We start from the raw sequence: 275,805 nt of genomic DNA on the forward strand, positions 1-275,805 counted from the left end.
TATGTGTGTGCTAGCGAGGAGGGATAAGAGTGTTCTTGCTTTATTCCTTCACTTTCTGGGTAAGTGTAAACATAGTTGTGATGCTTGAACAGGTTAGATAACAAAAAGCTTTGTCAAAGAACAATAACTTCTTTCCTATTATTTCTGAAGTTATTATGCAAAGAGTATGAAGGATAAGCTGCCAGAGTATCAGCTCATTATTTTCTTTCAAAACCCAGTGTATTCCACAAGCACATGGTGAATATCAACAGAACTGAAATGGCACATTTATAACCTAACAGGACTAATTTTATGATGACCTAAATGACTATTAGTTTGCCAGGTAGGAAAAGACTAAAAGTGAGGGGATTGGGTACATCAGAGGAAGACAAAAATTGTAAGGATGTATGGTGCTTAAAGTAAAAAGATCAAGAGCATATTGATAAAAGCCACATGGAAATAACAGCAACAAAGATGGTTTACTTGTAACTCTGCAGTTCAATAAAATGTGTTAAAGTATTTAATAAAATCATGTATTATTTACTCATATACTCAATTGATGTGAGGAATCATGGATTCTATTTCTGAAAGGAGAAAGATCCATTTAAATAGATAGAAAATAAACTGATATTTTTTATGGACCAAGAGCTTTAAAAGCATGATCTCATTTAATTCCAATGTGACTTTAAAGAAGATAGTATGACCTTTAATTTACAGGTAGGAAAATGAGATCAGAAAAATTAAATAAATTACCTGAGCTAACCCAGTAAGGAATTTGAACACAGAAACATCTGGTTCTCAGAAATACGTCACTAACATCTTTGAAACCCTAAAAACTTTTGGAGTCTCTTGCCAGTAAAAGACACACACACACACGGAATATTATCCATGGATCCTCCCAGCCCCCCACACAGTCAGATAAGAAAGCTGTGCTTTATCAAGCTTCCTTGGAGTGAATAGTATTCACATCAAGCAAGTAATCATTTTTCTTCCTCAGAATTAAAAGCTTACTGTTAAACACAGATTTCTATATTGGGTACTTGGATAAGAAGGTGGCTTAGTATCAATTTTTTTTTTAAGTCTGAACAATTACTTCAAAGGGAAATATTAAAATGGTTTAAGTAAGATTGGATGATGTTATACACATTGATATAAAACATATGAGAAAAATACATTAAAGCTCACCATATTTTTCAATATATTAAGATCTCAAGGATATATAGTATCTACGTTTGATTATATAGAACTGGTTAATAAATAATAGAATTTTATTAATAAATAATATAATTATGCTTAATAAATAATATAACTAATATGCCATTTAAGTTATATTGTATATTCACAGTAAAAATGTATTTATTGACATGTAAATAATTTATAACATGTACTTTAAGATCAAACATTTTATTGTATATGTATAGAAAGAATTCCAGAAGAATATATCAAAATGTTCATAATTTTATTTCTGGAGGTAAGTTTATTTCATAAGCGTTTTTGTTCATTTTCTTTTGCTTATTTGCATTTCAAATTTCTATATAATAAATATAAATTATATAAAATTACATAAGAGTACATCATTGCTCAAATGTCAAAACTTCACAGACATTAAAAACTCTTTGGTTCAAGCCAAAAGTTACTTTAATGACTTGAAATAATTCTCAATACACAGATTCCACCAATTTATGTTGGGAAGAAATAAGAATTTTTTGCCAGAAACAAAAGGCATGTTTCCTGCTAGTGTGTTCTGTTCAAAAAACCTTAATCCTGACCCAAGTGTGGGTGACATCTAATGAACTGTTCCTTCAGAGAACTGCCGGTTATCTCATCTATGGCTCCCTCTTCTGCCACTTTTCTTTCAGTACACGGCCTTCAGTATCTGTTCCTACATAAAGCTGCATATTTCCCCAATACAAAGAAGGCAAATTTTGAGTCATGCCTATGCCTATAAGTGATTCCTCATTTTGTTCGTCTTTACAAGACAGCTCTGTTCAGTTTGCTATGTGAATAACACACACTCTTTCCTCTGGCAAACAATAGTAAAGCTTCAGAGTTTAGATTATTATTCAGCTAGCTTTACATCTGTTAGTACTTAATAAAATGGCTTCATATTTGCTAAAGCTTAGGCAGGCAGGGAGTCAGAATGTACAGTCAGTCTATAGGTCACAGACCAACTCTCCCCCAGTTAACTGAGGTTTGGGGAACAGACAACTATCCTTGTGGGGTGCCAGTAGATGCAAAGTCAAGGCAGTACCTTAATCCTTGGATTCAAGACAGATAAATTAGTTATTATTACTGATGTGCAAGACTAAGACTGAACTAATAGTACCTGTGACTTAATGCTAAATTATAATCATATATGTAGATGGAACCTGTTGTCTAAAGTTAGGGTTGTGCTTAAAACAGGGTATAAAGTCACCAAGTGGCCTTGGCAATGGAGAAAAATATTGGAGACAGAGCTTGATATTATGTAAAATAATCCTTTAACTATCTTACATAATTTAGCTAGTCCCTCTCCATATTAATATAAAAAATATCAAGATCTCATTTAAAAAGCTTGCCCATAGGTGTAGATTATTGATATGTTTGAGGTCATGGCTCTTCAGGATTTTAAGAGAATCATTGTTATCACAAGCATTGTTGGCCAACCATAAGTAGAGATTTAAACACTGAATATTTTGTGATATCATTTTTGTATTAAAACTATTTGAGATCCACTAAGCTCTGTTAGGTTCAGAGGCTAAGATGGCAAAAGGAAAGTGGTATAGGAGCAAAAGGTGGGAGTCACATGACAAAGTTTGCTAGTCAGCCTAAAAAAGTTGTTGTATATTATCAATATTTGCCCTTAAACATGTGGTTGGCTGGAGGTCCTATAACTTGGATATTCAGATTCTAGTCAATAAGCATCAAAGAAGTAGAATAAGCAGCTAATACATTTGCATAAAAACAAAAGTAGTAAGCCAGCACACTCAAGAACCCACAGCATTCTGGAGATGAAATAAAATTGTTTTAAAGCAAATTTAAGTTACCAGTATGTACCCATTAAACTAGCAAAAGCAATAAAGATCCATTCCATTGGTGACAGGTTAGGGTAAAAAGGTATGCTTATATATTTTAAGTGGCATTATAAATTGGTTCAAATTTTCTGCAGAGATATTTGTGACAAAGTTATATCACAGTTTCTTTCCTTTGACCTAGTCATTTCACTTTGGAGAATAAACTCCTAGAAAATAAGCTAAAAGCAAATAAGTAATTGGTTCCAAGCTGTTCATACAAAGCTGTTTACGAAAGGGAAAAATTGAAAATAGCTCAAATATCCAACAATAAACAATTGTCCAAGGAAACTAATGTTTAATAACATAGAATGAGAGTTGGCCTGTTAAGTTATATGAACTATGTTAATACAGGCCCATATTTATAGTAAATAATTAAGAGAAGTACAAACAAGATCCATATGTGAAACCTGATTAGAGTCATGTAAATATAGATGCAGTTGCACAAAGGGCCATCAGAAGAGACTGAAGCCAAGGGAAGGAATAAATTCAGATTAACAATATATTGAGGACTTCTGTGTCCCAAGGTCTTTACATAGTTCATCTCTTTTAATCTCAGATCAGCCTTATGAGACAGATATCACTTATCTAGTGACAGAGCTGGAATTTGAACTCTGTTAGGGATTCCAAAATACATGGTTTCCAGTCCATCATGTTGAACACATTCTCCGACATTTTCTTTTTAAAACACTAGTCTCAGCACATGATTCTCCAAAATAGATTGATTGGCTGAATAATCTTGAAAATGTGTTTAAATATGTTCTTCTAAAGTTAATAGGCATAAATTTTGAAGTTTTGGAGTAAATAAGCAAGTTTAGATTTGCTTAAGATAGCATTTCCCAATCTAGCAAATCCTGTGTCCATGAGCATTTGTGGCAACTGTTAATAAACCATAAAATTCAAGATCTACAGAACACAGTTTGATTTAAAGTTTTGTGCTCACACGACATTTTTTGAAGTTAAGTATTAAAATGTAAGGTTTCAAAATTTTAATTGAAAGTATTAAATTTTATAAAAGTTAGTTATCTATTGTATAAACCTTAATCTAAAGGCACTCTGGGATTAAATGTAAATTAGAGACTTGCTCAGAGTTTAAATGTAAATAAATGTATATATTCATGTTTTCTTTCTTCCTTAAAGCCATAAGTGACATCTCTTTAAATACTGGCACAGAAAATTGCCATGGAACCCTTGGGGTTAGTTTCCCTTGAAGGAGCAAGTTCATAATATTTTGTTTCAGTTATCCTGTGGTAAGGATAATTAAAATTTTGATGTCTTAAAGGTCAAAAATCAGCTATCAGAGTGAACATTGAAGAGGAAGTACAAGATAAGATTTATGACTCGGCCTGACCTGTGGTGGCGCAGTGGATAAAGCATCGACCTGGAAATGCTGAGGTCGCTGGTTCGAAACCCTGGGCTTGCCTGGTCAAAGCACATATGGAAGTTGATGCTTCCAGTTCCTCCCCCCTTCTCTCTCCTCTCTAAAAATGAATAAATAATAATAATAAAAAGATTTATGACTCGATGACTTGGCACATACTGAAAACAGGACTGATCCGGCATAATGGGAGGTGATTGTGCTAAGTGTAAAGAAGTGAACACAAAGAATTTGCAAACTCTGTGGTTAAATTTAGTTAGTAATGAAGACCTACCTCACTTCTGCATGTGATTCAGAAGACTGATGCTTTTCCCAAAAGCATTTTTTCAAGGCCTTTGGTAGTGGCCTTCCTAGAAGATGCAGCCTCTGTTTTTTTTGCACTTAAGAATTGCATTGAGCCCAGCCAGGTGGTAGCACAGTAAATAGAGCATCGGCCTGGGATGCTAATGACCCAGGCTCAAAACCTCGAGATTACTGGCTTGAGCACAGGCTCACCAGCTTGACTGGGGTCGCGGGCTTGAGCGTGGGATCATAGACATAACCTCATGGTTACTAGCTTGAGCCCAATGTCGCTGGCTTAAACAAGAGGTTACTGGCCTGACTGGAGCCTCCTGCCCCCTGCTGTCCCTGTCAAAGCACATATAAGAAAGCAATCAATGAAAAACTAAGGTGCTACAATGAAGAATTGATGCTTCTTATCTCTCCCCTTTCCTGTCTGTTTCTTTCTCTCGCTAAAAAAAAAAAAAAAAAAAAAAAAAGAAAAGAAAGGAAAAAGAAAAAAGAATTGCTTTGAGCCCTGGTTGAGTAACTCAATTAGTTAAGGCATCATCCTTATATGTCAAGGTTGTGAATTCAATCCCAAGCAAAGCACATACAAGAATCAACAAATAAATGCATAAATAAATGGAATAACAAGTTGCTCTCTCTCTCTCTCTCTCTCTCTCTCTCTCTCCCTTTCTTCCTCTCTCACTAAAATCAATCAATAAATAAAATTTTAAAAAGTTGCTTTGACAACCAGTCAGTTTTTTTATTTTTTTTTATTTTTATACCACTGCATCGAAGAGCTGGGAGGGTCTGTTTCTGATCTGGGAACCACCAGATCAGTGAATCAAGACCAGCAGATTCTCTCTGAGAATTCTAGCACACCAGGACAAGAGCTGTGACTGGTCTCAGGTCAACCAGCCAGTTCTTAAACCCTCATAAGCAGCACAAATAGATGGTCTGATTATGTGGTTAATCTTATAAGCTCCATCAGCCTCTCATGGCTCCATAACTTCTTGCATTGCAAAGAAACATAGCATCTAGGTAAAACTAATGTTTTTGTTATACAAATTAAACTTTTTTTTGGGTATTTTTTCTGAAGTGAGAAGCTAGGAGGCAGAGAGACAGACTCCCTCATGCGCCCAACCAGAATTCACCAGGAGGCAATGCTCTGCCCATCTAGGGCATTGCTCCTGTGCAACCAGAGCCATTCTAGCACCTGAGGTGGAGGTCATGGAGCCATCCTCAGCACCTGGGGCCAACTTTGCTCCAAAGGAGCCTTGGCTTTGGGAGGGGAACAGAGAGACAGAGAGAAGGAGAGGGAGAAGGGTGGAGAAGCAGATGGGTGCTTCTCCTGAGTGCCCTGGCTGGGAATTAAACCCGGGACTTCCACATGCCTGGCCGATGCTCTACCCCTGAGCCAACTGGCCAGAGCCCAAATGCAACACTAAGATAGGTTTCCATGGGCTATTTCTAGTCCTGACAGCCAAATTTTAGTCTCTCATGCAGAAATTTTGGTCCTATCTTTTGAATGTTTTTACATCTTTCTTTGTTAAATGGGTTCTACTGTGACCATGTGCCAGAACACATCCAGCAAGCGGTGCTTAGTCTCACTCACCAAAGCCCTAATTTTCTCTATTGCTTACTTCTGAGTCTTCACAAAATTGAAGTATCTTTAATTTTACAGACACAAGTTACTTTATTTGGAAGTTCTTCCACTAGACTGAGAAATTGACACCTGAATGGTAATCATGAACTCAATCAGCTTTGGCACTTAGGGTGCAATTAACCAAGGCTCTAGGTTCTATATTCAGTAGTCATTCCGTCAGTATAAAACTGAGATAGATTTGTCACTCCTTTCTACATACTGATGCTGGATATTCTAGGATGCAGTGAAGGACTGATGTGGAGATTCAGATGAGAATTTAATCTACTGCAGGATCCATTGCTATTTCAACCATGTACTAGTACTACTCACTCCATGGAGATTGACTGCGATGAGATAGCTATGTGCTTACCTCTCAGATCAGTAAACTCAGAATTCCTGTTTGGACACTGGCATTTTTTCAAGTTGCTCAGATGATCTGGGTTTAGCATCACTTCTATAGATAGTTATCTTTATTAAACATTAACAGTGTGTGTTGTAATATATTTTGTGATTTGAGCCTTTCTTAATCTTTGCAGTCATATTCTCTTCTTCAGATTTTAGTCATTTCTGACCTGGTTAAATTCTGGGTAGTTTGTGAAACAGGTAGCACTGGAAGCTGGACCATCTGAATATAAAATTTTATCAAGGGCTAAATTTTTTTATGAGGAAATAGAAACTTTACTTCTTACAAAAATGGTCTCGTCGATACTTACCAAAGTTCTACTGGAGGTTTCTTGAGACTTTATAGAAAGGGCACTTTAAATGTAGAAAATAAAATACAATATAATAATATGAATTTGAGAAAAAATTATTTTTGCAATTTTGGTAAATAATTTTCTCCAAATTTGCAAGTAATCACTAAGACATCCATTAAATAATAATCTAGTAAAAGTAGTATGAAATATATCAGTTTCCTTCAATTAACAAAACCTTAGCTGAAATTCAGAAATTGTTATATTTTTCTGTAACAAAGAGCTTGGAGTTGTAAAAAGAAAAAAGTTGCAGTGATCACAACTTTATTACCCTACCTGCCTCTAAGATGTTGGACAATTTATTTGCTCAAAGTCTTCTGGCTACTTCCTGATTTACAAACACAAAGGCCTTTTTACCCATGAACAAGAATATAAAACAGTTCCTAGACACTTTAGTCTCATGGAGGACACACTTGCAAACTTCCTTTCTGACTTGTTAAGAAAACATTTATATCAAGTCACCAATATGTATGGTTGAAGAGCACTGGCATTTTCTACTAAGATCCTATGTTTCTCCTTTTCCTAAAAGGCCAAAACATGGAACAGGAGAGGATAAAAGGTGGGCATGGAGACGGACAGAACAGAATGAGGAAAAAGTGGGGGCTTCTGGCTTTCCTTCTGAGTGTGAATGTGTAATTTATCTTGGATAAATAAAATAGACTTAACCCCTTAAAAAATTTGATCCATAATTTCAGCAGCGGTGGAGGTTGAGGAAGACCTGCCAGCACCACAATCACACTTACCAGGTGAGGTGGAGCTTACAGGACCGCCAAGGCAGTCAAGTAGCTACTGAGTTTCATTGTTATTTTAAAACTTAAATTAGTGGTGGCACAACGGATAGAAAGTCAGCTGAACCCCATGGTTGCTGGCTTGAGTCCAAGGTCACTGTCTTGAGCAAGGGGTCACTCGCTTTGCTGTAGCCCCAGGGTCAAGGTGTGGACAAGTCCTGCCAGGGGTGAGGACTATGGAGATGCAAAGAGGGGTGAGGACTATGGAGATGCAAAGACCCAACTCCGGGGACCAGGTTCAGTGTCGCAGATCCACTTTATTCAGGAAGTACGTAAGCTTATATAGATGGGTTCAGCCTATAGGGTGTTACTGTGTGTTCTTCAAAGCCAATGGCTGAAAATATCAGGGAGCTGCGTGGTTGGTGCTAAGTCAGTTCCTAATAGCGGGCGAGCTTCCTACCTGGGTATGCCCAGGAGGCTTCTGGGAGCTGGAATATTCTCACAGAATTGCATGAGCCACAGTTGCTAGGAATGCGTTCTGCGCTCCACCCACATCAAGGTACATATGAGAAAGCAATCAATGAACAACCAATGTGCCAAAACGAAGAATTGATGCTTCTCATCTCTCCCCCTTCCTGTCTGTCCCTGTCTATCTCTTTATCTCTCTCAAAAAAAAATTGAGCACCTGTGTATATGTTAGGTAATACAAGGGATAAAAAGAGCAATCAAAGAGATAAAATGAACTTCTGGAAGCACATAGTCGACAAGGAAGAAATAATAGAAGTGCATGTACAATGGATACAAGGCAAAAGGATACAACTGGTTAAAAAAAAGTACCAAATGCAATAATTTCAATGTCTGTAAATTCAGAGAAGTTTGCCAATAAATGAATATAAAGAATTTTATATTTTCCAAAACAAAAAAATAAAAAAGTTTTAAAACTTTCAGTTTAAACAAATAATACAATTCAAAAAATAAAGAATTGATTAAAATGGAACAATCATTCATCAGTGTGATGTACATACGTAATTATACTTAACCAAAAATAATCCAAGACAAAAAATAATGTGCTATAGCAAAAAAAAAAAAAAAAAAAAAAAAAGGTATAAAATAGAGACCATCCCTAATTACTGTTGTACCAGAAGAGATAGAGTTAGATTTCACAGCTTATTAGATGAATAATATGCTTTGACCCAGACGTTATGAGACCTAGTATGGAAAATAATTACCATAATTTAAAATACCTTTGTTTGAAAGATGTTCATTCCTATATAGGTCAGAAACCAACCAGAACATAATTTCAGGATGTTATGAATAATAGTTGAGAGAAAAATGATCATGTCCAGACATATACCAGTAGACAAAGAGAAAGTAAAAGAGAGGGAGAGAGAAAATACTTTCTCCTGATTTAATTTAAAAGCAATAATTGCCTCATTTTTCAAAGGACCTTAATTCTGAAAACATTTTGCAGTAACATTTTTGTGTATGTAAAACCTAATGATTCCCTAGGTAACAAGTTCCCAAATTAAATTATAAACAATTAGATGCTACATATATTGTTTTCAAGTCTGCAATGTTATTAAATTATCATTGCTTTGTAAATTAATATTTGCTTTTCTTTTGTAGTAAGTGACCAAGGAGAAAATAGGCTCAATGTGAATGCAAAACAGCAAATATGAGTCACTAAAATTTGTGGCTATATTTCCCTAGAATCATTTCCTCCTTTATGAAAAATATGGCTTATAACAATAATAAAATATATTTCCCCCAGCTTTTTGTAGTTTTAAAGACTGGTATGCTTACCACAGGATCTTTATTTGTCTGGAAAATTTAGTGGAAACAGCATAAGGTCCACTGGATAAAGCAGGTATAACAAATGTGATCCTTCAAATTTGCTGCTGATTTATCAAATGTGCAGTTGTCAACCTAATCAATGCGTTTGATGGATCAACATTTCCATTACTAAGAGAAAACGTACACCTCTGAGCTGTATACTATTCTCTGCAGACCAAAAACATGTGGTTGTCATGGCAACTGCAAACCGTGGCGCATCTGACATGACCCAGTAACAGTATAATGGAAAACATCTGCCAGGAAATCACAGACTGGCACAAGGTCTTTGGGAGGAAGTATTTGTGAGAATTTCATCTTAAAAGATTTCCTAAATTGTAATCTCAGACTCCCTCAATGCAAATGTTTGAAATGGCGCTTTTCTTGTCAACATCTGCAGCATACACTGCATAAAGGGAAACACAGAGAGAAAACGTGAGGTTTTATTCATTGTCTATAATACAATTTTCAAGGATTGTTAGTTTTTGAATATGAAATTGTTTATTGTAAAGTTCCTGCCCAACCCGCAATTTCTGATTCAGAAGGTTAGGGTGGGGTCTGAGACTTGGTATTTCGAAAGCTCCCAGGTGAGGCTGTTGCTGCTGGCCTGGGACCCACAATTTGAGAACCACAGATCTAAACCAAAAACCTCAAAAGACTCTTTAAACTTGCTAGCAACAGAATGTTGAGAGGAATAAGAAAACATCAATTTTTACTACAAAGCTCACTTCAATGATATAAACTGCAGAGGTTTCTATATTTGGTCCTGCATGAGAAATCACTTTAAAAATACAAAATTCCAGGTCCTACCCCTAGAGACTTAATTTTAGTTGGTCTTGGATAGAATCCAGTGTCTGGATATTTTTAACAAGCATCCCAAGTTAATTTTAATATAAGCCTGTTCTTCTACTTTGCTTGGGAATTACTGATTTAAAGCAAGTTGTCACTTTTTGGTGTACAGTAATAACCTCTAAAACTTGTTTTAAAACTCTGATCATTGCCCCGGTTATTTTGATTCAGTGGGTCTTTATGGGACCCAGAAATGGAAATTTTATCAAGCACTACCAGGACTTGGTGAAGGTGACGACAAACATTAGTCTTCAAAGTGAGTAATTCAAGACATCCTTTGAAGATGGGGGAAGAAAATATTAGCTCTCTCTTTCTCTCAGTTTTTATCTGAAGACTAAGAAAGACATTAAGCTTTACTATTATTCTGGTAGTACTCACAATGAGTCCATCAGCAGGGGTAGTCATGGGTCACTTACTATGGGATGAAAAGTGCACCTTTTACATGGAGGAAGGGCTGATAGCAACACTCCTAGTCAAGTAGTACTGTATTACAACACACAGCAGTTCACTGGGACTCATTTAGGTAGACTTATGGATTTTTTTTTTCCTCTTAGTTTTCACTGACCTAAGCCTTGGGAAAATGAAGTAGTGGCTTGAAAAGAATTGTGATTGATTGAAGACCATTGCAAATAATGCAACCACAAGTGAGGCACCGGGAAAGGGCGCAGCTGACATGTTTTCTACTCTCCACGCGAGCTGTTTCCCACCCCAGCAGGGAGAAGTAAGCCACTAAGAGCCGAGAAGTTGATCAATAAAAAGAAAATAATCTTTTTCTGAAAGAAATACAGGCTATGGAAAAAGCAATTTGAAAAGAGATAGTTACATTTTTATATAATTTTGTTGCTAAAAATCTGCACACTTAAAAACATGAAGACCAGCCTTGATTAAAAATCTTCAGAGGTCTCAGTGGGTTTTGAACCATTGTTTAAAGATATAATTAACACTTGATTAATTTAATCTTCAGGAAAGATTAAATTTACTCGAAGTTCAACAAAAATCTTTACTGAACAACATAAGGAAATGAGTGAAATGACCTGGTAAACAAAGTAAAAACAAAGACTATATTTTTCCATTTGGATCTGCATATTTTATTTTTTTATTTGTATTTTTGTCAGCTAAGATGGGCTACTAAATCCAAGTACTGTTTGGCAAAATATGTTTTTTCTTAAAGAATGAGGCATATTAAATATTGATTTTATCTCCTATAATATAATGCATGTTATTTATTTTAAAAGAAAAAGCATTTTGTTTTTTTACAAATTAAAATTGGAGGGTCAGGAAATTCCATGGTATCCCCTATAGTCAAATGCTCTTCCACCTCCAGCAGATGGTAACTGCTGTTCTCTTTCTGTCGTAATTTTGCCTTTCATAGAATTCTCTATAAATAAAATTATACAGTAGATATGGCCTCCTTCACTTGGCATGATGATTATTGAGATTCATCCATGTTGTGGCATGTACTAGTAGTTTCTTATTTTCTTATTTTATTGGTGAATAGTTTTCCATCCCATGGACATACCACAATTTGTTTATCCATTCACCAATTGCTAAAAATTTGAGTTATTTTCAGACTGAGGCTATAAAGTACAAAGCTTCAAACAAATGTTCACACATAAGTAAAAATACTTTGTAGTAAAATTGTTGAATCAGATGGTACTTGTGTATGTAACCTGATAAAAAATTTCCCACACTGCTTAAGTGACCGCACCATTTGGCCACCCAAATATAATACCACACAGCATGCGAGTTGCTTCATTATTCTCACCAACACTTGCTATTATCAGTCTTTTTAGTCGTTCTAGAAGATTTAAATCTATCTTGCTACTTGATTTCTGTTTGTTTGTTTATTGTTTGCCGGTATTATCTTTTCCTTTTATTCTTTATTTTCTTTTAAATTGAATATTTTTTATAATTTTATTTTATCTCCATTATTGGTTTATTAACAATATCTTATTATTTTCTATTTAAGAGGTTTCCAGCAATAAAACAAACCTTTTTATTTTTTAAATTCTGTAAATAATATTATACCATTTTGTCTTTAGTATAAAAATATTAAATATTAGTTTGTTTCCATTTCTTTCTTTGTGCTATTTTTGCAAACATTTTGCTTCTACATATGCTTAAATACTCAGTGAGTTATTTTTGCATTAAACTATCAGTTATCTTTTAAAGAACTTAAACTGAGAAATGTATATATTTTATATTTATCCTCAAAATCCAAACATTTCTGATGCTCTTCTTCATTTGTTGAGTGTGTGTATGAAAACTCAAATTTCTTTCTTACATAGTTTTTCTTCTGCTTGATGAACTCCCTTCAACATTCCTTGTAGTGAAGGTCTGTAAATGAATTCTTGAAGCTTTTGTTTGTCTAAAAGTTTTTAATTTCAGCTTTATTTAAAGGATTTAAAAATATATTTTATCGTGCTCTGAGCAGTCTTGCATTATTCTTTTCTCTTGTACTTTGTATTCAGTCTATCTTTTTTCTCTGGCTATTTTCAAAAGTTTTTTTTTTATGACTTGATTTTCAACAATTTGATTATGGTATGCCTTGATATGGTCTTCTTTACTTTAATTCTGCTTGGGGTTATTGAACTTCTTTAAATTATTAAGGAGGTCCCAGCCTTGGCTAACACCTTGACAACAGCCTTGTGAAACCCTAAGCAGAGGACCCAGGTAAGCTATGCTCGGATTCCCAACCCATAGAAACTGTGTAATAATAAATGTGTTCTTTGAACCACTACACTGTGGCTATTTGTTATTCAGCAACTGAAAACCAATATTCTATAATAACAATATTTGAAAGTTATTTTATGGAGATTACAAAAAAGATACTTTTTTGTTGGTTTTTAAAATAACTGAATTGAAACAGAAAAAATATCTATATATAATTTATATATTGACTAGAGTAGGTTCTGATAAATTTCCACTTCTTTCTAAGTAAAAGCCTATAATTAAGCTTATATTTCTGAATTATTTTATTCTTTTGCCAGACCACACATTGAGTCTTGTCCCAAACTGTCTATACTGGACTGTCTGCTTCTTGTTTCACGGAGGACTTAGCAGTGATATCATTCTGACTTTGTTCAGAGGATGGTCTTTATAGTATTTGCCAGTTGATTCCATAGAAAGGCTGTTTCCTCTTAGTGTACCTTGGAAAATGCTGACCATTGGCTTTATAAATTAACTCAAGAATGACTATACAATGCTACAATATGGTACTGATATGGTACTAATCAGAATGCTTTCCATCAGATTTACTTTGGGTACTGTGTTTTCCCAGGCTAATTTTTCTCTGTTATTGTGATTTGTTGTATACAATATTCTCTTTATAGGAAGAGTAAGTTATTGCATGATTTTGGAGCTGAAAATCAACATCCCATATGATATTTTCTGTTACTTTGTTAATACTCTTGGCCACAAAAATTCGGGTAGATTATGGTTTTGTTTTGTTTTTTCGTGGCAGAAACAGAGAAAGTCAGAAAGAGGGACAGCTAGGGACAGACAGACAGGAAGGGAGAGAGACGAGAAGCATCAGTTCTTCGCTGCAGTTCCTTAGTTGTTCATTGATTGCTTTCTCATATGTGCCTTGACCGGGGGGCTACAGCAGACCAAGTGACCCCTTCCTTGAGCCAGCAACCTTGGGCTCAAGCTGGTGAGCCTTGTTCAAACCAGATGAGCCCACGCTCAAGCTGGCGACCTCAGGGTCTCAAACCTGGGTCCTCGGCATCCCAGTCTGACACTCTATCCACTGCGCCACCACCTGGTCAGGCTATGGTTTTATTCTTGATACAACTCCTACTAATGTACCTTTATCAATTAATAAATGACAAGTTATTTTATAAATCAGAGAGAGAATTTAAGACATAAACTGAGTTAGGCAACCAAATTTTGCTGTTCTCATGAAAATACAGATAAAATTTTCAAGACCCTCACAAATCCTTACAGTAATAATAAAAAATTATTTGAAAGTCTATATTTATATAAATACTTGAACACTTTCTTAATTCAGTTTTATATAAATCTTTGAAGTGTTTTCCATAAATCTTTTTCTTCAGTTTCATAATTTGTTTATGTTGTTCTAAGTTTCAAACTGTGAGGTCTTTGCTTAGGAAAAGAAATCTTTTCTTAATATGGATGCTTCACAAATTTTTTTCATTTAGAAGTATGTTAAATGTAAAACATTGTTTTTTCTGGGAATGTTTCTCAAACATACATTTGTTTCTAAAAAAAAAACTAAGATAGATGCAAAATAAACAGAAAATGCATTTGCAAGACTAACTTTCCATGTTCTCTAAAAACAACAAAAAACTAGTCATGTTTCTTAATGGAAGCAGTGTCCCCTAGTGGATAGTTTTGTAATAATGTTAACTAATTTTTATATAAATTTGTATTAAGGTGAATTCACATAATATAAACATTTTAAACTGTACAATACAGTGATATTTAGTTTATTTACAATATTGTACAACCACAAGTTCTCTGTAAATTTAAAACTTTTTAATCACCCCATAAAACACCCTATAGACAGAGAGTAAGTACTCACTATTCTGCCTTCTTCCATTCCCTGGTAAATCCCAATCTGTTTTCTATCCCTCTGGATTATTTATTCTAGATATATGACATATTAAGAATCACAAAATATGTGAACTTTGTGTTTGGTTTCTTTCATTTAGCACAACATTTTTGTTTTAGTTTTTGTTTTTAAAAGTATTTTAAAATAATTTTTTTGTATTTTTCTGAAGCTGGAAACGGGGAGAGACTCCCGCATGAGCCCTACCGGGATCCACCCGGCACGCCCACCAGGGGCGATGCTCTGCCCACCAGGGGTGCGATGCTCTGCCTATCCTGGGCGTCGCTATGTTGCGACCAGAGCCACTCTAGCGCCTGAGGCAGAGGCCACAGAGCCATCACCAGCACCCGGGCCATCTTTGCTCCAATGGAGCCTTGGCTGCGGGAGGGGGAGAGAGAGACAGAGAGGAAGGAGAGGGGGAGGGGTGGAGAAGCAGATGGGCGCCTCTCCTGTGTGCCCTGGCCCGGAATCGAACCCGGGACTTCTGCACGCCAGTCCGACGCTCTACCATTGAGCCAACCGGCCAGGGCCTTAAAATAATTTTTTAATTTATTGTGTTAACATGGATTCATAGCTCAACATGTTTTATGTTAATTTAAATTATAATATGTATTAGTACTCATTATTTTATTGTTAAATAATATAGCATTGTATGTACAGGGGAAGGCAAGGTAAGTTTATAGTTGTTTGTATAAAAAAAAGACATGCAGGTTATGATTACTATAATAGTTTTATTAACTCAAAAGAAAGTCACACCTGACCAGGCAGTGGTGCAGTGGATAGAGAGTCGGACTGGGATGTGGAGGACCCAGGTTCGAGACCCTGAGGTCACCAGCTTGAGCATGGGTTCATCTGGTTTGAGCAAAGCTCACCAGCTTGGACCCAAGCTCGCTGGCTTGAGTAAGGGATTACTCTGTCTGCTATAGTCCCCATGTTCAAGGCATATGTGAGAAAGCAATCAATGAACGCCTAAAGTGCCGCAACAAAAAATTGATGTTTCTCATCTCTCTCCCTTCCTGTCTGTCTGTCCCTATCTGTCCCTCTCTCTGACTCTCTTTCTGTCTCTGTGAAAGAAAAAAAAATAAAAGAGAGTCACAATGTTGCTTGACCTGGTATAAACATTGACCGGAACGCTGAGTTCGCTGGTTCAAAAACCTGGGCTTGCTGGATCAAGGCAAGCAACTAATATAAAGTAACAAAATAAACTTGATGCTTCCCACTCCCCTGCCTTCCTTTCTCTAAAATCAATAAATAAAATATTTTTTAAAAATCACAATACAACTGTAAACCTACTTCTCTTTTTTCTATCCAATATTAGATATTTGGGTTAGTTCTACCTTTTTGTTATTATGAGTAATCTTATTATAATCATTTATGTACACGTTTCTTTGTAGAAATATGTTTCTTTTTTTCATGAGTAAGTACCTTGGACTGGAACTGCTTGGTCATCTGGTAATTCTGTGTTTAACTTTCTGAGGAACCAAAAAGTGACCAACCAATACACATCATAATATATTATCCTAAGATATTAGCATATTTTGCAAGAAAATGCTTGTTAATGTGGAAAATAATGACAATAGCAAAAACCTATTCATAGTTCCTTTTTTTTTTCAACTTGTACAAGAAGCTTTATTTGTCATAGTCAAAAACTGGAAACTCAAATGCTTATCAACAGATAGAGTGGATGGTATATGCATACAATGAACTGCTACTCAGCAAGAAAAAAGGACTGGCTTACTGATGCACACACATGAATAAATATCCAAATGATGACGAGTGAAAAACAAATAAAAAGTACATAAATGGTGTGTGTCCATTTATACATAATTCTAGAATATTCAAACGAATCTATAGTGACAACGCCAATCAGTGATTGCCTGGGACCAAGACGAATAGTTAGAGGAATTATAAAATAGAGCACAAGGAACCCTTTTGGGGTGATGGATATGTTCTGCCTTGATTAAAGGGGTTTCATGGATGTACACGTGTCACACGGTACAACTTTATTCCTAACTGTGTGTGGAGAAGTGTGTCATATTCATAGATGGATCTTGGCCTTGGTGGAAGTCTTTACAATGCAGAAATAGGCAAATATTACTACAAAATCAGGACTTGTTCTTGGACAGCTGGTTGTTAAACATTTACCAGCCCACTGCTAGCTATAACATACATGAACAACAGCTCATTGAAATTCTTAATTTTTAATTGTAAATTCTGAGAACAACTAGGCTAAAAACTTGCCTTTGTCAAGGTAGAAAATATTATCAGGGAGAAAAGAAAAAGAGACTTTCAGACACTACTCCTATCAAGAAAAACTTTTCTGCAGAGACATACTTGAGTTGCCACTATCATTCTCTCACAGGGCTTGGCTGTTGACACAGTCTTTCCCCCAAGACAAAGAGGGTTCAGCATTGACTCTTTAGTTCCTTCTTAAAAGATAATACAAGGGCTGCTATCTCCTCTAGCAAACACCAAGGATCCATCACCTTGCTTCCCACAGCAACTCATAACCAAAAACATAACTTTAAGGTACTGCTGGGAAAAGAACATACCAGTTTTCTATTATACATAATGGATTCCAATTCCGGCAATAAGATAAAAGGTTTATGACACAAAAATATATATTTTTATAAGGTGAGTCAATCACCAGAATACCCAAATATGATAATTTTACCAACTTCTTTGAGGCAATTAAGTATGGAATCAGTTTTAGAGCCATCCCCCTTTTCTGCTCTTCATTGTCAGACTGAGTTCTTTCTGTTTCATCTGCTGCGGTATCTGTACTGAAGTTCCAATATCTCAATAGTCCCCAGGAATGGAAAACACTTACAGCTTTTTTGCCTCCACAGCATAGAGGTCTGATCTCTTCTGGCTAAAAATGGGAATTTTCAGCCATCTTCCTCTGATGTATGTCTGAATACACGATAGTTTCTTCAGTCCCAGCTTTGGCAAGGACCTCCCCCCAAGGATTCACAACAGTGCTGTGTCCCTAGGCAACATAAGAGGCTTTGTCATCTCAGGCAGGAGATGTGGTGGCTACATACACCTGATTCTCAACAGCCCAGTTTCACTGAAGCAACTTCCAGTGATCTGGCCCAGTGTCAGATTAAAAGCTCCAGGGTACACCAAGAGCTGGCAGCCTCTCTGCAGTCGATTTGTGCAAGTTCTGCAAAATGGATGTAGCAGATGCCCAGGCCCGTTTTGCAGTAAGGGACTCAATGTTTTAGATTTTTGAAAAGTAATTTTTCCAGGAACATCAGTGTCAAACAGATGGAGCTTTCTGTGCTTTACCTGTCAAGCTCCATCAGCCCCAAACACAGCACAGGTATTATATCATTTCCCAGAATCCTCTTCAGGAATGGAACCTCCCATGAGATACATGTTGAACTCCTTTACTACTTCCGAAAGCTTCCATGTGCATTCACCAGGAATTTTCTCTGCTGATTCAGGGAAATTGTTCGGGCCAGATGGAGAATTAAAGCATTCTGGCAGAGAAACTCTGTTTGCTCCTTGTGTGGCTGCCTTCTGGACAAGGCCACAAGCTTGAGTGACATTATCTGATTTGATGGACAAAACCTGAAGTTGGACGAGGGCCAAGTGGAAAGTAGCAGTGCCCCCCCTCCACAGTTCCTTTTAATAATGCCAATTCTTTATTGGAAGTTTCACTATAATTGAGCATTGGGTGATAATCCATCTTATCTGAATTTTTTGGGACATAGCCCAAGATAATTGCAAGATTTTTAAAATGACCTCCACTTGGCAAAACCTTAGAGCAATGAGGTGCTGTTATGTAGGAACAGAACTAAGTGACAGGCTACAGTGTCATATGGTCTGCTTCCCACATGTAAGAAGATTCAGAATTTCTTTGGACTCCTGGCATGGGAGGGATAAAAAGCAGAGTAAAAAAGACCTTAAAACACAGTGGATCATTTGTCTTCCTGGTGCTGAGATTTACAAGTTCTTTATAAATTTTGGTTATTAACCCCTTATCAGACGCTATGTCAAATATGTTCTCCCATTGTGCAGTTTGTCTGTTTATTCTGTTCTTGTTGTCTTTAGCTGTGCAAAAGCTTTTTAGTTTGATATAGTCCCATTTGTTTATCCTGTCTTTTATTTCACTTCCCCGTGGAGATAAATCAGCAAATATATTACTCCGAGAGATGCCCGAGAGCTTACTGCCTATGTTTTCTTCTAAGATGCTTATGGTTTCACGGCCTACATTTAAGTCTTTTATTCATTTTGAGTTTATTTTTGTAAGTGGTGTAAGCTGGTGATCTAGTTTCATTTTTTTGCAGGTAGTTGTCCAATTTTCCCAACACCATTTGTTAAAGAGGTTGTCTTTACTCCATTGTATTTCCTTACCTCCTTTGTCAAATATCAGCTGTCCATAGAACTGTGGGTTTATTTCTGGGTTCTCTGTTCTGTTCCATTGATCTATATGCCTGTTCTTATGCCAGTACCAGGCTGTTTTGAGTACAATGGCCTTGTAGTATAACTTGATATCAGGAAGTGTGATACCTCCCACTTTATTCTTCTTTTTTAAGATTGCTGATGCTATACAATCCAATCCAAAAATGGGCAAAAGAGATGAATAGACACTTCTCCAAAGAGGACATACAGATGGCCAATAGGCATATGAAAAAATGCTCAACATCACTAATCATTAGAGAAATGCAAATTAAAACCACAATGAGATATCACCTCACACCAACCAGAATGGCGCTCATCAATAAAACAACACAGAATAAGTACTGGCGAGGATGTGGTGAAAAGGGAACCCTCCTGCACTGCTGGTGGGAATGCAGACTGGTGCAGCCACTGTGGAAAACAGTATGGAGATTCCTCAAAAAACTGAAAATCGAACTTCCTTTTGACCCAGCTATCCCACTTTTAGGAATATACCCCAAGGACACCATAGAACGGCTCCAAAATGAGAAATGCACCCCCATGTTTGTGGCAGCATTGTTCACAATAGCGAAGATCTGGAAACAGCCCAAGTGTCCGTCAGAGGATGAGTGGATTAAAAGGCTTTGGTACATATATACTATGGAATACTACTCAGCCATAAGAAATAATGACATCGGATCATTTACAATAACATGGATGGACCTTGATAACATTATATGGAGTGAAATAAGTAAATCAGAAAAAAAAACTAAGAACTATATGAATCCATACATAGAAGGGACATAAAAATGAGACTCAGAGACATGAACAAGAATGTGATGGCAACAGGGGTGGGGGGAGGGGGATGGGGTGAAGAAGGAGAGAGGGGTTGGGGGAGGGGAGGGGCACAAAGAAAACCAGATAGAAGGTGACAGAAGACAATTTAACTTTGGGGGAGGGGTATACAGCACAATCAAATGTCAAAATAATCTAGAGATGTTTTCTCTCAACATATGTACCCTGATTTATCAATGTCACTGCCTTAAATTTAATAAATAAATTTAAAAAAACACAGTGGATCAGAGACATCTGAAGGCAACTTATGGAGAAGAGGGAATACGAATCAAGAGAGTAGAGTCTGTATTCATAGAAACTTACCTGTGGCCAGCAAATAAATGGAAAAGCAAATAAATGTTGTCAGAAAGAGATCATGGATCTCTGTAAGCCAAATCTTCATTTTATCCTGCTGTTTAGGTTCTTATGTATCTTCTCATTAATAAACGAGTTAAATAAAATCTTTGACATGTACTTTTTTTATTCATATCAGAGTCATCTTTAAATTTTTTTTGGAAATTATCATTTTGCAAAAGACAATGATGTCACTCTGAAAATACTAAATAATAGAGAAAAAAAATGCCTGACCTGTGGTGGCACAGTGGATAGAATCTCAACCTGGAACGATGAGGTTGCTGGTTTGAAATCCCAGGTTTGCCCAATCAATGAACAACTAAAGTGAAGCAACTACAGTATCACTCCCCCCTCCCTCTCTCCCTAAAATTCGTAAATGAAATCTTTCTTTTTTCTTTGTGTGAGAGAGAAACAGACAGACAGACAGACAGAGTCAGATAAGAAGGGAAAAGATGAGATGAATCAACCTGTAGTTGAGGCACTTGAGTTGTTCATTGATTGCTTTCTTATATGTGCCTTGACTGGGGGGCTGTAGCCGAGCCAGTGAACCCTTGCTCAAGCCAATGACCCTGTGCTTAAGTTAGTGAGCCTGTGCTCAAATGGATGAGCCCATGCCCAAGCCAGCAACCTAAGGGTTTTGAACCCGAGTCCTCAGCATCCCAGGTCGATGCTCTATCCACTGTGCCACCACCTGGTTAGGCAATATAAATGAAATCTTAAAAAAGAATATTACCGGCCCTGGCCGGTTGGCTCAGCAGTAGAGCATCGGCCTGGCGTGCGGGGGACCCAGGTTCAATTCCCGGCCAGGGCACATAGGAGAAGCGCCCATTTGCTTCTCCAACCCCCCCTCCTTCCTCTCTGTCTCTCTCTTCCCCTCCCGCAGCCAAGGCTCCATTGGAGCAAAGATGGCCCGGGCGCTGGGGATGGCTCCTTGGCCTCTGCCCCAGGTGCTAGAGTGGCTCTGGTCGTGGCAAAGCGACGCCCCGGAGGGGCAGAGCATCGCCCCCTGTTGGGCAGAGCGTCGTCCCTGGTGGGCGTGCCGGGTGGATCCCGGTCGGGCGAATGCAGGAGTCTGTCTGACTGTCTTTCCCCGTTTCCAGCTTCAGAAAAATACAAAAAAAAAAGAATATTACCTTAGAATTATATATTTAGTAAAAATATTCTTCAAAATTGAAAGTGAGAGAGAGATACTTTTGCGCAAATTAAACTTGAGGGACTCAATAAGAGCAGACTCACTGTAAAGGAAATAATAAAAGGAGTTTTTCAAGCAAAAGGAAAGTAGGTAGATAGATTGATAGATAGGTAAAAAAAAATTTAGAAAGAAATAGAAAGCATAAAAATTTTGGGAAATGTGAGTAATGACTGTAACAATGTCTTTCAAAGTTTAAAATATTTACAAAATGAAAATATATGACAATAATAGCACAAAGAATTAAAGGGAAGAAATAAAAGTATGGTCATGTTCTAGCAATGTATAGACACTGGTACAAGTACTAATTTGTTTAGAATTTAATAAGTCACAAAAGCGTGTGGCAATTGCTGGGGCAACTACAAACAAAATAGTAACAAAATGTATAAAATGAAGTAATACAAGTAATGAATCCAAAAGAAGTCATATGTTTATTTATTTATTTTTACTCATTTATTTTGTTTATTCACTTTAGATAGGAGAGAGAGAGAGAGAGAGAGAAGGGGTAAGAGCAGAAAGCATCAACTTTCATATGTGCCTTGACCAGACAAGCCCAGGGTTTCAAAATGGCAACCTTAGCATTTCAGGTTGATGCTTTTTCCACTGCACCATCATAGGCCAAGCAAAAAGTCATAAATTTAAATCCAAATATTGTGTGTGTGATTGTCAGACTAAATACAAAAAACCTCAGTTATTTTCAATATTGAACATGATGTTACAAAAACATTAAAAATAAAACAATCAAAAAAGATATAACATGTAACCACCATCCAAATGAAAACCATTGTAGATATAATAGCATCAGACAAAGGGAACTTCAGCCAATCATTACTAGAAATTAAGAAGCCTATTTCATAATGATAAAAGGGACAATCTATTATAATGTAGCAATTATAAATTTTAGACATCCATTATATATCAGATAACCAAATAAAAATAAAAATATATAGCAAAAGTTAATAAGAATTAGGGAGAAACAGATTCATAATCAAATGAAAGAACTGTACACACCCTTCCTGGTAAATGACAGAAAAGAGCCAGACCAAAGAATTCAATAAAGGTGTATTTGGAATGACATGATTTATATTAAACTTGAGCTATTAAACATACATAAAACCTTGCATCTAACAACTAAATAGTGCACTTTATTTTCAACTACACAGAACAGTTATATTACATTTATTAATGCTGAGCTACAAAGAAGTTCCTTAAAATTAAATAATTAAAATTATGCCCAGTATATTATCTTAATGAAGAAAAATTAAATTAGAAATCAAAACAGCCCTGGCTGGTTGGCTCAGTGGTAGAGCATCGGCCTGGCGTGCAGAGGTCCCGGGTTCGATTCCCGGCCAGGGCACACAGGAAAGGCGCCATTCTGTCTCTCCACCCCTCCCCCTCTCCTTCCTCTCTGTCTCTCTCTTCCCCTCCTGCAGCCAAGACTCCATTGGAGCAAAGTTGGCCCGGGCGCTGAGGATGGCTCTGTGGCCTCTGCCTCAGGCACTAGAATGGCTCTGGTCGCGGCAGAGCAACGCCCCGGAGGGGCAGAGCATTGCCCCCTGGTGGGCGTGCCGGGTGGATCCCGGTCAGGCGCATGCGGGAGTCTGTCTGACTGTCTCTCCCCGTTTCCAGCTTCAGAAAAATACAAAAAAATAAAAATAAATAAAAAATAAATTAAAAAAATGTATCTTGAAAATTCCTCAAGTATTTTTAATGTTTTAGTAGAACTCTTCTAAATTTCTAATAAGATAAAAAGACATCAGGATAGAAATTAGAAAATATTTTTAATTGCATGGTAACAAAATAAAATTTAACTAAATTTGGAAATGATATTAAAGCTATGCTTAGAGAGAAATTTTTAGCCTAAGTGCATTTATTTAAAACAAAAACAAAATATAAAAATCAATTTCAATAATTTAGAAAATAATGGTAAATTAAAACCAAGAAAATAGGAAGAAGAAAATGATAAATATAACAAAAAGAAAAGGAAAGAAAAACAAAAGGACATATAGTAAGATTAAAAAAGCCAAAAGTTGCTTCTTTGAAAGATTGAATAAGTAAAAAAGAAGTCACAAAGTACAAATATTAGGAGTCAAAAGGAAGCCATTATTACAGAGTTTAAAAGATAATATAAAGTTATAAACAACTTTATGTTAATAAACCTGAAGTTTTATTTGAAATGGGCAAATTCTTTAAAATAATTTGTTATAGAAAATAAAACAAAAGGAAACACTGAATCTGAAAAGTCCTCAATTTATTAAAAAAATTAAAACATATAATTAAAAACTTCTACCCAAAAAACAACTCAGTCCCAAAGGCTTCACTAATTAATTATCCAAATAATTAGGAAAGATAACACCAATCCTAATCTCTACCCAAGAACAAAAAAAGAGAAATTCATTCCTAAATTGTATGAGTTTAGCATAATCATTTTTTTTTAATTTTAAAAAGATTTTATTTATTTATTTTAGAGAGGAGAGAAAGAAAAATAGGAGAGAGAGAGAAGGGGGAGGAGCAGGAAGCATCAACTCCCATATGTGCCTTGACCAGGCAAGCCCAGGGTTTTGAACCAGTGACCTCAGCATTCCAGGTTGACGCTTGATCCACTGCACCATTGCAGATTAGGCCTAATGTAATTTTATGATCAAATCCTAATAAGCCCTTTAAAAGAAAAATTATAAGCTAAATTCTTTCATGAACATACATGCAATCTGAAATAAAATATTAAAACAACCCAAAATACAAAAAAAAGAAAAAAATTTATTAACCCTATATCTGTTAAAGAAGCTAATTAATATCTTAAATTAAAACTTTTTGCATTAGGAAGACTCAAATTCCAGGTGGATTTATTTGTGAATTTTATCAATACTTGTAGAAGAAACCATTACACTCTTACAGAAATTCTTTTCAGAATAAACATGTCCTAATTTGTTTTACAAGTGTAGCATTATCCTGATACCAAAATCTGACAAATTTGACAGAAAGAGCACAAAAAAATGTGAAAAATTTTACAGAAAGAGCATAAAATATAGGAGAAGAAATATTGAGGGAAACACTTTGTAAAGTATATGATTGTCTTGTAAACTGTATACCTAAAATCAATACAAAATAAAATTGACAGAAAAGAGAGATACATAAAGAAGACATGAAAGAAAATTTAGAAATTTCAGCATCTAACTTTCAGAAATTTAAGATGGAGAGAATAAAATATAAAAGAAAATATTGTAATGTAAAAACTGAGAATTTCCCTCAAATTTTCTGAATTAGTTATTAATAAATATATGAATCTTTAAATTATATTTGCATACAGTTTGAGTCTAGTTAATAAACATAATTTTATAACTAGACTAAAAATATTTAAAAACAGAACAATCTAAGATACTCTATTAAAAATATTGCTGAAATCAAGGCTTTGTTAATTATAGTTTTTTTAATAGAATTCCTCGTGTATTTCAGGAAAAGAAATAGAACACAAAATAAAGAAGTAGGCAGAAAAAGCAAATTTGAGGAAAAAATTCATTAATATGTAAATCTAAATAAGTACTGCTTATATGAATTTACAATAATGATACTTTTTAATTTGTTGGATGTCAGACAAGGTAGAATTAAAACAGTGGACAAAAAATGTAAGAGGTGGGCAATGATATGTAATTATTTTAGGAAATGTTATTGTTGCAGATAATGATACAATTATCAATTATAATTCACTAATTATGTATGCATATTAAAATCTCAGAGTAATTACTTGCAGAAAGGAGCAAGACAAAGGAAAGAAAGAAAAAAGGAAGATGGTGGGTATTTTGCCAACCAGTATTGATTGTGGAAAGAAAATATAGATAAAATTAATGCAAAAGAGAACAAGAAGCAGAGAACAAAGAAAAATAACTTGAAAAGAAAAGCATGAAATAAGCTGATAAACATAAAAAAAATATATATATTTGTGCATAAAATAAATGTGAGTAGATTAAGATAGGCTATTAATAAAAATGTCAGTTTGTATTTTTTAATGTTTATTTTATTGATTTTAGAGAGAAGAAGAGAGAGACAGGAATATCTGTTTCTGTCTGAGCTAAGACCAGGGATCAAACCGGCAACCTCAGCACTTTGGGACAACACTAACCAATGGGCCATCCAGCCAGGGCTCAGTTTGGATTTTTTTTAATCGAGGCATATTCTTTTAAAAACATATAGCAAAAGGTAAGAACTCATATATCCTTAAAAATAAAGAAATGGGAAAATGAGATCTCTGTAAAATATTAGGAAAAGAAGGGCAATGCATCCTATTACTCTCAGATTAATTTGGGACAGAGATATCCGATTTTACTGCTTATTCTATTGCTCAAGAACAATTAATTACTGCTCATTGCTAACAGAACATGTTCCAGACTCTTTAGCATGACTTTCAAGGTTCTTCGCATCTGGCTAAACCTTCCTTTGGACAGTTAAGTTCATCTTTGCTCTCTTAGCTGCTACCACAAAGCTTATTAAATTGTAAACACTTAAACATTTCTTCAGTTCAGATAAAAAAAAAACACCCCACTATCCATGCATCATCTATAACATGTATTTGCATAATGTCCTCTTCACCTTTTTCGTAGGTAGTTGTTTTTCTTTGAAAAAGAGTGGGAAAACATGTTTCTATTGTGTATTTAATATATTGACAACTAAGCAAAATTTCTTTCTCTCTAATCTTTTTCTTTCTCCTTACCCCACCATTTCTGTAGATATTAACAGCAAAAGACTTCTTTTTCCAGAAGATAATTTATAAGGCAAGCTCTCCCATTTCTTATACCACCCTCTCTTTCTCTACTCCCCGCTGTGGGGCTCCCCTCTTTCTTCTCCTCTCCATTTTATTCCTTCCCTTAATTTCTTTGCTCCTCTATTTTCTCTGTAAATTATTTTGTATTATACAGCAATCAGGGAAACAAATGATGATGAGAGCTGTTCAGTAACAGAGAAGGGGAATCTCTTCTGTTTAGATTTGTGACTTGATAATATAAATTGAATATTTGCTTTATGGTGGCAAATGTGAGCTGCTTTCCCATTGGTCCAGAGTAGTGGTTATTATACAACAAGGCACATAGGATTCCCCTGGAAATCCACACGTTTCTGAAACTAGCCCCATATTTATCTCACACAGTACATACTAGGAGTGGCTGTGCTACCATGTGTGATATGTAAGTGTAACTTGAAAAGCTCTCTAAATCATTCTTATGGAATCCCTTCTCTACCAACTATAGTCCTAGAATAGAACCCTTGATATAAATGTATCAATGTCATACTACAAGACAAACATTTCCAAAGTTGTTATATTGGGAACCTCATTTTGTGCATGATGAGTTATACGAGTTATGTAATGTATCTCTGAAGGGAACAGATTCATTTTCTATACAATATTTCTTTTCCTGTTAGGCAAAGACATCCTAACTCATTGACTTTTATTATTTGGTATGAATCAACACAAATTAGAGTCTTAAAAAAAGTAGATGTGTCCTGGCTGGATAGCTCAGCTGATTGTAGCCTCATCTGGAAGCACAGAGGTTGCCCTTTTGATTCTGGTCAGGGCACATACAGGAACAGATCAAAGTTCCTGTCTCTCCCTTGTCCCTCCTTTTCTCTCTCTAAAATCAATAAAATAAACATTTAAAATGTAGCTGCTTAAGATTCATCCCCAGAAATATAAATTCAGGAGGTCTGATTTTGATCCAAGCATTGGCATTTTTAAAGCTTCTCAGATAATTTGAATACGCATTCTGGATTGAGAAACATTTCATAAACTTCTCATAATTAAATGGGAAAACCCAAATCTGTGTCATTTTGTTTATGTATTATGAAGTCTTGAGGTCTAGGCTCACTTAGAACCTTGCCAAGGAAACTGTAGAAATGAATAGACTCTAAGGACTTTTTTAATGATGACACTAGATTATTAGGGGTTAAAGTACACAAATTTATTTTCTCCAGATTATAATAAATAAGAAATTTGGTAAACAAAAAAGAAACTGAATATCCTGAATGAAAAATCATGAGGGCCCAAAGAAGAGATGAAATAGAAGATCAAGAATACATAGGGAAAGCCTGACCAGTGATGGCACCATGGATAGACTGTCAACCTGGGATACTGAGAACCCAGATTCAAAACTCCGAGGTTACCAGCTTGAGTGTGAAATCACGGGTTGAGCATAGGATCATCAACATGATCCCATAGTCACTGGCTTGAAGCCCCAGGTCGTTGGCTTGAGTAAGGGGTAACTGGCTGGGCTGAAGCTCCCCAGTCAAGGCACATATGAAAAGCAGTCAATGAAAAATTAAAGTGATGCAACTATGAGTTGATGCTTCTCATCTCTCTCTCTTCCTGTCTCTCTCTCTCTTTCTCTCTCTCTCTCACCATACACACATGTGCGCGCGTGCACACACACACACACACAGAGGAAAAAACTAAAATGAAAAAAAGAAAACACAAAACAAAACAATAGGTAGAGGGGAAGGAGAAAGGATGCACAACTTAAAATGTTAGTCAATTTTTTATTAATTTTTATAACTTTCCACTATCCAATACCATATCTAGGTTTTTGGCCAATATTAAAACTAGATATCCAGTACACTCTTCTTCATTAATTTCCATTCCATGAAAAAATTTAAAGATGAATTATTATATTTTGTGTGTGTTCTTTACATTAATTTTTTCTGATAAATCATTTTTACATAATAGAAATTTACCTTTTAATGGCATTTTAAAGATAGAAACAAAGACAGAACAATTAAATACAAAAACAAAAGCAAAACCTTTATTCTTTTGGGTTGATTGTAATGTGGTTTACCGTTCTTAATGGTAACAGCATTTTCCTGCATGCATTTCACCAACACACTACAAGTCAGTAGTTTTAGCATAAAGAATCTATATATAATGTTGCTTGTGAAAGAAATACAAAATGCTTTGCTGTAACTGGTAATATAATTTCACTACCGGGTTCTGTGGGGGGGAAAAAAAGCTTGGATCTCATATCCTATCTGATATAGTTTTAATGCCAGGTGGGTCAATAAGAATAAGATCTATCTTTATAAACAAACACTGCAAAAGACTGATGACTTAATTAATATAAAGACTAGGTGGAAACATCTAATTCAAGCAATGCCAAGAATTATCAACTGATCTTTCCTTATACCTTTCATTGATAAGGCATTACTATTTGAAAGCAAATAAACATTGGACTCAGTCTGATATTTGTTTCACATTGAATTGTGTGCCAAGTTCACAGTACTAATAAGAAAGCAGAAACCTACACTGCATCTTAGTCCTTGTTTCTTATTTTGTGAAGTGCTTTCATTTAAAAGTGCTAGGAACAGAAACTAACCATAGTGACTGTGACATCAACCTGAAGGTACTTTTAATTTCTCATTTTATGTACAAAAGGCTGAAAAATAAAATCAAATGAACTTTTTACAGTATTTATATTTTCTTAGAAAACTCATCATATATTTTCAACAGATTGAAGCGGCTTGCACAGTTGGGCTTATACAGTTGGGCTTTTTAACCGTAGAGTGTTCAATCAAGACTGGAAGAATAAAAAGCAAGAAGTTCTTCTTTGCTGCAACCTATTGCTTCATGATGTGAAGAATGAGGTCTTGGTAAAACAATTGGTTTCACTTTACCACTGACATATGGCTTCCCACATTAGACTGAGGAACAGTGGAAGGAGTAAGATATAGCAGCATAGGCGAGATAAACATGCAGCAGTGACAGCTTCAAACTATAGTGGAACCAATTACATCATATTACCTGTTGAAAGCTTGCAAACTATACTTACTGTGGTACATATTTGATGCAATAAATACTGTGCTTAAGTAATCATTTTTGTTTGCTCAAACATGCACCACTGGGTAAAATTACTATTTACAAAGCAGACATTTTATTTTTAAATTGACATATACTATGTCAACCTTACCAAGAGCAGAAAATGGCTAAACAATACTGCAGGAAAAAACAGAATCAACTTTATAAAGTGGCGGTGAGGGATGCTTTTTGGTCAATTCAGGTTCTTAGAAAGGACTGATAGAATGTTTTTATTTTATGCCAAAGGACACTTATCAAAAATGTTATAGTCATGCTGCCAGGACTCTGAATGACTATGTAATGGTGTGTGTGTATACATATATATGTATATACACGCACATATACATATATACATATATACATGTACATATAATGAATTATGTAAAAATAAAACAATTCTTTAATGCTTATGAATTCTGTGAAACATTTACAGGCACATTAAAATTTTTCTGGATGAGACACCTTAAAAACATGAATAGCTATTTAAGCACCTCAAATATCTAAAAACATCCTGAAACAAGAAGTAAACTCTTCCTTTTTGTGATGTGATTTTTTTCATGTGTAAATGAGAAGTGCAGCATGCCTTCATTTAAAATACATCGTTATACAATAGAGAAATGTAAAGATTCCCTACTTTTACTCCCTCTCCCCAAACATAAACCCATTTACAAAAATAGTCACATATAATAGTAAACAACCTGTGAATTAAAACAAAAAAGCGATAAATTCACAGCATACATTTTGTAAAAATATGGCAGGTGTGGCAGTTAAACATAAACAGTGGTGACAATCAGTATTATCAAGTGTTACGTGTTGAATTTACCTAAAAATTTAACTTCCCTTCCCCCTTTACATTGGTTCCTATAGTCTGAGTAGCCATTACATCTCTGCTCTTCAGCAGTGTCAGCTGGTTGTGGAAACAGAGACCTCCTGTCAATGCTGATTTTCTGGTTTACTGAGTTCCAGCTTGCTGACCAGAGGTCCCCGTCATGGTTATAGGCACTGACCTTAAGTATACATTTGTAAAAACAGTCAGTTTGGCATAGACCTCCTGTGGAAGTCCTGTTGACACTAATCCATCATCAACACAGGCTTTAAACAAGTGATCACAAAATGAAATCTTTTTTCTTTTTTTTTTTTTTTTTTACTTTTTACTTTCCCTGATATCTTTCCCTTTGTCTTCCTTTTCTGATTTGTCTTTTTCAAATTTTTCTTTTTCCGGTTTGGTCACACTATCATACGAAGGTGGAGAAGTGGTAGAAGGTGTCCCATCGGTTTTCTCTGGAGTTGAATTCTCATTTAGTTTATCAATAAGGATATCTTCTTTGATAGGTGTCCCATCACCTTCTTTGTCTTTGTCTTTCTTATATATAGATGAAACCTTTTTAACTTTTTGCTTCAAGAGGTAGCGTCTGTAAGCCCTCTGAATAACGACAGCAGACACCTCCTCTTGCTTGCGTTTCAAAGTGGTTGTGATGGGCTCGTAGGAGACTTTGGATGGGTTGGATGCCATGAATCGCTCTTCCATCTGTATTCGAAGGGCATCCATCTCTCCACTCTCACCCAAAACACGCTTCGTAAAGGCAAATAAAATGTCGAGGCAGTGGATCCGGTCACCACTGACCATGGGCAGATCCATGGCAATGAGCTGGACTTTGTTTGGTTTTGCTATGAGAAGAGGAGGATCCAGGGCAGCTGCAAAATCAGAGAGTTTGGAGAACTCTATAAACTGGGTGGCATCGGGATCAAACTTCTCCCAAACCTCGTAGAACATCTCAAAGTCATCCTCACTCAGGGGCTCGGCACTTTCTTCAGTCGCAACACTGAAGTTCTCCAGGATGACAGCGATGTACATGTTCACCACAACCAGAAATGAGATGATGATGTAACTGACAAAGAAGAAAATCCCAACAGATGGGTTCCCGCAGTCTCCCTTAACTGAGCTTCCAGGGTGATCTTTCTCAGGGTCGCAGTCTGGAGGTCCACTATTAAGAATAGGTGCTAACAATCCGTCCCAGCCGGCAGAGGTGGTAATCTGGAACAGGCAGATCATGCTGTTGCCAAAGGTTTCAAAGTTGAACATGTCATCAATTCCAACTTCCCTCTTAACATAGGCAAAGTTGGACATCCCAAAGATGGCGTAGATGAACATGACCAGGAAGAGCAGGAGGCCGATGTTAAACAGCGCAGGAAGGGACATCATCAGAGCAAAGAGCAGCGTGCGGATCCCCTTGGCCCCTTTGATCAGACGTAGGATTCGGCCAATCCTGGCAAGACGGATCACTCGGAACAGGGTGGGGGACACAAAATATTTTTCTATCAGCTCAGCCAGAAACATGCCTGTGAAAAACCAAGAGACAACGACAAAAATAGTGTTATATGTAACAGAAACAAATAAAAATTTACATGGCTCAGATAAACATTCAATAGTTTTACAAAATGTGGACATTAGAATTAGGTATACACATACATTTATACACACAGATACATGCATACACAAACAATCCACAATATTGTTCAGCAAAATAAAACTGGTATGTTTGGTGCTATAACATTAACACCTTTTTACTAACTGAGGTGTTAATAGCCAGTTTTCCTTGTTCAAGAAAAATATCTATCAAAAGCAATACCGAAAGTTTAAATATGTCACAAGTATGCCGCAGCCAGCGCAGAAATGGATTTATATTTCTAAAATACTAGTTCTGGTATTTGCATAAGAACTAATGGATAAAGCATGTGATTTTGATCAGAAAAACGAGAGTTTTTATTCTTCTGAGCTGATTGTGATCCATTTTATTTGGAAGGTAATAGAATGGTGTGTAGAGAAGAATCTGGGCTTTGGAAACAGACATTTCTGGGACTGAATCCTGCTGGCCCTAGAGTTTATGTATCACTAAATGGTGATAATCCTTTATTTGTTATTGTTGTTAAACTTCACATTTACTGAATCTTCTAGGCACAATGCTAAGTGCATTTACTTACATAATCTCATGTAATCCTCACAACAACACTTTATAGAAATATTTCTTAGAAAGCCAGGCATTGGAGAGGTGAGGTAACCTGCCATTGGTCACAGAGCTGGTAAGAAGTAGAAATAGGGCAGCCCAATGCCAGGTCTGTATGGCCCCTGAGTTTTATCCTTTTATTATTATGGTACTACCACATAGCACTTTCTTGAGGATTAAATAAAATGGGACATTTTTTCAAAGATTTGTTTTCCCAGAGAAAGTGTACAAATAGTGCAATGATGTTATTTCTCTCCATGTATATGGTCCTATTCCTCAAATAGGCAGAATCTTGTCTTAAATCTTAAAAAAAAAATTTTATTGATTGATTGTAGAGAGAGAGAAAGGGGAGCAGAGAGAGAGAGAGAGAGAGGCCAAGAGAGAGGGAGAGAGGCATCGATCCATTCCTGTGTGTGCCTTGACTGGGGATTGAACAGGCAACCTCTATGCTTTGGCACAAAGTTCCAACCAACTGAGCTATCCGACCAGGGCCTTAAATCTCTTATGTTTACTTCTAGCACCTTATTTAATGTCCCATACATAAATAATTAATAAGTATTTAGATAATGAATCTGTTTTGAATTTTTGAATAAATGTTTACTTCTGAAGGCTATTAAAAACTATCTGAACTCAAAGATAATGTGAAGCTCATATGCATGTGAATAAAAACACAAATGTGACATAAAAGTGAAACTAAGAGACATTGATAAGAGTGTGGTGGTTAGGGGGGGAGGGGGGAAAAGGAGGGGGAAAGGGGGAGGGGGAGGGGCACAAAGAAAACTAGATAGAAGGTGACAGAGGACAATCTGACTTTGGGTGATGGGTATGCAACATAATTGAAAGACAAGATAACCTGGACTTGTTGATCTTTGAATATATGTAACCTGATTTATTGATGTCACCCCATTAAAAAAATAAAATTATAATTAAAAAAAAAGAAACACAAATGTGAACTATTCCAGTTATCAAGGAGATCTTATTCATGGCTTTATTTATGAACTACTTCCAGTAATAGATATGTGAATTGCTTATTCAAAGCAATACCATATATATGATAACACTATAACTATTATGCCAAAGTTGCAGTTATTGTCTTCTAAAATAAGACAAGATGATACATAAAAGCCAAAAATATATAAATTCTTTTTTTACACATCATTTTATACACAGAATTCAGTTACTGAAATGATAAGTTGAGAATGGACTGTTAGTTTTTATTTGAAATTTCTGGATAAACCAAAAGATTAGTATAAAATACTTTTAAAGTTTTAAAACACAAATGTTCACTACTACCTTCCTTAATTGAAAGCAGCCCTTCTTACCTACAATGGATAGAATGACCACCACAAAATCAAAAATATTCCATCCAATGGTGAAATAGTAATAACGAAGAGAGATTAGTTTCAGCACACACTCTCCAGTGAAGAGAACAATAAACACCAGATTAATCCAGTACAGAATGTTGGTCATTTCTTGACTCTGGTCATCAGTTTCCACCATCATAGTGACCATGTTCAGGCAGATGAGGATCATGATGCTGATATCAAAGACTTGTTTGGTTACAAAATCAAAGACCATTCCTTGGAATTTGTTCTGAAACAAAGAATATGTAAAAGTTCATTTAGAAACTGGAAAAACAAATGAAGTTCAACTTATCTCATTTTAACACAGCAATAATAAAAATGGAACTTTTATAAAAACATGCCATGTTTGTTTTACACTTGGAAAAAATTGATATTTTGAAATATGCAATTCTTTCCAAGTGTATTAGTTTTATTCATACTGTTCATGATACCAGATTCTATAAACTGACTTTAGGTTAAGAATCACCTGTTGTGTTTTCAGTGTCCAGAACATCATCGTGTGTGCTAGTCAGTAAATACTTGCCACTACAATAAATCTTTGTTAACCCATATGTTGGGTGTAGGTATTAAAGTTAACTTTGAAGAACTAATAAATAAATACTCCTCCAATGTTTTTTGTCACTTTTTTCTAGTTTCTGTTTTTATATTTTGTTGCCAAAGCCACAGCATCTTAAATACCACCTTAAGGTTTTGCTGAGATGATTTAAAAAATTGTAGTTCAAGAAAAAAAGCATTAGTGGAACTGCTGGTGTAATCCAATTAAGTTCTATATTTTATTTAATGGTATTATACCAAGGTTACTTTCTTAGTTTTGATAACAGATCTATGATTATGTAAGATGTTAAAAATTTAATAAGCTGGGTGAACATTTGATGGAATAACCCTTCTATACGAATATAATTATCTTTAAGAAGTTATGGTTCAAAATTCAGCTATTCCACCTTTGCCCTATTTATTTTGGACATATTTCCAAGCACTAACTGGCTTGATGTCTTGTTAATGAAATTAAGTCCTCATTTGCTAAGCCAGTTCTGCTGATTGAACCATGTTTTTTTTCCTTGTTGTATCTGCTTTTTGCCTGTATCAGATACCCTAAGGCATCGACCATGACAAAGTTCTGCTAGGCTATCCTCCTTTTCAATGATTGCTACCTATACACTTTATAGTCTGTTTTACTAGATTGATGTTTTCATGGGTTTGTACTCTATATACTAGTGTTCTGACTTCTCCACCTGTTGGTTATATTTTGCTCTTTCATCTGAATACATATTTGGCCTGCTGTATTGGACTTAATAAATGTGTCTAATTCTAGTTCTACACTCTTCCTTCTTGTTTACTACAGTTTCCTTTTACAAGTCTAGTTATGTACCCCTCTTTTTTTAGTTAAGTGAGAGATGAGAGACAGAGAAACAGACTCCCACATGCACCTTGACCAGGATCTACCTGGTAACCCCAGTCTAGGGCAGGTGCTCTGTTCATCTGGGGATGATGCTTGCACCTGAGCTATTTTTAGCACCTGAGGCAGAGGCTCCAGGGAACCATCCTCAGTGCTGGGGCCAATGTGCTCAAATCAATCAAGCCATGGCTGAAAGAGGAGAAGAGAGAGAGAAGGGGGAGGGGGAGGAGGGGAAAACAGATGGTTGTCTCTCCTGTGTGCCTTGACTTGGAATTGAACCCAGGATGTTGGCATGCTGGGTCGATGTTCTACCACTGAACCAGCCAGCCAGGGCCATGTTCTCTTTATTTACATCTTTCTGATATTTCATATCACTGTTCCATCATATGATCTAGTGAATTCTAACTCAATTTTAATATTTAAGTACTATGTAGTCTCAGAAATCTTTGTGCTCACATTTGTCATAACACTGGTGACATTGTATTGCCAGTGATTTGCTCCTATTTAATTTAAAATTTGCCTACCAGTAGTTTGGAGGCTCTTCAAGGAAAGAGCAGTGCCATTTTTCTCTCAGAGATATCACCTAGAGTGCAGTGGGTTCAAATTTTCTGTAAAGGACAACTTGGTCTTTTTTTTCATATTTGCATGATCAATAAAAAAGCATCTTATAGTCCCTGATCACATAATTTTCCAATGGGTCATCTCCATGTACAACTTTAATTCCCAGTCACTGAGTGCAGTCTCCAATTTAATCCCAGGGTTTAGAATGTGCTGGAGGAAGCTATATGACCCTGGAGGCCTTGCTAATCAAAGATTTATGTTCTATCACAGGGGTAGTCAACCTTTTTATACCTACCACCCACTTTTTGTATCTCTGTCAGTAGTAAAATTTTCTAACTGCCCACCTGTTCCACAATAATGGTGATTTATAAAGTAGGAATGTAACTTTACTTTATAAAATTTATAAAGCAGAGTTACAGCAAGTTAAAGCATATAATTATAATTACTTACCAAGTACTTTATGTCGGATTTTTGCTAAGTTTGGCAGAATAAATCTTTATAAAACAACTTACTATAGTTAAATCTATTGTTTTATTTATACTTTGGTTGCTCCACTACCACCACCATGAAACCTGAAATGCCCACTAGTAGGCAGTAGGGACTAGGTTGACTACCACTGTTCTATCACTTCATCTTCATCTTTGATAACAAGGTTTAAAAATCCTTTGTTCCTCAGTTGCTACCAGGATAGTTTTGGACTTCTCAGAAATTTCCCATTCCTTTGCACTCTGTTCTTTTTTTAAAAAAAAACATCAAAGTCAATTGGTATAAAGAAACTCCTTTACTTCTATTTGCACTTCATATTATCTCAATTTCCACACCTATCTTTTTAAACATTACTACAAATTTACTGAAGAACTCAATCTCTTTTCTTCATAAATCTAACCTTACTGTTCTCAAGTCATAGCCTGTGCATCTGTATTCTATATTTATTCCTTTTTAAACTATTTCTTCCTCTCCAGAACTCCTGCTTTGTTTTAACTTTAATCTCTCATTCTTAAAAAAAATTATTCTACTAATTCTTCTAAATATTAATTCTCTCTCATGACTACCACCACCTTTTGATTGTCAGATTCTGAAAACTAGCACCTCCAATTTTCTCTCCATTCATGCCCTACTTCATATCCTGCTTGTTCTACTATTCATCCAATTATGTAAGGCAGACACTCATAACTCATGTCTGTTGCTTCCTTCTTCAGTTCTCATATTCAATTTGTAAAGAAGGCTTTTCATTTCAGTCCTGTGATAGCTCACAAATCTATCTTATTTTATATATTTTCACAACACTCTGGTTTGGGCTACTTATTATCTCTGAGTTAGCTCTAGAACCAGTCTCCAATACAAAACCACTGCCTCTGTTAATACTGGTTGAGTGATCATCACAAATACAAGTAGATCAGATGTCCTTCAATGGTTTCCCATTGCTCTTAGAACAAAATGATTCTTGCACATGTTCTATGAAGCCCAGAAAAGTCTGGCTCATCCTAACCTTTTCGTTCTCAACATTTATCCAATGAACCCCTCTCTTTGCACTCCACACTGGCCTTCCTACCTCAGGGCCTCCACATTTACATTCTTCTTCTTCCAAAGGATTTTATCTTTACATTTTATCTATTGATATCTTCTCATTTTTCTTCAACCTTCAGCACATACATCACTTCAGTGAAGCTCTCCCAACTTTCCTGTTAAACAGTTCCCTCTCTCTTATCAGCTCTCACAGCCAAGTGTATTCTTAGATATTTCTATTGGTGTGACTATTTTACTTCTATTTGCTGCACCAAATAGGCTCTATGTTATTCAATATTAAATTCCAAATGCTTAACATAGTGAATTCTTAATGAATGACTAAATAAGATGGATTTTACTATATTGTTTTATAATTTGCCAAATTGTCACCGATAACATTATAGCTAAATGTACTGCTCTTTTCCCTGCATCCCAATTCATATCCAAATAAATCAGTATGTCATTTGACATAATTAAACAGCCTCTCTCTCTTTTTTAACTTTTCTCAATAATACATCTCTTTATATATACTATCTTACTAATCAATCTCTCATTGATTTACTTCTTCCTATAACAGTAAAGAGCCCAAGGATTCATGTTCAGAACTTTTATTTTCATTTTTTGTCTATGTACGTAATTTTCTTTCAGTAATGAATCTATGCTTCAGAGCTCAATTAAATTTTGTCTGACAACTCTGAAATCTTTATCTCAGTCTGACATCCCCTATGACCTAAATCTGTATTTCCAAATGCATTTATAGACTTTATATTATTGGAACCCAAAATTTTGCAGAACTGTTTTATATTCTTCATTATCTACATGTCCTCCTTCTCTTCCTACACTTGGTAGCTGCCTATTGAGTCCTCTTACTGGCTCATATAGCTCCCATGTTCCAGTCCTACTTGGCATAACCCCATATTATGACCCCATCTTCCTGTCTATGGCCCACAGTTATTTTGTCTCTAATATCTCTTTAAATCAGTCTTTAAAATCTCTTTTTTTTAACATTATCATGCTATTCTTTTAACTATACAGTATTTATATTGCTTAATTAAGATCAACTTTTTCAGACTCATAGTGGTTACCTTCATTCAATTCACCCAGAAGACCTTATGTTTACTACTCATCAATTCCAATGTCCTTATTCTCAACTGAAATATTTATTTTTATGGTTTTGGAGTATAAATTTTCTCAAACAAGGAATGTATTCGGCTTGTCTTCCCATTCATTTAGATGTATTACTTTTCAAAGACTAGGCTCAAACTGTACATTCCTTATTGTCTCCAATATAGCTGTTTATGATCTTTGAGCTTTTGGCCAACTTACAAAGTGAACACAGGCATAGCCAGTTTTATATTGTCACTGATTGAGTCATAGAATCTCAACTCCTGGAGGATACTGGATCCTTGCACTATGTACCCCTTGGGGGAGGAGTTCTGAGATGTAGCTGAAGTATTCCTTCAGGAGTGTGAAAAAATTCAGGGACTTTCTTGACAGCAATTCCTTGCAACAACCAAACAGAACCAGTAGCAAATGGCACATATGCAATTAGAATAACCATAAAATGTCACAAAAAGAATTATGTTATCTAATTTAGGGGCAAGAAACTAGGGGAATATATGAACTATTTTTAAAACCAGAAACAAGCAAAACCTGTGTCTTGTTTTGTTAACAATGCCATTCAGTTTGCAGAGCTGGACAGAAAATGGGACATGTCTGAGATGTATCTATTATCCCAATTGGCCCCCCTATACTCTGAGCATATACAATCTTTCAACACTATAATACACACACATGCACACAAATAAAAATAACACTATGGTATACTGCTCACAAAAATTAGGGGATACTTTATCACTTCATATTCATTTTGGAATATCCGTTAATTTTTATGAGCAGAATATATATGGATATCTTTTGTTTTCTATATTAACAGATGCTCCTCAAATACATCAAGCCTGTGTAATACTATTGGCATGTAAGTATAAAATTTTTATTTGTATATATTTTATGTTAGTATAAACTATATACATATTGTACATATAGAATACATTACTTAGGCTATTTGGTCTAGCTAGTCGCATTGTTAAGGTAAAACTTTTGCAAATTAAAATAAACACTAGTATCTAACAATTTGAGCTAAGGAAGTGATAGATGGCATAGCTGTTACTGATGATGAAAGTGTTATTCTTACAGCAGGTCGAGGTATGGGTTTCTGTGGTTTCTTTGAACCCAGCTTTTTCATTGCATTATAGTATTTCTTCTGCTCTTCTGTCATAAAAATGTCTTGACCTCCAAAGTAAAGAAATGAAAACAAAACTTGTTAAAATCATGATTTTTTTGCTATATAATCTACCTTAGTAATTGTGTAAAAAATTGACCCTATCTTCTATTCTAATATTTCTAATTAATATCTGTATTTCAGAGATGCAAATATTCAATACATAAATTATTCTGTACTAGATTTCTATACTGTAAATATCAATACATGCTATCTTAACTATAAATTATTTAAAAACTAATTGCTAATTAAATCTTTCAAAGTAATTTATAAGGCCCTGGCTAGTTAGCTCCGTAGGTTAGAGCATCACCCCAAAACACCAAGGTTGTGGGTTCAATCCCTGGTCAGGGCACAAACGGGAAGCAACCAATGAACAGCACACCTAAGTGAATGAATGTTTCTCTCTCTCTCCCTTCCTCTCTCTATCTCTCTAAAATTAATCATTAAGAAGAAAAGAAAATAGTTTATAAATTTTATAATTTTTCTTTTTGATGATTGCATTTTGGAGCCAAAAGGAAACAATATAAGATGTATAGTTCACATTTTAGAGCAAAAATGAAGTTTTAGTATACTTATCTTCTTTTTCTGTTGGTTGAAATTATCGATGATGACACCAATGAAAAGATTCAGAGTAAAGAATGAACCAAAAATAATAAAGATGACAAAATAAAGATACATGTACAGATTGTCTTCATACTTGGGTTGTAATTCTACCTACAAAATATAAAAAAATTATAACTATTAGACCTCATACTTTTTTCATAAAAAGGACATCAGTGAATTATCAATTCTCACAGCATGTCTTAATCACTGGGGACAAATTACTTTCCCCCAATAAATACCTAGAGCAATGATTTTTAACCTTTTTCATGTCATGGCATATATAAACTAATTTCTAAAATTCTGCAGCACAGCAAAAATATATTTTTTTGCTGATCTGACCAAAATATAGACATAATTTTGATTCATTCACACTATTATTTGTATTGCCTGTTGCCGTTTTTCAATTTGACAATCTAAGGGGGAAAGGGTCTGTGCCCCTGATCAAATAATCAGACATTGCATGTTTCAAAAATTCTTGTGGCCAACTGGTTAAAAATTGCTGGTCTAGAATATCAATGCTGTTTATAAGCAAAGACTCCAATGAGGCATGCAAAGTAAGGGTTCTCTGCTCCCAAAGAAGAAACGTTATGTTAAAACCTTTTGAATTTGGGCCCTGGCCGGTTGGCTCAGTGGTAGAGCGTCGGCCTAGCGTGCGGAGGACCCGGGTTCGATTCCCGGCCAGGGCACACAGGAGAAGCGCCCATTTGCTTCTCCACCCCTCCGCCGCGCTTTCCTCTCTGTCTCTCTCTTCCCCTCCCACAGCCAAGGCTCCATTGGAGCAAAGATGGCCCGGGCGCTGGGGATGGCTCTGTGGCCTCTGCCTCAGGTGCTAGAGTGGCTCTGGTCGCAACATGGTGACGCCCAGGATGGGCAGAGCACCCCCCCCCCTGGTGGGCAGAGCGTCGCCCCCTGGTGGGCGTGCCATGTGGATCCCGGTCGGGCACATGCGGGAGTCTGACTGTCTCTCCGTTTCCAGCTTCAGAAAAAAGAAAAAAAGAAAAAAAAATGTAGAAAACTTTTTGAATTTACTTTCTCTGACTCAGTTTCTTCATCTGTAAAATGAAAATAATAGAATCTACACCTCATATGATGGTTGGAAAATTAAATATAGTAGTAATATATGAAAAGTACTTAAAACAATGCTTGGCCAATAGTAATATAATGGCTAAGTGTAAAGGTTTGATTCCCATTACACATATCTTTTGATAGGTATGTGGTGATATAAGTACATCAGTGAGATCTTTTCAGTCTGATTATGAGTCTATTGGCTCATCCTATTAAGTAGACCTTAGGCATTGGTTCTGTATGACACCTTTTCTTGTCCAGCATACTTCTGATCAAAAAATGGTTTAATAGTTGATTTGTGCTTTGGCTGTAATCTGTAATTCGGGTCTCATAGGGTATAATTCTAACCAGTTCAGTTCACCAGTCACAGTGGTTAATAGGTGTAGGTAATGACTTATTGTGTCATGAAATTATTTTAGAGGGTAATGGCCAACACAATTTTTCCCCTAATGAAATGGAATAAAATAGAAAATATAAAAATATTTATAAAAATGTCTATCCTTTGATGAGAGTTTTATTTATGCATGGGTAGCAGAAAGTAATATAAAATATTTTTAAACATTTGAAATAAAATGCAATATACAAAAGTGCACAGCATGCAAGTGTAACATGTAATAAATTGTTATAAAGTGAATTTCAAAAATCAGGACATTGTCAGAACCTCAGAAACCCTTGGTGTGATCTTCCTAAAACATTAATTCTACTATCCCTGTTAGAACGAATCATTATCTTGACTTTTATGGTAATTATTTTCTTGCCTTTTCTTTAGAGTTAACACCTAAGTATTTATTCTTGACCAATAAGGTAGTACCTACATTTTGCTGAGTAGATACATTTGTTTTAGACCTCTTATATTTTTAAGATTCATCCACATTGTTGTGTATATTATATTCATATAAAATTTTCATCGCTTATAATATTTAATTATTTGTCAATTCCTACCACTTTTGAGTTGTTTTTTTTTTTATAATAAATTTTTATTAATGGTAATGGGATGACATTAATAAATCAGGGTACATATATTCAAAGAAAACATGTCTAGGTTATTTTGTCATTAAATTATGTTGCAAACCCCTCGCCCAAAGTCAGATTGTCCTCCGCCACCCTCTATCTAGTTCTCTGTGCCCCTCCCCCTCCCCCTAACTCTCTCCCTCCCTCCCTCCCATGTCCTACCTCCCCCCACCCTTGGTAACCACCACACTCTTGTCCATGTCTCTTTAGTCTCATTTTTATGTTCCACCAATGTATGGAATCATGTAGTTCTTGTTTTTTTCTGATTTACTTATTTCACTCCTTATAATGTTATCAAGATCCCACCATTTTGCTGTAAATGATCTGATGTCATCATTTCTTATGGCTGAGTAGTATTCCATAGTGTATATGTGCCACATCTTCTTTATCCAGTCTTCTATTGAAGGGCTTTTTGGTTGTTTCCATGTCTTGGCCACTGTGAACAGTGCTGCAATGAACATGGGGCTACATGTGTCTTCACATATCAATGATTCTGAGGTTTTGGGGTATATACCCAGTAGAGGGATTGCTGGGTCATAAGGTAGTTCTATTTGTAGTTTTTTGAGGAACCACCATACTTTCCTCCATAATGGTTGTACTACTTTACAGTCCCACCAACAGTGAATGAGGGTTCCTTTTTCTCCACAGCCTCTCCAACATTTGCTATTACCCGTCTTGTTGATAATAGCTAATCTAACAGGAGTGAGGTGGTATCTCATTGTAGTTTTGATTTGCATTTCTCTAATAACTAATGAAGCTGAGCATCTTTTCATATATCTGTTGGCCATTTGTATCTCTTCCTGGGAGAAGTGTCTGTTCATGTCCTCTTCCCATTTTTTTATTGGATTGTTTGTTTGTTTGTTGTTGGGTTTTATGAGTTCTTTGTAAATTTTGGATATTAGGCCCTTATCTGAGCTGTCGTTTGAAAATATCATTTCTCATTTAGTTGGCTGTCTGTTTATTTTGATATCAGTTTCTCTTGCTGAGCAAAAACTTTTTATTCTGATGTAGTCCCATTCATTTATCTTTGCCTTCACTTCTCTTGCCATTGGAGTCAAGTTCATAAAATGTTCTTTAAAACCCAGGTCCATGATTTTAGTACCTATGTCTTCTTCTATGTACTTTATTGTTTCAGGTCTTATATTTAGGTCTTTGATCCATTTTGAATTAATTTTAGTACACGGGGACAGGCTGTAGTCGAGTTTCATTCTTTTGCATGTGGCTTTCCAGTTTTCCCAACACCATTTGTTGAAGAGGCTTTCTTTTCTCCATTGTGTGTTGTTGGCCCCTTTATCAAAGATTATTTGACCATATATATGTGGTTTTATTTCTGGGCTTTCTATTCTGTTCCATTGGTCTGAGTGTCTATTTTTCTGCCAATACCATGCTGTTTTGATTATCGTGGCCCTATAATATAGTTTAAAGTCAGGTATTGTAATGCCCCCAGCTTCATTCTTTTTCCTTAGGATTGTTTTGGCTATTCGGGGTTTTTTATAGTTCCATATAAATCTGATGATTTTTTGTTCCATTTCTTTAAAAAATCTCATAGGGATTTTGATGGGAATTGCATTAAATTTGTATATTGCTTTGGGTAATATGGCCATTTTGATTATATTTATTCTTCCTATCCAAGAACAAGGAATATTTTTCCATCTCATTGTATCTTTTTCGATTTCCCTTAACAATGCTTTGTAATTTTCATTATATAGGTCCTTTACGTTCTTTGTTATGTTTATTCCTAGGTATTTTATTTTTTTTGTTGCAATCGTGAAGGGGATTATTTTTTTGAGTTCGTTTTCTAATATTTCATTGTTGGCATATAGAAAGGCTATGGACTTTTGTATGTTAATTTTGTATCCTGCGACCTTACTGTATTGGTTTATTGTTTCTAATAATCTTTTTGTGGAGTCCTTCGGGTTTTCGATGTATAGGATCATATCATCAGCAAAAAGTGATACCTTTACTTCTTCTTTTCCGATATGGATGCCTTTTATTTCTTTGTCTTGTCTGATTGCTCTGGCCAGAACTTCTAGCACCACGTTGAATAAGAGTGGAGAGAGTGGACAACCCTGTCTTGTTCCTGATTTAAGGTAGAAAGTCCTCAGTTTTATGCCGTTTAATAGGATGTTGGCTGATGGTTTATCATATATGGCCTTTATCATGTTGAGATATTTTCCTTCTATACCCATTTTGTTGAGAGTCTTAAACATAAAATTGTGTTGTATTTTATCAAAAGCCTTTTCTGCATCTATTGATAAGATCATGTGGTTTTTGTTCTTTGTTTTGTTGATATGGTGTATTACGTTAACCGTTTTGCGTATGTTGAACCATCCTTGAGATTCTGGGATGAATCCCACTTGATCATGATGTATTATTTTTTTAATATGTTGTTGTATTCGGTTTGCCAGTATTTTGTTTAGTATTTTAGCATCTGTATTCATTAGAGATATTGGTCTGTAGTTTTCTTTCTTTGTGCCATCCTTGCCAGGTTTTGGTATGAGGGTTATGTTGGCCTCATAGTATGTGTTTGGAAGTATTGCTTCTTCTTCAATTTTTTGGAAGACTTTGAGTAGAATAGGAACCAAGTCTTCTTTGAATGTTTGATAGAATTCATTAGTATAACCGTCTGGGCCTGGACTTTTCTTTTTGGGGAGGTTTTTAATAGTTTTTTCTATTTCCTCCCTGCTGATTGGTCTGTTTAGGCTTTCTGCTTCTTCATGACTCAGTCTAGGAAGGTTGTATTGTTCTAGGAATTTATCCATTTCTTCTAGATTATTGTATTTGGTGGTATATAATTTTTCATAGTATTCTACAATAATTCTTTGTATATCTATGATGTCTGTGGTGATCTCTCCTCTTTCATTTTGGATTTTATTTACTTGAGTCCTGTGCCTTTTTTCCTTGGTGAGTCTTGCCAGGGGTTTGTCAATTTTGTTGATCTTTTCAAAGAACCAGCTCCTTGTTTTATTGATTTTTTCTATAGTTTTTCTGTTCTCTATTTCATTTATTTCTGCTCTGATTTTTATTATCTCCTTTCTTCGGCTGGTTTTGGGTTGTCTTTGTTCTTCTTTTTCTAGTTCCTTAAGGTGTGAAGTTAAGTGGTTCACTTCGGCTCTCTCTTGTTTGTTCATATAGGCCTGAAGTGATATGAGCTTTCCTCTTATTACTGCTTTTGCTGCATCCCAGAGATTCTGATATGTCGTATTTTCATTTTCATTTGTCTGTATATATCTTTTGATCTCTGCGCTTATTTCTTCTTTGACCCATTCATTTTTTAGAAGTGTGTTGTTTAGTTTCCACATTTTTGTGGGTTTTTCCCCCTCTTTTTTGCAGTTGAATTCTAGTTTCAAGGCTTTATGATCAGAAAATATGCTTGGTACAATTTCAATTTTTCTAAATTTGCTGATATTGTCTTTGTGGCCCAACATATGGTCAATTCTTGAGAATGTTCCATGTACACTAGAGAAAAATGTATACTCTGTCGCTTTGGGATGAAGTGTCCTGTAGATGTCTATCATATCCAGGTCTTCTAGTATTTTGTTTAAGGCCACTATGTCTTTGTTGATTCTCTGTTTGGATGACCGATCTAGAGCTGTCAGTGGTGTATTGAGGTCTCCAAGTATGATTGTATTTTTGTTAGTTTTTGTTTTAAGGTCAATAAGTAGCTGTCTTATATATTTTGGTGCTCCTTGGCTTGGTGCATATATATTAAGGATTCTTATGTCTTCTTGATTCAACTTCCCCTTAATCATTATGAAATGACCATTTCTGTCTCTGAGTACTTTTTCTGTCTTGTAGTCAGCATTATTAGATATGAGAATTGCTACACCTGCCTTTTTTTGGGTGTTGTTTGCTTGTACTATTGTTTTCCAGCCTTTCACTTTGAATTTGTTTTTATCCTTGTTGCTTAGATGTGTTTCTTGTAGGCAGCATATAGTTGGATTTTCTTTTTTAATCCATTCTGCTACTCTGTGTCTTTTTATTGGTAAGTTTAATCCATTTACATTTAGTGTAATTATTGACACTTGTGGGTTCCCTACTGCCATTTTATAAATTGCTTTCTGTTAGTTTTGTATCTAGTTTGATTCTTCTCTTTTGTTTTTCTATCATTTGTTTTTGTTTGTTTGTGTTCCATACTTCTTTCCTCGGTTGCTACCTTTTTTAAGTCCAGTGTTTTTGTGGTGGTTTTTTCAAGGGTGGTCACCATTAAGTAATGAAAAGGGTACCTACCATATTCATTGTAGTACCCTATCTTATAAGTATTTCTGCACTTCATCGTCCTTTGCTACTGTTAATCTCCATCCTCTCCCCCCTTTTTTCCTTTGTTGTCACAGTTTAAGTTTGGTTTTATTGTGTTCTTGGTGGAGCTGTTACTTGTGGTGTTGTTTTCTTTTGTTCTTTGAATCTGGTTGGAAAACCCCCTTTAGTATTTCCTGGAGTGGGGGCTTTATGCTCATAAATTCTCTCATCTTTTCTGTATTTGTGAATGTTTTTATATCTCCTTCATACTTGAAGGATAGCTTTGATGGGTATAGTATTCTTGGCTGAAAGTTCCTCTCTTTCAGGGCTTTAAATATTGGGGTCCACTCTCTTCTAGCTTGTAGAGTTTCTGCTGAGAAATCTGATGATAATCTAATAGGCCTTCCTTTATATGTTGTACTCTTCTTTTCCCTGGCTGCCTTGAGAATTTTTTCTTTGTCATTGGTTTCTGTCATCTTTATTATGATGTGCCTTGGAGTGGGTTTGTTGGGGTTAAGAAAACTCGGTGTTCTGTTTGCTTCTTGAATTTGAGGCTTTAGTTCTTTCCACAGGCTTGGGAAGTTCTCGTCTATTATTTGTTTGAGTATATACTCCATTCCATTTTCTTTCTCTTCTCCCTCTGATATACCTATTATTCTTATGTTATTCTTTCTGATGGAGTCAGACAATTCCTGTAGGGCTTTCTCATTTTTTATTATTTTTGAGTCTCTTTCTTCTTCTCTCTGTTGTGCCTCAAGTTGTTTGTCTTCTATTTCACTAATCCTATCTTCAATCTGGGCTGTTCTGTTAGCTAAGCTTGTTACCTCGTTTTTTCAGCTTGTGAATTGAGTTTTTCATTTCTGTTTGATTTGTTTTTATAGTTTCAATTTCCTTGGTGATATATTCTTTGTGTTCATTGAGTTGTTTTCTGATCTCCCTATATTGCCTTTCTGTGTTTTCTTGTATATCTCTGAGTATTTTTAAGATTTCTATTTTAAATTCTCTGTCATTTAGCTCCAAGGCTTCCAATATGTTGTCTTTTCTCCATAGATTTTTCCACATCTATTTGTGTTACCTCTCTTTCTTTTGTATCCATAATATTCGATTTCCTCTTTCTTATCGGCATCTGAGGGTGGTCTTGTTGATAGCACTAATTAGATTTAATAAGGAGTAAAAAGTAAAAAAAAAAAAAAAAAGAAAAAAAAAGGTAAAACACCCCACAAAAAAAAACAGTAATAATTTATTATTTCCCCCTTTTTTCTTTCCTCTCTTTCCCTCCTCTTCCCTCCTCAGGGAGATATCATGCTTATAATGGAGTGCCTGATTTGGGGTGAAGAGTTCAAGGGGCAAAAAAAGGGAGTAGGGACCTACTAAATGCAAAAAAAAAAAAGAAAAAAAAAAGGAAGAAAATCTTAGACAAGCATAAGATGATTTGCTTGTAAGTGATGGTCAACTAAGAGAAATAATGAGAGGGATAAGAGGGAACCAGGAAAAAGGAACAAAAAAGAATAATAAAGAAGAAAAAAAATAAAAATAATAAGTAAAAATCTGTTGTATTAAGTGGAGCGAAGATTAAATACAATGGAGACCTTGGGTTGGGAGGACCCAAAATGCCACAAAAATAAACAAACAAGAAAAAAAATAAAAACAAAAGCAAAAAAGAGAAATAAAGCCAAAAAAAAGCCTTGAGTCCCAAATTAACTAATTTGTTCGTGATTGAGGATTATATAGGAGGAAAGTAAAATGAGAAAAGAAAAAACGAATAGAAAGGAAAAAATAAGAAAAAGAGAAAAACGAAGGAAGAAATAAAATAGGAAGAGAAAAAAAACAAAATAAAGCAAGACAAAAAAAAACAAAAGAGGAGAGAGTGAGAGTTAAGTGTTTTGGAGTATAACTTTAAAGGAGGGTGAGGATGAAGAAGAGAAATAAAATGCAACACTCATGGGTAGTGTAGTTCAAGAAAGGGGAAGCATAAGATGGGCAGAGAATAGAAGGACCGAGGTGGAGGAAATAAAGGCAATAAGATAGAAGAAACAAACAACAACAACAAAAAAATTAATGGATCAAGTTGTAAAGTCTGTGGATTTTTCTTGATTTTGAGAGGTTAACTTCTTCCTTTTTCTTTTCTTTCCCTCTTCCTGGTCGGTGACTCTGTACCCCAGGCTCTGCCCTGTGTCACACTTAGGTAGGGATTGCAGTTGATCGGATTCTATGGCAATGTCATATAATTGGCTTTAGTCTTGTTGGTAGTCAAGGCTTGTTGGCGTTTGCAGGGTCCAACGATGAGAGAGTTTGCTTTCCTGGATTCTCTCTCCTAGTCCCCCCTTCCTGAATTAGCAGCCTGGTGATCCAGCTATAAGGCTGCAACTGCTTCTGCCTGGGGAGTAAGAGGCTCAAAGAGCTGGGAAATCCCCACTCTATCCCCACTCAGTGCAAGGCTTTGGGAAAGGCTCTGACAGTCAGGGCCTCCAGTTTAATCAGGCGGGGGTGGGAGTCAATTGTTGTCAAGGTGACTGTTCAGCGCCTATCATTTAGTTGGACCTCTCAACCCAGGCTTTCCACACTTTGTAGCCTGTTTTTGCAGGGAAGAAGAGGCACTAGTCTCTGCTTGTGACTAGTGTAGTATAGATCTTATTATCTGCCAAGTCCTTCTTGTTAGCGTTTATCCCTGAATATGGAGGCTCTATCAATCAGAAGTTGCCCCCGCCCCTTTAGCGAGAGGCACTAAAAAATATCATGCCTCTTGTCTTGGATCGCTGAACTGAGAGAGATCTTATCAATTAGAACCGAGGGTGCGCAGATTTCATGGGTTAAGCTAGTTTCAGTGATTGGGTCGCAGCTGTGCTTCCGAAGGTATTTTAGGCTGCCCGCGCACGCCCCTCCCCCAACGCTTGATTGTTAGCTTGAATGGCTGGGTGAGGTGCCCCGCCCATGGAGAGAATCTCCCAAGCCTCTCCCGCTCGCCCTGCCGCTGGCGGCTGGATGGCACCAGGCGCAGGATAATGGAGCCCCCTGGGTGTGCGGGCCAGTAGGGCGCTCTGGGCGCATGGAATGCCCAAGGCATGCACGCGAATGGGGTCCTCCGGGCACCGGTGGCTGGCGACTCTCACTCGCAGTGTGCGGGCCTCTGGGAACGTTAGCGGTGCCTAACCGGACCGGGCGCGCGCGCGCGGCTGCTCTCAGCAGCGGCTAGCGGCGGCGGCTCACAGCGGCTCGCAGCGCGGCTCCCGGCGGCGGCTCGCAGCTCCCAAGTGTGGGCTGACTCACCTCAGGCGCACTTCCTCGCGGCTTGAATGAACGTCCCTGCGGTAGATTTCTCCACACCCTCGTCTCTCAGATTCAAGTGATAACAGTCCTTTCGCTATCAGTTTGTGTGGAACTCTGGAATGCTCCGAGGATAAATTTTTCTGTTTCTAGTTGATAAATTTGTTGTGATTTAGGGGAGAGCTGTCGGACGCGCTGCTCACGGCGCCATTTCCGTGACGTCACCACTTTTGAGTTGTTTATAGTTTTATTTGTTTTGTTTTGTTTTTTTGTGACAGAGACAGAGAGAGCCAGAGAAAGGGACAGATAGGGACAGATAAACAAGAAGGGAGAGAGATGAGAAGCATCAATTTTTTGTTGCAGCACTTTAGTTGTTTATTGATTGCTTTCTCATATGTGCCTTGACTGGGGGGCTCATATGTGGCTTGACTGGTTGCTTAAGCCAGCAACCTTGGACTCAAGCTAGTGATCCCATGCTCAAGCTGGACGAGCCTGCGCTCAAACTGGTGACCTCAAGGTTTCGAACCTGACCAGGAGATGGCGCAGTAGATAGAGTGTCAGACTGGGATGCGGAGGACCCACGTTAGAAAACCTGATGTCTGTCCCTATCTGTCACTCTCTCTGTCTCTCTGTCTCTGTCACACACACAAAAAAAGTTATGGTTATGCTCATTCTTGTACATTGATTCTCTTACGCATGTGCACAAATTTCTGTAGGCTCTAGCTAAAAGTAGAATTGCAGGGTTAAAGAATATCTTAAATTTTATTAAATAATATGAAAATTCTTAACTTTTAAAATAAATATTTACCCACTTTTTCCCTTCTTAGCAAAGTATAATAGTTTTTATTACTGTTTATCCTTGGCAGCAATTAGTATTGTCAAACTTTTTAATATTGCCAATCAGGCTGGAGTGTAGGTGGTACCTCATTTTGGTTTAAATTTACATTCCTCTGAATTAATGAGAGTTAGAGTAAGTGATTTTTTATAATTTTAGTGGCAATTCGAGCCTATATTTTGTAAATTGCTTGAATGTCAAGGAGTTATGTAGCAGTTCATGTATATTATTAAGATAGAAACTGAAAATAAGTTGCATATCATATAGGTTGTTGATAAAAAAAAAAAGACAGAACTTCAAATAAGTAGAAAACTACTGTAGAAAGCAGTTATGAGTCCACAATGGTCAAAGTTCAAAAACATGTCCTACCACTTAATGTGTTAAACCTCTTTGCTTCCACGGTAAAATAGAGTTAAAACTAAATTACACAAAAGGGTTATTATTGAAGATTAAATGAGATAATGTAAGAAAGTCCTTAATATAGTGAGTGGTAATAAATAATAAATTTTTATTATTATTCAAAAAAGACCATAGATGGGATTTCTGATAGCACTTACAAAGATACAATGCAGGGATTTTAACTCTTATAGCTGTCTCTCTTTTTCACTATGGTGGGGAAAAAAAAAAGAGACACCCTCAGGAATTCTTTTGCATTAAACCTGGTTGTCGGTCCTAGGTAAACAGCATTAAACATAATTATTATTCTCTGGCAAAAATCAGAAATCAATTTCTTTTTTAAAATTGTTATTTCCTTCTTCTTTGTTATACAGTAAGAAATTAATGGAAATTGTGAAACAATTTTCAAATGTACTAAAGTGTATCAGGTAAACTGTGAAAGCTTCATTTTTCTACCAAAAAAACCCCCCAATTTTACTTCCCAGAGAGAACTACTATTAAATTTTTGTTTGTTTTGTATTGTTTTTTTTCCACCATTAACCAGATCCTTTCCATTACAACTTTGATCAAAATTTGAAGAAAACCTGGACAGATGAAGAAAGTATCGGTGAGGGCATCTTATACACAAATGGTCATAACCAGCTGAGCCAAAAATAAAATGTCTCATTTCAAATTCAGCCAACAAATTTTTAAGTGTCAAGTGCCATGCTAGGTACTAGAAAATATGATGTTGAAAAATTCACAGTAAGTTTAAAAATTGTTTAAATAAAATTTTGAAAAAGATAATGTAAAGTTGAATATTTTATTTTTATAATATAGATGTGCTCTATAAATTAACTCACAGTTTTATCTTGATATCGCTAAAATACAACACATTTAAATACTCACTGGACCAAATTAAACAATTTTCCCTCTAAGTAGACTTACATTTCGTGAATCAACAGCTGCATACATGATATCCATCCATCCCTTAAATGTGGCCTGAAAATAAGTCACATTATTTAATTTCTTTTATCTTTCACAAATTATAGTTTTAGAAAAGAAATTAAGTATCAGAATGATTGACCATGATTCATTCAAAACAGGAACATACAATAATTTGGGATTAACATCTAAATTTTTTGGGCAAAATTTATAGTATATGCTTTGAGAATACTTCAACTTTATATTCTTCTATAACATTTTTATGTACATATTTAACATCTTTAATTAAATTCTGATAGATTATAACAATATGCTATCATAAAAGCAATTATTATTAACAACCTTTGTATTTGTACAATGTAACATGATATTTAATTAAATAATTTCATGCATTAGTACTAGCATCAGACAAGTTGAAAAATATGATGCATTGTTTGATCTTAATTCACTTTTTTCTGAGTTTTCTGTTTGAAAAGGTATTAATAATTAATTATGATGGTCTGTTCCTGAAAATCTTCTCAATACTTTTATACATACATACTATTTTGATGTACTATTCTATAAAAAGCAGTTTCATAATCTGAAATCAAACATTATATTCAACTGCAATTTACTCTTTTAAGTATTTGTTTTGTGTTTGTGTGTGGACACATTAATCCTGAAAACAAAAGTCTTGTATATTTTTTTTCAGTTCCTTAGTGCCACAGAATCTTTCCTTCCAACATGCATATCTTGTTAGGTATTGTGTGGGTGGATCATCTAAAGGAGAATGTGGACATAACCCAGGGTGGTCAGTTGAGAGGTTGAATTGTTATGAATTGATAGTGATGTAATAGACTTAGTGGGAGGTTTCATTTACAGGTGAGCAATCTTTCTATCTGAAACTGTTCCAGCAACAAGCAGGAAGGATGGAATGAGGTATTAGTCTGTGTGAGGGATGTAAAAGTGGGGAGTTTTGGTAAGGGTGGTGGTAAAGGTTATGTGAGTGCACACTTGATGAGGGTATCAATAATCTTGGGTCCCTGAGAAAGAGTACAGAAATCTACCACTTCCCCCATACACGTTTCCAACACCACCCGAGTGCCTGTGCCTCCACTTGTTCAGAGTAGGGATTGGGGAAAACAATGGGAATCCGCATAGAAATCTCAATGACAGAGAACGGGTGTTGGGGTCTAATGCATAGCCTGGGAGATTATAAACTTTGCAGAGCTGTCCACTTTCAACATGGTGAAACAAAGCTTAGTTCAGTGATTTTTGAGGAAGAGTCTAGGCAGATAGACCAGAAGAAGTATGTACCTACAAACACAGAGAGAGAATTTTAGATTCATTTTAATAAAATATCATAGAGAATAATAAGGTGGTTACTTACTACTTGAAGCAAAGAAAGATATCCAAGTCCTACATTATCAAAGTTTACTTTCACATTTTTCCACCTGGCAGTTTGATTGCTCTCTATGAGGGCTTGACATTCGCTGTAGTTGTTGACCACGCTTACATCAAACATTTCTCCAGTGGTGTAGTTAATACAATGATAAAACTTGCCAGCAAAGAGATTCACTCCCATGATACTGAATATTAGCCAAAAGATCAGACAAACCAGAAGTACATTCATTATGGATGGAATCGCTCCTAAAAGAGCATTGACAACAACCTGGCATAAACATAAGAAGGAAAAATAGGTGAAACATAAACAACAAATATTTATTTTTATCTATTTTTAAGCACTATAAACAACAACAGTCTAATGATAGAACATAAATCTCTTCTTAAAGTTCAATATTTGTCAGAAACTAGTCTTTGGTAGCTCCAACTATAATTTTTAACTTTTACTGCTGAACAGATTAAAATATATTTTATATTGTAGAATGCTCTGCCAAGAGGTAAGATCATCTGCCTATCAAATTTCATTGAAAAATGAAACTAACTATAAATACAAAGAATAATTAAGGCTGCAAATAGTGCACTGACTGTAGAAGCCACGTCATCACACGAACATCACATTTTTTCTAAAAATCATGCAAACAGCAAAATTTACTATCCAAAATTTTAGAGTCAAAGAGAACATTCGAAGGTCAATTACCAGGGTGAAAGGGAACTCTAATATGAACTATTCTGAGAAAGCAAGTGTAAGGCAGCACTGTCCCAGGCAATGTAGCATATATACAGTCACCCTACATATAAAAACTCTGGAGCAAAGAGATCAAAGCATGGAGACTGAACACATGATGAGGAAGGAGAAGGAGCTTGAAAATCAGGAGATCTGTATTCTAGTTTGCATCACAAATTTGCTACGCTCCTTAAAGCAAGGCATTTAACTTTTCTGGCCCTTTTGTGTAATCCTTTCAAAAGAAAGTTTTGAAATTATAAAATGAAAGATTACAATAATCAGAACACAGACATGAATAAGAGTGTCTTTATTTTCATAAAGCATTGCAATTTAAGTCCAAGCATTTCACTTGATGGCTTTGTTATTTGCAGCTTTCTCAGTTTACTATGGCTTTTAAAGACTATTTTTTAGTACATTTCTTAATTAACCCTCAAGTAAATATTGAGCTAAATATCTTGTTCTGTACAAGCTCACATAAACTACAACAGAAATAAACTTTATCAATGAATAGATGTGTAAAATACAAGAAATATATGCTTTAGTTTTCCTCAAATCTTTTATGGGAAAAAAGTACATACAAATACATACAAACATATAAATATATGAGTAACCGGCCCTGGCCGGGGGGCTCAGCGGGCAGAGCGTTGGCCCGGCATGTGGAAGTCCCAGGTTCGATTTCCAGCCAGCGCACACAGGAGAAGCGCCCATCTACTTCTCCACCCCTCCCTCTCTCCTTTCTCTCTCTTTCTTCCCCTCCCACAGCCAAGGATTCATTGGAGGAAAGTTGGCTCGGGTGCTGAGGATGGCTCCATGACCTATGCCTCAGGTGCTAGAATGGCTCCATTTGCAGTGAAGCAATGCCCCGGATGGGCAGAGCATCACCCTTTGGTGGGCATGCCGGGTGGATCCCAGTTGGGCGCATGCAGGAGTCTGTCTGACTGCCTCCCCCCGCTTCTCACTTCGGGGGGGGGGAAATATATATATGAGTAACAATGTCTTACAGCAACAATACACAATCAATACTAGACAAAAGGCACAAATTATCTGCAAATTGGCACCTGGATAATATTTTAATGTATTTTTAAATACAAGTAAATTTTAAAGAATTTATTATAGTGTTAAGTTACTACCCGAATTTCAACTCTTAAATGCAGAGCTACTTAGACTTGACACTTAATTTTTTAGTGCACAACAAGGAATGCTCTACTATGCAAATGTGAGGAGATATCAGTTAATAGTTATAATTTTTTTTTTACAGCTAGAGTGAGAGTGAGACAGAAAGACAGAGAGAAGAAAGGAGAGAGACAGACAGGAAAGGAGAGAGATGAGAAGCATCAATTCTTCATTGTGGCACCTTAGTTGCTCATTGATTGCTTTCTCATATGTGCCCTCACCAGGGGCGAGAGTTGAGCCAGTGACCCCTTGCTCAAGACAGCAACTCTGTGCTCAAGCTGGTGAACCCACACTCAAGCTGGATGAGCCCGTACTCAAGCCAGTGACCTTGGGGTTTCAAACTTGGGTTCTCTGTGTCCCAGGCCAATGCTCTATCCACTGTGCCACTGCCTGGTCAGGGACAGTTATAATTTTTAAAAAAGCTGGATAGCAAAGAAATAATAAGTGTGTTACCAAGACAGTAACTCTATGAAAGAACTCAGGATTTAGTGTCTTATATATACAAATTTGATATAGAAAATATAAAAATTATTCTAGGAGTAAAAGTTTGATTCCATTTTTTACCAGAAAAACTACTGCAAAAACAGCAATTTTAAACCGGTCAAGTGAAAAGAATTTAAAGACTAACAAGTGTTCTAACCATATGCACACAAACACAGACACACACATCTGCCTACCATTCATTTCTGGTTGTACTGGCAACATTCATAGAAAGTCCTAACTAACTATTCTTCAATATCTGAAAAAGCTTCATTTTTTAACAGTTCATTTTTTAATAGTTAAATCCACTAAGATACAGCATCACCACTTCCTCAGTGCTGCGGGTATGAGGTCTCAGGTTTTGTGCCCAGGGTTGACACAAACTTCTCCCTGTTCTTTGTGTCACCTTTCAATATGAGTGTTAGATTTCCACAGATGACCTACTTTCAGGCATCTCGGCTTCTGTTTGAGAGCTAAAAGGCCACATTTGCTCTTTGAAAAGCTTAAAACATGTCAGTTATATGGTGCAATGAAGAAATGATGACAAATGATTTGGTGGTTTTAAATTACAGTGAGTGGGATTTCCTGCACAGTAATAAGTGGAATAAACATAATTACTCTTGACTCACATCAGAAGCCTACACAGCATGGTGGAGATCTCTCACACAGTGAAAAATCTAGTATGAAACAATCACTCGGGCATTACATTCTGTGTAATGTCCCCAACAGTGTCAATTTATGGATGTTTAACAAATATTATTGATGGTTTATGTCGGTGTGAATGTAGAAGACACAAATTCCCCATGGATGCGCCATTTCTAAGGTACAGCATGTTTGTCTGTTCTTAACTGTAATTACAAGAAACTATAAAACCTTTGGTCTTACCCTCATTCCTTCAAAGCGGGATAAGGCTCTCAGTGGTCTCAGAGCTCTTAGTGTTCTGAGGGATTTGATGGCACCAAGTTCTGAGTAACCCAAGGCATTTGCAGTCAAGCTAACCAAGGAGACCTGTACAGAAAGAGCAACACAGGTTTCCTATTTACACATAAAAAGGCGTACACAGTTCAACTTTGCTTTTTGTGATAAACTAGTTGTCCTCAGTATCAGCATCACCTGGAGGGCTTGTTGAAAACATAGACAGACCCCTGGCAGATTCTGAGTCAGTAGCTTTGGGGTGGGGTCTGATAGTTTGCATTTCTTAAAGGTTCCCAGGTGAATCTAATGAAAGTGGTCTGGAAGGCACACTTTTAGAACCACTGGTTTAAATGAACGAGAAAGAAAAAGCTATATATGTTCTCTTTCCAAGATTCTCGACAAGAACTTTTTTTTTGTAAATTAAATGTAAAGCAAGAAAAAGAATGACACAGTTATGTGATCTTCATCTGTAAAACTTTACCATTTCTCACATTATTTAGCAGAACTTAATGGGAAATTTAAACAGCACAAGTACATTAGGAAAGTATGCAAAACATTCGTGAATCTGAACATAACACATTCAGAATGATCCGGGCCTCTAAACAGCGGCTTTACCTTTACGTAAATTTCAATGAGGGTACAAAATCATTAATTAGCTCAAATTAACTTACAATATTTTAGTATACTTAATTAGAAATTGCCAAAACAATGTTTTCTTTAATCATTTGTACATGTGACTAATGTAGTTGATAAAAGTTTAAAATCTCAGCTGAAAAAGAAAGAAATGTCATAGGTGGCACAGGAATGTGTGATTTCCTTTGAAAATACCCAGAAAAATGCATTAAAATTATATAAGCTAAAGTGTACCTGAATTTCAAAAGCAGGTAAATAAAAATAGATGTATAATACAGCTTTAACAGTATGGTATTAAAGATATTTGAAAAAAAATTTTTAAGAAAAATAACTATAACAGAAAATTTTTCACAACAAAACTGGACTTTTTGAAACAGTTCTGCACATGTAATCTTTTTTTAAAATTATTTTTATTTATTTATTCATTTTAGAGGAGAGAGAGAGAGAGAGAGAGAGAGAGAGAGAGAAGGGGGAGGAGTAGAAAGCATCAACTCCCATATGTGCCTTGACCGGGCAAGCCCAGGGTTTTGAACCACCAACCTCAGCATTCCAGGTCGATGCTGGATCCACTGCGCCACCACAGGTCAAGCCTGCACATGTAATCTAAAACAGCAAAACTTCTAATTTGAAAAATACTGAGCTACAAAATTATATTTTTAGTTGTTTATATATATATTTTTTCTAAAATCTAAACTTTCAGACTTTGCAGGTCTCCTCTTTACAGATAACTAAAAAATAAAGGTCCCAATTGGTCTTTTGGCCTTTAAATAATCTCCTTTTTAAAATTCTTTCCATTATTCATATCTCCACCAAATTTCTCTCCCTAAAATAGTGAACTTCTTTTGTTACTTTCCATTATCTCTAGTTTAGTAAAGAAGAAATCTTTAAAGGTCTAAATCTCTTTGGATGGTATTTCAGGGTCTTTAAACTCTTCTCCAAATTATCTTATTTTATCATCCAATTACAGAATGCTTTCCCTCACTCTCCGGCACTGTACTTACCCACAAGGGCTACTTGTTCCTTGAACATACCCTGTTGACATGCATCAATGTCTTAATATTTTGGTGCCCCTCCCCTCATCTGTACCTGCTGACATTCTTATCCCTCACACTGTAGCTCATACTGCACTGTCCTCACAAAGCCTCTCCCCCTCCTTCAGAGAAGTGAATGGCACTTCTAATACAGACTTCATCTTCTAGTTGTATACATATCTGTCTTCACTAGACAACTCTGAGCTCCTACATGCCCAGAAAAATGACATGCAACTTAGTATCTTCAGTAACAAAATAGATGATCAAAAATATATGGATAAAAAGTAAAGTATTGATTAGTTTAATATTATCACAATAGTTTTCTTAAATCTAAGAAGGTAAATATCAGAATGTGTTAGGTAATGTAAATACCAGCTGCAGAACAACTAGATTTCTCTTAAGAATTTCTTTATACTATTGTAAATATATTCAAAGAGTGAAAGGGACCCATGTAAAATAATTAAAGGAAAATACAGAGGATCCCAATAAAGAAATAGAAACTATATGAAAGAAAACTGGACAGATACACGCATTAAAGTAAAACTAGGCCCTGATCAGTTGGCTCAGTGGTAGAGTATCAGCCCAGCATGTGGAAGTCCTGGGTTTGATTCTCAGTCAGGGCACACAAGAGAAGCAACTATCTGCTTCTCCACCCCTCTCCCTCCCCCTTCTCTCTCTCTCTCTCTCTCTCTCTCTCTCTCTCTCTCTCTCTCTTCCCCTTCTGCAGCCATGAATTGATTGGTTCAAGCACATCAGCCAGGTGCTGAGGATGGCTCTGTGGAATCTCCATCTCAGGTGCTAAAAATAGCTTGGTTGCAAGCATGGCCAGAGATGGACAAAGCATCAGCCCCATATGAGAATTGCCGGGTCGACTCAAGTTGGGATGCATGCAGGAGTCTGTTTCTACCTCTCCTCCTCTTACTTGGAAAAGAAGAAAAAAAAAAAGTGAAACTGGACCACTTTCTTACATCATATACAAAAATAAACTCAAAATGGATTAAAGACTTAAATGTAAGACCTGAAACCATAAAAAACCTAGAAGAAAATATAAGCAGTAACTCTTTGACATCTCTCTTAGTAATATCTTTTTGGCTATGTCTTCTTAGGCAAGAAACAAGAGCAAAAATAAACAAATAGAACTACAGTATCAGACTAAAACACTTCCACACAGTGAAGAAAACCATCAACAAAATGAAAAGACAACCTACTAAATAAAAGTAGATATTCACATGATATATTCAATAATGGGTTAATATTCAAAATATATAAGGAACTCATAACTCAATAACAACAACAAAAAGCTAACTGAACAATAAAAAAAAATAGAGGACACGAATAGCCATTTTTCCAAAGCCAATAGATATATGAAAAGATGTTCAACTGAGGTCGCCGGTTCAAAACCTTGGGCTTGCCTGGTCAAGGCACATATGGGAGTTGATGCTTCCTGCTCCTCCCCCTTCTCTCTCTCTCTGTCTCTCTCTCTCACTCCTCTCTCTCTAAAAAAATCAATAAATAAAATATTTAAAAAAAAAAGATTGTTTAAAAAAAAAAAAGAAAAGATGTTCAACAACACTTATCAGAGAAATGCAAATGAAAACCACAATGAGATATTATAATATAATAATAAAAAATCTATAATAAAAATGGCTATAGTAAAAAAATCAACAAATAACAAGTCATGCACTGTGTTAGTATTGTAAATTGGTGCAGCCATTATGGAAAACAATATGGAGATTCCACAAAAACTAAAAATAGAACTATCACACAACCCAGAAATTCACTTCTGGGTATTTATCCAAAGAAAAAAGACACTAATTCAAAAATACATATACATCCCTATGTCTTTTGAAGCATTATTTACAATAGCAAAGATATGGAAGCAACGTAGGTGTCCATCAATAGATAAATGGATAAAAAGGTTTTATATATACACAATGGAATATTACTCAGCAATAAAATAAAAAATCTTGCTATTTGTGACAACATGGACAGACATAGAGGGTATCATGTTAAATTAAATAGTCAAACAGAGGAAGACAAATACTATGCAAGTTCACTTATATGGAATATAAAAAAAATGAACAAACATAACAAAGCAAAACCAAATTCATAGAAACAGAAAACAAACTAATGTTTGCCAGAAGTGATGGGTAAAAAGGTAAAGGCAAATACAGTCAACAATATTATAATAATTTTGCACATTTACAGATGGTTACTGAACTTAGTGTGATGGTTACATTGCAAGGTATAAAAATGTCAAATCAGTATGTTGTATATGTCAAACTAATACTATATTGTATACCAACTATACTTTAATAAAAAGGTTAAGTATTAAAAAAAGAATTTATTTTATTTAGGGAATATTGACTTAATGCCTTTATTATTACATAGCTATATTAAATATAATGTATCTTATTATAAATTTAGCAATGTATCTTCACTACATGCAGAAAATATGGAAAAGGAAAAGTATCATCTCTAAGCTCATTATACAAATAAAGAATGGCATAGACTTGATATATTTTCTCATTGTTTGTAATGTCCAAACATATGGGTTTTAAATATTGTTTATTGCCCTGGCTGCTTGGCTAGTGGTAGAGCATTGACCCAACATGTGTATGCTCAGGTTTGATTCCCAGTCAGGGCACATAGGAGGAGCGACCATCTGCTTCTCTATCTCTCCACCTCTTCCTTCTCTTTTTCTATCTTTCTCTTCCCCTCTTACAGCCATGGCTCAGTTGGAGCAAGTTGGCTATGGGCACTGAGGATGGCTCCATGGCCTCACCTCAGGCACTAAAATAGCTTGGTTGCTGAGCAACCAAGATGGACAGAGCATCACCTCATAGGGGGTTTGCCAGGTAGATTCAGGGCACATGCAGGAGTTTGTCTCTCTGCCTCCCCACTTCTCACTTAAAATAATAATAATAAAAAATATATATATATTATTTATTGATATTTTATTGCCAGAAAACTTCTGGTTTTAATTTTGCATGTAACTTTCTATGTTATATTTCAAAATAGATCCACATCAAGCAGATTAAAAAAATAAGATATTTTTCTCTCTTAAATTCAAAGAACTCTCTTTGCCTCTTACACATTTTTTCTTCATCTGTTTGGTGATAGAAAGTTCATATTGGATTATTAAGCTAATATATTTTTTTCACTTAAAACTGTAAAAATTAATTTTCTCCAAGAAAGGGTTCATTTTTCTCTTTTGCTAACATGATAAGTAAATTTTGTATATCAAAATATGTCTTTAATTGCCAAGAAATTATTAAAATCAACAGAATATTACCTTTGCAATGCACTGTTAAACACGTTGTGCTTTCCTGAGAATTCCACATAGTTCTCCATTATGTTGGCAGTGAGCAGCAATCTGGTCCCTTCCCCCAAACCCTCATTCCCGGTACTCACCATCTCCCCTAGACCTTTCTAGACAAAAAGCCTTTAAGTTCCTTCCTATCCATTCTGAATGAACCCCTAATTTGAAAGGTATTTAAGAAGTGAATTTCCAAAATTAAATAAAAATGACTGGAAGGTTTTTTTTGTGTTCAGTTAAGATCTTATATTTATGAATAAAAGCTAAGATCTTTCTCAAACTTCTCACTCAGAAATCAGGAAGTAATGTTATATTCAATGTTTTAAAGCCTCTTGTATTCTGGTACTGCATCTTACTTTATTTGCAACACCAATGTGATTAATAAAACCTTTAAATAATTAGCTCATAGTCAATCTGTTTCAACTATAATACAAAATAAGAAGTGTCTCTTTCTATTTGGACTTTCAAATTTCTTTGTAATTACTAATTCATTTATGGGATGAACACTTCTCTAAACTGTCTGGTGATGACAAAGATACTAATGTCAAAGATGACAGTGAAGAACTGAAATACTGCTATTGTGTTAAATGTGAGAGTGAAAAAATAAAACTTCCACAATCTTCATTAATATAGTATTTGTATCAGTTGAGATTTTTAATATTAATTTGAATATAAATCACTAGTTATAGTAACAGCATTTCACTGTTTTATCTGTGAAAGTAAAGGCATTTAAATTGGTAACAAAAAAATTGCTTGGGGAATTTTTATCATTGGGAAAATAGGAATCTTCATTTATATTTGGGCTGAAGCATACAGTATTTTCAGAGTGCCTATTATATACTCGTCGGGCACCATGTGAGGACTACTTCTTATTACATGCCATGGAATGGGACAAGAAAGTAAAGAATACTCACATCCACAATCAGAAAATCCAGCCAGCACCAGGCATTGGTAAAATACACTTGAAAACCATATGCAACCCACTTGAGAAGCATTTCCAGGATGAATATATAAGTGAAAACTTTGTCAGCATATTCTAACATGGTTTTAATGGTTTTTCGCTGCTCAATATAGATGTCTTCAAAGGCCTGTAAATAAAAATATCCCATTAAATTTCATTGTCATGAACTGTCTCTAATTGGTAGCTTATTAGAAAAAACATTCTACAAGCCTCTTAGGTGCCTGAGGCTAGAAACCTTGTGTTTCTCATATCTGCATTTTGCTTTATAGTTATCTATATGCAAATGACTGCATTTCAGTCAACCAACAAATTTAAATAATATTAACATTTTAGTATCAGGGTATCTCTAAAAAGCTTAAAAAAATTTGACAGCCAGCTGCTTCTCTCTATACAGCAGAAAGTCATGGCAGGAAGGCCCACTTTATTTAATGCAGTCACTGGAATCTATCTATCCTTTCTCTATTGCAAATGTAAAGCAAGGCACCCGTTTAGCCTGGGTAAGGAAACTTTCTCCTTTCTCTCCTTTTTCTTTCTTTCTTTCTTTCTTTCTTTCTTTCTTTCTTTCTTTCTTTCTTTCTTTCTTTCTTTCTTTCTTTCTTCTTTCTTCCTTCCTTCCTTCCTTCCTTCCTTCCTTCCTTCCTTCCTTCCTTCCTTCCTTTCTTTCTTTCTTTCTTTCTTCTCTCTCTCTTTCTCTCTCTCTTTCTCTCTCTCTTTCTCTCTCTGTTTCTCTCTCTCTCTGTTTCTCTTTCTCTCGTACACACACACACAAACACACAGAGTCTGGGCATGTCTACAGTATCCCCCTCTGCTATCATTTTGCGGAGCTTTTCAGAAAGGGTGAGAGGACTCATTAAAAGGAATTCCTGGGACTTCTAGAACGAAAAGAGCATTTATTTAACTCAATCCCTTTGCCAGAAAAACTATGAGGGAAACTTGGTGGTCTGGATTAAGGATAAAGGAAAATATTCTTTATTTTGAAGAAATGGAGATCTAGTTTGTTCCCAGGGCTTAGCACAAGGGCCTAATGGCTTTTCAGTTCAATGTATAGCGGCAGGTGGAAGCCCCTCAGAAAAGCCAGTTTTGACTGGGTGTATTTGAAAACCAAGAGCTACTACTATACAGGGACATGAGTCACTGAAGAGACCTCACAGTTGTCTTTCTGTGAGGCGTTAAAACACAGGGTTGATCTTATCTGTTCTGAGTACATGGCAAGTTACAGGATTTCAGTCAAATGCTTCTAGATACAATGCTATCCTCATGTTGAAATGAATCAACAAACACCACTGACTAAAAAAATAAAGCAACCATGTTTGTATGACCAAGTAGGAAAACTAGCCACACTGTTTTTATTATATTAATTAATATTTTGACCAAATTGACTATCCCATTGAATAAAATTGACATAAAATAAGTTTGTAATGTTTCACTTTGCCTCTAGTCAGTATTTTTGTTAGTTTACTATTTACCACTCACTATGGTTGGCACTAGAGAATCAGCATGAACAAGACCGGTGTGTCCCCTGCAGCAATGGGGTTTATGTTAAGCAGTTTGATATTTAGCTGATAATCCCATACCATGCCTACATAAGTCATTCTTAATGAGAACTGTCTCTGTTAACTGAAAGTCAAAAAGATTCTTCTTTAAATATTACCAGAAGCATCTTGTTCTGAGTTTGATTCAATCTGAGGCCTATCCAGAACAATACATTTATCACGCTTATTTATTGAGCCTTTCACAACTGTACTATAAATATCGCACAATAACTCTCATCCTCACTGACAGCTTATTGTAAAAAGATGTAATAGGCGGTTCATTGAAGGGAACGGGAAAGGGTAAAGGTGGAGGAGCAGATCATATGTCACCTACCAGTGCCCCACTGCTAAGCAGAATCATGAAGACAATGAAGGTTTCAAACCAGTTATGCTCCACTATTTTATAGCAAGTTTTTCTCAAGTTCCACCAGAGTTTTCCTTTGCCTTCTTCTATGCTTATCTGACAACACTTAAACTTGCGTACACAGTCTAAAATATGTCAAAATAAAAGAAGAAAAAGAAAAAACTCTTTGATTATATACATTTGTATCTGTGAGAGATTCATCTATGTTATTATCTGATACCTTGTAAATGACTTTACTTTTTTAAGATGGCTTCCACTTTTAGAAATACAAATCATTTATATGGTATTTTAATCATTCATTCTATAATTTTTATGTGATACATTATATTACATTATAAAAACATAGAAAATTGATATCACCAAAAGCTGATAGTTCCACCCTCTTCTTATGAGTGTGATTTCATTCATATGTGGACATTATGTATATTTGAATTCTAATTAGTTTACTTAATGGTCTAATATAAACATTTCTTTTTTATTACAAATAAAAAGAATATGAAAGGTTTCACAATATCTCCAAATAAGACTATCAGACTTAGCCAGAAGTTATATAAATATTCTACTATTACTGACTATTTATGTTGCCTTAATTCTGGTTATTGTTAGCAACAGTGTGATAAACATCTTTGTATGATTTTGGATGACTAGATCAAAGGCTTGTCAACAAATATTTATTGAATACCTTCTGTATTCAAGGAATTGTATTAGACAAATTATATAGAATGTGTACAACATAATCTTGCCCCAAAAAAGCGCATACATTTTAAGCAGGGAAGATTTTCTCACAGATTCTATAGTTATAAAAAGCAACAATTATCACATAATAAATAAGGTATTGTGAGAGTTGGTTGGCAGAGTTTAATTTCTGATATTGAACTTTACGGTGGTAATGGATTTGAGAATAGACTTTGAAGGCTGTAAAATAATTAGTTCTATGCAATGAGATACCACCTCACACCTGTTCGATTAGCTATTATTAACAAGACAGGTAATAGCAAATGTTGGAGAGGCTGTGGAGAAAAAGGGCCTCATTCATTGTTGGTGGGAATGTAAAGTAGTACAACCATTATGGAAGTACGTATGGTGGTTCCTCAAAAAACTGAAAATAGAACTACCTTATGACCCAGCAATCCCTCTACTGGGTATATACTCCAAAAACTTAGAAACATTGATACGTAAAGACATATGCAGCCCCATGTTCATTGCAGCATTGTTCACAGTGGCCAAGACATGGAAACAACCAAAAAGCCCTTCAATAGAAGACTGGATAAAGAAGATATGGCACATATACACTATGGAATACTACTCAGCCATAACAAATGATGACATCGGATCATTTACAACAAAATGGTGGGATCTTGATAACATTATACGAAGAGAAATAAGTAAATCAGAAAAACCAAGAACTGCATTATTCCATATATTGGTGGGACATAAAAACGAGACTAAGAGACATTGATAAGAGTGTGGTGGTTACGGAGGGGGAGGGAGGGAAAGGAAAGAGGGGAGGGGCACAAAGAAAACTAGATAGAAGGTGACGGAGGACAATCAGACTTTGGGTGATGGGTATGCAACATAATTGATTGACAAGATAACCTGGACATGTTTTCTTTGAATATATGTACCCTGATTTATTGATGTCACCCTAGTAAAATTAATAAAAAAAAATTAAAAATAAATAAATAAAATAACCCATTCTAGTACATAGAGCTGTTAAGGAATGCAGAAATTTTGATACAAGCCAAACTTGATGAGAGGAAAGTCTGGAGGTTGCATGACAGAGTCAGGACCAGAGCCAATCTGAGAAAAAGACTGGAGTGAATCAATTAGAAAATTTAAATTTTAGGGGCTGTTTAATAAAGAAAACATTGAAGAATTTTAAGGAGTTATGAAGATTTACCTGATAAGAACACTGATTTAGAATTATCTATGCCAATTTAAAAAACTGGGTAAATAGAAGAAAGAGGATGGAAAAAACATTAAAAGTTTAGGAGATACAATCAGCTGAACATGAAAGAAAGTGAAAACAAGGGCAACAGTGGTGACAGTGGTCAGGAACACTGCTGGGCTGACAGGACCTGGCAGCACACAGAAAACGGTGGCACTGATGCGTAAACAGAGAGGTCAGGAGATAGGGCTCTTGTTCAATGAATAGGATAATGTATACCTCATCTTCAAGGAGCATCATATTTTACTGCATTGGTATTTATCAGATGCATAATGTACTGACTAGATCATATCCATATCCTTTGTTTCATGAAAACTTAATGCTATTAGTTTCTCATCTAAGTAACCCAGGGCATATTTGTTGTTTCCTTGAAGGCAAGAACTGTTTTACATTTTTGTTTTCCCAAAGAATAAAAATATTATATGCCTTGAATATATTCCTGTAATTAGTTAAATAAAACTTCAGTTAATTTCCTCCCTTAAAGAGGATGTGAGATGAAAAAACACTGTGCAACCAAAAAATGATCAGAGTTAGTGCAAATAAATAAATAAATAAATAAATAAAAGCCAAAATATTGAGACACTGGTTTACCTATGAGATGGAAGAAAGGAAAGGGTACAAAAAGGACCTAATAGGTATCTGTTTTATTCTTAAAAACTTTGCAGCAAAATTGACACAAAATAATCAAATCATTAAAGTTGGTTGGTTGGTTGGTATATATGTATTAGTTATTATTGTTGTGTGTAAAGTTATGTTGGTAATATTTCATTCTTAAGTATATCTTTAACTTTCTAAAAGACAAATGTTGATGGCATCATCATTATTATTATGCATATACTGTGACCCTAAAATAAGCTAACTATCAGGGGAAAAGTAATAACAAATACTACAGAAATGATTTTTGTGATATACCACTTGAATGTTTTGTGAAGTCATAATTTTTTTCAGAATTAAGTAACTAAACTGAAATATATGCAGATTTTTTGAAGGAAATAGAAAAAAATATGGTTTTTCTCATAACTTGAGCTGAACAAACAGTTCTCCCTCTGAAATTATTATATAACTGAAAATTAATATTTAAATATTTATTATCACATATGCATTTAAGTCCAAAATCAATGTGTATGCAAAATAATCTTCTGTAATAACCTTGAAAGAATATATGACATCAATGTGATTTCTAACATCTATATAATTGCAGTTAAAAAAATTAGCTTTGTCCTGGCCAGTTGGCTCAGCGGTAGAGCATTGACTTGGCATGTGGAAGTCTCAGGTTTGATTCCCGGCCAGGGCACACAGAAGAAGTGCTCGTCTGCTTCTCCACTCCTCCCCCTCTCCTTTCTTTCTGTCTCTCTCTTCCCCTCTGTCAGCCAAGGCTCCATTGGAGCAAAGTGGGCCCCGTTGCTGAGGATGGCTTCATGGCTTCCATCTCAGGTGCTAGAATGGCTCCAGTTGCAATGGAGCAATGCCCCAGATGGGCAGAGCATCACTCCCTGGTGGGCATGCTGGGTGGATCCCAGTTGGGTGCATGCAGGAGTCTGTCTGCATCCCGGCTACTCCAGAAAAACACATACAAAAAGTAATTAACTTAAAGTTTATATTAAACGTTTTAATGTTCTTAAAATAAACATATAGCACCCCTCAAAAAGATTTTAATTGCAATAAACTAGTAAAAAGTTAGTTGCAATAATCTAGTAAAAATTTGAAGCTGTCATTATTAAACTTTCATTTCAGCAATTACAATATGATATTGAATTTGGGATTAAGATATATTATGATTTGCCTGACCAGATGGTGGCACAGTGGATAGAGTGTCGGACTGGGATGCGGAGGACCCAAGTTCAAGACTCCAAGGTTGCCAGCTTGAGCGTGGGCTCATCTGGTTTGAGCAAGGCTCACCAGCTTGAGCCCAAGGTCGCTGACTCGAGCAAGGGTTCACTCAGTCTGCTGAAGGTCCATGGTCAAGGCACACATGAGAAAGCAATCAATGAACAACTAAGGAACCGGAACAAAGAATTGATGCTTCTCATCTCTCTCCCTTCCTGTCTGTCTGTTCCTGTCTGTCCCTCTCTCTGACTCTCTCTGTTTCTGCCACAAGAAAAAGAAAAGAAAAAAGATAGAGTATAATTTATTAAAAAGCTGTTAATTAAAGAAATGAGTTAAAATAAATGATTTCCAGGGCTTCAGGGAACTCTTTCTATGTCTACAACAGTGGTTTATCTAAGAAATGTAAAGAATTTTGTACTCTATGGTATTACACTAATCTTTATGCCTCTCTGCATCATTAGATGTGAATTCCAACACTAAATCTGGTTTGGCCAGGTGAACAAGGCAGGGGCTACAAGTTCTGAGCATTTTGGCTTCTCTCTTGCCCCTTTACCTTCACCATGAGAACAATGCCGGGCCTGTTTGAGGAGGGTAAGAGTAAAGTGGAGCTGAGTCACCTCAATTGTCTCATACAAGACCTCAAATTTGTGAAAGAGCCCAACCAAGATCAGTAAAACTAGCTAGCTAGCCCTGGAGTTGTGAGCCAAAATATAAGTTTGTTGTTACATGCTAAGATGTTTTGGGTAGTTTGATGCATAGTGTTATATTCAAGAGATAACTGATCCAAACCTCAAATAATATACTTTCAGCTTCCTTTGGAAAATTCTCTTCAGATTATTTTAATGGCATGGTACCAAATATTATATAATATTTATATATACTAACCCAAGGTATATTTTGGCATTTAATTATATATTATAATTCAGAACTAATAAGAACTTTTGACCTTTATTTGACCTTAAATGTACCATTATCAGTCAGTACCCCTTATGATCTGATAAAACTGCAAACAATAAACTACTTCTTTGACTTTTAAATACTTTCTTTTATTTTTTGAAGTGAAAGAGAGATAGATATGATTTGGTTTTCTCATCTGTTATATATTCTAGAAGGCCATCAAAAAACCAAGATAGTTAGTAGCAGCATTTCTTAGAGTTGAACAGGATCCACAAAAATAAAAATTATCTGGCGACATCAATTAAATCTTATCTTTTAAAAATAATCTTTGTTTTGATATAGAAAAAGTAAAACAAACAAGTAAATAGCTGTTAGATAGACAAAGATGATTAAAAAGGGGGGAGTGAGAATACAGGGACAGCGAGGAGAAGTCTCACGAGCGTACGTATACTGTTTTTCTTACCTTCGGTGAAACAGGCTTCAGGCTCCAGGGATTCCTCAGGTTCAACCTCAGGTTGTTCCCCCTCAGCGGGAGCTCCTATATCAACTGTGCTGCCTTCAGATGAACTAGTTGCATTTAGCTTCTGAAAATCAATTCCACAGAAAAGCTTTTAAAATATTTTCTTTAATCTATAATATAAAAATTCAAAAGGCGTGCGCGCCCTCAAGTCTTCAGTATGCATTTCCTTGATCTGTAATTTAAGAATATCTTAAACATGATGCCAGTTCGCTTTAGTAGAGGTGGGGGGTCACAAGATTAGATACAGCACCACAGGATATTTTTTTCTTTAAAAAATATGGTGCCAACAAGTTTAATATTTTTTGACTAAGCCCACGTGTAGAGATTCTGAGATAAAATCCTGCAGAGAGCTTCTGTAAGCTGCCAGAGTCGTATGGTCGTCTGTGATCTTGCTTTGGTCAATTAGTTTGCAAACGGTACAGTGTGTCTTGTTCTAAAATTGTGACCCAACCAACGAAAGCTGCACAAGTGTATTTTCATGTCAAATGCAGAAAAGATTTGATCAAATGCACATAAACAGCAACAATCTAAATTTATCCACTTTTCGTTGACATGAAAAAATATACCACTGGTTGTTATTAAATATATTCTATAGTTTTCTAATTCCAAAAAGAGCAGCACATTGTTAGCTTGATAGCAAGAGCTGATATTTCGCATTCTCTTTGGCCAATGCACTCCTGTATTCCATTGTGCATTTGGAAACTACTTGTTACTTTGGCACTCTTACCTGTTTTGTTCATACAGACACATATAAATCTTTGGTTGTTGTTTTGTTTTCCTTTAGGTTATATCAAATGCCACCAAAAGAAAAATATACTGAGTAAGAAGTTCTTTCAGATCTTGAAATGCAACAAACTTTAACCAGGTCAGGTTCATAGATCAGCATGAATAAATGGATCCCAGTCTTTAACCTGGTCCTAAAATGCTGCAGGAATGTCACAGGGCCAGGTATGAGTGCCACATGGAATCAAAGTAGTTTGGGCCACAGCATTCTCAAACCTGTTACAATGTTATTACCATTAATGCATAACATTAGGAAATGGCTGAGCTGATAAGAACTACATTATAAAGGGGATGAGGTAAGCACATGATAAAATGCACGTTGAAGTATGTTGAACTATTATAAAATAGACATTGTAGTCAGTACTAGAGACAGTCTATGAATATTTGGTCTAAGGATTATATAAATTACCCTGGAAAAATGGTTCCTTTATTATATGAAAGTAATTTTCTTTATATAAACTATTTACTTGACAAGTGGTGCTGATGTAGTAAAATATTTATACATAGATACATGAGAAGGAAATGTTTTCTTTGTCTTACATAATTTAACAATATCAGTAATAGAAGTATAAATATCATATACGTCTGCCTTCTAAGAACTAGTTTGGGGATTATTTTTTAATCTGACTCAATTAATTAAATCTGACTCAATGATTACATATTAGAAGGTGCTTGTGGGTTGTTGACTTATTTTTCTACTCAAGTATATCACAATATAAACATACTCAATTATAATACCTCTGTCATTAAAATCTAAATATATTTTATTTTAAGATGAAATATCAAAGTAAGATTTATACAGATATCCTAATTTTTAAAACTTTTTCTAATTTCCTATCTTTTGTCTTTAATAAATGTAGCCTTATTTATATACATAATTAACTAAGAAGTGACTTAATTATCCTCTCATTTCAACCCCTAAGATTCACATGAAGTTGTTACATATTAGGGACTTGAAAATACTGATCTTATCATTCATAGGACATTGAAACATGATATAAGTAATCAGAAAAATTGAATCACACTCATATCTGATCTAACTATAGACAGCCCACAATAAGAAATGAAAAACTTTCTTTTTAGAAACAAGCATCATACTACAAACACAGCATAGAGGAAGACCTAGGGGAAGGGCCCAAGTAAAAAGTGAGGATTCATATTCAGAGTGCACTACACGCTCAGGGTGGCATTGGTGAGTGATTGCATCGGAGCCTACATTAGGATTGGGTATGTTGAAGGTACTCAATAAATATTGTTTAAAAAATGAATGAATGAATGAACTTCATAACATAATGAAGTTTAACCCTTGGAATAGGAAAAGTTATCAGACAAGATATTCCAGGGAATCTTCGTAAAAATGTTCAAGAGTTTTTAGAGGATTCTGTAATATCAACTTAATTTTTTCATGTAACACATGACTTAGTATTGACATATAATTAATCCTTTGAGTAGTATGAACATTCATGTACGTCCTCGTACCTCCTGAACATCCAGAGTACGATTGATTTATTTTAAAAATATGTAAGGCAACATTAAAAAAAAGGCAAATGTATGTCCTTCTTGTTTCCATAACTTGATTATCAAACAAACATGATTTTAAGTTAATAGAACTGAAACTGGAATAATTTCATTTTTTGAAAAAAAACCTCACTCCTGAGGGTTAGTGAGCATGAAAAACAAACAAACAACTCACTACTAAAAAGGTTAATAGATTTTTTTTTACTGAAGTCTAATATTTATGTACTTAAAAGTCATGTTACTACTTTTTCAAAAGTGCAACATAAGTATTTTTTATTTCTAGAAGATAAATCTCATTAGATTTAATCTTTTAAAGCAAATATGCTTTTGCCATCTTTATATCTTCAGTACCTATAACCAATGTGTGTTTAATAGATGTGTGTTAAGAAAAGGACTGAATTACTATTACACAGTGTTGGGCATATAAGTTTGTAAAATTTGTGTTATTTGATTTTGCTCACTTTTATTGTTAAAAATGGCTGCTGCACAGTTGATACGGCTGATTACCTTTCTGCTTGGGAAGGGGCTTGGTTATGCTAATGTGTGCTGGAGGAGGGGTTTTTGCGCCAAAAAGTTTTAAGAAGAAAGGGGAAGTAGGAGACCACGTTGTTGCAGAGGAGGCCATGTTTCTGCAGCAGCCAAAATGGCAGTGTACTGAGGGAGAAGCCAGTTTGTGGAGAGAGGATAAGGTGTGCAGATGGGAAACAGAGGTGGCTGAGTTGGTGGGGTCCTTTGATTCTAGGAAAATCCAGATGTGTCAGTAGCTTTGTGAGCGCTGAATGAATGCGTTTTGGTGCCCTGTGTGTTTGTTTTTACTCACCTGCCCGGTGCAAGGCTAGAAAAAATATATGGCCCACCATTTCTTGGCTCCACAGCTTCATTACCATCTGTCTGAATCTAATGGGAACCTGCATGTGCTTGGAGGCTGTGACAGCAGCGAAGACTGGCCTTACACATGGACTCTTATTTCACCACTATTTCTAGCACCTCCTGTCTAGTACTTACTTTCACATTCAAGGGGATACAAATAATATTCTAACTTAAGGTGAAAAATAACACAAATTTGAATGATGTATGTAATGACCAACAACTCTTAGAATTAGGGGTGCTGTCTCAACTCCAAGATTCCAATTATTCATACCTGAGTTGAATCTATGAAGTAAACTTTAGTTTAACTCTAAAGTTAGAAGGACTCCAAAATCATTTTGATAGTGAATTATTTTGACAATGTTTTCTCTGTTTTCACTCTATGTACATAAATCTGGAGTCCCAGCAAGTGAATGAAACCTCTTTAAGAAGAGGAAATCTCATCCTTCTCCAACTTTCCTCTGATGTGGAACAATACAGGACCTGCCTGTACCATGAATTACTTGAATAGCTTTACTTGGTTTACAAATAAAGAATTTAGGCTGCATGTTAATCCTCAACATCAACCATTCCAGTGTCTATTTAGAGAAGGAAGTGGAGTTTTAATTATCTGATCAAAAGTCATAATGAGTCAGTACCTGGACTCTAGTTCTCTTTGTATTTCATTTTGCCAGGATTTTCAAGAGAGTTTCTTTGATGATTTAGAGGCAAAGCCAAATGTTTATCAATTTAAAGTATTTAGTAGATATGAATATAATTAAACATTATAGGTTCAAAATAGTTCTTGTGATATTGTTGATTCCTGTATCTCATGACCATGAACTTAGTATTAGCTCAAATTATATTTATATTCTTCTACTTATTATTATAGAACAGAGTTTAATATATACTGGAATATTTTAGGAACAAGAGTTTACTTTAAACTATAACCCTGAGATGTAGCCAACAAATTTTTTTGTGTGTTTGTTTCTTTTTTTTTAACTTACTCATTTTAGAGAGAGAAGAGAGAGGAAGGGGGAGGAGCAGGAAGCATCAACTCCCATATGTGCCTTGACCGAGCAAGCCCAGGGTTTCAAACCAGCAACCTCAGTGTTCCAGGTTGATGCTTTATCCATTGTATCACCACAGGTCAGGCCAACAAATTCTGATGTATAAAACCATTCTAGATAACCTTAATTCAATGACTTTCTTAAAATTAAATGAGATAAATATCATAATACTATAAAATATGTTGACTAAACCAGTTAAAACTTGTAAAGTGCCTATAGAAACCAAATGAATCAAAGTAAGAATATAAAAATTTTCAGCTTCAGATTAGGTCACATTTACAATCAATCCTAACTATAGTGCAAATTCACCAAGTAAGACTCAAACACATCATTATAAAAACTATTAGTACTCATACACTTAAAAAAAAGAATTTTCAAAAAAGGTTGCTTATAATACTTCAGTCTAGGTATTATTCACTAAAAATGCCACATGAGTAAAAATCAAAATATTAACTGGCTAGAAATAAAAACAGTACTATAGTTTCAAGTTCTGTACTTGACAAGTTTTATACTTCCCCTTCCTAAATTTAGATGGCTAGTTTCTTTTATTATCTGAGATTATTTATTGGGAAACAGTAGACTAAACGATTTTGTTAGAATAGCTTTTACTTTATTAAATTTTAATAAAATATGAATGTATTCCAATGTCAGGATAAAAAGAATATCAAACAGGAATAGCAAATTTTATTTGTTATGAATAGCATTGACAATAATTCACTTTCAAAAGAAAATATTAAACTTTTTTTTAAGTGAGAACCTTATCACAGAGCTCATATCATTTAAAATCTACGGTATTCTTCTAGAATCTAGGTAATTATAGTCATTGGAGTTAAGCAGAACAAAATTATGTTTTGCTTAATGATTTAATAAACATTGAGACACAAATATTTTACTTTGTATTTCTAAACATATACATTTCTTTTACTTTTTACATCATTGATAAATTATTAAACATCAATATGCCAAAATATTATGTAGTTCTTCTTTCAGAAAGTAAAAGTATTTATAAAAATAATTAACCTAACAGAAAAAGGGAGAGCAAGTTTCACTTCCTGTTGTTTTTCATAAGTACAAACTTGTTTCTCATTACAAAGTTATTTTTAATAAAATATAATTAGTACATATTGTATATAATTTAGCAAAAGAGTAATATTTTCTAATCTGAGTCAATAAAAATGAGATTTTTAAAAATAAAAATATCATTCAAATATAGATTAAATCAAATATTCCATATCTAACTAAAATTTGTTCTCTATGAATGGCAATCTTTTGTTCCACATGTATCCTAATTCTAATTTGTACTTAAAACTCTAAGTCATTTTGCATAAAAATCTTAACACTGGAACAATGAAAGTGATGGTTTTGCTTGCTTTGGGATAGGCACAAGGCCAAAGTCACACTTTAGTACTCAGAAGGAATTGGTGGTTTTATCTTCTTAATAAAGAAGATGGATAAATCAATACTACCATTATTATTGCACTACATTTTCCAGAAAATTTTTTATTTTTATAATGAATACAGTATAAAATTCTTTGATTTATAAATTGCAAGATCGCAAATCTCTTTTTTGGGATAGACAAATAATAGTAACAATAATAATAGTAACAATTAAGACCTATCCCTCAGCAGATTACCAGTGCCACAAAGGCACACATATTTGGCTCATCTTGTTCTTTTTTTCTCCCTTAATCACTATCCCACTGGAAAACTTTCTCTTGAGAACTAATACATATTCTCAAGTATATGATGATTGGGGGGGGAGGAGAGGGAGGGATGAAGAGAGGAGAGGGGCACAAAGAAAATCAGATAGAAGGTGACGGAAGACAATTTGACTTTGGATGAGGGGTATGCAACATAATCAAATGTCGAAATAACCTGGAGATGTTTTTTTCTGAACATATGTACCCTGATTTATCAATGTCACTCCATTAAAATTAAAAAAAATTAAAAAAAATCATAGATGAGATTCTATTGAACCCATCCTACCACTGCTTATCCAAACGTTCCCTACACATCTTTTTCCCCTTCCCGCCTCTTAAGTAGTAGAATTCAGCATGTATACACTCTTAGGAAGCCATGTTTCCAAAGGGAGGATCAGAGACCTATTAGAGAAAATTGGAAACTAATAATGTGAGAGTTGAGAATAAATGAAGTTAATTGAAATCAGTTTCTATTTAGTTTGTTTTCTTCTACAATTACTGCAGTGAAATCTCCTTTCCCTAATATAGCTATCTACAAAGGAACTTGGAAAATGGGATACTCATAGAATAAGAAAACTAATATTGTCTCTTTTCAAGAACCCAGGAAGAAGAATCCATTATCCTAAGGAGTCATAAATTGGGCTTTTCTGAAAAATTAATATATAATAGAAAAAAATTCTTGCTAGTTCCTATGTATATGCATTTAATTGTGAGCAATTATACTTCTTAGTTGTCATTTTATATATCATTTCTCCAATATATGAAGTATTATTTTTCATGACTCTATAGAATGTTAATGACTGTATATTTTGTTCTAAAGTTTAAGAAAATGATCCAAGAATGGCAAGATTATAGCTCTTTGCAACGAAGTAAATCTGCTTATGGTAGGGCTGAATTATAGTTTCAGTGGTAGAAGGAGAGAAAACTTCATCTAAGTGACAAAGTATTAAATAGTCTTGAAAAAATAATTAGATTAGATTGAGTAATTTGGTTAGCAAATTTTAGCACAAAAATGTTATATCAACACCAGGAAATTAAAGACCACCAAATGGATTTCACAGAGCATTGTTATGCTCATTTCCACAGTCACATGACAATGGAGGTCCTTTTCTTTAAAATACACAGAAGAAGCAAGAGCTCACAATGATTCTCTTCCTATATAGGAATCTGCAACTCATGATATGTTTAAATAATATTCTTAAGGAGAAAGTTTCCCAGCAGGTCTGGATAAAATAGAGGAGAGACAAAAACACAAAAAGCTGAGGAGCAACATGGTAAAAAAAACTGGATACCAGATCTATTTTCAGAATAAAAATACCACCTATAAGACTTTCTCTCTTTTTTTGGTGTGTGTATGTGTACAAAAACATGTTTTGTTTTGAGTTTTTTTTTATTTATTTATTCATTTATAGAAAGGAGAGAGAGGAGAGAGAGACAGAGAGAGAGAAGGGGGGAGGAGCTGGAAGCATCAACTCCCATATGTGCCTTGACCAGGCAAGCCCAGGGTTTTGAACCGGCGACCTCAGCATTTCCAGGTCAACACTTTATCCACTGCGCCACCACAGGTCTTGTTTTCAGTTTTAAGAGTTTGAGAGGTAAAGAACAGAATCTCAAAGGGGATTATATTCTAAATGCAAAATACTTTTGGTCAATTGCTAAATAAAGCAATGCCATTTTTTCTAAATAAAGCAGATAAAATTATACCCATGCTGCTAGCAGCCAAAACATCAACATTCTAATTCATTTACTTGATAATAACACAATAACATTCTTTAAGAAATTTGCACATGAATAAAGGATTGCTTTAATTGTTGATTACCCTTCAGAAAAACTTAATATGACACTGAACAAAAAATTACCAACAAAGTACACTCATTGAGTCTATATTCTTTTTTTTTTTTTTAAAAAAAAAAGGTAACTGAAAGATAAATAAAAAAGGGGGAGATGGCAAAAGAAAGTTTTTCTGCAAGTCTTTCAAAGATCACCTACATCTCTCTTTTAAACTCTTAAGCATGTTCAAAACTCTGTAACGTTGAATGAAAATTAAATAATCCATAAAGGCATGCATTTTTACTTTTCACTGAAACATAATTTGTATTAAAAATTCATGTAAGAAAATTAGCAGGTAAATCATTTTTTAAAAAGTTGGGTTGCCAGACTTGCCTGACCATGCTTTATGACTCAGCATAAGAGCAGCTGTGCGTGTTTTTATTTACTGCCAATGGATGGGCAAGGAATGTAACTGAGTAACATGCAGGCCAGTCAAAATTCACTTAGAAACTGATCATATTTATATATGCACAACTTGCTTGGGTAACCTGGGTAAAAGTGGTGGCACGAGTCTCTGGCTGGTTAAAAAACACCAGAGCTGCATTCTTGATGGCTCCAGCTTGATTTTACCCCTGTGAGAAGTAAGAATGGTAAGCAGTGAAGGTCACCATATTGCACTAGTCAATTTCACTTTGAAAAATCATTCATGCCTTCAACATTATTAAAACTCTCAAGAAAAATCAATCATTCAAAATCACAAAGTATAAAAGGAATTCCATTCAATCTAGTCAAAGCACACATAATTATGACATGACTTTAAAATGTTCTCTAGAAACTTTACAGAATTATCAAAGAATCACACAAATTTGTTAAAGACAAAATAGAAGAGGATTTGGTTCAAACACCTAAACAACCTCTGGGTCCACTTAGTTAATCTTCCCTATTAAAAAAAATAATTTATATATTCAAAAAATTAAAAAGTGCTCCAATTTAGTCCCTTTAATTATTTTAACCACTGAGAAAAGAATACCAATAAGCCTCATACAATTTCTTACAACTCTATATGAGGTATTTAACAGCATAATACCATCCCACCAGTTAAAAAGAACCAGATAAAAATAAGCTGAAGAGAGAGCACTAAAAAAAATATTTCAGGTGGGACTATTTGGATTTCTTGATTGTTTCAATGCTCTCTTGTTTTCTAGTGTTAGAGCTACCAGGTAAAATACCAAAAGAATAAAACCTGCATATATATTTCCTTGCTAGACTACTGCCTTAATTTTTTATTAGTTATGAGTTTATATTTAGGAAATTTGAGATAAAACATAATTGGAAATTTCCCCAAATAATAAATTTTAACACCAGGTAACAATTTCTAAGGTGGGAAGATATTAAAAGGACTCCACAGCTGAAGCTGTAAAATAATTCTATTTACAATGGAAAGATCAGTTGTCTGTCTCCAATTCCAAAGTACTGACAACACATATATTATTTTGAAGTACGTACTTAATTCAAACAGAGAATAATAAAAAATTTAAACGTAACAGGAATATAGTTTGGATTTTTCTATTAAAAGCCCCACCTTACTGAATATTCCTCCTATGTCAAACATAATGGTTTGAGGTGAGGCAAAAATACACAGTCTTTTGGAGAAGGCTAAAGCTTTAAAATTTTTGAATAAAGAAGACTGGATGTCAAGTGAATCACACCTAAAAAAGATACTCAAGTAGCCAAAAGTTTTAACTGACTGATGGCTTCAACATTTGATTTTTTTATAATTGATTCTTAGTTTATACATATACTAAAATTAAATGTACATAAATATAAAAAATGACTTCCCTTATTATAAGAGAAATATTAACAGTTAGGAATAATGTCAAAACAACAAGTGGGAGATGTATATTAAAATTTAATGAACCAATTTTATTTTCTACATGCTGACTTCAGTTTCTAGTTATACACAATACCAGAAATTAGCCCCCCCTTCCAACCAACTATGCTCATCCAAAATTTTATTAATAATATCTTAAGATGTTAAATTTTAAAATAATGTTCTTATTAGTAAACATTTGAGTTCAACTAACTGCAGCTATTACTTGCCCTAGCCTATAATATTTTTAAATATACCACTTAAATTTTATCAGTTAGTCTGTGAAACTAGTGGCTATAGCCTTGTTACTTATCTGTTAATTTTAGAACCTATATTTAAATTTTCCCTGAGTATATGCTTAACATCTACTTCTACCTAATAACTGAATTAGCAATGTTACCTATCTTACAAATGAAAAAGAATGAAAAACAGCATATTCTTCAATACTTTTATGGAATAAATACAAGAATACTGAATGAAATATCTAAGATTCCCGTCTTAGAAATATTTATATATTTTTGCTCACGGCTTTGTTAACTGATCCCTAATTATTGTGACTTTGCTATACTACACAATTTTTATGCTTTAGTGCTTCAAACTCTCTCAAATCATCTAGCTTTCTTAGAATGAGAACAGTAATACAAGTCTTTTTCTTCTTGACAATCTAAGTAACAAAAAAATAAAAAGAAACTCTTTGGTTTTGGTTGTTATTCTTTTTTGGTTAAGCAAGGTCTAGTTACTGAGAAAATTTTCCACATTTTTGTATAATTAAACAGTTAAACACTAAGGTTTGCAATTACTTCTTCTCTTTACCCCCAATTCCATGTTTTATTAATCTAGAAACCAACCAAAAACATATTCACTCTGGTACTCATACTCTTCTGGTAAATCAAAGAATACTTTAAACTACCAAACAACCTTAGTGTGGTTGGTAAATTGACAATTTTACATTCTATACTATATTATAGTTTTGTTTTAGACAGCATAAAAAGGGTTAAAATTTTTTCAGCATCATTCCTCATCACTACCTTTACCTCCTTAATACATTATTTACTAAAAAAAAAAAATTAAATCACAAGTAAATATCAAACCAAGATTCCAATCAGATTTTCCATAAATAAATAACCTTGTGCGAACTAAATAAGATCACATTTTATGAAGTATTTCATAAGAGCCAAGAATGCAGCAAAATCAGAATTAGAATTATCCTCTCGCAAAGTATTTTTCTAGTACAGACCAAAAAATCCACCACTGTGGGAGAATTGTAAGGAGGAAAGTGAATAATCTGAGACATTGTTCATAAATCAAAAATTATTTACTTAGAAAATTTCATATTAATCTGCATGTTAATATTATCAATAATTAAATTAATAAATACCTGAAAACTTTTCCAGCATACTATTAGTGTAGCTGTATTTTAATCTATCATCAATGATAAATTGCCATAGAAAATGTATCAATAGATATTTATTACTTTTTATTGAAAGAAAATATGTAATTTTAAAATAGTCTCAGTTTTAAAACATAATACCAAAATATCTTATTTAAAAATTCCTACCTCTTTGCTTTCCTCCATATCTGACTCGCTGCTGAATTCTTCAGTATTTAAATTTTCAAAGTCAGATTCTCCAACAGCAATTGGTACAGTCACAGTGAGGCTGGGGTTGTTTATAAATGACATATAATCACTTTCATCCACGACATATTTTTCTACACTGCTGCCAATGCCACTGGTAGTTCCATTCCCATCTTTGAGATAATTGAGGTCTTTGCCTATTTCTATGGTAGTATGGTTGGAAATACAGCTGTCTTTTTTGTTATTTAGATCTTCAAGAGGTTTAATTTCATCTAAAGCTTTCTGCTTTCTAACAAAGGCTTTGTGAATAAATTCACGTATTTTTCTTTTAACATAATCAATTCCTTTCTGCATCCTTCCCACTGCAATCTGGAGATTGTTCATTTCATTATCATCATCAGTGGCAGCAAGATTGTCAGAACTGAATGAACTCAAAAGCAAGGCCAGGAAGAGGTTCAGAACCTAAAACACAATAGGAAATTTAGTTGATCAAAACATCCTGCTACTTCAATTGCTCCTGACTGTAAGTTTTCCAAAATTATTCTTAAACTTAGATTTTTAGCAATAGATATTTTTCTAGCTCATATTAAACTATCCTGAAAAAAAAGTGAGTGAAATAAATAATTGGCCAACATTAAATGATACTTTTACTAGAGTCTAAACCCGTGATGGCGAACCGTTTTATAAAAACCGCCCACTTCTGCAGTGCTGGTTAACCTGGTCCCTCCCGCCCACTAGTGAGTGTTCCAGCTTTCATGGTGGGCAGGGGACCAGGTTGACCAGCACTGCAGAAGTGGGCAGTTTTTATAAAAAGGTTCGCCATTATGGGTCTAGACAATAGTACAGTGAAAAAAACAAACAAATAATGAGTTTTACTTTAGATTTTTCCAGGACAATGATAATTTATTATAATTTAATTCTTAAAACTAAAGATAATTCCAATGTTTTTAAGTATGATTTGCTTTTTACATAGTTATACCAATTTATGTACCTAGACAACTTGCCAAATTGAACCCACCTAGATAACTTGCTAAATTAAATCCTGTACAATTGGTGTACAGGATTATGCTGTAACCAACTAAGCTACCTGGCCAGAGCTTATCCTGTGTACTCTTAATGGACTGATTTGTGGGAAACTCAAATTTGAAACATTAACAAGTAATACTGTTGTTAGAACTTATAAATAAACTGAATGACTGTTCTTAGTAACCCTTCCAAGCTTTAGCACAAGAACTGAAATATAATAGCCATAAATGGACCCTTCTATGAACTAGTAAGGGGTTATTAGTGACAAAGAAGTTAGTTCAAAGGGTATCTTAAGAGTTTGGAGTTTGTGTTATAGATCCTTCTGTACTTTAGCTCTTTGAATAGCATGAACGTTCATGTAAGTCCTCGTGCCTCCTGACCATTAAAAAAAGTCAAATGTATGTTCCTCTTGTTTCCATAAATTGATTATCAAACATGATTTTAATTTAATAAAACTATAACTGGAACTAATTTCATTTTTTGAAAAAAAACTCACTCCTGGGGGTCAGCAAGCATGAAAAAAACTCACTGCTCAAAGGATTAAAAGCACAATGATTGGGTGTTCATGCTTTTGTGTGAGGTGTGCTTCCTCAATCCTTGTTATGACATTGGCATCATTACATATCCGATATGAAAAAAAAAATTTCATTATATATGTCAATTAAGTCTCAATAAGAAAAATATATTTACAAAACTCCTAAAATGAGTTATATGGATTTCTATAGTCTAAACAATACTTGGCTTCTGCAATGATGAATAAGTGAGAATTGGAAATGGCTTTTACATACACACACAGCCACAAAACATGTAAAACATTCTTCAGGTGAACATAATTCTATTTGGTTACATTATATTTTACTGAAAGTGAGAAAAATGTTGTTTTACGTACCACTAGATTCCCAATGACCATGACCATCATGAAGACAGTAAGGCACATGGCTTGACCAGCAACCTCCATGCAGTCCCACATGGTCTCTATCCATTCTCCACATAAAACACGGAACACAATCAGGAAGGAGTGGAAGAAGTCATTCATGTGCCAGCGTGGGAGTTCACAGTCATCCGAAATCTTGCAGACACATTCTTTGTAGCTTTTACCAAAGAGCTGCATGCCGACCACGGCAAAAATGAAGACGATGATGGCCAACACCAAGGTAAGGTTTCCCAGGGCCCCCACTGAATTGCCAATGATCTTAATTAGCATATTCAGAGTTGGCCAAGATTTTGCCAACTTGAAAACTCGGAGCTGGAAACAAAGTCAAAAAGGCTGTTACCATTCTGTCTTCTAAAGAATCTATAAATGTATTTATATGGAAAATCTACAATGTCTGAATTGTAGAGGAATGAATTATTTGTGTGTCAAACTATTATCTAACAAATGAGTTGGTTTATTTGATATCATGAGGTTTCATTCATTTGGAAATAGTCTATTATAAATAAAATAATTATACAGTTTTTATTGGCATTTTAAGAATAAGATACAAAAAAATTTCCAGAATTTTGCCATTGGGCAAATGAGTTTGTAAAATTTGGGTATTTTGAGTGTGCTCACTTTTATTGTTAAAAGTGACACTGGGCAGCCACGTGTGTGCTTGCCCTCAGAGCAGGGCAGTTGACTGCAAATTGCGGGTTACCTTCCTGCTTGGGAAGAGCCACTGTTATTCTAATGTTTGCTGGAGGAGGGGTTTCACATCAAAATGTTTTAACAAGAAAAAGAAAAGAAGAAGTAGAAGGTAGAAGAAGCTATGATGGCAGAGTGAGAGCAGAGAGGATGTAGAGTGCTGAAGGAGGAGCTAAGATGGCAGGGTGCTGAAGGAGAAGCCAGTTTGTGCAGAGAGGAGAAAGGAGAAGGTGTGCAGATGGGGAACCAGAGGTGACTGAGACTGGTGGGGGCCTTTCATTCTTGGAAAAAACCAAATGTGTCAGTAGCTTTGTGAGCTCTGAGTGAAAAGGAAGTGTTTACCTTCTGTGTGTGTTTTACTTGTCAGCCGGTGCGAGGCTAGAATAAAGGAATGGCCCACCATTTTCTGGCTCCACTATTTCTTTAGTGTGTGTCCAAAACTAATGTGAACCTGCATGTGAATGGCCATGATGGTGGTGACTACTGGCCATACACTTGCATAAGTATATGTGATACTCTTTTTGTTTTTCTTTAAGGAACTGAGATATTTAAGATTAATGGTAATTAACTGAGAATATTTCAGAGAAGTAGAGGTCATTATTTAAAATCCCAAAGTGAATATAATTTTCCAGTGTACTTGAAATATCATACTGAAATGCAAAAGTGCAGATAAAATGGAAAGAAATTATATAAAGTACAGAAGAAAAACAATATTTTTAAATCTTTAGATTACTTTAATCTTACTATATCTTTAGCTTGCTGTAATATTAGGCTGTATTTTAAAGATTTATTATATTCAAAGGAGAAATACTGAGGCTTATGTAAAAATAGTATTTTGTCAACCTTTATGTCTTCAGTGACTTAATTAACCAACAATTCATTAGAATGTGTAAATGGCTCCCCACCAATGTGCTTGACCCATTGGTTGTATTTGCTCTCGGAGGCTGTTCAAGTACCATTTATGGTTAAACAGTAGCAGCATTTTATTTCCAATGCTGCAATAAATGTCAGGCCAAGAACAGTGCATTATTTAATAGCATCTAAATGACTCAAAGGATAAGCTATAAACACCATGTTTAATTTATTCCTACAGAATACTTTGTGTAAAAGAGGCTGACACTCTAAGCAAGATGCTAATGATATTATCCTTTCTATTTCTCAAACCCATAACATTATCACAAAGATTTACTAAACATTTTCGAAAAATGTATTTTTCCAGCCCTGGCCGTTTGGTTCAGCGGTAGAGCATCGGTCCAGCATGTGGAAGTCCTGGGTTTGATTTCTGGCCAGGGCACACAGGAGAGGCGCTCATCTGCTTCTCCACCCTCCCCTCTCTCCTTTCTCTCTGTCTCTCTCTTCCCCTCCCACAGCCAAGGCTCCATTGAAGCAAAGTTGGCCTGGGTGCTGAGGATGGCTCCATGGCCTCTACCTCAGGTGCTAGCATGGCTCCAGTTGCAGTGGAGCAATGCCCCAGATGAGCCGAGCATCACCCCTTAGTGGGCATGCTGGTGGATCCTGGTTGGGCACATGCAGGAGCCTGTCTGCCTCCCCCAGTCTTCTTACTTCGGAAAAATACAAAAAGGAAAAAAAAGCATTTGCTCATATTTAATTTTTATAATCATTTCTAATTTTTGTTCTATTTTTTTTTATTCTATTGACTTCAAATTAGATTCATAGCTCTCTATGAAGACGGGGGGGGGGAAATCACAGCACTAAGGATCTCAACTCAAATATGAACTTGAAAATGCTAAGAGAAATTCTAAACAGATTTCACAGCAATGCCTTGAGACTAATCACATTTAAGATAAGTTACCTAGAAACCTGCCTTTGGTAACTAACTATACCCACTGTTATTTGACAATAAATTACAGAAACTTAGAACTAAATCAAAGTATTAGCACAATAAAGTATATCAAACTTTAAATGGAAATATATTGTGCTATTTTGTTTCTTAACTTTAAAAGATCCATATATCCATAAAATATAAAGATCAAATGAAAAACCCTTTCTTTTAAATTAACAAAATAAAATACAGTAAAACAAATGGATTTGGGGACATCCTGAAATGGCCAAAGCAGCAGATGTATGAGTATCTCTGTCCTGTTCCCTTGTACGCTCTACCCAGTCCTGAGTCTTGACTTCTATGGCGGCAAATTGGGCGAATCTATAATTCTTGAGCTTTTGATAGAAAAGTGAACCCATCCTAAATTCCAACCATGCCTTATGCATAGTTCAACAAAGCCCACATAACTGAGAGATGAATGTTGTGTTGTTTAATTGTGATTTGGGTTTATCTATGACTCCCTTTTTCCTCTCTTCCCATTAGTCCTGCCATTCAATTAGTAAGAAGAGAACTGTTGGCTGTTCACTTGAATATAACCTACCCATTTAAACTATGATGTAGAAGAAATTACCATCCAGTTGTTCAGCAGTTTGGTTTGTTTTAAAAATATATTCAAATAATATCATAATCATGTGAAATTTAATTGTTACTAGATATATAAAATCATTATGGATACTCCCAGTTAATTTACCAGCCGAAATGATCGAAGAACTGACAATCCTTCCACATTTGCCAAACCAAGTTCCATTAAACTAAGGCTCACGATAAAACCATCAAAAATATTCCAGCCTTCTTGAAAGTAATAATATGGATCCATGGCAATTATCTTGAGAAACATTTCTGCTGTAAAGATTCCAGTGAAGACCTAAATGAGAAATGTTTATTACATGAGTGAATAACCTTAAAAACAAATTATTATTGAACAATTTCACTTACTTCCAACAAATCACAATTCTGTATTTCAAAAATTGGTTTAAGTCCAGTAAATTATACCCTCAAATAGTTTGTGTTCAAATCAATATTTAATTGTTTACTATATTTAAGGTTTATCAAGTGATGAAGAGAACATGAGTTAACATAATAAAATTAATATTTTTATTTTTACATTATTACAGAAAGGTTCAAATAACTCATTGTGGTCAACTGCTAGGCTCTGTCTCTGATTTCTCCATTCTTCCAAAAACTCACTAAAGGATTATCTAAAAGTCTTCTCCCGTGGCCTTGCAGGCAAGGCTGATGCTAAGACTTCATATAGGCTATAATAAAAATGGTCACCACCAGCCCTTCAGATGGTAAGAATGTTAAAAAACAAAACAAAACCCTGGCTGATTAGCTTAGTTGGTTAAAGCGCCATCCTGATATGCCAAGGTTGTAGGTTCAATCCCTAGTTAGGCACATACAAGAATCAATTAATGCTTGACCTGTGGTGGTGCAGTGGATAAAGCATCGACCTGGAAATACTGAGGTCGCCAGTTCAAAACCCTGGGCTTGCCTGGTTAAGGCACATATGGGAGTTGATGCTTCCAGCTCCTCCCCCTTCTCTCTCTGTCTCTCTCTTTATCTTCTCTCTCACTCTCTCTCTCTCTCTGTCTCTCTCTCCTCTCTAAAAATGAATAAAATAAAAATTAAAAAAAGAATCAATTAATAAATGCATAAATAAGTGGAACAACAAATCAATGTTTCTCTCCCCAGCCCTCTTCAACTCTCTCTGAAAAGAAAAAATTCTGGCCGCAAGCAGCATTTTCCATTCTCCATTTTTCTTCTGTATGATGATTTCAAATATTCTTTCCTTCACATATCTGTGACAGTTTTTACTTATCCTCCATTCTTAGAACTTGTTGTACTCAGAGGTGTCTCAGAGGTAATGGAAGTCAGCCAATCTGAAATATTTTCTGTTTTCTTATATCTATCAAACTACTTACATCCATACTGTGCTTTGCTTTTTCCTTCTTAAAAATGAAAGAAGTGTCTCTACTTTGCTCTAATTCTCCAACTGTATCATGTGTCTCCTTTAGACTTCTCGAAGAATTTGCTTTTTCAATTAACCTTTAATTTCAATCTATTCCTTCTACTGACTGCTTCCAATTGGGGTTTACAAGAAGTAACAGCCACTTACTTCTTATTCACCTTAAAACTACCACCAATGTCATAAAAAAAGTAAACTCTGCATGCATTCCACCTCTTTGTTAGCTACCATCTCTATCCTCACTGATAGCCCAACTTCTTTAAGAGGCTGTGTACTTATCTATAGTCTTTGGTTCAATTACTTCAACTTACTCCACAACCTACCAGTCAAGACAAACTGCTTTAACCAACTGTTGTCAACATAACCAGCACTGTCATTGTTAAATTTAATGGACAATTTTCCTTGCTTGCCTCTCTAGGAATTCTTCACATTTTTTCTTTAAAAAACTTTTTTTTTTTAGCCTGACCAGGCATTGGCGCAGTGAATATAGTGTCAGCCCGGGATGCTGAGGAACCAGAGTTGAATCCCCGAGGTCACTGGCTTGAGCGTGGACTCATCAGCTTGAGCACAGGGTAACCAGCTTGAGTGTTGGAATCATAGACATGACCCCACAGTCGCTGGCTTAAGCCCAAGCTTGCTGGCTTGAGCAATGGGTCACTGGCTCAGCTGGAGCCTCCTGGTCAAGGCACACATGAGAAAGCAGTCAATAAACAACTAAGGTGCTGCAACTATGAGTTGATGCTTCTCATCTCTCTCCTTTCCTGTCTGTCTTTCCTTCTCTGTCCCTGTCTCTTTTTCTCAAAAAAAAAAAAAAGTTCTTTTAATTAATTTTAGAGAGAGAGATAAAGGAAAGTAGAGAGAGACTGAGAGAGAAACATAATTTGCTGTTCCATTTTATTTATGCATGTATTGTTTGATTTTTGTATGTGCCCTGACTGGGGATGGAACCCACAACCTTAGCATGTGGGAATTATGTGTAACAAACTAAGCTACCTGGCTGGGACCTTCACATTGTTTTCTATTCCTTGTTCCTTAAAAATAGTTTCTGTTTCTAGCATTAGTGATCCACACCTGCTTGAATACTTTTCTTTCTCTAACAAACTATTCAATATTGAATTACTTCAGAGGTCTCTGTCCTGGACCTTGTTATTCTAATTTTCCTTTTACAATACGTTTAAATTTTGAGATTTATTTTTTAATTCTAGCATATTTCTTGAGCTGCAGAATTACCTACTTGCCTGCCTATTCAAAACCTCCATTGGATGAAAATTTCAGTTATTCAACAGGTCAAAAATTCACCTTACCATTTTGTCTACACAGCCTTGCTTCTGTTCTGATATTTTCTGACTCAGTACATGCAAATAGAATCATTCTCTACTTGGTAGCCATGTCAGAAACCCAAGCAAGAGTCTTACTGAGTTTTCCACATTCATCCATGTATGCCTCACCAGTTTATTGTTATTTTATTATTGAGTAGAATTCTAATGTTTAAATATTATATGGATATTCAGATAATGTATAGCAGTGTTTGTCTCTTTTCTAATAAATCTTTGCTACACTAACCGATTTGCTCATTTTTATGTTTTACCTTTACATATGCTGTACCCTTGCTTCAAATAGTAGTCTTTTAAAGACATTAAAATAAGAAAAAAAGTATTCTCTGTTTACCCCCATTTATTCATTTCTAGTGACTATCATTCGCAGATTCAAATTTCCATCTGATACATTTTCCCCCTCAGCTTGAAGAATTTCCTTAAATTTTGTGTATGCCAATTTTAAATAGCTTTATTTAAGACATCACATTTTTCACTTTATAATACAATGTTTATAAAGTGCATTATTTTCTTTTCTTGTGCACATATTTCATATTCATGTATCAAAAACATTTAACTGTTTACTACACTGCTCACAAAACTTAGGGAATATTTTATCACTTCTTATTCATTTTTAAATATCCTCTAATTTTTGTGAGCAGTATATATAGCAACTCAATTTTTAAAACTGCCCTATAATTTGCAACAAAGTTAGGTCTTTCAATATTTCATGTGGAATAATGCTCAGGGTTGGCTAAATCAATCTCTTCAATGGTGAGCCCAGAGGAGGCACCACCGAATGGAGGGGCTTTACCTCCAGAGAAGCTCCCAGGCCTTCCTCTTGGCATGTCTCCTGCACTTTGGTACAGCCTGGTAATGATGGGTTAGCAGATTTTTATCAGCTCTCTCTGTTGATGCTCAAATTGTTTCTTCTTTGTATTCTGGTTCTTAAAGTTGATAACTTGATGGCATTTGTCAAGAATTTCCCATTTGTCCTCATCATTAATCTTGCCTTGAAGTTTTTTTTACCTTCAACAGTAGCTTTCTTGTTGAATGAATAAGATTAAGGTGAATTCTTGGAAGACATCTTGTCCCACTGCTTCTCATCTTTAGCTTTGTACTTCTTGGCTTCCTAGACCATAGGTTCAATGTCTTCTTTGTTCAGACAACCCTTGTTGTTAGTGATGTTAATTTTGTTCTCTTTTCCTGCAGTCTTAGCTGCAGCGGAGACATTAAGGATGCCATTGGCATCAATATCAAAAGTGACTACAATCTGGTGAATACCACGAGGTGCAGGAGGGATGCCTGTGATTTCAAACTTGCCAAGCAGATTGCTGTCCTAGGTAATGGCACACTTACCTTCATAAACCTGAATAAGCATACCAGGCTGGTTGTCAGAGTAGGTAGTGAAGGTAAGTACCTGCTTGGTAAGAATAGTGGTATTGTGCTTGTTGAGGACAGTCGTGACTCCATCTTCAGTTTTAATAACAAGGGAAAATGATTGACATCCAACAGCAGCAAATCTTGAACATTTTTGGATATGTCACCAGGTCTGGATAGAGGCACTATAAGCAACAGCCTCATCAAGGTTGATGCTCTTATTCAACTCCTTTCCATTAAAGAGGTCTAGTAGGAGCTTCTGAACCTTTAGTGTACAGGTAAAACCACCCACCAAAACAAGATCATAGATCTGGGCTTGTCAAGCTGGCACGCCAAAGGGCTTTCCTTACAGGGTCCCAGGTCCACAGATAAGGTCAGTATCAGTTCTTCATATCAGGTGTGGATAAGAGAGGTACAGAAGTTGATTCCTTCATGGAATGAGTGAATCAATCTCAATACTAGCCTCGATGCTGGAAGAGAGAGCATGTTAACAAGCAATATGAAGGCGACAGCTATCTCTCGTTCTGATTTCCTTCTTATGTTTGTGCTTGAACCCTGCAATAAAATGGTTGACCATTTGGTTGTCAAAGTCTTCTTTACCTAAGTGGGTGTCCTTAGCTAGATATGACCTCAAAGATTCCTTCTTTAATTGTGGGGATTGACATATCAAAAGTGTCATCTCCTCAAAGATCAGCACATTTCTTTCAGTCCCAACCTTTTTTGTCTAAGCTGAGAGCAGCAGTTGGCTTATTGATAATTCTAAGTACATTGAGACTGGCAATAGTTCCAGCATCCTTGGTAACTTGACACTGAGAGTCAAGTAAGCAGGTACTGTGACAGAAGGATTGGTAATATTCTTCCCAAGGTAGGCTTCTGTGATTTTTTTCATCTTTGTCCAAACCATAGATGACACCTCTTCTGGATAGAAACTTTATGTCTCTCCCTTGTACTGTGCTTGGACCTTGGCCTACCAGCACCATTTACCACCATGAAAGGCCAATGTTTTATATCAGAATTGACAATAGCACCATTGTGGATGAAAAAAATAAAAGATGGGGCCATGAACTAAATCTGACAAGCTCAGGCGAGACCTACACAATGGCCTTGCAAAATCAGAGACCTAAAGTAACCACATAGGATGGTTAAAAATTAAAAACTTTCTAACCAAAAGCAGTTTATGGTGGTTAGTCAAGTCCTAGAGTGGTGTTTTTCTCTAAACAAAGATCAGTGCTTACTGCACTCAAGCCTGTCTATAGTCTTTTGCATCTATGTACCTATTAATGTACCTAATAACATGTCTTTAAAATATAAGGATAATCTTCATTTCCTGCTCCACTCAGGGCAGGCATCCCACCAGAGCAAAAAACCAACAAACCCCTTCATTATTATTGTTATCATGTTAATTGCTAACTGTTAACTATCTTGGTGCAGCCTATGGAAAAGAAGTTTCAAAATGTACATTTTATTTTTATCCAGAGATCTTCCCCTTTTGCTTTCTCCCAGAAGCCTAATCTATCACAATCAATTTCATGTAACTTCCTTATAGCTTTTCCTTTGGTTCTGATGTATAAAATAAGTGGTGAAACTGCCATTTTCCGGAGGTCTCTCTCAATCTGTTGAGACTTTGCTTCCCAGCAATTGTTGACAGTTGGGCTCAAATAAGTCATTAAAAACTCTTACAGGTTAGGAAATTTCCTATGTTGACATAATCAAATCTATGTCCAATAAAGCATTTGCCAACAAAAACTATATAGATAAAATTTATTGTAACTTGACTCCGTAGCATCAATGATCAATCTTCTGTATCAGTAAACATAACTTCGGGTGGTTTTGTTTCCCTGATTATTGGCAATTATTTCCACTTTCCATGTTGGTGCCATGATCAATATCAATGGCAGGTCCCTTAGATGTGGTTGCTTGAGGGTCTATGTGACTTGCAAGAACAGGACTAGAACAGCTGCCTCCATGTTCAGTAAGTCCTTTAGCATTTCTTATAGCACAATTTCAGTGTAATGATTTCTCTCAGTTTCTGTTTATATTAAAATTCTTTATTTAACATTAGCTTCTCATGGATAATTTCACCATAGAAAAATAAGTTTTTTCTTTTTCTTTTTCTTTCATCAGGCCACTTTCTTAGGGTCTGAATTGTACTGCTCACAAACATTAGGGGATATTTCAAAATTAATATGAAGTGATAAATATCTTCTAATGTTTGTGAGCAATATATTGCTGATGAAATGTTAGTCCCTTGTGTATTACAGTCACGTGCTGCTGAAGAACAAGGATACATTCTGAGAAATGTGTCCTAAGGTAATTTTGTTGTGCAAACCTCAGAGAATGCACTCACACAGACCTAGTGATATATAGCCTACTACACACTCAGACTATAGTCTATTTCTCTGTAGGAGAAGAAAAATAATTTTTCCTCTAACTTTCTGGGTTCTTGGCTGAGACATCCCTGCAATAAAAGAGATTAACAGCAGAAAAACAAACAAAAGTTTAATAACGTGTACATGGGACATCAAGAAAACTGAGTAGGTTGCCAAAATGATTGGAGCCCACCAACTTAAATACCATTTCCAGTTAGAGACAAAAGAAGATGTTGGGGGTTGAGATAGTTAGTTATGAAAGGTTACTAGGAAAAGCACAATAAACAAGGGTAAGGTTGTTAATACAAATTTAAGTGCTTGTCTTCCACATAAGACATTGATAAGAATTTGTAGAGATAATGTCATCCCCCTCTTCCTGGTTTAGCTGGGAGGCACCCTTCCAAATGGAAATTTCCCTTATAAATGTAAATGTTTTTTACAAAGGCTAACTTATATTTGGTTTAAAGAGATTCTCTCCTGTCTACTGTTTCTTTTCTTTCTTTCTTTCTTTCTTTTTTTTTTGACAGAGACAAAGAGAGAGAGAAGGGCAGATAAGGACAGACATACAGGAAGAAAGAGAGATGAGAAGCATCAATTTTTCATTGCAGCACCTTAGTTGTTCGGTGATGGCTTTCTCATATGTACTTTGACCAGGGCAGGAGGGGGGGATACAGCAGAATGAGTAACCCCTTGCTCCAGCCAGCAACCTTGGGCTCAAGCCAGTGACCATGGGGTCATATCTATGATCCCACACTCAAGCCAGCGACCCCTCACTCAAGCCAGATGAGCCTGCACTCAAGCCGGTGACTTCATGTTTCAAACATGGGTCCTCCATGTACCAGTCTGATTCTCTATCTACTGCACCACCACCTGGTCAGGCCTGTGCCACCTGGTCAGGCCTGTGTACTGTTTCTTAACATTAACAAGCCAAAATAATTCATGTGCAAAAAAGACATATTTTGGAGTAAAAAATTCAGTTCCTCTACAGCTCCTAGGTTGCAGACCTGTACAACATATTATTGTACTGAAAACTGAAGGCAACTGTAACACAATGGTAAATATTTGTGTAATACAATATAATGTCCTAGAATATTACTATATTGTTAGGGATAGAAATTTTTCAGCCTTTTTTTTTTTTTTTTAGTGAGAGAGATACAGACAGAGAGAGGGGGCAGGCAGAAAAGGAGAGAGATGAGAAGCATCAATGCTTCGTTGTGGCACCTTAGTTGTTCCTTGACTGCTCTCTCATATGTGCCTTGAAGAAGGGAGTGGGGGGCACTAGCAGAGCAAATGACCCCTTGCTCATGCCAGCAACCTTGGGGTCATGTCTATGAGCCCACCCTCAAGCCAGCAACCCGACACTCAAGCCGGATGAGCCCATGCTCAAGTCAGTAACCAAAGGGTTTCAAACTTGGGTTCTCTGCATCCCAGTCTGGTGCTCTATCAACTGCACCACCACCTGGTCAGGCTTTATTATAATCTTATGGGACTTCTACTGTCGGTGTGTGGTCTGTGTGGTTGAAATGTCATCATGTGGTGCGTGGCTGCCTAAAGTATTTTTCTTCTGGCTGTTATAGTTTCTTTTCAGCAGCTGGACTAAGCTGTGCTCAACACAGTTTGCTTTACAGTTATCTTTGTTAATGTTCATGAAATTTATAATTTATTTTTAAGGTGTCTAAGTTAATATTTTTTAATAATTTTAAAATAATTGTGGCCTTTATTTCGTCAAGTACTTGTTTTGTTCTACTATCGTTCTCTTTTCTCCTTCTGGGTCTCCCTGGTACAAATATATATTTTAAATTTTTTAGATTTTATTTATTTAGTTTATAGAGAAGAGCGAGAGGGGAGAAAGAGAGAAGAGGGAGGAGCAAGAAGCATCAGTTTCCACATGTGCTTTTAACCAGACAAACCCAGGGTTTTAAACTGGTGACCTCAGCATTCCAGGGAAATGCTTTATCCACTGTGCCACCACAGGTCAGGGCCTCTTGTACAAATATTAGACAACTCAATATTACCCTACAGATTCGTGAGACTCAAGTTCATTTTTTTTCTTTCAGTTTTTATGCTATTCAAATTGGATAATTTCTATTGATTTGCTTGAAGTTTAGCAACCCTTTCTTCTGACACCTGCAATTTTCTTATAAACACATCTGAGACAGGCTGAGCTTCTCCTTGAAAAGACTGGCATTTCTGTCTGTTGCCCCTCAAACCCTGTATTTAATTAGTACCAAAGCAGCACTAGGTACCTCTTTATTAGGTAAAGGGATTTTCTCAAACCTAATGCCTGTGTAGTTAAGTCCCAGAAGGACTGCTTTGTGATTTTACCCTCATTAAAAAAGCAAATCCCTGGGCTGAGACTTAACATGTTAATGAGACATGGAGAAATATGTAGTTCCACTGCATAGGCACCAAAGAGTCCCTGCCTCCATACATGTCAGGCTTAGATGCCATCTTCCTGTCTCAACTCTTTTAAAACGGTTCCCGGACTTTTGTTGTGGGGCAAGCAGCCATTTCTTTTCCCCTTGGATGCTGTTTTGTTTGCCAGCATGAGCTTTTTAATAAACCTTTGCCTGTGTTCTAAATGTGGGTACATTCTTGATTTCTCTCCTGCGAGTCCCAAGAAACCAGGGCACTGGTAACATATCCTGTGAATTTTTTCATTTTAGAATTTGTTTTTTTCAGTTTTAAAATGTCCAGATGATTGGCCATGACCAGGCAGCTCAGTTGGTTATAGTATTGCCCCAATGGCCAAGGTTGTGGGTTTTATCTCCCTTCAAAGCACATATAAGAATCAACCGATGAATGCATGAATAGGTAGGAAAACAACTTGACATTCTCTTTCTCTCCCTCTCCCTTCTGCTTTCCTTAAACTTAATGAAAAAAAGGTTTAAATGATTTTATTATAGTTTTTATTATTCCTGTTCATATTCTCCTTTTGATTATTCTTTGTGAAGAAATTTTTTAAATTATTAAACATATATTACTCCTCTAACATCTATTTTTAAATAATAGCTCCATTAAAATCCTTTTATTGTTAATTCTATCAATTCAGTCATTTCTGGATCTATTTCTATTGAGTGTTTTTTCTCATAACTATGAGTCACATTTTCCTATTTCTTCACATAATACATCATTTTATTTTATGTGCTGTGGGTGATGTGTTATAGAGAATTTGGATTCAATTATTTTCCTCTGAATAATATTGATTTTTACTCCAGCAGGAAGTTAAGTTACAAGTTGGCCATCTGGAACTTACAGTACTTTGTTATTATATTTAATTAGGGCAGAGCTATTTTGGTTTGTTCTTTTTCCTAGTTAAATCTTCTGGTTCTTTGACATAGATTTTACTCTTAAATGTAGACCATTTTAGGATTCAAAGGGAGGCCTAAAGTAGCCTAAAGTATTTGTCCAGTTTCTCTATCTTGGTGGCTTAAAATTCCAAATTCTGTTGGCAAGTATTCCCTTCTATGCTTTTTATGTTTGTTTTTTTAAAAGAAAGGTTTGTCCTTTCCTGCTCTAAAGTTTTGTGATTTTGACTATAGTTTGTAATAGTCTCTGAAACAGTTTTATAGTCTGTGATATAGAGTTCAGACCTTCCATGGCTTTGGCAATTTCTCATTGGTACAGTTTCTGCAATGGTAAAATACAAACAATCATAGTATCTATTTTAGGATTAACTTTGTAGAAATCTAGAGAGAGGGATTTCATGTAAAATATTTAATACAGTGCCTAGTATAAAACAGGTGATCAGCATATATTAATTTTATCACTGGATCAGTTAAGACTAATCTGCAATATAATAAAAATATAATGGTTATTTTTGAGCCTAAGAAGATTGTATATTATACTTTAGACTATATTATTTAATATCTACTTACAATCTATTTATATGTTCATATATCAGATTAGAAAGTGAATAAGAACTTAAAAAGCCTCATATTTTTATTTTATGAATTTAATTATTTTGTCCATAAAGACCACTTTACCTTTATTTCTATCACTCTACCATGTATCCAGTGAATGTTAAAATAAACTTTTAGGTGAAAATATACATAAAATCATCTTTTATAAATGCTTAATTTTAGAGAAAAAAATTTTTATTTTAATATTTTTTAGGTGAGAGGAGGGGAGATACCGAAGCTGACTCCTGCATGCACCCTGACCAAGATCCACCTAGCAACACCACCTGGGGCCAATACTGGAGTACTGAGCCATTTTTAGCACCTGAGGCTGATGCGCTCAGACCAACCAAGCTATCCTTAGTGCCCAGGGCCACTCTTGAGGCAATCAAGCTGGCTGTAGGAGGGCAAAAGGAAGAAAAGGGGGAGAGGGAAGGAAGGAGAGAGAGGCAGATGGTCATTTCTCTTGTGTGCCTTGACTAGGAATCAAACCTGGAATGTCCATACATCAGGCCAATGCTCTATCCACCGAGTCACCAGCCAGGCCCACAGGAGAAATTCAAACAGCAATAATTACCATTATATGATGTTTCTTCCCCAAAGAATCCATCTTCAGGTTTTTATAAATAATATTTCAAAATTATCTGATGACATATTTTATCACTTGTTTGGCAAATGTATATATGTCCTAGCAAATATATTTTAAATACTATAAAAATATCAGGATTTGTTAAAATCATAAACCAATGTCCTCTATAATTCATAATCATGTTTCTAATAAATGGGTAATTTAATTTAATTCTAAATCAGATTGTACATAAAATCTTTGATTTTTTTTTTCAGTGCTTAAATAGAGTGATATATTTTTGTTATTTAAAAAGGGATGCTGCACTTTTGCTGTCCAGGTATATATAGCCAATTAACTCATATTTAATTTGAGAGTGATATTCATGAAATGTGAAAGTAAAATTTATTATGACAATTATGAAGTCTTTCAGTGGAAAGAGGACCCCTCGGTGAGCCTTACCAGGTTCCCAACTGACAGCACACTGCTGAACTGCTCCGTCATGGGATAGTGCTCCATGGCCATGAACAGTGTGTTTAAGACAATGCAGATGGTGATGGCCAGGTCAACAAATGGGTCCATCACAACCAGGTTGACGAGATGTTTCACTTTTAACCATGGTTTACAGCAATCCCAAATCAAACACATATTAGCAAATTTATACCAGCAGGGTGGGCATTTCTGCCTGGATTCTTCAAGTTCTGAAAGAAAAAAGTTAGAATACTCATGAAAACTGCTTACTTTCTATTAAGCAGTGTTTGGTTTAAATTGAAAGTAATTTAAATATATATATTGAAATATGGGTTAATCTGATGGTAGAGTGAGAAAGTACTTATAATGGATTAGCTGTCACCGAAGGCATGAGCACAGAAAGACTAGTCAACTTTACGAATTCATCTTGGGCAAACATAGCTTTCAAGATTCTATCTGCAGTACTAAATGTATGATAATCTTCAAAGCTATCAGAATCTAATGGGTAGGACTTGTGTTAAGTATACTAAAAAATCATCACATTCCAGATAGAAAAAATACATGTATATTTTCAAAGACCTCTTCTTAAGCAATGTCTTAAAAACCTTTGTCAGTCATGCTGAATCTCAGTTTCTTAGATTACATACGTTTTGTGGGTATTTTAATAAAATAGTTTTGTCAATGTCATCAGTCTTAGTCAAAGATTTTCTGATTGACTCTCATTAAGTATAAGCTTGTATATTAAACTCAACAAGATTCCTTTACTTAATCTAACTAGAAGAGAAAGTATCCACTCTAAGAAACTGAGATCCTTATTATATAATGAATCCATGTTTCACAAAATGGGACTTATTATTACTGGTAAAATATATGAGGATTTTAGGTGGAACACATGTAGAATTCATAAATTTTCATAGTATTCATATTAAAATACACTTATTTTTTAAAAGTACAATGATTTCAAAAAGAATTTTAACTAAATAATAAGAGAGGATATAGAAATGCATAGATCTTTAAAATGATATTTAAAAATACTGAAACTTGGTATATATTGGAAAAGGACTTTAGGGATTTAGGAAGTGAGAAATTATCAAAGCTCTTCCTCTGGTAAGATGATCTCTTAATAAACTCTTTAGGGGAAAATCATGCAGAATTTGCTTTCTGACAGTATGATTTTTGTACACCTTATTGTCTGCTCTGTTAAAGGAGATCACCATGTCTTAGCACTAAAATAGAGGGAAAGATTCTGTTTTCATTTATTGCATAATTGACTCTGGTAAGTCACTTTAGTATTCGTACTATGGCAACTGAAATATTCCTCTAAATCCAGTATAGTTTATGAGGAAATAAACTTTGTAAGGAAAGAAACAGCATATGAAATAAACAAACATGACCATATATAGTGATTTTTTTGTTCTGTTGATAAAAATTCACTATTAACCAAAGCTACAACATTTACCACTTCCCTAAAAAAATAAAATCCTATTATTTTTAACAGAATTCTATTAGAGGTAGATTCTTCAATTGTCTCTTTAGATAGAGAAATTCTTCCAGTGCACAGTTTATTTGTATTTCTTTTAATATGTAATTTTTAGAACAATAAAGAATAGTTGAATTATAAATTAGAGGAAAAATATAATTATTATGAACCAGTTATTTTATAGGTGTTTTTAAGATTCCCAAGTAGCCTTATGGTTTTGCTGAATATAAAAGATATTATCATTTACATTATTATTTGTAAATAACAAAAGAGAAACAAAAAACCCCTCTTTTTGTACAGTTATTTTAATGCTACCCATAATTTATCAGAAATACAGAAGCAAACAGTAATTATGAAAAAAATAATCAGAGAAAAGTTCAAAAGTGGAAATTCAGCCAGGGTTGTTCATCTTGACAGCAGGAAAAAGTGTAGCAAAGCTGTTTAAGTTCTAAAATAAAAGTGTTCGATTATTTATGCAAGGAAGCGCCCAAGAGATTTTTTATATTTTGAAACAACAAAGCACTCAGGAGAGAACTACAGCCACCCTCCATTATTCCTGTGTGGGCTACACATATGGAGAAGCATGTGCAACCTAGTTTAGACTTTTGCTGCCTCTTCTCAATTCCTCAGGTGTTTCTAACTCATCTTCCCACTATCCTTCCCAAGGATATGACCAGAAAACACTTCTATATGGCTTTAGCATTTTGGAAAACTTGAAAGGCAAATGATTCATTTTTGTATGTCTCCTACCGTTTCACTAAACCAGGAGGCTACTCATGACCCTGAATAATGGAGATGTGGCTGTAGTTCAAAAGAAGGAAAACAGAAGTTGCCAGTGAATCATCAAGCCTGCTTCATCAAGGGAAGATGAACTAAAAATCATAATTAGACTTGGAAGAAAATGTCCCCAAATAAATAGATTATGTCAACCTAAGAAACCCTTCCACCATTATGAACAACAGAAAAGAATTATATATAGAAGACAGCTCTAGTATGCATGTGTATTCTAAGTATTGCTAACAAACTTTGATCCGTGGCTACATTCAAAGTGTTTAGATATCACTGAATAAAGAAAAGTGAGCTTTTCATTCTATATGAAAAATAGATAAACACTTAGCCATTGTCTCTCACAAAAATATAAGGTCCAAAGCTCTGCAGATATTAAACTCGAACACTCAGTCTCCTGCTTCCTCAGTTACACTTATTGTGAGGACATCCTTTGCGCCTGAGCAACTCCACAGGATACATTCTCCTGGAGGGTGATGTGGGTGCACTCATCCTGAACTGTGGTGGGTTGATGTTTTCTAAATAAGTTCTTACATTAGCTCAAACTTAATGCTATCAGAAGTGCAAAGTAGGACTGTTGATTTAGACTTACCCTGTCTCCTTCTCTACTTCTTGCTTTAGGGAGCAGACATGCTGCTGACATCAGTAGCAGAACCACTGGCAGCTTCCTCTCAGTGGTTTTGCTATGGCAAGGAGCAGAAGACCAGAGAATCTTCAAAAGATTTACCTGGAGGGACAGGGAGGAGCAAGCTACTGGCAGCTGGGGGGGAAGAGGGAGTGCAAGCTAACGCAGGTGAGGTTGGGGAAGAATGTACTGAGTTTAATATTCCATAGAAATCAGTGAAAAGATTTCTGATACTGCATTAGGACATTATGAAAACTGGATGTTTAATACTGATGTGGCTGCTGTATACTGTCATCTACATGGTGAGTGTTTTTTTGGCTATTACTTTTAGGGTTTTGGTACTGCTGTTAGGATCATGGGATTCTTCCCTTCAGACTGGAAAATAATCATTCAAGAATCTATCCAATATTAAATAACTAAAGATAGAAAGTCATGTGCACATGTGCTTTCCTCTCTCTCGCTCTCACTGTCATTCTCCATCTTTCCTTTCCCTTTGCCACATCTACACACACACACACACACACACACACACCTGAGAGGGGGTGGGACAGGAAGGGTTATGAAAGAGAAAAGGAGCAAAGGGGAAAGGAGGGCAAGGGAGAAGGACAGAATATATTTTATATGAAAGTATTTTCAAAGTACTTGAAGTTGACATTTTCACTTACAGGATGGAAAGGCACAAACATGTAAATTAACAAAAATAAAACAATGAATATTAATGATAATATTTACTATATGCCAGGTACGTAGGTGCTTCATATATAATCCCTCATTTAATCTTTACAACAATTTTATGCCTAAACTTATTATCCACGTTTTATTGGTGAGGAAACTGAAGTTTAGAGTCATAAACTAACACATTTAACACATGGCAGAGCCCAAAATTGATCACAGATCAGGCTGTCCCAAAAGTCTTTATTTTGGTCTTATAAGATCCAGAGCTCTAAACAATATGTTAACTACTCAGAAATAATCTGCAAATTAAGAGAAAGATGATACATTATAATATCAGACCAGAAAGAAGCAAAAGCAGTTCTACAAAAATTTGAAAACTTTGCCTCAAAGAAGTTTATATCAAAACCTAATCTACATTTTTCATTTACATTTCTTGTTAAATCAGAGGATTTTATAATCCACGTCTCAAGTTGTTAAGGCAATGCAAATGGGTTAGCATTATTATAAAAATAAACATTTATCATTACACTCTTTGTAATGTCATACACATGACAAATTTCAACAGTTTAATATTTAATTAATGAAAGTAATATTCCAAGTATACCTTGAATTTGCAGTAGGTTCCTGAAGGCTAAATGTAAAAATCTATAATAGATGGTAGAATAAATGTGTTATATATGGATTTTACTTTTATTTAGTAAAGACATAACAATGATGTGGTATCAAGTCAAAAAAATTTCTTTGAAATTATGGAATTTTTTTTTCATCATTACCAAAACTCCACCAAGTAGCTATGTTGTAAGACTTTTGACGTACCTTCCATGGTGTTGGTCAAAATACTCGCTATACTCATTGCTCTTTGCCTTGTAGGATCTTCCAACAAATCCATGGATACATGATAAGAACTGGATCGTCTCTTTCTTATTTCTGTTTCAGTAGTTGTTCCCTAAAAATAAAAATTTTAATGAAATAACCATTATTCTTAAGGACAGTCAAACCGAAAGCATTCCTATAATAGGTGCTACTTAACTAAATGTTCTTCATGCTTTCACAGATGTGAGCAGCTCGTTAAGACACTGCTGGAATCATCACTCTTGGGAAGTATTTAAAAGCCCATTGGAGTCTCAGTTTTGAGAAATGCTTGGTTTTACAAGCAAGATGGACTTTTTAAATTCCCCTATCTTGGAGCTTTGGACTGGAGGGATCATACTTACCATTGGACAGGTAACCTTTTATTTTCTTTTTGTTTTTCGAGAGAGAGAGAAGGGTAGACAGGAAGGGAGAGAGATGAGAGGCATAAACTCAAAGTTGCGGAAACTTAGTTGTTCATTGATTACTCTCTCATACATACGTATTAGTAACTATGATAAAAGTTGTAAGGATTGGCTTTGGCTGGTTGACTAAGTGGTAGAGAGTTGGCCTGGAGTGTGGATGTCCCAGGTTCAATTCCCAGTCAGGGCACACAGAAGAAGTACCCATCTGTTTCTCTACCCCTCCTCCTCTCATTTCTCTCTCTTCCCCTCCTGCAGCCAAGGCTAAGTTGGAGCAAGCTGGCCCTGGGGTCTGATGATGGCTCCATGGCCTGCACCTCAGGTGCTAAGAAGAGCTCAGTTGCTAAGCAACAGAGCAACTTCCCAGATGACCAGAGCATTGCTCACTAGTGGGCTTGCTGGGTGGATCTCAGTTGGGGCACATGCAGGAGTTTGTCTCTGCCTCCCCTCCTCTCACTGAATAATTAAAAAAAAAGTTATGAGGATTAAATGAAATAATTTCACATGTGTCTGATATATAGTTAGCTACAATTATTTTTTTAATTTTTATTTATTTATTCATTTTTAGAGAGGAGAGAGACAGAGAGAGGAGAGAGAGACAGAGAGAGAGAAGGGGGGAGGAGCTGGAAGCATCAACTCCCATATGTGCCTTGACCAGGCAAGCCCAGGGTTTCGAACTGGCGACCTCAGCATTTCCAGGTCGACGCTTCATCCACTGCGCCACCACAGGTCAGGCTAGCTACGATTATTTTTAAAGAGAAATTCACATTCCCTTTGCATTCTTCCTGGTTCCATCAGTACAAAGTTCTACTTTCTTCATGATCTGATTAGATTCCAGAATACTCAGACATTTCTCTGAGAGAAAGAAGCCATGAGAAAAGGTGAAGAAGATCAATGGCTATTTCTATAATGCAAGGTAAGAAGGTCCTCTATGAGTGACTGAAAGCCCATGCCATATGATTTTAATGGAGCTTAAAGAGCTTGTCTAACTATAATAAGTAGAATTGTGTAAAAAATAATAATACAAAGATTTTAATATGATTCAGCCAACTATGAAATATAAGCAAATTACATTGCTAGAATAATTTTATATTGGCAAATGAAACCTTATTTAATACCAAAATTAAAAAGCAACTTATGTTGTAGAAAGGAAATGTCAATAAAACAGTATATCCATAAGTGTCTGGTATTTAGCTGAAATCCTTTTACATAGATTTGATTTAGGGCACCTTTGTTTAACAAAAGGAATTCATAAGAGTAATATAAAAATTGAAATCTGCTCTAAAAATTACAACACATGACTTTTTTTGAGTGACATCTTTTTTTTGTTTTGTTTTGTTTTGTTTGTATTTTTCTGAAGCTGGAAACAGGGAGAGACAGTCAGACAGACTCCCGCATGTGCCCGACCGGGATCCACCCGGCTCGCCCACCAGGGGCGACGCTCTGCCCACCAGGGGATGATGTTCTGCCCCTCCGGGGAGTCGCTCTGCCAAGACCAAAGCCACTCTAGCGCCTGGAGCCGAGGCCAAGGAGCCATCCCCAGTGCCCGGGCCATCTTTGCTCCAATGGAGCCTTGGCTGCGGGAGGAGAAGAGAGAGACAGAGAGGAAGGAGAGGGGGAGGGGTGGAGAAGCAAATGGGCGCTTCTCCTATGTGCCCTGGCCGGGAATCGAACCCGGGTCCCCTGCACGCCAGGCCAACGCTCTACCGCTGAGCCAACCGGCCAGGGCTGAGTGACATCTTTACCAAACAAATGTACAATGGCTAGGGACACTTAAGTGGGTGCTAACAATGCTATAACATTCTGACCTACAAAGAGAAAGAAGGTTACTCTGCAAGACTTAGATGCATTGAATAATAGTATATACTTCTGGTGAAAGTATGAAATTCTCTTTTTAAAGGAGCAATGATAAAAAATCCTTAAAATAAGTATTGATATCGTTTCTTACATTTAACTCGATTTTATTAGACATTATTCTTGATAAATTGTTGCTGTTCTTTTTGGAAAATGTCATGCTGTAGTAATAATGATGAAGGAATACTTCTAATTATATTCTATAATACCCAACCTATATTTTTAATTAATCTGTAGAAAAGTCTGAGTAGAAGAATTTGACAAAATAAGTTTATAGCTTGACTGAACCAATCCCAGCGTTTGAACACTAGCCTCAGCAAAATTCTTAGATGTGGAAACCAGAAACAGTGGAGTCTGCTCCAGCCTCAGCTTCCTCCCCAACTGCTGAGGTTTCCGTTTGCCTCACCTCTGGCAGGAGCTGCCCAGCAGGAGACGTGAGGGCTGTCGGGCCCCCAACCAGGGACACCACTCCATTGCAATCCACTGCGCTATGCATCTTCCCATTCATGGGCAGGATGGGGAGCACCCTGGAGGCTCGGCTGGCCTGGCTGACGTTGCTGTGACGCCGCTCTCCATGTCTGTGTGGTACAAACAGAGAGTCTCTTCGGCTGTCATTGTCTTCAAACGTGCTGTGCTCGTCATCAGCAAAGTCGTTCTCAGAACCAATGTCCTTTGCTCGACCTCTGAAGCTGAAAAGGCTCGTTCTACTGTTGCGTCTTGGAGAGAAAAGGGAGCCACGGATGCTCAATAAAGACTATGAACAACAAGAAAGAAAACAAACAGACAAACAAACAAACAAAAAAACCGGATGAACAGAATTAAGAGCTGCATCCTGAAAAATATAAGACTTGATTCACTGTTTCAGAACTATTGACCTCCCTACAGATACGTTACTGGACAGGTGGAATCAGCTGCTGGTCGTGTTCTGGAACTCTACTAGGTTGAGCTGTTTCATTTCGCTTTCCCTTTCTCTCCTTTCCTTCAGTTTTCACTTACCGTCATTTTCTTCTGCTTTTCCCATACCTCACAACAATCACAAGTATCCCTCAACATTGTTTTGTCCCATTACTAGCACCCAAAACTGAAATTTTTGCTAGACCCCACTCTAGAAGCTAATCTGATTTAAAACACCAATAGAAAGACATTAAATACATACCTACATTTAGATCCTTTGAAGCTAAAAATATACCCTGTAAGAGCTCATGAGTGACCAAATCCCAATGCAGATCTTAACCACAGAGGAAAAGAAAATTCATTTTGCTAGTAAGTCTATCTAATTACAGTACAACAAAGCTACTTCCCTGTCCTTTGCATATTTTATAATGTGTTCATGAATAAATTAAACAAATCGAGCTGAAAGAACTGTATGATTCATTCCCTGATTTTCACTCCTCTATCTTAAGAAATCTAAAGAACATCATATTTACAAAAACCTGGTTTTCGTGAAGTATATGTCACAATCACTTAACAATTTTCTATTGAATAAATGGTTACATTGTCACTATCATTATGCAGTTTACCTTGCTTCTTAAGCACAGCAACATTAAGCACAATGAATCACTTTCTGTTTATTACTAGTCTACTTTTATAGCTTCCTTGTAGTATATACTTGCTTTTGGTTGTCCAATACTTATTTCTCCTTCTTTTGACAGTACTGATTATTTTTGAGAAATGATCCTTAGGCAAGACCAAGACTTAGGCATAGCCACTGGGTGTTTGTGTACCTCTGGCCATAGAGAATGGATTAAACATGGTTCACACTGACAGCCACCTCTTTCTTTTATACTGTAATTGTTGGGAAAGAGATGTATTGCTTTTTATTTATTAATTTTAAAGGAGAGAGAGAGAAAAGTGGGGGAGGAGTAGGAATCATCAACTCTCATATGTGCCTTGACCAGGCAAGACCAGGGTTTTGAACCAGCGACCTCAGTGTTCCAGGTCGATGCTTTATCCACTGTGCCACCACAGGTCAGGCAAAATATGCGTTTTAAATTAGAGTTGGGAAAAATATTGCATATAAGTGTAAGCTACAGTGGGCATCTTGCCAGCATATTGGAAGAACCTGGGCTGAGATATGAAAAAGTACTTGGTCATAATAATGTGTTTTGAGCTCTTGGGTCCAGCCATGCCTAAACCTATATACAGATACTATGTATATGATATAAAAAGTTCTCTTTTTTATTAAACAAGGCCTGAGTTGGATTCCTATGATTTTAATAGGAAGAATACAAATGTCATCATTTAAATGTCTGATCTTTTTGTTCTCTAAAGATTTAAAGCTACTTAACATTATTATTTTATATTCAAATTTTTTTACATTTCTTGACCAGTATGTTTTTTTTATTTTATTTTAAGCTAAAGAATAATTTTTATTAATAATGTTAATAAAGAGCTATAAAAGTGTCCATAAACTTTAAATACTGTCTTATGTAATCTTACTCACTATTCATAGAAAGAAGTAGCACATCTAAGAAGACTGATATGCTTCCCCAACATAAGTCATTTCTCCTTTTCCTGTTCACATGTTTTTCTTCTCATTATCAACTTCATTAGTAAGATTTATTGTTTTCCATATAAGCAGTTAATTTTTAAAAAAATCTCTCTTAGACTAACCAATTTCTTTCATATCTTTCTCTTTTCACAGGGGTTTTGAATTAGCTGCAAGGATATAAGGGCTAAAGAATTTGTGATCTACCGGTTATCATTAGTACAAAAAGAAAGGCAGACAAGAAATTCTTGGCAATAAAAACTAAAGTAGAAATTATTTATATGTGTCACTCTTAGTAAGAGTTTATATTTTAAATTACAAGTACTCTACTCAAATAGAGGTAATAGAAGATTTGGGTAAAACTATGCTATAAAACTGCACATAGGGTTTCTCAATCTTCAACAGTAAATTATGCAATATAAGAGCATAATTCACATCAGACCGCTACATAGAAAATGATTGTGTCCTATCTGTTATCACCAACTTCTATTGCTTACATTAGTTATATAAATCCATTATAATCAGATGTTATGCTGTCAATAAAGAAAAATCTGACATACCAAGTAAAGCTCTAAAGCACAAAACTTGGTTTATTATAAATAGGGAAGGAAATAATAACTTAGGAAGGTCAACTGTATTTTATAAAGGTTTCAAAATAAAATATCCCCATTGTTTTAAGACTTGATTAAAGATTGAACTGACTTCCTTCTCTCCCTTCTTCCATTCTAGTCAAATCAAAGTTTAAGAACTATTTCACAAAATTTACCTACTCAATTGAGAAAAGTATAATCTTGTGGTAAAAGCCTACATTATATATTTTCTCAATATAAAAGTAGAAATGGTTACCAAACCAATTGCCTTTCTATCATGTAAAATATTAGCTTTTAATACTTTGGAGTCTTGGACTCCTGAAAAATCTAACAAAGGTATGGGCCTTTCATCTCTGTGCCCAGAATAAGGCTCTCTGCCTAGCTGAGCATTTTCAGTATTACTTCCATGGTCTTGCAAAGTGTCATTAGTGTGAATTCCGGATTCTCTGCTTCCTTAGCTTTTTCCCTCCCCTTCTCCCTCCCTTATTTTTTTTCCTTCTCTTTTCCTCTATCTCCCTGCTCTCTCTCTCTCGCTCTCTCGCTCTCTCCATTTTCCTCTCCATGTTCTTTGCTATTTGTTTAATTATTTCTTTATCAGGTTAAAAGCCTTTCACTATTTTTAAAAAATATATACCACCTAAGGAACAAATATATTGAGTGAGACATTCCAAGTTGTATGTCAATAGTCAGTTATTATAATAGTCATCTAGCTAATAAATAAAGGTATGAAGAAGATAATACTAGAAAAATGTTATATCTGTGAGCAAAATTTGCAGAAAGAAGCAAGACAGAGCTTAACCTTTTCAAGCTTAACTATTTTACCTAGAATTTGTTTTATTGGACTTGAAATAAAGCATATTGGAGAAACTTGGTGATTATTGTTGATTTACACTTTTTTTTTAGCAAGAGAGAGAGAAAGACAGACAGGAAGGGAGAGAGATGAGAAGCATCAATTCTTTGTTGCAGCTCCTTAGTTGTTCATTGATTGCTTTTACATATGTGCCTTGACCAGGGGGCTCCAGCTGAGCCAGTGACCCCTTGCTCAAGCCAATGACCTTGAGCTCAAGCCAGAGACCACAGTGCCATTTCTATTATCCCATGCTAAACCAGACAACCTCAGGTTTTCAAACCTGGGTCCTCAGAGTTCAGGCTGATGCTCCATCCACTGTGCTACCATCTCTTCAGGATGATTTTCAGTTTTAAATATAGAAAATTTTACATGATGTAACCTACCTTTTCCCCTCCCTTTGTCTCTCTTTTCCTTCCTTCTTTTTCAAAATGACCAATGCTTCAAAAAAGGGAATTTATTTTTAGGAAATCAACATTTATTTAGATTCATGTCTCCATCAATGGAATCATAATGATTATGACAACAACATAAATAAAAATGAGTAAATGTTGGTATTTACTTAAAAATAAATTCTATTTTAAATTTTAATTTAAACCCACTAACCCTTTAATTTATTTTATCTTATAATGTTATTGTACATAGAATGAATCATAATGATCTATAAAATTTCACACATATTAGAATAAAGTTAGACTCTACATTATTAAATGTGTGAAGAGCAAGTATAACCTTAAATATATGTATTTTTAAAATAAAATCAAATCATAAACTTTGTTATCAATTGTAAAAGATGTTCTTTATATAGGCCTGATAGAGTAGAAATGTAAAGAATTTCAGAGTCAGCCGAAATTTAAATATTACCTTAGCTCTTAATAACTATATGTCATCGGGCAATTCTTTAACTTCACTGAGCCTAAAAAATAGTGACAATAGAGAAAAATGGCACTGTGAGGAGTGCTCTCCGATACCTCTCCCTGAAACATTAACAAATTCAACAACTAGAGACAGAAAAACAATCTTCGGAGCATCTGAAATACATATACATCAAACAAAGGTACAATTGGGCGAAAAGGTAGCTGAATATATAATCTACTCTGAAGGAAATAAGATGGAGAATGGAGTATTCCACTTTCCTCACTGACCTGAGCAAGGGCTGCTTCCACTTGGAACTGAGAGAAAGTGAGGGCTGGGAGCATGGAAAAAGCTGGGCTAGGGCAGAGACGTTCAAGCTGAGGAGAGAATGTGCCCATGGCTCAGCCCATATGGAGCTAACTCCAGCGGCAGACCCTGGCAGAGGTGGGCAAGCAGTTGCCTTGTTTACTCCTGGTATCCTGGTGGGCAAGTGCAGGCAGTGTGCGAGTGGCTCCACCTGGCACTTTGGGCATGGGTGCCTATGTTCCTGAATGGAGGGGCTGGGTTGGAGACTGTCAGTAGTGGCCTTCTGTGTGGGCTGTGACCAGAGTTCCTGAATAATTCTGGCTTCCCAAATAATAGCACAGGAAGTAAATGAAAGCCGGCTTTCCTACATCCAGACCTATCTGGGCACGGCACCTCCGCCAGCCATACAGGCTAACTAAGCACACTCCTGGGGAAGAGAACTGAGGAAGTGGTGGGGGGAAGGTCGCATGGGAAGCATGCAGACAGCCTCTGTAGAGCAGACTGGCAGAGTGCTGAGGCAACTAGACATGCCCAGAGGCTCAGAGAAAGACACCTGAAAGGCAGTCGGCTCCCAGCCCTGCTTGATTATGCTGGCGGCTCTGGCTGGCAAAGCCTTACCCAGAACCCTGCATTGAGTGGGGATAAAGAGGAGGGCAGACTTGGCAGCTCTTAAGCCTCTTGCTCTCCAGGCAGTGTCTGGGACAACACAGCTGGGTCCCCAGGCTGCTGGTTCAGGAAGGAGAGATTTGGGGAGAGGTTCCAGGAAAAGGGACTCTCCCATTGTTGGACCCTGCAAACACTAATAAGCCCAGCCTACCAACAGGACTGAGGTGTAGTTTATGTCATCATCATAGTGATACAACAGCAAATCTCTGCCTAAGAGTGCCACAGGGGCACAACCTGAGGTACAGTACAGTGCCACCAGCCAAAAAGAGAGAGAAGAAAGAAAAAGGAGGAAGATAACTTCTCAAAACCAGAAAAAATCCACAGTCTTTATGACTTTTTCATTTTGTTTCTTGTATTTTTTATCTTTTTTTTTCTCCTTCCACCTTGGTCATTTTATCCTCTTTCCATTTTATTCTTTTCTTTTCATTTTTTTATTTTTTTAATTTAATTAATTGTGTTTACATAGATTCTAGGGTCACTTTTTTTCATTTTGAATGTTATTACCCATAGGTGTTACAATTTACTTTTTTTTTTCTTTGAGTGTTATATTCCAAAAAACAACTCAATTATTTTTCTCTCTCTCTTTTTGTTTCTTCTTTTCTCTTTCACTTTTTCTCTCATTTGAATCTCACCCACAAATTATTTTATTCTGAATTCAATTTTTTTCTTTGTGGCATTTTGTGTGCTTTTTACTTCACTTTTTATCTCTTTAGTATTTCCCCCAACTCTGGCTCTACATGCTATAGTTTTTGTGCCACTTAATACAATAGAATTTTTATTTTTCACTGTATTTTTTCTCTTTTCTCTTACACTATTTCTCTCATTCGAGCATCATTTACAAAAAAATTATTTTATTCTTGATCTAAATTTATTCCTTGTGGCATTTTGTGGGTTCTTTACTTGTTTTTTGCCTCTTTGTCACTCCTCCCCAACCCAGGCCCTCCATCCTATGTATTTCTGTTCTACTTAGCACAATAGAATATTCAGTTTTTTACTGTATTTTCTCAAAAAATATTTTTAATCAACTCATTAGTGTTATTAACAATACCACTCTCAAATGCCATTAAAGCAAAAGAAATAGAATATCATGGATACAAAAGATAGTGATATAGCTCAGATAGATGAGGAAAAAACTATAGAAAAAAAATTTTAATAGCTTAGAAACCTTGGAGTTAAATGACAAAGAATTTAAAATTGAAGTCCGAAAAATACTCAGGGATATATAAGAAAGCACAGAAAGGCAATTTAGAAAGCTCAAAAAACAATTTAATGAACAGAAAGAATACTTCACCAAGGAAATTGAAACTGTAAAAACAAATGAAACAGAGATGAAAAACTCAATTCATGAACTGAAAATTGAGGTAACAAGCTTCACCAATAGAACAGGCCAGACTGAGAAGAGAATTAGTGACATAGAAGACAGGCAACTAGAGGTACTACAGAGAGACGAGGAGAGAGACTCATGAATTTAAAAAAAATGAGATAGCCCTACAAGAATTGTCTAACTCCATCAGACAGAGCAACATAAGAATAATGGGTATATCAGAAGAAGAAGAGAGAAAAAATGGAATGGAGAACATATTCAAACAAATAATAGACAACAACTTCTCAAGCCTGTGGAAAGAACTAAAGCCTCGAATTCAAGAAGCAAACAGAACACCAAGTTATCTTAACCCAACTAACCTACTCCAAGGCACATCATAATGAAATTGGTACAAACCAATGACAAAGAAAAAATTCTCAAGGCAGCCAGAGAAAAGAAGAATACACCATATAAAAGAAGGCCCACTAGATTATCAACAGATTTCTCAGCAGAAAGTCTACAAGCTAGAAAAGAGTGGACCCCAATATTTAATGTTCTGAAAGAGAGGAACTTCCAAGCAAGAATACTATACTCATCAAAGTTATCCTTGAAATAGGAAAGAGAAATAAAAACATTCACAGATACAGAAAAGATGAGGGAATTTATCACCAGAAAACTCCCACTTCAGGAAATACTAAAAGGGATTTTCCGACCAGATACAAAGAACAAAACAAAACAAAACTACAAGTAAAACTCCATCAAGATTGCAATAAAAACAAGATTAATCTGTGACAAAGAAACAAAAAATGGGAGAGGACAAAGATTAACAGTAGCAAAGCAGGATGGAGTGCAGAAGCACTCATGAGATAATGTACTATAATGAACATGTTATGTACACTTTCCATTACTTAATGGTAACCACCCATGAAAAAACCAACATATAAGTACATGACTTAAAAAAAGAATTAAGAGAGAAAAAAAAGTATGAATTACAACCTAACAAAAACAAAGGATAGAAAAATAAAAGAGAAGAACCAAACAAGATACAAAACTATCAGAAAGCCATACATAAAATGGCAATAGGAAACACTCAAATGTCAATAAGTACACTAAATGTTAATGGATTGAACTCACCAATAAAAAGACACAGAGTAGCAGAATGGAATGGATTAAAAAAGAAAATCCAACTGTATGCTGCCTACAAGAAACACATGTAAGCTACAAGGATAAAAACAAATTCAAAGTGAAAGGTTGGAAAACAATACTCCAAGCAAATAACATCCAAAATAACAGGTATAGCAATACTCATATCTAACAATGCTGACTATAAGACAGCAAAGGTAATCAGAGACAAAAATGGTCATTTCATAATGATAAAGGGGACATTGAATCAAGAAGACATAACACTTCTAATATATATGCACCAAACCAATGAGCACCAAAATATATAAGACAGCTACTGACCGACCTGAAAACAAAAACCAACAAAAATACAATCATACTTGGAGACCTCAATACACTGCTGATGGCTCTAGATCGGTCATTCAAACAGAGAATCAATAAAAAAAATATTGGCCTTAAATGAAACACTAGAACAATTGGATATGATAGACATCTACAGGACATTTCATCCCCAAATGCCAGAGTATACATTTTTCTCTAGTGTACATGGAACATTCTCAAGAATTGACCATATGTTGGGCCACAAAAATAACACCAACAAATTCAGAAAGATTGAAATTATACCAAGCAAAGTCTCTGATCATAAAGCCTTGAAACTAGAATTCAACCACAAAAAGAGATAAACCCATAAAAATGTAAAAACTAAACAACATACTTTTAAAAAATGAGTGGGTCAAAAAAAAAATAAGCACAGAGATCAAAAGATACATAGAGGCAAATGAAAATAATAATACAAAATATCAGAATCTCTGGGATGCAGCAAAAGCAGTAATAAGAGGAAAGTTCATATCACTTCAGGCCTATATGAACAAACAAGAGAAAGCCCAAGAAAACCATTTATCTTCACATATTAAGGAACTAGAAAAAGAAGAACAAAGACATCCCAAAACCAGCAAAAGAAAGAAAATAATAAAAATCAGAGTATAAATAAACAAAATAAAGAACAGAAAAAATTAATTTAAAAAGGAGCTGGTACTTTGAAAAGATCAACAAAATTGACAAACCCTTGGCAAGACTCACCAAGGAAAAAATAGAAAGAAATCATATAAACAAAATCCAAAATGAAAGAGGAGAAATCACCACAGATATCATAGATGTACAAAGAATTATTGTAGAATACTATGAAAAACTATGTACCACGAAATTTAACAATCTAGAAGAAATGGATACATTCCTAGAACAATACATTCTTCCTAGACTGAGTCATAAAGAAGCAGAAAGCCTAAACAGACCCATAAGCAGGGAGGAAATAGAAACAACTATTAAAAATCTCTCCCAAAATAGAAGTCCAGGGCCAGATGGCTATACTAGTGAATTCTATCAAACATTCAAAGAAGACTTTGTTCCTATTCTACTCAAAATCTTCCAAAACATTGAAGAAGGAGCAATACTGCCAAACACATTTTATGAGGCCAACATAACCCTCATACCGAAACCTGGCAAGGACAACACACACAAAAAAAATCTACAGACCAATGTCTCTAATGAATACAGATGCTAAAATACTAAACAAAGTACTAGCAAATCAAACACAACAACACATTAAAAATATATTCATCATGATCAAGTGGGATTCATCCCAGAATCACAAGGATGGTTCAACATACGTAAAACAGTAAAATGGTTAACGTTATACACCATATCAACAAAACAAAGAAAAAAAATATGATCTTATCAATAGATGCAGAAAGGGCATTCGATAAAATACAACATCATTTTATGTTTAAAACACTGAACAAAATGGGTATTCAAGGAAAATATCTCAACATAATAAAAGCCATCTATGATAAACAATCAGCTAACATCATATTAAATGGCATAAAACTGAGGTCTTTTCCCCTAAAATCAGAAACAAGACAAGGTTGTCCACTCTCTCCACTCTTATTCAACCTAGTGCTGGAAGTTCTAGCCAGAGCAATCAGATAAGAAAAAGAAATAAAAGGCATTCTTACTGGGAAAGAAGAAGTAAAGGTTTCACTTTTTGCAGATGATATGATCCTGTACATCAAAAACCCCAAAGACTCCACAAAAAGACTACTAGATACAATAAAACAATACAGTAAGATTGCAGTATACAAAATTAATATACAAAAGTCCATTGCCTTCTTATATGCCAACAAGGAAACATCAGAAAATGAGCTCAAAGTCAAGGGAAGTGAAGGCAAAGATAAATGAATGGTACTACATCAGGATAAGAAACTTTTGCACAGCAAAAGAAACTGACTACAAAACAAACAGACAGCCAACTAAATGGGAGATGGTATTTTCAAACAACAGCACAGATAAGGGTCTAATATTTGAAATATACAAAGAACTCATAAAACTTAACAACAAATAAGCAAACAATCCAATAAAAAAATGGGAAGAGGACATGAACAGACACTTCTCTCAGGAAGAAATACAAATGGCCAACAGATACATGAAAAGATGCTTATCTTTATTTGCTATTAGAGAAATGCAAATCAATACTACAATGCGATACCACTTTACACCAGTTAGATTAGCTATTATCAACAAAACAGGTAATAACAAGTGTTGGAGAGGCTGTGGAGAAAAAGGAACCCTCATCCACTGTTCGTGGGAATGTAAAGTAGTACAACTACTATGGAAGAAAGTATTGTGGTTCCTCAAAAAATTAAAAATAGAACTACCATATGACCCAGCAATCCCTCTGCTGGGAATATACCCCCATAACTCAAAAACACTGATACATAAAGACACATGCACCCCATGTTCACTGCAGCATTGTTCACAGAGGCCAAGATGTGGAAACAACCAAAAAGCCCTTCAATAGATGATTGGATAAAGAAGATGTGGTACATATTATATATACTATGGAATATTACTCAGCCATAAGAAATGATGACATAGGATCATTTATAACAACATGGATGAACCTTTATAACATTATACTGAGTGAAATAAGTAAATCAGAAAAAACTAAGAACTATATGATTCTATACATAGTTGGGACATAAAAATGAGACTCAGGGACATGGACAAGAGTGTGTTGGTTAAGGGGGGAGGGAGGGGAAAAGATGGGGTGGGGGGAGGGGAGGGGCACAAAGAAAACCAGATAAAATGTAACGGAAGACAATTTGACTTTGGGTGATGGGTATGCAACATATTCAAATGTCAAAGTAACCTGGAGATGTTTTCTCTGAACCTATGTACCCTGATTGATTAATGTCACCCCATTAAAATTAATAAAAAATAGTGCAAATAACACTATGCAGAGCTGTTAGCATTGATTATGATTATAAGAAGAATGCTAAACATAAAAACATAAAATAGGCACTCAGCAATGAGTACAGCCCTCCTCTTCTTATTTACAGATTGGAGATGATGATTATAGTACCAACCCAGGCTGCAGTGAGGAGTTTAAATAAGTTTATATTGCAATTTGCAATACAGTGTGTGTTAGCCATTATCATTGCTATTACCAGGTTGTTCTAGTTGTTATTGTTATTATACAGATATTAAGATTTTACTACTGGTGAAAATGGTCTTCTGAGAAACTGTGCATTTCTGGTAATTCTCTTGCTCATTGAAAGACAATTAAAGATCCTAAATTTCAGTGTTTTTTGTTTTGTTTTGTTTTTTTGTATTTTTCCGAAGCTGGAAACGGGGAGAGACAGTCAGACAGACTCCCACATGCGCCCGACCGGGATCCACCCGGCACGCCCACCAGGGGGCGATGCTCTGCCCCTCCGGGGCATCGCTCTGTCGTGACCAGAGCCACTCTAGCGCCTGGGGCAGAGGCCAAGGAGCCATCCCCAGCGCCCGGGCCATCTTTGCTCCAATGGAGCTTCGGCTGCGGGAGGGGAAGAGAGAGACAGAGAGGAAGGAGAGGGGGAGGGGTGGAGAAGCAAATGGGCACTTCTCCTGTGTGCCCTGGCTAGGAATCAAACCCGGGACCCCTTGCACGCCAGGCTGACGCTCTACCACTGAGCCAACCAGCCAGGGCCTAAATTTCAGTTTTAACAGTGTTGGTACAAAAGTCAGAGGTATGCAGTGAACATTTACTATATAAATCAGGGTATTCTTTCTATGCCATTCCCTTGTTAAACGTGAGGCAGAGATAATCAAGAGATAATCAAGTGCAATTAAATAACACTAGTGTCATAAATACACCTCAGTGCACACCCACCTAACAATTTTGGCTACATTTCCAGTATAATTTTGCTTTGGTTCTCCTTGAAAAGAGGGCATGAAGAATGTACCCTTCAGGTACAATCTTCAAGAATGGCGGCGTCGGTAAGAACAGTAGTTGGAACCTCCTATAGCCACATCAAAATTACAACTAAACTACTGAACAATCATCATTGAGAATCTCCTGAAATTTAGCTGAACAGAAACCCTGTTACCAAGGATATATGGAAGAAGCTCCATTGATACTGGTAGGGGGGCTGGAGACATGGGCTTGTCTCACAGCCACGTGTGTCAGATAAAAATAGAGAAGGATAGCTTGGCTGCAGAGGTCCCTACTTAGAGGCCAAGAGTCTCAGCCCCACACTAGGCCTCTAAGCCCAGGGTTTCAGTACTAAAGGGAGAAGCCCCCATAACTTCTGGCTGTAAAAAAGAGTAGGTATTGTGGCTGAGTGAGATGCAGGGCCCCTGGAGTCCTAGTTCCTCTTAAAGGCCCACACGTGGACTTACTTGAATGGACTTTCTCTGAACTACAGTGCCAGGGCAGCATCCCAAAAGGCCATCCAAAAAGCCCTAGAGACATATGAGGAGGAATCAAATTCTTTGGCTTTAGGACAAGAGCAGGGAGAGAAGCTTTCTACCAGACAGAAGTGTTGGCAGAGGTCATTGTTCCTTTGCAAGCCCTTCCTCCACAGAGCTGGCAGGCAGATGCTATATCTGAGTCTCCATAAACCTTGTTAATAGAGTTTACCCTATCCTGGTGATTCTCTGAGACCCACTCTACCTAACTTTTGTGCCATCTCAAGCCATTTCCAGTGGCTTTTTCATCCCAATGGCCTGTGTGTCTCGTACTGCCAGCTTTCCTAAAACCTTTCAAACAAGCAGTATCTGGACTCTATATAATCTGTACCTTTTGCTAAGTGGCCCCAGGCCTGGCATCAGTGACTCCCAATCTTAGTTCACAGCTTAGCCTCTCCTGGGCTCCACCAAGTCCAACACAAGCAGCAGTAATCTTTAGATTACTTTATAGCTCATGCCAGGTGGTCCCAAGCAGGGCACAGGTGACAACTGACCTTGACCTGAACCTTCCAGGAGGCCACAGATCCAGCACTGCCAGGGAACAGCTCTAGATCACACCAAAGCATCTCCCTAAGCAACATACTCAAGGAGTGGACTCAGCAGGTACCTGAGCCCTGCTGAAGTGAGTTCTGTTCTGTGGGATCAGCACCTGCACAGCAGATCCTCCACAGTGGTCAAGGCTGTTTCTTATAGCTCATTTCCTTATGGGTAACTCCTTCCCATTAACATGAAAACAGCAATCAAGATTCAACTGCCAAAGGAAGGATGCACAGCCCACCTGGGGAGCACACCTGAACCAACTGAAGAGGCTGAGCCACTGGGCTCTACAGGACACTTACTACATAGGACACTCTACCAAGCCCAGGAGATGTAGCAGCCCTATTTAATTCAAAGAAAAGAAAAGAAAAGAAACATGAGGAGGCAGCCAAAATGAATAGACAAAGAAACATGTCCCAAATGAAATAAAAGAATGAAACTACAGTAAAAGAACTAAGAAAAATGCAGACAAGCAATCTACCAGATGCAGAGTTCAAAACACTGGTTATAAGGCTGCTCAATGAACGTAGGGGAAGAGTAGAACTTAGTGAGAACTTCAACAAAGAGACAGAAAACATAAAAATGGAGATATAAAACATAAAAAAGAATCAGTCAGGAATGAGGAATGCATTAACTGAAATGAAGAATACATTATAAGGAATCAACAGTAGAAGAAATGAAAAAAGGATCAAGTTAGCAATTTAAAAGATAAAGCAGAAAATATCCCATCAGAACAGCAGAAAGAAATAAGAATCCGGCCCTGGCCGGTTGGCTCAGTGGTAGAGCGTCGGCCTGGCGTGCAGAAGTCCCAGGTTCGATTCCCGGCCAGGGCACACAGGAGAAGCGCCCATCTGCTTCTCCACCCCTCCCCCTCTCCTTCCTCTCTGTCTCTCTCTTCCCCTCCCGCAGCCGAGGCTCCATTGGAGCAAAGATGGCCCGGGCGCTGGGGATGGCTCCTTGGCCTCTGCCCCGGGCGCTGGAGTGGCTCTGGTCGCAGCAGAGCGACGCCCCGGAGGGGCAGAGCATCGCCCCCTGGTGGGAAGAACATTGCCCCTGGTGGGCGTGCCGGGTGCATCCCGGTCGGGTGCATGCGGGAGTCTGTCTGACTGTCTTTCCCCGTTTTCAGCTTCAGAAAATTACAAAAAAAAGAAAAAAAAAAAGAAAGAAAGAAGAATCCAAAGGAATGGGGATAGTATAAGGAACTTCTGGGACAACTTTAAGCATACCAACATTTGCATCATGGAAGTACTGGAAGGATAAGAGAGAAAGCAGGAAGTTAAACATCTATTTGAAGAAACAATGACAGAAAACTTCCCTAACTTGGTGATGAAATGGACATACAAGTCCAGGAAGCACAGAGTTCCAAACAAGATGGATTCAAAGAGGCTCACACAAAGACGCATCATAATTAAAATGCCAAAGGTTAGGCATTTTAAAATCTTAATGCAGCAGGAAAAAGCAGTTAGTTACCTCAAAGGGAGCTTCCATAAAACTGTCATTGATTTCTCAGCAGAGACTTTGTAGGCCAGAATGTATTGGCACAAAATTTTCAAACTGATTCAAAGCAAAAACCTACAACCAAGATTGCTCTACCCAGCAAAGTTATCATTTAGACATAAAAGACAGATAAAGAGCTTCCCAGACAAGAAAAAGCTAAAGGAGTTCATCCTATCAAGCCAGTATTGCAAGAAATTTTAAAAGGTCTTCTTTAAGAAGAAAAAATAAAAATATGCATAATAAAATTACAATAAATTTGTATCTATCAACAGTTACTTTAAAAGCAGATGAAGAAAATGCTCCAATCAAAAGACACATGAATTGATAACAAAACAAGATTATCACATATGCTGCCTATAAGAGAGTCACTTCAGATTGAAAGACATATATAGAAAGAAAGTTAAGAAATGGAAAAAGATATTTTATAAAAATGAAAACAAGGTGAATAGAGCTGGAGGAGGTTGTTGGGGTAGCCATATTTATTCCAGACTTAATGGATTTTAAAACAAAGGCTACATAACAAGAGACAAAGAAGGACCCAGAAATTCCACTACTGTATGTTTATCTGAAGAAATACAAAACACTAAATCAAAAAGACATATGCATCCATACGTTCAATGCATCATTATTTACAATATCCAAGATACGGAAGCAACCTAAGTGTCCATCAATAGATAAATATATAAAAACTAAGTGGTGTATATATACAATAAAATATGAAAGAAGAATGAAAATCTTGCTATCTACAACAACATAGGTGGAGCTAGAGGGCATTGTGTTGAGTGAAATAAGACAGGACAAAGGAAGATGAATGCCAGATTATTTCACTTTCATTTGGATTCTAAAAAACCACATAAATAAACAATGTAAACAGGAACAGACTCATAGAGACAGAAAACATTTTGATGGTTGCCAGATCGGAGGGGGATTGGGGACATGGATGATAAAAGGTGAAGCGATTATAAAGTACAAATTGGTAGTTACAGAATAGTTGTGGGGATATAATGTACAGCATAGGGAATATAGTCAATAATACTGTAATAATTATGTATGGTGTCAGATGGGTACTAGATTTATCGGTGTGATAGCTTCATAAGTTATATAAATGTCCAATCAAAGGGTTGTACACCTGCAATTAACATAATATATTGTATGGCAACTGTAATTGAAAAATAAAAAAGAATAAATTCTTCAAATGAAGTTTGCACATGAACGGGAACTGAACAGATGGTCTGAAAGAGTCCATGTTTTGCTTCTAGGAAACTGCCACTCAGAAAATCCACAGTTCACTGAGTTCAGGCACGGTAGCTAAGAAAGGATGGGAAACAGCTGCTGATAATTTCTCATGTGAAAAATTGCCGCAAGATATTTGAGTCTTTAATGAAACCTCAAAACCACAAACCTACCCATGCCTAGTGAAATCTATGCTCTAAAAATGCTTTCCTGGGATCCAAAATGTATGTAGAAGTAAAAGGAGCTCTATGGAAAGTAAGTTTACAGAGTGCTCTGTTCATAAATTCCGAACTGAGCAGGTCATGGGGGGTAGTCACGACCCAGGCATATAATTTTAATGAATGGCTTATCTTTGCATTAAGCAGGCCCCATCCATTGTTTCTGTGCATTTAGGTTAAAACACTTTTGAAATGGCCCCCAGTCAGACCTCTCCTTCTAAATCATGGGAACATATAACCTTAATTAGCTTATAATCTGATCCCCACTTTGCTTTCTCTCACCTTTGTGAAATCTTCCTCACGTTCCCTCCTGAGTTCAAATTCATAAAAGAAACCACAGAAATGTTATTCTTGGGAGCATGTGAGATCTTGCTTCCCCACATATGTCTCAGTTTGGCTCAAATAGAATCTTACAAATAATTCTCTACAGGTCTGAACACTTCTTTACATCAACAGTTGTAAAACTCACACATTCTCTGAGGTCATAATCACAACACTTGACAATTACCATTCTGATAGCATTGTGCCATCCACGGGGAGGGCAGATTTACCTCTACCAAATTATGGCATAACTTCAAATAAACTGTTTGTTATGAAAATGCAGTTTATGTAATATAATATTTTTACCTGGTGTGGGGAAGAAAACCTCTTTTCATACGTCAGCCTGCTTCCTTCTAAGGAAAAACGGAAACCTTTCCTTCGAATGCTGTCTTCAGATTCAGATTTGCGGACTCCATCTTCCTTCTGTTCTTCCCCAGACTGTTCTTTCTGTCTTCTCTTTTTTCTTCTGTTTTTCAGCTCTTTTTCACTCTTGGAGCTCAACTTGGATGCTACTGAAGAGCTCTCTGAGAAAACTCCTATCCCACCGCTGAAGTCTCTTGATTCAGCGGACGCTGCTGCAGCGGCTGCCTAGAAGGGCACAGAGCCAATGATAGCTGCATGTGAACTTTGAGGACCTCTATCCTGTCACTGCTTAATTCACCTTTAGTATCATGAACATGATCTTGAAAAACAATGCTTCATACTGATATATTTTAGAAAACAATGCATTGACATTAGTTCCATTAAAGAATTAACCTTAGCAGACAGGTGAAAGATGACACATGTGACTGATGAAAACCTTCAAACTTTGGCCTCACACTATGTTTCCTAATTATCTAACAATAGGAATAAGACACTTCAATGTCAGAGCAGTTTTTTCCCTCTGATTTAAACAGTATCTTAAGAAGAAAAGAATTTAAGAATTAAATGTTTCTTATTTTAACCTGATCCATTGTACTTCCACGTGACAATAAATTTTAGTGCCGGTCTAAATTACTCAATTTAATTCAGTCGAGTATTGTTTTACTTTCATGACATTTTTTCTTCTTTGACTTAAAATAAGTATTTCACTAAGAAATACACATCAAAAGCATTTTACAGATTATCCATAAAGAAATCTCAGATCATAGCATCTGAATGAATTTGTGAATTGCACAGTCTCTGGAAAGATACAGTATTCTATTTTGTTGCTGCTAGGCCAATCTATTTTATTTATCTGATCTGTATTCTATATTTAGGGTATTCAGTGTTGAAAGAGAATTGTACTCAAGATCTAAGAAAAGCCAAAAATTAGGTAATTGGATTAGTTAATATAATTAAAGCAAATGTAATCAGAGGAATTCTTGCCTTATTCTGAAGCCTCACCAAATACTTATAGGGAAGAGACAGAGAATGTAGTAATTTACTCTGTTACAAATCAGTGTCTTCCTTATGCAAACCACAAACTTGCATTTAAATACTATTCAAATAAAAAATAAATATTAAATAGGTATTTGTCTTTCCAGACTCAGCAAAAAAAAAATCTTCTCAGTTTGACTCCAGTTTTCTGACTTTTTCAACTTTAATGACACTAATGAAGAAGAAACAATAAGTGAAGTCCTCTTCCCATGAAGATTAAGAAAATACTTTGATTGACAGCCTGTTACTGTAAGTACTCTGTGAGCTTTAGTAAATGAGGAGTCACAAGCGAGAAAAAAGTCAATAAAACAATGATAAATCTCTATGTTTTGATTTCATTAGTATTGACAGTAATTATCAAAATAAAATAATAATCTCCTATCAAAATAAAATAATAACCAAATAGCCTCCAGCACTTACCTAACACATATGACATGTTTCAAATGTCAATGTAATTACTGCTGGTTTTGTTTCCTAAATGCTACTGGCCTCACAGGTGTGGTCAGAGAATTGAGATAAACGAACACAAAAGAGCTCAATGTTTGCTAACCTGAGCTTCTTCCTGTTGTTTTTTTAACTGTTCAAGCATCTGCTGAAATTCAGCCTCTTTCTGCTCAGCCTCCTCAAGTGTTGCCTGATTCTGTTCCTCATAGGCCATGGCCACCACAGCCAGAATCAAGTTTATAAGGTAGAAGGATCCCAAGAAAATGACCAGCACAAAAAATATCATGTATGTTTTCCCAGCAGCACGTAGTGTCTGCAAAATGGAAGAGAGATTTAGTTAAAGTATTATGTAGAAAGTTAAAAGCTCGCACTCTAATAATAAAGTATTTTACAGCAATTCTCTTGATCTCAGTATTTTATGCTTTCCAGAATTATTTTATCCCTTCTCACCAGTTGATATAGGTTTTCCCAGAAGTCTTGTGTCATGAGACGAAATAAGGACAGGAAGGCCCAGCTAAAGGTGTCAAAGCTTGTGTAGCCATAGTTGGGGTTTCTACCAGCCTTCACACAGATATAACCTTCAGGACACTGGCTGAAATTAGGTTAAAGCAAAGAAAACAAGTCAGTAACTGCAAGTCTGCTGGCTGTCTTTGTGGTTTTTATCGATGCCAATGCCTGTTTTATATAACGTTACGGAAAGCAGATTTCTCTCACCTTACTTGGCACTTAACCCAGCACTACAATTTACATAATAAGAGACTGTTAAGTCTATTTGTGAATTCCTCTGTGATTCATAGCTGTTATTATTATTTATATCACATATCCGTACAAAAGCAATCATATCATGATTAAAATTTTGGGGACTTGTGGACATGAGCAGAAAAATAAGTCTAGAGTCAGAAGTGTGTGTGTGAGAAGAGAGGTGAAGAAAAGATACCATAGGTGGTGGTGGGGGACACAGAAAAGAAGAGATGACTCTGCATTTTGAAGATGTCACAGGGCTGTGATGATCAAGCTGACTGAACTGGACTCAATATTGTTCTGGACATTTCTGGGCTGCCTGATCTGGGGCAGGTTTCCTAACCTGGCTGACTTTCAGCCACCTCATATGTAAAAAAAGCCTAACAATAGAAACTGCTCCACAACTGTGTAAGCACAGAATAAGATATGTACGTAAAGAATTTAGTACAGTACAGACAAGGAATCAAAAGCAATCTGTTTTATTTTTATCTGCGATCTGAAGTAGTAAAATTAGTACACTCCTTATCATATGAGCCGAATCAAAGCCCACAATCATTGGGAATTTTGTTACAGGTTTATGATACTAATGCCCACAATATCATCTTCCCTAGAGAGAACAGTGAAAAGTGCTTATTGAGTGCTATAGTAGCTATACATTTATTAATCCATTTAATTCTTATAGCTACCCTACTATTATACCTTTTTATTACATAAGGAAAAAATAAGGTTAGGATAGGTGACATTATATGGTGGAGTCAGGATTTTAATCTGTGCAAACTCTCTAATTTATACTCTTAACCACTTTGCAAAATATCTGCTAAGACATGCACTCACCATGCATCAGATATCGTGTCACGATAAGCCACGGACACCACCATAGCATGCAGGGTGGAGCACAAGTAGGGTTACAGTTGTTCGTATGGAAAATAACACAACAATGAATAAATAACAACATAAGAATAAGCTCTGTTTCATGTACTCATAACTGTAAACCTACTTGTGCCCCAACCTGTAGGTAAAGATATCACACTTACAAAAGTACACACATATAAATTCTATTAACTTAAGCTTCTTATATATATGGGTTTCTTTTCTCTTTTTCATTGAACTAATTTGGAAGATCAGCTGTGACCTAGTAAGGAAAAATACTTGCTGCACATAAGTGTGTGAAGGAAGTGAGAATCCGCACTTATCCCGGCTATTTTGAGAGTCGGCATGAAGTGGAATTTATGGAGGACTTTGAATGAGGAGCAAGCAAGCTGGGGCCAGGTGGGTGGGAGGCTGCAGGTTATTGAGGCTGATGGAGCTGTGTGGACTGAAACTCAATATGAACCATCACTTACCCTGCATCTGAGCTGTTGCCACAAAGCAGAGCATCATTTTGCCCTTCCAAAAAATAAAAGTGACCTATTTAAAAAGTGAGGAATGGAAAGAATCATTAAAAAGCCTTTAAAACACTTCAGCCATTGTGTCAAGATAATGAAGTTTATAATTTTTCAACTATAACAAAATGGATTAAATAATAAATATGTATATGGCTAAATGGAAATATTTTAATAATTAAATACTAAAAATATATCAAGATATAATAGTTGAAATTAAACAAATGTTTAGAAAATCTGTTTCAAAAAATTTTGGAGGGAATAACTATTATAGCATTCTCATTTATTGTAAAGATAAATTCAAATTGCTTGAGATACTTTAAAAAGAGCTGCTAAATTAAGGCTGTTTTCTTGGTAAAAGAAAAAAAAAAGGTGAGAGAAAAGTAAGCCTTGTCACTTTTAATTTTTTTAAAGAGAGAGATTGAGAGAGGAAAAGAGAAAGAGAGAGGGAAGCATTCTTTTGTTGTTACATTTAGTTATGCGTTCACTGATCACTTCCCATTTGTGCCCTGAGAGGAGATCAAACCCACAAACCTTGGCATTTTGGGAAGATGCTCTGACTGTGTTAACTGGCCAAGGCCACCTTTTTGCTTTTAAATGCTTTCATGAAAATAAAATTTTACTTAAAAAATACTTTTGCTTGGACTCCAAATAAATTAAGATATCTTTCTCCTACCAATTTTAACATAATTTCCTTTGAAAAATGGGTTTAGGTATTTGCGCTTTCTATGATGCTGCAAGTAAGTGTTTTATTTTGCTTTTTGGCTTGATTACTATCTTTCAAATGAAAAAAATAAACTTGCTTCTCTGGAGAAATATATTTTTTAGATATGTTTAGTTCTTATTCTTATGGAATTCCTTACATATAACTTTAATAAGTTGTAAAGATGATCTCAATAAACACATGTACATAAATACACATATGTATATTTCCACATAGAAACACACATGCAAACATTAAAAAAAAACTGCACACATATACTGCACAAAAAATAATTATGATTGTTTTCAGGAACACTTAAAACCTTTTATTGAAGGAATACCTTAATACAGTGGTCCCCAACCTTTTTTGGGCCAAGGACCGGTTTAATGTCAGAAAATATTTTCACGGACCGGCCTTTAGGGTGGGACTGATAAATGCACAAAATAAAATTATGCAACCGGTGTAAAAACAGTGGTATTTTTAAATATAATTGTCGAACTTACGAGACAAGCGTCAAGAGTGAGTCTTAGACAGATGTAGCAGAGGGAATCTGGTCATTTTTAAAAAATAAAACATCATTCAGACTTAAATATAAATAAAATGGAAATAATGTAAGTTATTTATTCTTTCTCTGCGGACTGGTACCAAATGGCCCACGGACTAGTACCAGTCTGTGGCCCGGGGGTTGGGGAATACTGCCCTAATATATCATGCAGGGAAATCTGGGTCATGGTTTAGCAAAAATGTTTAATCCTTACCTCACAACATATATCAAAAAATAATTCTAGATTTTTAAAGATTAAAAATTTTAAAAGTCTATTAATATGGTATAAAGGATATATAGTTTTTAAATATAAGATATATAGATGGATGCTTTATATGTAGAATATCTAGGTGGATATTCTTATTATCTCTGAATCAAAAATTCTTTCTAAACTTAAATATACAAAAAAATTAAAAAATTTAATGATGTCATTGCCAAAAAATGAGAATCATTTATGCATCAAAAATAAGTAATAAGGCCCTGGCCAGTTGGCTCAGCAGTAGAGCATCGGCCTGGCGTGCAGGAGTCCCAGGTTCAATTCTTGGCCAGGGCACACAGAAGAAGCGCCCATCTGCTTCTCCACCCCTCCCCCTCTCCTTCCTCTCTCTCTCTCTCTCTCTTCCCCTTCCGCAGCTGAGGCTCCATTGGAGCAAAGATGGCCCGGGCGCTGGGGATGGCTCTGTGGCCTCTGCCTCAGGCGCTAGAATGGCTCTGGATGCAACAGAGCGACGCCCAAGAGGGGCGGAACATCACCCCCTGGTGGGCATGCCGGGTGGATCCCGGTCAGGGACATGCGGGAGTCTGTCTGACTGCCTCCCCGTTTCCAGCTTCGGAAAAATGGAAAAAAAAAAAGTAATAAGATGGAAAATAAGCTGGAGAATATGACTGCTAGAAAAATTTAAAAAAGTAAACATACTTGACAAATTAAAGAGTTAATATGAATTCCCTAAAATATACTCTTACTTGATAGAATAGTGTGTAAAATATCAACAGATAATTTACATTATGTAAAATATGTAACTTGCTAATGATATTAATAAACATAACTTTAAATCTTTATTGCATTACTAATTAGGAACAAGAGAATACATTTTTGCTTTTACCAAAAGATTTTAAAATATGGTAATAGTTAATATTAGTGAGTGGTCTATTCTTGCTGGAGAGCAATTTGCCACTGTCTCCATAGCCTTAATCTGGTCATACCCTGATCAAAAAATATTTTTTAATAGAACTTCATCTGAAAGAATTAGAAGTAAAGAAAATATTTCTATGTAAAAATTATCATTGTGCTGTTATAATATTAATACTTGGAAAACATCATAAATAATAAAATTACTTATTTATTCATTTATCCAGTAAATCTTAAATCTTCATGTATAGTCTTCATAAGAATACTAACTTAAAAGGTTAATGAAATGTGAGAAGGGATAAAACTGCATATTATTCTAAAAAACCATGAAGGATATTGCAGAAGTATCCCAGTATAGTAGTGATAATTAAGGGGTCAATGGAAGTTGGCTATCTAATAGCAAATGGAGAGGATGAGACTTGGAAATCCAAATAATGGTGGGTCTGGCTTCTATGGTAAGAAATGATTCCAAAGTTTACGGCATCATAAATTTGTTTGGGTGTCCATCCCTAAAAATAAAATCAAACTATACTGATAAATCTAAAACAATGACTGATTCCAAAGGAATACACTAAAACAAGAATACTACAGAGGCAGGCTTTGAGTTTTTGCTTTCCCATCATCAATAAGAGAATAGCTGGGTTTGGGTTGCCTAACATTCTGATAAATACATAAATTCATATTTCATTGGTGATTGGTTTCTCTATTTCCAGTTACATCATATATACTTAATACAAATACTAATGGGCCAAGTTATTTTTTCCCTGTCTTCTTAACATGTCAGCATAATATTCTGAATAGTTCAAACTACTGATTTAAGATGATCAAAACTCCAGACCAGTACCTACCAAATAAATTTGGCTTAATATGGTATTGCCTTCAGCATTGACTTAGAAAAAGATAACACATTTCAAATGATAATGGTTATCATATTGATTGACAGATAAAAAAAGAAAATCAGGCCTTGGCTGGTGGCTCAGTGTATGGAGCTTTGGCCTGACATATGAATGTGCTGGGTTCGATTCCTAGTCAGGGCACACAGGAGAAGCAACTATCTGCTTCTCCCCCACTTCAATCTCCCCATTTTCTTCCTCTTCCCTTTCTGTAGCCAGTGGCTTGATTGGTTCAAGTGTAGCCCCTCGCCCGGAGGATAGCTTCATCATAGCGTGATAACTTCAGGCACTAAAAATAGCTTGGTACTCCAGGTTCAGCCCCAGATAGGGTTGTCAGGTGGATCCCAGTTGGTATGTATGTGGGAATCTGCCTTGCTATTTCCCCTCCTCCCAAAAGCAATAACAACAACTAGAAAGAAAGAAAGAAAGAAAGAAAGAAAGAAAGAAAGAAAGAAAGAAAGAAAGAAAGAAAGAAAGAAAGAGAAATCAAATATTAACTTCTGTATCACATGTACTGATTTATCTTAAATTGGTCTAAGTCATTTGGGTCACATAAAATTTGAGATTTCTACTATGCGTACTTTTTTAATATTTAAAAGACTAAACAACTTAATGTTTACAAAATACATCTTACTTTTATCCTCTATATATTCATCCCAGTTAAACATGCTCACTGTCCTATTGAAAGTGGTACCGTTCCCATCCAATGAGTAATTAAAGAAGGAAGTGATGTTTATTTCAAAGGAAGAATTATCTGGGGGCCATTGCAAACATTTATTCCGCAGGTTGCCCATAAACAGCTGTAGTCCTATTAGTGCAAACACGCTCAGACAGAACACAGTCAGAATCATGACATCGGAGAGCTTCTTCACTGACTGAATCAGGGCCCCCACGATGGTCTTTAAGCCTACAAATAAAATAAAGAAGAGAAATTTAAATACACTATTTAACAGCTACTTTACCAACAAAAACATCATGAGCTTGTCCTGGAAAATAAAGATGTCATGCAGACTGCCAACAATATTAGTTTAATGTTTGTGATTGAATAACATTTTCATGAAAAGCCTGCTAGCTGGTGAAAATGAATGAAAGCAGAACTTACATGTTCATTAGAAAACTGTGAATGGAAATGAACCAAAGTGTATTTCCAAACACTCCTTCGAACAACAACAACAAAAAAATGATTTTGTTATCCATGCTTAAACACCAACCTTGTGTAAATATTTTGCTTTTATTTGCAGATGTCTTACTCCCTTACCTTTTAGTGATTTTAGAACAATCTATATATATGAATATAGTAGTAATAAATCTTTAAGTCACTGAATTATGAGGTTATATATTTGCAAATTCTGCAAACTTGAATATGGGTTTAAAAAAGGAAGACATCTGAAAACAGAGTCCCATGCAACACTCATGCTCTCTGTTGCTCTTTCATTTATCTGCAGGTAAGAAAATTACCGGTGTTTGACCTAAATGGTCAAATTGGCATCAGTTTGAATGTCTAGTAGTTTATCTTCTACGCAGAAAGCTTGATGTTATAGGATGCAGACCATGTAGCCGGTTACTGCAAATGCCTCATGCAAAAACTTGTTAAACTCAAAGGCTGATTTAGAACAGTTTTCAAAAAAGCAACTAGTAAAAGCAAAGAATCAAATCCATCCAAAATATGATGTACCAATTCTTGCTTTTTCACATATTTACTTGCAGTAGGTGACAAGCAATAAGGCCTATGCACAAAAGCTGTGATTGTAGCACCAATGCAGCTAAACTCAGCCTCGGTGTTTAACCTAGCTCTCACCTGGAATGACTGAAATTGTTTTCAATGCTCGGAGAACTCTGAATGTTCTCAACGCTGAGACATTGCCCAGGTCCACAAACTCTGTCACATATCTGCAATAGGGAGTTCACACACAAACACAATGACAAAACACAAGAAACAGTTGGAGATATAAGGGGCCTACCACCTTATACCGGTTTCTTCTTACCTGGAATTACAGAAATAGTTTTCAAAGCTCTCAAGACTCTGAAAGTTCGAAGAGCTGAAACATTGCCTAGGTTTACAAATTCTGTTACATACCTGTAGAATTAAATCAGAGTTATTCAGAATTTAGGGAAATCTAAGTCTACGTTGGTCTTACATAAAGACCGTTTCAAATTCAATGAGTGTTGCCATCAGATTTCCCAAATTAAGAGAAAAATGGCATTTGCATCAATCATAATTCCTGTTACTTGGGAAAATATTTTACAGTGCTAATTGAAACCAAGGCCATTAATTTATTATAATAGTTCTTAATTTCTCCAAAGTACATAATTTAATTGGAAGAAAAATATTCTAAGTTCATATGATAAATAGGAAAATTGCTTGATCTGTCAAGGAAAGCCACCAAGAAGAAATACAACATATGCTCCCACCAATGATTTACTCTTCCAGGATGAAAAATGTATTTAAATACTTACGCAAATGTAATGACTGTGAAATCCAACCAATTCCATGGATCCCGTAGAAATGTGAAATCTTCTAAACAAAAGCCTCTTGCAAGTATTTTTATAAGTGATTCAAAAGTATAAATTCCTGTAAAAGTGTACCTGAGAAAAAATAGCCAATCCCACATTAAAGAGGTAATTTATGAGTACATATCTTAAGAGACTTAAAGAACAAAAATTAGAGGCTTCTAAGTGGGTCAATATCTATCTCCATACAATGTAGAATGCAATTAGGGTTTAAGGCAAAAAACTCCACAACCTTACATTTTAGAAGACATTTTCGTTATAGCAAAATGAGTACTATACTTGCTAAATCAATTTGAAGGCCCAAATAATATGGTTCTATATGAGATATTATCTAAAATGTACTGCTTTTGTTCTGATTAAAGCAAATAGGTATTAATTCAAAAAATTAATGGGGCACTAGTGTTCAATAACATATGCATTATTAAGCTACACAAAATATATACTAATAAAACATAGTAGTAAAAACCATGAGAAAAGGAATATGCAAACTAAGTAAAATTTTTATCATTAGATATTAGTAATCACTGACCTTCAAAAGAGTGTGAAACTCACAAAGAAGATAAAGGGTTACAAATATTGTCTGTCAAACCAGTGCAATAATTTAAGTACTGAATGAACCACCACTGCAAGTTTTGTTGTTGGGGAAATTAGTACTTGCAATGAACTTAAATCGTTGCTTAACTAGTCTGGTTTGGAGGAGCTAAAATGATTTATTAAAGAAACTGAAGTCTCAAGCTGTTAAATGCACAATCTGAAATAAAAAGGGATGAAAGATATATTTAATTTTCTACTTACTCCACATTCTTTGTCCAGTCTGGAGGATTACTCATTGTCATAAATACACAGTTGGTAAGAATGGTGCACATAATAAGCACATTGAATAAAGTAGAATATCGTCAAGGAAGACAAAGTTCAATGGAAAGTATCACTTTCATGCACTACTGTCTTTTCCCAGCATGAAGTTTAGAACTTTTATGCCCTTACACTTTTAATATTGAATTTGTTCTTTCCATTTCTGTCATTCAACAACCCCATATATAGGCTATGTTGAGCCAAGTCATCAACTTTTTGATGCTACTTTAGAGCTTTTTAGTAATTAAAAAGATTAAATGCAAAACAATGTGTTTATTAGTAAATCATTTATAAATTTAACTCTGTAAAATAATGGACTCAACTCTCACTCAACAACGGAAAGTTCAACATAAATGTAAACCATGACAAAAATTCAACACAATTCGAGTGATTAATTAAATGCATTATATCTCCATTGTAAAGGTCAACCTAGTGAAATGTCTTTATTAAGATTCTAAGTGGTATATAATACTGTAATTGCTCATAAAAATTCTGAATAGTAAGAGAACATGGCTGGTATTAGTGTTGACATTTCTTGGATTTGTAACTGTGGCCAAAGTACAATACTTGTTAATTTCTTGACCCTTGATTCACTTCACTGTAATAGTGATGAAAAAAAAAACTATTTTATATGATTTCTGTGAGGATCCAATTATTTAAAAGATGTTAAAGTTTCTACACTTAATGTATCTGGTATATAGTAGGTACTTAATAAATTGCTTTTCTAACCTCCTGATTCATAGAGAACATTACTCATAACAAATGTCTAGTTTATTTCAGTCTACCTCACTTTGCTTTTGTGCACATGCCCAGTGCTTTCCACTTTTCTACGAAATAACAACAATTTTAAAAATATCTGGTACTCGGATAATGACATAACTTTTTTTATAGTTAACAGAAAACATAAGAATTCTGTTGCCAGAATGCAAAGAAACAACCTTTATCAATGTAAATTTAGACACAATTATAAAAATCCCAGGGAATTAATAGATGTTATTCACAGCCCTTCCCACTTCTTTATTTTTACTGTATGTTTTAACATTATTCTCACATTACAAAATACCAACACAATTTTTTTTGTGTGGTAAAATAGGACAGAGTGTAGTCAATTTTGTATTAAACTATAAAGGAAGTTTCTTTGCACCTGCAACTGGCTTTAGTCAAAGCAATGATTGATTTTTTGTTTTTTTGTTTTTATTTTATTTTATTTATTCATTTTAGAGAGGAGAGAGAGAGAGAGAGAGAGAGAGAGAGAGAGAGAGAGAGAAGAAGGGAGGAGCTGGAAGCATCAACTCCCATATGTGCCTTGACCAGGCAAGCCCAGGGTTTCGAACCGGCGACCTCAGCATTTCCAGGTCAACGCTTTATCCACTGCGCCACCACAGGTCAGGCGATTTTTTGTTTTTATTAATAGCAATGTATGGCACATACTTAACTCTCAGCTTGTTCAAAGGCATCAACATAAAAATAATCATAAGTGAAGGATGTGAATCAGACATGGGGGCACTATAACCAATAGAACACAGAAAAGCATTTCAAAGAAGAAACATTTTCTTTTATTGACAAAAACAAACAAAAATAAGATAAAATTGAAGTTGATTTGCTATTGGTATATAAAACTAGAGGACCACGGAAGTGCTGTGTCATTCTGCCAGGCCCTATTAGAGAAAGTATCTCCCCTGGGCAGATTGGCACCATTCTGAACGCATGGTTCTCAAGCTCAACGGTCCTCCACATGGTCCTGTATTTCTCCACTTAGCTCTATTTCTTATTTCTGCAAAGACAATTTCAAATATTCTCCACACTCCTCTGACCTCTAACCTCTTCTCTTTTCCCTTCCACCTCAAGCTGATGACCTTATTTCCTACTTCACTGAGAGTAGAGGTAACATTAGTCTGCCACATCTCTGCTCCCCACCACCAAATTGACAAATCTCTCTGTATTGGTGTTTATCCTTTCTCCTTTTCGTTTCAGCTGGGGAGTTTTCAATCCTTCCATACATACTCTGGACACCTTCACTTCTCCGGAATACTTTAGAAATATTTTCCTTCTCTTATCTTAATATCTCCCACTTTACTGGTCTCTTCCTAGCAACATAAACTTGCTTAAGTCTCTTCTATCTTGGGGAAAGAGTTGAAAGTATTTTCCTCTAACCCACAATCCTCCTTTACTTCCAGCCCTAACTCTTTTCTCCATTTAAAAGAGCTGTTTATAGTTTCCTCAACCTACTAGCTTTGCTTTCTGAAGACAACAAACTCTCCATGTTTTGTCTCTAAAAGCAAAGGATAATTTCGAGTTCTTATTTGACTTGCATTCTCAGAAGTATTTTTCAAGGATGATTCTTCCCCCTTTCATTACATTCTTTTCCCTTTGCTTCATGAGGTCCCAATCCCCCGGTTTCTTCATGCCTCATGGGCAACAGTTTGTATTTATTGGAATGCTTTAATTTCTTTTTGAAAAGAAAGACATAGGATTATTCAGCCATTTCCCTCCTCTCCTGCTATTTTCATTTTAGTAGAGTGGAGCTCATTAACAAATATAGCTTCAAGTAGCATTTACGTAACAGTTGATATCAAATATTTCCAGGTAAGACCTCTCTTCTGAACTCCACATAGCTTACTGTCCCATAAGACATCTACACTTTTGTATCTCATTGATACTTTAAATTTATTTAAAAATTTTTGAGTTCTAAAAGAACTAAAAATGTTTTCATCCCACCCTGATGATCCCTCTTAAAAAAAATGCTCCTCTGAAATCTTTATATCTTATAAAATGTCCCATAATGTAGCTAGGATCCTCAGAGCAATCTTGGATTTCTCCTTTTCCCTAAAGTTCTACATACAATTTAGCATCAATTCTACCTGGTATCTGGATTCAGTCAACTTTTTCCCATCCCCACAGTACTACATGGTTTAGGTGTGTATCATGTCTAACTTAGATTGTTGCAGTGTTCTACAAACTGGTCTTTCTGAATCCATGTTTGGTTGCTTTTAGTCTATTCTTCATACTGTGTCAATATGACATTTAGAAATGTAATTCAGATAATTTCAACAACTTTCCACTATTGTTAGGATGATAATAAAATGTCTTAACATTGTCTAGATTCTAGAAGATCTGGCTCCTGTTTTCTTCTTTAGTTTTGTATTATTCACTCTTCCTTGCACTCTCCCCTGTCCCATAGTATTAAATTATTTTAGATCAAGTAATGAAACATGCTCTTTCTCAAATAGGGGTCTTTGCAAATGCCATTTCTTCTCCCCCTTTTCACCTCTTTCAAATGCTTTCAACTTCACCTGCGGCAACTCATACAGCTTTAGTATGCAGATTAAAAGTTATTTCTAGTAGAAAGTTATTCACAATAGCACCTGACCTGTTTAGATATGCCAGTTATAAACTCTAGTAACATCTTGTACTATTCCTCCAATGACTAATTTTAATGTTGACCATTTCCACTAGAATGCCAACTTACTGTACTGTTTCCTATTATGTAGTTGTCATTTCACAGTGTTAGTTGACTATTAAGTAATGTCAATTTTGTAACTCTTTTATCACTAAATAAATATTTTTTCCTTTTTAATGAGTTTTGATGATATAGTTATTGATATTGGACAAAGTACATATGAAATTTGTCTCCACATATATTTAGTACAGGTTTCTATGCATTTTTCTTTTTGGAAAGGAAAGACAGAAGGAAAACATAAGGTGTAAATTAATAGCCTCATGAAATTTATGTCATAATGGTATAACCCTTAAAAATATTTACTATTTATAATGATAGAATTATGTATAATGAACTAATATATATATTTCAATATCAGTAAATGATATAAAAGTGATTAGTGTCCAGTAAGTCACAACTAATAAAACATTACGTTCAAACAAGTGTTTTCCACATTGCATGACTATCATCTTAATAATAAAAGTATATTTAAGTTAATAATCCTGACTGACATTTAAAAAGAAAAGCCAATAAAACTATTTTGCTTTTAACACAAAATAAGAGATAACTAAGGTCATGTTTTTATGCTTTTGATTTAATAAGTATCTCTAAATAGAGAGTTTCAAAATCCATTAACTTTTTAAAATCACTGTGGGTTTATTTTATCAGTCACGTATTTTAAAGATTCTTGGAACTTGGTGAGTGGCTGAAACTGTAAAGTTTTAGATATTTATAACAAATATAAAGGAGGGAGGAAGAGGAGAGGAGAGGGAGTGAAAGGAAAATAGAAATTAATGAGAATATTGTTGGAAATAAAATTTAGAGAAATATTTGAAAAGCTAGTGTGTACACAGTTACAGTTTGTAACCATTTATAAACTGAAGCTTCCAAATGCTAAAATGAGAAATAGAAGTAGTAAAATTCAGACCAAAAAAGAAATAAAATTGGGTAATCTAGATTATGTATATGTTTTCCAAATGTAGAGGCACTAAAGAAAATTAGCTCATAAAGTTTACCCTTTATATAACATTCAAAGAGGAAGACTTATAATAGGGGAATCTGGTAATATGGTCAAAATTAATAAAGAAGTCTTGGATGTAGCAAGCAATTCAGAAGGGAACAGAGGAGAAAAGAAGAAAGAATTAGTGAGTCAGGAAAAGGAGAAATACTTCAAAGATGGGGAAAACTCTTTCACTTACCTACGATCCTATTTTGCAACATGCTGACTGTTCAGAAATAAAAGGAAAAAAAAGAGCACATAACATTGCCAACCAACTTTATAAATAAATTCCCAGCTCACTCATTCAAAGAGCAGAACCACATTGTCTATTTGTAAAAAGGATATGAATGTACCAAAATCTTAATAGCTAATTTTCTAATAGGATTGAAGGGAGTTAAAATGTACAGGGCAGAGGTGGCACTGAATCGAGAGATTGCTTTCCCTTTGTTCAATACTATAAACGTCTGAAAAAGAAAAAACACAACACAATAAAATCGGATTTACAATATACATCAAGGACATTTTAAGAGAAAGGTGACACCATTGTTTAGAAATATAGCCTTATAAAATAATGTAGTAACACATTAATCACGAACATATGGCATGATGATAGGTGTGTTCTCTTTTTGAGCATTATATTATACATTCTCCTCAATTCAGAATGTGACCTAAGGATTTAAAGGAGAAAACACGAACATTTGTAGTCAATGCCATAGAAATTCTTAGCATCTTTACCAAGTTAGTTTTCACAAGAACTTTAGGGTTTTACAGCGATGTTTTTGGGTCAAACTCTTTTTTTGGGCACTCATAATTTACCTGCTAATTATTTCTTCTGGGAAGAGCATGGCAAGCAAAGTCTATGGTGTGAAGGTATAAACGTGCTGAAAATCTGAATATTTGATATAGAGCTCAAGATCATAAAGAAGCATTTAGATCAGGGGTCCCCAAACTACAGCCCACAGGCCGCATGCGGCCCCCTTAGGCCATTTATCCGGCCCGCAGCACTTTCAGAAGAGGCACCTCTTTCATTGGTGGTCAGTGAGAGGAGCATAGTTCCCGTTGAAATACTGGTCAGGTTGTTGATTTAAATTTACTTATTCTTTATTTTCAATATTGTATTTGTTCCCATTTTGTTTTTTTTACTTTAAAATAAGATATGTGCAGTGTGCATAGGGATTTGTTCATAGTTTTTTTTATAGTCCGGCCCTCCAACGGTCTGAGGGACAGTGAACTGGCCCCCTGTGTCAAAAGTTTGGGGACCCCTGATTTAGATACTAATCCAGGAGATATAAAACATACATATAAAAAATGTACTCTTTTCTTTTACTTTTTGCTTCACACATTGTAATCTGATAAGACTTTGCTTTTCCTCAGTTCCCACCGTGCAGGGTGCCGCTTCAGTTCTGCCTGCCCCTGGAATGTAGGTTCAAATGAATGCTTCCAAAACATTTATCGGATAATGGAGCCATTCCATGGTCAGACCCACCCAGTGTTCTCCTGTTACCTGAGACCGTGAGAAAGAGGCACAATGTTCTTCACCAGACATCCCTAGGAATAGCCCGGAACCAATGAGGAAGTAGGGTAAGTAAAGGCAATTTAACTAAGAACTCACTTTCTTATTGATATAGTACGGGTCCAGGTCCTCCAGGGGCTCTGACACCATCTCTGGAGGAATGTCTCCATAAATAAATGGGAGGGACTTTCCTGCTTCCAAGTCACTATTTGGCTTTGGGCCATTTTCATCGTCCTCATCCTTGCGCTCTTGTTTGGGTCTCTTAGCTTTCTCTTCTGCAATGCGTTGTTCAATAGCAGCAAGGGATTCCCTGGTAAAGAAGCGGAAGCTGTCGGGTCCTGGCGGTACCAGCACTGACTGTGCCATCTTTTCATCCTGATTTAATCACTGTTTAGCTTCTTGCATAAGAAAGTGCTATGGAAACAAGAGAGAGAGAGACAGAGACAGAGACAGAAAGAGAAAGAGGGGAAAACAAAACAAAAAAAAATGGCCATTAGAAAAAAAAGATGACTGGCAATTCCATGATTTTAACATAAAATATATAAACCAAACGATCTGTAATAATATATTACTAAGGAAGCTGTATTTGACATCCAGGAAATTCTCAAGCATGCATTCACTTGCTTGCATGGAGAACTATTTTATATATTCAGTAGATGTCTATGAGGTAATCTCATCTCCCACTCCCAAAATGTTCTAAGTGGAACTATCCAAGTCAAAGCTGGGAAATGGAGGAAACTGGTTCATGCTTGCAGTTTCACTTGTGTGAATATTTTGGCAGCCATCTTTTTCAACATCCTTTCTGAAAAAATATCAGAGCTCCAAAACAAGAGATGAATCATCACCCAAAATTGTAGAACCTGGGCTGTGCACGTATCTCTCCTTTTTTTTTTTTTTCCCTGTGTTCCCTTTGGCCTACTTTTCCACCCCTAAGAGCTTATTCAAAATCAACGCACCTGATAAAAAGCTCTGGAAATCCTGAAATGCCAGGCTGTGGAAACATAGGTGGATACTGCCTGAAAACAAGGGAGCAGGAAGGAGCAGGGGATGCCCGGCTGGGCGTGGAACTGCTCGGAAGCTGCACAGGAAGGGATCCAGCTCCTGCCAAACTGGGCAGGAAGTCACCCACGTCAGAGGTCTGCAGCTTGGACCCCCTGGTTCAGCAACCTGCTGCTGACTAGTGTAATTGCTTCTAAAATTAACAAATCTGCTGTGCCTTACAAAATACTGTGGAGATAGCCCATATTCTCAAATAGTGCCCCTTTTATAAAATCTACACAGAAGCTTTGGACCTGATAAAAATTAAGAAGTTGAAGATAGTTTATCCTTTAAGCAAACTCCTGTTATGTTGGTCTTTTCAATAACATGTATGAAGTTTACTGTATTCTAATCACATTTTACTGGATTAACAGATATATAACTCAACAGAACACACCAATCACTCCAAATGTTATCTCGGAAGCAGTGGCAGGAGTTTCCTATGTTTTTAAAAATAACACAACCAAAATCTTGACCCTGGAATTCCATCTGCATTCAATCACTTACCTATTTTTCCTTCTTTTAAAAATGTCAATCTATTTAACCCCCCATTCTACAGGAATGAGAAGTTCTATTTGATTAAATAAGGTGCATTTTCTAAGAGTAAAATTCATCAATATCTGGATAATTTTCGTAGCTGTTGCCAGATCAGACAGAGAAATCTAAAATAACATAAGCTACTGTACCAATTTCCACATTTTGTTTAGAAGTAGACTAGGTATCATCTTTCAGTCACCAGCTAGCAGACTGCCTTCAGCATCACAGTGACTCCAAACATCCCCATTTTCCTCACCCACCCCCAGAGACCCTTCTGCCTGGAGACAGGCCCAGCACTTCCCTCCCTGGAACGTGGAAGGAGAGAACTGCAATGCCTGGATGTTCTAATAAAAGAGACATGCTAACACATGCAGCCAGCACTTTCAAAATGAAAGTGGTCCTCTGCAGATTCCCCCAAGGATTCTACTGTAAAGGTACAGAAGCATCATAGAGAATAAGCATAATAAGAATAGGAAAACATTACCCCTGCAGAATCTTTTATACTCAGATTTTGGGGTTGGTAAGCTGGCACCAAGAAGACTGCAGCTAAAATTCCATCATGATATTTTTCTTTTTATTCCCCTTTTTTTTTTCTTTTCTTTTTTTTTAATTCTCCTTCAAAGACCACACCTAACTTCCTGTAAAAGGATTCTGGTAACTGAAGTAAAACCGACATTTCCTGTGCAGGGACTACAAAATGGCATTCTTATAACTACCACTAGAGGGCGGGGGAGCTGTGGAAAGAAATCCCTCAGAGTTTGAAGCAGCCTAAAGCTTTCAGTAATGGAACTCTGATTTTGCTGATTTCAATTATTAATTTTGTTAACCAATAATGCTTCTGCTCATGCTTTTTATTTGCTAAGCCAGAAGTCATTTAATCAATACAAATAATTCAAATTAAAACTAAGAAGAAAGTAAATAATGAAGGGACACAAAGCAAAACTCATAAAATAGCTATTATATCACCCAAAGTATTACATACAGCGCGATCTAACATTAGGCTCAGCCCCAGAGTATCTGAAATCCAATAACCTGTTTTGCTAATCCAACGAAAACATGGCCTTTATGTTACACAACTTAACTTTCTCTAAAAGTACAATAAGCCTGAAATACCAATTTCATTCCCTCTGATTTAAATGATTGAAAAGCAAGCAAGAGAAAATTGAAAAGCCAATGAGATTTTAAATGGTAGTCTTTCAACTAATAACATAGCTAAAGTTTGAGGGTTTACTATGTGACAGTCACTGAGTAGGCTAAGATGTTTGCAGGTGCTATACCATTTCATCCTCCTACAACTCCGTCAGATAAATCCTTTCATTGTCTTTATTTAAAAACTGAAGGAAACAAGCACACAAACATAAAAAAAATGACTTAATATCATATAGGCAGAATTCAACTCAAAGTCTGACACCAAAAATCTATGACCTTTGTTGGGTCTTAAAAAGAAACACCTGCTCATGCAAACAAAGCCTAAAATAATGATTAAATAAAAATCAGCTTGACCAGGTGATGGTGCAGTGGATAGAGCACTGGACTGGGACATGGAGGACCCAGGTTCAAAACCTCGAGGTTGTCAGCTTGAGTGCAGGCTCATCTCATTTGAGCAAGGCTCACCAGCTTGGACCCAAGGTCGCTGGCTTGAGCAAGGGGTCACTCAGTGTGCTGTATGTAGTCAAGGCACATATGAAAAAGCAATCAACTAAAGATAACAAAGAATTGATGCTTCTCATTTCTCTCCTTTCCTGTGTGTCTGTCTCTATCTATCCCTCTCTCTGTCTGTCCATACACACACACACACACACACACACACACACACACACACACACACACAAAATCAAACAGTGGCATCAATTCTAATTTTAAAAAGTCATAGGTATTAAATTGTATTGTTGGGCAAACAAGTGTATAACAAGTATGTTAGGCTTGCTCACTTGTATTTTGCCTGATTGGTGCATGAGCACAGGGCAGTGCCATGTGTGTACTGTATAGTCCAGGAGTCCCCAAACTTTTTACACAGGGGGCCAGTTCACTGTCCCTCAGACCGTTGGAGGGCCGGATTATAAAAAAAACTATGAACAAATCCCTATGCACACTGCACATATTTTAAAGTAAAAAAACAAAATGGGAACAAATACAATATTTAAAACAAAGAACAAGTAAATTTAAATCAACAAACTGACCAGTATTTCAATGGGAACTATGCTCCTCTAACTGACCACCAATGAAAGAGGTACCCCTTCAGGAAGCGCAGTGGGGGCCAGATAAATGGCCTCAGGTGGCCGCATGCTGCCCACCGGCCATAGTTTGGGGACCCTTGGTATAGTCTATGTAAGGCTGCAGGTGCTTGCCCTCAGGGCAGCAGATTATAAATTGTGGATTTCCTGCCTGCTTAGGAGGGGTCACTGTTTGCTATTGTTTGCCAAGGAAAGGGTTTTTCCCCTTCCTGGCCTGTTTGGCTTGTGAATCTGGAGAGAGAGAGAGGGAAGCACTTTTCCCTGCCTGCCTGCTTGCTCATCTGCCATTGTGAGACTTTAATAAATGGAATGGCCTACCACCCCTTGGCTCCACAGTTCCTTTACCATCTGCCCAAATCCAATGTGAACATGCATGGCCACAGCCCTTGGCCTTACATCTGGTGCAGCTGACAGGATTCAGATCAGATCCATATGGAGCCATCGCCACCCTTGAAGGGTGGGGTAGAGGGGTGGTTGTTGCTCTCCAGTGTATGGGTCCCCATGGCTCTCCTTTTGGAGACTATCAGCTGGCTTCCTTTTACAGCCCTGTGAGAGGAAACCGAGAGCTCTGTGTGAGAAGCTGCCCAAGCTCAAAAGCTCCAGGAACAGCTGTAGTTCTGAGAACTGCAGGTCAGGCTACAGGCTGAGAACCAGCGACAGCATGAACTGGAGTGAGCGCTTGTAAGGCCAGGGGCTGCGGCCATTGTGGCCATTCATGTGCAGGATCACATTAGATTTGGGCAGATGGTAAAGCAGCAGTGGAGCCAAAAAATGGTGGGCCATTCCTTTATTCTAGCCTATCACTGGCTGGTGAGTAAACTCACACAGGGCTCCAAAACCCTGACACATTCTCCAGTTTTTCCTAGAATCAAAGGCCCCCACAATCTCAGTCACCTCTGGTTCCCCATCTGCACACCTTCTCTCTTCTCCTCTCTGCACAAACTAGTTTCTCCTTCAGCACCCTGCCATCTTGGCTTCCTTCCCTTTCTCACTCTCCAAAAAATGGCTTCCTTCTTCCTACTTCTTCCTTTTTTTCAAACTGTTTAGCACAAAACCCTTCCTCCAGCAACATTAGCATAACAATGGCCCTTCCCAAGCAGGAAGGTAATTAGCAATTTCACAGACCAGCGCCATTTTTAACAATAAAAGTGAACGAACTAAAAAAATACAGATTTTACAAACTCATTTGCCCAACAGTGCTGGAGAAGGTGGCTGACCGGGTTTGAGAGCGACAGTGTGAGATTCAGGCTGAACACCAATGGTGCCTGGAACTGGAGCAATCTCTGGACAAAGAGTTACAGGTTCATGAGCTCCAGTTTGCCCTGGAAGCAGAATGCTGGCACCATCATTTTGTTGGTGAAGAAAGAACTGTGGGTTTAAGAGTTTGAGTCTCAGGAGCTGAAATGGTCACCGAAGAAAGAGCATTTGTGCCCATGGAGTAGCTTTGAGTCGGCAGGAGCAGGAATTTATAACTCCTCTTCTGAGGATGAGAAGTCTAGGGCTGAAGCTGCTGTCCGCAGACTCAGACCCCAGCCGGTGATCACCTAGGAGGTGAAAACCCGGGCAGAGCTGATGGAGTTGGGGACACAATTCAGGTGGAAACCTACTGAGCCCCTGGTAGGGTTGCTGCATTTGTGGGACATAGGGGAGATGGCATCATGCTCTCTAGAACAGAGATAGAGAAATTGGCTGCCATTACTACAAATCCCTATCTGAGACAGTGTTTTCAGAACTGCCATGACAACAGGAATGAGGAGGGAGGCCTGAGGCCCCATGTGAAATTGGCAATCCACTCACCCCCTTCTAATGTGCATCAGGTGTTGGCATTAGAAGGTAATACGTGCGTTTTCACAGCAGCAGCAGCAGCAGCAGCAGTAACAGACAAGAGAACTGTCAAGGTGACAGAGGCCTTGAATGTGTTTGACCCCGCCAGGCCCTGTAAGCTTGCTGAGGGGTTTGGATGGGGCTTGTGGTAATGGACAGAGTGCTTATGGAAAGGCGCCGAGGTCTGTTAATAAAGAGCTGTATGCTTAGTTGCCTCTAATGGACATTTACCTTAGTGATTTGCACAGACAGTTGGGCTGTCTATCATAGACTGATCATTGAGCGGTGTAATGGACTTTTGGACTGTAACCAGAGGGGTGCACTGGCTCCGTGTTGGATGAACATGTCACTTTTGGACAATGTGAGAGACTCTGATGGGAGGGTAGCCCAGCTGTGGTGGAGGGCCTTCTGCACCAGGAAGCTGCTCTCATCCAGTTGGAGAGACACACCAAGGACATTTTATGGTTTCCATGGACACAGGCCTGGACTATACAGGCCCTCCCACCTACCTTTTGGGTAGGGGGCTAGAGATGGGCCTCCAGTGAGAACCTTGGGCAGAGTGCTCAGGAAGACATTGTGAAGGGCACTGTTGTAATTATGGTAATTGTATAACTTGTGCTGTTGCTGTAGTCTGTTTGTTTATGTAATATACCTCACTTCTTGCACAGGGACCATTGTGGAAGATACCATGGTGTAGGTTGTGAAGCGAGCAACTCTAAAGCGGTGGAATATTGGGCAAACAAGTGTGTAGCAAGTGTGTTAGGCTTGCTTGCTTGTATTTTGCCTGATTGGTTCATAAGCCCATGGCAGCACCATGTGTGTATAGTCTATGGAAGGCTGCAGGTGCTTGCCCTCAGGGCTGCAGATTATAAATTGTGGATTTCCTGCCTGCTTGGGAGGGGCCATTGTTTGCTATTCTTTGCCAGGGTAGGGGTCCCCTGCACCCTGGCCTGTTTGGCTTGTGAGTCTGGAGAGAGAGAGAGGAAAGCAGTTTTTACTACCTGCCTGCTTGCTCATCCGCTGTTGCGAGACTTTACTAAATTGGAATGGCCCACCATCCTCTGGCTCCACAGTTCCTTTACCATCTGCCCGAATCCAATGTGAATCTGCATGGCCTTGGCCACTGGCCTTACAGGTATATTTGGTATATTTTCTGATATTTGAAAGGGTAAACATGAAATGTTTTATCAAAACACACATGACCTAGGATGAGCAGCACCTGAATATTTTTCCATCTCAAAAAGACTTTTACTAAATAGATTCATAGTCTCTTATTTCTGATTTCCCAGGGTAAAATTTTCAGAAATCATGCACATTAGCTTTTTTTTTTAATTTGCTCTGACCCTTGTTAACACCATACTGATATTTTATGAGAATGGTAAATGATATCTATAAGGTTTTTAAACTTCATTCAGTTATAGTATGTACTTTCCAAACAAGAGATTTTGTATTACAACTTTTAAGGCCAGATATGATATTTGGAAGACCCATAAGTAATGGAAAGACAAACAATACTATTTTAAGTAGTTAGAAAGGGAAAAGCATTAAGAATTAGATTTCTATCTGTTGACATTTCTTTTTCCCTTTCCATGCCATCTTTCTTTTCTTTTTCTCACTTATAAAAGAGAAAAATTTATTTCCTAAATTAAAATATAAAAGTAAAACCATGTTATTACATATGATGACATATATAAAAATAGTAGTTAAAATTATATAAAAGATAAGGCAATACAAAATAAAGTTATGTAATAATAAATAATATATAATTTTTTCAACAACGATTCACATTTATAATAATAAGTACTCTAAAGCTAAATTCATACTAACAAAATTATTGGCTCATTAAATTTCATAGATAAAGAAATAGTTATAGTCTATACTATAACTAATGCCTGTGAATAAGTGCTCAAAAAATAGAGGATTTTATCCTCGAGTTAAGAAGGCTGAGAAATATTAAGCAATGTCTTTTTCTGAAATTGATATTTTAATCCTATGTTATAACTATAATATTTGGTTTTCTTTAGTACATTAGAGTAATGCTTAAAACAAAACCTAAGCAGAGATTTGCTAAATGTTATCAGAAGATTTTTTTCCCCCTGGATTTTGTAGTTTCCTTCATTTAAATTCATTGGTTCGAGTCTGTTTTCTCATGAACTTTCTGATTGTCATTTACTGTGCTTTTTTTTTAATATCCTTCACTCTTAAACCTTGATTCACAAGCTTAGTTCTGTAACTAACAATTTCCATAAGAGAGAAAAAGTTCTAAACAATCAGGTTACATGTTTTTCTCTTTCTGGATTAGGAACAGAGCATAATAGAAAAGAAAGACATGTGTTCAGTATATGTGTACTATTTAGGTAAACTGCCATTTCTCTTAAATGTTAGGTTTAGTTATAATATAAAAACCTTTATTTTTAGTATTTTATATTCATATAGTAATTGTTGATCAATATTATTTATAAAAGTATAGGTATTTATTTAAATTATTATGTTGTATACACATTTTGTTTTTCTTTAATAGAAGTGCACACTAATGTTCTCACAATAAGTCCTGAAAAATGATTTAATGTACGATAATAACTTTACAATCAACTTTCTTGGGAAAGAAATAAATTATATACAATGAGATATACCTGTATTTTTTATAAAGCATTTTTATTTTATTGCAGGTAAAGTAGTAATATGTTTTTATATCTTTTCTTTTTAAAAATATTTTATTTATTAAAAAAATATTTTATTTATTGATTTTTGAGAGAGGAGAGAGAGAAAAGGAGGAGCGAGGAGTGGGAAGCACCAACTCGTAGTAGTTGCCTCTCATATGTGCCTTGACTGGGCAAGCCCGGGGTTTTTAACTGGTGACCTCAGTGTTCCAGGTTGACATTTTATCCACTGCACCACCACAAGTCAGGCACTACATCCTTCCTTAATCTTCTGATGCATTAAGTGCATTTTAGTAGATATTTATGAACTACTTCAACCCTTTCTAAATGACTTATCAGCTGGAAGGGAACCTCTAATCTTACTTGTTTATGATTGCTAGATTTTATAAGAAACATAGATTGCCACTTCTGGATCTTAATAGTCAAGTAAGGAAGATTTCTTAAGGTATGATTATCCCTATGAGAGTAAGGCATTTCCATTTGTCCCAAATGCCTAAATATTTCCAGCTCAGTTTTCTCCATTCCTCAGCTATACTAAGGACTTCTACCTAAAACTTTCTCCCTTGGCCCTTGACCTCTTCCATGAGGGAGAAAAAGGCAGCCTATTAACTCCTCAATGGGGTAGTAGATCTGAACGTCTGGGAATATTCCTCAGGAGAACACAAGCAGGCAGAGTCAGAACAAGCAGGCAGAGTCAGAAGCAGAAGGGCTTTGGAATGAAAAACGATGCTCAAAAAATAGCTACATTTCATCTACTCATCCACTGATCTTTGCTATTTGTAAATAACACTGAAAAGAATATGGGGGTGCACATCTTCTTTTAAATTAGTGTTTTGGGATTCTTAAAATATATTCCCAGAAGTAGAATAGCTGGGTCAAAAAGCAGATCTATTTTTAATTTTTTCAGGAAACTCCAGACTGTTTTCCATGGTGACTGCACAAGTCTGCATTCCCACCAGCAGTGCACAAGTGTTCACTTTTCTCAATGTCCTTGCCAGCACTTGTTTGTTAATTTGTTGGTGATAGCCATTCTGGCAGGTGTGAAGTGATAGTTGATTGTGGTTTTAATTTGCATTCTCTGCTGATTATTGATGTTATATTTTTTCTTATGTCTATTGGCCATTGGTGTGTCCTTTTTGGAGAAGTGTCTATTGAGGTCCTTTGCCCATTTTTAATTAGATTGCTTGTCTTGCTGTTGATTTCTGTAAGTTCTTTATAAATCTTGGTTATTAACCCCTTGTTACATATTTCAGTGAATATGTTCTCTCATTTAGTGGGTTGTCTTTTCATTTTGTTGATGGCTCCTCTTGCTGTGCAAAAGCTTTTTAGTTTGATGTAGTCTCATATGCTTATTTTGTCCTTGTTTTGCTTTCCTGGAGATTATTATGCTAAGTGAAACATGCCAGTCAGAGAAAGGCAAATACATATGATTTCACTTATAATGTATGTGGAATCTAATGAACAGAATAAATTGATAAGCAAAATAGAAACTGAGGCAGGGTCAAATAGAACATATGGACAGCTGTCAGAGGGGAGGAGTTGAGAGGACTGGATGAAAGAAGGTGGAAGGGATTAGCCAAAACCCATATATATATATGTGGCACATAGATATAGACAACAAGGTGGCAATAGACAGAGGGAAAGAAGAGGTAGAGGTAGGGGAGGAGGGCAAAGGGGGAGAAATGGGGGTGGAGAGAGGCATTGCTTGGGGTAGAGAGTGCACAATGTGGTGTGTAGATAGTGTTATATTGAGTTGTACACTTGAAACTTTTATGGTTCGGTAAACCACATCATTCCAATAAATCAGGGGTAGGGAACGTTTTTGGCTGAGAGAGCCATGAATGCCACATATTTTAAAATGTAATTCCATGAGAACCATACAATGACCCGTATACCTTATGCATTATCCAATAAAAATTTGGTGTTGTCCCAGAGGACAGCTGTGCTTGGCTCCAGCCACCCGCAACCAAGAACATGAGTGGTAGGAAATGAATAGATTGTAATACATGAGAATGTTTTATATCTTTAACGTTATTATTTTTTTTAATTAAAGATTTGTCTGCGAGCCAGATGCAGCCATCAAAAGAGCCACATCATTTGCCTGACCTGTGGTGGCACAGTGGATAAAGCATTGACCTGGAAATGCTGAGGTTGCCGGTTCGAAACCCTGGGCTTGCCTGGTCAAGGCACATATGGGAGTTGATGCTTACAGCTCCTCCCCCCCTATCTCTCTCTCCTCTCTCTCTGTATCTCCCTCTCCCTCTCTCTCTCCTCTCTAAAATGAATAAATAAAAATAAAAATAAAATTAAAAAAAAAAAGAGCCACATCTGGCTCACAAGCCATAGGTTCCCGACCCCTGCAATAAATTAAAAAAATATATGGCCCTGGCCGGTTGGCTCAGTGCTAGAGCGTTGGCCTGGCGTGCGGAAGTCCCGGGTTCTATTCCCGGCCAGGGCACATAGGAGAAGCGCCCATCTGCTTCTCCACCCCTACCCCTCTCCTTCCTCTCTGTCTCTCTCTTCCCCTCCTGCAGCTGAGGCTCCATTGGAGCAAAAGATGGCCCAGGCACTGGGGATGGCTCCTTGGCCTCTGCCCCAGGCGCCAGAATGGCTCTGGTACAGGGCAATGCCCGGATGGGCAGAGCATCGCCCCCTGGTGGGCATGCCGGGTGGATCCTGGTCGGGCACATGTGGGAGTCTGTCTGACTGCCTCCCCGTTTCCAGCTTAGAAAAATACATAAATAAATAAATAAATAAATAAATAAATAAATAAATAAAAAATACATAAACTGTTTGATGGTAAGATAACTATTTCAGTGTCAGTTGGTAAAGCATTTGAGAAGAGATCAGGAAACTTTCTTTTCATGACTCCATAAATTTTTTTCTTACTAAAAAATATAACTACATTTCAAAGTGTCCTAGATACAAAATGTGTGTGTGTGGACATATGCATGTGTCTGTCTCAGAAAGAAAACTAGAGATGGGAGAAAATGAGAGCATAAGAAATCATGGGTCTGTTTCTTCATGTTATATTAATATGATCTAAATTCTGGCCCTCGGTTCTTTTTGTTTGTTTGTTTTCTTTTTAATTTTTTTTATTGATTGATTTTAGCAAGAGAAGAAGGGGAAAAAGAGAAACAGAAACCTTGGTCTGTTCCTGTATGTGCTAAGAGCAGGGATGGAACCAGCAACCTCTGAGGTTTGGGACGATGCTCTAACCAACTGAGCTCTCCGCCAGAGCATCGGTTCTTGATATTAGTCATCTCATTTGATTCTTAAAATATTTTGTGAAGAAAGTAGTATTTTCACTTTTCTAATATGGTGGAGACACTGGTTTATTGCTATTGCCACACAGAACCAGCATTGAAACTCACATGTGTCTGGTTTCAAATTCTAAATATACTGATTATACCATTTTCCCTTAGAAGTGAGAAATGTACAGAAGTTAAAAAGGGTAATGTGAAATATATCTGATTTTTTAAGTTACTGGGTCCTTATCTCTACTTAAAATATTTATGAATACCATAGATTTATTGCTTTTAAACAAACTGATGACCAATTAGGAATAACTTAGTTTTCTCTTATACTCTTGCTATTGTGGGGTTAGCTTACTTCAACTCTCTGAACCTCAGTTTTCTCATCAGTAGAAATGATGGCTCATTTTGTGTTTTATGAAATGAATGTATTAGAAAAAGATAAGCACTATACTTGGGACATATTAGATGCTTAATAAATAATGATTATTTTTCATTTTTGAGAAATACTTTAGTGTTTGGTCATTTCTACATTTTATTAGAGTTATATACGTAAAGCCTATCTCTCCTATCCTCTCATCTTGCTTGTCTTTCTTTGTGGTTTCCACAATATCCATCAGAGTACCCCACCTGAGATAAACTATCCAGTAAATCATTGATGAATTACAGCTGTAACTCTATATGCATTCAGGAAGTTTCTTGTTGTTTTCACTGAATACACTTTTCTTTCCAGTATAATTTATGTGTCATGATAGCAGACTAATTCTGGGCTTCTGAGAGTTTGTTTGTTGTATACATTTATGTCACCTCCATAGTTTGAGTTTACCCTACCTTTCCTAAGTAATACATGCCCTTAACCTAAAGTACACTACTCTCTTCACTGCTTCTCCTCTCCATCTCACATGCACACATCATACATGCATATATACATGTATATGATGGTTTCTTCTCTTGTAGCTTATTTTCCCAGCCCTGAAAATTCAACAACCACTTACTTGCCTTTCCCAATTGTATCAATTCTTCATGTGCAATCACTCTAGAAAACATTCTTTTAGGAATCTATTTTGTGAATTTTCCATATACTTAAAGTGAAAAAGAATGGAGTGTTAACCTCTTAATAAATCTGTCCACATATATTTATCTTTGTTTTAATTCATTTTCAAAACTATTTCTAGGTCAATTTTAATAAAAATATATCTTACATTTGTGCCCCTTACCCAAGAATCTTTAACCATTCTTCATTACTATCTGTGTAATGTACAAATTCCTCTCCCTTACATTTAAAGAATGCTCCAAATTTCTTTTTTCAGTCTCTAGCCAACCCTACCAGTACATATGGTAGTTTTAGATTTCCTTCTTTGAGGTTGCCACTTATTAGGGAGTTAATTAATATTTTTTTAAGCCAAGCATTTTTGGCACTCATTTTCTAGCTACACTAGATTTATGCAAACACCATGCATTTTGAATGTTTGACTTACTCTTATTTGGCAGACACCATGTTTTTGAAGAAAAACTCTGTACCTTTGGAACCAGAAAAAAACTAGTTTGCATCCTTATTCTGCTCAATTCTAGCTGTGCTTCTTTGGTCAAAGGAGTTGGAATCTAGTGAGGATTAAAGAAGATAAATAAAATACCCAGAACACATAGCAGATACTCCTATCCGATTTTTCCCTGTGCCCTTCAACACATAGCATTGCATTAAGCAAAATGAATAAGACCTAATGTAAAGTTAGAAGTGCTACCCTTCAAAATTTACAATGCAATTTATTATTTAACCAAACAATTTTTAAGTGCTAACCAATGACCAGAATTTTTCCAGATGCTTAGAATATGGTAATTATCCAAACAGACAAAAAACAGACAAAACTCTGTCCTCATGAAGCTAATATTCTGTGTCCTAGTGATATAGATTCTATGCAAGTGTGATAAATATAGAATACAGCAGATGGTGCTAACTGCGACAGAAAAAGATAATGCTGGGGACAAAAATCTGTGTAGAGGGTTGGGGGAGAGAAGGGTGTGTTGTAAATTTATAAAATGCTTAGGGCTTGACCAGGTGGTGGCACAGTGGATAGAGGGTCTGACTGGGATGCAGAGGACCCAGGTTTGAAATCCCGAGGTTGCCTGTTTGAGTGCGGACTCATACGGCTTATGGGGGTTGCTGGCTTTAGCATGGGATCATAGACGTGACCCCTGTGGTCACTGGCTTGAACCCGAAAGTTGCTGGCTTAAAGCTCAAGGTCACTGGCTTGCACACAGGGTCACTGGCTTGGCTGATGCCCCCTGGTCAAGGAACATATGAGAAAGCAATCAATGAACAACTAAAGTGCTGCAATAAAAATTAATGCTTCTCACCTGACCAGGCGGTGGTACAGTGGATAGAACATTGGACTGGGACGTGGATGACTCAGGTTTGAAACCCCGAAGTCGCCAGCTTGAGTGTGGGTTCATCTGGTTTGAGCAAGGCTTACCAGCTTGAGCCTAAGGTTACTCACTGACTTGAGCAAGGGTTCACTTGGTCTGCTGTAGCCCTCGGTCAAGGCATGTACGAGAAAGCAATCAATGAACAACTAAGGTGTTGCAACGAAGAATTGAAGCTTCTCATCTCTCTGCCTTCCTGTCTCTTTGTCCCTGTCTGTCCCTCTCTCTGTATCCCTGTCTCTGTCACACACACACACACACACACACACACACACACACACAGAATTGATGCTTCTAATCTCTCTCTCTTACTGTTATGTCAGTCTGTTCCTATCTGTCTCTCTCTGTGTCACTCATTTAAATAAATAAATAAATAAATAAATAAATAAATAAATAGGGTGCTTACGGAAAGTCTTGTTGAGGAAGAGATATTTAAGCAAAAGCCTTTGAAGGACTCAAGGCTTCAAAGACATGCCAGGTCATGAGCCACCTGGATGATGGGGTTCCAAGCAGAGCAAATGCAAAAAAGGGGTTACAGACAAGTATTCACATTTTGGAAAGGCCTGTAGAAAGGTAAATAACATTGATAGAATGAAAATGACAACACAAGGCAATAACATCAACAGGAAGAAGAAAGTGGAGCAGGTAGCAGGGACATTGAGCACAACAGCAGATGCTGTCATCCTCAGTTAGGCCTGCCATCTGGTTTCCCAGCAGTTTCACCGGTAACACCTGTGAAATAAATGTCATGATCAGAGCACAAGCCAAACCTGAGAAGCAACAATCAAGCCAGAAATAAAGCAAAGCTCACTGCCACTCAATGTCCTGAGCCTGAGCACAGAGGGGTATGTAGAGAGCAGGATAGCATTCATGACTGCTTAGAAAAGTCTAAACTAGGATGTCTGTCTGCAGGGTGGACCCAAGAACAGCTTTTATATATGGTGAGTATGGCAGCCAAACATAGCAGCTAAAAACAGTTCAACATCAGAGAAGCATACAACGCAAAATGTTGCCTATCTATATGCCTAGAAGCATTTCTTGAAATTTTAAAAGATTAGAAAAGGAAAACTCTTCTGGTTCCAATGTGCAGTCTTAAAAGGACACAATAGCACTAATTAAGAGATATAAACCACAAAACAGATATTGCTACAAAACTTTTTGTTTGTTTTCATGTGTAAAGGTTGTCTTGGTTTTCCTGTGTGAAAACTGAACTTGTCTGTTTAACATGTTGACAGCTATTGTCACTAGCTCATCCCGTTAATCTTAATTACTCTTCACACATGTTGGAGAGACCAGTTTAGCCACTTTACGCCTCAGTTCACTTAATCTCTCGACCTTCAGATTTTTCCTTTCTTCTTCTCCTCCTCCTTCTCCTCTTTCTCCTTTCTCTCTTCTCTTTAGGATAAAGATAATTCTTACCCTGGTCAAATCCATAAGTTTGCTGTTAGAATAAATCTATGTTATTAGAAGTAAAATATTTTTTGAACTACAAAGCATGGATAGGCAATTTTATTTTCTTCTATATCTTAATACTATTAAAATATCAATATTTGTCTATAGAAATGAATGAAGAAATAGAATTTTAAATGAAATGATCTAAAAAGTTTCTCTATATAACTCAATATATGTGAATTATAAAAGTTTGGCTAGAACTTGGTTAGATAATTAAATTTTGAACAGCTGCCTATCACGTACATAAATGCAAAGCCCACATATGTCAGGTCGTATGATTCTCACCCCACCATATTGCTGCACCAATTTCATCTGCAAACTAAAGCAGGAAAACAGCAGACTTGAGAAGGGAAAAGGGCAAAATGCTCAGGGAAACATACCTCCTCTCCCCAACTGATCATTTGCCTTTTACATATTCATTTCCAGGCATGTACTCATGAATGACATTTCCCATTTATTTTCCTCAGTCCCAACCAAACAAAGTATACTGAAATTATTAAAAGCAAGGACTAATCTATGAAACAGTCCCATCACTTGGAAATGATGAATGGGCAAGCTATTACTCATATTGTTTTTGAAAAGTTCAAGTCATGATCTCAAATCGCACAGTACATTTTCTTTTAATTGAGAGAGAAAAAGGAAAGAGAGAAGAGATTGGTTTGAGCTCTATAAAGAAAATATTCTTCCAAATAAAAGAATTTGTAAATTGGAAGATACAATTTTGATTTAGAATTGACTGCCTATTTTTATTTATGACATTGGGCAAAATTTTTCCTTATCTTGGCACAATAAGCAATGATAATTAAAATAATAATTTTGTGTTTGGATGGGGGGGGCCTCCCAAGACATCATTGAGCCAGACTATATGTCATATATTTATTAAGACTTGAACTAAAATCAGAGACAAATGGCTTTGTATCATGTCTCAGAATAGAGATTTCACAACTTTCCTTGGTTGTCTATTCAGCTCTTTAATCATCATCTAATTTATTCTTTAGTTAAAATCTCTATCAGTAGTAACAGTATCCAGACTATTTCTGCTAGTGCTTTACTGGATAGAAATGGAAGCACCATACACATCCCTATATGGGATTTATTATGGGAAAACTGACAAAATATTAAGCACTCTGTTTATTGACATTTAAAATATATTTTATTAGTTAAACCAAGACCCAGTGACTTAGTTACAATTGTAGGCAAATAAAAACACTGACTGATGGTGAGCATGATCCCTGTAATTCTCAGCCTGCAGTCTGATTTTCTGCATATCCACTTCCTCAGTTCTTCTGCAGAGAATGAAATCTTAATTTGATTAATTAATTCCTGGGGCAATAGAAAGGTTAGCAGGCATGAACACACAGATTTTTTTAACATGTAATTCTATCTAGTTTTCTAGCTGTCATTTAATATAGAACATTTTCTAATTTCCTTATGTTTTCTTCTTTGAACTATGGATCAATTATTTAAAACTGTGTTGCTTAATTTCCAAAAAAGAAAGGTGTTTTTTTTTGGTAGATTCTTGTTATTGGTTTCTAATTTCATTCCATTGTAGTCAAATACTCTATGAACTGATACATATTTATGGCCTAGCTACAGTTTTCGGCCACTGTTTCATGTGCACATGAAAGGAACATATAATCTGCACTTTGTAAATATCAATCAGGTCTTCATGTTTGATAATTGATAATATTATTCAAGTCATCTACATCCTTACTAATTTTTTTCTATTTGTTCTTTTATCTACTGAGAGAAAATTGTTAAAAATCTCTAAAAACAATTGTGCCTTTGTCTATTTCTCAGTTTAGTCCTGTCAATTTTTTCTTCTATTTTGGAATTTGATGATTTTGTCATACATATTTAAGATAGTTTTGTCTTGTACAAATTGGCTCTTTTATCCTATGAAATTATCATTTTTTATCGGTGTTAGTATTCCATGTCTGGAAGTCTACATTATTTGATATTAAAATAATCATATTAATTTTCTTTTGCTTAGTGTTTATATGCTATATCTTTAGCTATTCTTTTACTTCCAACCTGTATTATTATACTCAAAATATGTCTGCTAAGAACAGCATGTTATTACTGGGTCTTGCTTTTTATGCAATCTGTTGACAATCTCAAGGATAGTGAAAATACTTGTATAAACCTACAAAAAGACCTATGCAAAAATGTTCACAAAAGATTTTTTACATATAAACAAAAATCAGGAAACAATTCAAATATCCATCAATAAGTGCATAAAATTAAATTAAATATAGTTATCCAGTAGAGTATTATTCAACATGTTTGTGAAAACTCTAATACACATTTTATTTTATGCAAATTATACTTCTATTTTATAAAATGGCATTAGCCTAACCTCTACTGCCTTTCTTCAACTTCCTGTTTTCTCATAAGTCAGTGTTACTACACCAGGCCAGACCCTAGGTAAGCTGAGACATTCAAAGCATCTCTGTTTTCTCTCTTGCTGACCCTCTTTCAGTTGATAGTTTCTATCAAGTATCTTCAATTTACTGTCTCCAAGTGGACAAGATAAGAATGTAAGCTTCTCAGACATGGAGTCACACTTTATTGGGAGATGCAAACCCAATTATGCCTCTAAGATAATTAGCTCTAAGAAAATTAGCTCTTTTGGGGCCTTTGATCAGAATATCATTAATATCACTATAATAAAGTAAAAAAAAGAATTCAAAGACTAATTAGGTAGTCAAAATAAACACATAAAAATTAAAGAAAAAAATAATCCAAAACTAAATTAAGAAGTCAAAACAAACAATGGAAATTTAACAACAGTACAGTCTAGTAACAGCATAAGAGAACAAAATAACACAGACAACAGGCAGTATATGATGTGTGATAACATGACAAGCTTAAATAGATATTTAAAAACTGTGCCAATATTTTTATATATACTAGTTTATTTATTGCTTACAACTACCTGAGGAGGTAGATGAGGGATATATAAATAACTTTATCTTACAGATGAAGAAATTAAGTATTTTGCTAGTCAATGTCGGTGTCCACAGCAAATAAATAAGAGATGCAAGACTGCAACTTATGTTTGACCACCACCGCCCAGCTCCCGAAAAGATTTTATTCCATATCCTTTCCTATTCATAAAAGTTTAAAGGCATTGGTGGCTGACATGATGAATAAAGTCTTCTTGGATGAGGTAGGACTTACACTGGGCTTTAAAGGTTTGGCTCAAAGGGAAGGACATTCCACTTGGAAGGAAAATTGGGAGCAAAGGCCCAGCCCAAACATACCTGGCTGTGACTTACAAGAGAAAATAAGGTAGGCTGGGACAATAACAAATGAAATGATGAGTTGGACTGGAGTGAAGGTTCTTGCCTAGATCAAGTTGCAGATCTAACCAGAGAAGCATGAAAGAAGTCAGACAGAGAAAGTGTCAAATATAATGCCAAAGGTCAATGACTGCTTGCTGAAGCTTTAAAGAAAAAAGTTAAATATCTAAAAAAAAAGCATATTTTATAAAATATCTAAAATATTATAAAACACTAATGTGAGAATACTAATAGATACTTAAAGTTACAATTTTAATGCAGTAGTAAAAATAAATAAGCAACAGATGGTTTATAAAGAAATTATGTGCACAAAACTTGTTTAAAAAATTCACTTTTAAGGGAAAAATTAAATATAACCAAAGCACACATTTTTCAATATATGAGAGGTGCATGTTTGATTAAAGGCAGAACAAAAAGAGTTAATAAAGAATCAAAAATTAAAGATATAAAGAGAATACTTCCTTAAGGTAATTTTCTCTTGGAATATAAGGTAACGTTGTGGTCAAGAACAAAGAAGAAATGATTGAACTTTGAAATCAAGAGGAATAACATTTAGTATGAGAAAAATTTAGTGCAAATACATGAAAATACAGTTAAGTTAGGTTGTCAACACAGAAAATAATATTTACTGATTACCTCAATCCTTTGAGTAAATTCCTCTGCAGATATTGCTTATAAAAAAGTAAAAAAAAAAAAAGAATTGGGATTGGAAAATTCAGAAAAGAGTAATAAGGCCATTTGAATTCACACTGTTAAAAAATGGATTTTGGCCTGACCTGTGGTGGCACAGTGGATAAAGCGTCAACCTGGAATGCTGAGGTTGCCGGTTCAAAAACCCTGCGCCTGCCCAGTCAAGGCATATATGGAAGTTGATGCTTCCTGCTCCCCCCTCCCCCCCCTTTCTTTCTCTCTCTCTCTCTTCTCTAAAATGAATAAATAAATAAATAAATAATTTTTAAAAAATGGATTTTGTTAGATGTTTACAGAAGAAAGAAGATATTCTAATAATGAAAATGTAGAAATTATGGTGATTTAATTTTGACAAACATAAATTTAGGTAGTAATTCTTACATAGTAAGATCTGTCATTATTAAGTTAGCATTTTCTCTCCTCTTGAATAAAAAAAGTATATTATGTTCTTGTATGAGGTCAACTTTGGCTTAAAATTAGAAAGAATTTTTATCTGAATACTCCAAAACATAACATAACAGAACATCGTAATAATCAACATTTTTTATTAGTTAAAGAAATATTTGTTGAAATCTTATTAAGCCAAGTACTGTTCTAAATGTTTTACATGTACTTGTACAATGTATTATTTAATTCAATATTCATGACAAACTGTAAAGTAGGAACAATCATGAACCCTATTTTACACAAGGAGTCCAGAGACTTTTCTTTCGTCCCCAAGGCCAGATTAGTAAATGAAGTCAGAATTTGGATTCGGGCAACCCGATTTCTGAGTCAAAGTTCTCGTTTGCATGGTGATTAAAATTGCCTATGTATACTGTGGACTATCAGTCATGGCTGTATTTCCTCTTACAGTGCTAAAATTTCAAGATTTTATTTTAGGTCTACTGTTACAGGACAGATTGTGACCACTGCCACCCTCCAGGCCTTATATTCAGCAGAACCTCATGCTGAATAATATCAAGTCCATGGGATGGAGTGACCCTATATGCAAATTAAGCAATCTGAATTTTTTTTTTTTTACTAAGGACACAAAAAATTATTGGAGAACATTATTCAGAAGAGTAACACAATCAGGTTTATTCCTCAGATATCACTCTGATAGTATGGAAGAGGTCCAGGGTATGAATTCCTCCAGGGAAGAAGGTAAGATAAGGCTATTTTAAAAGCCCAGACAAGATTTCATGAATTTAAAATGAAATAGAGCAATGAAATAAAGAAAAGATTATTTGAGCATTTCTGAAACTCCTTCAATAAAATTTAAGGTTTGATGGCCCAATGGTGGAGAAGAAGTTGCAGCAGTTATGATGACTCTAAGGTTCTTCGTTGGGGAGATTTGATCCACAGGATACAGATACCTTCTTTGCCTTTTCCAGCATTCACAAACCTTCATGTTCTTTGGACTTCAATTTCATGTGAAGGCACCCCAAATTTGTAGAGGAAAACAAAGTAAAATGTGTTGAAAATTATTCCTCCCTGAAATTTTAGAGTAAAAAGAAGACTGAAAACAAAGATACTAGTGAGGAATCTTTTGGAGGAAGAAATTCAAGTCAGTTGGGCCTGACCAAGCGGTGGCACAGTGGATAGAGCACAGGACTGGGACTCAGAGGATCCAGGTTTGAAACCCTCAGCTCGCTGACTTGAGTACAGGCTCATTTGGCTTGAGTAGAGGTTCCCCAGCTTGAGCTAGGGGTCACTGACTTGAGCATGGGATCATAGACATAATTTCATGGTCACTGGCCTGAGCCCAAAAGTCGCTGGCTTGAAGCCCAAGGTCGCTGGCTTGAGCAGGGGGTCACTGGCTCTGCTGTAGTGCCCCAGTCAAGGCACTATGAGAAAGCAATCGCTGAACAACTAAGGAGCTGAAACAATAAATTGATGCTTCTCATTTCTCTCTCTTCCTGTCTATCTGTCCCTCTCTCTGTCTCTGTCAAAAAAAAAGAAAAAAAAAAGAAATCCAAGTCAGTTGGAAATTAAATTGCATAGGCATGGTGAAGAATAAATAGTTTTGATTATTTTAATTAAAAAAAATGTGAGTGACTGAGTCAAAGTATAGACTAGAGTTAAGGGTACTAAAAAATGTAGGGCCCTGGCTGGTTGGTTCAGTGGTAGAGCGTCGGCCTGGCGTGCAGAAGTCCCGGGTTCGGTTCCCGGCCAGGGCACACAGGAGAAGCGTCCATCTGCTTCTCCACCCCTCCCCCTCTCCTTCCTCTCTGTCTCTCTCTTCCCCTCCTGCAACCAAGGCTCCATTGGAGCAAAGATGGCCCGGGCGCTGGGGATGGCTCTGTGGCCTCTGCCTCAGGCGCTAGAGTGGCTCTGGTCGCAACATAGCGATGCCCCGGATGGGCAGAGCATCGCCCCCTGGTGGGCATGCCGGGTGGATCCCGGTCGGGCGCATGCGGGAGTCTGTCTGTCTCTCCCCGTTTCCAGCTTCAGAAAAATACAAAAAAAAAAAAATGTAGGGATGCTGAACCGACTTCACCATCTGTTTAATTACTGTATTACTATATGAACTATAATATTTGCCAGTATTTAAAAATCAACTTTAATAAGCTCTTTTTTGATTGAGAAAGGCTGCCCATTTCTGCATAATGTTAAAGCTGAACTTTCTTACTCTCTGAAATTTCTCTCTCCCTGTCTGTCCTTCTGTGTTTGTCTCTCCCTCCTGCTAAAAAAAAAAAAGACAGTAAGTCTACTTATCTCTGCTATGTACACTGCTACCTATATAAACAGTGCTTTTGTACCTATGGTGATGACGTCAATAGATAAGAAACAAGTTATTCCTTCTCCCTTTTAAAACTTTGAAAACTTGCTAGTAAGGGAATGAAACTGTTACCTTGACAAGAATCCTCAAAGCCAGTCTAGTTCTTGCCATGTCTATAATGATTACTTTGTTTAATTTCAAAAGAATTCTCAGACTCTACAATCTAGGGGTGGTAAATTTATTTTACTTTTATACCTAAAAAAAGGATAGTGAGGTGTGCATAAGATTTTGTGTAACATAATCTTATGTGGTAAAGGCATTGGAGTGAATTTTGATTTATATATAGAAACTCTAAGTATTTAAGACTTAAATCTTATTGTAAATGCAAAGAAACCCAAGAGCTAATTTGTTATACAACTTTTTGCCTCTTAAAATTAACAAAATGAAAATATTAATATGGGTTTTGACAGCAACCTCCTAGCATTCAAAATATAATTTAAATATTCAAATGCACGGACTGTGGCAAGCAGGCCTTTCATTTTATTTTTTGCAAGTTTGACTTACTCTTCTTTTATAAGAGTTTGTTCTTTTACATTAATTAATAATACATAATTAAAAAATTGAGTGAAGTTTGAATAGTCAATAGACACAGCCTTTAATAATAGAAAGATATATATGCTTTTTAAAGAGTAGATGAATATTTTCACAGTTTATTTGACTCACATATTATTTTTCTATAAGAAAAAGTAAAATTACCTTTCCATAAAGGGTGTTAAAATTAGATACATTATGAAGTAAAATAAAATATTTTTTAAAATTACAATAAAAAGAAATGTAATAAAAAAGTGAAAAATAGCCCTTTTCCTTCATTTAAATTATGTTAGTCTGGATGATTATAAAAACAGTATTAAGAAAGAATATTCTAAACAGTTAACCAATATAAAAAGTGAATGGAATTTTTATTTAAAGGAAAACTAAATTATGGAGTCACCAAAGAGGTCAATAATTAAATAAAACACATTTATTTAAAAATTCAACCGAAGGCAGCTTGATGACTAAGGGATAGGGTGGAAGAGCATGTTACAAAAGCCCCAAGAATGATTGGAGAGGGGCATAAAACACACATACACAGGAGAGCAAAATGTTTCCTTGGTATTTTATAAACCATAGTCTATATCATTTTACCATTTCCAGGCAGGATAGCTGCCTGGGATAAAACACTAATTGACTTTAAGACCTTATTTTGAAAGTTTTTCTCCACTTGACATATTTTAAAATAATAATCAGTTAAAAAAAATGGAGGCCATACCATCTGAGAGATACCCAAAGCACTGAAGAGCCATTTTCACTGTGCAGCTGATGCAATACCCAGATAAACAGGAAAGAATTACTACTGATTGCTGATTAGAAGCCAATACTTTAGTTTAACTGAAAGATCATCCCTTTTCTCTTCTTCAGACAACTAAAACATTCGGTATTATACACAGTAATAGAGAGTGACTGTAATGACGAGGTGTGAGAACAGGTGGTAGAAACACAACAATATTCTCTGTTAGAGATAATCGGCAGCAAAAATGTCTACATGGAGCGTTCTGTGAATCATGCTCACCTTACAGGTGTGTACCCCTACTGAGGTAGATAGCATAGTTTACTTTCACAAATAATGCATAATTAATACCACAGAGAAGTTAATAATGCAAACCTAAGGTTAAACCATTTAACTGCACACTGGTGTCTATCTAGTGTCTAAGTTGTTTGTTTTACTAATGATTCAGAACTGAAGTGTGAGCAATCTATTCTCTTTTAATTTTGATTAAAATCAACCTTCTTTGTTGATTTATTTTGTAGTTTCTAAACATGAACATTACCAGTGGTGGTATTAATGGACAGCAGAAGATACCGAGCTAGAACTCACTTTAAAGAGAATGTTGTTTCTTCCATTTTAGTTGTGATAAAACAGAAGCTTATAGAATTTAGGAGTGTAGTTATTGTCAGATCTGGGACTAAAGCTCTGATATTCTGACTTCTTTTTGCTGGTAATAATTTGAAAATGTATCATTGCTGGAAACTAGGAAGAAAGAGCTGCACAAGCCATGAGTGTCTTTTTTCTAGATATAGTCCAGCAGGAGCAGATTGAAAGAAAGCCTAATTTAGCAGGACTGCAGGCATAAGACAATCATTATAACTCAGAAATAAATGAAAAAAAATGTGCCTATAGAACACCATGATCACAATGGGACCTCATGGCAAGGGTTGGAGGAAGAAAATAATTTGTAGCAGTAGTAGGACACTAAAGATTTGACCATTATATCCGAGATGTCCACCATATGGCAAAATCTGTGCTCAGCTTACAACAGGTGCAGACAGTCATGCCTGACAAAGAACAGGAATGCTATTCCCCATAAAGGAAAATCAATTCAGGAAATAATGCCTCACTTCCCGAGATTCAGTCCTGGCTGCCCGACCTACACAGTTACTGCCTTAATCAGTTCTTAATTTCCTTAGGCCACTGCATGCTTGAACTGCCAAAGGTTATAACAACTGGGAATTTAAAAAAAACTCTTCTGCCTAAAAGATTTTTTTTATATATTTATAGGAAACTAACAATACTTGGTAGAACCATCTCAAAACCTAACGTTGAGTGACGTCACGGAAATGGCGCCATGAGCAGCGCGTCCGACAGATCTCCCCAAAATCACAACAAATTTATCAACTAGAAACAGAAAAATTTATCCTTGGAGCATTCCGGAGTTTCACACAAACTGAAAGCGAAAGGACTGTTATCACTTGAATCTGAGAGACGAGGGTGCGGAGGAAGCTAACTACCGCAGGGACTTTCATTCAAGCCGTGGAGAAAGTGCGCCTGTGGTGAGTCAGCCCACACTCGGGAGCAGCGAGCAGCCGCCGGCGCACGCCCAGTCCAGTTGCAGAGCGAGCACCGCTAACGTTCCCAGCGGCCCACGCACTGCGAGTGAGAGTCGCCAGCCACAGGTGCCCGGAGCACCCCATTCGCGCACGTGCCCTGGGCATTCCACGTGCCCAGAGCGCCCTAGTGGCCCGCACACCCAGGGTGCCCCATTATCCTGTGCCCGGTGCGCCCCAGCCGCCAGCAGCGGGGCGAGCGGCAGAGGTGCCAGGGCGGTCTTCCCTACTTGGGAGATTCTCTACATGGGCGGGGCACCTCACCCAGCCATTCAAGCTAACAATCAAGCGTTGGGGGAGGGGTGCGCAGGCAGCCTGAAATACCTTCGGGAGCACAGCTGTGGACCCAATCACTGAAATTAGCTTAACCCATGAAATCTACGCACCCACGGGTTCTAATTGATAAGATCTCTCTCAGTTCAGCGATCCAAGACAAGAGGTGTGATATTTTTTAGGGCCTCTCGCTAAAGGGGCAGGGGCAACTTCTGATTGATAGAACCTCCATATTCAAGGATAAACGCTAACAAGAGGGACTTGGCAGATAATAAGATCTATACGACACTAGTTGCAAGCAGAGACTAGTGCCTCTTCTTCCCAGCCAAAACAGGCTACAAAGTGTGGAAAGCCTGGGTTGAGTGGTCCAACTGAATGCTAGGCGCTGAACAGTCACCTTGACAACAATTGACTACCACCCCCGCCTGATTAAACTGGAGGCTCTGACTGCCAGAGCCTTTCCCAAAGCCTTGCGCTGAGTGGGGATAGAGTGGGCATTTCCTAGCTCTTTGAGCCTCTTACTCCCCAGGCAGAAGCAGTTGCAGCCTTGTACCTGGATCACCAGGCTGCTAATTCAGGAAGGGGGGACTAGGAGAGAGACTCCAGGAAAGCAAACTCTCTCATCGTTGGACCCTACAAACGCCAACAAGCCTTGACTACCAGCAAGACTAAAGCCAATTATATGACATTGCCATAGAATCCCATCAACTGCAAATCCCTACCTAAGTGTGACACAGGGGCAGAGCCAGGGGTACAGAGTCACCGACCAGGAAGAGGGAGAGAAAAGAAAAAGGAAGAAGTTAACCTCTCAAAATCAAGAAAAATCCACAGACTTTACAACTTGTTCCACTAATTTTGTTGTTGTTGTTGTTTGTTTCTTCTATCTTATTGCCTTTATTATTATTATTTCTATTTCCTCCACCTCGGTCCTTCTATTCTCTGCCCATCTTATGCTTCCCTTTTCTTGAACTACACTACCCATGAGTGTTACACTTTATTTCTCTTCTTCATCCTCACCGTCCTTTAAGGTTATACTCCAAAACACTTAACTCTCACTCTCCTCTTTTGTTATTTTTTTTGTTTTGTTTTGCTTTATTTTGTTTTTTTCTCTTCCTTTTTTTTTCTTTCTTCATTTTTCTCTTTTTCTTATTTTTTCCTTTCTATTCGTTTTTTCTTTTCTGGTTTTCCTTTCCTCCCATTTAATCCTCAATCACGAACAAATTAGTTAATCTGGGACTCAAGGGATTTTTTTGGCTTTATTTTTCTTTTTCACTTTTGTTTTTATTTTTTTTGTTTGTTTGTTTATTTTTGTTGCATTTTGGGTACTTTTTACGTTGCTTTTTAACTCACTAGCATTCCTCCCAACCCAAGGTCTCCATTGTATTTAGTCTTCGCTCCACTTAATACAACAGATTTTTACTTATTATTTTTATTTTTTTCTTCTTTATTATTCTTTTTTTTCTCCTTTTTTCTGGTTCCCTCTTATCCCTCTCATTATATCTCTTAGTCAACCATCACTTACAAGCAAATCATCTTATGCTTGTTTAAGATTTTCTTCCTTCCCTTTTTTTTCTTTTTTTTTTTTTTTTTGCATTTAGTAGGTCCCTACTCCCTTTTTTTTGCCCCTTGAACTCTTCACCCCAAATCAGGCCCTCCATTATAGGCAGTTTTTGTTCCATTTAGCATAATATAATTCACAGGTCATCATGATATTTCCCTGAGGAGGGGAGAGGAGGGAAAGAGAAGAAAGAAAAAAGGGGGAAATAATAAATTATTACTGTTTTTTTTTTGTGGGGTGTTTCACCTTTTTTTTTTTTTACTTTTTACTCTTTATTAATTATAATTAGTGCTATCAACAAGACCACCCTCAGATGCCAATAAGAAAGAGGAAATCGAATATTATGGATACAAAAGAAAGAGAGGTAACACAAATAGATGTGGAAAAATCTATGGAGAAAAGATTTAACAAATTGGAAGCCTTGGAGCTAAATGACAGAGAATTTAAAATAGAAATCTTAAAAATACTCAGAGATATACAAGAAAACACAGAAAGGCAATATAGGGAGATCAGAAAACAACTCAATGAACACAAAAAATATATTACCAAGGAAATTGAAACTATAAAAACAAATCAAACAGAAATGAAAAACTCAATTCACGAGCTGAAAAATGAGGTAACAAGCTTAGCTAACAGAACAGCCCAGATTGAAGATAGGATTAGTGAAATAGAAGACAAACAACTTGAGGCACAACAGAGAGAAGAAGAAAGAGACTCAAAAATAATAAAAAACGAAAAGCCCTACAGGAATTGTCTGACTCCATCAGAAAGAATAACATAAGAATAATAGGTATATCAGAGGGAGAAGAGAAAGAAAATGGAATGGAGAATATACTCAAACAAATAATAGACGAGAACTTCCCAAGCCTGTGGAAAGAACTAAAGCCTCAAATTCAAGAAGCAAACAGAACACCGAGTTTTCTTAACCCCAACAAACCCACTCCAAGGCACATCATAATAAAGATGACACAAACCAATGACAAAGAAAAAATTCTCAAGGCAGCCAGGGAAAAGAAGAGTACAACATATAAAGGAAGGCCTATTAGATTATCATCAGATTTCTCAGCAGAAACTCTACAAGCTAGAAGAGAGTGGACCCCAATATTTAAAGCCCTGAAAAAGAGGAATTTTCAGCCAAGAATACTATACCCATCAAAGCTATCCTTCAAGTACGAAGGAGATATAAAAACATTCACAAATACAGAAAAGATGAGAGAATTTATCAGCAGAAAGCCCCCACTCCAGGAAATACTAAAGGGGGTTTTCCAACCAGATTCAAAGAACAAAAGAAAACAACACCACAAGTAACAGCTCCACCAAGAACACAATAAAACCAAACTTAAACTGTGACAACAAAGAAAAAAAAGGGGGGAGAGGATGGAGATGAACAGTAGCAAAGGACGATGAAGTGCAGAAATACTCATAAGATAGGGTACTACAATGAATATGGTAGGTACCCTTTTCATTACTTAATGGTAACCACCCTTGATAAAACCACCACAAAAACACTGGACTTAAAAAAGGAAGCAACAGAGGAAAGAAGTATGGAACACAAACAAACAAAAACAAATGATAGAAAAACAAAAGAGAAGAATCAAACAAGATACAAAACTAACAGAAAGCAATTTATAAAATGGCAGTAGGGAACCCACAAGTGTCAATAATTACACTAAATGTAAATGGATTAAACTTACCAATAAAAAGACATAGAGTAGCAGAATGGATTAAAAAAGAAAATCCAACTATATGCTGCCTACAAGAAACACATCTAAGCAACAAGGATAAAAACAAATTCAAAGTGAAAGGCTGGGAAACAATACTCCAAGCAAACAACACCCAAAAAAAGCAGGTATAGCAATACTCATATCTAATAATGCTGACTACAAGACAGAAAAAGTACTCAGAGACAAAAATGGTCATTTCATAATGATTAAGGGGATGTTGAATCAAGAAGACATAACAATCCTTAATATATATGCACCAAACCAAGGAGCACCAAAATATATAAGACAGCTACTTATTGACCTTAAAACAAAAACTAACAAAAATACAATCATACTTGGAGACCTCAATACACCGCTGACGGCTCTAGATCGGTCATCCAAACAGAGAATCAATAAAGATATAGTGGCCTTAAACGAAATACTAGAACACCTGGATATGATAGACATCTACAGGACACTTCATCCCAAAGCGACAGAGTATACATTTTTCTCTAGTGTACATGGAACATTCTCAAGAATTGACCATATGTTGGGCCACAAAGACAATATCAGCAAATTTAGAAAAATTGAAATTGTACCAAGCATATTTTCTGATCATAAAGCCTTGAAACTAGAATTCAACTGCAAAAAAGTGGGGGAAAAACCCACAAAAATGTGGAAACTAAACAACATACTTCTAAAAAATGAATTGGTCAAAGAAGAAATAAGCGCAGAGATCAAAAGATATATACAGACAAATGAAAATGAAAATACGACATATCAGAATCTCTGGGATGCAGCAAAAGCAGTAATAAGAGGAAAGTTCATATCACTTCAGGCCTACATGAACAAACAAGAGAGAGCCGAAGTAAACCACTTAACTTCACACCTTAAGGAACTAGAAAAAGAAGAACAAAGACAACCCAAAACCAGCCGAAGAAAGGAGATAATAAAAAGCAGAGCAGAAATAAATGAAATAGAGAACAGAAAACTATAGAAAAAATTAATAAAACAAGGAGCTGGTTCTTTGAAAAGATCAACAAAATTGACAAACCCTTGGCAAGACTCACCAAAGAAAAAAGGCACAGTACTGAAATAAATAAAATCCAAAATGAAAGAGGAGAGATCACCACAGACATCATAGATATACAAAGAATTATTGTAGAATACTATGAAAAATTATATGCCACCAAATACAACAATCTAGAAGAAATGGATAAATTCCTAGAACAATACAACCTTCCTAGACTGAGTCATGAAGAAGCAGAAAGCCTAAACAGACCAATCAGCAGGGAGGAAATAGAAAAAACTATTAAAAACCTCCCCAAAAATAAAAGTCCAGGCCCAGACGGTTATACTAATGAATTCTATCAAACATTCAAAGAAGACTTGGTTCCTATTCTACTCAAAGTCTTCCAAAAAATTGAAGAAGAAGCAATACTTCCAAACACATTTTCTGAGGCCAACATAACCCTCATACCAAAACCTGGCAAGGATGGCACAAAGAAAGAAAACTACAGACCAATATCTCTAATGAATACAGATGCTAAAATACTAAACAAAATACTGGCAAACCGAATACAACAACATATTAAAAAAATAATACATCATGATCAAGTGGGATTCATCCCAGAATCTCAAGGATGGTTCAACATACGCAAAAACAGTTAATGTAATATACCATATCAACAAAACAAAGAACAAAAACCACATGATCTTATCAATAGATGCAGAAAGGCTTTTGATAAAATACAACACAATTTTATGTTTAAGACTCTCAACAAAATGGGTATAGAAGGAAAATATCTCAACATGATAAAGGCCATATATGATAAACCATCAGCCAACATCCTATTAAATGGCATAAAACTGAGGACTTTCCACCTTAAATCAGGAACAAGACAGGGTTGTCCACTCTCTCCACTCTTATTTAACGTGGTGCTAGAAGTTCTGGCCAGAGCAATCAGACAAGACAAAGAAATCAAAGGCATCCATATCGGAAAAGAAGAAGTAAAGCTATCACTTTTTGCTGATGATATGATCCTATACATCGAAAACCCGAAGGACTCCACAAAAAGATTATTAGAAACAATAAACCAATACAGTAAGGTCGCAGGATACAAAATTAACATACAAAAGTCCATAGCCTTTCTATATGCCAACAAAGAAATATTAGAAAATGAACTCAAAAAAATAATCCCCTTCACGATTGCAACAAAAAAAATAAAATACCTAGGAATAAACATAACAAAGAATGTAAAGGACTATATAATGAAAATTACAAAGCATTGTTAAGGGAAATCGAAAAAGATACAATGAGATGGAAAAATATTCCTTGTTCTTGGATAGGAAGAATAAATATAATCAAAATGGCCATATTACCCAAAGCAATATACAAATTTAATGCAATTCCCATCAAAATTCCTATGAGATTTTTTAAAGAAATGGAACAAAAAATCATCAGATTTATATGGAACTATAAAAAACCCCGAATAGCCAAAACAATCCTAAGGAAAAAGAATGAAGCTGGGGGCATTACAATACCTGACTTTAAACTATATTATAGGGCCACGATAATCAAAACAGCATGGTATTGGCAGAAAAAGAGACACTCAGACCAATGGAACAGAATAGAAAGCCCAGAAATAAAACCACATATATATGGTCAAATAATCTTTGATAAAGGGGCCAACAACACACAATGGAGAAAAGAAAGCCTCTTCAACAAATGGTGCTGGGAAAACTGGAAAGCCACATGCAAAAGAATGAAACTGGACTACAGTTTGTTCCCTTGTACTAAAATTAATTCAAAATGGATCAAAGACCTAAATATAAGACCTGAAACAATAAAGTACATAGAAGAAGACATAGGTACTAAAATCATGGACCTGGGTTTTAAAGAACATTTTATGAACTTGACTCCAATGGCAAGAGAAGTGAAGGCAAAGATAAATGAATGGGACTACATCAGAATAAAAAGTTTTTGCTCAGCAAGAGAAACTGATATCAAAATAAACAGACAGCCAACTATATGGGAACTGATATTTTCAAACGACAGCTCAGATAAGGGCCTAATATCCAAAATTTACAAAGAACTCATAAAACTCACCAACAAACAAACAAACAATCCAATAAAAAAAATGGGAAGAGGACATGAACAGACACTTCTCCCAGGAAGAGATACAAATGGCCAACAGATATATGAAAAGATGCTCAGCTTCATTAGTTATTAGAGAAATGCAAATCAAAACTACAATGAGATACCACCTCACTCCTGTTAGATTAGCTATTATCAACAAGACGGGTAATAGCAAATGTTGGAGAGGCTGTGGAGAAAAAGGAACCCTCATTCACTGTTGGTGGGACTGTAAAGTAGTACAACCATTATGGAGGAAAGTATGGTGGTTCCTCAAAGAGCTGCAAATAGAACTACCTTATGACCCAGCAATCCTTCTACTGGGTATATACCCCAAAACCTCAGAAACATTGATACGTAAAGACACATGTAGCCCCATGTTCATTGCAGCACTGTTCACAGTGGCCAAGACATGGAAACAACCAAAAAGCCCTTCAATAGAAGACTGGATAAAGAAGATGTGGCACATATACACTATGGAATACTACTCAGCCATAAGAAATGATGACATCAGATCATTTACAGCAAAATGGTGGGATCTTGATAACATTATATGGAGTGAAATAAGTAAATCAGAAAAAAACAAGAACTACATGATTCTATACATTGGGGGAACATAAAAACGAGACTAAGAGACATGGACAAGAGTGTGGTGGTTACCAGGGGTGGGGGGAGGGAGGACATGGGAGAGAGGGAGGGAGAGAGTTAGGGGGAGGGGGAGGGGCACAGAGAACTAGATAGAGGGTGGCGGAGGACAATCTGACTTTGGGCGAGGGGTATGCAACATAATTTAATGACAAAATAACTTAGACATGTTTTCTTTGAATATATGTACCCTGATTTATTAATGTCATCCCATTACCATTAATAAAAATTTATTAAAAAAAAAAAACCTAACGTTACAGAGTATAAACTTTTTCTTTGTCAGAATGAGTAAGCATAGAAAAATCACCAGACGTACAAAAGTACGTCATTGTTCAAAATAAAGGGCATGTTCTTAACAATTTGTGCCGGTATTTCCCTACGAAACAAAATTACTACAAGAAGCAGAAAAGGATATGCTAATGTTAAAATCTACTCTGATTTAGATTAATAGGACCTTTAAAATAAGAGAGCAAAGTTGACAATTAGCAAGAGAATCCAACTGAGTAGTGCAAGTATACTTTTAAAAATAGCTAATTTTATAAGAACATAAACAGCAAACAACAGATTTGAAAATGCAATAAATTAAATCCATTAAATGTAAGACAAATTCAAGAAGTTACCACAGATCTTAGAGGAAAAAATGAGAAAGAAATTTATTATTAAGAATATAAAAAATATATGAGACATAAGCCCAGAAGATGCTCTAAATATAAAGGTTAATTTCAGAAGGAGAAATTAAAGCAAACATGATAGTTGCAGTAATTTCTAAACTCAAGGAAAAATGGAATATTTATATGAAAAGAGTCAACAAATCTAAAGAAGACCTCAAATAATAGGTAAAATAATTAAAATAAATAAAAATCTAGACATATCTTGTTCAGCTAAAGAAAGCTGAAAGATAAAGGTAAAAATTATTCAGGTTTCCAATGGAGAAATATAGCTAATGTTCAAAGAGGAGGAAAACATAAGCAAACTTCTGGCTGTATCTTATCTTCCTCATACTAGACCAGAGAATAAAAAAATAAGAAATTTTATAGAAAAGTATTTGGGTATCAACAAATTGTCATTCCTATAGGAGGACACTAAAGAAACATTATCACCCAGCATGAGCTAAACAAATATATCATCAATTCATCCTTTATGAAAAGATGATTCTGGCCCTGGCTGGTGGCTCAGTGGATACAGCATCAGCCTGGCATATGGACATTCCAGGTTTGATTCCTGGTCAGGGCACGCAGAGAATCAACCATCTGTTTCTCTCCACTTTTTTCTTCCCCTTCTCTCCATCTTCCTCTCCTGCAATCAATCAGTGGCTCAATTGGTTCTAGCATAGCCCCAGCACTGAGGATAGCTCCATTGGAGCATGACAACCTTAGGCACTAAAAATAGCTCAGTACTTGAGTATTGTCCCCAGATGGGGTTGCCAAGTGGATCCTGATTGGGGCACATGTGAGAATCTGCATCACTATCCTCCCTCCTTTCACCTAAACAACAAACAAAAAACAAGATGATGGAAAGAATGGGGAAATTATAACATTAAAAGAATCTCTGTTAGAACATAGAGTTAAACCATAAGGCTAAATTGAAATCATTGTTGGCAGCATGATAATAAAACAATACAGTTATAAAGAAACACCTCTTTAATTATTATGGAATGGCAATTTATATATATATTTAAAACTAAAACATAGTTGGACAGGGAAATAAAAAATATTTTTATCTTACATGAAGGTTGTTAATAGATACTGTTTCATGTATTATGTTGACAATTTATTTTAAAATAATGAAATAAAAACAAGATTATTATTTATTCCAAATAACTAGAAAAAACAAAGGGAGGAAAAAAATAAGAAGAACACTATAGCTGATATAGTCCAATAGGCAAGTTAGAAAAAATAATAAAGAATAAATGTAGAAATCACAAAACAAGTTATGAGAAGAAAGATCAGATATACCTGACACTTATGGTAGTAAATTGTCAATTGGTTTATTCACATTAAATAACAAAAAGTACCAAATTAGATTACAAAGCAAAAGTTGAACAGATGTTGTTTATTTTTAAAAAGCATAGAACAAGTTGCCAACATTAAAAATAAGAAATGGGTAAAAATAATCCAGGCAGATACAAACAAGTATGTAAGTTTTGCAATGTTATTAGAGACAAATTTTATTTCAAGCCCAAAGTAACTTAAATAGATAAGTAAGATAACTTTATTTTCATAAAGGTACTTCTTTCAATTAAGATATACTAGTCATAAATTTATAAAGGTAATTATAGTAAATATAATGCAAAACTTAAGAATTCAACATAACTGTAGAAATCATAAATTCATTTCTTTAAGGTTTTGAGAGATCACTATGAAAACAAAGTAAAGTCAATAAAGATTAGAATAAAAATAATAAATACTATTATTTTAATAATTACGTATCAAATGTACTGTACAGAGAGAAATTTTTTTAATTTCTAAAACTGAATAATTGCACAGCAATAAAGCAGCAGGCAAATGAAAGAGCAATTAAACAACCAAAATAATCCTACCTCAATAAACAATGGAAGGTAGAATATGTAGGCTTAACCCATAGTCTTTGACCACAAAATATTAAACTTATAAAAATTTATTTATTTTAATTTTTTTACAAAGATAGAGAGTCAGAGAGAGGGACAAATAGGGAAAGACAGATAGGAAAGGAGATAGATGAGAAACATCAGTTCTTTATTGTAGCACCTTAGTTGTTCATCGATTGCTTTCTCATATGTTCCTTGGCTAGGGGGCTACAGCAGAGCAAATGACCCCTTGCTCAAGCCAGTGACCTTGGGCTCAAAACAGCAACCTTGTGCTTCAAGGCAATGACCTTTGGGCTCAAGCCAGTGACCATAGGGTCATGTTTATGATGCCATGCTCAAACCAGCACAATGGGGTTATGTCCATGATCCCACGCTCAAGCCAGTGACCCCATGCTCAAGCTGGATGAGCCAGCACTCAAGCCAGTGACCTCAGGTTTTTGAACCTGTGTCCTCCATGTCCCAGTCTGATGCTTTATCCACTGCACCACCACCTGGTCAGGCTAAACTTATAAAATTTATTTTAAATTTCATAAATCTTTGAAATGCTTTATGAAATAAGTAACATGTATGCAAATGAAATTGTCAAAATGGTATATGAATCAGAAAAGTTGACCAGAAAAATTATTTAAAAAATGAATTAAAAATATATTAAACTACTATAAAATAATAATAAGATATTGTTTTATAGATGAGTTATTGATCTTTTCTATAAAAACAAACATTAACATTATCTAGAAAAACTTTATTCCAACATTTTTATAACTGCCTCAAAGCATAGAAAAATAGAAAATTACTCAAAAGATTTTGCAGAAAAAAATACAAATAGTAAAACTTTACCAAAAACAAATAGTTATAGTAAACAGAGTACAGATGTAAAAATTTAAAATAAAATTTATCAACTACTTAATAAAATAATGAAGTTCTGCAACTCGGTTTCTGTAAGGTTTATTAACTACCTATTTTTGGCCATATGGTTATTGTTGCAACTATGCAACTCTATCATAGTAGCATCAAACAGCCATGGACAATACATGAAGAAATGAGCATAGATATTTCAGTGAAACTTAGTGGACACTACAGTTCAATTTTTATTTACTTTTTATGTCATAAAATATTCTTATTTATGGACATTAAAGTTCAATTTTTGTTTACTTTTTATATTACAAAATATTCTTATTTCCCAACAATTTTAAACAAAAGAGCTTATAGAAGGAGATAGTTGGTTAACTCTCAATATAAGATATAAATGAACTGTAAGTGATGTTAACACAAATCAATCTGCTAGATACAAATCAAAATGGCACTCTCAAAGTTTATGTCATGTCATGAAGAATTTTATAAACTTCATGGAAGAAAGAACTTTTACTACTAGGTATATAAATAAGAAGAAAATTTTGAATATAAAGGTTTAGAAAGGACAGATAAAAGACAGTGAAGGGTTTAAAAAACTAATGTAGTAATACAAGCAAATCAATTTATATATTCTTAGAATGTTTTGATTTGTAAAATGTATTATATTGATATATTGTAACATTTTGTTTTATTTACATCTCTTTTTGGTTTTTAATAATGAGCAGAATGTTTTTGAAGAGTACACCAAGATCAGGAATTTGAGAAACCAGAAACTCTGGGGAAATGATGAGTTACATAAGATCAGAGATTAAACAGATTGGTAGAGTATGGTATTGTCTCAAACAATTCTGCACTTAAGGATTTAAACTATCCTATAAGATACACCTTCCCTGAATCATGATTTCAAAATAGTGTTGAAATCTATATTTCAGTCCTGGCCAGTTGGCTTAGTGGATAGAATGTTGACCCGGCATGCAGAAGTCCTGGGTTTGATCACTGGTTAGGGCACACATGAGAAGCGACCATCTTCTTCTCTTCCTCTTCCTTTCCCCCTTCTCTAGCTCTTCTCCTCTCGCAGCCAGTGGCTCAACTGGTTCAAGTGTCGGCCTCAGCACTGATGATAGCTCGGTTGATTCAAGCACCATCCCCAGACGGGGTTGTAGGATGGATCCCGGTTGGGATGCATGCAAGCGCCTGTCTCTCTATCCCTTCACCTCTCACTTAGAAAAAAATAAAAATAAATCTATATTTCAATGTTTTCTATATAAGCTGGATCACATTACTTTTTTTAGGTTGCATTTTTTTTTATTTTTCCGAAGTTAGAAACGGGGAGAGGCAGTCAGACAGACTCCCGCATGCGCCCGACTGGGATCCACCCGGCATGCCCACCAGGGGGCGACGCTCGGCCCACCAGAGGGCGATGATCTGCCCCTCCGGGGCGTCGCTCTGCCGCGACCAGAGCCACTCTAGCGCCTGGGGCAGAGGCCAAGGAGCCATCCCCAGCGCCCGGGCCATCTTTGCTCCAATGGAGCCTTGGCTGCGGGAGGGGAAGAGAGAGACAGAGGGGAAGGGGGGGGTGGAGAAGCAAATGGGCGCTTCTCCTATGTGCCCTGGCCGGGAATCGAACCCGGGACTTCTGAATGCCAGGCCAACGCTCTACCACTGAGCCAACCGGCCAGGGCCTTTTAGGTTGCATTTTGAAGACATATAATGACTGCGGGTATTTATGTGTGTATAAAAATATATATGTGTGACTACTGTTGATTAATTCTGTTGATTATAAAAATTACTTATGCATGGAGTAAGGAAATTTCTTATTAATAAGATTTGGAAAGAGAGAAAAAGAGAGAGTGAGACAGCATTATATTTATTACTTAAGTTTCTCTGAAAGCTTTAAGTATATTACATCCACTTTCTTTTACAAATCACCAAGTAGTCTACTACAACACTAAATTTAAAACCTATTTAAGGCAGTTAAACTAAAACAAACTATTGATAGTTATTTTAACAAGTCACTTGAAATAGGACATAATTATGTCATGAAAGCAAGAAATTTCAAATAGTGTCCAGATCGAAGTTTTAAATGACTATAGATCAATAGATGTATTGGTTACTTCTGATGGAAAGCAGTATATTTAGGTGCTGGGTAGCTTGGTAGAACTTCAAGAAACAATGTCTGCGCTTACATAGGGCACAATTTCATGTCAGAAATGCACAGGTGCACATGTATCTGGCTAGACCGCATTATGACAAGTGCAATAAAGCTGCAGGATGACTGACTTGGAAAGTCATCCATAGATAAGAGAGCCTTTGCAGAAGTGTGGGTTTTCAGAGGAGAATTTCCAGCACAATAGTGGAGCAAAAGATGTATGACTTGGACACACTGGAGTGAATAGGAGAAACAGCTTACTTTTTCCCACATCACACCAAGGTTGCACAACTTTAGGCTGAGACCGTCTCAGCCATGACTTCTCCCATGGGGGAGGGGGAGATGGAAAGTCAGTGCCCGGCTTCCGCAACTGCGCGGGACTGTGCTAAATAGACTCTCTTGCAGCAGATAAAGTTATCACAGGGCATTACAGGTACATGGTGTCTGAAAACTGCATCGTGAACATTGTCAGGAAATCCATCCAGGAGCCACTGGTAGTGCATTACCCACTGATCCCCACAACTTGTCTGAGAGCCGCCCCCACACACCGCCCCCATGGGCTCCCTGTGCAGGGTTCTGAGGGCGGCAGCCAGAGGGCCCTTTGATAGATGTATAGAGAGTACATGCAAAAATCCAAACAGAAATTATGGACTTAAGAATTCCATGAAATGAAATAAAATATGTAATAGGGACTATCAACAGCAGAAAAGACCAAATAGAAGAAATCTGTGTTATTAGACAACAACCATGAAATAACCCAGTTAGAGGAGAATAAAGAGAAGAAAATGAAAGAGTGAAGAAAGCCTATGCAATGTATGGGACACCATAAAAATACATAATGTGTAAGTGACTGGAGTGCCAGAAGAAGAGGGACAAGGGAGCAGCAAGTTCATCTAAAGAAATAGTGGCTGAGAACTTTCCAAACCTGGGGAGAAATCTGGACATCCAAGTTCATGAAGTTAATAAGTCACCTCATAATGTTAACCCAAAATTATCTTCTCTAAGACACATTATAATAAAACTGACAATATCAAAGAAAAGAGCAGAATATTAAAAGCAGCAGGAGGAAAAAATAAAAGACTGTAACCTAAAGGGAACCCCAATTAAGCAATCAGTACTTTGTCAGCCAGGAGAAAGTGGGATGATATACTCAAAGTACCAAAAGGAAAAAAAGTGCCAAACAAGAATACTCTATTCAGCAAATTTATCCTTTAAAATAAAAGAGAAATAAAGGCTTTTCTAGACAAACAAAAGCTGAGATAGTTCATCACCATTAAACCGGCCTTCTAAGAGATACTAAAAGGACTTCTTTAATCTGAAATGAAAGAACATAATCAGTAACATAAAAATTTGCAACATACTGGTAAGGATAAATGTATAGACAAATTCAGACAGTCTTATACTGTAATGTGGTGGTGTACTAGCCACTTAACTATAATATAAAAGTTAAAGGGCAAGGGCATTAAAAATAACTATAGCCACTATAATTTGTTAATGGGTAGACAATATAAAAAGAGCTAGATTATGACATAAAAAAATTAAAAAGTGGGTGGAAACACTTAGAACTTTTGCATATGTTTGAAGAAGTCAGTTTTTATAAACTGTTATACTTATGTTTTATTGAAGCCTCATGGTAACCCTGAATTAAAAGTCTAGTCCCATATGAACATTAAGAATTTTTCCATTTACTTTTCTCTAAAATACTATACCGAGTTAACCTTCTATAAAATAAAGTATATCAGAGCTATTCTAATGTTGCTGGTAGAAATTTGGACTATTGACTAACGATTTGGTCTATAGTCAAAGGGGTAATACTATCAACTAGGGTGTATTTGATATCCATTGACTTATCTACACAAACTGATGAGTAGTTGAAAAAAAAATAAAGATGTTCATAGCAATGTTGTTTATAAAAGTGAAAAAAGTTGTGGTAATCTAAATATTTATCATTTTGAGACTATAAATAATTTGAAACATTTTTATATTGTAAAACTATACATCAGTTGAATTGAGCTATATAACCGAGTATTAAGATGATCAATACTTAAAAATATCATGTTGAAGGCAAAAGCAAAAACATAGAAAAATGCAGTATGATACCACTTATATAAAAATAAACACTGCTTTATGTAAAGCAATGTTCCACATTATACACGTGTACAAGTTGTATGGAGTTCAATTTAAAAATATAAATGTGAAGTTTATACATGAAATTCAAAATTGCTGTTCCCTGAGAAGGGAATGATAGGAATGGGATCAGTACAGAATACAAAGGAGTATTCCACTGTACCATATTTTATCTCTTTCTGGAAGAATCTGAACTAATATGACAAAATAAGTCATGATGAATTTTTTAAAGCAACAAACAAAATATGAAATCCAGTAAGAAATATATCCAAAGTTATGACCAGTCTATTGTGTTGCTTTGAGTGCTTTAGGTAGGCTTTGGTCGGCAATAAAACCATATGAGTAGTTTTACAGAACTTGTTCCAGAATCACCCCATTTGGCCCATATGTGCCTGCTTCCATTCCTGGCCCTTCTGCTCTTGTTCTCCCATTGTTCTTATGCTTCATCTGCTCAGCTGAATATGAATTCTTGCCACTTACTATTAGCTGCCTTTACTGGACCCAAGTAAGTTTTCCTACTTGATGCATTTTTAATATTATATTCTCAAATAGTCAAAGCATTTTGTCTGGGTTTGAAGACAAAGTGTCATCATTTGTTTTTTACTTCTTCTACCCAAAGAAACATGTCTTTCATCAGTACTAAAAATTTCCTAAATATCAAATCTCCTTCATTATCTCTATTATCTCTAGAATATCTCTTTGGTATTGCTGAAATTTTAAATTCTACTTATCATGCCTTTTTACATCAAGCAGGCCCTCAACACATTCTGGGTAAATCCTCACATCCATCTATAAATTATTCATTCTTATTTTAGGTCTATTTAATCTGTCAAACCCATACATTAAGTTTTAAATGTTAATTTTTATTAATTTCATTTATAAATTATATTTGGTTTCTTTTTTCAATACCTGCCTATTCTTAGTTTATAGATTTTTTTGTTTTCATCCCTTAACACTTTTATAATTTTAAATATGATTATTTAGAGTTTATTTTAGGTTATTTTATTATCTCAGGTTCCTAATTTTGTATATTTTTGTTTTGTTTGCAGAATATCCATTACAGTAGTTTATTTATCATGTAGTTGTATTTTTTTATTGTAGGTTTCTGTTAAGTTTTCTTCCTTTTAAGATCTAAAGTGTGAGAAAAGGACCTTCATTATTTTACAGTTGCTTTGTCCAAGTATTAAAAGATATTGGCTTGGACCATCAGAAGAATGCAAATTAAAACTGTAAGATATCACCTCACACCGGCCAGAATGGCTATCACCAATAAATCAACAAACAACAAGTGTTGGTGAGGTGTGGAGAAAAGGGAAACCTTGTGCACTACATGTAAGATTGCAAATTGGTGCAGCCATTATGAAAAATAATATGGAGTTTTTCTCAAAAAATTAAAAATAGAACTGCCTTATGGTCCAGCGATTCTTCTTTCAGTATTTATCCAAAGAAATACAAAATACTAATTTGAAAAGATATATACATTCTTATATTCAATATAGCATTATTTACAATGGCCAAGATATGGAAGCAACCTAGATGTCCGTTGATAGAAGACTAGATAACAATAATGTACTACATAAATACAATGGCATATTACTCAACCATAAGAAATATGATTCTGACCAGGCAGTGGTGCAGTGAATAGAGCATTGGCTTAGGACACAGAGGACTCAGGTTTAAAACCCCGAGGTTGCTGACTTGAGCATGGGTTCATCTGGCTTGAGCGTGACATAACCAGCTTGAGCATGGGGTTGCCAGCTTGAGCATGGGATCATAGATGTGATCCCATTGTCACTGGCTTAACCCCAAAAGTCACTGGCTTGAAGCTCAAGGTTGCTGTCTTGAGCAAGAGGTCACTGGCTTGGCTGAAGCCCCCCAGTTAAGGCACATATGAGAAAGCAATCAACAACTAAGGTACCACAACAAAGAATTGATGCTTCCCATCTCTCTCCTTTCCTGTCTGTCTGTCCCTATCTGTCTCTCTCTTTGACTCTGTCTTTTAGAAAGAAAGAAAGAGAGAGAGTGAGTGAGAGAGAGAGAGAGAGAGAGAGAGAGAGAAATCAGGCCCTGGCCAGTTAGCTAAACAGTAATGCATTGGCCTGGTGTATGGAAGTATGGGGTTTTATTCCCATTCAGAGCACACAGGAGAGGTGACCATCTGCTTCCCCACCCATCTCCATTCCTTTTCTCTCTTTCTCTCCTTTCCCCTCCTGCAGCCATGGCTCAGTTGGTTTGAGTGCATTGGACCTGGACACTGAGGATGGCTTCCTGGGCCTCTCCCTCAGGCACTAAAAATAGCTTGGCCCCAGATGGGGTTGCCAGGTGGATCCTGGTCAGGGCACAGGAGGGAGTCTGCCTCAGTATTTTCCCTCCTCTCACATTAAAAAAAAGAATGAAATCTTACTATTTGCAAAAACACGGATGAATCCATGTTAACCGAAATAAAGTCAAATAGAGAAAGACAAACATAGTACTACAAGATTTCCCTTGTATGTGGAATCTAAAAAAAAAAAAGAAAGAAAAGAACACACAAAACAGAAGCAAACTCATAGATACAGAGAACAGACTGATGGCCGCCAGAGGAGTGGAGGGTTGGCAGACTGGGTGGAAAAGGTGAAGGGACTAACAAGTACAAACTGGCAGTTACAGAATAGTCATGGAGATGTACAGACTAGGGAATATAGTCAATAATATTACAATAGTTATATGTGGTGTCAGGTGGGTACTAGAAATATTGGAGAGATAAATTCATAAGTTATATAAATGTCTAAACACTATGTTGTACAGTTGGAACTAATATAATATTTAATGACAGTTATAATTGAAAAATAAAAAGTAATAATAATAAAAAAGAAAAAAAATACAATATATTGGTCTGACACCAATTTCTACATTAATTTAGAAACTGAGGAGTTAATTTCCACGAATAGTATATAATCATATTCTATTGACACGATGCAGTACTAGGATAAGATATGACCTCTTTTTACCCTCCAAATTCCTGTGTTAGCTTTTATGTTTTTCACTCAGGATATTAGTTATCTTTTTATAACTGAATACTGTAGGTTTTCTTTTATTTATTAGGAGCTTAACTATGTATTTAAGAAAGCATTTTATTTTTATAGCTAGAGTTTTTAGATATTGGTAAAGAAGTATCATGCGCATTTAGTTTACCAAGTGCCTGAATTGAAAATTCTCATAGGTTTTGTGGAAATTGTTACTTTTATTTCCTTTTTTAAAATTTAATCATTTTAGAGAGGGCAGAGAGAGAAGAGAAGAGGGGAGGAGCAGGAAACATCAACTCCCATATGTGCCTTGACCAGGCAAGCCCAGTGTTTCGAACAAGCGTCTTCAACATTCCAGGTCAATGCTTTATTCACTGTGCCACCACTAATCAGGCCAATTACTTTTTATTTCAGTAGGTCTCATTTAACTTTAAACTTCCTGGGGATGTAGAAAGCTATGGCTCCAACGATATAGGACTAGTGCCAGAAACCATCAATGCAGGTGGACAGGTTATATCAAGTACAAAAGGATTTCCTGTATTCTGCCTCTTCTGGTTCTTAGTAATCACAGCATATATTTACTAACATAATTGTTTATGCAGACAGTTGACTTCCCTAAGAAGTTAGATTCAAGATTCATAAATTACGTGATTCCTGGTAATATAACTAAGGTTTCCATACAAGTCATGAGAGATTTCAGTTGGTGGATCTTAGGACCAAGGACAGTAATTGGGCACCTTATCTCCATGCTCTTTATCTCCCTCTATGAACCATTTTACCTCTTAACTTTCAGACACCTAAGCCCCTAAATCATGGACCATTTATTTGGGTACTTAAATCAAACATAAAATAGAGCATAGTCTTTTTTTGGCTTTCCTCTCTTCCAGTTGTTTGAAATGGAGTGACCGTATATCACAGTTTGCCTGGGAGAGTCCTGATTCACTCCTTTGTTATAGATAAATTATTAACAATACACTTTGTGGTTTAGATGATACACTTTATGGTCACTGTGTCTATACAACTAAGTTTCCTAGTCCTGTGGGACCATTGGTGCAGGAAATTACAAGTCTGATTATTTCTCTGGCACATCCTAGCTGTCTGTCAATTTCTGGACCACCACAGTTGCTCAGTCTAGGGGAGACACAGAAAAGGAGGACAACATGCTGGACTGATAAAGATACAATCACAGTTGCCCTTGACTGGTTTATTTCATGTCTTAGATATTTTACCTTTTGACATCAGTGGCTCAGAGAAGGGAGACAGTGTCAGTCTCTCGTCATAATCTTATCATAAATTTCTCATGGTATTCCAGCCAATCCACTCTATTTCATATGAGCCTAATAAAGACTGTGTTGTTTTACTGTCACTCTCCTCTACCTATCCCCTAGCGCAAGTTGTAGCACAGCATAACAATCTCATAACTGCATATTTTTTGTTAATACCATGAAAACATGTTCATGCTGGAACTTATCCAAGATACCAATATAAAACTTTACCATTCTTAAGTATAATAATGATTCAAATGATTCAAAGCACTTCTTAAGGGTGATTGCTTCCTAAGATCATTTTATTCCAGTACAAAATTAATTTTCAGCAGGTAGAAACAGAAATTTAAGTAAAATAATAATTTCTTTTTTAAAAAATTAATTAATTAATTTTAGGTTTTTTTATTTATTCATTTTAGAGAGAGGGGACAGAGAGAGAGAGAAACAGTGAGAGAGAAGGGGGGAGGAGCAGAAAGCATCAACTCCCATATGTGCCTCGACCAGGGAAGCCCGGGGGTTTTGAACCGGCGACCTCAGCATTCCAGGTGGGCGCTTTACCCACTGCACCACCGCAGGTCAGGCAAAATAATAATTTCTTACACTCAAAAATCTTTTAATACATGATAGATAAAATTTAATTATGTATTCATGATTCCTAAACCATTTCTTCAAAAATTTTCACAAAGTATCCTTACATGTTAGAAAATATTTTTTCATTATTAATGTAGTTAGTAATTATATTTTCTTCCAAATGAAGATCTAGATTTAACAGTTTGAAGGAATATTGCCAGAAAATATTTGCAAAGTCCACCTCCACCTCTGCTTCCACCCACTGCCAATTTCTCTAAACCCAACTGCAGTAAGGGGGAGATGACATTAATGTATGAGTTTTATAGGGGGACATGCCAGTAACTTTTGCTTTTGAGTTTTAATATAATTTCATTTCATATTCTCAATGCAGACCATCTTTTCCTACATAGAAATAATATTTCAATAGGCATTGCTATATTGCCAATGGTAATCATCATCATCAAAAACTATATGAAATTATAACATGCCTTAAAATCAATATAATATAAAATTATAAGTTTGATGATTAAAGACCTTATTTTCTTTCACAGGCATTATGACTTTTCTTCTTTGAATCCCAAAGCAAGATTTTTCACCAACATAAGAAAACCACTGTTTTTGAAGATCTTACTGTCACTGTTTTTAAACAAAATTAGAGACCATATTACACTTGTGTTCTAAAGCCAATAGACGTACGTGTAAAGAAGCTGTTGGCAAAATACAAATCTATAGTATTTTTAAATTCAAATTATATATTAAAATTTCTTGATTTTTTCTAATTGGTTTCCCTTTGAAATATATTTGTTTGTAATTACCATCAGTATTTAAAGAACTCAATAAAATGCATTAATAATTTATAGAGCAAAAAGTAATAAAAATCAGGAAAAGTAGTAGGAGTTATTTTTGTATTGGCAGCATCTAAATGTGGTTTGGGATTGATGTTAAAAGCATTTGTGACCTTTGCAAAAAAAGATTTTCAATGGAAATTTTATTTTGTTATTTTTTGAAGACTTTATTTATTTATTTATTTTAGAGATAGGACAGAGAAAGAGAGAGAAAGAGAGGTGGGGGAGGAGCAGGAAACACCAACTCATAGTAGTTGCTTCTTCTACGTGCCTGCACTGGGCAAGCCTGGAGTTTTGAACCAGCGACCTCAGCTTTCCAGGTCAGTGGTTTACCCACTGCACCACTACAGACAAGGCTCAATAGAAATTTTAGAACATAATGTATATCCTCTAACATGTTTGCTTTGAGTAGAAATCTGAAATATATTATTCTAAGGCCTGCTTTGTGTTTTCTATGACCTATTATAAAATTATAAAATAAATATTTTTCAAAGAGAACCAACAATAAAACCAAACATAGAATTTAACCCCTGTAGAAATGCTCTGTGCTGAGAGTGGGTGAGCTTGATTTGTTGCATGGTGAGCATACACCTCAAGACCTCTAGTATCAGGCATTGTTCACGACTGACCATTCAGTGGGTGAACAACAGCTGTCAATTGAATTAAACTTCAGTTAGTGTTTCTGTTTCAGATCACCAGTTATCCCACTCACAACCCCCAGACAACCACACTCAGTGACGGAATTCAGATAATTTAACAACCGATTCTCTGTCCTAATGGCTGTCTTAAGCATAAAAAAAAAGAAATACCGCCCTGGCCGGTTGGCTCAGTGGTAGAGCGTCAGTCAGCCTGGCGTGCAGAAGTCCTGGGTTCGATTCCCAGCCAGGGCACACAGGAGAAGCGCCTATCTGCTTCTCCACCCCTCCCCCTCTCCTTCCTCTCTGTCTCTCTCTTCCCCTCCCGCAGCCGAGGCTCCACTGGAGCAAAGATGGCCCGGGCGCTGGGGATGGCTCCTTGGCCACTAAAGTGGCTCTGGTCCTGGCAGAGCAACACCCCGGAGGGGCAGAGCATCGCCCCCTGGTGGGCAGAGCGTCACCCCTGGTGGGCGTGCCGGGTGGATCCCGGTCGGGCGCATGCAGGAGTCTGTCTGACTGTCTCTCCCCGTTTCTAGCTTCAGAAAAATACAAAAAAAAAAAAAAAGAAATACCAAAAGGTAGTTTATTATTTCATGCATTTAATACTTGAATAAGAATAAAAGAGGTACACAAAACTAGATTATAAGAAAGAGTTTTAAAATATTTATGAAAAATATTAAATAATACCTGACAAAAGAAAACCAATAAAACTGTTATTTAAGATATTTCCATATTGCTTCTTGATTGGCATCCTCGCTCGCAATTTTTTTTCACCTATGGTTGGAATGAATATTATTACAGGCGCTTAGAATAAGCAGTTGCGCAGATGAATGTTAAAAAAAGAGTAAGGAATGTAAATTTGTGAGTTCCACATTGGGTGGCTGCCTGGGTGCCCACCTTAGAGAGAACCCTGATTATAAGTGCCATTTTAACAACCGGTTTTTTGAACTCAACAAAAAATTAGATATCGGTTCTGATGAACCAGTGCGAACCGGCTGAATCCCACCACTGACCACACTGCTGGTCAGGGAAAGATGGAGACAAACATCATGTTCTGAAATGGATAAGGGTTAAGAGTTCTATGGCTGGCAATCATAACCTAAAATTTCCTAATAACAACGGAATGAAAACAAACACAAATAAATCTAAATTCTATCTTAATATATATTTTAGTGGCTGGGAACTGAAGCTAGGTCAAGATAATCTCATTTAAGGCTCAGTAGGTGAGTGACATAGTCATGAGGATAGTTAGAGGTGAGCCACAGGGTGAGAAGAGAGGAGGGAAGAAGACACTGAAAAGTAGGGAGGAGTCTGCCTTTTTAACGTCGCCCTGAGGAAAGGAAAGGGGTGTATCTGTGTCTTCATCTGTATCTGTACTGCCACCTAAATGCCTACTTCTGCCCTTCTCACTCTAACCTGTCAGGCTCCCGATAGAGCCCAGTCGAGTCAGGTACAGAAACAAGGAAGTGATATTTCTATTCAACTAGTTCTGAATTGAATTGAGTTCATCTGTACTGAGATATCCCTGTAAAGAATGGGATTCTTCATCATGCTTGTGCCTTCTTCAAGACCTCACATGGCCATTCCATGGCATGTGAGTGCAAGGGAATATTTAGATGTTGGCTCTAGAAAAATGCAAGAGATTCTGGGACTGTCAATTAGGAGAGAGAGAGAACTTCTGGTAGAAAGCTTCATAACGAGGGTAGGGTAGGGAGTTTGTAATTAAGTCGCCTTTCTTTTCTCTTTATGCATTGTATCCTGTGAAAGTACTAATGAAACTGAGGGAGGAAAAGTCCAGAGCCTGAGTAATTAATTCAGATGCTGGAAAATCTACCCAATAATCAAACTAGATAGTTATACAAGATATGTGTTGGTCTAACTGTGTTCAAGTTTAAAATAAAAACTGGTTTTAAACAGGTCATTCTGAGTAAGAAACAGAATGAAACTGAAATAAGTATAATAAGCGTAATGTATAAAAGTGTTATTAGTTGCCAATTCAAGGATTAATGTGACAGAAATGTGCTCTACTGGAAAGTGTTTTGTTACTAAAGATAAATTGTTTTTCTCTAGAAAGTCCATATTCTACAAATACCCTTTTCTGAGGACCCAACTGATTTAAAGAAAAGAGATATTTTATCTTACAGACAAGGCTTTGATTTCCAAGAACAGGACATCTGAAGTTAGTTACATCAGTCTATCCTTTATATTATCCCCTACTCCTTTTTTCTGTCCCAAAGGAAAAAAAAAACTTTTTGAACCTTTCCTCTCTTATCTCTTATAGTCCTGTGATTTAATTTTTTTCCTTTATAAATTTTTCTATAATGACTTAATAATCTTACTCTATGAAGGGATTAGGTTTCTCTAACCTTAACTAAAATCAAATTTTTCTCAGCAGTATGTTACTCAATAAAAAAAAAAGTCATCTTTTTTCTTTCACTGATAAAAGTCTTCAAATCTAAAATTACTCTTCCCCTTTCTTGTTTCCTGTTTAATCCTCTGCAAATCTACTCTTAAAATCCATTTACGGCCTAATAATAATAATAAAGTCTATCAGCTCTTACCTATTCTTTTATTAACCAACCACTTGGTGAGTTAGCTACTGTTTCTGAGAGCCACCCCCCCCCCTTTTTTTTTTGTACTTTTCTGAAGCTGGAAACGGGGAGGCAGTCAGACAGCAGACTCCAGCATGCGCCAGACTGGGATCCACCCAGCACACCCACCAGGGGGCGATGCTCTGCCCATCTGGGGCGTTGCTCTGTCGCTACCAAAGCCACTCTAGTGCCTGGGGCAGAGGCCAAGGAGCCATCCCCAGCGCCTGGGCCATCTTTAGCTCCAATGGGCTGCAGGAGGGGAAGAGAAAGACAGAGAGGAAGGAGAGGGGGAGGGGTGGAGAAGCAGATGGGCGCCTCTCCTGTGTGCCCTGGCCGGGAATCATACCCGGGACTTCCACATGCCAGGCTGAGGCTCTACCACTGAGCCAACCGGCCAGGGCCGCTGAGAGCCTTTTTGATAGTCAACTTACCGGCTTTGCCTCTTTTGGCATTGTTATTGTTACAACTTCTCCCATTACTTTTCCACAGTTAATTAGTATCCTTTCTAGATTCATTTTACTCCATCTAATCTTAAAGTTATACCCCCAGTTATCTTCACTTCCCTTTTATTCCCCAAAGATATTTATTAATGTGTGACCTAATTCTTGCCACAGCTTCATATACATCTATCTTCTAATCTAGTATGTGCCCATAACATTTTCACCATATAAAACATCTCTATTTGAGAGCATGTATTTAGTCAAAAACATAACATCAAAAGCCAAATTCATTATCCTTGCTTTTGCTATAATTACAAACAAAAAACCACCACCTTTGGGCCTCAATCAGATTGAATTTCAGAATTAACATTCCCTATAATTTCTTTATATAATATCTTAAAATTCTCAGTTCCCTTGTATTTACTTACCTTACCTTTGTGCTTGAAATAAGTGACTTTCTGTTTTTATTTATTTATACTCAACTCGCTCTTAAAGATTTAATTTAACTATCAATATGATAGTTAAAATGATTTTCCCTGGGCTCCTCGTGCGCAGAAATGGTGACTGCTAGCTTATTCTGGACCTCAGACAACAGAGTGCCTGGTACAAGGTAAGTATTTGCATACCTGCCCCATTCACTTCCCTTCATTTTCATGTTTATAATGTTTTGAGCTATAGTTCTGACTATATATGCACATTTCCATGATGAACTCCATGCCTCTGTTTATATCTTAGACTCTACAGTGGACCATTCTTGGTAGGTGTGTGGTACTCTGTAAATATTGTATGTGGGGGTGGCACATTTTAATCTCCTTCCTTTCCCAAGATATTGAAGCAGTAGCCTGTAGCCTATGCCCAGTAAGAAGAAAAAAAGAGGAAAAGACAAGGCACAAGATGTGGTTCTTATAAGGGTAGATAGACTAATCGATACGTATAGTCTGTTCTGTTAGGTAGGAAGAATAGAGCTGTAAGCCAGTCTGTGACCATGCATATCATTCCTAGGCATAGAATAGAATCATATACCTCATCAAAGGAGGAGAAGAGAATACTAAGAAAGAGAGTTTCCATAGTTTCAGATTTCTTGGATGCCTTGTCAAGAGGCCTGAGAAAATTGAACACTGCATACAATATGCCACTGAGTAACATGTACACTGAAAGAAACTCTATATATAATATACCCAAATACAAACACACCCACATATGTACACACACACACCCAGAATCAATTTCAGCACACCTGCTCTATGTCTTTTGGATTCACACTAGAGGTAAATTGGATTACTGGTACAAAAGACATTGAAAACAGCCAGCCAGTGTTCTAACCTTCCCTCTGATTCTAATTTAGTATGTGGCTCTGGGAAATTCATTTACTCTCTCAGCTACAGTTGTTATTCTTTAAAAGATGATATGGATAAATGCTGAAGATCTGTGATTCTAAAACTCCCCATGTATAAATAGAGACATGTGGAACTTAAATCTCTTTAAAGATCTCACATGTCAAAAGAATGGATTTTTTTTTCTTGGTGGTTCAAACCATCCTATAAAATCATTACCCATAGTGTTCACAACCTCTGACACAGCACTGCTACCTCTTCATTGGAAAATGCTGAGTGGGTAGAAACATCCTGATGCATTCCCACCACCTGCCACCCACCTCCACCACCACCATCAACACATGCACGCGCGCACGCGCGCGCACACACACACACACACACCACACAACACACACACACACACACACACACACACACATACCTCTTTCCAAAGACAAGAGAATGAGGCTTTTAAAAACAATCTTACAGAGTTATTTTTAAATATTTAAAAATATTTTAAATGTATCTAATGACAATCAGGACTGTTAAACAAAGGCTTTCTATATTGCTTTCTTGGTATAAATTTGATACTAATAAAAAGAGGATTTGGGAAGCATGAGAAGAAGCAGAGAAAAGCAGAGCTGTTGTATGCAATTTCTAGTGCCTGAGTCATTCCACTCTTTAGCACAGCTAAAGTCACATGACCAAAAATAATTTAAAATGTGAACACCTTATACAATATCATCTAATTTTAACGATCACAGTTCTGTCATCACAAACCCACCGGGATCTGAGAAAAATCCATTTCTCAGCAATTATTTTGTTTTCGGTTTACTCCTTACATCCATACTGAAGGGAGAGGGAAGGTTTGTATTATCATTCCAGATCTGTTAAACATGTTACATAAACCTTCCATTCGTGTGGGAGAAACGACTTAAATATATATCTAAGAAGGAAAAGAAAAGCACGAATAAGCAATGCCATCATTATAAGCAAAAAATTTTCAGAAGGCCTTCAGGCTCAGGATGTTGGCATGCCTCTGAGGCTGCTATCCGGAGGCTCAGCTCCGGGCTTTAGCATAGCCACTGCCATGTTCATCTGCTTCATTACATCTCTATAATTTGTTCACTGCATTAAGAAGCGGCATTTCCCTTGTGGGAGGGAGACCCATCCTTCACTTTGAAAGCTTTACCTTCAAAAGGCACCCAAGTGTACCCATAGGTGAACACCATAGGCCAGAAAGCCAGAGACATATTCAAATACAACAAGCTAGAGTTGGAGATCATTTCAGTCTAGGAAAATTTAAAAACGCAGAACAGCTAGATGTAGAGCCTTTAAACCTTTTAGAAATGAATCCAAGTTTATAAAGCACACATTTTATTTTCAACATTTTTGTTAACACAAATAAATACTTCTTTGATAGGTCAAAGACAGAAACATGTTAGCTTACCTGAAATAAAGGAAATTGTAAACTGTAGCACAGCATCCATATATGTGTTGAATATAATAATCTCCAATGCAGTTCTTCGGTGTTGAGATTAGAGCAGAAAGAAAAATCTCACATGTGTTCCATCCCCACTGAAAAAGAAAAAAACAAGAAAGGACGAGCACAGCATTTTCTCTGCTTCTGCCTTAGCTTGCTGCTCTGACACTCACTCAATGGTATCCACTGTCTGTTAGAAAGCAGCATGCTAAATTGAAATAAATAAATAAATAAATATAAGGCAGCATCTTACATGACAGCTCCATCTCCTGGCCAAAAGTGGAACAATATTCATTCAAGATCCTTTGGAAATGCTGCATTTAACAAGTTTGAGCAGGTGGTGTCTTGCCCATAATTCCACTGAATTTGAAATCAACTACCTTAATTAATTGTTAGTTAAACATTTAAGAGTATTAACTTAAAAAATTTGTAGTCCTACTTTTAGAATTTGTTTAAATTTATTTACCTTATATTTAAATGGAAGCTTTTCATACAAAATTAGAAATGCCATGCTTACCTTAAGATTTATTTAACTTTATTTACAACCTGAAAATTACTTACTATAAAGTACTTATAGGTGTCAAATTTGTCTTTACTAGGTACCTCTTTGAGCAGAATTTGTACAAGTTTTTGTTTCTAGAAAAATTATGCATTATGTTGTTGCTATTGTTTATATTTGAGAGGATGCTGAAGAATTAAAATTAATACAGGACAATAAAATAACTAAAAGACAAACTAGAAAATCATTAATAAACCCCAGCTTTTAAAGATATTTCAAAGTATACATATATAAAATTACACCCTGTATGAACTTTGATATTACTGTATACTGTAGTGTGTAGTTATATATCTTATTAGAAGAAGAGAAAACTTAAATTATACTGAGAATGCATTTGGTAAATAACACCAGTTAACTGAGTATACTATGTGCTCAATAATATATTTTTAAATTAATTTTTTATCATCTATTAAGAAGCCCTGATTCATTTTTAAATTTTGAAATAAAAATATAGACAGCCTTTTACTTTTCTACATTGCCACTTATATTTGGGGACAGGTTTATCAATTAACTAAACTCCCAAGTTTTTTTATTTTCTTTTTTTTAATAAATAAATTTTTATTAATGTTAATGGGGTGACATCAATAAATCAGGGTACATATATTCAAAGAAAACATGTCCAAGTTATCTTGTCATTCAGTTATGTTGCATACCCATCACCCAAAGTCAGATTGTCCTCTGTCACCTTCTATCTAGTTTTCTTTGTGCTTCTCCCCTTCCCCCTCCCCCTCTCCCTCCTTCCCTCGCGCGCCCCCCACCCCCCACCCCCGGTAACCACCACACTCTTGTCCATGTATCTTAGTCTCGTTTTTATGTCCCACCAATGTATGGAATCATGTTTTTTTCTGGTTTACTTATTTCACTCCATATAATGTTATCAAGATCCCACCATTTTGTTGTAAATGATCCGATGTCATCATTTCTTATGGCTGAATAGTATTCTATAATGTATATGTGCCACATCTTCTTTATCCAGTCTTCTATTGAAGGGCTTTTTGGTTGTTTCCATGTCTTGGCCACTGTGAACAACGCTGCAGTGAACATGGGGCTACATGTGTCTTTAGGTATAAAAGTTTCCAAAACTTTTCATTATCTGCTACAGCAGTAACGCTGTACTTCTGTCCGTGGTGCTGAAAAACAGCTCCAGAACGCAAAGGTTTCTAAGTCTTAAACCGGTCTGAAATACTGTCTTTGTTGTACTTGAGATAACTTTATTTTTTTTAATTCTATATCATCCATAATAAGTGATAGTATCTAAGGCAAAAATTATCTAGGTAATATTTTATCCGCAGAATATGTAATATACATGTTGATCAAAAACCACAATCCCTATGAATCTCTTTAGTAAAAATATAATTATCAGTCACACTTTCTTTGGATAATTTCTAAAGCATTTTATTTTATTCTTGCTAAGGTTATATTATATATATTGTTTCATCATTAGTGCACCCATTGAATAGGTGAGGGTACCTAAATCCACTCTTCAGTAACTTGTCCAGAGTTGATTAGTAAACAAGTCAGAAAAACAAACTTGGTCCTCTAAAATTTTACTTTATCATTAAAAGCATGGAAATTTTTATAATAATTTATATAGCATTTACATATTTTTAAAATATTACTTTTTTCTATTATCCTAAGGGTAGATTTTGCCCTTTAAGAAGATGCCTAGCTTATCCTGGGATATCATGCCCCCCCAAGCTACTGCCACATGCGCACCCTTATGGACACAATAGCCCTGTTTGAGGAGCACAAGATTATATGATTTAAAATCAATTGATCTCAGCAAATAGATAATTAAATAAAATTTTTTTCATGTACTTATTTCTAGCTTGTAACTTGTTTTGACTAATCACAAAACAAGAAATTAAATATTAGTAACTCATACCTTGTAAATAGCTATGACTTATCTTCATTATTTTTAATATGTTTTTGTCAAAATCACTGTGGTTTAATTATAAGCATCATCACAATCCTTTTTCTCTTCTTTATATTCATATTTTTTGAAATAGAACTACCATTGAGAGATGGAGACTATTTTTACATCTTTTATCTGGGCTGACCCTGTTACTTAGCAATAGAATGTAGTAGAAGTGATATTGTTTCACTTTTAAGCTTAGGCCTCAACACTTCTTGATGCTTCTGTTTATTGTCTTGGAATGCTCTCTGATCGCCATATGAACAAGTCTGCATCTTCCTGGTGGAGCACATGAGACTACATGGAGCAGAGACAGGTTTTCTAGCTGCAAACTTCCAAAAGCAACTAACCCCAGTCTGACCAGCCAGCTGATCAAGTGAATAAATAACTCCAACTAAAGTCAGCCAAATCTGACCAGGATCAGCAGAACCAGAAATTCATAAAGGAACTCAATGTTTATTTGGGGATAATGTGTCATGAGCCAAATCTAATTTCTTTATACTTAATCCAATAGTGTATTTTCAATCATAGTATTAAAAAGCATTTGAAACATTGCTTACTTTCTCCTTGTAATACTTTCTTTACTTGCCTTTACCTAAAAATATTTTATATTTTAGTTCTTCTACCTATGGTTGTTTCTGCTCAGTGTTCTTTGCTAGTTTTCCCTTCCATTTTCCAACTTTTGAATGTTGATATGCCCCAGAAAACAGTTTTTGACCAAACCCCCCCCCAATTATTGTTGTAGCCTGGCCCTCTGTTCTGAACTCCAGATTTCTGTTCAAATGTTAATTCAATATGTTCACTTCTTAACTTAGCATGTCTAAAACAAGCTTCTGCATCTCTTACAATATTTATTACCTTAGGTAATAGCAATTCCATCCTCTCAATGATTAAGGTCAAAACATCAATGTCATCTTGAACTCTTCTCTTACTTTTATACTCTACAATACTGTTACCTTCTCTCACAAAATGTAACCAGAATCTAACTCACTATTTTACTATTTTATCTTGACATAAATCAGCGTTATTTCTATCAAGTGTTTTTGCTATATTTTCTTAACTATTTCCTTTCTCTACATTTCCTCTACCTTTGTTATAATAAAATTTTAATACAGTAACTGGATAGTCCTATTAAACTGTAAATCATATAATATATTACTCTTCTCAAATTTATCCAGTAGTTACCTATTTCTCTCAGAAGAAAGTCAAAGCCTGCTTAAATGATCTCAATATTGTGAACATTCTGGGCCCTTTTTCTTCTCTTATTTCTTCTCTAATTACCCTTGCCCTCATTCATTCTACTCTTTGCTTACTTAAACATGGCAGGAATGCTCCTTCCTCAGGAAGATTTTACCTTTTGGGCTCTTTACCTGAACTTCTTTTACATGGGTTTCTTACCAGTCACTTTCTCTCTTATTCTCGTCATTGTTCAAAATCATCTCCTCATGGAGGTTGGCCCTGATACTTAACACCATCCTGTTACATCCTCTAATCCCTCCTGTTTTTATTGCCCTTGAGGTACTCAGTTGATATGTTATTTATGGTGTTTATTGCCTGCTTTCTCTAAAGAAAATGTAAGCTCCTTGAAAGCAGAGATGTTTATATGTTTTGTTCTCTGTTATAAACATGGTTTATAAGATCATAAAAAAGCTGCCCAAATAATGAATGAATCTCTTAATATAGACTGTTCACATTATTTTTATTAATACATCATGAAAATTTTATTTATTATTATGTGTGGGTTACTATATTCTCATTAATATGTCTGTCACATGGTATAAAATCAATAACATTTTTAAAATTAAAATACCATCTAAGTTCTGTGGTGGGTAGTTAATAAATATATTAGGTAAATTATATAAATGTTAGAATTAGACCACTGTCCTCTTGAATTATTATCCATGGAATTCTGGAAAAAGAAATTGGTAAAGTACCATTGAATGACTCTTATTTCATCTTAGCACTTCTTTTCCTGGACTTTGAAGGAGAATTGAAGGAGACTATTTTAACTATTTATTATTTAAAAAAATGTTTATTTTATCTAGAATGTTTTGAAATAAGTTGTAAAAATATAAGCTATGCATCCCAAGGTGTGTGTGTGTGTGTGTGTGTGTGTGTGTGTGTGTATCTGTGTAGAGAGAACAAGAGAGAGAAAGAGAAAAGGTATTCTGAAATCAACTTGAGTTGACATTTATTTTAGTTAGCAACAACAAACTAATAATGCATTATTTTTCAATGATATATCTCTCTGGTACTTCTTTGATTGTAACATCTACACTTTTATTTTGGCAGCTTGATTTTCAAAATTACTTTATATTTGAAGGATAAAAGCAAATGTGGTGATTAATTTTGTGTCAAATTAATTGGCCACTGAGAACCCTCTGGAAGAGATTAATATTAGAATGGGTGGACTCAGCAAAACAGATTGCCTTCTACAGTGTGGGTGGGCATCTTCTAAAATGCTGAAGGCCTGCATAGAACAAGAGATGAGGGAAGAAGGAATGTATCCTCTTTGTTATCTCTCTCCCTGCTTGAACTGAGACACCTCATCTTATTTCTCCTGCTTTTGACTGGAATTTATACCACTGGATCTTTTGGTTCTTAGGCCTTTGGGCTCAGACTGAGTAAACCTATTGGTTTTCCTGGGTCTCCATTTTCTGTGTGTGTTTGTATACTTATATACTTAAATATATAACTTATTATATAAAAATATTTATACATTATATATAACATTTATACTGTATATGATTATAGATATTTTATATAATAATATATATTTCAAATATTATCTCACATATATGTTAATAATTATAATAACTAAACATAATAATGTTTTTTTATATATAATTTCCTATTGATTCTATTTCTCTGGAGGACCCTAATACAGTAAATAAGCCTATTTCAGCATGACCAGGTGGTGGCGCAGTGGATAGAGCATCAGACTGGGATGCGAAGGACCCAGGTTTGAGACCCCGAGATCGCCAGCTTGAGTGTGGGCTCATCTGGTTTGAGTAAAGCTCACCTGCTTGGACCCAAGGTCGTTGGCTCGAGCAAGGGGTTAGTCGGTCTGCTGAATGCCCACGGTCAAAGTACATATGGGAAAGCAATCAGTGAACAACTAAGGTGTCGCAACGAAAAACTGATGATTGATGCTTCTCATCTCTCTCTGTTCTTGCCTGACTCTCTCTCTGTCTCTGTAAAAAATAAAAATAAATAAATAAATAAAAATAAAAAACTTATTTCGCTTCCCCCCGGCCTTTCCCTAGCCTGCAGTTCGCCCTCTCCGCGGCCTCCTGCTCTCTTTTCTCCCCTTGCTTCTCCCCTCCTCCTTCCCCTCCACCCTCAGCTCCTTCCCAGCCTGCACTCCAGCCTGCCCTCGATCTCTCCCCGGCCTCCGCTCCTCCTCCCCCCAGTCTTTCCCCGATCTCCTGTCCCCCTAAAAAAAAAAAAAACAAAACAAAAAAAACCAAACATTTCAACTCTATTAAGTTGCAGGCATTGATAAAGGCTTAAAGACTTAATTTTATCACTTTTTATTTTTCAGCTGCTTGGTTTTTATAAAAAAATATGCATCCAATTCAAGAATTAAAGGAAGATTGAGTCTAGTTTGCATTTAATTATGTGTTTACATATTTCTTGCATCACTTTTTACATGTATTTGCATTGAAGAAATGCAACCAAGCAGGCCACTAAAAAGAACAATTCAATTATGCTAATTTTTTAAATTATTAGATGCCAACCAACTTCAGGGCAGTTTTAAAAACTTGAATTCCAGCCTGACCAGGTGGTAGCACAGTGGACAGAGTGTCGGACTGGGATGCGGAAGACCCAGGTTCAAGACCCCGAGGTCACCAGCTTGAGCGTGGGCTCATCTGGTTTGAGCAAAGCTCACCAGCTTGGACCCAAGGTCACTGGCTTGAGCAAGGGGTTACTCGGTCTGCTGAAGGCCTGTGGTCAAGACACATATGAGAAAGCAATCAATGAACAACTAAGGTGTTGGAATGAAAAACTAATGATGATGCTTCTCATCTCTTTCTGTTCCTGTCTGTCTGTCCCTATCTATCCCTCTCTCTGACTCTCTCTCTGTCTCAGTAAAAAAAAGAAACAAACAACAACTTGAATTCCATATCTAATGTTTCTCCTACAGCATTATCATTACAGCATCACAGACCTTCAATCTAGAAAAGGCAGATATTTTTATACCACATCCAAAAATTTCTAATACTGATGAAAAATACTTTCTCAATCAAGTTCCAATTAGCATGACTTGACATTTACTAGTATGTTATCAAATTATGGATGAAGAAATAAAGGGAGCCCTGGCCAGATACCTCGGTTGGTTGGAGCATCATCCCAAAGCACAGAGGTTGCCAGTTCTATCCCAGGGCAGGTGATATACAGGAATAGCTCAGTAGTCCTTTCTCTTCTCTCTCTCCCTGCCTCTTTAAATAGATACATGATAGATAGATAGATAGATAGATAGATAGATAGATAGATAGATAGATAAAAGAAATAAAGGGAAAATAAAAAATTAGGCTGGAAAAAATGTATAACTTCCATAAACAAAATCTGACAGAGTATTCACTATAATCTTTTCAAAGAGGAGGTTTAACAAATAATATAGCAATAGCTAATTAAGTATTTTTTATGTCCCAGGCACTTTGCATGGATTATTTCATGAAATTCCAACAACAACTAGGTTCTTATTTTTTATGCCTCAAAAATGAGGGGGAAAAAAAGATGAAACACCTCAGCTAGTAAAAGATGTACCTTGAAATCCAACTCAGATCTCTATTCTCAGTATTCAGGTTCTATTTGAATTCTACTTGTGACTTGGGTGATAGAAACTTTGGGAAAACTATTCTATATACTTTAGAAAATGTATGTTCTTTGTTTCCAGCTTCAGGTCTTCACAATTATCAGAAGAGCAAGAAGAATATAGAAGAGCAGGCTGATCATCAGGTATGCCTCTGTTCACCATTTTAGAGCAACTGGCAGTTTGTGCTCAGGGAGAACTAATATGGGAAGACAGAAAAAGAAATCCGGAAGAGAAACAGAAGGAGCCAGAGTGAGTAAAGAAAACAAATCCACCAAGGGAGTAATAAGTGAGAGAAGAGGAGAGGTTGGCAAAAAATAAAAGAGAGAGAGAAAGAGAGAGAGAGAGAGAAACACAAGACCCCAGGCACTCTGACTAAGACACTTTTCTTCCAGAAGATAAGTCTAAAAGAGAGTGCTAGCTTCCATGATCCCCTGAACTATAAGAGGTTCTCATACCTACTAAGAGCCTCACATGATTCTGTTATGACACCAGAAATACATGAATGCTGGTTGGTGATACCCTACAAAAGGTGAATACAATATGTTGTCCTGATATCATTGATCAAGAGATGTGCTTTTGTTATGAAGCAAAAACTCAACCAATATGATGAGCCTGACCAAGCAGTGGCATAGTGGGCAGATGGTTGGCCTGAGACACTGAAGGCCTGGTTTGAAACCCTTAGGTTACCTGCTTGAGCACAGGTTCATCTGGCTTGAGTGCAAGTTCATTAGCTTGGGCATGGGGTCGTCGACTTGAGCTTGGAGTCATAGACATGACACCATGGTCACTGGCTTGAACTCAAAGGTCACAGGCTTGAGCCCAAAGGTCACTGGCTTGAACTCAAAGGTTGCTGGATTGATAAAGGGGTCACTGCTTTGGCTGAAATCTCCCAGTCAAGTCACATACGAGAAAGCAATCAATGAACAATTAAGGTGCTGCAACAGAGAATTGATGCTTCTCATCTCTCTCCTTTCCTGTCTGTCTGTCCTTGTCTATCTCCCCCCTATCCAACTAAAAAGAAATACCTAAAAGAAGAATCACTTTGTCACACTGACATTCTCTGAGTTCTAAAACAAAGTATGGTCAATTGGTGCCTACAAAACTCCCTGATAGAAAGAAGGTTAATCATAAACTCCAAATTCTACTTTTATGGTCCTTATGGTAGCCATTTCATAGTATTTCATTTTTTCAAGTTTATCATTATTAGTACTAATGATGATAATCATCAGCTAAAATGTTTAAATTAAGCCTGCATTCAGTAAACTCCTAATTTTATTTTCTGATACATTCACCTCTCAGTGGAGTAAATAACACAAAGTAGAGAATAAAAGCTCTACTCTACATCGAACCCAACAAAGATTTTTAGGAGGAGCTCTTCGGGGTGGATTCTAGGATGGAGTGGAGAGATCAGAGATGCCTAGAATTCTGATGATGCACCAGGCGGAGAGCTGCTGCCCATGTACATTAGGTATGAAAGCTGACCAAGGGAAGGGAAGACAGGAGAAGACTCAATAACCAGAAGCATCCCTTTTCCTTATTGGATTAATTGCACTTAACAAGTTACAGGGACCGGTCACAGGATAAAGTTCCATCATAACAAATGAGAAAAGTGAACTCAAAGTAAAACTTCAGAGTGACAGAGCTTGAAAGATGCTAATTGTTTTTGTGAATGGAGTAGGCAAAGAAAGATGAGATATGGAGAAATTTTTGAGTGTCTTCAGGTTCACCTTAAAATGGGGAATAAGTACTCTATAGTAAGCTTCTGGAGATAAAAGGTGGCAATCCACATTTTTCTCCCTTGACCCATGCTCATCACAATGAATCAGTTACTTAAAAGTTACCTCTACACATAGTAGTTCACTGAGAAGATGCTTTCACTGACTCATAAAAGATATAGGATTTCAGAAGTAGAGGAAACACCTAGAATTGAAATGTCACAGAATTACAACTTTGCCACCTGGACACCTAGTAGTGTTCCCCAGGATTCAGCATCATTGAATGAGGTGATGAACACAGTCAAGAAGTTCTTCTCTTGAATTTGGCTCTGATGGGCACCTCCTCATTCTAAAAATTAACTGGAACCAGAGTCCCCTGGGTAGACAAATATTGTTTTTGTCATGTAGCCAGTCACTAAAATGCTAAAGTAGAAAGAAGGATTGAAATCAGAGTAGTAGGTTGTGTTTTTTGGATGAATTAAACATCACCACCAGAAAGCTCTTATTTGAGGAAAAGAATGTAAGGTCAGTGGTAGGAGAAGTGATATGTAAGGTCCAAGAATAGGTCAGTTTAGTTCTCAAGAGTTATAAATGTATTATGTCAAAACTGTCCTGTGTTCAGGTAGGGGAAGTTGGTGACACAGGCTGAATTCAAGAGACAAATCCAAAGGAAAGTGCTCAGGCTTCAAAGGAGATTTCATTGGTTATTTGATCTTACTATTTCAGCAAGATAAGGTACCTGGAAAAACATAAACAGGATGGAGTTGTTTGTTTTTTTAAGGGGGCATATAAGTATCTGCCTGGTGGGTTTGCATCATCAGTACTTCCAAACCGGCTTTCAGAGCATAAGTCAACAGGATTTGGGGTGAGGAAGGCTTCAGTTCTACTAACAAGCTATATAAAACTCAGTTTTCTTGAGACCTATAATTTTAACTCATCATTGGTAACTGGAAAACCCTGCAAATAACTATATTGATCTAACCAGAATCTCCCAGAGCAAAAACTTCATCTGGCCTTGTACAATATATATGCTTTGTATTCAGGTACACAAAAGGATTCCATTGTATTGCTAGGCATGGCTTGAAATTCCCATTTTGATCTTTACCTTTACACTGCTTAGGTCTGTAAAAGACCTAGAGGAAAATATCTGCATTTCTGGAGACACTTAACCCATTTCTTTTTTGGATAAAAATAAAATAGGGAGTAAGTAAAGAGAAAACATTTCCAAATGTGTCTATGGAACAAGAAGGGGAAAATTATCATATAAAGCAGAGGTCTCCAAACTTTTTACACAGGGGGCCACTTCACTGTCCCTCAGACCATTGGAGGGCCGCCACATACAGTGCTCCTCTCGCTTACCAGCAATGAAAGAGGTACCCCTTCTGGAAGTGCGGCAGGGGCTGGATAAATGGCCTCAGGGGCTGCATGTGGCCCGCAGGCTATAGTTTGGGGGATGCCTGATATAAAGCATAGGAAGCAATGTTTATTACAGAACTTGAACTCACATTATAATAAACAAAGTGAATAGATGGAGATAGTGAACCAAATGTAAAAGATATGAATGTTGAGGTACAAAGTGAACCCACAGATGAGGAAGAGAAAGTTATCAAAAGGTATCAAATATTCAGCAGTGACTTTTTATGTTCCCCAGAATTGGTAGGAAGAGTTGTTGCATGAATGGACCAAAAGAGAAACATAACATTTGCATATGAGAAAGCTGAATGATGATGTATAATATTTGAACAATTATAGATAGGTGGCATGATTCAGAGGAAAGATTAACAATGCAGAGGGACTTTCAGAAGTTTTACAAGTAACTAAAGTGAAGAAGAAGATCTCAAATCTATGAGTTCTACTTGCTTTTGCCATAATGCTTTTGCTCAGTATAAGCAGGAACTTAGCAATAGCCATGTGAGAACGGAAAGAACTGCCTTGCAGACAGCAATTTCTTTGTGTTCCATCAGAGTTCGAATGCCTGTCAAAAGTGTTGTCATCTGGGTTTTTTGAACCGATGATTTCTTTTACTACTATAGGAATATTTGACTCCTATGAGCCACTTTGGTTCTTATATAACAAGATGCAGGGCAAAAATATCTACACTGCACAACTCTCTTGTTTTATAAATCTGGAAACTGATTTATACCTCAGAAAAGGTAGGTTGGCTTAACAAAGATATCATTTCAAGAGAGATAACTAGAAGTCTTACCACCTTATCTCTCAATCACTGCTCTTTCCACTGTACCAAATAGTCTCTCACCAAGAAAATAATGTACAATTCTCCCTGGGGCTTATAGTAAAAGTGGTCTCATTGCTTTGCCCTGTTCTATGTGAAGCATTCCATGTATTTCCAAAGGAGAGTGCAACTAAGAAGAGATGAATTAAGAAAGTGGGTTTTTGACAGTTTTCAAACTTCAGGGTAGCAGAGACAATTCTCTGTGCTCACTCAACCATTTCATTTTTCTCTCTAACACACAGCAAAGCCACTGTTGTCAGTTTCTTAGCTATTGATAGGACTATGTGATTTATAACCAAAACAGTGTAAGCAAAAGTGACGTTTTCTTTTTGCAGGCCCATGAATCTTTTCATGTGATCTTTGATGCTCTCCTTTCCTCCCTGTTCCTACCTAAGTCCAAAGGGCCCAGTAGACATTCTGAAGAACCATTAGATAGATGGTATCTGGGTCCTAGGTCATCAATTTAGAGGAGTCTAACTCAGGTGAACAATGGTGGAGGAAATCATGGAGCAAGTCTTGCCTCAAAACATATTAGCCAAACAATAAAAAAATAAAAAAAACCCACAAAAAACAGAATTCAAGAATTCTTTGGCACAATCTAGTGTTGCCTAAAGAGTGTTTCTTAAAAATTTAGTTTTTCAACACATTAATAGATTTTCCACTCAAAGAAAAAAAGTTGTTTCTGTGGTCAACAATAGTTTAAAGAATGTTGAGTATAATGAAGTACAAACTGAGATATAACAAAGTTATACTCTAGCTTAAACAGGACAGAAAATTATCTTTCTCATGCAAGTTTAAAGTATAAAGGCAGAACATTATACTCATCTCCATATTGAAACTAGCAGACAGGAAGTGGAAAACAAGCAATTTTTGTTTAAGCAAATCATGTAGAAGTTATACACATATCTTCATTTATAATCCATAGGTAAGAACTCCATTGCTTTGCCATGCCTAATTTCAAGGAAAGATGTTGAGCAGTTATACTCTTTTATTATGGAAAAAGATAGGAACACATTTTGAGGGAAAACTACCAGTCTGCTACACTGAATTAAAAAAATAAAAAAACAAATTTATATCTCTACTGAAGGATTTCTCAAGATAGTTTGAGTACTAATGTGTATTATGATTCTTTAACAGAGAGCTATTTATAAGGAACATTTTAAATGAATATGGGACTATAGAAATTGTTTTGTGTGTGTATTTTTTTAAATATCTTTGGGGCTAGTATTTTATAGAATACCATCAGAAACATTAGCCTATCAAGCTTCTCTAGTTATAAAACCCTAGACTCAGCTACCTTACTTGCCATTGGAAGGATAAAGGGACCCTTGGAGGAGACCATTACCCAACACCCAGCCTCACTTCTGAAGTTCTATTAGAATATACTAATAAAGTGGAATTTAATATAACTGTTTCTATCCATTAAAAATAAACAAACGAGCCACAACAAACCAGAAAACTTTTGCACAGCAAAGGAAACCATCAACAAAAAAAATAAAAAATAAAAAAAAAACCTACTGAATGGGGAACATATTCACTAATGAAACATCCAATAAGGGTTTAATATCCAAAATTTTAGATTCCAAAAGAAAAACAATACAAATCAAAATAACTCCAGAGAACTTTTCTCACTGCTTCCAAAATTGTGCATGTGTTTAGAAATAAGTATAAACAGCTTTTTTTTCTATTAAAATATATACTATTTTTGAAAGAGAAAAAATGCTTGACTCACACATTAAAAATTTATCCATGGAGTATAATCAGTATTTTTAAACACTTTTTAGTTAGAAATTATTCAGCCTCATATGTTTAGAACAGAGTACCAGCATTGATAGAAGGCTTAAAATATGGAAGTGGGAGTTTTGTTGTTGGGAAAAATTTAATGGAAGTTGTAGTTATAGCAACAAGGTTCAGGTTTTCTGCTGCGTGCCAATAATTCCCGGTCTCTCTCCTGGTTCTCCACCTAGCCCTCTCATTGCTCTTTACTGGCTCCTTCTGCTATCATTTCAGTCTGAACAGACAAAATGTTCTCATTTTAATGAGCATCATGTTTTTTACTAATGATAATGGGTGAATGATTAAATTTAATATAATTTAAAATCTATCAGATTATTCCTATAGTAGTGTGACTTCTACTCACTTCCATTCAGAGAAGCTTTTTAAAGAGTAGTGTGAATGTTCATGTACATCCTCGTGCCTCCTGACCATTAAGGCCATTCATTTTTTTAATAAAATTAAAAATTTTTTATTTCTTGAAAAAAAAAACACTCAATCCTGGAGGTCAGTGAGCATGAAAAAAACTCCCTACTCAAAGGAATTCAAAATTTTCATTTTTTTTTTTTGAAAAAAAACCCTCACTCCTGGGGGTCAGCAAGCATGAATAAAACTCACTATTCAGAAAGTTAAGAGCAGAAAAAAAGGTTTACAGTTAGCAGGTTAATAATAACATTTCATTTTTGCTAGAACCATGAAATTGGATCTCAAATGTGAACAGTATATATTTTGAAGTAGAGAAAGATTTCATATGATTCCATTATGAGAAATTGTGCTTTCTGAATAATTTTTTACTAAGCACAACACTGATCATAGCTTTTAGAAAGCATTCGAGGCCCTGGAGGGTTGGCTCAGCGGTAGAGCGTCGGCCTGGCGTGCGGGGGACCCAGGTTCGATTCCCGGCCAGGGCACATAGGAGAAGCGCCCATTTGCTTCTCCACTCCCACCCCCTCCTTCCTCTCTGTCTCTCTCTTCCCCTCCCGCAGCCAAGGCTCCATTGGAGCAAAGATGGCCCGGGCGCTGGGTATAGCTCCTTGGCCTCTGCCCCAGGCGCTAGAGTGGCTCTGGTCAAGGCAGAGTGACCCCCCGGAGGGGCAGAGCATCGCCCCCTGGTGGGCAGAGCATTGCCCCTGGTGGGCGTGCCGGGTGGATCCCAGTCAGGCGCATGTGGGAGTCTGACTGTCTCTCCCCGTTTCCAGCTTCAGAAAAATACAAAAAAAAAAGAAAGCATTTGATGGCTCAATGCTGTCCAGAGATGAAGTCCCAACACTTTAAGAGGGCAAGCAAGATCCTTTGTGATGTGATTTATGCCTACCTCACCTTACCAAGTTTACCCCCACCCCATTTCCACCATAGACCATGTTAGGTTTTATTTTACTGGCTACTGCCAACCACAATATATATTTTTATGCCTCAGTTCCCTTCTTTTCACATTATCATCTCTACTGAGAATCTTCTTTCTTTCCCATCATTGTCTTTTTGATAATCTACCAATCTTGCAAATCTCAGAACCTGTGTAGACTGTATTATCTAAAACAGGTTCATCTTTCTTTTCCTTCTCCTTTATTGTTAGTACAGTATTATAGCTTCCTTTACCACTCAAATTCACAAGGTTTTTAGAAAGATCAATCAAATGAAAAAATGCTAATGAAGTTATTTTGAAAACAATAAACTGCTACAAAACTATTTAAAAATTATCAGTAGGCAGTGCTGGATATTAATCCCAATAGAACCTTGAGCTTCTTTGTTTTTTTCCCTTGGCATTGATGTAAATGCTGTCACATTGTAATATCATATTTATTTAATTTTGTCCTTGTGATCTATCATTCTTTTAGTCTGTCTCTGGGAATACAAAGAGTAGACTTTTAATCAGAAGAGTCCCAACTGGAATGAAATGGACAGTGTGGGTGCTGAACAAAGTGTTATTAACACTGTGGCAGAAGCAAAGGATCAGAGAAATGCTTTCTTCCTAGAAATAGCTCTTGGGCTCTCCTCTACCTCATTTGCACCTCTAAGTGTTAGCCATGTGGACTTAAAAAGATAACACAAAATATTTCAAACCTGTCCGGTCCCTTTAAGTAAAGTCAATCCCAAATGTCTGAGAATACCCAGACAAGTATGTAGATTTTTTCAATTGGGTAAGTGTTTATTAATAGGCCCTGTGCTAGGTGCTTGGGATGCAAAGATGAACAAGGCAACATCTCTGCTTCAGGTAGTTCAACTTCTAATCAATGAAACACAAAATGAAACCAAGATATGCACAGTGTAAAACAAACATATCATAATACAGGCAAGTATACAGATGACAGAGTTATACTTTCAAGGTTGGAAAGGAGGAGATCAAGAGAGGTTTCTCAGGTAAAGCAACAGAACTATGTATGCCAGTATACTTATACTTCTACCACAAACCTACGATCAGTCCTCATTTAACATTGTCCATAGGGTCTTAGGAACTGCAACTTTAAGTGAGACAAGGTACTTTATAATGAAATTAATTTTACCATTGGTTAATAGACAAAAGTAAGAGTTAGGTTCCTATGGCATATATCAGGTATCAAAGACACCACCACAGTTCTAAATAAAGACCCAAAACACTTCTAATATTAAACATTGAAATAAATGTAAGCTATACATACATGTAAGAATGATTAATAAAAACAAGTGAGAGAATTCTTTCCCAAGTCGCTTATTCCAGTTCGGAGATGAGTGTGACTGGAGCCCATCCCAACAGCTTAGGACGTAAGGCAGGATCCCACCCTGGGCAGGACACCTTTCCATCACAGGGTGTACCCACAACCCACACTCACTCAGACTGGGACATTGTACACTTGCCATTTAATTTCACATGCACATCTTTGAGATGCAGGAGGAGACGAGTGCCCAGAGAAAACCCAAGCAGACAAGGGAGAATGTGCAGACTACACAAACATGGCTCTGACCAGGAATGGACTTTTCCTTTTTCTCACCAACATATGAAACAGAAAGGTCTGGGACCTGACAGAAGTCACATCAACCACGCAGAGGCCAAAGTGTAGCAAAGAAGATTTATTGCAAACACCTGGGTGCAGGTGGGCTGAGTCCCATGAGAGTCAGCTGGAGCAGGGGTGAGAGGGTTAGTTTTATACTCTGCTGCCCCCTTCTGGCAGTTTTTGTTGATGCTGGTCACCAGGCCTCCAGCCTGGACTTGTGATATTCTTCTGTTTCTGTTCTTGCCTCCATTGGTAACAGGTCTGTTTTGGTTCCTGTCTCCATTGGTAAGGGGCTCCTTCTGCTGTTTCGCCTCCTGCCTTCATTGGTAACGGGCTCCTGTGGTAACAGGTTCCTGTTTGGTCACTTGAAGGTTAAGTACAGTTCATCACATACTGACTGAGGAAGGGTTGGGAAGGGTTGCTTTTGAGCCTTGAGGATACATTTTGCCCTAACAGAAACGATGTTGGACAAAATGATGTTATTTTAGGACCTGCTCCTTTGGGGGTTTTGCCTAGACCTTCAGACCATGTGTTTTATAAATTTATTGCTTGGTCAAATATTATCTATATTTGGGAAACTCTTATAACCTATATTTTGAATTACCAGTTAAAGTTTCTCCTCCCCTCTCTTGCCTCCCACTTAGTCTAACTTTTAAATAAACTTGTTGTTTACTGAAACATAACTAGATGTTATATTTAAACACTACTTTGCCTATTCATTTATTACCAAGAAATTTTTTACAAATATTTTCAACTTTATGGCACTCAGTGTCATAATCAACTATTTTCACATTAAATTTTATTTTAAGGTGATTTCAATTGTGAGCAATTTCTTTTCTTAGACATTTTAAAAAAAATTATTCATTTTAGAGAGGGAAAAGAGAAGGAGAGAAAGTGGGGAGGAGCAAGAAGGAACTCCCATATGTACCTTGACCAGGCAAGCCTGGGTTTCGAACCAGCGACCTCAGTGTTCCAGGTCGACACTTTATCTGCTGCACCACAATAGGTCAGGCAATTGTGAGCCATTTCTTATATCTTATTGCTTTCAGTCCTGCATTTATGAGACTACTAACACTTTCTGGTCTTTTGGACAAATTGGTGACGCCTTATAACAGAGGCTCATTTAAGTCTCACTAACATATTCAAAAAGTCGTTCCAGACAGACATTGAAAGATCAAATCCCAAACTCAGTCAACATCAGACTTTGAGTAAAAGGCTAATTTATGAGCAATTTGGACCAGATTCTTAAGTTTTCTATGTAACTTAAGGAATCCTGAAGAATCCATCTTTAGAACAGATTCAATAAAAAACATTTTTTTCCCTACTGAAACCCCATAGTAAATGCAGCAGATAGAAAATTGGAAATAAACGTGGTGCTTGTAAAAATTTTTACAAGAAAGTTGATTAGAGAAAACCCAAGTGGGAACTGAATCCCTCAAAAAATCCTCAAAAATGCATAAGATGATCCTCATAGTAATTTCCATTTGGGTAGTTGTCTTGTGGGCATGCATATGAGCTTGTCTGATGACAAATTTCATGATTAATTTCATTATTAAAACCCTGCTTGAGTTTGAGTCTGGTCATCAGTGAAATAAGCAAAATTCTTTTCTGGCTATGCATTGGCCCAGCTTCAACTATTAGAAAACATGACAAAAAAGGCATTGCTTTTAACAAAGAAAGTAAGGAGACTAAAAACAGAATGAGAGCCAGCAATCACAGTGTGTATCTCCTCGGGTAAAGAGCTGATTTACTGCTGCTCTTTCATAACACAAGTGAATAGTTTTCATTCATGCTTTAATTAATCACATTAATGTAAGCACTAGTTGGATGGAATAAATGCTTGTCTTTTCCATTCTTGTGTATTATGATTTGTTTATTGGTATCTCAGCTTCATTTCAGATAGCTTAGAGAAATAATTTTGCTTATTCAACCATGCTAGCAGAGCTGGTTCTAACAAGAAATATCTCTGCATCTCAGAGTATGGCTCAAAGGTATCTGCAGAGAAAATACCATTTCTATTAAATCAGGCAAAAACATTTGTCCCAAAGAGATGAATCAAAAAGCAATCTTTCATAAGACCCAGAATAAATGTTTTAAGAAACTAGTTTCTTGTACTATGCTACTGTTTATGGTAGAATGCCTCCACTCTTTCTTTTTTATTTTTTATAAATAAATTTTTATTAATATTAATGGGGTGACATCAATAAATCAGAGTACATATATTCAAAAAAAAACATGTCCAGGTTATTTTGTCATTCAATTATGTTGCATACCCATCACCCAAAGGCAGATTGTCCTCCGTCACGTCACCCTCTATCTAGTTATCTTTGTTCCCCTCCCCCTCCCCTTCCCCTCTCCCTCCTTCCCTCTCGTGCCCCCCTCCCCACACCCCCGGTAACCACCACACTCTTGTCCATGTCTCTTAGTCTCGATTTTATGTCCCACCAATATATGGAATCATGTAGTTCTTGGTTTTTTCTGATTTACTTAGTTCACTCCATATGTTATCAAGATCCCACCATTTTGGTGTAAATGATCCGATGTCATCATTTCTTATGGCTGAGTAGTATTCCATAGTGTATATGTGCCACATCTTCTTTATCCAGTCTTCTATTGAAGGGCTTTTTGGTTGTTTCCATATCTTGGCCACTGTGAACAATGCTGCAATGAACATGGGGCTACATGTGTCTTTACGTATCAATGTTTCTGAGTTTTGGGGGTATATACCCAGTAGAAGGATTGCTAGGTCATAAGGTAGTTCTATTTTCAGTTTTTTGAGGAACCACCATACTTTATTCCATAATGTTTGTACTACTTTGCAGTCCCAACAACAGTGAATGAGGGTTCCTTTTTCTCCACAGCCTCTCTAGCATTTCTATTACCTGTCTTGTTGATAATAGCTAATCTAACAGGTGTGAGGTGGTATCTCATTGTAGTTTTGATTTGCATTTCTCTAAAAACTAATGAAGATGAGCATCTTTTCATATATCTCTTGGCCATTTGTATTTCTTCCTGAGAGAAGTGTCTGTTCATGTCCTCTTTCCATTTTTTTATTGGATTGTTTATTTGTTTGTTGTTGAGTTTTATGAGTTCTTTGTAAATTTTGGATATTAGGCCCTTATCTGAGCTGTTGTTTGAAAATATCATTTCCTATTTAGTTGACTGTCTGTTTATTTTGTTGTCAGTTTCTCTTGCTGAGCAAAAACTTTTTAGTCTGATGTAGTCCCATTCATTTATCTTTGCCTTCACTTCTCTTTCCTTTGGAGTCAAATTCATAAAATGCTCTTTAAAACCTAGGTCCATGAGTTTAGTACCTATGTCCTCTTTTATGTATTTTATTGTTTCAGGTATTATATTAGGTCTTTGATCCATTTTGAATTAATTTTAATACAAGGGGACAAGCTGTATTCAAGTTTCATTCTTTTGCATGTGGCTTTCCAGTTTTCCCAGCACCATTTGTTGAAGAGGCTTTCTTTTCTCCATTGTGTGTTGTTGGCCCCTTTATCAAAAATTATTTGACCATATATATGTGGTTTTATTTCTGGGCTTTCTATTCTGTTCCATTGGTCTGAGTGTCTATTTTTCTGTCAATACCATGCTGCTTTGATTGTCGTGGCTCTATAATATAGTTTGAAGTCAGGTATTGTAATGCCCCCAGCTTCATTCTTTTTCCTTAGGATTGCTCTGGCTATTCAGGGTTTTTTAGAGTTCCATATAAATCTGATGATATTTTGTTCCATTTCTTTAAAAAATGTCATAGGAATTTTGATGGGAATTGCATTAAATTTATAAATTGCTTTGGGTAATATGGCAATTTTGTTATATTTATTCTTCCTATCCAAGAACAAGGAATATTTTTCCATCTCATTGTATCTTTTTCGATTTCCCTTAACAATGCTTTGTAGTTTTTGTTATATAGGTCCTTTACATTCTTTGTTATGTTTATTCCTAGGTACTTTATTTTTTGTTGTTGCAATCGTGAAGGGGATTATTTTTTTTAGTTTGTTTTCTAATGTTTCATTGTTGGCATATAGAAAGGCTATGGACTTTTGTATATTAATTTTGTATCCTGTGACCTTACTGTATTGGTTTATTGTTTCTAGTAATCTTTTTGTGGAGTCTTTGGGGTTTTTGATGTATAGGATCATATCATCTGCAAAACGTGATACCTTTACTTCTTCTGTTCACATATGGATGCATTTTATTTCTTTCTCTTGTCTGATTGCTCTGGCCAGAACTTCTAGTAACACATTAAATAAAAGTGGAGAGAGTGGACAACCTTGTCTTGTTCCTGATTTAAGGTGGAAAGTTTTCAGTTTCATGCCATTTAATATGATGTTAGCTGATGGTTTATCGTATATGGCCTTTATCATGTTGAGATATTTTCCTTCTATACCCATTTTGTTGAGTGTCTTAAACATAAAGTTGTGTTGTATTTTATCTGCATCTATTGATAAGATCATGTGGTTTTTGTTCTTTATTTTGTTGATTTGGTGTATTACGTTAACCGTTTTACATATGTTGAACCATCCTTGAGATTCTGGGATGAATCCCACTTGATCATGTTGTATTATTTTTTTTAATATGTTGTTGTATTCGATTTGCCAGTATTTTGTTTCGTATTTTAGCACCTGAATTCATTAGAGATATTGGTCTGTAGTTTTCTTTTTTTGTGCCATCCTTGCCAGGTTTTGGTATGAGGGTTATGTTGGCCTCATAAAATGTGTTTGGAAGTATTGCTCCTTCTTCAATTTTTTGGAAGACTTTCAGTAGAATAGGAACCAAGTCTTCTTTGAATGTTTGATAGAATTCACTAGTATAAACGTCTGGGCCTGGACTTTTATTTTTGGGGAGGTTTTTAATAGTTTTTCTATTTCCTCCCTGCTAATTGGTCTGTTTAGGCTTTCTGCTTCTTCACGACTAAGAAGCAGAAAGTCTAAGAAGGTTGTATTGTTCTAGGAATTTATCCATTTCTTCTAGATTTTTGAATTTGGTTGCATATAGTTTTTCATAGTATTCTACAATAATTCTTTGTATATCTATGATGTCTGTGGTGATTTCTCCTCTTTCATTTTGGATTTTGTTTATATGATTTCTTTCTCTTTTTTCCTTGGTGAGTCTTGCCAAGGGTTTGTCAATTTTGTTGATCTTTTCAAAGAACCAGCTCCTTGTTTTATTAATTTTTTCTATAGTTTTTCTGTTCTCTATTTCATTTATTTCTGCTCTGATTTTTATTATTTCCTTTCTTCGACTGGTTTTGGGTTGTCTTTGTTCTTCTTTTTCTATTTCCTTAAGGTGTGAAGTTAAGTGGTTCACTTGGGCTCTGTCTTGTCATATAGGCCTGTAATGATACGAACTTCTCTTTTATTACTCCTTTTGCTACATCCCAGAGATTCTGATATGTTGTGTTGTCATTTTCATTTGTCTGTATATATCTTTTGATCTCTGTGCTTATTTCTTTTTTGACCCATTCATTTTTTAAAAGTATGTTGTTTAGTTTTCACATTTTTTGTGGGTGTTTTCCCTTTTTTTTGCAGTTAAATTCTAATTTCAAGGCTTTGTGATCAGAAAATATGCTTGGTACAATTTCAATTTTTCTGAATTTGCTGATGTTATTTTTGTGGCCCAACATATGGTCAGTTCTTGAGAATGTTCCATGTACACTAGAGAAAAATGCATACTCTGTCGCTTTGAGATGAAGTGTCCTATAGATGTCTATCATATCCAGGTACTCTAGTGTTTTGTTTAAGGCTAATATATCTTTATTGATTCTCTGTTTGGATGACCAATCTAGAGCCATCAGCGGTGTATTGAGGTCTCCAAGTATGATTGTATTTTTGTCAGTTTTTGTCTTTAGGTCAATAAGTAGCTGTCTTATATATTTTGGTGCTCCTTGGTTTGGTGCAAATATATGGGATTGTTATGTCTTTTTGATTCAGTGTCCCCTTAATCATTATGAAATGATCATTTTTGTCTCTGAGTACTTTTTCTGTCTTGTAATCAGCATTATTTGATATGAGTATTGCTACACCTGCTTTTTTTTGGATGTTATTTGCTTGGAGTATTGTTTCCCAGCCTTTAACTTTGAATTTGTTTTTGTCCTTGTTGCTTAGATGTGTTTCTTGTAGGCAGCCTACAGTTGGATTGTCTTCTTTAATCCATTCTGCTACTCTGTGCCTTTTTATTGGTGAGTTTAATCCATTTACATTTAGTGTATTTATTGACATTTGTGGGTTCCCTATTGCCATTTTATAAATTGCTTTCTGTTAGTTTTGTATCTTGTTTGATTCTTCTCTTTTGTTTTTCTATCATTTGTTTTTGTTTGTTTGTATTTCATATTTCTTTCCTCTGTTGCTACCTTTTTTAAGTCATGTGCTTCTGTAGTGGTTTTTTCAAGTGTGGTTACCATTAAATAATGAAAAGGGTTCCTACCATGTTCATTGTAGTACACTATCTTATGAGTGTTTCTGCACTTCATCGTCCTTTGCTACTGTTAATCTCTGTCTTCTCCCCCTTTTCTTTGCTTTTGTTATCACAGTTTAAATTTGATTTTATTGTGTTCTTGGTGGAGCTTTACTTGTGGTTTTGTTCTGTTTTGTTCTTTGATTCTGTTTGGAAAACTTTCTTTAGTATTTCCTGGAGTGGGGGTTTTCTGATGATAAATTCCCTCATCTTTTCTGTATTTGTGAATGTTTTTATTTCTCCTTTGTACTTAAAGGATAGCTTTGATGGGTATAGTATTCTTGGCTGAAAGTTCCTCTCTTTCAGGGCTTTAAATATTGGGGTCTAATCTCTTCTAGCTTGTAGAGTTTCTGCTGAGAAATCTGATGATAATCTAATAGGCCTTCCTTTATATGGTGTATTCTTCTTTTCCCTGGCTGCCTTGAGAATTCTTTCTTTGTCATTGGTTTGTGCCATTTTCATTATGATGTGCCTTGGAGTAGGTTTGTTGTGGTTAAGAAAACTCAGTGTTCTGCTTGCTTCTTGAATTTGAGGCTTTATTTCTTTTCACAGGCTTGGGAAGTTCTCATCTATTATTTGTTTGAATATATTCTCCATTCCATTTTCTCTCTCTTCTCCCTCTGATATACCTATTATTCATATGTTATTCTTTTTGATGAAGTCATACAATTCCTGTAGGACTTTCTCATTTTTTTTTTGAGTTTCTCTCTTCTTCTCTCTGTTGTGCCTGAAGTTGCTTGTCTTCTTTGTCACTAATCATACCTTCTATCTGGCCTGTTCTACTAGCTAAGCTTGTTACCTCATTTTTAAGTTTGTGAATTGAGTTTTCCATCTCTGTTTGTTTCGTTTTCATTGTTTCAATTTCATTGGTGACATATTCTTTCTGTTCATTGAGTTGTTTTCTGATCTCCCTAAATTGTCTTTCTGTGTTTTCTTGTATATCCCTGAGTATTTTTAGGATTTCTATTTTAAATTCTCTGTCATTTAGCTCCAAAGTTTCCAATATATTAAATTTTTTCTCCATAGATTTTTCCACATGTATCTGTGTTACTTCTCTATCTTTTGTACCTATGATATTCAATTTCCTTTTTCTTAATGGCATCTGAGGGTGGTCTTGTTGATAGCACCAATGAGAATTAATAAAGAATAAAAAGTAAAATAAAAGTAAAATAAATAAATGGAAAAGAATTGGATAAAAAAACAAAAAATAATAATAATTTATTATCCCCCTTTTTTTTCTTCTCTTTCCTTTCTGTCCCCTCCTCCTTAGGAAAATATTGTGATGAACTGTGAATTATATTATGCTAAATGGAACAAAAACTGCCTATAATGGAGGGTCTGAGTTGGGGGTTAGTGTTCAAGTGGCAAAAAAGTAAGTTAGGAACCCACAAAATGTAATAAAAAAATGAATTTGGGTCAAGTATAAAATGATTTGCTTGTAAGTGATGGTTGACTAAGAGATATAATGAGAGGGGTAAGAGGGAAACAGGAATAAGAAAAAAATAACTATTGTTATAAGTGGAGCAAAGACTAAATAGAATGAAGATCCTGGGTTGGGAAGAATGCTAATGAGGTAAAAAGCAAAGTAAAATCACCCAAAATGCCAAAAAAAAAAAAAAACCTACTTGAGTCCCAAATTAAAGAATTTGTTTGTGAATGAGGATTGAATGAGAGGAAAAGTAAAAGGAGAAAAGAAGAAACTAATAGAAAATGAGAAATAAGAAAAAGGGGGAAAGGAAAAGAAGAAAAAAGAAAAAAAAACAAAAAGAGAGAGAGAAAGTTAAGGGTTTTAGAGTGTAACCCTCATGGAGAGTAAGGAAGAAGAAAAGAAATAAAATGAAACACTTATGGGTAGTGTAGTTCAAGAAAAGGAAAGAATAAGATGGGCAGAGAATAAAAGGAACAAGGTGGAGGAAATAGAAATAATAATAATAAAGGCAAGAAGATGAAAGAAACAAAAAAAATAGTGGAACAAGTTATAAAGTCTGTGGATTTTTCTTGATTTTAAGAGGTTAATTTCTTCTTCCTTTTTCTTTCCTCTCCCTCTTCCTAGTCGGTGACTCTGTACCCTAGGCTCTGCCCCTGTGGCATTCTTAGGTAGGGATTTGCAGTTGATGAGACTCTATGGCAATGTCATATATTTGGCTTCAGTCTTGTTGGTAGTCAAGACTTGTTAGTGTTTGCAGGCTCTGACAATGAAAGAGTCCATTTTCCCGGAGCCTCTCTCCTAGACTCTCCTTCCTGAATTAGCAGCCTGATGATCCAGCTATGAGGCTGCCACCACCTCTGCCTGGGGAGTAAGAGGCTCAAAGAGCTGGCAAATCCCCACTCTATCCCCACTCAATGCAGGGCTCTGGGTAAGGCTCTGTCAGTCAGAGCTGCCAGTGTAATCAGGCGGGGCTGGGAGCCAATTGCTCTCAAGGTGACTTTCTATGAGCCTTCAGGCCTGGGCAGCACACCTAGCACTCTGTGGGACCACTATCCCCAAGCTTTCCGCACTTTGTAACCTGTCTTGCTCAGAAGAAGATGTCCCAGATGCTGCTTGCAGTACAGGAGGTCTTAACATCTGCCAAGTCCCTCTTTTTAGCGTATATCCCTGAGTGTGAAAGCTCTGCCATCAGAAGTTGCCCCCACCCCTTTAGCAAGAGGCACTAAAAAATATCACACCTCTTGTCTTAGATTGCTGAACTGAGAGAGATCTTGTCAATTAGAGCCACATAGGTCAGTTGGGAGGGGAGCAGACTGTGGGTTAAGCTAATCTCAGCGATTGGATCCGCTGATCTGCTCCAGAAAGGACTGCAAGCTGCCGACGCACCCCTCCCTGAATGCTTGATTGTTAGCTTGAATGGCTGGATGAGGGGCCCCACCTGTCTAGAGAAGCTCAGGCGTAGGGAAGTTCCTTTGGCGCACTCCCCATGTGCCGCTGGCAGCTGCTGCTCATGGCACGGGCATTTGCTTACGTGGGCTGATTTGCCACAGGCACCCTCTTTCCTCGGCTTGAATAAAAGTCTGTGCCACAGCCTTGCTTCCTCCACACCCTTAGCCCCCTCGACTCTCAGTTCCAAGTGAAAGCAGCCTTTGCTCAGGTTAGTGAGGGAGGCAGAGTGTTTCTTTGTCCGACTTATTTCCTTCAGGGTTGATTATATATTTAGTCAATTTTTCGCTCAATCCTACCTTTGCCCTTCAGTATGTGGAACTTCCATACGCTCCAAGGATAGATTTTTCTGTCTCTGATTTATGAACTTGTTGAAATTTTGGGGAGATTTATTGGTCGTGCTCCTCATGGTGCCATTTCTCTGACATCACTCCCACTATCTCTTTCATATCTTCATCTTATCTCCTACATCATCCTGGCTGAAGAGTCACTTATTTCTTAACTTATTCTGAATACTCTTGCCCATATTGTCTCTTTCCTCTAAACAATGAATTTTTAGTATTGATTCTGATACTTAATAACAGAATAAGTATATAGTCAATATTTTGGTGTGTGCCTAGGCTAGGAAAGAATGTGGGCGTTGGTGCAAGACAATCCGTGGATGAAATCTTGGTTCAAATATTTACTTAGCCTTTCAAGGAGCATTTAATACCTCTGTGATACTCATCAGTAACTATTTGTAAGGTTGTGAATATTCTATTAATAAAATGTTAAAAAGTTGTTAAAAAAGTTTCAGTAGAAAAAAATTCCTAGAATAAAATTAATATTTCTTTTTTCTTTCTTTTTTTCCCCTTAAATGAGAGGAGGGGAGATAGTGAGACAGACTTCTGCATGCACCTTGAACAGGATCCACCCAGCAACCTTGTCTTGGGCTGATGCTAAAATAACTAGTTTTAGTGCCTGAGGCTGACACCCTTGGACCAACCAAGCTATCCTCAGTGCCTCGGGTTATGCTCAAACCAATCAAGCCACTGGCTGCAGGAAGGAAAAAGGGAGAGAAAAGAGAAAAGATGGGGGAGAGAAGCAGATGGTGGTTTCCCTGGGTGCCCTGACCAGGAATTGAACCCAGTACATCCATATGCTAGGCCAATACCCTATCCACTGAGACACTGGCCAGGGCCAGAGTAAACATCTCATAAATGTTATGGTATTAATACAAATAATATCATAGACTATAAAGAAGGTATACGCATGTTAATTATGTTTTGGTTATAGAAAGAAATACATTCTTAGTATACTTGGGATATAAAATCTATTCATTTCTATGAGTCTTCCAGCAGGACTATATCCTAAATATCCCTAAATGAGCCCTTCTGATATATTAACAGATTCATATATGGATCTTTTATTTAAAATACTATCTAATTCTTGAACCCCCCCCCCCCAAATATAGAAAAACCAAAGTTTGCTATACCCTCACTCTCCTTTGCTCCATACAATTTCATTTTCACATCCCAGTGTCTCTCTTTCCCTTTAATGGGATCACATTCCTCATTTCAGGTACTTGGTATTCTCTTCATTTGCTTGCTTCCTAAAAAACAAATCAAAAGGTGGTTTATGAGAACTCAGCCTCACAGTTTGTAAAGGATTGAAGAATTTTTCTTCAGTTTATTTTTCTTTTTAATATTTAAATCTTTATGGAATAAATTCTGTTTCATAAATAAGAAATGTAGGCACCACACAAAAACATGATAATGTATATAGATGAGATTGCAGACACAAATGACACATCACACACACACACACACACACACACACACACACACACTCCCTATCCCAATGAAAACTAACAAGGTTGTAAGACAGAAGCAACAGAATGGAAAAAGAATAGATAAGAGAGAAATTAAAAACTTATAATGTACAATATTTATCAACAAGTTGTTAAGCTTAGGGTCTTGAGAAAATTCGTTGATCATTTCTGTAGCATCCACCAGGTATGAGAACAAATGTCAGAGACTCTCAGGAGTTAAGATGTTACTTTATTGGCCAGTTTAACCTGCGCAGGGGTGAACTCCCAAGATATCCGGAGACACCGTGCCCACAAGGAGCTGCAAACGGAAGCCGCACCTGGAGCTTACAGCCAGGCCCTTATAAATCCTAAGTGAGCAAGCATAGTACAGAAGCAGATGTGGCAGTTTAGCTATTGGCTAGGGAGGTCACACCCAGCATAGCAACGGGGGCCGGCATAGCAACAGGGGCCGGTTTTAGCTTAGTGGCAAATTTCAAACCTAAACTTCTGATAAGGGTCTCTGACCTTCTTTGTTCCCAGCCTCACAGGAGCCATATCAGCACTTACTGTTCCTTCAATAGTTACACTCTTTGGCAGCCCCAGTACTCCCTGAATCTAACATTCCCCCATCTCTTTTGGGCATAAATCAAACCCTTTATTCTTCATCAGTGGGGAGAATGGTATAAGGCTGGGGCTCATGAGAATTTTCTACTTTAGCTGTAGCTATAAGCTAATTGGGTCTTATACACTGGCTAGTGATTAGCCTACTATGCCTCTCACAATGGTCAGCGATGAGCTCAGGGGGAGAGGGGTATTTATAGGCGAAACCTACAAGGTTACAATGTTTTCAGCACATTTGTACAATATCTTTGCAAAAGTACACAAGCACACACTGTTTTAAGATAATAAACTACTTTTCTGCAATATCTGCAGGGCTGATACACAAGGAATGTGTCCTGCCTTGTATTTTTCTTCTCTGCACTAACTTCTTACAACTTGCACAAACCTTCTGCAACTTACACAAACCTTCTGCAACTTACATAAACCTTCAACTTTTATGCACTTTCTTATCCAGAAATAACTGGCCTTCATAACAACTTGATTTTCCCTTTTCTTTTCAAAAGTACCTCTACACTTCATACTTTCTATTATCAAAACTATACAATTCCTTTCTAGTCAAAACTCTTGATTTAAAAATCTTTAACCGGCCTGACCTGTGGTGGCACAGTGGATAAAGCGTCTACCTGGAAATGTAGAGGTTGCCGGTTCGAATCCCTGGGCTTGCCTGGTCAAGGCACATATGGGAGTTGATGCTTCCAGCTCCTCCTCCCCCCTTCTCTCTCTCTGTCTCTCTCTCCTCTCTCTCTCTCTCATCTCTAAAATGAATAAATAAAATAAAATTTTTTTTAAAAATCTTTAACCTTTAGTGACAATTAAGTTGACTTTCTTTTTATCCTAGTTTCCCTTTTCCTAAAGCCTGATTAAAAGAGTCCTTAGTTATTTCCTCTAGGCATTAGCCATGCGTGGACCAGTTAACTTCTGGTTTGTGGCTGAAGCAGGGCATGCTGTCCTTCTCAGGGTCAGCTTACAAGGGTTGGCGGGGTCAGTCTTCGTTGTCCACAAAGGTGTCTCTGCTGGGACTGCAAGCTTCAGCCGGCTGCGGTGGACCCAGGCGGGTATGCCTTCTACCTGGGCAGTAGTGGGGGTGCTCAGGATTATGGTGTGTGGACCTGTCTACATGGGAGTCAGTCCTTGGGTGGTGTACTGCTAGAAGTGCCTCTTGGACAGTCTTTGAACAGTTTGCTGAGTAACCTGTAAAACCTTCTCATGTCCTACTTTCTACAGCACAGACGTGTCCCTTGATGGGGCTGGGAAGCCTGGCAGGCTTCAGTTCAATGACCTTTCTTTCTACTCTAGAGCAGGGCCTTCAAGGACTTGAGGAAATTATGATTAGAAATCTCTAGTTCCCCTCTGGTCTATTGAGGTACAAGGGGCACAGGTTGCCCAAATAAGATTTTATAAGGGGTCTATTTCTTGAGATAGCGGGTACATCTGGTTCTAAAAAGGGCAAAGGGAGGAGCTCAACCTAGTTTTCGCTGGTCTCCCCTCTCAGCTTAATTATAGTTTCCTTCAAAATCCTGTTCATTCTTTCTACCTGTCCTGAACTTTGGGGCCTATAAATGCAATGCAATTTCCAATTAATACCTAACTTAGTGGCTAATTCTTGAGATATCCTGGATATGAATGCAGGTCCATTGTCTGATCCTAGGGCTAGGGTAATGCTATATCTAGGTATGATTTCCCTTAATAAGACTTTGCAGACTGTGGAAGCAGCCTCTCCTCACGTGGGGAATGCTTCCACCTATCCTGAGAAGGTGTTTAATAATACTAATAGATACTTATAACCTGACTTCCCAGAGGTCATCTCTGTGAAATCTATTTCCCACAGTTCTCCCAGAGCTTTCCCCCGATACCTCATAAAGGGGGGTAGCTTCTTATTCTGTGTGTTTACTCTGGTACAGATGCTGCACCTCGAGACAATGGAGTGGACAATATCTCTGATGTTGGGCCCTACATAATACTTCCTAATAAGTTGTTCTAGCTTGTTTTGTCCTAGATGGGTACTAGTATGAATACTTCCTACTATTCCCTGGGGTAAATAGAGCCAGGAGTCAGGAAGCTCTATCTATCCCTGCTGATTTTTCTTCCCTTTCAACTGCATCCCTTCCTGCTTTTCTTCTGGGGAATATCTAGGATCCGGAGGTAGTGTTGGCTTAGGCAGCAATGGCAGAAGGCTTTCCTGTGGCCTAGTGGCTGCCTCTCTTGCAGCTGAGTCTGCTAGGTTGTCTTCTGCATCTGGCCCTGTGGTTTCTTTAGGACTGAGTAGGTGGCTCCCATGTCGACTAGGAAGTCTATTGGCTTTCCTTTGACTGTTAAGGTGACCATGGGCTCCTGGGAGCTGGCGGGAATGGAGCCCTGGCCCCATCAGTCTAAGGTTTGGAGCAAGACTTCTTGGGCTTGTTTTGGCCTCTGGCTGTTGGCCCTCAACTTTGGGCACTCTCTCTTCCAGTGTCCTTTCTCTTTATAATAGACGCATTGATCCTTGTCTATTCACTGTCCTTGGCCCCTCCTCTGTCCCCCTTTTCCTTTGGGGGGAGGTTTCTGAGCAGCAATCAGGATCTTGGCTACCTCCTTTGCTCTGCCAACCTCCGGATCATCCCTATTGACATACACCTTCTGGGCTATCTCTAATAGCTTGCTTCTATTCTCTCCCTCGAACCCCTCAATCTTCTGAAGCTTTTTCCTAATATCTGAAGCAGCCTGAGTCACAAAGGCTATATTTACTAGTCTCCTGTTCTCTTCTGCCTCAGGATCTAGAGGGGTATATACTCTATAAGCCTCTATGAGTCTCTCTAGAAAAGCTGCTGGGGATTCCTCTCTTCCCTGGATGACTTCACTTACTTTGCTAAAGTTGGTTGACTTTCTAGCTGCTGCCTTGAGCCCCCTCAACAGAGCCTGGTGATACTGGAGGAGCGCATCCCTTTCCCCAGTGGTATTAGGATCCCAGGTAGGAGGTTGAGATGGGAGAACGTCTTCTATTTCCCTTCTTCCCTCCTAAGTTTCCCTTTCTTCTCCTAATACTGCCTTAGCAGCTTCTCTCATTATTCTGTCCCTTTCTTCAGAAGTGAAGAGGGTTTGTAAAATCTGCTGACAATTGTCCCATGTGGGCTGATGAGTCCTAAAAATGGTCTCAAGGAGAGATATTAGTCCCTGAGGTTTCTCAGAAAATGGGGGATTCTGATGTTTCCAATTGTATAAATCACTAGTGGAAAAAAGCACATAGATGAGGCGAGGAGGTGCCCGTGGGCCAGCATCTGGTGCCAGCGGTGCCTCCCAGAGAGGCAAAATGGCTGCGCCTCCCAGAGAAGGAGGCAAAATGGCTGCCCTCCCAGAGAAGGAGACAAAATGGCTGTATCTACCCACACATCCATATACAGGTATTGGTCTGGGTGGGAGCCCTATAGACCATGGCTCTGACAGCAAACAAAAAATTGGAAGGTCAAAAGTGCCCTCTGTGGGCCGTCCAACATTAAATGCAGGCCATTCCAGCTGGCTCAAGGTCCGGAGGAAACCTAGACTCGGCTGCGGACCTCCATACCCCTGAGCCCTCTTCTGGAAATCAGAAAAATTCAACAGGCACTTGAGCAGGGATCCCGGCACAGACTCCTGTTGTCCCATCCTAGATGACTCAGGAATAATGAGAAAGGGTAGGATACAAGCAACACACACTATTAACACAAGGAACACACTTGTCTCTCTCACACTCAACTCAGTCATTTGAGCTCAGACAAAACGCAGCGCAGCGCAAAACGGATTCCTAATGTGACTGGTCACTCCCAAAGTTAACAAATCCAAATATCCAAATTTCAGAGAGCAGTGTCCCGCTTCTGAAAGCCCTGGGTGGATTACCGGCAGCATCCTACCTACCACCTCAGGATTGTGTGCTCCGGAGACCAAAACCAAACCAAATGAGGATATTCCGTGAATACTCACTCAGCTCTAGCTGTCCTTCAGGTCTCCGACCCAAAACTCCACCAAGGGAGAATCCCGGATGAGCCCCCAAAATGTAGCATCCACCGGGTATGAGAACAAACGTCGGAGACTTTCAAGAGTTAAGATGTTACTTTATTGGCCAGTTTAACCTGCGCAGGGGTGAACTCCCAAGATATCCGGAGACACCGTGCCCACAAGGAGCTGCAAACGGAAGCCGCACCTGGAGCTTACAGCCAGGCCCTTATAAATCCTAAGTGAGCAAGCATAGTACAGAAGCAGATGTGGCAGTTTAGCTATTGGCTAGGAAGGTCACACCCAGCATAGCAACGGGGGCCGGCATAGCAACAGGGGCCGGTTTTAGCTTAGTGGCAAATTTCAAACCTAAACTTCTGATAAGGGTCTCTGACCTTCTTTGTTCCCAGCCTCACAGGAGCCATGTCAGCACTTACTGTTCCTTCAATAGTTACACTCTTTGGCAGCCCCAGTACTCCCTGAATCTAACAATTTCAACAAAGGTACTGGATCTATCAGATATCCACATACAAAAGAATGAACTTAAAAACCTTTCTTAGACCACACAGAAAAATTAAGTCAAAATGGATCATAAACTTAAATTCAAGAGCTAAATAAAACTCTTAGAAGAGAACGTAGAAGTAAATATTATTTATTTATTCATTTTTATTTTTTTGACAGAAAGAAAGTCAGAGAGGGAGAATGGTAGAGACAGAGAGGAAGGGAGAAATGAGAAGCATAAATTCTTTGTTGCAGCACCCTCCCTGTTCATTAATTGCTCTCTCATATGTGCCTTGACTCGAGGGCTACATCTGAACAAGTGACCCCCTGCTGAAGCCAGTGACCTTTGGGCTCGAGCAAGCGACCATTGGGGTCATGTCTATGATCCCACGCTCAAGCCAGCGACCCTATGCTCAAGTTGGTGAGCCTGTGCTCAAGCCGGATGAACCCATGCTCAAGTAGGCAACCTCAGGGCCTCGAACCTGGGTCGTCCATATCTCAGTTCAACGCCTATCCACTGCGTCACCACCTGGTCAGGCTAGAACTAAATATTTTTAAAAATTTTAATTAAAATATAGTTGATATACAATATTATATTAGTTTCAGGTGTATGACATAGTGATTCAACATTTATATACCTCAATATGTCTAATAACCACACAAAGTTATAACAATATTATTGACTATATTTCCTAAGCTGTACATTACATCTTTATGACATTTATTTTATTACTGAAAGTTTGTACCTCTTAATGCCTTTCATCAGTTTTACACATTCTCCCCACCCCCTCCACTCTGGCAACTATCAGTTTGTTCTCTGTATCTTTGAACCTGTTTTTGTTTTGTTATACTTGATCATTTGCTTTGTTTTTTTGTTTGTTTGTTTTTTTTTTGTTTTTTTTAATTATATGCACAATTTTTAAAAGAGCATTTTTTTTATATATAAATAAATTTTTATTTTAATGGGGTGACATCAATAAATCAGGGTACATACATTCAAAGAAAACATTTCCAGGTTATCTTGTCATTTAGTTATGTTGCATACCCATCACCCAAAGAGAGATCGTCCTCTGCCACCCTCCATCCAGTTCTCTCTGTACCCCTCCCCCTCCCCTCCCCCTCTCCCTCCTTCCCTCCCCCCACCCCCCATAGCCACCACACTCCTGTTCATGCCTCTCAGTCTCGCTTTTATGTCCCACTAATGTATGGAATCCTGCAGTTCCAGTTTTTTTCTGATTCGCTTATTTCACTCCGCACAATGCTACCAAGACTCCACCATTCCGCTATAAGTGATCCAATGTCACCATTTCTCCTAGCTGAATAATATACCATGGTGTATATGTGCCCCATCTTCTTCATCTAGTCCTCTATTTCTTTTTACAGTGATTAAAAGCCTTTAAGCAAACTCTTGGCCAATACAGCAAGAATCCATAAATGAGTAGTGTCCTTAACATGTTCCCCAAGTCCAAGTTGGCCCCCTCACCATGCCAAATCCCTGAAAAATGCAACGCAACCACAGTTCAGTCTGTTAGGAGCTGTCACAGGGAGCAGGAGTCCAGGAAAGTTCCCCACAGGAAAAGTCCGTATGGCACTGGAATTGTTGTCACCATTCTATACTTTGCAGCTCATGTCCAAGTCCCAATGACCGCTGCTTCTAGCTGGTAATGATTCAGGTAGACTGGAAAAAGCCATTTGCAGCATGCGTGGATATGGAGCTTCTGTTCTCCTCTGCCTGGAGAGTTGAGACCAGGTTGCTTTTCCCTGGAGCTCTGTGACTGTGGCCTGGTAAAGAGAACCTTGGGATACACTAAGCTGGGTGGCAAAGGTAAATTCATAATACAAGTTGGCAAAAGGAGGAAAGAGAGCTCTAAATTAGGAGTAGGTCCCAGCCTGAAATATGAGTGGGGCATTGAGGTAGGAGGAATAAAGGAAACACTATATATTAAGCAAAGCAGCAGAAAATAGGACTATCAACACCCACAACAGAGATCTTTGAGGGAAGAATAAAGAACCTGACTATTCAGGCAAAACATAGTTAAGTGGCCCTTGTGCAAATGAGATCAGTTTACCTGCTTCTTGGAAGAAATACCCTAGGCTCGTCCACAGTGTCGTAGATGGGGTCGACGGCCCTGGGCACCTTCAGCCTTCAGTGGCAAACCCCAGCATTCTGGGCAAGGTTAGGTCATAGGTGGCTGGAGCAGGGCTGGAAGAGACTGAACCCTCCCTTAGAGGAGCGAGGGGGAAGCCCACCTTCCAGTGTCCCTGTTTCCTCACAGCAGAGGTGTGTAAGCCTGGCAGGCTTTAGCTCAATGACCTTCCTTTCCACTATTGAAGCAGGACCCAGATGGCATCCTATGAGACCCCTTTGGGGTGCTGGAGCCTTTAAGGGTGTATCCTAAAAGCTGGTAGTTCCCCCTGATCTCTATTGGGCTTTTTCTGCCTCTAGGTATCTTAAAAGCCATTCTCAGAAGATCTCGCTGAGGGGTTTGAGGATCCCCATCTGCCTATATAAATCTTTTCCATATATCTGGAGCTATTTGGAAAAAAGACAGAACAGTGTTATTAGCTAGATCTAATAAAGAAGGTAGATTTGGTGTCTCCTGTTCATCAGCTTTCAAAAGAAATGTAAATTTTTTTTTTTAAGTAAAAAGCATGATATGGTAGACCCGTCGGAGTCATTGGCCTGGTGTGCAGGATTCCCGGGTTCGATTCCCGGCCAGAGCACACAGGAGAAGCGCCCATCTACCTCTCCACCCCTCCCCCTCTCCCCCCTCCCGGTCCCTCTCCTCCCGCCCACAGCCAAGGCTCCACCAGAGCAAATCCACCCTGGGCACTAAGGATGGCCCCATGGCCTCCGCCCCAGTTGCTAGAATGACTCCAGTTGCAACAGAGCAACATCCCAGATGGGCAGAGCATTCCCCCCGGTAGGCATGCCAGGTGGATCCCAGTCAGGCGCATGCAGGAGTCTGTCTGCTTGCCTCCCCATCCCCATCCTCAGAAATATACAAAAAATAAATAAATAAAAGAAAAAATACAAAAAAAAAAAGGGGGGGGGGCATTCCCTTGTGCTAAAGCACCAGGAAGCCTGGAGTGAGCTTGAGTATGTCCTATGAAACATGGAGCTTTATGTTTACATATAAGTCTTTGAAGAAGGAGGAACTGCTGAAATAGTTTGTCAGCATTTGTCCCTAAGACAGCAGTCTTTATAGTGGGAACACCATACGTAAATATTTGCTGTCTGTCTATAGATTAAGGGGGGAATATGGTCAATGCTGAAAAGCCATGATCTTTGTGCCCCTCCCCTCCCCCAACCCCCTCCCTCTCCTCCCCCCACCCTGTAACCCCAACACTGTTGTTCATGTCTCTGAGTCTCATCTTTATGTCCCACCTATGTGTGGAAACATACAGTTCTTAGTTTTTTCTGATTTACTTCTTTCACTCAGTATAATGTTATCAAGGCCCATCCATGTTGTTGTAAAAGATCCTATGTCATCATTTCTTATGGCTGAGTAGTATTCCATAGTATATATATACCAAAGCTTTTTAATCCACTCATCCTCTGATGGACACTTGGGCTGTTTCCAAATCTTTGCTATTGTGAACAATGCTGCCATAAACATGGGGGTGCATTTCTTCTTTTCAAACAGTGCTATGGTGTTCTTGGGGTATATTCCTAACAGTGGTATAGCTGGGTCAAAAGGCAGTTCAATTTTTAATTTCTTGAGGTATCTCCATACTGTTTTCCACAGTGGCTGCACCAGTCTGCATTCCCACCAGCAGTGCAGGAGGGTTCCCTTTTCTCCACATCCTCGCCAGCACTTATTCTGTGTTGTTTTATTGATGAGCGCCATTCTGACTGGTGTGAGGTGATATCTCATTGTGGTTTTAATTTGCATTTCTCTAATCATTAATGATGTTGAACATTTTTTCATATGCCTATTGGCCATCTGTGTGTCCTCTTTGGAGAAATGACTATTCATTTCTTTTGCCCATTTTTGGATTGGATTGTTTGTCTTCCTGGTATTAAGTTTTACATGTTCTTTATAAATTTTGGTTATTAACCCCTTATCAGACGCTATGTCAAATATATTCTCCCATTGTGTAGTTTGTCTTTTTATTCTGTTCTTATTGTCTTTAGCTGTGCAGAAGCTTTTTAGTTTGATAAAGTCCCATTTGTTTATCCTGTCTTTTATTTCACTTGCCTGTGGAGACAAATCAGCAAATATATTGCTGCGAGAGATGTCAGAGAGCTTACTGCCTATGTTTTCTTCTAAAATGCTTATGGTTTCATGGCTTACATTCAAGTCTTTTATCCATTTTGAGTTTATTTTTGTGAGTGGTATAAGTTGGTGGTCTAGTTTCATTTTTTTGCAGGTAGCTGTCCAGTTTTCCCAACACCATTTGTTGAAGAGGCTGTCTTTACTCCATTGTATTGTCTTACCTCCTTTGTCAAATATCAGTTGTCCATAGAGCTGTGGGTTTATTTCTGAGTTCTTTGTTCTGTTCCATTGATCTATGTGCCTGTTCTTATGCCAGTACCATGCTGTTTTGAGTACAATGGCCTTATAATATAACTTGATATCTGGAAGTGTGATACCTCCCGCTTTTTTCTTCCTTTTCAGGATTGCTGAGGCTATTCGTGTTCTTTTTTGGTTCCATATAAATTTTTGGAATATGTGTTCTATGTCTTTGAAGTAAGTCATTGGTATTTTCATTGGTATTGCATTGAATTTATAAATTGCTTTGGGTAATATAGACATTTTAATGATGTTTATTCTTCCTAACCATGAGCACGGTATATGCCTCCACTTATTCGTATCTTCCCTGATTTCTTTTATCAATGTTTTATAATTTTCTGAGTACAAGTCTTTAATCTCCTTGGTTAGATTTATTCCTAGGTACTTTATTTTTTTGGTTGCAATGGTAAAGGGGATTGATTCCCTGATTTCTCTTTCTGACAGTTCATTATTAGTGTATAAAAATGCCTCTGATTTCTGAGTATTGATTTTATATCCTGTCACCTTGCCAAATTCTTTTATCAGGTCTAGTAGTTTTTTGACTGAAACTTTAGGGTTTTCTAAATACAATATCATGTCATCTGCAAATAATGATAGTTTTACTTCTTCTTTTCCAATTTGGATGCCTTTTATTTCTTTTTCTTGTCTGATTGCTGTGGCGAGGACTTCCCGAACTATGTTGAATAAGAGTGGTGAAAGAGGGCAACCCTGCCTTGTTCCTGATCTTAAGGGGATAGCTTTTAATTTTTGCCCATTGAGTATGATGTTGGCTGTGGTTCTGTCATAGATGGCCTTTATCATGTTGAGGTATGTTCCCTGTATTCCCACTTTGCTGAGAGTTTTGATCATGAATGGGTGCTGGATTTTATCAAATGCTTTTTCTGCATCTATTGAAATTATCATGTGGTTTTTCTCCTTTCTTTTGTTTATGTGATGAATCACATTGATTGATTTGCAAATATTGTACCAGCCTTGCCTCCCAAGAATAAATCCTACTTGATCATGGTGTATGATTTTTTCCATATATTCCTGGATCCGGTTTGCTAATATTTTATTGAGGATTTTTGCATCTAAGTTCATCAGGGATATTGGCCTATAATTTTCTTTTTTTGTGTTGTCTTTGCCTGGTTTTGGAATCAGAATTATGCTCGCCTCATAAAAGGAGTTTGGAAGTCTTCCTTCCTCTTGAATTTTTTGAAATAGCTTGAGAAGGATAGGAGTTAGTTCTTCTTTGAATATTTGGTAGAATTCACTTGTGAAGCCATCAGGCCCAGGACTTTTCTTTTTTGGGAGTTTTTTGATAGCTGTTTCAATCTCATTTGTTGTAATTGGTCTGTTTAGGTTTTCTGATTCTTCCAGATTGATTTTTGGAAGATTATATGATTCAAGGAATTTGTCCATTTCATCTAAGTTGTCTAGTTTTTTGGCATACAGTTCTTCATAGTATTTTCTTACACTATTTTGTATTTCTGTTGTGTCAGTTGTTATTTCTCCACTCTCGTTTCTAATTTTATTTATTTGAGTCCTCTCTCTTTTTTTCTTGGTGAGTCTTGTTAAGGGTTCATTGATCTTGTTTACCTTTTCAAAGAACCAGCTCCTGGTTTCATTGATCCTCTGTATTGTTTCTTTAGCCTCTATGTCACTTATTTCTGCTCTGATCTTTATTATTTTTTTCCTTCTACTAGCTCTGGGCTTTACTTGCTGTTCTTTTTCTAGTTCTTTTAGATGCAGGGTTAAGTTGTTAATTTGAGCTTTTTCTAGCTTCTTGAGGTATGCCTGTAATGCTATAAACTTCCCTCTCAGGACTGCTTTTGCTGTGTCCCATAAATTTTGAGTTGATGTATGCTCATTATCATTTGTTTCTAGGAATTTTTTAATTTCTTCTTTGATCTCAATGTTAACCCATTCATTGTTTAATAACGTGCTATTTAGTTTCCAAGTGTTTGAATGTTTTTCAATTTTTCTATTGTGGCTGATTTCTAGTTTAATGCCATTGTGATCAGAGAAAGTGTTCGATATGATTTCAATCTTCTTAAATTTGTTGAGCCCGCTTTTGTGCCCTAACATGTGGTCTATTCTAGAGAATGTCCCATGAGCGCTTGAAAAGAATGTATATTCTGCTCTTTTAGGGTGAAAAGTTCTGAAGATATCTATTAAATCGAGTTCCTCTAATATGTCCTTTAAGTCTGCTGTTTCTTTGTTAATTTTCTTTCTTGCGGACCTATCTAATGATGTTAATGGGGTATTGAAATCTCCTACTATTATAGTATTGCTGTTGATCTTGCCCTTTAAGTCTATCAAAGTCTGCTTTATATATTTAGGTGCTCCTATATTAGGTGCGTAGATATTTATAATGGTTATATCTTCCTTTTGTATTGCTCCCTTTATCATTATGTAGTGACCTTCTTTATCTCTAACTATGGTCTTTGTTCTAAAGTCCATTTTGTCTGATATAAGTATTGCTACCCTAGCTTTTTTTTCATTTCCATTTGCGTGAAATATTTTTTTCCATCCTTTTATCTTCAGTCTGTGTGCATCTTTTGATTTAAGGTGTGTCTCTTGTAGACAGCATATGTATGGGTCCTGTTTTCTTATCCACGCAGCTACCCTGTCTCTTGATCGGATCATTTAATCCATTAACATTTAAGGTTATTACTGATATGTAATTGTTTATTGCCATTTTTTTTCTTTAAAACTGTTTTTCTCTTTTGCTATATTCTTTTTTTCCTTTGATCTGTTTACAACAGGTCCCTTAGCATTTCTTGCAGCCTTGGTTTGGTTGTAGTGAAATCCTTTAGTTTTTTTTTGTCTGTAAAGCTTTTTATTTCTCCTTCAATTTTAAATGATAGCCTTGCTGGATAAAAGTAGTCTTGGTTGTAGGTTCTTGTTCTGCATAACTTTGAATATTTCTTGCCATTCCCTTCTGGCCTCAAGTGTTTCTGTTGAGAAGTCAGAAGTCATCCTTATGGGGGCTCCTTTGTAGGTGATTGTCTTTTTTTCTCTAGCAGCTTTTAATATTTTCTCTTTATCTTTTAGCTTTGGTAATTTAATTATGATGTGTCTTGGTGTTGGTTTCTTTGGATTTCTCCTTAATGGAGTTCTCTGTGCTTCCTGAACATGTGAAATATTTTCCTTCCTTAATTGGGGGAAGTTTTCCGCTATAATATGTTTGAACAAAGTCTCTATCCCTTGTTCTTTCTCTTCTTCTTCAGGAACCCCTATGATGCGGATGTTATTTCTCTTCATGTTGTCACAGAGCTCTCTTAGAGTTTCCTCAGACTTTTTGAGTCTCTTTTCTTTTTTCTGCTCTGCTTCCATGCCTTTATTTATTGTGTCCTCTAACTCACTGATTCGATTCTCTGCTTCATCCATCCTGCTTTTAATTCCTTCCATTGTATTCTTTATTTCAGATATTGTATTTGTCATTTCTGTCTGATTCTTTTTTATTATTTCAATGTCCTTTTTTATATTTGTTATCTCTTTATTTAGGTTTTCGTTATGGCCATCTATGGTGGTTCTAATATCTTTGAGCATCCTAACAATCGTTATTTTAAACTCTGCATCTGGTAATTTGGTTATATCTGATTCACTTAGGACCTTTTCTGGGGATTTCTCTTGGTTTATTTGTGTTGTATTTCTCTGCCTCCGCATTTTCTCTTCACGAGAGTGGCTGTGATCACGTGCTCGGGTGCACAAGGGTTGGTGGCCTTGGCCTTTGCCCCGCCCCCGTGTGTGATGTTATGCTCGGTCCTGAGGGCACTGGTGAGCACCTTTGCTAAGCTGTGGGTCTCCGCCTTTTTCCAAGCTTTCGCCCTGCCTTTGCAGGATGATCCCACTCAAGGAACAGCTGCTAGCCTTGGCTCTACCACCAGGAAAGGCTGCGTGCCCAAGCTCAGCTTCGTAGCGGAACTCCGCCTCTTCTGGGCTTTTGGCTCCACCCCCACGGGAGGAGCCTGCTACCAAGTCAGACCACAAGCCTGGGTTGCACAGGCGGGGCAGGGATGTGCTCCTCTGCCCTTGCTCTGGGGCTGGTTTCTACCCTTTCTGGGTTTCCCACCCTTCTCCCGGAGGCTGGATTACAGGCTGCCGGCAGCTGAGCTTAGCCGCTTTCGCACGCCCCCTTCTCCCTAGCCAGGCAAGATTGAGCTCACACCTGAGCCCACTGGTGGCCAGCCGGCTTCCGCCCCTGCCAGCAGAACCGCGCTTTTGTCTCCCGCTGCCGCCCTCTCTCCTGTGCGCCCTCAGCCGTGTGGGTGGGGGCGTTGCAGCTCGGACCCTAAGACTTACTACCGTAGACCCGAAAGCTCCCTCCTTCTATGCGACTCTGCTCTGAATGCCACGGGGGAGCTTGTTTGGCTGCTCTCCTGCTTCCCTTTGCTGGTATTGCTGTTTCCGGGGAAAATATTCACTTCAGCTTTGGGGAGTGACTCGTCCCAGGGGTTAGAGTGGCTATCTCCCAAAAATGTTTCTCCCTATGCCTCCTAGATTGCACTCTCTTCCTGTTACTGTGGTTCTCTCCCCTCTCCCTCTGTCTCCAGGAGCCCCGGGTGAGTGTTTGTGAGAGAGATGTTCTGCATGGTCCCTTTAAGAGGGATCCTGGGTCTGAGAAATCAGACTCTCTCACAAACAGTATCCTGACTTGTTTCCAGCTAAATACTGTCCTTATGCTTCTTCTGGTCTCTGGGGCTGCAGGCTGGGGCTTTGTTCCTGGGGCTCAGGGTCCTTTCCCCTCTGCTAAACTCACTTCCCGCCACGCGAGTCTCTCCCTGCTGCCATTCGCTCCGAGAAGCTGGGCAGCCCTCTCCGCGTTTCCGCTTTTCCTACCAGTCTCTGGGTGGCTTCTTCAGCGTTCCTGGGTTGAAGAGTCCTTTTAGTTTAGTCCAAAGTTGGTTTTTCCAGTTGATAGTTCATAAAATTAGTTTGTAATCCACATTGGTTCTGGGAGGTAGATGCTGGTACGTTCGCCTACTCCAGCGCCATCTTGTCTCTCCTGCTTTGTTTTTTAAATTCCACATATAAGTGAATTTATATAATACTTGTCTTTCTCTGACTTATTCACTTTTCCTAATAACCTTTAGCGCCATCCACATTATCACAAATGTCAAGATTTTATTCTTTTTTCATGGATGAGCAATATTCCATTATATATAATGACATATATATATTCATATATATATATATATGTCATTATATATATTTACATTATATTTATAAAATCTTTTTTATTAATTCATTTATCAATAGTCACCTCAGTTGCTTTCATATCTTGGCTATATTATGGCTATTATAAATAATGCTACAGTGGATATAGAAATGTACATGTCTTTTCAAATTAGAGTAAACACAGAAGTAAATCTTCGTTATATTCATGATTTCTTAGATACAACATAAAAAGCACATGTGACAAAAGATACATTAATAAATTAGAATTCATCAAAACAAAAATCTTTTGTCTTTTAAAGAACACTATCAAGAAAATAGAAAGACAGAGTGACGTCACGGAAATGGCGCCATGAGCAGCGCGTCCGACAGATCTCCCCAAAATCACAACAAATTTATCAACTAGAAACAGAAAAATTTATCCTCGGAGCACTCCGGAGTTCCACACAAACTGAAAGCGAAAGGACTATTATCACTTGAATCTGAGAGATGAGGGTGTGGAGGAAGTTAACTACCAGAGGGACGTTCATTCAAGCTGCAGAGAGAGTGCGCCTGTGGTGAGTCAGCCCACACTCGGGAGCGAGGGCTGCGAGCAGCCGCCAGACTTGCCTGGTCCGGTTGCAGAGCGAGCACCACCCACACTCGGGAGCGGTGCGCCCGGTCCGGTTGCAGAGCAAGCACCGCTAACGTTCCCAGCGGCCCGCGCACTGCGAGTGAGAGTCCCCAGCCACCGGTGCCCAAAGAATCCCATTTGCGCGTGTGCCCTGGGCATTCCACGCACACAGAGCGCCCTACTGGCCCGCACACACAGGGTGCCACATTATGCTGCGCCCGAGGGGCGGGGAGAGCGGGAGAGGCGCCAGGGCAGTCTTCCCTACTTGGGAGATTCTCTCCATGGGCGGGGCACCTCACCCAGCCATTCAAGCTAACAATCAAGCATTGGGGGAGGGGCGCGGGCAGCCTGAAATACCTTCGGGAGCACAGCTGCGGCCCAATCACTGAAATTAGCTTAACCCATGAAATCTGCGCACCCACGGGTTCTAATTGATGAGATCTCTCTCAGTTCAGCGATCCAAGACAAGAGGCGTGATATTTTTTAGTGCCTCTCGCTAAAGGGGCAGGGGCAACTTCTGATTGATAGAGCCTCCATATTCAGGGATAAACGCTAACAAGAGGGACTTGGCAGATAATAAGATCTATACTACACTAGTCGCAAGCAGAGACTAGTGCCTCTTCTTCCCAGCCAAAACAGGCTACAAAGTGTGGAAAGCCTGGGTTGAGAGGTCCAACTGAATGCTAGGCGCTGAACAGTCACCTTGACAACAATTGACTCCCACCCCCACCTGATTACACTGGAGGCTCTGACTGCCAGAGCCTTTCCCAAAGCCTTGCGCTGAGTGGGGATAGAGTGGGGATTTCCTAGCTCTTTGAGCCTCTTACTCCCCAGGCAGAAGCAGTTGCAGCCTTATAGCTGGATCACCAGGCTGCTAATTCAGGAAGGGGGGACTAGGAGAGAGACTCCAGGAAAGCAAACTCTCTCATCGTTGGACCCTACAAACGCCAACAAGCCTTGACTACCAGCAAGACTAAAGCCAATTATATGACATTGCCATAGAATCCCATCAACTGCAAATCCCTACCTAAGTGTGACTCAGGGGCAGAGCCTGGGGTACAGAGTCACCGACTAGGAAGAGGGAGAGAAAAGAAAAAGGAAGAAGTTAACCTCTCAAAATCAAGAAAAATCCACAGAATTTACAACTTGTTCCACTAATTTTTTTGTTGTTGTTGTCTGTTTCTTCTATCTTATTGCCTTTATTATTATTATTTCTATTTCCTCCACCTCGGTCCTTCTATTCTCTGCCCATCTAATGCTTCCCTTTTCTTGAACTACACTACCCATGAATGTTGCATTTTATTTCTCTTCTTCATCCTCACCCTCCTTTAAGGTTATACTCCAAAACACTTAACTCTCACTCTCTCCTCTTTTTTTTTGTTTTTGTTTTGCTTTATTTTGATTTTTTCTCTTCCTTTTTTTTCTTCCTTCGTTTTTCTCTTTTTCTTATTTTTTCCTTTCTATTCGTTTTTTCTTTTCTCGTTTTACTTATCCTCCCATTTAATCCTCAATCACGAACAAATTAGTTAATTTGGGACTCAAGTGTTTTTTTTTTGGTTTTATTTTTCTTTTTTGCTTTTGTTTTTTTTTTGTTTTTTTGTTATTTTTCTGGCAGTTTGGGTACTTTTTACGTTGCTTTTTAACTCACTAGCATTCCTCCCAACCCAAGGTCTCCATTGTATTTAGTCTTTGCTCCACTTAATACAACAGATTTTTACTTATTATTTTTATTTTTTCTTCATTATTCTTTTTTTTTCTTTTTTTTTCTGGTTCCCTGTTATCCCTCTCAGTATATCTCTTAGTCGACCATCACTTACAAGCAAATCATCTTATGCTTGTCTAAGATTTTCTTTCTTTTTTTTTTTTTTTTGGCATTTAGTAGGTCCCTACTCCCTTTTTTTGCCCCTTGAACTCTTCACCCCAAATCAGGCCCTCCATTATAGGCAGTTTTTGTTCCATTTAGCATAATATAATTCACAGGTCATCATGATATTTCCCTGAGGAGGGAAGAGGAGGGAAAGAGAAGAAAGAAAAAAGGGGGAAACAATAAATTATATATAAATTTTTTGTGGGGTGTTTTACCTTTTTTGTTTTTTTTTGTTTGTTTGTTTTTGTTTTTTTTTTTTTACTTTTTACTCTTTATTAATCATAATTAGTGCTATCAACAAAACCACCCTCAGATGCCAATAAGAAAGAGGAAATCGAATATTATGGATACAAAAGAAAGAGAGATAACACAAATAGATGTGGAAAAATCTATGGAGAAAAGACGTAACATATTGGAAGCCTTGGAGCTAAATGACAGAGAATTTAAAATAGAAATCTTAAAAATACTCAGAGATATACAAGAAACACAGAAAGGCAATTTAGGGAGATCAGAAAACAACTCAATGAACACAAAGAATATATTACCAAGGAAATTGAAACTATAAAAACAAATCAAACAGAAATGAAAAACTCAATTCACGAGCTGAAAAATGAGGTAACAAGCTTAGCTAACAGAACAGCCCAGATTGAAGATAGGATTAGAGAAATAGAAGACAAACAACTTGAGGCACAACAGAGAGAAGAAGAAAGAGACTCAAAAATAATAAAAAATGAGAAAGCCCTACAGGAATTGTCTGACTCCATCAGAAAGAATAACATAAGAATAATAGGTATATCAGAGGGAGAAGAGAGAGAAAATGGAATGGAGAATATACTCAAACAAATAATAGACGAGAACTTCCCAAGCCTGTGGAAAGAACTAAAGCCTCAAATTCAAGAAGCAAACAGAACACCGAGTTTTCTTAACCCCAACAAACCCACTCCAAGGCACATCATAATAAAGATGACACAAACCAATGACAAAGAAAAAATTCTCAAGGCAGCCAGGGAAAAGAAGAGTACAACATATAAAGGAAGGCCTATTAGATTATCATCAGATTTCTCAGCAGAAACTCTACAAGCTAGAAGAGAGTGGACCCCAATATTTAAAGCCCTGAAAGAGAGAAACTTTCAGCCAAGAATACTATACCCATTAAAGCTATCCTTCAAGTACGAAGGAGATATAAAAACATTCACAAATACAGAAAAGATGAGAGAATTTATCAGCATAAAGCCCCCACTCCAGGAAATAATAAAGGGGGTTTTCCAACCAGATTCAAAGAACAAAAGAAAACAACACCACAAGTAACAGCTCCACCAAGAACACAATAAAACCAAACTTAAACTGTGACAACAAAGGAAAAAAAGGGGGGAGAGGATGGAGATTAACAGTAGCAAAGGACGATGAAGTGCAGAAATACTTATAAGATAGGGTACTACAATGAATATGGTAGGTACCCTTTTCATTACTTAATGGTAACCACTCTTGAAAAAACCACCACAAAAACACTTGACTTAAAAAAGGTAGCAACAGAGGAAAGAAGTATGGAACACAAACAAACAAAAACAAATGATAGAAAAACAAAAGAGAAGAATCAAACAAGATACAAAACTAACAGAAAGCAATTTATAAAATGGCAGTAGGGAACCCACAAGTGTCAATAATTACACTAAATGTAAATGGATTAAACTTACCAATAAAAAGACACAGAATAGCAGAATGGATTAAAAAAGAAAATCCAACTATATGCTGCCTACAAGAAACACATCTAAGCAACATGGATAAAAACAAATTCAAAGTGAAAGGCTGGAAAACAATACTCCAAGCAAACAACACCCAAAAAAAAGAAGGAGTAGCAATACTTATATCTAATAATGCTGACTACAAGACAGAAAAAGTACTCAGAGACAAAAATGGTCATTTCATAATGATTAAGGGGAAGTTGAATCAAGAAGACATAACAATCCTTAATATATATGCACCAAACCAAGGAGCACCAAAATATATAAGACAGCTACTTATTGACCTTAAAACAAAAACTAACAAAAATACAATCATACTTGGAGACCTCAATACACCGCTGATGGCTCTAGATTGGTCATCCAAACAGAGAATCAATAAAGATATAGTGGCCTTAAACGAAATACTATAACACCTAGATATGATAGACATCTACAGGACACTTCATCCCAAAGCGACAGAGTACACATTTTTCTCTAGTGTACATGGAACATTCTCAAGAATTGACCATATGTTGGGCCACAAAGACAATATCAGCAAATTTAGAAAAATTGAAATTGTACCAAGCATATTTTCTGATCATAAAGCCTTGAAACTAGAATTCAACTGCAAAAAAGAGGGGGAAAAACCCACAAAAATGTGGAAACTAAACAACATACTTCTAAAAAATGAATGGGTCAAAGAAGAAATAAGCGCAGAGATCAAAAGATATATACAGACAAATGAAAATGAAAATACGACATATCAGAATCTCTGGGATGCAGCAAAAGCAGTAATAAGAGGAAAGTTCATATCACTTCAGGCCTACATGAACAAACAAGAGAGAGCCGAAGTAAACCACTTAACTTCACACCTTAAGGTACTAGAAAAAGAAGAACAAAGACAACCCAAAACCAGCCGAAGAAAGGAAATAATAAAAATCAGAGCAGAAATAAATGAAATAGAGAACAGAAAAACTATAGAAAAAATCAATAAAACAAGGAGCTGGTTCTTTGAAAAGATCAACAAAATTGACAAACCCTTGGCAAGACTCACCAAGGAAAAAAGGCACAGGACTCAAATAAATAAAATCCAAAATGAAAGAGGAGAGATCACCACAGACATCATAGATATACAAAGAATTATTGTAGAATACTATGAAAAATTATATGCCACCAAATACAACAATCTAGAAGAAATGGATAAATTCCTAGAACAATACAACCTTCCTAGACTGAGTCATGAAGAAGCAGAAAGCCTAAACAGACCAATCAGCAGGGAGGAAATAGAAAAAACTATTAAAAACCTCCCCAAAAATAAAAGTCCAGGCCCAGACGGTTATACTAGTGAATTCTATCAAACATTCAAAGAAGACTTGGTTCCTATTTTACTCAAAGTCTTCCAAAAAATTGAAGAAGAAGCAATACTTCCAAACACATTTTATGAGGCCAACATAACCCTCATACCAAAACCTGGCAAGGATGGCACAAAGAAAGAAAACTACAGACCAATATCTCTAATGAATACAGATGCTAAAATACTAAACAAAATACTGGCAAACCGAATACAACAACATATTAAAAAAATAATACATCATGATCAAGTGGGATTCATCCCAGAATCTCAAGGATGGTTCAACATACGCAAAACGGTTAACGTAATACACCATATCAACAAAACAAAGAACAAAAACCACATGATCTTATCAATAGATGCAGAAAAGGCTTTTGATAAAATACAACACAATTTTATGTTTAAGACTCTCAACAAAATGGGTATAGAAGGAAAATATCTCAACATGATAAAGGCCATATATGATAAACCATCAGCCAACATCCTATTAAACGGCATAAAACTGAGGACTTTCTACCTTAAATCAGGAACAAGACAGGGTTGTCCACTCTCTCCACTCTTATTCAACGTGGTGCTAGAAGTTCTGGCCAGGGCAATCAGACAAGATAAAGAAATAAAAGGCATCCATATCGGAAAAGAAGAAGTAAAGCTATCACTTTTTGCTGATGATATGATCCTATACATCGAAAACCCGAAGGACTCCACAAAAAGATTATTAGGAACAATAAACCAATACAGTAAGGTCGCAGGATACAAAATTAACATACAAAAGTCCATAGCCTTTCTATATGCCAACAATGAAATATTAGAAAACGAACTCAAAAATATAATCCCCTTCACGATTGCAACAAAAAAAAATAAAATACCTAGGAATAAACATAACAAAGAATGTAAACGACCTTTATAATGAAAATTACAAAGCGTTGTTAAGGGAATTCAAAAAAGATACAATGAGATGGAAAAATATTCCTTGTTCTTGGATAGGAAGAATAAATATAATCAAAATGGCCATATTACCCAAAGCAATATACAAATTTAATGCAATTCCCATCAAAATTCCTATGAGATTTTTTAAAGAAATGGAACAAAAAATTATCAGATTTATATGGAACTATAAAAATCCCCGAATAGCCAAAACAATCCTAAGGAAAAAGAATGAAGCTGGGGGCATTACAATACCTGACTTTAAACTATATTATAGGGCCACGATAATCAAAACAGCATGGTATTGGCAGAAAAATAGACACTCAGACCAATGGAACAGAATAGAAAGCCCAGAAATAAAACCACATATATATGGTCAAATAATCTTTGATAAAGGGGCCAACAACACATAATGGAGAAAAGAAAGCCTCTTCAACAAATGGTGTTGGGAAAACTGGAAAGCCACATGCAAAAGAATGAAACTCGACTACAGCCTGTCCCCGTGTACTAAAATTAATTCAAAATGGATCAAAGACCTAAGTATAAGACCTTAAACAATAAAGTACATAGAAGAAGACATAAGTACTAAAATCATGGACCTGGGTTTTAAAGAACATTTTATGAACTTGACTCCAATGGCAAGAGAAGTGAAGGCAAAGATAAATGAATGGGACTACATCAGAATAAAAAGTTTTTGCTCAGCAAGAGAAACTGATATCAAAATAAACAGACAGCCAACTAAATGGGAAATGATATTTTCAAACAACAGCTCAGATAAAGGCCTAATATCCAAAATTTACAAAGAACTTATAAAACTCAACAACAAACAAACAAACAATCCAATAAAAAAATGGGAAGAGGACATGAACAGACACTTCTCCCAGGAAGAGATACAAATGGCCAAGAGATATATGAAAAGATGCTCAGCTTCATTAGTTATTAGAGAAATGCAAATCAAAACTACAATGAGATACCACCTCACCCCTGTTAGATTAGCTATTATCAACAAGACGGGTAATAGCAAATGTTGGAGAGGCTGTGGAGAAAAAGGAACCCTCATTCACTGTTGGTGGGACTGTAAAGTAGTACAACCATTATGGAGGAAAGTATGGTGGTTCCTCAAAAAACTGCAAATAGAACTACCTTATGACCCAGCAATCCCTCTACTGGGTATATACCCCAAAACCTCAGAAACATTGATACATAAAGACACATGTAGCCCCATGTTCATTGCAGCACTGTTCACAGTGGCCAAGACATGGAAACAACCAAAAAGCCCTTCAATAGAAGACTGGATAAAGAAGATGTGGCACATATACACTATGGAATACTACTCAGCCATAAGAAATGATGACATCAGATCATTTACACCAAAATGGTGGGATCTTGATAACATTATACGGAGTGAAATAAGTAAATCAGAAAAAAACAAGAACTACATGATTCCATACATTGGTGGAACATAAAGACGAGACTAAGAGACATAGACAAGAGTGTGGTGGTTACCAGGGGTGGGGGGAGGGAGGACATTGGAAGGAGGGAGGGAGAGAATTAGGGGGAGGGGAAGGGGCACAGAGAACTAGATAGAGGGTGGCGGAGGACAATCTGAATTTGGGTGAGGGGTATGCAGCATAATTTAATGACAAAATAACATAGACATGTTTTCTTTGAATATATGTACCCTGATTTATTAATGTCATCCCATTACCATTAATAAAAATTTATTTAAAAAGAAAATAGAAAGACAATCCACAGAAAAGAAACTGATAAACAAAATAAAAACAGAGGCATGGACACATGGAACAGATGGACAGCTGAGAGAGGGGAAGGAGGGCAAGACGACTGAGTGAAAATGTTTAAGGGAATTACCGAAAAACTTATATGCATAGCACAGAAAGGCAGACACCAGGGTGGGAACAGCCAGAGGAAAACGGTTGTGAAGGTAGGGGAACAAGGGCAAAGGGGGGAAATCAAGATGGAAAGATACTTTGGGGCAGAAGGTGCACGATGCAATGTGCAGATGGTAATATTGAGCTGTGCAGTAGAAATCTATGGTTTGGCAAACCATGTCATTTCAGTAAAAAGAAACCAACAACGACTCTCAAAATAAAAGAAAAGAACAATCCATGGAATGGGAGAAAATATTTGAAAATTATGTATCTTATAAAAGATTTGTATCCAGAATATATAAAAAAATTTTTACAGTTTAACAATTAAAAAAAAACATCCAATTTAAAAATGGGCAAAGAGTTTTAATAAACATTTCTCTAATGAAACTATACAAATGGACAATAAGAACAGGAAAAAATGTTCAATTTTATCAATCATTAGGGAAATGAAAATTAAAGCCACAAGGAGAGCTTGCCCAGGTGGTGGAGTAGTGGATAGAGCATCAGACTGGGACGCAGAGGAGCTAGGTTTGAAACCCTGAGGTTGCCAGGGTGAGCATGAGCTCATCTGGCTTGAGCACAGGCTCACCAGCTTGAGCATGGGGTTGCTGGCTTGAGCAAGGGGTCACTCGCTCTGCTGTAACCCCTGGGTCAAGGCACATATGAGAAAACAATCAATGAACAAGTAGGGTGCTGCAACAAAGAATTGATACTTCTCATCTCTCTCCCTTCCTGCCTGTCTGTCCCTGTCTGTCCCTGTCTGTCCCTCTTTCTGTCTCTGTCACTAAAAAAATAGATTTCAGTTCACACTCAATGACTATAATAATTTAAAAAACAGAAGAAAAATACAAGTGTTGATGAAAATATAGAGAAATTAGAACATTTCTACATGCCAATACAAATGTAAAATGGTGCAGCCATTTTGCAAACAGTTTGGCAGTTTCTCAAAAAGTTAAACCTAAAATTAACATATGACCCAGCAATTTTATTCTTAGATATATACCAAAAAGAATAAAAAAAATACATTCACACAGAATCTTGTACAGGAATGCTCATAGCAGAAGTACTCATAACAGCCAAAAATTGGACATAATACAAAGGTCCATCACTGATGAATGGATAGGTAAGGTGTGGTATATTTTTTACAATAAAATATTATCTGGCAATTAAATGAATGAAATACTGATATACACTATATAATGGATGAATCTTGAAATCATGTTAATGAAAAAAGCCTGTCACAAAAGACCACATAATGTATAATTTCATTAAATAAAACATTCAGAATGGGTAAATTGATAAAGACCTGGAGTAGATTAGTGGTAACCCAGGACTGGAGATGAAAAGGTGAAGAGTTGGATAAAATGGAAAGTGATTACTAAAGAATAGGAGGTTTCTTCCAGAGGTGGGAAATATGTTCTAAAATTCATTGTGGTGATAGCTATACAATTCTGTAAATACACTAAAAGTATTGCATTGTACACTTTAAATCAGTGAATTACATGATATGCGAATTATTTCTCAATAAAGCTGTTTAAAAATTAAATTAAATGCTTTGGGGAAAGAATACACAAGGGGGATAAGTTGTCATATTCTCAGTTTCTAGCTTAGAAATCTTTTTATTTGCAAGTGCTCAGGGAAAACATTATCAGATGAAGGATAGCTCTCAGAAAGCACTTTTAGCCTGACCTGTGGTGGCGCAGTGGATAAAGTGTCGACCTGGAAATGCTGAGGTTGCTGGTTCAAAACCCTGGGCTTGCCTGGTCAAGGCACATATAGGAGTTGATGCTTCCAGCTCCTCCCCACCTTCTCTCTCTGTCTCTCTCTCCTCTCTCTGTTTCTCTCTCTCCCTTTCTCTCTCCTCTCTAAAATGAATAAATAAAAAAAAAAATTTAAAAAAAAAAAAAAAAGAAAGCACTTTTAGTTCTCACGCTTGAAACACTTGCATTCAATTACAAATTTGGTTTCTTAAATAACAATCTCATTTTATTTGCTCTTACAATATACTAGGTTTTGCTTTTGCTAATGTTAAGGACATACCCAGTGAATTCAGCTCTTAGGAAATTGACTTCAGTATATCTGCCTGCAGTTGACCTCCATATTTATAATGTCATGAAGATTGTCCAACAGACATAATGTGTTAACTAAATGCAATGCCTTCAACTTGTAAAAGAAATGACAGACACCCTTGCTTTGTCACCTCATTTATTTCCCCCAAGTTTCTGACATAACATAGTTTTTCAATGGTTCCTTTTTCAGCAGTTAGCATGCTATTGTGTAATGACACAAAGAATCATAAGACTGAAGCTTGTTGGCCCTGGCCGGTTGGCTCAGCGGTAGAGTGTCGGCCTGGCATGTGGGGGACCAGGGTTCGACTCCCGGCCAGGGCACATAGGAGAAGCGCCATTTGCTTCTCCACCCCCCTCCCTCCCTCCTTCCTCTCTCTCTCTTCCCCTCCCGCAGCCGAGGCTCCATTGGAGCAAAGATGGCCCGGGTGCAGGGGATGGCTCCTTGGCCTCTGCCCCAGGTGCTAGAGTGGCTCTGGTCGCGGCAGAGCACCCCCCCCCCCCGGTGGGCAGAGCGTCGCCCCTGGTGGGCGTGCCGGGTGGATCCCGGTCGGGCGCATGCGGGAATCTGTCTGACTGTCTCTCCCGTTTCCAGCTTCAGAAAAATACAAAAAAAAAAAAAAAAAAAAAAAAAAAAAAAAAAGACTGAAGCTACTTAAATAGTCTTCTCTAATTAGAATTGTGTGTGTATATGTTCATGCATATGAATGTGATTGAAGAATGTCTACAGCTTAATCATTAATCTTTATGTCACCATCATAACCAGAATAGATTTTTTTTTCTGGCAGATGTTTTCTGTGTAGATCACTAGAGGTAGTCAAGAATTTAATTGATTGTGTCGTTTTAGTTATGTCAAACTTTGAAGTCTGGAAATGGTTCTTTAGGAGATGAACACTCTAGTTTATTATTATGGTTATTTCTTATTTACCAAATTGTTTACTAATTGTTTAAGGCCCTTTACCACTTATTTACTAACAACTAGCAACTAATTTAAAAAGTAAAAGCTATGTCCTTAATCTTCATGTGTTCTAAAAGTTCTACCAAAAGTGTGAGAATTTGATTGGCAAGTTTCTAATTAGTAAAGAAATATTGTTTGAGCTACTCAATCTTAAAGAAGAAAAAACTGTGTTATTGACCTTTATCATCATTGACATCATGGTACTTGTCAGTGACGATATAAACTGTGCTAGTCCAATTAATATACAAGGACACTCTTCAGAGAGAGGAATAAAGCAAGGACAAACTTGTTGCAGTTTCTGATCACTTTTGTAAATTGAAATTATTGGGGTGACACTGGTTAATAAAATGATATAGACATTAGGGGTACAATTTTATAATACAACACCTCTACATTGTATTTTGTGTTCACCACCTGCTAGTAGAAAATTCAATAGATTATAGAGATGCTGAAAAGTAAATGGACAGAGTGTCAGCCTGGCAAATAAATGTCTTAGGCTCAATTTCCAGTCAAGGCACACAAAAGAAGTGGACATCTGCTTCTCTCCCCTTCCCTCTCCCTATTCTCTCCCTCTTCCCTTCCCAGAGTCAGTGACTTGATTGGTTCAACCGCTGGCCCAGGCACTGAAGATAGCTCTACTGGCCCTAGAGGGTCAACCTCAGGTGCTAAAACTAGTTTTACTGATTGAGCATCGGCTTAGACAGGACTGCCAGGTAGATCTCGGTCAGGGCTCATGCTGGAGTCTCACTATTTTCCTGTCCTCTCAACTTAAAAAAAAAAAAGTAAGTGCATCAGTGGTGTTTTATACAAATGCAACAACACTCTATGAAGGATTTGAAAAGATGAAATAAATATGGTTTAAACACAATATATGAATCGGGGTGTTTAAATTAGAAAAATTACCCCCTAAATCTCCAAGAATTAATAAATGCAATGATGTATTGCAAAGAAGTTTCCAGAATCCATATCTGAGACAAGTTTCATGTCTCTCAAAAGCCAGCATTCACCTCAGGGAACAAAAGTAGGTCTGTGGAAATTAGGATTTTCAAAGAGGATTTAAAAAAAAACTTTCTGCTCGTTAGTCCCCTAAACACCCTGCACTAAACAGAGAATAGTGAAGGTAGCTCTGTCCTCACATAAAGCATAGTGACAGGGATTTCAATGGGATGAGTTATAGAGCTTAATACAAGTCCCCAGACCTTAATAAAGAGTAGGGCGCCGAAAAATCTAAAATGAAGTTTTGCAAATGCTACTTCTGCAAAATGGGAGAGGTGGTTTCTGCACTGAGATTAAGTCTATCTGCAGAAATTCTTAGGCAAAATATTTAAAATGTTGCACAATCTGGAACCAGTTTTAAATGCTTTCAACTGTTTACTTGAAAAGACGATGAGATGGACAAATAATCTGCGTGAAGTGGACCGCCAGAAAGCCAGGAGCTGAGGGAGGAGTCTCTTCCAGGAGGTAATGCCCATGTGAAGGAAAGTGCAGTCAAATATCCTTCAATAGTCCCTCTACAGGAGCACTCTTAAAAGAATGACCTTTAAACACCTGTAATCCCTGACATGTCAAGACGGAGAAGTCATTTTTCAACCTTCCCCACCAAGGAAGAACTCTCTTTCTCACACTTTCCATCTTGACCCATCTTTAATCCTGGAGGGATCAGAACCAGAGTGCTGTGTTGAGAGGAGAGGTGGGATCAGGAGGAGGGGAAGAGACACCCACCTTTCAGTTTCCACTGAGGGAGAGAAAATGTTAAGTTTATTTATTTATTTGTTTGTTTATTTATTTATTTATATTTTTCCAAAGTTAGAAGCGGGAAGGCAGTCAGACTCCTGCATTCGCCTGAACGGGCTCCACCCGGCATGCCCTCCAGAGGGCGATGCTCTGCCCATCTGGGGTGTTACTCCGTTGTGGCCAGAGCATTTCTAGCACCTGAGACAGAGACCATGGAGCCATCCTCAGTGCCTGGGCCAACTTTTGCTCCAATGGAGCCTTGGCTGCAGGAGAGGAAGAGAGAGACAGAGAGGAAGGAGAGAGGGAAGTGTGGAGAAGCAGATAGGCACTTCCCCTATGTTCCCTGACCAGGAATCAAACCCAGGTCTTCCACATGCCTGGCGGACACTCTACCACTGAGCCAACTGGCTGGGGCCGAAAATGTTAAGTTTAAATTAAATTTATTTAAAGTTTTATTTTTATTTTATTTTATTTTATTTTATTAGGGCCATTTCATTTAATAAAGTCTCACAACGGCGGACAAGCACACAGGCAGGGGAAAACCTCTTCTCAGACAAACAAACAGCAAAAATGGCCCCTCCCAGTGTGGGCAGGCAATCTGCCATCCGCCATCCCTGAGTGCAGCACCAGTAGTCTTATACAGGCCGCACACACAGGGCACTGCCACGTGCTCACACACGAATCAGGCTCAAAGTTTTGTTTTGTTTTTACAATGGGTCTAGATATATAGAGTTAGTACATTGAGAATATATTTGTGACAAAATAAGAGCATGTGACTTTGTATTACTTATGAGTGACCAGAAAAATGATTGGGGCAGGCCTCAAATTTGAACCATGAGCAGGGAAGAAAATCTCCCACTGTATATATCCTTTAAAAAATTCTTGGAAATAAAAATAGAATTACCTTTTAAGATCAGATGCTGTGAGCTCTCTCTGCTCAATGTATTATTTGGCTGTGGATAGTCTATAAACAAACCGGTGGTCCAGCATTTATAGTTTACCCTTGAATAACTCCAGGGTTAGGGGCTTCAACTTCCTGCACAGTAGCAAGTCTGAGTATAATTTTGACTTACCTTAAACTTATTTGTCCCTTAGTGTCTGCAGGACATTGGTTCTAGGACCTCCATGGATAAAAAAAAAATCCCCAGATGACAAAGTTTCCTATATGAAATGGATCAATACATATAGGACCTCTGCATTCACAGACTCCCAACTATAGATCTTAAACAGAACTTATTGAAAAAAATCTGCATATTCAAAGGGCCATTATATTGTACACTGTTACTATATGGATAAGGATACCTATCGCAAAGGATCCTGAAAGGAAGTTACTGCATATAGTTTGTGCAGGCATTTTAATAGCCACCTACCTAACAGCACAATGTTTATCTTATTTTGAAGGTTTTCAAATAATAGAATAAGTATGGCTAACTGACAGATGACTAACAAATAAGCAATAAAAAGCTATTGGAAGAGTCTAGAGGAGTCAAAAGAGTATAAAAACCAAGTTTTAATATTTTTGAAAGTAAAGGAGGCTATATATAATGTTTTCTGTGTGTATATAAGAAGTAGACATAATACAGTGGGAAGAAATTTTTATACAAAGTTAAGTAAAATATTTACTTTAAAAATAAAACTTGTGGCTTGACCAGGTGGTGGCAAAGTGGATAGAGCATTGGCCTGTGATGCTGAGGACCCAGGTTGGAAACCCCGAGGTCGCCTGCTGGAGTGCAGGCTCATCTGGCTTGACTGTAGGCTCACCAGCTTGAGTGCGGGTTCACCGGCTCAAACATGGGATCATAGACATAACCCCATGGACACTGGCTTGAGCCCAAAGATAACGCTGGCTTGAAGCACAAGGTTGCTGGCTTGAGCCCAAGGTCACTGGCTTGAGCAAGGGGTCACTCACTTTGCTGTAACCCTCTGGTCAAGGCACATATGAGAAAGCAATCAATGAAGAACTAAGGTAATGCAACTATGAGTTGATGCTTCTCATTTCTCTCCCTTTCTGTCTGTTTGTCCCTGTCTGTCCCTCTCTCTCACTAAAAAATAAATAACAAATAAATAAATAAAGTTTGTGAAGGAATGCAGTAATAGTTTACAGTTTGAAAACCACATTGTCATTTTATTTTTCTTGGCAACAATCTTGTGAGAGAAGACAAAAAAATTACTGCATTTACAGATAAAACACTGAGGCTCAGACAATTTAAGCAATTTGCTTAATATTACACAGATCTTTAGTAGCAAAGCAGAAACCTAGTATTTTTTCCATGTTCTGAAACAGAAATGTTGAATTCAAATGCAAATTGGAAATTGCCTTTAATAACTTATTAAAACAGAAGGTATTTGAGAGAGTAGCTTAGGAGGTTTGAGCAAATTGTTATATTTTTAATCTGAGAAAAAACATGTAGGTCTACAAAAATCTCAAAATACAAAGTTTAATTAAAAAAAAAGTCAGCCTGGCTGGTGGCTCAGTGGATAGAGCATTGGCCTGGCATATGACTGTCTCAGGTTCGATTCCCAGTCAAGGCACACAGGAGAAGCAACCATCTGTTACTCCTTCCTCCTTCTTCCCCTTATATTTCTCTTCTCCTCCCACAGCCATGGCTTGATTGGTTCAAATGTCAGCCCCAGGAATTTAGGATAGCTCAGTTGTTCTGAGCACATTAGCCTCAGGCTCTAAAAATAGATCCCTACTCAAGCATTGGCCCAAGACAGGGTTGCTGGGTGGATCCCTGTCCTGGTGCATGTGGGAGTCTGCCTCACTATCTTCCCTCCTCTCACCCCCCAAAAAGAAAAGAATAAATAAATATCATGCAGTTTTGGTAGTTGGTTTGCCCAGCAACCATTCTCACTTCTAGTAAGAGCTCCCAGATTTCTCAGAGAAGTTTTCAATTCACCTGATTTGTGTGGGCTGACTCTATCCCCTGCTCTAGAAGTTGCACGTGACCCAGGTTTTGAATTTTGGAGCAACACATATTACTGGCCCCTGTGATTAGTCAGGGCTGGACACTTGATCTAATCAGAGGTCATCAGAGCTAATCCTGTGATATTTGCCAGTGCAGTTGGTAATGAAGCATGTAAATTCTCACTATTCTTGAGTCTGGTTGGATGTAAGCCAGGACCTGCAGGAGTTCACCATATCTACACAGCTTGCCTAAGAAAAAAAGGCAGCATAGAAAAATAGAGCCAAAAATGGAGGGAAAGATTTCAGATGCTTATCACTTCAGAACTTGGACCCCGATAGCTCAAAGGACCTTTAGCTCCTACAACATTTAGTTCATGACACCATTTTTGCCCCTTGTTTCTTAATCTTTTGAATAGAGGTTCTATCACTCAAAATCCACAGCGCTCTAAAATGCATATGGTGTCAGTATGGTCCATGATTTCCTTTGACAAAGTTTATCAGAAAAGTTCAGTAATACCTTTCACAGAGACCACTCTGGGTATGGTGAGTGACTTTAGGACATTTGCACATCTTAATGTCTGCTATCCAAGTTTTATAGTTGTTTCTAGGTTACATAATAAAAGAAAAACCTATTTTTCTCTACAGAGCAGTCCAGCCAGGTGTCTAACAACAGCTGTGCCTGCCTTTCTCTCCAGCTGTGCACCGAGTGCACACTGGTGTGTTGTCAGTCTCCTTCCCTGGTTTGTAAGCTCCTTGAGGTCAGGGAGCATGTTTTATTCTTATCTGTGCCCCATCTAGCAGATGAGGGCCACATCATAAGGTTATAATAAATACTTGTTGAGTACATAAATAACTCAATCATCAATATTTTTAAAAGATTCAAATTCCAGTTATAAGTTATTCCTTGAACTTTGAAGGTGAGGTTTCCTGTATCAGTGTACTCTTTAACAGTAATATTATATTATTTTTTATATAAAACACATTGAACAATTCTCTGATCTATTATAATAATCAAATAATGTAGATGAGGCCCTGGCCGGTTGGCTCAGTGGTAGAGTGTCGGCCTGGCGTGCAGGAGTCCCGAGTACGATTCCCAGCCAGGGCACACAGGAGAAGTGCCCATCTGCTTCTCCACCCCTCCCCCTCTCCTTCCTCTCTGTCTCTCTCTTCCCCTCCTACAGCCGAGGCTCCATTGAAGCAAAGTTGGCCCAGGTGCTGAGGATGGCTCCATGGCCTCTGCCTCAGGCACTAGAATGGCTCTGGTCACAACAGAGCGATGCCCCAGATGGGAAGAGCATTGCCCTCTGGTGAGCATGCCAGGTGGATCCCGGTAGGGCGCATGCAGGAGTCTGTCTGACTGCCTCCCCGTTCCCAACTTCAGAAAAATACAAAAAAAAAAAAATAATGTAGATGAATGACATGATTCTTGCTTAGAAGTTTCTGCTCCTGAGAACTAGAGAGCTAATGGGTTGTACACTTTTATTTATGTTTACAAAATGTTTACACCCAGATATAGTGACCTGAAGCCTTGCTTTCATATGACTACTTCCTTTGCTGTGTTCTTAAAACTGAATAAATGAATGAGTAAATAAATAAGAAGCTAGGTGGAGTAAATTAGCAGTATCTAACTGAAGGTTGGGAAGCTGACATTCTGAAATCAGTGAGAATAAACCAACAACTAATATTTATTTAAGTGGCTTAGGATTGTCCAGCTGGGCAGAGCACCTGCCTTGGTGTTAACCAGCTTTTAACTACTGTGTGAGCTGCTGCCAGGGATTATTTTAGATTCTAAAGTCTGTATGTGTTTCATCAGGTCTTCTATTTGGCTCCCTCTGGAGCCTCCCATAGCCTGTGCCCGCCCACCCACTCAGTGAGACTGCGAAGTACTGTGCTATGTCCCTTTATGTCCCACAGGACAAGCCCACTCTCATCCCACCTGCTCCACTTGAGACTGAACAATTGGGTCCAGGTGTTCAGAGACTCATAGCAATAGGAACCAAAGCCAAGGCCACCTGTTCATCTGGGTAGCAGAGGGAAAGATTTTTCTGGAAGATTGCACATTCCCAATTTGGAACAAATTATTGTCTTTAGCTAGAGGAACACTTTGCAAGGGAAGTAAAGGTCCTCTTATTTTCTAGATAGAGATTACAAAAACTTGTGTTTCTAGAGATAACTCATTGCAAAAAGGAAAAAATGCTGGTATCATGCAAAAGATTTTATAGGACACTTAGTATTAGTTAACAAGGGAGAGAGAAGAATTGCTTGGATCTACCCACACAATTCGGTAGATTTATAGTAAATTATAGTGTTTAATTTTTTCCCACAGAACCAAACTTTGTATCCTTAAAGTTACATTTTTGGGTTTTTTTGTTATCTAGGCTTGAACACTATAACACAATTAGTATTTCCTTATGGGATTTGAACTCTTAACAATTGTGAGACTGCTACTCTTATCATTTGGGTCAGATTTGAGAATCATTACCTATAAACTGTATTCACCATTTTCAAATTTATTTGTCTTCATACTTAGTAATTAAAATTTTATGATATGAGCACTCTTGCTGTCTGCAGCTTTTAATATCATTTTTTTCAAGTTGCTTAATTAGGTGTCAGGTTAGAAAAGCTGCAGCATTTTTTTAAATTTTTTTATTAATTTTAACTTATTATGTTTACATGGATTCAAGTGTCCCATTGAATATAACTTCCACACCCCCACCCCCATGTTCCCCTTTATACCCCTTTGTTCCCCTCCCCTCAACAGCCTCCCCCCTCCCTCTGGGATTTGCTGTCCTGCTATCTATATCTATGTGTTATGTATATATAATTTCATTAATCCCTTAACCTTCTCTAATCCCATCCCATCATCCCCCTTCTCTCTGAACGCTGTTCCTGGTCCCTGTGATCCCGCCTCTGCATCTATTCTGTTCCTCAGTTCACTTTGTTCATTGGATTCCACATATAAATGAGATCATATGATATTTGTCTTTCTCTGCCTGGCTTATTTCACTTAACATAATAGTCTCCAGGTCCATCCATGCTGTTGCAAAAGATAAGATTTCCTTGTTCACAGCAGCATAGTATTTACTATGTATACGTACCACAGCTTTTTAATCCACTCATCCACTGATAGACACTTGGGCTGTTTCCAGATCTTGGCTATTGTAAACAATGCTGCAATAAACATGGGGGTGAATATCTTTTTTTGAATCAGTGATTTAGAGTTCTTAAGATATATTCCTAAAAATGGGATAGGTGGGTCAAAAGGTAGTTCCATTTTTAATATATTGAGGAAACTCCAAACACTTCTCCATAGTGGCTACACCAGTCTGCATTCCCACCAGCAGTGCAGGAGGGTTCCTTTTTCTCCACACTCACCAGCACTTATTGTGTGTTGTTTTGTTCATAAGTGCCATTCTGACAGGTGTGAGGTGGTATCTCATTGTGGTTTTAATTTGCATTTCTCTAATGGTTAGTGATGTTGAACATTTTTTCATATGCCTGGTGGCCATCTGTATGTCCTCTTTGGAGAAGTGTCAGTTTAGTTCTTTTCTCATTTTTTAATTGGATTGTTTACCTTCCTGGTGTTGAGTTTTAGAAATCTTTATAAATTTTTTATATTAACCCCTTATCAGAAGTATTGGCGATTATGTTCTCCCATTGTGTGGGTTGTCTTTTTATTTTGTTCACATTGTCTTTTGCTGTGCAGAAGCTTTTTAGCTTATAGTCCCATTTGTTTATCCTGTCCTTTATTTCATTTGCTTGTGGAGATAAATCAGCAAAGATATTACTACGAGATATGTCGGAGGGTTTATTTACTATGTTTTCTTCCAAGATGTTTATGGTTTCACAATTTACATTTAAGTCTTTTATCCATTTTGAGTTTATTTTTGTGAATAGTATAAATTGGTGGCCTAGTTTCATTTTTTTTTTTTTTTTTTGCAGGTAGCTGTCCAATTTTCCCAACACCATTTGTTAAAAAGACTGCCTTTACTCCATTTTATGCTCTTACCTCCTTTGCCAAACATCAATTGGCCATAACAGTGTGGGTTTATTTCTGGATTTTCTGTTCAGTTCCATTGATCTGTATGCCTGTTCTTATGCCAGTACCATGCTGTTTTGGGTACTAATGGCCTTGTAGTATAACATGATATCAGAAAGTGTGATACCTCCTACGTTATTCTTCTTTTTCAGGATCACTGAGGCTATTCATGTTCTTTATTGGTTCCATATAAAATTTTGGAATATTTGTTCTATATCTTTGAAGTAAGTCATTGGTATTTTAATAGAAATTAAATTGAATATATAGATTGCTTTGGGTAAGATAGAATTTTAATGATGTTTATTTTTCCTATCCATGAACACGGTGTATGCTTTCACTTCTTTGTATCTTCCTTGATTTCTTTTATCAATGTTTTATAATTCTTTGAGTACAAGTCTTTTACCTCCTTTGATAAATTTATTCCTAGGTACTTCATTTTTTGTTGTTGATGTTGCTATAATGAAGAGGATTGTTTCCTTAATTTCTTTTTCAGACAGTTTATTGTCAGTGTGTAAAAATGCCACTGATTTCTGAATATTAATTATATGTCCTACCAGCTTGCTGGGTTTGTTTATCAGGTCTAGTAGTTTTTTGACTGAGATTTTAGGGTTTTCTATGTACAGTATTATATCATCTGCAAATAATGATAGTTTTACTTCTTCTTTTCTGATTTGGATGCCTTTTATTTCTTCTTGTTTGATTGCTGTGGCTAGGACTTCCAGAACTATGTTGAATTAGAGTGGTGAAGGGGGGCACCTATGCCTTGTACCTGATCTTAAAGGGATTGTTTTTAATTTTGGCCCATTGAGTATGATGTTGGCTGTGGGTCTGTCATAGATGGCCTTTATCATGTTGAGGTATGTTCCTTGTATTCCCACTTTGCTGAAAATGTTGATTATAAATGGGTTCTGGATTTTATTAAATTATTTTTCTGCATCTATTGATATTATCATGTGATTTTTTTCTTCCTTTTGTTTATCTGACAAATCACATTAATTGAATTCCAAATATTGTACCAGCCTTAAAATCCCAACATAAAACCCACTTGATCATGATGTATGATTTTTTTCATGTATTGCTGGATTTAGTTTGCTAATATTTTGTTGAGAATTTTAGTATCTAGGTTCATCAGAGATATTAGTCTATAGTTTTCTTTCTTTGTAGTGTCTTTACCTGGTTTTAGAATGAGGATTATGCTTGCCTCATAAAAGGAGTTTGGAAGTCTTCCCTCCTCTTGAATTTTTTGAAATAGCTTGAGAAGGATAGGAGTTAGTTTGTCTTTGAATATTTGGTAAAATTCACCTGTAAAGCCATGTTGTCCAGGACTAATGTTTGTTGGGAGTATTTTGATAACTGTTTCAATTTCATTTGTTGTTATTGGCCTGTTTAGGTTTTCTGATTCTTCCAGATTGATTTTTGAGAGATTATGTTTCAAGGAATTTATCCATTTCACCTAGGTTGTCCAGTTTTTTGGCATACAGATTTTCATAGTATATTTTACAATCCTTTGTATTTCTGCTGTGTCAGTTGTTACTTCTCCACTTTCATTTTTAATTTTATTTATTTGAGTCCTCTCTCTTTTTTTCTTGGTGAGTCTGGTTAAAGGTTCATCAATCTTATTTACCTTTTCAAAGAACCAGCTCTTGGTTTCATTGATCTTCTGTATTAGTTTTTTAGCTTCTATGTCATTTATTTCTGCTCTGATCTTTATTATTTCTTTTCTTCTACTTCCTCTGTGCTTTATTTGTTGTTCTTTTTCTAGTTCTTTTAAATTCAGGATTAAGTTGTTTATTTGAGTTTTTTCTTGCTTCTCAAGGTATGCCTGTAGTGCTATGAACTTCCCTCTCAGGACTGCTTTTGCTGTGTTCCATAGATTTTGAGTTGTATGTTCATTTTCATTTGTTTCAAAGAAACTTTTTATTTCTTCCTTGTTCTCATTGTTAACCTTTTCATTATTTAATAATATGCTATTTAGCCTCCAAGTGTTTGAATGTTTTTTAGTTTTCCTATGGTAGGTAATTTCTAGTTTCATGCCATTGTGATCAGAGAAGATGCTGGATATGATTTCAATCTTCTTCAATTTAGTGAGACTCGTTTTGCGTCCTAACATGTGGTCTATTCTAGAGAAGGTACCATGAGCACCTGAAAAGAATGTATTTTCTACGGCTTTGGTGTGAAAGTTTCTGAAGATATCAATTAAATCTAGTTGATCTAGTGAGTCATTTAAGGCTGCTGTTTCTTTGTTAATTTTCTGTCTGGAGGACCTATCTATTGATGTTAGTGGGGTACTAAAATCCCCTACCATTATAGTATTGCTGTTGATCTCGCCCTTTATGTCCATCAAAATCAGCTTTGTAGCCTGACCAGGCAGTGGTGCAGTGGATGAAGTGTTGGACTGGGATGTGGAAGACCCAGGTTTGAGACCCCGAGGTCGCCAGCTTGAATGTGGGCTCATCTGGTTTGAGCAAGGCTCACCAGCTTGAGCCCAAGGTTGTTGGTTCGAGCATGGGGCCACTCAGTCTGCTGTAGTTCCCCAGTCAAGAAACATATGAGAAATCAATCAATGAACAACTAAGGAACTGCAACAAAGAGTTGATGTTGCTCATCTCCCTCCCTTCCTGTCTGTCTGTTCCTATCTGTCCCTCTCTCTGTCTCTGCCACACATACATACACACACACACACACACACACAATCAGCTTTGTATATTTAGGTGCTCCTATGTTAGGCACATAGATATTTACAATGGTCATGTTCTCCTGTTGGATTGCTCCCTTTATCATTACGTAGTGACTTTCTTTATCCCTTAATATAGCCTTTGTTTTAAATTCTATTTTGTCAGATATAAGTATTGCTACCCCAGCTTTTTTTTCATTGAAAATATTTTTCATGAAATATTTTTTTCATCCCTTTACTTTCAGTCTATGTGTATCTTTTGTTTTAAGGTGGGTCTCTTGTAGACAGCATTTGTATGGGTCCTGTTTTCTTATCCACACAGCTATCCTATGTTTTTTTTTAATTTGATAGGTTTTGATCCACATCTGTTTTAAGTGAAATAAGATAGAATGATAAACAGTAAGTGTATCATGCATATAATTTCTTTTTTTGTAAAACTTTTTTTATTTTATTTATTTATTTATTTTACAGAGACAGAGCGAGAGTCAGAGAGAGGAATAGATAGGGATGGACAGATAGGAACACAGAGAGATGAGAAGCATCAATCATCAGTTTTTCATTGCAACACCCTAGCCACTCATTGACAGCCCTCTCACATGTGCCCCGACCGTGGGACAACAACAGACCGAGCAATCTCCCGCTCAAGCCAGAGACCCTGGGTTCTAGCTGGTGAGCTTTGCTCAAACCAGTTGAGCCTGTGCTCAAGCTTGCAACCTCAGGGTCTTGAACCCGGGTACTCCACATCCCAGTCCGATGCTCCATCCACTGTGCCCCGGCCTGGCCAGACCCTTGTCTTTTGATTGGATCATTTTATCCATTTACATTTAAGGTTATTATTGATATGTAGTTGTTTATTGCCATTTTGTTTTTAAATCTACATTCCTTTTTTTCTAGAATTTCTTTTTCCTTTGCTCTGTTTACAACAGACCCCTTAACATTTCTTGCAGTATTGGTTTGGTTCTTATGAATTTCTTTTTTTTTTTTTTTTTTTTTTTTTTTTTTTTATTTTATAATTTTATTTTTTTAATGGGGTGACATCAATAAATCAGGATACATATATTCAAAGATAACAAGTCCAGGTTATCTTGTCTTTCAATTATGTTGCATACCCACCACCCAAAGTCAGATTGTCCTCTGTCACCTTCTATCTTGTTTCCTTTGTGCCCCTCCCACCCCCTATCCCTCTCCCATTCCCCCCTCCCCCCCGTAACCACCACACTCTTATCAATGTCTCTTAGTTTCACTATTATGTCCCACCTACGTATGGAATAATACAGTTCCTGGTTTTTTCTGATTTACTTACTTCGCTTCGTATCATGTTATCAAGATCCCACCATTTTGCTGTAAATGTTCCGATGTCATCATTTCTTATGGCTGAGTAGTATTCCATAGTGTATATGTGCCACATCTTCTTTATCCAGTCATCTATTGATGGGCTTTTTGGTTGTTTCCATGTTCTGGCCACTGTGAACAATGCTGCAATAAACATGGGGCTGCATGTGTCTTTACGTATCAATGTTTCTGAGTTTTGGGGATATATACCCAGTAGAGGGATTGCTGGATCATAAGGTAGTTCTATTTTCAGTTTTTTGAGGAACCACCATACTTTCTTCCATAATGGTTGTACTACTTTACATTCCCACCAACAGTGTATGAGGGTTCCTTTTTCTCCACAGCCTCTCCAACATTTGCTATTACCTGACTTGCTAATAACAGCTAATCGAACAGGTGTGAGGTGGTATCTCATTGCCGTTTTGATTTGCATTTCTCTAATAGCTAAAGAAGATGACCATCTTTTCATATATCTGTTGGCCATTTGTATGTCTTCCTGGGAGAAGTGTCTATTCATATCCTCTTCCCATTTTTTTATTGGATTGTTTGTTTGTTTGTTGTTGAGTTTTATGAGTTCTTTGTATATTTTGGATATTAGGCCCTTATCTGAGCTGTTGTTTGAAAATATCATTTCCCATTTAGTTGGCTTTCTGTTTATTTTGTTATCAGTTTCCCTTGCTGAGCAAAAACTTCTTAGTCTGATGTAGTCCCATTCATTAATTTTTGCCTTCACTTCTCTTGCCATTGGAGTCAAATTCATAAAATGCTCTTTAAAACCCAGGTCCATGAGTTGAGTACCTATGTCTTCTTCTATGTACTTAATTGTTTCAGGTCTTATGTTTAGATCTTTGATCCATTTTGAGTTAATTTTTGTACAGGGGGAGACACTGTAGTCCAGTTTCATTCTTTTGCATGTGGCTTTCCAGTTTTCCCAGCACCATTTATTGAAGAGGCTTTCTTTTCTCCATTGTGTGTTGTTGGCCCCTTTATCAAAAATTATTTGACTATATATATGTGGTTTTATTTCTGGACTTTCTATTCTGTTCCATTGGTCTGAGTGTCTATTTTTCTGCCAATACCATGCTGTTTTGATTGTCGTGGCCCTATAATAGAGTTTGAAGTCAGGTATTGTTATGCCCCCAGCTTCATTCTTTTTCTTTAGGATTGCTTTGGCTATTCGGGGTTTTTTATATTTCCATATAAATCTGATGATTTTTTGCTCTATTTCTTTAAAAAATGTCATTGGAATTTTGATGGGAATTGCATTAAATTTGTATATTGCTTTGGGTAATATAGCCATCTTGATTATATTTATTCTTCCTAGCCAAGAACAAGGTATATTCTTCCATCTCATTATATCTTTTTTGATTTCCCTTAACAATGGTTTATAGTTTTCATTATATAAGTCCTTTACATTCTTTGTTATGTTTATTCCTAAGTATTTTATTTTTTTTGTTGCAATCGTGAAGGGGATTATTCTTTTGAGTTCCTTCTCAGTTGTTTCATTGTTGGCATATAGAAAGGCTATTGACTTCTGTATGTTAATTTTGTATCCTGCGGCCTTACTGTATTGGCTTATTGTTTCTAGTAGTCTTTTTGTGGATTCTTTGGGGTTTTCGATGTATAGGATCATATCATCTGCAAAAAGTGATACCTTTACTTCTTCTTTTCCGATATGGATGCCTTTTATTTCTTTGTCTTGTCTGATTGCACTGGCTAGAACCTCTAGTACCACATTAAATAAGAGTGGAGAGAGTGGACAACCCTGTCTTGTTCCTGATTTAAGGGGGAAAACCTTCAGTTTAGTGCCATTTAATATGATGTTAGCTGATGGTTTATCATATATGGCCTTTATCATGTTGAGATATTTTCCTTCTATACCCATTTTGTTGAGAGTCTTAAACATAAAATTGTGTTGTATTTTATCGAAAGCCTTTTCTGCGTCTATTGATAAGATCATGTGGTTTTTGTTCTTTGTTTTGTTGATATGGTGTATTACATTAACCGTTTTACGTATGTTGAACCATCCTTGCGATTCTGGGATGAATCCCACTTGATCATGATGTATTATTTTTTTAATATGTTGTTGTATTCGATTTGCTAGTATTTTGTTTAGTATTTTAGCATCTGTATTCATTAGAGATATTGGTCTGTAGTTTTCTTTTTTTGTGCCATCCTTGCCTGGTTTTGGTATGAGGGTTATGTTGGCCTCATAAAATGTGTTTGGAAGTATTGCTTCTTCTTCAATTTTTTGGAAGACTTTGAGTAGAATAGGAACCAAGTCTTCTTTGAATGTTTGATAAAATTCGCTGGTATAGCCGTCAGGGCCTGGACTTTTATTTTGGGGGAGGTTTTTAATGGTTTTTTCTATTTCTTCTCTACTGATAGGTCTGTTTAGGCTTTCTGCTTCTTCTTGACTCAGTCTAGGAAGGTTGTATTTTTCTAGGAATTTATCCATTTCTTCTAGGTTGTTGAATTTAGTGGCATAAAGTTTTTCATAATATTCTACAATAATTCTTTGTATATCTACGGTGTCCGTGGTGATTTCTCCTCTTTCATTTTGTATTTTGTTTATATGAGTTCTTTCTCTTTTTTCCTTGGTAAGTCTTGCCAAGGGTTTGTCAATTTTGTTGATCTTTTCAAAGAACCAGCTCCTTGTTCTATTAATTTTTTCTATAGTTTTTCTGTTCTCTAATTCATTTATTTCTGCTTTGATTTTTATTATCTCCTTTCTTCGGCTGGTTTTGGGTTGTCTTTGTTCTTCTTTTTCTAGTTCCTTAAGGTGGGAAGTTAAGTGGTTCACTTGGGCTCTCTCTTGTTTGTTCATATATGCCTGCAGTGATATGAACTTCCCTCTTATCACTGCTTTTGCTGCATCCCATAGATTCTGATATGTCGTATTGTCATTTTCATTAGTCTGGATATATCTTTTGATCTCTGCACTTATTTCTTCTTTGACCCATTCATTTTTTAAAAGTATGTTGTTTAGTTTCCACATTTTTGTGGGAATTTTTTCCTCTTTTTTGTAGTTGAATTCTAGTTTCAAGGCTTTATGATCAGAAAATATGCTTGGTACAACTTCAATTTTTCTGAATTTGCTGATATTGTTTTTGTGGCCCAACATATGGTCAATTCTTGAGAATGATCCATGTACACTGGAGAAAAATGTATACTCAGTCACTTTGGGATGAAATGTCCTGTAGATGTCTATCATATCCAGGTGCTCTAGTGTTTTGTTTAAGGCCACTATGTCTTTGTTGATTCTCTGTTTGGATGACCGATCTAGAGCCGTCAGCGGTGTATTGAGGTCTCCAAGTATGATTGTATTTTTGTCAGTTTTTGTTTTAAGATCAATAAGTAGCTGTCTTATATATTTTGGTGCTCCTTGGTTTGGTGCATATATATTAAGAATTGTTATGTCTTCTTGATTCAGTGTCCCCTTAGCCATTATGAAATGGCCATTTTTGTCTCTAAGTACTTTTCCTGTCTTGTAGTCAGCATTATTCGATATGAGTATTGCTACACCTGCTTTTTTTTGGATGTTATTTGCTTGGAGTATTGTTTTCCAGCCTTTCACTTTGAATTTGTTTTTATCCTTGTTACTTAGATGAGTTTCCTGTAGGCAGCATACAGTTGGATTTTCTTTTTTAATCCATTCTGCTACTCTGTGCCTTTTTATTGGTGAGTTTAATCCATTTACATTTAGTGTAATTATTGATACTTGTGAGTTCCCTATTGCCATTTTATATCTTGCTTTCTGTTAGTTTTGTGTCTTGTTTGATCCTTCTCTTTCGTTTTTCTATCTTTTGTTTTTATTTGGTTGTATTCCATACATCTTTCCTCTGTTGCTATCTTTTTTATCTCATGTGCTTCTGTGGTGGTTTTTTCAATGGTGGTTACCTTTGAGTAATGAAAAGGGTCCCTACCCTGTTCATTGTAGCGAACTATTTTGTGAGTACTTTTGCACTCCATCGTCCTTTGCTACTGTTAATCTCCGTCTTCTCCCCCTCTTTCTTTTTGTTGTTGTCACAGTTTAAATTTGGTTTTATTGTGTTCTTCTTGGAGCTTTTACTTGTGGCTCTGTTTTTTTTTTTTTTGTTCTTTGTATCTGATTGGAGAACCCCCTTTAGTGATTCCTGGAGTGGGGGTTTTCTGATGATAAATTCCCTCATCTTTTCTGTATCTGTGAATGTTTTTATTTCTCCTTCGTATTTGAAGGATAGCTTTGATGGGTATAGTATTCGTGGCTGAAAGTTCCTCTCTTTCAGGACTTTAAATATTGGGGTCCACTCTCTTCTAGCTTGTAGAGTTTCTGCTGAGAAATCTGATGATAATCTAATGGGCCTTCCTTTATATGTTGTATTCTTCTTTTCCCTGGCTGCCTTGAGAATTTTTTCTTTGCTGTTGGTTTGTGTCAATTTCATTATGATATGCCTTGGAGTAGGTTTGTTGGGGTTAAGAAAACTTGGAGTTCTGTTTGCTTCTTGAACTTGAGGCTTTAGTTCTTTCCACAGGCTTGGGAAGTTCTCATCTATTATTTGTTTGAGTATGTTCTCCATTCCATTTTCTCTCTCTTCTCCCTCTGATATACCTATTATTCTTATGTTATTCTTTTTGATGGAGTCAGATAATTCTTGTAGGGCTATCTCATTTTTTTTAATTTTTGAGTCTCTTTCTTCTTCTCTCTGTTGTGCCTCAAGTTGCTTGTCTTCTATTTCACTAATCCTCTCTTCTATCTGACCTGTTCTATTAGCTAAGCTTGTTACTTCATTTTTCAGCTCGTGAATTGAGTTTTTCATCTCTGTTTGATTTGTTTTTATAGTTTCAATTTCCTTGGACATATATTCTTTGTGTTCATGGAGTTGTTTTCTGATCTCCCTATATTGCCTTTCTGTGTTTTCTTGTATATCTCGGAGGATTTTTAGGATTTCTATCTTGAATTCTCTGTCATTTAGCTCCAAGGTTTCCAATATATTAAATTTTTTCTCCATAGATTTTTCCTCATCTAGCTGTGTTACCTCTCTTTCTTTTGTATCCATGATATTCGATTTTCTCTTCCTTAATGGCATCTGAGGGTGGTTTTGTTGATAGTATTAATGAGATTTAATAAAGAATAAAAAGTTAAAAAAAATAAAAAAATAACAAATCGAAAAGAGTTGTTTTTTTTAAAAAAAATTAATAATGAAATAAAGAAAAATAAAATAAAATAAAAATTTTTTAAAAAAGGAAATTATTCCCCCCCTCTTTTTTTCCTCTCCTCTCCTCTCCCCTCTTTCTTGAGAAAATCTTGTGGTGGACTGTGAGTTATAACAAACAATGCCTGTGATGGAGGGCCTGAATTGGGGAAAAGTAATAAAGGGGCAAAAAAGAGAGAAAGAAAAAAAAAAAAAAAAAGGAAAAAAAAAAAAAGAAAAAAGAAAAAAAAAAGAGCGTATGGACCCACAAAAAGCAAATAAGGAAAAAATTTGGGTCAAGAATAAAATGATTTGCTTTTAGGTGTTGGTTTTCTAAGAGTTATGATGAGAGGAATAAGAGGAAAATGGAAAAATGGGGGGACAAATTAAAAAATTACTATTGTATTTAGTGGAACAAGAACTAGATAATATGGAGAGCCAGGGATGGGAGCACTGCTAGTGAGTTAAAAAGGTGAAGTAAAAACCCCCCAAAATGCCACAAACATAGGTTTGAGTCCCAGATAAGATAATTTGTTTGTTATTGAGGTTTGAATGAGAGGAGATGTAAAGGAGAAAGGAAGAAACTAATATAGAGGGAGAAAAGAAAGAGAGAGAGAGAAAAAAAGAGGGAACCACTAAAAGAAGAAAAAAGAAAGGAGAGAGAGAGAGAGAGTTAAGGGTTTTGGAGTGCAACCCTCATAGAGAGAAAGGAAGAGAAGAGAAATGATAATGGGAGATGTAACACTTATGGGTAGTGTAGTTCAAGGAGAGGAGAGAGTAAGACCGGTAGAGAGTTAATCGGCCAAATTGGAGGAGGAAAAAAAGTCTCAAGAATGAAGATAAGAGAAACAAACAAACAAATATAATAAAATGGGATAGGTTATAAAGTCTGCAGATTATTCTTGATTTTGAGAGGTTATCTTCTTGCTTTTTCTTTTCTCTCCCTCTTCCTGGTCGGTGACTCTGTACCCCGGGTTCTGCCCCTTTGGCACGCTCAGGTAGAGGTGTGCAGTTGATAAGTCTCTATGGCAATGTCATGTATTGTGCTTTATTCTCGTTGGGAGTCGAGGCTCATTAGCATTTATAGGCTCCGACAGTGAGAGAGTCCGTGTTCCTGGAGCCTTTCTCCTAGTCTTTCCTTCCTCAATTAGTAGCCTGATAGTCCAGGTATGGGGTTGCTGCTGCCTCTGCCTGGATAGTAAGAGGCTCAGATTGCTGGCAACTCCCCACTCTATTTCCACTCAGCACAGGGCTCTGGGTAAAGCTCAGTCAGTCAGAGCTGCTAGCATAATCAGGCGGGCTTTCCGCCCACTCGAAGACCTCTGGCTCTGCCACTCTATCCGGTAACACAAGCGGGCGCCCACTTCCGGGGCGCTTGGAGGAAACTCTCACTCACTGTCTGCAACCAGGATATCCGGCCAGCAGTCTCACGCTCTGAGTGAAACCCCCAACCGCAGGGAAAAGTTGCAGCGTTGGAATTGAGTCTCACTCCGTCCCCGTGTGCGGCTTTTGCAAGGCGCTGGGGCGGCCCGAGATTCCGCTTTGGCCCACACAAAGGCCCCTGACTCTGCCCCTCTCTGCGATAACATGGGCGCGCACTGCCGAGGCACTTGGAGGAATCGCTCACTCCTTATCTGCGCGCGCAAACCAGGATATGAGGCCGGCCGCGCTTCCCTCTGAGTGAAACAGCCTCCAGCACGGAAAATCTCCACCGTTGGGATTAGTTCTCACTCCCTCCCGTGCGTGGCTTTCCCAGGGCGCTGGGGCTGCCCAGAGACTCTGCCCTCAGCCCACAGAAAGGCCTCTGACCCTGCCTCTCCGTGGGGCAACACGGGCACCCACTTCCGCGGCTTAGGAAGAAATCTCTCTTCCACTAACTGCGCACCGACCAGGAGACCGGGTAAAATGGCCGCTCCGCTTGTCTTTCTTTGTTTGGGTTTGGCGCGAGTGTTAGCTTGTATTGCCCGGGTTGCCACAGGATCAGATTTTCCTCGGCTTGGATCTCTGAGCCACAGCCTGGTTCGGCCGTTTTTGCTGCGGCGGCCTGGATCTATTCACCCCCTTTGCCCGCCTCAGTTTCTATATTCACAGTTACCAGAGAAAGCCGCCCTGTTTAGGTTAGTGAGGAAGGCGGAGCATTTCTTACTCCCTATTTCCTTCGGGGTTTGGTTATATATTTAGCCAATTTTTCACTCAATCATACCTTTGGGTGTATTGCGAAGCATCTGGAAGCTCCAAGTATAGGTTTTTCTGTTTCTGGTTGAAGATCTTGTTGAGTTTTGGGGGAGATTTATCGGTATCGCTTCCTACTCCGCCATTACTCTGACGTCATCCCACATGCTTTTTTCTCTTATGAATTTCTTGAGTTTGTTTTTTTTTGTCTGGGAAGTTTTCTATTTCTTCTTTACAGACTATGACTGGCCCTTAGCAACCTTCTTGGAGCTACAAGCAATCCAGAGTTTGTGTCTGCCACTGCTGGGCCCAGGTGCCATTGTTAAATATCATCTGCACTCCTGGGTTGGCTTTTAGCTATTCTTGTCCTGGGGAAAGTCAGCTTAAAAGTTCAAGTTCCCCTGATTTCTACTTTCTGCTTGTTGGGCTAAGGATGGTAATGCAGGGATTAGGAAGGGTAGTGGGTGTGGCTTGTCCCTTGGCCTCAGGTGTAATTCTATCCAGACTTTCTCATTTTTCCAGACCTCAGAAGGGTGTGGTGGCCATAGGAGTCCAGTGGGTATGGCCTCTGAGATCCAGAGGTGTGGTCTGCCCCCTGGCCTGGTGCCACTGGTCTACGACCCTCTGGTAAGTACTCAGAAGCGTGGGGTGATGGGCGGTGTAGCTCAGGCCTCAGCACCCAAAACATGTGTCCCTGATGTGCCCCTGGCTTCTGAGCAATGCTTTGCTCTGAGTGGAGTAAAAGAGACTCCAGTGGGCAGGGTAATTGCTTTTCTTTGTTGGTGTTGCTTTTCCCAGGAAAAATGACCACTTTAGTGTTGGGGAATGACTCAGCACCAGGGTGGCCTTCCCCCACAGTGTCTCTCCGTGGGCCTACAGGTTTACACTCTCCTCTCACAACTCCAGTCTTCTTAGCTCTCCCCACCCCTGGAGCCCCAAGGTAAATGGCTGTGAAGGAGGGTTTATTGTGCGGGCCCTTTAAGACAGAGCCTGGATCTGAGAGTTCTGTCTCTTTCTCATAAACAGTAACCCAGCTCTTTTCATGGCTAAATATTGTCTGGGTGCCTCTTCTAGGCTCTGGGATCTAAACTGGGGCTTCAGGCCTGGGGCTGAGAATCCACACCTCTTAGTGTCACTACAAAGCCAGTATCCATGGCCACCATCACAGCTCCCTGGCCCGTGCAGGTTTGCGTTGGATTTGGACAGACGGTAATGAAACAACAGAGCCACGAACTGGTGGGCCATTACCTTTAATCCTAGCTTGCACCAGGCGGGCAAGTAAAAACACACACTGGGCTCCAAAACCCACTCATTCAGTGCTCACAAAGCTACTGACTTATCCGAGTTTCCTAGAATCAAAGGTGTCTACCTCACCAGCCTCATTCTCCTTTGTTCCTCATCTCCTCTCTGCACAAACTCTGCACTAACTGGCTTCTCCTTTAGCACTCCACCATCTTGGCTACCTCTCTCCTCTCCTCCACATGGCCTTTCTCTGTTCTCTGCTCTAATGATAATCTCAGGAACCAAGAGAGCAAGTTTCCGGTCTACCCCACTTTATAGTACAGAAATCAAAACCTTTAATCCAGTATACAAAATAGGGAAGTCTCTAATACAAAGTCACTTATCTGAGGCATGATGGGATTGTACCACCCAGCATCAAAAAGGGTGGGAAAGGCTTAGTCCTAAAACCAAGCCCCAGACTACAAGGATCCTGCCTGCCCACAGCCCGCCCCCAACACACATTAATATCACCTGGGCAACGGGCTTCCACGTGGGCAGCACTATCTTTAACAAAGTGAGCATAATATATTTTATCTCTCCCTTACTCCTGGGAGCAAGGCAGCCTCTTTTATGTACCCGCCTTTCCTACGAGTTTCTTTGTGGCTTCTTCTTTGATTCTTGGTTATAGACTTCTCTTCATTTAGTCCAGTGGTAGTCAACCTGGTCCCTACTGCCCACTAGTGGGCTTTCCAGCTTTCATAGTGGGCAGTAGCAGAGCAATCAAAGTATAAATAAAAGGATAGATTTAACTATAGTAAGTTGTTTTATAAAGATTTATTCTGCCAAACAGCAAAAATCTGACATAAAGTACTTAGTAAGTAATCATTATTATATGCTTTAACTTGCTGTAAATCTGCTTTATAAATTTTATAAAGTAAAGTTACTTCTCTACTTTATAAATCACCATTACTGTAGAACCGGTGGGCAGTTAGAAAATTTTACTACTGAGATACAAAAGTGGGTGGTAGGTATAAAAATGTTGACTACCCCTGATTTAGACTTTAATTGGTTTTTCAAGATGATTGTTCTTAAATTAAGTTGTAATCCAATTTGGTCCTGGGAGTTTGTTGTTGGAACGTCTGCCTACTCCATCACCATCTTCTGGATCTGAAAAGCTGCAGCATTATAAAATGCATTACCTTTTATCCACTGGTTTGAGAGAGAGAGAGAAGAAAATGAGGAAGAAAGAGATTCATCAACTCATTGTTTCACTTAGTTGTTGTATTTAATTGTGTACTCATTAGTTGTTTCTTTTACGTGACCAGTAATTGAACCTGAGACCTTTGATACTCTGTACAACAATTTATCCACTGAGCAACCTGGCCAGGGCCAATACATTACCTCTTTTTTCTGTCAAAAAAAATTATTCCTTTAAGAGATATTTTACTGTAATTTATTTTATAGTTTTGTTCCATTTATTTCCAAAATTATTTAAAGCCAATATTTTGTACAAGAGGTACTGTAACTACTGACATTCCTACCCCATATTTATGAACTGTGTAATCTTGGTCAAATTACTTAACCTCTTGAAGCCACAATGTCTACATCTTTAAAATGTAGGCAATATCAGCACTTACCTCATAGAGCTGGGGGGGGGATCCATGTGAAGCACTTAACACATCTTTACCAATCACTGTGTCCAATAAATATAAGCCATTACATTTTTATGTCATATATTTTTCATATCAAAGTATCAGAGAGGTGAAGGACAGGTAGATAAATAAATGAAAATCTGAGAAGTAAATTGTTTGGGTAGAAAACTAGTGACTTTGGCTAAGATGATGGAAGCTTCACTTCTGGTGATGAGGAGGGGAGGCAATCAGTCTTGAAAATGATACTGTAGTGTAAATATCCTTTCACTACAGTGGAATGGAACACCAAAATCTAAATAAAATGTAGAATGTAAGGAAATCTGCTATTTCCTGAATGCCTAGATTATGGACCCTCAATAGACTTGCTTCATATGGTCAAGACTGATGACACAAAGAACTAACTCCTTACATTTCTGGGTTGCAGCATCTGGCCAGTCAGCCACCACTAGGGAAAGTAGATTCCTCACTTTGAATATCATTGTGTTTGCTTCACATCCAAAGGAGAGAAAGCTGTTTCAGGTAGACATCAAGTAAGAAAAAGAAGGGAATATGCAAGGAACTCTGAAGAAACACACAACCCAAAACTTGTCCCAACTATTAAAGAGAAAACTGGATAGAAAATGGTAGGTTAAAAAATTACAGTGTGAAAAAAAAAAAAGAAGATAGGGTTTAAAGGAAAGAAAATAAATTTAGAAAAGAGACACTGACCTCTTGAACCTGCATACAGATTGAGAGAAATAGTTATTTAAGAAAAAGGAATTTGGGTTCTCTTTTCTCATAGCAGCCTATAAAGGGACAAAGACCTTAAAGAGGCATGGCTAAATTTTACATCCAAAATACATGAATCTAGGCACCAAGATTCTCAGTCTCTAAAAGATTTTGACAAAATTTACCAAAGACATGTCATTGATTAAATTTATCATGTTAATAAATCCTTTTGAGATCACTCATAAAATTACAATTCACCATCCCATTTAACATTCTAATCCTTTCCACTGTTTTGTTTTGTTTTTTTAATTTTAGTGAGAGGTGAGTGGGCAGAGAGAGACTCTCACATGTGCTCCAACCAAGATCCACCTGGCAAGCCCACTAAGGGGTGATGCTCTGCCCATCCGGGGTCCTTGCTTAATTGCAACCAGAGTCATTTTTTAGCACTTGAGGCGGAGGCCCTGGAACTGTCCTGGGCCAACTTGCTCTAATCAAGCCTTGGCTGCAGGATGGGAGGAGAAGAGAGAGAAGGTGAGAGAGAGAGAGAAGTGAGAGAGGGAGAGGTGGAGAAGCAGATGGGCACCTCTCCTGTGTGCCCTGACTGTGAATCAAACCCAAGACATCCACTGATGCCCTACCACTGAGCCAACCAGCCAGGGCCTCTTTCTACTATGTTTTAATTTTAACTTCTTTAGGTAGCACTAATCATCTTCTATCATAGTATATAACTAACTAGCCTATTATGATTATTTGTTATTGGCTTTAACTTTTCTATAACTAAATTATAAACTTCCTGAAAGAGGGAATCTTTGTTTTATTTACTTATTTGTTCTAAGTGCCAAAGACATTTCCTGGCAAACAGTAGATGCTCAATATCCGTTCACTAAATGAATCCTTATAACTTATGCAAATATATGAACAAAAATTGAACCCCTCAACTCGTCCGTCATGCCTTGGCCCTATGCAAGACTCTGGAACTTTGATATTGTCAATGCAAGAAAAGTCCAAACAGGCAGAGAATTCTTATGAGTTTATTTGAGCCAAACTGATGGCAAGTACTGGGAAGAAAAATCTCAATGTATTGAGAAAATGTGCCAAAGAATGGCAGTTTTGCACCTTTTCTTTTTATATACACCTCATAATCAAAGAGGGTTACATGAAATCCACTGGTGGTAAATTAGAGAGGCAGGAAAAGTAAACTGGGGGAATTTCTGAGAATGGAAAGAAGGTAAAATGGATAGACACATACTTCTTTTACATTGGTAGGTACAGGATAGTTAACAATAAACATTACAGTCCACAGGGATGGTATGTGAGAGATCAAGATAACAATGAGGGGTTCTGTTATGAATGCTCTGGAGGGAGGTTGTGTCCTGAAAGGTCTGACAAAAGGGGATCACTCTGACGTTCCAAAGGCATGTTAACATAGATGCCCGAAGACAGTAGGCTCAGTTTAGGTAAATATTGACTTTGGTCAAAGAAAACACTGGCCTAGGATATGACAACCCATCATGACGTGCTTTTAGTTAGGAAGTTTTAATTTTAGACCATCCCATGTAGTTACTTAAAGCCTCTGAGTTTTTATGGCCCACCATGCAGGCCTCTACTGAACTTGTGAGACTTAGTATGTGGCCCCCTTTTTAATCCACAATGTGATGAGTGGAGGTGCCCTGGTTAACTTAACTTGAAATTACTATTAATCTATTATTTTTCACACACTTGTATATAGGTTGAAATTCATATATACAACATACACCCTATATAACACCTTTCAAATCTATATACTTTCATCTATCTCTACTTCCATCAACTTAGGCAACACCTTTTTCTCCCAGGTTTGTAACATGCCATGTTTCTTCCTGTCTTCCTCTTGGCTTCCTTCTAGTATTTATATATGGAGTCTCTTAGTAATATAGTTCCTTGTTTCCTTTCCAGATTTCTCTTTATTACTATCTTCCAATTCCTCCTTCTGTACTTCCTGATCTTCATCCTTTTCTCAACAACCTGTCCATAGAGCATGTTGGAAAATTACATTAATCTACTTTGTAAACTTAAACAGGGTAGTTATTTTCTGAAATATTAAGACAATTTCAATTGTGATTAATTTGATTTAAATATCCTTACAACATAATCAACAGTTCAAATACTATAGAAACATTTACCTGAAACCTATGTACTCTTATTGATCAATGTCACCCTGCTAAATTTAATTTTCTAAATAAAAATTTTAAAATATATCCTTTAATTTCATTGCACCACTAATAAAGTGAACTTATAAACAGTGAGGGATATTTTTAGTTAAATTCACTTTTTAAAATCAGTAAACTAGGTATAAACACATTTTACATAAAATAAGCTTTTCAAAGACTTATTATACCCTCTAGGCCAGTGGTAGTCAACCTGGTCCTTACCGCCCCCTAGTGGGCATTCCAGCTTTCATGGTGGGTGGTAGCAGAGCAACAAAAGTTTAAATAAAAAGATAGATTTATAAAGATTTATTCTGCCAAACAGCGAAAATCTTACATAAAGTACTTGGTAAGTAATTATTATTATATGCTTTAACTTGCTGTAAATCTGCTTTCTAAATTTTATAAAGTAAAGTTATTTCCCTACTTTATAAATCATCATTACTGTGGAACTAGTGGGCGGTTAGAAAATTTTACTACTAACAGAGATATAAAAGTGGGCAGTAGGTATAAAAAGGTTGACTACCCCTGCTCTAGGCTTAGAAGATAATATAGTCTAAGCATGGTTTTTTATAGTATTGTGTTAGTATTAAATAATGCTAAACAGACAGTAAAATGTTGATAGAAATTTAAATAAATATTTTCAAAAAATAAAGCATATTAAATTAAAATTTTAATTCTTCTATTGATTTAACCATACACAGATTTAGACATAGTTACTTGCACCTGCCAAATTTTAGAAGATAAAATGAGAGATGGTATAAGGGAATTGTCTAAGTGTTTACTTATAAATAGCAATAAATGCTAAGGGATCATGGAGAGAAAAACAATGTATTTCCTGTTAGCTTCACTGACCTGACTGTCTGACAACGTCACATTAACAAAGTGTGTGTAGGAAAAAAGAGTCTGTTGCTTAGTCACAAAGCCCTAGAGTGGAGAGTGTGTGAGCATATGGGTAAACAGATTATCCAGAGATTTTTTTCTGAAAGAAGCAGGGAAGTGCATCTCCAGCACCTGATCTTATCTGATGTACATCTGTCTCTCTATAGTGAAACTCCATGGTAAATATTGGGCACTTCCAAGCATCTTAGAATATTCAGTCATTTGAATGAATGACATTCTCACTTCTGGCAATTGTATATAATAATATCAAAGGTAGTATTCAAAGATTGTAGTTAGGCTGATACCTTGCACTTAGGTATAGATTTCCACAAGTTGTTACACTATTAGTAAGTTAAATAAATTTGCCTACCTTTTAAAAATAGAGTAGTCTTGTTCTAACTTTGGTATTAGATGTCAAGACTTTTTCATTACTGGCTTTCTAGTGGAAGAGGTAAATACTACACCAGTTTATAAGCAGTGACACAATACCACCCGATGCATAACAGATATTTCCTGAATACCTACTACATGCCAAGCATTGAATAAAACAAAGAAAAGTTATAAAAAAGAATGCAAAAAAAGTTTAGTACTTGTTCTCAAGGAATTCATAGTCTGTGAGAGAGAATGTTAAAGAGGATGATTGGAAATAAGACAACATTTACAGTGTAGTATGAAAAATACTACCATATAAGATGATATGATAAAATATAGCCATATAATATAATGCTACCTATATAATCTGGGGAATGCAGAGAGTGTCTAAGTCACTTGTGGGGAGAGCAAGACGGGATCTCAAGTTCACTATCCTAATTGAGTCTTCAAGTATAAATGTAGTTGGCCAGGTGTTCGAGGAAAATGGGGATGAGAAAGGCAATGATGACAAGTAATTTGAAACTGAGAGAATAACAATTAAAAAGGAATAGTGTCCCAAGATACCTGCAGAAAACTAATTACATAGCTGTATTGCCATAACATGGAGAATAGTCTATATTGAAAACCCCCTGGAAGAAGAGTATTATTACTGCATTATTTTTTTTAGTAAAGCTAAAAAATTATTAATATTACTGAATTGAATCACACCTAATAAGTAATATTTTGACAGTTATTATATCTGGAATATTTGAGTCCTTGATATAAAATCACATTGTCTTCTGAGTAGACTTTGAACTGACAATTATCTTATTTTTTAAACTGATTTTTAACCACAATGTAATTTTTGCTTTTTTGTACCAAATTTTTTCAGCTGAAAAATATGTTCACTTCTAACTTTGAGAGATGTTGTAAATAAAAAAAAAGGTATATGTGACAGTAATTAATTATATAAAAATATCTATTCCTTTTTTTTAAATTTACAGCACCTTATATATTAAATAACAGGCAAAAGTGAGTTAGTATCAGTATTTACCAACAGGAAATTCTGACCTAAGATGGACTATAGAGGTATAAATGTACAGAAAACAGTGTAAAGGTATCGAGAACATGATATAAATTAATTTATTTTTGCTGAATTTAATAATAATTAATAAAAATAAATGCAAGAACAGTGGTAGATAATTTTCCAATCAAGGTGACTAGAAACAGAAACATAGAAGCTAAGTATAGCATGAATGAGGCCTTCTGGAAGGCAGACTCCAGTATCCCTTCAAATAGCAGAAAGGGTCTATTCTAGACTCAAAAAGAGAGCTGAGGGAATACATAAATAATAAATGATATGAAAGTGCATATGTATTTTTAATATTGTGAATTATACTAATAATTATACTAATTATACTAATATATAATTATACTAATAATTATACTAATAATACACATATAAAATTATACAATGTTCAAATACAACAGAAATATACAAGACACATTCTGAAATTTCCATAAATTTCACCTTTCCTTTTCTTCCTTTAAGGAATGACAACTGTCAAAACTTGATGTGTCTTTTTTAAATTTTAGTGTCATACACATACATTTTATTATGCACCTCAGTTTGTGTTCTTTTTCATTATCTGAACACTTAGTACACCTTTTTATTTCTGAAAAATTTTCTTGCAATACAGTTACAGTGGTACCTTGATACATGAGTTTAATTCATTTTATGGCCAAGCTCATGACTCAATTTGCTTGTGTGTCAAATCAAATTTCCCTATCTAAATTAATGGGAATGCAATTAATCTGTTCTGGCCCCCCAAAACCACACAAATTATTTGTTTTATATGCTTTTAAATAAGAAAATGTACTTTATAAATAACACATACATATATAATAAGAGAAAATGTAAAGAAATAAACTGGTTTATGAAGTGTATTTACCTTCAAGGTAAGGCAAAGATGCTTGTGGAGGGGGAGGATACATTAGCATAACAAGGGCTCTTTCCATTCAGGAAGGTAATTAGCAATTTCACAGACAGCTGCCCAGTGCCATTTTTAACAATAAAAATAAGCTAACTCAGAAAATACAAATTTTACAAACTCATTTGCCTAACAATCATCATTTTCTTCACTGACTTTGTGGCTTTTTCGCTATACTTTCCTTGCTTTCACTTAGAGCAGGGGTCCCCAAACTACACCTCGCGGGCCGCATGTGGCCCCCTGAGGCCATTTATCCGGCCCCACTGCACTTCCGGAAGGGGCACCTCTTTCACTGGTGGTCAGTGAAAGGAGCATTGTTCCCATTGAAATACTGGTCAGTTTGTTGATTTAAATTTACTAGTTCTTTATTTTAAATATTGCATTTGTTCCCGTTTTGTTTTTTTACTTTAAAATAAGATATGTGCAGTGTGCATAGGGATTTGTTCATAGGTTTTTTTATAGTCCGGCCCTCCAACGGTCTGAGGGACAGTGAACTGGCCCCCTGTGTAAAAAGTTTGGGGACCCCTGACTTAGAGGCTGTTTCAACAAAAACCTTTACAAGGAAATTTATTTCTTCCTCCCTTTCAAACGTTCAGCAAGCTATCTAGTGGAGGGTGGCAGAAGCTCACGATTCAACTATCCATTTGTGACTTAAAGCAAAAATTCCCATGAGTAACTGCTTGTCTTTCAAATTGCTTGTGATTTAAAGTGCTCACGTGTCAAGGTACCACTGTACTTCGTATTTTACTTTGTGCGTTGAAATTTTTATTTTTTAATTCACATTTTCATATCCTGTGTTTTGTTCAACTTACTAAAGGATGTCTTTATTTATTTTTTTGCAAACTGCCTACTGATTTTCCCCTGCTTTATTTATCTATGATATATATAATTTATGAGAGCTCTTTATTATACCTTATTGTTTTCCCAAGGTATTGCATTCTCATTTTACACATGTCATATATCTTTATTTCTCTAGGACATTAATGATTGTTTTTATGCATTTACCTTAGCTCCATGTATTGTCCTGATTTTTCAGATTTACATTTATACTATTTTTTGTGTTTGGACTAGACCTAGGGAACTACTGTTCCAAATTGTAATGGAAAAGAAGGTAATGAAAAGAGAAATCTAAGAAAATTTAAGAGAATTTGAAATTAAGTTTGAATATTTGGAATAATAATCATTGCTCATTGACAGAACTAATGGAGCAATTACAAATGTTAGCAATAAATATGCAAATTAGACAAGACTAATATTTCCATATTAATATGTAAATTCTATCTGTTAAATTTGGTATAATTTATGTTTATAATTTACATTTATATCGATATTTATTAGAATGATATAATTCTGCTATATTTCTTAGTATTTATTAAATTTGTTATAGAACTGCATTATATTTCTCTTTCTTCCCTTTAATTTTAATTTTATCCCAGGATAATTCCCCCTTATTGTCTTCTTAATAGAATTTATTCTTTAAAACATTACACACACACAGACACACACACAGAACCTAGAATCACTTAAAAAAACAATTTCTCCAGGAAAAATTTGAATATATGGATTCCCAAAAGTAAGCATTAGAATGACTGTACTTCTAAGTACTATTACTAGTGGAGAATTAGTATGGAGTGCTAGGGACTGGTAGAATTAATAAAAATTTAGTTAAGTCATAGTAAGCAGGAAGAATCTGGCTGTGACTAGAAATAATAGGTAAAAGTTCTTAGAAAATAGTAATATCTCATGACAGATGACCTATACAATGAAATAAAATGTCACAAATTTTCACACCAAATGTGTGAGTAGCATTGATCTAAATTAGTGGAAATTCATTGCCTTTATGTTCCTTCAGCACTTGGTCCATAGCAGTTATCTTTCATTGTTTATGAATGCTTGTGTGCCAAGATGATAGTGAAGTACTAATTTGTTTTTTTTTTTGTTTTTTTTTTTTGCATTTTTCTGAAGCTGGAAACAGGGAGAGACAGTCAGACAGACTCCCGCATGCGCCCGACCGGGATCCACCCGGCACGCCCACCAGGGGCGACGCTCTGCCCACCAGGGGGCGATGCTCTGCCTATCCTGGGCGTCGCCATGTTGTGACCCTCCTGGGCGTCGCCATGTTGCGACCAGAGCCACTCTAGCGCCTGGGGCAGAGGCCACAGAGCCATCCCCAGCGCCCGGGCCATCTTTGCTCCAATGGAGCCTTGGCTGCGGGAGGGGAAGAGAGAGACAGAGAGGAAGGCGCGGCGGAGGGGTGGAGAAGCAAATGGGCGCTTCTCCTATGTGCCCTGGCTGGGAATCGAACCCGGGTCCTCCTCACGCTAGGCCGACGCTCTACCGCTGAGCCAACCGGCCAGGGCACTAATTTGTTTTTATTTCCCTCCATATTTGTTTCATCTGGTAAATGTGTATAATAATGCCTCTTGTGTATCAGAGCTAAACAATATGCATTGACCCTGGATGGTTGGCCCAGTGGTAGAGCATTGGCCTAGCGTGTGGATGTCCTGTGTTCGATTCCTTGTCAGGGCACACAGAAGAAATGACTATCTGCTTCTCCTCCCCTTCCCTTCCCCTCTTCTTTCTCTCTCTCTCTTCTCCCACAGCCATAGCTCCATTGGTCCGAGCACATCTGCCCGGGCTCTGAGGATGGCTCCGTGAATCCTCTGTCTCAGGTGTTAAAAATAGCTCAGTTGTGAGTATGAACCCAGATGGGCAGAGCATTGGCCCCAGACAGGAGTTGCTGGGTGGATCCTGGTTGGGGTGCATGCAGGAGTCCGTCTCTCTATCTCTTCTCTTCTCACTTAGGAAAAAAGAAGAAAAAAAAAGAAAACAAATATGCAAACTGCTTAAAAGAGTGTCTGATGCATAACACTAAATAAATGTTAGTTTTGTTACTGTTGTTGCTATTGTTGAATTACTTCACTATCACCTGTGGCTCTTCCCAGCAAGGGAAACCATCAACAAAACAAAAGACAGCCTATGAATGGGAGAAGATATTTGCCAGGCACTCCCCCAGATTCCTGCCAGAAATCAAAGCTATTATTTCCTAAGTGTAATTTTCATTGGAAACATATAAAAGAATCATCAGATTCATGTATTTTATATGTGAAATGCTTTGGTCTAAGTAATATGAGTTGAATTGTGCTCCTCTTAAGTATATTGAAATCTTTATCCCCAGTATTTTAGAATATATACCCTTATTTGCAAATAGGGTCTTTATAGAGGTAATCAAATTAAAATAAATTTATTACAGTGGACCTTAATCTCAAATGACTGGTGTCCTTATGAAAAGGGAAATTTGAACACAGAGACAAGCATGCACAAAGGGAAGATGTGAGGAGATGCAGGGAGAATGCCATGGAAAGATGGAGGGAGGTATTGGAGTTATATTGTCAAAGCCCAAGAATGTCTGGGCTACCAGAAGCTCAAACAGACAAAGAAGGGTCCCTCCTCTACAGGTCTCTGACTTTCATTTAAGACTTCTAACCTCCAAAATAAAAAAACATTACATTTATGTTGGTCTCAGCCACCCAGTGTGATACTTTGTTTCAGCAGCCCTAGCAAACCAGTAAATTAGGTAAAAGAAAAATTTGAGAGGAAAACTTGTGGGTCCCCTTTATTACTGGCACGGAAGACAGAGACACAAGCAGAACTTTTCTGGGGTTAGAAAGGGAGCTTGTGAGGAAAAAGGGAGCCCAACCCCACTGAAGTACCTGATAAAGGACCCCCTGACAGACAATGGCTTGCTTGCTTGCTCAGGATTAGCTAAAAAGTCAGAAAGATGAGACACTGGAATATTCTAATGTAGCGGAGATTATGCCTCACTTTTCTGAAGCCCACTGAGCATTGTATGCCCCATGGGATAGGAATAGGACTGAGATGGCAGTGTGGGGTACTTGGGACCTGGGATTTGGGTCAACAAATTACAGCCCGGAATAACCCAGGAGAGATG

At 36.8% G+C, this 275,805-nt stretch overlaps 1 protein-coding gene, 1 non-coding gene and 2 pseudogenes across 4 annotated transcripts; 1 reads left to right on the forward strand and 3 right to left on the reverse strand.

The window, feature by feature from the left end:
* Positions 1–5,479: 5,479 nt before the first annotated feature.
* On the reverse strand, positions 5,480–5,581 carry LOC136307204 (small nucleolar RNA SNORA3/SNORA45 family; annotated as a pseudogene).
* Positions 5,582–17,871: 12,290 nt separating this feature from the next.
* On the reverse strand, positions 17,872–29,518 carry LOC136306499 (omega-amidase NIT2 pseudogene; annotated as a pseudogene).
* Positions 29,004–189,746, reverse strand: LOC136337578 (sodium channel protein type 2 subunit alpha). 3 transcript variants are annotated; one of them, XM_066278965.1, is made up of 27 exons: positions 189,555–189,746; positions 137,490–137,804; positions 136,223–136,341; positions 131,382–131,471; positions 130,533–130,661; positions 129,874–129,965; positions 128,710–128,982; positions 124,768–124,831; positions 123,134–123,275; positions 122,790–122,996; positions 121,148–121,429; positions 104,477–104,824; positions 101,762–101,891; positions 97,371–97,609; positions 86,108–86,281; positions 82,842–83,198; positions 80,909–81,388; positions 69,737–69,857; positions 64,572–64,726; positions 62,659–62,832; positions 56,732–56,854; positions 53,456–53,737; positions 52,090–52,143; positions 40,326–40,463; positions 39,663–39,767; positions 33,964–34,234; positions 29,004–31,976 (listed from the first exon to the last, which is right to left on the reverse strand). In XM_066278965.1, exons 2-27 carry the CDS (start codon positions 137,754–137,756, stop codon positions 30,781–30,783), a joined length of 6,012 nt encoding a protein of 2,003 aa, XP_066135062.1. In that variant the 5' UTR covers positions 137,757–137,804; positions 189,555–189,746; the 3' UTR covers positions 29,004–30,780. The 3 variants fall into 3 exon arrangements, with proteins under 3 accessions (XP_066135062.1, XP_066135063.1, XP_066135064.1); XM_066278966.1 differs by lacking the exon at positions 129,874–129,965 and adding an exon at positions 130,061–130,152; XM_066278967.1 differs by lacking the exons at positions 101,762–101,891; positions 104,477–104,824; positions 121,148–121,429; ... (8 more) ...; positions 137,490–137,804; positions 189,555–189,746 and adding an exon at positions 100,238–100,291.
* LOC136307305 (small nucleolar RNA U13) lies at positions 82,480–82,583 on the forward strand. The gene has a single exon (XR_010725959.1). It is a non-coding gene; the product is annotated as a small nucleolar RNA U13 (small nucleolar RNA).
* Positions 189,747–275,805: the final 86,059 nt, after the last annotated feature.

Source organism: Saccopteryx bilineata, chromosome 5, assembly GCF_036850765.1.
Source record: "Saccopteryx bilineata isolate mSacBil1 chromosome 5, mSacBil1_pri_phased_curated, whole genome shotgun sequence".
Classification (NCBI taxonomy): Eukaryota; Metazoa; Chordata; class Mammalia; order Chiroptera; family Emballonuridae; genus Saccopteryx; species Saccopteryx bilineata.

Excerpts from the sequence above, each read along its gene's own strand:
- LOC136337578 (XM_066278965.1), bottom strand. The coding sequence starts at position 137,756 with ATGGCACAGTCAGTGCTGGTACCGCCAGGACCCGACAGCTTCCGCTTC. Across the intron at positions 136,342-137,489 it reads CGTACTATATCAATAAGAAA|ACGTTTATAGTATTGAACAA; the intron begins GTGAGTTCTTAG and ends TTTCTTTTTCAG. Across the intron at positions 34,235-39,662 it reads AACCCATACCTCGACCTGCT|AACAAATTCCAAGGAATGGT; the intron begins GTAAGAATAACA and ends TCTTTGTTTCAG.